Source organism: Prionailurus viverrinus, chromosome C2, assembly GCF_022837055.1.
Source record: "Prionailurus viverrinus isolate Anna chromosome C2, UM_Priviv_1.0, whole genome shotgun sequence".
Taxonomy (NCBI): domain Eukaryota; kingdom Metazoa; phylum Chordata; class Mammalia; order Carnivora; family Felidae; genus Prionailurus; species Prionailurus viverrinus.
The window spans coordinates 101,792,027-102,080,384 of NC_062569.1; the positions used below are offsets into that span (position 1 = coordinate 101,792,027).

Genomic DNA, 288,358 nt, shown 5'->3' on the forward strand with positions numbered 1-288,358 from the left:
ATTTGAAAAACTCCAGTCTCTTCAGAGGCTTCTACCACAAGAGCTTTATCAGTAATTAAACACCAGAGACCTTGTTAATAAGTAATTCTTTTCAATGGTCAAATTAGTAGTGTTAATTAGTAGAGGCCAAATAGTGCAGTGAACTTCACCCAGCCTTTCCATCGGCAGGTGTGAAGCTCCAGCAGCCCACTGACCCTGGATTCCTAGATTACTAACCTGTTCTGTCGCTAGCAGTTAAAACAGAATTGGGTCGCCTGACAGTAAATACACTGGAGTATTGCTGGATTTGCTTCTAGTAGAACCTTTGCATCAGATATTGTTGGGTTGCCCAAAAGAACAGAGTTGGGACATTTTCAAGCTTACAGCTTAACAGGCTGACTGGTACAGGATACCTGCTCGCTTATAAACATGAATGAGGCAGAAATTGGTCTAAAAGCTGATTCCAGTGTAAAATATCATCTGGTGAGTTTGGGGGGCGGGTGGGGAAGAGCTACAGGCCTCACCCACTTCTACCTACCGAAGGCTACTAAAACAACCTAACAATTGCAAGTGGCCAAACCGGCCAAGTCCAGTGGCCAACAATTTTCTTTAATGGAGGAGACACAAATATCCTTATAGGTACAGTAAAATTAACCCAGGCACAGTCTATAGTTGAATAGGCTTGTAAATAGCAGCTTCTAGTTTATCAGAAGAACTCGAAGTCCCTGGTCCTCCTCCAAGATCTACAAACAGTACAAGGATGAAGAACCTTGTCAGTTAAGCACAGAGCTGAGTCACTGCCAGCCTACTTGGCATTTCTACTTCATACCCTTCCTCCTCTTCTTCTTCTTCTTCTTCTTCTTCTTCTTCTTCTTCTTCTTCGTCTTCTCCTTCTTCTTTCTTCTTCGTCTTCTTCTTCTTCTTCTTTTTTTTTTTTTTTTTTTTTTTTTACCAAAGCTAGCTAGTTTTCCCTCTATCCACTGTAAGAGTGCCACTACTTCCTGGGAATTCAATAAAGGTGGGACGCACTAAATAGAGCAATCAGTGTATCAAAGAACAAAGTTAAGGAAGAGGCGTTAAAGTTGGTGCCCACTAAAACCGAACCAGCTGGGATGGAGTGGCCTTAACTGCTTGGTTGTTTGTTTTTGCAGCTATGGTTAATCTAATGGAGATGAGCCTTTCTGAGCATCTTGAGAAGTTCAGAAACTAAGTAAAAATGAGCATAGTCACTTCCTTTCATCTTAATAAACATTTCTTATATATATTTTCCCCAGTGTATTTCCTTACACGTCTATTAAACAATCAAGAAAATGTATTCCCTAGCATCACTCCCCCAAAGCAGATTTTAAAGAAGTAACAGCCGGCTAGTGGTTAGCATGACCTGTGGGTGTGCCTCATAGGAGTGTGAGCCTTTCCATCCCCTGGAAGGGGGACAAAACAAGAGTTTGGTCCTCATCCATGAGGGGATTCATGTAAGATTCTTGTCCAGGAGCCCTGACCATGCAACAAACTCAATAATGTCACTGTTATGTGTAGTGATCTGTAAACCAAGAGCAGCCACCGGTTATACAGCAACATGCACCTGCAATTTTAGACAAGGCCTAAAAGGTTAAGGCCCAGATATCAAGCTTTCCATAAGACAAAATAGTTATTATAGTAAAAGAAAGTACAAGTCCCACTTGCACTTGGCTATACTCAAATTGGGTCAAACTGAAATTTGCCTGTTACCACCTGGTTCTCCCCAGTGCTGGTGAGGGCACTAGAAGTTTAGGTTCAACATAGAAGAATAATAGAAGGCGTTTTCAGTTTGAAGGGAGCTTACGGTTTCCTATCTCACATTCCTGAGAGGCTGACAGGGAAGGTGGAACCTTTATGGATAGAGCAACTGATGCCCTAGAGAGATTAAGTGGCTTGTCTAAGTTTCCATGGCTAGAAAGGGTGAAGTTGGGAGAATCTGTTCTTTTGGTTCCTGGTGTAATAGTCTGTCCTCTACACCCCAGGGAATAAGAGCCTTGAAGGGGGGCTCTATTTTATATAAAGAATAGTACGAGGAGACCAGCCCAGTGCAGGGCAAGACTGTACAATGAAAAATAAAAGTCAATTTTCGATGACTATGAAAGAGAATTTAGGAACTCATCCTCAGAAGACAAAGAAACTGTACTATCCTTATGAGTAAATCAGGCCATAAAAAATTAATGAGGTAACCAGTTCATTTAGTTTCTAGGACATGTCGTTAGTATCCACCGCCACAGGGCGGTCTATCACAGGTTAAGAGTTTTGTTACAAGTCCAAAGAGCATAGACTTCTTCAAACTTAGAAAACAGAAGAAGGCCAGGAGAACCCTCATAGAAGAGAATTAATCTAAACTCACATCCCATTACGTCAGGCCGATCCTAGATGGTACAGATGCTTTACTCTGGAGTGGTGTGCAAAGAACCTGGGGACCCACTCCTGTGGCCACAGTGCACACTCCCGGAGCTGGGCTGCCTACAAAACAGGCGGCAAAGGCTGCGTGTCTGAGATGCAGCACACGCCCCCCGTTGAAATGTTAAGCTGCGGCCCTAAGTGGATAAGCGCTCTGGGGATTTATTTCTGTTTCATTGTGTTTTAGTAAACCAGTTATGGGAAGAGTATCTCCTATCAGCTGTGGATTTTAACACTCACTGACCTTTAAGAGTCTAACTTCCAAATTTAAATGGGGATCAACAAGTAGTCTAAGCTCCAAATTGAGAGATCGACAGACTAATTTTGGATGGCGTTTTTTTGGTTGAGGGACTGGCTGATCCAACCCTTTTAAAGCTCCTTTCTGTTGCACTCAGTATTCAGAGAGGACAGACAGGAGACACCAGGACAAGCAATTATACAGCTTATATATGGAAAGGCCCATGGAAAAGGCCAACAGCTATAGAATCTACCGGTTTGTTAAAAACTATTACAGCTGACAGAGAAGCAAAGAGGATACTGAACAAGCTGGCTGTAAGAGGGGTGTCTATGCCCTGAAATTTCTTTTCTGGAACTGCACCAAGAATGTTAAAAATTATATAGGGGGTTCTTCTTGGTAGGGACGGCTCTGAAGACAGGCCAAATGGCTCCGAAAACCCAGCTCTTCCGTATCTGGTGCAAACAGACACCTTACTTTACTGCCTTCAAGGTTCAATATAAACTTCTGTGATGCTAATTCAACAAGCTGCTTCTCAGCAGGACCTTAGAAACCATCCCTAACGTGGAAGACATTTTTAAAGCTTTTTAAAGGAAGTACGTCCCACTGAATCTCCTCCTCTGTAACATCTAGTATTTATAAAAACACTTCACTCTCCAGGAGAACTCTGACCAGAGTCATCTTTCTGTTGGAAAACAGTTGCAAGGATTCATGAACCTTCAGCCACACTAATTCGCTGATGGGATTCCATGGAAATGAAGTCAAATATGTTTTGTGTCAGCTTGCTACAAAGGGCAGTAAACTCTAACTGAGGTAGGACAGTGATAGAGCAATGCGGTCCTTGGAATTTACCCTTTAATTCCATACAACTATGGCCTTTTAAATTGCCACAGCATTGGGTCAGAATTTAAGCGTCTTCACTGCCAGAATTGTCGCTCACCAAGACAACAGGGGCAGAATGTGTGACGACGGTAGAATGACCTGGATAAGCTGTCCGAAAAAGCACAGCGACTAAAAAAAGGAAACCAACATACAAACAAGAACGAAAGCCAGCACAACGTGAATCACAAGGTGTCTTTGGTATCTCATTAGAAATCTGTGTTAATATTCTCCCGTCCTCCTGAAACTTCGGTTGGAAATGTGTACTATTTTATTAGTCCTTATGTCATTCTTTCCTAATATGTGACAAGTCGGTAGTGTTTTTAATATCTGTGACATACCTCTCATCTTCCAGAACACACAGTAAAACAATGCTTTCCTTAAGATGTGAAAAGAGTGATTGACATTTGCGCATGTACCTGGGCCCCCCTCCTCTGCTCCCTCCATTATAATTACTACCTTCAATCTCAGTGAGGATACATTGGCAAAGGGAAGTGAGAAAACTCAAGACAGACATTTGCAGGCACCAAAGTGTTGCACCGGTAAGTCTGTCACTATATTATTTGCTTTTTAGCATCTCTTCACCCTTGTTGACTGGGTAAACTTGGGGCTGGGGGAGGATAAAGGATAACATGGGGGTTTAGCACACAGGCCATATTGCCCTTTTTTTTTTTTTTTTTTTTTTTTTTTTTTTTTAATTTTCAAATTTTCTACCTGGCTCTTAAGAGCAGGAGTTATTTCACGGTGATTTTGCAGCAGGCTTTTCTGAGGTAGATAAAACATGGATGAGAAGTAGTCTGAAGAAGCAGAGGGTAGCTGAAGCCTGTGTGGAGAGGATTAGCTGGAAAGGAATTTCAGAAGTGAAAGCTGAGCTTGTCATATACAACACTACAGCAAAGAGGGACAGGGCTCAAGGCTGTCCACCATTTAGACGAGGCTTTTAGAATTTAATAGGTGGGAAATAGGCTAATCTGGCTAGGAAAGAACAGAACTGTGGGAACAACAACAGGGCAAGAGAAGAGTCTTAGCACACAGCTGATGGAGACTGGTCAGAGAACGGCGCGAAATATGTAACCCTCAGGACCTTAGTGATCAAGAAGGAACATATATTCCAATTATCACAAGACTTTAAAAGCAACCAACAGGCTTGAAGGTTTAAACTGCTTTCTGTTGTTGTTTTTTGGGATAAAGAGCCAATTCTGCCTCTTTCCTCAGGCCTCCTGTTTGTACACAGGTATTGTAATTACATTAAGCACATCAGGGAAAGCCAAATCCCAGTGAAATAATTAGTGAAATGGATTTTGAACTCCTTTTTTTTTTTTTTTTTCTCCTGCTCGCTTGAGTTACAGATAAATAGGCTGGCCTTCCTGAAACCCTGCAAGGTTAACACTCCCAGCTGGGGCCTTCCTTTCTGGAGAATCACTGTTGCCATCACAGGCAGATATTCTATGTTTCAATGAACGTGCCACTGTAGGCCAAATGTTAGTAGTTAAACACTATCATCACAGAAACACACAAAGCTAGAGTCAAGTTCACAAACACAGCTGGTGGCTAAGAAACTCTTAATGAAGGAAACCAAGTTGCTATTGGCTTGAAGCCATTCATCGCGACTTCTGATACACATAAACTGGGATTGTTTTACACAAGGGAGAATAAGATAAGAACCGCTGTCCTCAGTTTCTCTCTCCAGTCGAAGATCGAACATTTCGTTAGGACGTCCACTGGGAAAAAAAAGAGTGAAATCACACATAATGTTCTCGGGGGTTGATGTACACTCTCTCAGGGTCGTTGCTTTGACGATGCTTGCCCGGGCTCCGGTCTTTCTGGCATATCTGATTGTAAAGGGGGCACATCTGCTGGATCCCAGCTTCCCCCACAGGATTCTCATCTTCATAGTCCACTCTCCTGCGACTTAGCCCATTCTAAAAAGTCAAATATTGCTTATGTTAGCAGAGCAGATGTTTGCATCTTTCTAGCACTTTGGTCAAAACAGGCAAGAACTCGATTCATTAGAGTCTGTGTCTCTGATTCATTATCCCACAGGCTACTGAATGGCATGGTAAAGTTCAACTTCTTACCATTTTCCAGTCATTTGTTGCTTACAATACCTGGATAAGAGTCACAACATCTGCTGAATAGAAAATTCTGACTAACGGGGATGATAGTCAGTTTCAGGTTTCGAGATTTGGAACTGGTATCAGTTAAACTAGGGAAGAACAAGGTTGTAAACTCCTGGGAGTCCCTCAGCAAGGCTCAAGCTTGGAAAGCATGCATGAAATATGCAGAGAATTAAATCAAACAGGCAAAACAAAACCAAATGAAGCCTCAAGATTCAGAGTTGGGGAATTAGGGAAAAGACACAGTGAAATGAACTGGTATTTGACCACACGTCGAACATAACTGAGAGTCAGAAACGCTGTCACGGCTGACACCATAAAATGAACCCCCGTGATGCTCTGTGATGTCTCTGGTACTGACCCCTCCGCCCAGTTATTGGTTTCTTAAACCCTGACTACTTCTAAATGGCCAAGCAAGCTCAAGGACTTGACAAGATCATACTATAGATGCTCAGATGGCAGAGAGGTGAATACAATAAACTTTCGTGGAAATCAAATGGTATTTCAGTTGGCATGGGAAACACCAGTTCCACCTGGGCAGACCCCCATGGCAGGACCCCGTTACTTACAGAGTGCTGGAGGCCGCCCACCTCTCTTTCTCGGAACTGAGTCTGCAGAGGCAAGTGTTCGGTCTGGAGGAAGAAGACAGAACAAAACACACGCTTTAAAGCTCCAAGCACATGGTGAAACACATCAACCCAGACCATGAAGGAGCCTATTTTTAAAAGAGCCAATCATGTCTCGTCACATGTGTGCCAGGTAAGCAAATGTTCCTTCGGAGGGGATGAGCAACGACATTTCCTGAGAGCTGTCTCTCTCCTGACTCTAGACTTCTTCTGGAAGGAAGAAAACATACAGAAGATCTGCTGCAAAAGGTCTCATGCAAAGTTACTCATATCTTACCCGAGGGAGGCCTCAGCACAGAAGAATCTGATACTTGGAATCGGCTTTAAAAGTGGTCTGGGGTGGTAAGGAAAGGTTATTTTTTGTCCTTCTCTATAGAGGTATATATATGGCCACCCTTCTGGTCCTGCCAGCTACTCTCTGCCCCCAACCCTGCCCAGATCATAAAGGGGATTCCTCATTTTCAAAACTCGCCCTAGGAAGAATCTCTCTCTGCTTCCCCTTGGCCTATAAATGCATCCTTACCCTTGGCCTCCAGGTCATATATTACCTCTTCCAGGAAGCCTTGCCCAAAGCGTATATTATTGCCATTATTTGTTTATATTTGCTTGTCTCCTTCACTACATTGAGGGTGCTAGTTGGAGTATTTTACAAACATTATCTCATTTATAATCTCTCTAAAACTTCTATAAAACTGATGCTTTTATTTTACAGAAGACTGAAACGCAGGCTCAGAGTGGTTCAGTAAGGTGTCTCCGGTCACACAGCTGGAAGTGGAGGATTGTGATTCACACGTGGCTCTATCTGAATCCTAATCCTATATTCCTATATCCCCTACTTCTAACCCAGTGTCTGGAAAATAGATGTTTCATAAATATAACAGAAGAATGCCTGAAAGTCCCAGCATGTGGGCGTATCTATCAAAATGCTCTCCCTTCACTGCCTTTCCTTATGCTGTCCTTTCGGCATGGAAGGTCCGTCCCTTTGCCTCTGACAGCTGAAATACTACCCATCCATCTTGGCCTGACTGAAGTCACCTTTTTTTTCCCTATAGGGTCCATCAAAGTTCATTTCTTTGCTCCAATGTTCCTATTGTTCGTGTGTTTCACAGCACACATCACTGCTCTATCTGATATCTGTACCTTTCAACCCCAGTAAAGAATGAGCCTTCCTGGCCATCCTCTTCCACCTCCACGCCCTGGCCTGTGGTTCGGCAACAGTAGGAAGTTAACAGTTAACTGATGAATTTACTAAACTCTAAACTATCAATTCTTGATATCCCATGTTAAGGTTATCCGAATTATAAATCATGTCCACCATGTATGTTCCTCCTGTCATATTCTGCTTGATTCTAGGGTGCTTCCCACATGCGTGACCATGTGATAATTGACCACACATCCTGGTAAATGTCCAGTTTCATGGATGTGTGACTAGTCACACAGGGCCTTGCGTTCAGGACCCATTTGGGGGCTTAATGCTCTGTGGTTGCCATCTTAAGATTTCTTAATATTTTATTGTGAATCCATGTTTTATAAGTAGTCTAATGAAACAATGGAGCATGACTCGGTGACCTGTGGCCTCAACTCAAGGTTGTCCTCTCCTGATGCTTGTGTTTGATTTGGTTCTCGGCTGCCACTTCCTTACCGTAATGTTCCAGATCCTCCTTGCTTTCCTCTCCCTGTCCCTGTCCAGTGACTCTGCCATTCTCTGATCTGGCAGGGGCCTGAGTGCTGGTCCAGGGAAGGCTGGGGTCAGGAGTGCATGCCCTCTGCCCGCATCACGGTACTTCTGGCAGGTGGCTGGAGGATCCGTCTCAGTAAGGGCAAGCCTCTGACCCCCTTGGTTATCACCATCTTGACATTGTATAGTTTTCAACAAGACGTTCTGCATTTTCACTTTGCACTGTGCCTCATAAATTATGTACCTGGTCCTGGTCCAAGAAAAATAGATTTTGGGGGAAAAAAAAACTCCTAAAATTAAAACTAGCATCTTGTTTGTTTGTCGTTTTAGATGATCCCAGTTGCTATTCCCCTTGTATCAATACTGGTAATTGAGGGCGCCTGGGTGGCTCAGTTGGTTAGACACGTCAGCTCAGATCATGATCTCGCACTTCGTGGGTTCGAGCCCCATGTTGGGCTCTGTGTTGACACCTCAGAGACTGGATGGAGCCTGCTTCAGATTCTGTGTCTCCCTCCTTCTCTGCCCCTCCCATACTCGTGCTCTGTCTCTCTCTCAAATATAAAATAAACATCAAAAAACGGTACTGGTCATTGAGAAATTATTCTACATCAGTGCTGTATCTAATTGGAAAGAGACAGGGCAGTTAGAAGTGTCCCTATAGAAGGGGCGAGTGCCTTTCTTCCTGCTGGTGCAGGGTGTAGAAATCAAGGGTGCAGTTGATACTGAAGGAGTCCACAATCTAGAAATACAGAGATCAGAGCCTCAAGAGTTCAAGAAAGGTTTGGTTGGAGTATGAGCTGTTCCATGTTTATGCTATAAAATTCCAACTGGCGAATTTAGTATGACCAGAAAATAAATAATCGTTCACATTTTCCTGAACACTCAGGGTATACTTGTATCTGATCGTTGTGGGTGAAACACAGTAACAAACTTTAAGTCCTTGGAAGCCAGTGTTCATGGAGGGCACAATGAACGATGCAGCATCAATAGTAAAACTATAACCAGTGTTAATTAATAGTATTAGGGAATTACAGAGGCAAGAAAATCTGTTTTGTTTCAATATAAAGAGATTTCAAAGAGCCATGGCTTGCTTTAGGAGATATAATAGCACTGTTAACATTTTTTTTTTAATAGTAGGAGACATAAAATTAGCCAGAAGTGGTACATTTGAAAATAAAAACAGGAGAGTTTCTAGACCTGAACAGGAAGAAATGGTGCCTGGACACTATACATAATCTTCACTTTTACAGAAGGGATGACAAGCATATGTGTAAGTTCCTTTTTTTCTATCCAGTGCTGTAAACATTCACTACCAAACCACTATCCCTCCTGTGAGCCCATGAATTGTGTAATATAATATTTAACCAAATTCTATGAACAGAAGGCCCACACATCGTAGGGATCAGGGATCAGGGTTGTAGAGAGCATGCTACCCTTGCCTCTGCATGGTACAGCTGTCCAATTTCTGGCAAGAGACATAAAGGGTTTAATTTAATCTAATGGTGGGTGGGTACATGTGTTCTATTTCTGCTACTCCCCGAACTACCTGAAATGTTGAATATCTGACTTTAAAAAAAAAAAAGGTTAATCACTAGTATATTGAAAACTGTCTTGCATAATACCTTACTTATGTTTGGTGCTTAATATACAGGTATAAATTAACTCATAATATTTTAACTAATGGAATCATAGCATATATCATTCTATTACTCTTCCAGTTTTTCCTAGAAAGCCTTGGGCTACTCTGAATCTCTAACACGTATTTTGATTTCCCTACAGGCATGTACTACCTTGTAACAACTTCTATTGAGCTACAATCCATAGGCACTTTCCTCACTTACTAGTCATGTAGACTTTCTGGCTCTAATGCTTCTTCCTTATAATGAAAAATGATACATTTTTACTTCTGCTTCCAGTCATGATGGAGAACTAATACCAGACTAGCCCTTCTGCCATAAGTCACTAGAAAACTGGGCAAAATGTATGAAACAACAGTTTTCAGACTTGGCAGTTTTCAGTTTATAGACCTGTTTGCAACTGTTTGAAAACAACAGTTTTCAGTTTGCAGACCAGATAACTGTGCTGCACAGGACTGGGAACTCAGATAATAGAAACACACACACACACACACACACACACACACACACACACACGGTGATCCTCTAACAGTCCTGGAGACTATCTGATTTTTCTGCTCATTTGGAAAGAGAAAAACCCAAGAAAAGCACTGCTGAGCTGAGGGCACAGACTTCAGCACTCAGGCAAGCTGAGGTACTGTAATCTGTGGGACAGGGTATTGAAGAGAAGGAGAATCCTCATTGGACATGTGAGACATTCAGTAGAGAACCCAAGGTCATGCTTTAAAAGTAAGGCTAGGGGCGCCTGGGTGGCGCAGTCGGTTAAGCGTCCGACTTCAGCCAGGTCACGATCTCGCGGTCCGTGAGTTCGAGCCCCGCGTCGGGCTCTGGGCTGATGGCTCAGAGCCTGGAGCCTGTTTCCGATTCTGTGTCTCCCTCTCTCTCTGCCCCTCCCCCGTTCATGCTCTGTCTCTCTCTGTCCCAAAAATAAATAAACGTTGAAAAAAATTAAAAAAAAATAAAAAAATAAAAAAATAAAAGGCTAAAATAGCTCTAGGACACAGAGTGTTCCAGAATCACCCTAACAAAACTTAAAAACAAGCTTCCAGAAGATCAAGTTGATCTTAAAGTCAATTAACTGACTGCCAGAAAATAACCCAATTCTTATTAAGGAATGATAGCAAAATTCAAATAATTGATAATATAACATTCACAATGTCCAGCATCCAATTAAAACATACTGAACATGAAAAAAAAGGAGACAAAATAAGTCAATAGAAACAAAACCCAGTATGACACATATGGATTTAATAGACCGTAACTTTTAAACACTTATTATAAATATGTGTAAGGAGGGATGCCTGGGTGACTCAATCGGTTAAGCATCTGACTTGAACTCAGGTCATGATCTCATGGTTCATGAGTTTAGGCCCTGCATTGGGCATGGGTCCCTGGGTCAAGCTCCACCCTGACAGTGCAGAGCCTGCTTGGGATTCTCTCTCCCACTCTGTCTGCCCCTCCCCTCTTCATGCTTTCTCTCTCTCTCTCTCTCTCTCTCTCTCTCTCTCAAAATAAATAAACATAAAAAAATAAATATGTATAAGGATATTTAAAAATATGAATATAATATGAGAATCAAAAACTATGAAAAGAACTGAAAAGAACTTCTAGAACTGAAAAAATACAGTATCTAAATTGAAAAAAGTCACTGCATGGCCTTAATAGACATTGCAAAAGAAAAGATTAATGCATTTGAAGATAGAAATTATCCATACAAGGAGATGGGGGAAACAGCTGAAAAAGAATATAGCTTTTGTGGATCTGTGGAATAATATCAAGAAATCTATCATTTGTGTAACTGGAATCACAGAAGGAAGGAAAGACAGGAAAACGGTATTTGAAGAGCTACTAAAATGTTCTAAATTAGATGAAAAATACATCTATAGTTCTAAGAAGCTCAATGAATTCCAATAAAGGTAAACATAAAGAAAACTACTCTAATACATTTCAAACTCAAATTGCTGAAAACAATGACAAAGAAAATCTAAGATATTGTTGGAGGAAAAAGTAAGAAATAAAAGATAAGAATTATCACTGGCTATTCACCAGAAAAAGGTGAAGGTCAGAAGACATGAAGCTAAAATACTAAAGCACTGAGTAAAAAACCAACCAAACAAACAAAGTCAAACTACAATTCCATATCCCACAAAAATATTTTAAAACAAAGATTAAATAAAGAAATTTTCGGAAAGCAAAAGCTAAGAAAAGTTGTTATCAGAAGACCTGTACCATAAATAATGTTATGGGAAAGTACTTTGAGTTGAATAAAACCGATTCCAAAAAAAAACTTCATCAATTCTTAAATTTTTAAAAAAGATACACTATAGTGTACAACAAAATTAGTAAGAATATATTGTCAGGTTCATAACAAATGGAGAAATAAAATATGCAAGAATACGAAGGAAGGGAAGGCGGAAATTGAAGTACAGATTGTGTTCAAGTTCTTACAGGATACATGAGGTAGTATTTATATTAAGGTAGATAGTGACAGATTAAAAATGCATATGCTCGGGTGTCTGGGTGGCTCAGTCAGTTAAGCACCCAACTGTGGGTTAGGTCATGATCTCATGATTCACAGGTTCGAGCCCTGTGTTGGGCTCTGTGCTGACAGCTCAGAGCCTGGAGCCTGCTTCAGATACTGTGTCTCCCTCTCTATCTCTGCCCCTACCCCACTCATGCCCGCTCTCTCGCTCTCTCTCGCCCTCTCTCTCAAAAATAAAAACATTAAAAATTTTTTAAATAAAAAATTAAAAAAAAAAGGCATATGCCAAAACCCAAAGAGATCACTAAAAAAAGTAAACAAAGAGGTACAGCTAATAATTCAATAGAAGAGATAAAAAATGCTAAAAACTCTCAGTTAATTTAAAAGAAGATAGGAAAAGAAAGGAAAAGGAACAAAGAACTGATGGGACAAATAAAAAGCAAATAATAAGGTGGTAAACTTAAGCCCAACCATGGCAATAAATATATTTAATAAGAGTAGACTAAGCTATCCAAGTCAGGGATTTTCAGACTAGGTAAAGCAGCAACTCAACTAGATGTTAGCTTTGTGAAATGAACTTTAATTTTGTTTTTATTTATTTTCGAGAGACAGAGACAGAGCACAAGTTGGGGAGGGGCAGAGAGCAAATGAGGCACAGAATCCGAAGCAGCTTCCAGGCTCTGAGTGTCAGCACAGAACCTGATGCGGGGCTCAAACTCACAAACCGTGAGATCATCACCTGAGCCGAAGTTGGACCCTTAACTGACTGAGCCACCCAGGTCCCCCTGAAATGCATTTTAAATATAAAGACATAGTCAGGTTAAAGTAAGAGAATAGAAAAACACATACCATGAAAACATGATTCATTAAAGAAAAGTTTAAATTTCAGTGGCTATAATAATATCAAAGTGACTGCAATACAAAAATACCAAAGACAAAGAAGAATCTTTCATAATGATAACAGGATCAACTTATCAGGACAACATAGTATAATAATCTTAAATGTGTGTATACCCAATAAAAACACATGAATAACAGAACTGAAAGGGGAAACAGACACATCCACAAATATAGTTGGAAATACCACTCCACTCTCAATAACTGATAAAAATGTAAACTGAAAATCATTACATATAAAGAATACTTGAATGACAGGACCAGTCAGTGTGACTTAATTGACATTTTAAAATACTACACTCAACTACAGTAGAATATACATTTGTTTTAGTGCACGCGGAACATTCAGTAAGATAGACCATAGCTATGCAATAAAAGTCTCAAATATTTACAGGTTTTGAAATCCTACACACACACACACACACACACACACACACACACACACACATAATATATATATGTTATGTATATATATATGTAATATATATATATATATTAAATAACAGAACTTAGTGAGCAATCAGTAACAAAGACATAGTTGGAAAACTCAAAAATATTCAGAAACTAAACAACATGCTTCTAAATAACTCAATGGCCAAAGAAGAAATAATAAGGGAAGCTAGAAAGTATTTGAAATTGAAAGTATTTCAATTGAATGAAAATAAAATTATAACATACCAAACTTCTGGGATTTTGAAAAAAGAATTGGTTAAAGAAAAGTTTATAGCTTTAAATCCTTGTATTAGAAAAGAAGAGAGGTCTTAAATTAATGATCTAAACTTCTTCAAGCAGCTGGGAAAAAAAAGAGCAAATTAAATCCAATGGAAGTTGAAAGAAAGAAATAACAAATAGTGAAAAATCAATAAAAAATGGGCAAACATTGAACAAAATTAACGAAACTCAAAAAGCTGGTTCTTTAAAAAGATTAAAAAAAATTGGAAAACCCCTAGTAAGAAAAAAAGAGAAAACACAAACCAATATCAAGATGAAAAAGATAACAGTACAAATGATCTCATATAAGTTAAAAGAATAAAAAAGATGTGTTACGAATAATTTGATGACAATTTCAAAAACCTAGATGAAATAGATAAATGTTTTGAAAGACACAATTAAAATCCTTATCATAGAGAAACTCCAGGCCCAGATGGAATCACTGGTAAATTCTAGCAAACAATTAAAGGCATCTTAAATTCCTTCTACAAATGAGGGGGAAAAACCAAACCCCCCCCCAAAAAACCCAAAAAACAACAACAAAAAAAACCCTGCTTTGTAACTCCTTTTATAAGATCAGCATAATCCTGGTGCTGAAACCAAAAATATTATTTAAAAAAATAAACTGAAGATTTTTATTCATAAAATCCCAAAACCTGAAATGAAAACAGCCCTCGAAAGTTGAACGAATAAACAAATCAAGGTATATTTATAAAATGGGATACTACATAGCCATGAAAGGAAATTTATACATGCAACAACATGGATCTCAAGAATATTATGCTGAGCAAAAGAAATTGGGCACAGAAGGAGCACACTGTTATTCTCTTTATGTGAAGTTCTTTTTTATTTTTATTTTTTAAAGCATAACTAACGTACTGTGATAGAAATCACAGTAATGGCTGGGGCGCCTGGGTGGCTCAGTCTGTTAAGCGTCCAACTTCGGCTGAGGTCAGATCTCACGGTTCGTGGGTTCGAGCCCCGTGTCAGGCTCTGTGCTGACAGCTTGGAGCCTGGAGCCTGTTTCGGATTCTGTGTCTCCCTCTCTCTCTGCCCCTCCCCTGTTCGCGCTCTCTGTCTCAAGAATAAATAAACATTAAAAAAAAAAAAAAAGAAATCACAGTAATGGCTGCCTGAGGCAGGAGGCGTTAGGAGGATGGAGGTGGAGGGTGTGTATGACAAATTATTTGGGTCACAGAAATGTTCTTGATTGCGGTAGTGTTTACATGAATGTATACATTTGGCAAAGCATTTCAAACTGTATACTTAAAATGGAGCACAGTATTATACAAGTTATATCTTAGTGAAGTTGAATATTAAAAAAACAAACACTGTACCTTCCATTTTATCATAATTACTCTATTTTGGAGAAATGTGTAGGGAGGTAAAGTAGAATGAGAAGTCATTGACACAATCTGGAATCTGGCATGATACTAGTACCTAGTAAGTGCTCAATAAATACTTCATCACAGATGGCCGTCAATACCGGAGTTTCACGGCTATAATATCCAATTGCTTACTTTGTTCTAGTGACTGAGTCCAATTCCATAGAGATGATTTCACTATACTAAAGGAGAAACACATGAAGAAATGGCTACCATACATAATTCACCAAATATGGATTCCTTAAGGCATAAAGTATATTACATTCCTATCTATTTAATACCTTTCTGAAAGAAAATTGTAAAATATTACTAGAAGTGTGAACCAAAAGTCGATTTTCCCTTTCCCTTCATTTTTAATAACTCCGAGAGTGCTGACGTGCTACATGAGCAACAACTCTAAAGACTGTGTTGTAATCAAGCGAAATTTACAACATTAATTAGGCACTTGTTTAATGAGATACATAATTGTTACTGTTCTCTGTGATAATTACCCATAAGGGTAAGCTATTCACATGAATGTCTCTTATTACAGTAGACCCTTGGCATTCACAGATTTAACATTGCTGGTTTTAACCATTCATGAGTGAATCTTAAAAGGTTATGATAGGTTGTAAGGTTGTAATTTGTAATTTTGTTGAGACACAAATTTGAATCAAGACCTGGGAGGTTTCTGTGATGGGATAATCATTTAGCTAGTTAATGAGCTTAGCAACCGCTCAATATCCACTTTTCAATGTGTCTTTGTTATTCTCAACTCATATATATGAGTTTTATAAAAGATAGAGGTATTTAAGAATGTAGGATTTTTCAAAAGCCTGTGAAGTATCCTGTGTGAATGCCAATGAGGAGTGCTGTGTTATTAATCCAACGTTTCCTTTTAAATTTAGAAATGTTTCCTCATTTTTTAGTTAATTCTTATTTCTGCTGTATCTACAATCAGTCATGACCAATACAGATTGCCACTACACATTATACAGGTTAAATGTATAAAGTCTGTCTGGATCTTAGTCCCCAAGACATGAGATTTATTTACTTACGACTCCTCTTTCCCAATGTCTGGGAAGTAAGGTTCATCTCTATGTTCTGTCTGAACATACCATCCTCTAAATCCTTTCCTGTTAACCCTGAGAGACAGCGAGGTTTTCACATGGTGCTATCACACAGTAGATGATCAATAAACACTTGTTGATGTATGATCCATGTACAGGACCTGCTGTGACTCCCACTCTTAGTGGTCCCCACAGAGGTCTTGGGTGCTGGCACATGTTGGGACACCTGTGCCAGTTGGGATTGGAAACCCTGGAAACCCTAACTACAAGGAACAGGGCAGAGTTATATCTGAATTGGTTCGCGAGAAAGGAGTGAACTCCATGGAATTAGGTTCTAGATCCTTTATACTCAGCAATCTATAAAGAAAGATAGGAGAAGGTCTAGAAAGAAGTTGGCTCAATATTGCCAACATGACGAAAAACAGATACCACTCCATTCAGCTTAGACAAAAGAACGATTATAACTTGTAAGGACTGACAAAAGATTTTTCCCCTACTCCCTGCTGCTTACAGGAGGTATTGTACGCGACGCTTTAGAGGTGCTCATATTCTTAGACTACCGCCTTGAAGTAATTCTATCATTGTTCCCATAATAGAGATGGGAGCTGAGGCTTAGAGGGAAGAAGCCATGTTTCCACGTTTGTAGAGCTAAGATTCAAATTCATCTTAATAGAATTCCAAAGTCTGTGTCTGAAACCATCATACAAAATTGCCCATTTTCCTATCTTGGGTTTATCACGTTTCTTCCTAACTCGACTGGAGAAAGGGAGACGGAAAAGCAGGAAGACACTGAGCATCTGAAAGGGGAGAGGACATAAACTAGAGGAAAGAGTGGCGGTGCTCAGTACTTGCTAGCTCTGACACCTGCTCTGGGTTATCTTCATCTCAATTGTCGAATAAAAGCTACAGCCTAAGTTATCTCACCTCCTGCTTGGGCTCCGGCCTCAAAGGAAAACAAAGACAAGGCTTTTCTTGAGACTCTCAGAGTTTTTTTATCTGCTCCAGCCCAGGGCTGAACACAGAACAGTCATTCACTATAGGATAATACTCTTCAAAATTAATTCAGAGGGCATTTTCCCTCCAGTTTTATTGTTTGCCTATACTCTTCAGTAATATACTTAGCACCTTAAAATGCAATGTCCACTTCGTTAATATCTCAGATTAAAGACTTCAGTGAGGCAGGTACAAGGAAGAAGTGACTACAGAATGCCCTTACCTCAAATGTCCTTACTCTCCAAATGTATGCTTCAGTCATGAGGTTTATTTATAAGAGGGAAGAATATTAGATAATTTATCTCACAAGGTAACACTGGATTTTGCTCAAGTCACCAGAGAATTATCACAGCCTGGTGCTGTTGAAAACGTTGTATTGTCCAGAAGGAAGACAGCGTTCCTTCTTATCATTGGCAAATAAATTTCATTACCTCTACTGAGTATACATTCTAGATTCTAATTTTTCAAGGTGAAATTTCATATGACACATTTTAATGAAAGTTCTTATCTTGGCTTTGGTCTCACTTAATCCTTACATTAAAATATACAAGAAAGTGATACTTCACCTAAATTATAATATGTTTGCCCAGCCAAGTATCTAATTAAAGCAGACAGATGATAAAGGTGAGGGGAAATTATTTGTGGGCAAACTAGGCACCCACGTATAATGCTAACATGTCCCCAATCATAAATCCTATCCATTTCCAGGACACAAATCAAATGACTATGCATTCATGTGCACTACTTTCCATAAGTAAATATTTTAACATCAGAATCCTATGCTGTCCTGATCACAATGAGCATCTTTGCTCTTCAGACCCTTGTCCTTGTGCTGTACCATATTACCCACTCATACCCCTTCATTTCCAAATTTTCCCACAAGGTAATCCTTCTTCAATTTAGGGCTATTAGTGTAATTTCATCCACATACCCAAATACTCCCAAAGAAGATATTAATTGTTTCTTCTGCATCAAAGTATGCACCCCAAGCCGTTCTGTGCAAAAATATTGTCCATCATCCTGTTATATGCTACCTTGTGAAAAGATGTACTCTCAGGGAAAACATGACAAAGATCATCCCATGTCTGGGTTAGTTGCTGTGATGGTCAAAATTTTACATGCTAAAATAAAAAACAAACTCTAATTCCTCTCTAGAAACTATTAATATGGCCCTCCCCAAATCTCATATTTAATCCAATATCTAAGTAGAACTGAAAAAAGATAACCAGTAAGATTTTCTTTGTAGTTAATAATTATGCTATTCTTAGCAAAAAAGGATTAAAAAAAACTAACAAGAGTCTCCTAAAATCTTCAATACTGAACTTATTTTAGATTGTGAAACAAAAGGCAACATACTAAATATAGAACATCACTATTCTCTTATCCCTTCCTATTGAAAGGTGAGCTAATATAGGAATCATTTCCCTTACCAATAATCTACTTTTGCCATTGAGAGTGTAATTAAAAACTAGAAAATAAAATATGGAAAGGTCTTATCTGTTTGTTTAATGGTTACTATCCCACAAACCATCTAAGGGATCTCTTAAACATATTTAGTTGAAAATTGCATGTATTTTTCTTTGGGGTATTAAATTTCATGGAATGGTATTTTGTACCATTTTCCTGAAAGGAAAATAGAAAATATAGATAGTGTGCCCTATTTCTTCTTCTGAAGGGAGATAACCTAATAACAGTAAAGAAGATGAGACAGAAAGAGAAATCATCTGCTACGGAAAACTAATATTAACCTTCAGGGACAGCAATTTTGTAAATATAAAACCCAGAGTAGGCAGTTTTGTTTGAATTAGAGAAGTAACTGTAATCCCGGCTTGGCATTTCCCTGCACACAGGCACTAAAGTCTTGAGCGAGCTGCACAAAGGCACCTTGGGCTAGAATTCAGCTCATGAATTAAGCACGACCAGAACACATCAGTGACTGGGATGAAGGTTCACAGAGCCAGTGCTGTGAGAAGGAAAGTGAAGCAGGTGATACAGAAGGAGGGGAATCCTTCCAGTGGAGATACGTTGCTTAGCTAATAAAATGCATCAAGGGTCTTTTTTAGGTCTTCAATTTACCCTACACTTGCAGTACTGAACGTTTACACAGTGATATGCTCTTATTAGATACTACTCTTCTTTGAGGCAAGAAACGCTGCTTGTAACAGTGAACAATGGTTAAAGTAACATTTTGTCTTTGTGCACATGTAATTTAAATGGCCAGAGTTTGGATGTTTTCTATTAGCCCACTAGCAACCACAAGTAACAGGTCATCTACTTGGTTACTTGTCTATGGCATTGTGGAATTCATAGATGCCACTGCAAGGTGATGTTCCTTCACTTGAGAGTGAAAGGACTCAGTCACTCCTGTAAGACGTGAACATTTCCATTATTTAAGACTAAGAAATAACTGTGTACTTTTGGAGAAACAATGGAGGGAGTGAAACAAATTTTTAAAATATCGACTCAAAAAATATTGACATTAACTAAATCTCAACAGTACTTAAGGTGGTATAAGTTATCTACTCCTGTCCAAGCTTGATTGGCCCCAGACTGTGGATGGCCCTGGCTGGACCCTCTTCCTCAAGAGCCATCGGAAGGTGTCCCAAGCAGCAACAGCTCTTTCCCCAGTCCTGTGCAGTCAGTCAGCTCAGACACAGTGTTTACAAGGAGTGCCATTGTGTTTGCCATCTGCCCCACAGTGTGATGGGAATTTTGGTTCCACTGTCGATGACAACTGAGCTCTACAAAGGTGAACTCCAGCCTTCTCCTAGATGGACTGGAGACAGTCTGTCCTCTGAAATAACCTCGTCATTAGCAATACTCTACTAATAGGGGTCCAAAGCATTTATGGGCCACTGCCCTCCAGGAATTTACAATCTTGCTTCATGCCGCTTGTCTTCCAGGTAAACAACAAACCAAGGCAATTTCAATGCAAGCACCTTAAAAATGCAAAAACCTTTCTTATGCTATTACTTTTTCTTTTCTACCACAGGACCCTGTGCATGTAGGTATAAGACCACCTCCTGATCTGATCTGATTTTAATCTCAAATAGCTACTGGTCCACAATTTCTTATCTGAAACTTTTAGGAACAGATATATGTAGGAATTCTGAATTTTTCAGATATTTAGAAAATTGACAGTTATTTATCCCATATTTATAAAACATCTCCACCAGGGCCTGGTACAGAACGCCATAAGCAAGCATATACATATTTTGTAGAGTGGAAATTATGAGTATTCACATTAAGCGAAGAAAGAAATGACTATATTTAATTTCATGAGAGTCAGCAGGCCAGGTCAAATTTGGGTGCAAAATGAAGAAAAACTTAGGATGTTTAGAGATTTTTGGAAATGTAAGATAACGGTCTATACACCTGCAACACACATCACAGGAAAGACATGAGTTAAGAGGCCAGAAGTCAAGATAAGCTCTGCAGAGGTGGAGGTTAAACAGCATTAGGGAGGACCCAGACTTTACTGGTGGAGTGGGAGGACTCATGTGAAGTCACTGGGTCAGGTATGGTGGGTCCAATCACAGAGCACCAGACTGAGAGTCCCACGTGCCTAGAGCCAGCCAGATCCTGGGTTACGGAGCAACGTGGTGAAAGCAAGGCCTGAGAAACAGTGATGCGGCTCACGATAATGATCATGATGATGATGGGGAGTGTGGCTACGTCATTTAGGTTCCTCTTCCGGAGCACAGGAGAGCTTCAAGAGCGCTAGGTTCTTCTAGAGCACAAGAGAATCCAGGATTTGGATACCCAGAGGAGGGAGCAGAGAAGGGCAAAAGAGAAGGCAGAGAACACCAACAGGCCTACAGAACTAAGTCAAGTCTGCAGATGCTATAAGCACGTACAGAAACAGAAAATAAGAGGAAAAGAATAAATGTAGGCCATATACTTCATTACAGGTTTATGGGACAGAGGGTATATTTGTCTGTGAAAAGGATAACTGTGGATAACAGCAGAGATGACTGCCACAGATTGAGTCAAATTGTGAGAATGATCACATTTCATCCAGGAAAACAGAACATACATTTTTCAAAAGCACAGTGAAAGGAGAAAAATACCCGTTCAATTGTAGGACGGAGTATATCATAGGGGCCGGCTATGGGGACTAATGATAGTTTTTGAAGAGAAGACAAAGGCTGTCAAATCCCCAGGGAGTGAGCAGCTCATGTTACCGACACTGAACCAATTATGAGGCTGGGGCGGAGGAGAAAGGACGAGGCTGCTGTGAACCCAAAGGGGTGGGTAAGGCTTTATAGGCTAGAGTGAAAGATTAAGGTGAGTCAGAGTTGAATCAAAGGATTCTGATTAAAAGGATCATGCATCATGCATGATTGCAGGGGAAAGATCTAGAAGAGGTGAAAGCCAATCAAGGCCTGAAAGTGACAAGATGCAACAAACGGGAGGGGCTAAATGTTCTCACGTGGAGGAAAACAGTGCTGTTCACATGAAGGTGAGGAGCAAATGTGGGTTCAGAAACAGGTCTCCCCCGTGCAGAGATGAAGCGTGTGGTGTTAAGGAAGGGTGGCATGCACTTGGAAGAGGGGTCGCGTTCTTCCAACAGGCCCAGAATGGGTAACACACCAAAGACTGTAAGCACATCTGTGTGTTAAAGGAAAAGGTGTCATGTGTGTTTTTGACTGTAGCCTTTTTTTTTTCTTTGAGTTGCATTTTTCTATGCAAGTTGCTTGGAGGAGAGGAGGGAAAGAATATCCTCATTGGAAATAGCTTCAAAGCTGCACAAATATTTTATCACTTTTCCTCCAAATCAGCTCACAGTGCTTTGCTAGAATTTCATTTTAGTTCCAAAGGATTTGGGGAAACTCAGAGATGTAGGTAGAAATAGACAAAGGTTCTTAGAAAGACTTGTGTGAGATTTCACAGTAAGTCTAGGTGCTCTACTGTGTTCACAGAACAAATGAGCCTCCAGCCAGTGTGCATGGTCTGTGACAGATCACAGAAACAGCCAACAGGAAAAATAGCCCTCCGATAAGTTTGTGCATGGAGAATTCTTTAACAGAAGTCATGGCCCCATTAAGGATGAAAGTTTTACTTCTGTGTTCAATAATTGAACCTAAAGACCAACTTTATTTTTCTCCTGCTAAAATCAAGTTTGAATACCATATCATATATTTAGTATGCTCTGGGGAAATATAAAATTTTTAAAAATACTTACATGAAGAAGCTAGATAGTTGAAAGTTCTTTTCTGTGAAATAGAACCCAGGCTAACTTTAGACCCTTTAAATGTATCAAAGTGGATAGAAAGGATCTTGTTTTTATTTCTATCCTTCCTCTTTTTATTTTTCATTTTTAAAATTTTATTTAAATCCAAGTTAGTTAACATATAGTGTAATAATGGGTTCAGGAGTAGAATTAGTGATTCATCGCTTACATGTAACACCCGGTGCTCATCCCAACAGGTGCCCTAATGCCCAGCACCCATTTAGCCCATCCCCTTCAGCAACCCTCAGCTTGTTCTCTGTATTTAAGAGTTAAGAGTCTCTTATGGTTTGTCTCCCTGTTTTTAACTTATTTTCCCTTTCCTTCTCCTATGTTCATCTGTTTTGTTTCTTAAATTCCACATGAGTGAAATAATTTATCTTTCTCTGACTTATTTCGCTTAACATAATACATTCTAGTTCCATCCACATGTCTGTGGTAGTTCAAGTTCATTATAAATATATATTTTAGCTTAGCATCATTTTGGTTTCTGCACCAAGCAAAAGGGCCCATAAGGACATGTGATGTGTGTGCATTCTGAGTGTATGCGTGTCTGGGTGTGGGTGTGGAACATTAGAGAGGCAGGAAAGGAGGGGAAGGGAGGGGAAGGGAGGGGAGAGGAGGGAAGGGGAGAGAAAGGGAGAGGAGGGGAAGGAAGGCGCAAAGAAGCACTGCCACACGCATAGGCAAAAAGAAAAGCACCAAGGCCAGAGGACTTAAAATCTCCATATAGAACTCATGGAGAAAAGTCATAAAGTATGACACGGATCCAAAAGAAAAAGGGGTACAACAGTACAAAGCCTTCAAGTTATTTATTTTAGAATATCACTGCGGTTGAATCTGCATCCATTTCGAAACAAGAAAAGGCTCAGAATATTTAGACGAGTAATACCAGCGAGATGCCTGTGTTTCCCTATTTTGTGAACCATTAACAAAAAATACCTACCTTAAGTACCTGGCTACAATCTGCGCCACAGACTTTTAACAGAGCAAGCTGGATGACCAAGTGAGGGGTTCTAAGAAAATACATGCATTTCAGCGTCGCTAAACTTTTCTTTTTAACTTAACAGGACATGAGATAGATAGATAAATAAATAAATAAATAATTCATATTTATATTTAATGATATATTATAAATCTATATTTCAATATATAATATAAATATACATTTATATTATATAAAATATCAATATACATATAACAATATATATATTGATATATATATATATATATTTCAACTTTTTAATTTAAGATGGTATTTTCCTTACGAAGTTCCACTCATCTATGCAGTGGGGTCATATGATATCTCCTTTTAAATAGCTTTCGAATGGCAATATGCACTGGAGTACAGAGCTCTGTCCTATACAGATGCAGTCACCTGATGCATTGGGAAAGGATGACATATTCAATTGCAGGAGCTGAGCATCTTCTGGGTACAGTCCCAGAGGCTGTGGGATAACCTAGCTACTAAAGTCTGATCGTCCTTAATAACTGATGAATCAGAAGCAGCAGACTTGCTTGGCCCTTCCATCTGAGGATTTCTAAAATGTTAGTGCAAGAGCCTCAGGAATTATCCAGAAACAAATGCCCTCCTTTCACATACGAGGGAACAGAGTTCCAAGGAGGTAAAGGTATTTCTGCAAGAATTCACTCCTGGCAGAGACGGGACACAAATCTAGATCCATACTTCTTGACATCCAGGTCAGTGATCTTTCCAGTATCTGTTTGCAATCCAATGTGAACTCTCAAGCTAGACTGCCTGGGTTCTATTCTGGCTCTCATAGCTACACTGGTGAAGTTACTTAATGCTCTGAGCTTCAGTCTGCTCATGTGAAAGAGGAGAATAATCCTTGCATATGTCTCACAAGGTTGTTATGAGTGTACTACATGAGTTCATACATATAAAGACTTAGGGGCGCCTGGATGGCTTAGCCGGTTAAGTGTCCAACTTTGGCTCAGGTCATGATCTCATGGTTCGTGGGTTCGAGGCCTGCATCAGGCTCTGTGCTGACAGCTCTGAGCCTGGAGCCTGCTTTGGATTCTGTGTCTCCCTCTCTCTCTGCCCCTCCCCTGCTTGTACTCAGGGTCTCTCTCTCTCAAAAAAATAAAATAAAATAAAATAAAAATAAAAATTAAAAATTAAAAATTAAAAAAAAAATAAAGCACTTAGGGTAATGCTTTGCATTTAACAAATGCTAAATAAATGTAAGCTCTAGGGGCGCCTGGGTGGCTCAGTCGGTTAAGTGTCTTGACTCTTGGTTTTGACTCAGGTCATGATCTCACAGTTCTGTGGGTTCAAGCCCATTGCGTTGGCAGTGTGGAACCTGCTTGGGATCCTCTCTCTCCCTCCCTCTCTCTCTCCCCTCCTCCCTCCCACTTGCACTGTCTCTCTCTGAAAATAAATAAATAAACTTAAAGAAAATAAATGTAAACTCTATGTCGTGTTAACATATGTTCTCTCAAAATAGCCTAGGAGAGCTCAGGAGTCCATTTAATAAATTTCAGCAACAGTGGGACAGAAAACCTGAGAATAACCACACACAAACGGAAGAACAGCTTTATTTTGCCTGCATCATCCCATCCCCTAGGCCAGCTCTGCTCATTCAGTGCTAGAAAGGAGGGAAACAACCAGCTCCCCCAGGGTTTTGGAGCACCATAGGAAAGATCTGCCTGAATTTCACCCCATCCAGAGACAGACAAAACTGAGAGGCAGAGCCGGCTAGGAACAAGGAAGAGGAAGGAGCAGGGGTTCAAACCGGCCACGCAGTGGGAGCAACCACAGTTTTAGTGACCTGCTCTGTAGAGAACCCCAGCAGCTTTTGTCACTGAAAAAACTAATAGCATGTTTGTATTAAGTTGTATACGTTCTTGATATATTTTGGATACTAACCCTTAATCAGATTTGTCATTTCCAAATATTTTTGCCCACTCAATAGGTTGCCTTTTAGTTTTGTTGGTTGTTTCCTTTGCTGTGCAGAAGAAGGTTTTTATTTTTATGTAGTCCCAATAGTTTATTTTTGCTTTAGTTTCCCTTGCCTCAGGAGAAGTATCTAGAAAGATATTGCTATGGCTGATGTCAGAGAAATTACTGCCTGTGATCCCTCCTAGGATTATTATGGTTCCAGGTCTCACAGTTAGGTCCTTAATCCATGTTGAGTTTATTTTTGTGTTTGGTGTAAGAAAGTGGTCCAGTTTCATTCTCAACACCCAAAAACCATGTAATACAATTAAAAACGGGCAGAAGACCCAAGCAGACATTTCTTCAAAGAAAACATACAAACACATGAAAAGATGCTCCATATCACTTCACTAGGGAAATGCAAATCAAAACCATACTGAGATTATCACCTTACATCTGTCAGATTGGCGAAAATAAAAAACACAAGAAACAACAAGTGTTGGTGAGGATGTAGAGGAAAAAACCCTCATGCACTGTTGGTGGGAACCCAAATTGGTGCAGTCACTGTTAAAAAGTATGAACTTTTTAACAAAAAGTTAAAAACAGAACTATTCTAGGCGCCTGGGTGACTCAGTCGGTTAAACATTTGACTCTTGGGGCGCCTGGGTGGCTCAGTTGGTTAAGCATCCGACTTTGGCTCAGGTCATGATCTCACAGTTCATGGTTCAAGCCCTGCGTCGGGCTCTGTGCTGACAGGATGGAGCCTGCTTGGGATTCTTTCTCTTCCTCTCTCTCTTCCCCTCCCCTACTCTTGCACATGCTCTCTCACAAAATAAATAAATAAACTGTATAAAAAAAAAATAGAACTACCCTATGATCTAGTCATCGCACTACAAGTACATAAACACTAGTTCAAAGGGATATGTGCACCCTGATGTTTACTGTAGCATCATGGACAATAGCCAAGAAAAGGAAGCAGCCCAAGTAGCTATCAATAGATGAATGTATAAAGAGGATGTGGTGTGTGTGTGTGTGTGTGTGTGTGTGTGTGTGTGTGTATACACAATAGAATATTATTCAGTCACAAAAAAAAAGAAAATCTTGCCATTTGCAACAATATGGATGGAACTAGAGAGTATAATGCTAAGCAAGATAAGTTAGAGAAAAACGAATATCATATGATCTTGCTCATGTGGAATTTAAGACCCAAAACAAACAAAGGAAAAAAAAAAAGACTAACCAAAAAAAACCAAAACAAAAACCAGACTCTTAACCATAGACAAGAAACAGATGGTTACCAGATGGGAGGTAGGTAGGGGAGTGGATGGGTGAAAGAGGTGAGGGGGCTTAAGAGTACACATATCATAATGAACACTGGGTAATGTATGGATTTGTTGAATCACTATATTGTACACGTGCAACTAACATAACATGGCATGTTAACCATACTGAAATTAAAATAAAAATCTAAAAATAAAAACAATGGCCCAGACAGCCACCTGCAGAACCCCTGCAGATGTTACCAGGTACCAAAGTATTTGTATTTGCAGACCACCAGCCCCCTGAGTCCTTCTCCATTCCCTCCCACGCCTGTCCCGCTGCAGCCCAGACTCCTCACCAACAGCCAGCCCAGGCCTCTGTGGCTGCATAAGTGTAAGACATCAGTTTCAATCTCTGTGATCGACTCCCATCAATGCACATTTGCTTGGGGCTAGCCCCTCCAGCTGTGCACTTGCACTTTGTCAGCCTATACCCATCACTGGCCTCCACTGTTGTATGTTTGACTGTGGCAAGATCCCGCAGTCATGGAAGTACATACTGAGAGCCAAAGCCCCCACAGATGCTTGTAGGCCCAGATTCAGCTCTATCACTAGTCACTTGCCTGTATCACAGAGCTCACCTGCAGCTAGCTCCTAGCCTCTGCTAAGCACGTGAAACCCCCAACCTGACTCCAATCACTGACCTCCTCTGCCATGCACATACCTGTGGGGATCCCTGCAACCACAGCCATGTAAGATGACAGCCAGGGTCCCTGTGGACACAGGGGCTGAGCCCAGCCTTGTCTCCTGTCCCTGGCCTGTACTACTGGCTCACCTGCAGCTAGCCTCTTTAGCTGTGTACCTGCTCACCCCAGCTTAATCCCCATCACGATGCCTCCACTGTCATGTACCTGTGGTGAGAGCCAGTGGCCACAGTAGTACCCACTGATGGCCAGGGCCCCCACAACTGCCACAGCACTCACAGTTGGCTTCCAACAGTAAGTGTCTGTCTCTAATTGGCTCCTAACCCTACATAGGCACCGCCAGCTGGCCACACAGGCTAGCGAGTGCACACTATTGTCTCTGGCCACCACTGCTGCCTGCCCTAGTCCCTGGATATTGGACCTGGAGGTGCCACTGAGTACCTAAACAATCCCTGCAGCCACTGCAGTCCCCCCATAGCACTTGCCAAGGATCACACAGTTGTCAATGCTGTAGACCTGAGTGGCCTGAGCCAAAGAGACATCATGCCCTGCCACATGCCCCCACACTTTGCACCCTGCACCAAAATATTCAGGGTACCCATGTTTACACCCATAGATGAAAACATTCTCTGACCAAAGTCATTCCATAAAGTATGGAAGAGGTGACTGCTTCTTCAAAGGTGCAGACACCCGGGGTGCCTGGGTGGCGCAGTTGGTTAAGCGTCCGACTTCAGCCAGGTCACGATCTCACGGTCCGTGAGTTTGAGCCCCGCGTCAGGCTCTGGGCTGATGGCTCAGAGCCTGGAGCCTGTTTCTGATTCTGTGTCTCCCTCTCTCTCTGCCCCTCCCCCACTCATGCTCTGTCTTTCTCTGTCCCAAAAATAAATAAACGTTGAAAAAAAAAAATTCAAAGGTGCAGACACCCATGCAAGGCTACAAGGATCACAAAGAATCAGGAAAACATGACTCCACCAAGAAATACATTAAACCTTCAGTAACCCCCCCAAAAATGGAACTCCCTGACAAAGAATTCAAAATAATTTTTTCTAAAGATGCTCAGACAGCTAGAGAGAATACAGATAAACAATTTAACGATGTCAGAAAAACAACACAAGAACAAAGTGAAAAGTTTAATAAAGATATAGAAAACATAAAAAAGAACTAAAGTTTTGGAGCTGAAGACTACAATGACTTAAATGAAGAATTTAACAGAGACCTTTAGAAGACAGGGCCAAGCAGAAGAAAGAACCAATGATCTTGGAGGCAGATCACTTGAAATTATCTACTCAGAGGAGCAAGAAAAGAAATGGAGAAATCTTATAAAACTTATGGGACACCATTAAGAAAAATAATCTGTGCATCATTGGAGTCCCAGAAGGGAAAGAAAGGGAGGAAGAGGAAGAAAGCTTACTTAACGAAATAATGGCTGAGAACATCTAAAATCTAGGTAGAGATTTGGACATCCAAGTTCATGAAGGTGATAGGTCACCCCATGATTTCAATCAAAAACCATTTTCACCAAGGGGTGCCTGGGTGGCTCAGTCAGTTAAGTGGCCACCTCTTGATTTTGGCTCAGGTCGTGAATCACCATTGTGGGATCAAGCCCCACGTTGGTCTCTGCACTGAGCATGGAGCCTGCTTGAGGTTCTTTCTCTCTCTCTTTCTCTCTCTCTCTCTCTCTCTCTCTCTCTCTCTCTCTTTCTCTCTGTCCTGCTCACACATACACTCTATCAAAATAAATAAACAAAAAAATCCACAATTTTCTCCAAGACACATTATAATAAAACTACCTGGATCCAAAAAGAATTTTAAAAGCAGCAAAAGAAAAGAATTCTCTCATACAAGGGAGTCCCTTAACACGATAAGCAGATTTAAGTTATCCATCAGAAATGAAGGTGAGACAAAGACTTTCACAAACAAAACTTTGTGTCAATAGAAATACTGCCTGGGGTGCCTGGGTGGCTCAGTCGGTTGAGCGTCCGGCTTCGGCTCAGGTCATGATCTCACAGTTTGTGGGTTCAAGCCCCGCATCGGGCTCTGTGCTGACAGCTTAGAGCCTGGAGCCTGCTTCGAATTCTGTGTCTCCCTCTCTCTCTGCTCTGCCCCCGCTCATGCTCTCTCTCTCTCCTTCAAAAATAAATTAAAAAAAAAAAAAAACATTAAAAAAAATTAAAAAAAAGAAATACTGCCTTACAAAAAAGACTGAAAGGAGTTCCTCAAGCCAAAATGAAGGATGCTAACTAGTAAAATGAAGACATGAAAATATACAACACTGGTAATGGTAAGTATATAGTCAGATTCAGAATACTCTGCTACTGAATATAGTGCTGTGTTAACTACTTAACTCCAGTACTAACGTTAAAGGACAAAAATATTAAAAACAGTTGAGCTAGGGACACCTGGGTGGCTCAGTCAGTTAAGTGTCCGACTTCAGCTCAGGTCATGATCTCACGGTTTGTGGGTTCGAGCCCCGCATCAGGCTCTGTGCTGAATGCTTGCTCAGAGCCTGGAGCCTGCTTCAGACTCTGTGTCTCCTCTCTCTGCCCCTACTCCACTCATGCTCTGTCTCATTCTGTCTCTCAAAAATAAATAAGTGTAAATTTAAAAATTAATTAAAAAATAAAAACAGTTGAGCTATAATAATTTCTTTATGGATATATAACCTAAAAAGATGAATATTATGACATCAAAAACATAAAATCTTGTAACATCAGGAACAAGAGTAGGAACCCACTATCACCACTCCTACTACTGTTATAATAAAGTAATTCAGTAAAGTTTCAGAATACAAAACCAAGAAATAACAGTAATTTGCATTTCTATACAATAATAATAACTGAGAAAAAAATAAAACAGTTCCATATATATTCAAAATAATAAATCAATAAATACAATCAAAAATAATAAAATACTTAGGAATAAAATTAACTCAGGAAGTGGAAGATTTACACACTGAAAACTGTAGGATACTGATAAAAGAAACTGAAGAAAACACAAATTAATGGAAAACTATCCCATGTTCACACCTCCCAAATTGATCTACAGTCAATGCAATCCCTATCAAAATTTCAGTGGCACTTTTCACAAAAATAGAAAAGAACAATTCTAAAATGTTTATCAAACTAAAAAGACCCAACGCAATCCTGAGAAACAACAAAGCTGGAGGCAACACACTTCTTGGTTTCACACTATGTTATAAAACTACAGTAAACAAAACAGTATGGTGTTAATATAAAAACAGACACATACATCAACGGAATAGAAGCGAGAGCGCAGGCATAAATCCATGAACATATGGCCAGTTAATTTTGACAAAGAAGTCAAGAATATGAAATGGGACAAGGACAGTCTCTGCAATAAATGGTTTTGGGAAAACTGGATAATCACCTGCAAAAGAATGAAACTGGACAGCTCTCTTACACCACACAGAAAAATCAACTCAAAATGGATTAAGGACTTGAATGGAAGACTTACAATCACAAAATTCCTAGAAGAAAACATAGGGTAGGCTCCTTGACATCGGTCTTGGCATTGATTTTTTAGATTTGACACCAAAAGCAAAGGAAACAAAAGCAAAACTCAACAACTAGAGTTTTACAGAAACTCTAGAAAGCTTCTACACCATAAAGTGTAGAAACCAGAAAGCTTCTATACTGTAAAGGAAACCATCAACAGAATGAAGAGGCAACTCACAGAATGGAGGAAAATAGTGGCAAACAACATATCAGCTAAAAGGTAAATATCCAAAATCTACAAAGAATTCACATAATTCAATAGGAGAAAACAGGTAATACCTCTTAGGATGGCTGCTATGAAAAAGACAAGAGATAGCAGGTGCTGATGAGGATATAGAGAAAAAAGAACTCTTTTTGTCCACTGTTGGGAGGGAATGTAAACTGGCATGGAAAACAGTATGGAGGGTCCTCAAGAAATTGAAAATAAAATGATTAGCATGTGATCCAGCAATCCCATTTCTGGGAAAACTGGATAATCACGTGCAAAAGAATGAAACTAGAGGTTAGAGTGGGAGAGAGCCAAAGCATAAGAGACTGTTAAAAACTGAGAACAAACTGAGGGTTGATGGGGGGTGGGGGGGGGTGGGTGATGGGTATTGAGGAGGGCACCTTTTGGGATGAGCACTGGGTGTTGTATGGAAACCAATCTGACAATAAATTTCATATATTAAAAAAAAAAAGAATGAAACTGGACTGCTCTCTTACACCACACACAAAAATCAACTCAAAATGGATTAAGGACTTGAATGTAAGTCATAACAAAGAGAAACGAAGGAAACAAAGTCATCTCAAAGAGATGTGTGCACTCCCAAGTTCACTGCAGCATTATTCACAATACCAAGATACAGAAGCAGTATAAGTGTCTGTCAACTGATTAGTGGACAAAAGCAAGTGTAATACATTTATATACAGTGGAACATTATTCAGCCTTAAAAAAGGAAATCTTGCCATTTGCAACACAGATGATGCTAAAGGGCATCATGCTAAGTAAAATAAGCCAGACAGACAAATACTGCATGGTGTCACTTTTATGTGGAATTTAAAAATACATAATTAAAAAAAAAGTCAAATTCCTAAAAACACCCAGTAGAATGGTAGTGGTTGCCAGAGGCTGGGAAAAATAGAGAGAGGCTGGTAAAAAAGTACAAACTCAGAAGATCAATAAAATCTAAGGATCTAATGTATAACATGGTGACTATAGTTGGTAATATTGTATTGAAGAGTTCAAGTTTGCTAAAAGACTAGAACCTAATGTTCACACCAAAAAAGAGAAAAGGTAAAGGTGAGTTGATGGATATGTTAATCAACTCAATGGTGGTAACCCTTTCACAACGTATATCAAATCATCATGTTGTATACTTGAAACATACAATAATTTTGTCAATTATAGCTCATAAAGCTTTAAGTACAAATAAATTAAAGCCATGAAAGTAAAAAAAAAAAAGACCACTTAGGAAATCGTACCTGAAGATTAAATATATATTATATACTTATATATGACATAAAATTACATATACAGACATAAATGTAATTTCACTATCAGAAGAGCTTTTAAAATTATTTTATTTAACACATTTGTCTAGACCTCAGACCATGTAATTTCCCAAATATTGTTCTTGGAAATACAGTATCTAGGGGCGCCTGGGTGGCTCAGTCGGTTGGGTGTCTGACTTCGGCTCAGGTCACGATCTCACGGTGTGTGAGTTCGAGCCCCGCGTCGGGCTCTGGGCTGATGGCTCAGAGCCTGGAGCATGCTTCTGATTCTGTGTCTCCCTCTCTCTCTGCCCCTCCCCCGTTCATGCTCTGTCTCTCTCTGTCTCAAAAATAAATAAATGTTAAAAAAAATTAAAAAAAATACAGTATCTAAATCATTACTGAATCATTACTTCATAATTCTAGTCTCTCATTATGAAGCTAATAAGCTTATGAGGTAGTGATGATTGATCAAAGTAGCTAATTTACTTATTTGTGCAAGTGTTTTTATTTCATGAGCATGTACCAAGCATCCAAATTAGCCCTTTGGGAAAACCAGAATGTCAAAGGGCTTCTTCTGCTCTCTGCCAACAGCTAGTCAGTCAATTCTTCATAATAAAAAGGCAGTATGGGACAGTTCCAAACATTTTATCCATTGGATGTTATTCTGGTTCTTTTAGGAAAACAATTCTGAAGAAATCCCTCCCATTCTCTAAGAAGTAGAGATCTTTCAAATTATGTGGACAACTCCTTTCAGTGGAAAAACAAAATTGGCAGATAGCACAATGTCTACATTGTGGCATTTTTGCCAATGAATAATGATTTAAAAGAATTATATGCTTCCTGATTAAAGTTTTAGTCGTCAAAATTTTTGCCAATAATAGATGAAACAGGTAGGACATGTCCTGTCATTTAAATATGCCTTTGCCATAACTCCAGTGCAGGAGCTACATGGTATTATAGGTTGAACTGTGTCTCCCAAAAAAGAGATGTTCAAGTCCCGGTCCCTAGTACCTCTGGATGTGACCTTATTTGGGAATAGGGCCTTTGCTGATGTCATCAAGATGAGGACAAATTGCATCAGGATGGACCCCGAATCTAATCGCAGAGAGGAAGAACATCATGTGAAGAAGACAACAAAGACTGTCGGCAACAACAGCAGCCAGAAGTGAGGTATGGGGTGGATTGTCTTCAGAGCCTCCAGACACCTTACAGATACCTTGATTTGGTATTAGCCAGTTTGTGGTAATTTGTTAGGGCAGCCCTAGGACACTAACATATATACGGTCAGATACTTACACTTCAGTCACAGTATTTGTCAATGTCGGGAATATGGGGTAAAACTCCCCTGGCAGACTGTGCAAAACTCAGGGAAGTACCTGACAGACAACTGCTCAGAAAAATATAGCCAAGGGATTCCACATGGGAGATGGTTTCAAGGCACAGCCTTTCAATGTTTAGTTAACATAGCCTTAGTTGTTTAAGTATTTAAATTTTATATAAATAATGTCATGGTAACCAGACTTTCAAAATTACAAATGACAAAAAAAAAAAAATCCAATTAAAAATGGTCAGAAGACATGAACAGACATTTCTCCAAAAAAGACATACAGAGAGCCAACAGATACGTGAAAAAATACTCAACATCAGTTATCATCAGGGAAATGCAAATCAAAACTGTAATGAGACCTCACCTTACACGTGTCAGAATGGCTAAAATCAAAAAGGTAAGGAATAACAAGTGCTGGTGAGGATATAGAGAAAAAGGAACCCTCATGCACTGTTCAGGGAATATAAACTGGTGCAGCCACTGTGGAAAACAGTATGCAGATTCCTCAAAAAATTAAAAATAGAACTACCCTGTGATCCAGGAATCACACTACTAGGTATTTACCTCAAAAACAAACAAAGGAAAAACAAACCACTAATTGAAAGGTCCATCACACCCAGGGTGTGGAGCTCAACACGGGGCTTGAAGTCATAATCCTGAGATACACACACCCCTATTTTTACTGCAGCATTATCTACAACAGCCAAGATATGGAAGCAGCCCAAGTATACATGGACTGATGAATGGGTATATATATACCACATCTTCTTATATATACACACACACACACAGCCCCACACACATATGCATACAATGGAATATTATTCAGCCATAAAAAGAATGAAATCCTACCATTTGCAACAACATGGATAGAGTTAGAGAGTATAATATAATGCTAAGTGAAATAAGTTAGAGAAAGACATATACCGTATGACCTCACTCATGTGGAATTTAAGAAACAAAACAAACGAGCAAAGGAAAAAAGAGAGAGAGAAAGACAAACCGAGAAACAGCTCGTAACTATAGAGAATAAACTGATGGTTACCAGAAGGGAGGTAGGTTGGAGAATGGGGGAAAAGGGAATGGGGATTAAGGAGTACACTTGCCATGATGGAAAAAATAAATAAATAAAATGACTTTAAAAATTATAAATGAATACAAACTTCAGAATTTTAAAAATAGGTAAAAGGGACAACAGATTTTCAGATGCCTTTTTGGAACTACAATACCTTGGTTATCTTCTAATACTATTCTAGTTAAGTTTGACTAATCTTTGATATCAAGTACAATCACTTCTGAAATATAACTACTTTTCATATTTTATACTTTTGTAATTAACCTTCCTTTTTGTTTTACAGATAGTAATTCTTTATTCTTACTGGACTTTTTTTTAAAGATAACTTTGACAGCATTCCTAGCTCTTAATTGTTCCAATCTCTCCCATTGGGCAATCTTTTCCTCATTTTGAATTGTCCATTTACTTTATAGATCCTTTCTACCCATTATGTGAAAGAGAGGCAATCCGCTTTTTCAAAATATTATCCAAGTAACTGATCATGACATAGCACACAGGATTTGAAAAAGTCATTGTGACACGACAATATTCATTAATGAAATGACCACCTATAAAATGAAGTTGCACTCAAACATCTTTCCCTACTTAATTCCTTTTCATCAGAATTAAAATCTTCGCCTTTAGTCTTTCATTGGTCATGAAATGTTGTGACCATGCAAAAGTGTACGGCAAATACAATGCAAATATAATGTAAATAGACTATGGAGTGGTATTACAAGTCTTGCAAAGATTTACTTTCCTATATTGTTATCTACTTGACTTTTAAGTTACTACTCACCTGTTTCAAAAGGCTATGGATACAAGAAAACACATAGAGCACATTTTTATTTTCCAAAAATAGCTGCAACATTATTTCCAATCACACATGCTTTTCCAAAACAAAGCCACACCCCAGTAAGAAGTGGAGTCTGTGTCACCATCTTGTCTTGTATCCCTGAATCCTGAGCTGCCGTGTAAGACGTGCTGCCCTGTATTTGCCATGCTGGAGAGCCCACACAGGGAAAATAAAGGAGAGGAGGAATCTCAGGAGACAGGACTGCAAACTGTTCCAGCCCCCATGAACCAGACAAGTGAATGAGCTTTCAGAGGTCTACAGTTCTAGCCACCTAGCTTCTAGCCACTGAAGCTTTGTGAGAAAACCTGGGCAAGAATCACCTAACAGCACCTCATCAATCCCAGAACATGATAGCAATAAATGACTGCTGCTCATTTAAGCCATTAAGTTTGGGTGAGTTATTATGCAGCAATACAGAACCGATAGATTTTGGTACTTAGAAGTAGGGTGTTGCTATAACAAAATCTGGCATGGCAGTAGCTTTAGAAGCAAGACACAGGCAACTGCTGGGCTCTGTAGAGAGCTAATAAGGAAGCTTAATGGCCTTCAAGGCTTTTGGCACACATTTAAAGGAAGCTTAGGAAAATGCTACTGAAGCTGAAGGAAAGGGAATCCTATTATATAGTGGGATAGAGTTTAGCAGCACTGTTGCCTGTGATCATGTGGAAAAAATTATACACATAATGAAATGGTATATTTGCCTAAGGAGATTTCTAGGCAGAATGCTCTAAGTGTCTAAGAAGTTTTCTTTTAGCTGCATATGACAGAGAGAGAGGTTATTTTTTTAAAAGGAATTGTTTAATATTCTATATCAATGTACCCTAGGATAAACTACAAAGCGTGCCCCCTCCCCCAAATTTCAAGATTTTGCCAGTTTATAGAGACAAAAACCTATGGAACCTACCTGGAAATAGACCCGAAGGGTTTGGGTCAGGTGGAAGGAACATAAGGAACCAAATAAAATTTGCCTGTACAGGTGTACTGAGTCAAAATTCTCGATTCAATATATTAATTTTAGTGGCCACTAGTAGCTCTAAGAGCTCAGTTAGATGACTGAAATCCAAGTCCAAAGGTGGACTTACACTAAATGAAGGTGAAATTCTAAAGTTCCTTGAGATACCAAAGAGGAAATAGTATCCAGAGGCTAAAGGAGACCAGTGTTAAAGTAGATTTATCACATAAGGCCTATTTAACCACCCCTCAACTGTACCCTCCAGGAGGGTCCTGAGAATGAATGAATACACACACACACACACACACACACACACACACACACACACACACACCACTTCATGGGCTTCACACCCAGTGTGGAGCCCAACACAGGGCTTGAACTCATGACCCTGAGATCGAGACCTTGCTGAAATCAAGAGTCAGACACTTAACTGACTGAGCCACCCAGGCGCCCCATGAGAACATTTTCTTGACCAATTTCTGCATGAAATGTATTCAAGAGGGGAGCTCTGGCATCCTTGAAGAGTTCCGTGGTGGCTATTCTCTGCAAGCCAAGAGTGACAGTGGATTTGGCTGCCAGTGAACTGGGCTCTCTGGGTTAAATGGAAGAAATGACATCCAAGTGACAGCACTTCACCACTAGAAAAAAGGTCGATGTGGTTCCAGACCAACAACCCTTGGACACCAATTTGGTTGGAAACTCTAATTACTTCATAAATATAACACATCCTATGTCACCAGATTGTGTTTGAAAAGCTTTAGAATCCATACATATTTTACATTTCTCCCTAATCCACTTTTTACTCCACACCCTTCCAAGGTTACTAGAGATACATGTTCATTCTTTCTCTACCTCTCTTCTCAACAACTGCTCCTCCCTGTAGCCCAATCTAATTTTTTTCTATTAGTTCCAATTTCTTAATTAGAAATAACTTTTATAATATGTGCCCACTATCTGAAAATCTACACAGTGTAAAGTATATAAGGTAAAAATCACACACACACAAAAGTTGATGTGACACATAAGGAAAACAGTAGGAGATTGTCTTCAATTATGGAAACATGGATGTTACAATCACTGATTTTGATAATCCAACTAAGTCTTGACATCTCCTTTTACTTATTTTGAGCCATATCACTCTGACTACCTACTTCTCACATCAGTTCAGGCTATTAAGGAATCCCAATTTCTGAATTTTGACTGTATTCTCAGAGGAGAGGGACGAGGGAGGGAAGACAAACTATATCCTAAAAGGAACAGCTGAAAATACTGGGAAATATTCAAATCGGTTTTAGAAAAGAGAGAGAGCAAATCAGAGAACTTTAAATATTGGAAAAGCTATAAAACAATTCCTGGAAGGGCTGTTGTAAACATTTGAGGTACATATGAAAAGCATCTGGATTAAAAGAAATATGTTCTTAATAGATGTAGCTTTAAATGCTGACGAGTTTTAAGAATTATAGAAATCAGAATCAGGACCAATTAAGTTGAAAGGAGGCTAGATTTCTAATTTTCTAGCAATTTTAGCTATCAAAAGTGAACTATATAGTACCTTGTGAAGTAGTGAATTGTTAATCAAGTGTTTTAAGTTGAGGCTGGATGACTACCTTCTTAGATATTGTTAAAGGAAATTTTGTCTTGAGTGGGAGTTCCAGCTACGAGACCTCAAATGGTGTTTTCAACTCCAGGGCAATGACTCATAATTGCCTTATGATACCCTGACAACTCTCCTCCTTGGCAACTTAGGTAACACTTAATGTCACATTCCTCGTTTTTGGTTTTTTTTTTTTTTAATTAAGTACCATGTAGATCATAGGCAGTTATGGGGGAAAAAAAAACTACCTTAAGAATAGGATTACTCAATTATGGAGAACTTTAAAATAAAAATATACACGTGAATCACTTCTTGTGGAGCTAAGAATCATATCACATATTCATTATAAATCCTTTGCATATAAGAATTTTAATGGGGATGGGGTGACAGAATATGGTCCAAGAACAATTTTGGGGATTTGGACTTTTAATTACATTTAGTACTTTGAGACATAAGAACAGAAAATAGTGAAAATTAACTAGCAGAGCAAAAATGGAAAATAATTTAAGTATAAATTGCTTTTATATAATTAAATATAAAATACTTATAAAAGTAGGAATTATTAATTATAATGGCAACACTTAGTACAGTCTTTTTAATTCTGGCCAATCTAATGGGAGTATAATGACATTTTACTGTGTTTTAATCTGTATTTCTCTCAGTACTAATGATGCTGAGCATCTTTTCCTATGTTAATTGTCCATTAGCATATCTTTTTGATGAAAAGTCTATACAAATCTTCTGCCCATTTTTTTTTTTTAAATTGGGTTGTTGTCTTCCTGTTATTGAATTGCAAGACTTCTTTATTCTGGATACAATTCCTTTGTCTCATATATGTGTCATAAATATTTTCCCCCAGTCTGTGGTTTTCCTTTGTCTTCTTAATGGTATCTTTAGAAGACCAAACATTTTTAACTTTAATGAGTTTTAACTGATCACTTTTTATTCTTTTATGTTCCATGTTTTTGTGTTCTAGTACAATTCATATGTTTGGTACGTGTGTGTGCACATGCACATATGGTTGATTATACAGTTTTATATGCAGTTCATATCTCAGCAGTATATAACCACAGTAAAATTTTCAACTTTATAGCTACCTTTCCTTGAATAGAGCCTGCAGTTTCTAACATTCTACTTAAAAGTAAAGCCACTATTTTATATCACTTTTCTAAAGGGATATTTGTGGTTTCCATGGAAACACATACCTCAGTAATAAGGCATTTAAAATGTTTCAAACAAATACATTTACATGGCATTTCTTTTAATAAACAGGATTGATAACCTAAATAATTAGTGCCCGCCAAACATTTGAAACTGAGATTATTACCTTTTGTAAGTGCCAATGAATTTAGAATAGGAATCATTATAAAGCTAAGTATTTCCTTTTAAAGACCTTTAACAATTCTCATTCTTCCAAAGTTACTTATGTGCATGAAATATTCTGCAGTTAGCAAGTTTTAGATCTCATCTAATTTTCATTGTAGTTACAGCTGCTGTAGAGATATCATTCAAAGTATATTTCAAGCTTTAGTATCTATGCGAACAGTTATAATTATAAACCAACCATAAAACAATGTATAATTTGCATTTACAGAAGAAACACGTTTTTCTTCTTTAAAAAACAAAAGGTAAAAGAAACATTTTAAAGTAATTTTTGCTTGTGTCAAACTGCTTTTCACAAAGACTCAATAATATCTGGAAATACCAATAGACCTTGTAATTATACTCGAAAACATGTATAGAAGAGAGTTGGTTACCTCTAACGTGTGCTTTTAATAACTCATTAGCTAACTAATCAATTGTATAGTTAAATATTGTACTCAGAATCACATTAAGATACCTATGTCGAACATTGGTCCCAAGGAACAGCAATGTTAGTTTTTAATCTACCACCTGTATTATTTTTTTAGGGGTAAAAAGAGTAAAGAGAAAAGACCAGAAGAGGTGTTAAAATTAAACTTCATTCACAGTGCAGAAATGTATCTTATAACATAACAATGAAAGACAATAGCTGAGTCCTTTAGACAAGGCCAGTTAGGAAATATGTATGGCATCTTGAGGTATCAGCCCATTATCAGATAGACCTAATTATTGGAAAGATCTTTACACTGAGTATTCAAATCTATGTTCCTATCACCTTCTGGTCCTAGCTCTGTTTTCTTTTTTTTTTTTTTAATTTTTTTTTTCAACGTTTTTATTTATTTTTGGGACAGAGAGAGAGGGAGACACAGAATCGGAAACAGGCTCCAGGCTACGAGCCATCCACCCAGAGCCTGACACGGGGCTCGAACTCACAGACCGCGAGATCGTGACCTGGCTGAAGTCGGATGCTTAACCGACTGCGCCACCCAGGCGCCCCATAGCTCTGTTTTCTAAAACTACAAAGAGAAATTACACTCCCCAAATCAATTGAACAATAGGAGATAATCATGGAGGTTAGCTCTGTGGAAAAAAGAAACAAAACCAGAAAAGCAATATGCAATCATAGAAATGCTAAATGAACTTGGGGCCAAGGGTAGGCTGCCCAAAAATGTGCCATTTTGGATGCGGATTATTTTGAACTGAAAACAATCAAGGCCCAGAAGATGCAGGAAGAAAACTTTACGGTCCTAGTCACTCCCAGGTGCCTGAAAAGAACTGAGATAGAGAACCTACTCCGGGAAGAGAGCTGTCACCATATATTCCTACATTAGAATAGGAACTAGGTGTGGTAGACAGGGAGGAACCTAGCAAGGCCTGTTTGATCCAAGTCCTCTATGTCCCATGGTTTCTGAGTGGCCCAACAAACATGTGTTTACCAAACATTTTACCAAACTCTTTTTCATCTTCCTATGAATTGCTTTCCTTCCCTCTTAAGTTCCAAACCCCTCCCTGCTTCTCCTTAGTTGAGAATGACCCATACACCTCATGTTGGCTGACTGTCTTTGTAATTTCATGTCGGTATGGATTCCCTGTACATACAAAATTAAATTTGATTTTCTCCTGTGAATCTGTCTCAAGTCAATTTAATTCTTAGTTCAACTAGAAGAATCTTGAAGGTAAGAAAAATTTTCTCTCCTGAACAAACTCAAGCTGGGTCTCAAAACAACAAGTAGACCTAAAAGAATTCATCATAAGGTACGATCCTGTGCTACACATGTATGTGCTAGTAATCAGCACACAAAGATAAGGAAAGTGAGTTGTCTGTAAATATGGAAATGACTTTCATAGGACTAATTATTTAAAAAAATATATTTGTAAGGCATCAATGATTCAAACTAAAGTGCCACTCCAGAAAAGTTCCCCATCACTCTCCCAACAACGAGTCTTATTAATTCCTCAATAATAAAATGCTACTTAGCCTGAAATAGAAGATTAAACTCTTCATGTGCCCAATGAAACACATGCCACTTTGGGGCTTATTTCTTCTTAGAATTAGATTCTCCAATAGCAGCAAACAATATATTAAAAAAAAAAAACAACCCAAAGCATATGAAGTCAACAATAGGCTAATTGCTTGCCTTGCACATATTTCTAATTATGCAAAATCAGTAAAGCAAACAAAGGAAGATTATTGTACATGAAACTGAGGGAACAGATATCTTGGTTGAAAATACGTGCCAAAGAATCAACAAAAAAGAATCAGAATCATGCCACAACCAAACTAAACCAAACCAGTGGTGAAAACGTGTCTCTGGGGAAAGAAAGTGGTAATTCTGTTTATTATAATGCCTGGAAACAGGAAATTTGCACTATGGTAGCTTGTAACTATGGAAAGTTATCTGACAAGTTGCCAAGACAGACTGGGTGAAAGATTCCCATACTCATATATAAGAAAATAGAGTAATTTAGTGGCTGTAGGTCAAATGACTAAAGTTAACTCAATCAAGGATAAACTGTGGTCTTGACTACCCAAACAAACTCTTCTGAGTGTTTTTCCACCAGGTTTTTTAAAATTTCTTAATTTTTGGCATTTTAAAGACGTCTAAAACAATAAGCATGTTGAACTGAATTTAGTGTTTCTGATTTCTAGCTTGTTACATTTTTAAAAAAATTATGGCCTGTGTTTTATCCAGAAGTTCTTTTTTTTAACCAATCAACTCTTTAGAAACATTTAGTTTGTCGAAACATGCATTCTTCAAATGTAAGAGGTTTCAAACATAAATTTATATTTTAATGAAAATTTTCTTTCTAATTGTATCTAAGATATCTGGCTAGATTCAAAAGCAATCAAAATTATGTTAAATATTCAGTAAACCTGTCATGAAATGAACTGGTTTTAAATGAAGTGATCAATTACTCATTTTTAGTTTTTCCTAAAAATATCTTATGCTGTTTTCTAGTGTAGGGGTGGAGAGGAGGCTGTCCTGAGATGGGCCATTTTGGCATGTGGGTTACTATGAGCTGAAGGCAATCACGACCCCGTGAGCTCACGAGAAACTTTTGCCCCTCCCTTAACTACATAAAAGAATCTAAATTGTACAGTTTTTCCAGAATAGGAGTTACTACCAGAGATAAATGTTATATGGTTAACCCATCTATACGGCAGGGCAAATATTTGTTTACCAAACATTAACTCTTTCTCATCTTCCTGTAAATTGCATTTCTTCCCTTTCAAGTCACAGATCCCTATCCCCTTCTCTCCTTAGTTCAGATGACATATATACCTCATTTTGCCTATCTTTGGAATTTCCATGTCTGTGTAGACTCCTCACATGTATGCTATTAAATTTTATTTTCTCCTGTTAATCTGTCTCAAGTCAATTTGATTCTTAGTCCAGCTACAAGGACCTTTGAGGGGACAGGAATTCTTGCTCCCTGCATGACACTACTCTACCATTTTATGAAACAGAATAAAAAAATATTAAATAAATAATTCATAGCAAATCACAAAATTAGAACCTGGGTTACCCTCCATTTCTTAGAGTTCTCCAAATAAGATTACTGTCTCCAATTATACTTTGGAAAGTAGCTATCACAATACAAGTACTTTTACTGTAGTTCACATTGGTATATTTTATTCTAAATTAAATATTCTTATTAGCTTAGGAAGAATTTTTAGAGGAGGTTAAGATGTAAGAGCCATTTTGATTATGGGAAGAAAGCACTTTGAATTGTAATGATCAGGAATGGAGAAGGAGGCTATTAAAGAACTGGAGAAAAGGCCGGGAATAACAGAGCTGTCACATGTACTAGGGAAATCTCTCAGACCAACGGCAGCCTCAAAATTGGAACAGGTGCACTTACATACTGACATTAGGGCACATATGTGTGAAATCAAGATCATCCTGGAAATTCTGGTATATACTGCTATGCCAATACATAGTTTTGATAATAATCAATAGCCTGAGAGAGTCTCCCCATAGTTTTTTCATGTCAAATGGGTAGTAACAGATATTAGTAAATTAGCCTCTATTATTAATCTCCATTATTATTCTCTGCTGGGAAGTCAAGAATGTGGCAGGCATCGAGGCCTCACTGGCATTGCACACATCACAATATGAAGGTAGCTGCCTAAAGCAACTTTCCATTTAAGTCAGCTTAATTTAACCAAGGACTCCCATAATTGAATCTACTTTAAAGGAAGAGTCTAAAAAACAGGAAAGAAAAAATCACTCAGTAGTGCTTACCATAATTCACTGAATGAATGAATGAACATTGTAAGCTTAGGCATAGGGGTAACATTTAACTTAAATAATATAGCATTTACATTATTCTCTCCAAAGTCCATATGGAGCTTTTGCCAATTTTTTATGCGCAACGTATCAAAAGTACTTCAAAAAAAATTGGGCAGGACTAAAATCAAGACTAAGTAGCCAAATTCAAAGTAAAATTAGATTGATAATGTCCATATAAAATTTAATTCACAAGTAATGAAAAAGTCTAGTCTCTGAAAATAACTTAGTTGCTTTGCTCTGAACATTTATTTATTTTTTATTTTTTAATTTTTTTATTTAAAAAAAATTTTTTTTTCAACATTTATTTATTTTTGCGACAGAGAGAGACAGAGCATGAACGGGGGAGGGGCAGAGAGAGAGGGAGACACAGAATCGGAAACAAGCTCCAGGCTCTGGAGCCTGACGCGGGGCTCGAACTCACAGACCGTGAGATCGTGACCTGGCTGAAGTCGGACGCTTAACCGACTGCGCCACCCAGGCGCCCCTGAACATTTAAATAACACACTTCCGGGGTGCCTAGAAGGCTCAGCTGGTTGAACAACCACCTCTTGATTTGGGGTCAGGTCATGATCCCAGGGTCATGGGATGAGTCCTACATAGTGCTCCATGCTGAGCACGGAGCCTGCTTGGGATTCTCTCTCCCTCTGCCCCTCTCCCCTGCTCCCTATTAGAAGTGCTTTTTCTTGCTCTCTTTAAAGAAAAAAAAATGAGTGAATAAAAAACTAAACTAAGCTAAACTGAAATAACTTAGGTCTCTATCCTGACTTCTATATTTAAAAACGAATCACTTCCAATAAAGGAAATCATGAGCTTTTAAATAAAGGTAACTATTAGGTCCTCTAAAATTTGGGAGGAAATTTCACAGTACTCAGATTAATGCATTTAACTTCAACAGTTCTTTTACTTCTACTTAACTCATGAGTCAATCAAGAGTCACCCCTAATTAAGACTTATAGTTCTCTGATGGCAGTGTGAATTTAACACAGGTCTCAAATAAACCACTCAAGATTTCATGTTCTGATTATATCTCAAGTACGAATAGTCTAAATTTAATTCTTTATAAACCAAGAAAAAAAAATTAAGTAAATTAATGGTTAGGATAATACCTTTTTGCCTGAGTTCCCAAGTAGCATTGAGCCATTAAGAGTTTTTTCTCCCGAAGTTTAGTATTACATCTGAGTTAATGCTTCAGACTTCAACATGGTTTATTAGGTGTTTTAAAAATATTTTGGTGGTAACATTAAAAAGTTAAAGCTCATTTCTAATTACTATGAATTAATAGTGATACTTTTTTGGAAATGCTAAGATACTACAGATTGGTACCTTGTTACATATTTTGCTCAAAAATAATGATGAACTGGCTAAAAATTTTAAAGATGTTTAAGATAAATTTTCTAGGTGTTCTACAGGCGAAAGGATGAGGTGACACTGTATATAAATTATGGTATCTTCCCTGTTTCCCCCCAGATTTCTGCAATTGTCCTCAGCTAGCCTGGGAAACTGATTTCATAAATAATTTCACTACCACAACTCAACAATTACTGAATAGCCCCTGTACAGAGTTTATTAGATCTCAAGAAAGGTTACAAAGACAACAGTAATCATGGTTTTCAATTCTCAAGAGCTTATAATTAGGAAAGTAAAAAAATGGGAGAACCACAAATACACATATTTAAGCAAAGATAGTGATTATACAATTTTTATAAGGAATCAGTTCTTAAAACTCAGCGCTAAGGATTCAAAAGGAAGAAAGAAGATGAGATGTTTATAACATAGAAAGAACCAAGCGGAATTATACTATAAAGTTTTATGAAAAGGTGTGAATTAGATGTTCTCCCCTCTGGATTGCTCAGAATATCTTAAAAGGCCAACATTTTAATTCTTTTATTTTAACCATCTACTTTTTTTTTTTTTTTTGGTATTGAATATTGGTGACTAGAATGAAGCCAGTTCTTTTTGATCATTTAAACTGCATAAAGTAATTCAGTCTGTATTAGAAATAGCTCTGAGGGTACTACTATATACCTCAGTTTTTTGTTTTTGTTTTCCTTTCTTAAATACAGTCCTAACTCAGGCAGTTCAGCTACAAATCAGAAACAGACAGCAATGAGAATCGAGGTCAGAAGTTTTCAAGTCCTTTCTGAAAATCACATAATTAATACACTGATAGCTAGTGATGCCATTAAAAATGCCGAAATGTAATTAAACTCAGAATCTTTATCAGTTCGAAATCCTCAATCCAGGTTTTCCAGATCAGTGCTGGTTTACATGTATATAGTAATTCTAAAATAAACAGATTATTTCTACAATTTACAGCAAGTCAAAGTAACTGCATCACAACCTTCTTAATTATAATATTGTTAGATCCCACTTGATTCTACTAAAAATAAGTTAACAGCAAGCATGACTCTAAAATATTTTTCTTTCATGGACCACTTATGCCCCATTTAAAAATTTTTATCAAGCATCTGTGATAATTACTGTTTAATACAGAGATGAAGAGAATATATAAAAAGATAATGGCTACTTAGGTGCTATGGGCCATGAAATACTATTAGAGGAGCCAAGTCTTCCTAGTTTCCACATTCCTGAGATGAGAATTGCTCATACTATGTATTTATCCTGAAGATACTAGCTACTGAAGGAACTCTAGTGACCAAGAAAAACTACTATCTTTAAATTAATTCAATAAATTTTCTAATTGATGATGAAGTTTATACAGGAAAAATAAAGTAATGTATCATAAAAATATTTTATCTTAATAACAACTAAAAAAAAAGGAAGTATTACCTCCTCTACCCCATTGCAGAGAGAAAGCATGGTATCACATTGTCATTGTATAAATATTGACTTGATCAAAATTAAGAACTTTTATCTTCAAAAATCAGTTAAGAGAATACCAAGTGAGAGAATGGTGGAAAATATTTCCAAATCACATATCTGACAAAAGACTTGTAAAACTGTCTTATGCCACTCAGGCTGCTACAACAACTTACCATGTTTACTAAGTGGTTTAAAGAACATTTCTTTCACACAGTTCTAGGCTGTGTGAGATTTTAGTTCTTGGTGAAGGCTCTCTTCCTAGTTTGCAGATGACTATCTTTTATCCTCACATACCAGAGAGCAGAGAAAAGAAATAGGCTCTCCTCTTATCTCCTCCTATGAGGCACTAATCCCATCATGAGGGTTCTCATTACCTAAAACCTCCCCAAGGCCGCACCTCCAAATACCATCACACTGGGGGTTAGGGTTTTAACATATGAATTTTAGGGGGACAAAAACATGCAGTCCGTAATACAAAATATAGAAAGAACTCTCAAAATTCAACAATAAGAAAATGATCCAATAAAAAAATGAGCAAATATTTGAAGAGAGATTTCACCACAGAAGCTAAATGGATGACAAGTCAGCAATTAAAAAAAAAAAAAAAGTTCCACATATGAGTAACTAGGGAGAAAATACAAATTAAAATCATAATGAAATACACCACACACCTATTAGAACATCTAACATTTTTAAAGTCTGATCATAACATATGGTGGTGAGGGTATGGAGGAACTCATACACTGCTTGTGGGAACACAAATGGTAAAGCTACTCAGGATGACAATTTGGCACTTTCTTAAATTATACTTTTTAAGCTACAATTACCACATGACCCATCTGTTCCACACCTAGATGTTTACTCAAGAGAAATGAGAACGTGTATTTACACAAAGACTTATACGTAAGTATTCATAGCAGCATTCCTTATAATAGTCAAAAAATGGAAACAATGCAAATGCCCATCAATAGGTAAATGTAAATAAAATGCAGTATGCCTACAAGGTTTAAAAGGAATGTTTAAAAGGAATAAACTGTTTAAAAGGAATAAACTACTGATCAACACAAGAAGGAACCAGAGATCAGAATCATTGTGGGGAGTGAAGGAAGTGACACCAAACAAACAAACATACCATATGATTCTATTACATAAAATTCAAGAACATGTAAATTAATACATAGAGACAGAAAGTAGATGAGTGGTTGGGTCCTTGGGGGGGTGGAAAGGCAACAGAGGAATGAAGAGAGGGAAAGATTATAAAGGGGCATCAGGAAACTTTTGAAAATGATGGATAAATCCATTTTCTTGATTGTGGTGATGTTTTCCCAGTCTGTGTATATGTATGCATATTTGTGTACTGTGTTTATGTATTATATGTAAAATGTATCAAACTCACACTCTAAATATATGCAGTCTGTTTTATACCAATTATAAAGCTAATAAATTTTAATAAAGTTCTTTTGAAAAAAGGGAAAAAAGAAGGGTGCCTGGGTGGCTCAGTCAGTTAAGCCTCTGACTTCGGCTCAGGTCATGATCTCGCGATTCGTAAGTTCGAGCCCTGCATGGGGCTCTGTGCTGACAGCTCAGAGCCTGGAACTTGCTTAGGATTCTGCGTCTCCCTTTCTCTGCCTCTCCCCTGCTCACAGTCTGTCTCTACCTCAAAAATAAACAAACAGGGGCGCCTGGGTGGCGCAGTCGGTTAAGCGTCCGACTTCAGCCAGGTCACGATCTCGCGGTCTGTGAGTTCGACCCCCGCGTCGGGCTCTGGGCTGATGGCTCAGAGCCTGGAGCCTGTTTCCGATTCTGTGTCTCCCTCTCTCTCTGCCCCTCCCCCGTTCATGCTCTGTCTCTTTCTGTCCCAAAAATAAATAAAACGTTAAAAAAAAAAAAAAAAAAAAAAACAAACATTAAAAAAATGTTTTTTTAATAAATAAATAAGGGAAAAAATATGTCATCATAGGCTTTGTCTATTTGTCACTAAAATATAAGCTCCATAAAGGCAATAATTGTTTCATCTGTCTTATTAACTAGTATTCCCAGTACTGGCACATAAGAAGTACTCAATACTGGTTTGATAAATGAGTGACAGAGAAAAAATAAAATAGAACTATGAATCAAAACATATAGACACCATACTTTTTAATTTCACTTTAAGCCTACTAAATTTATAATAAAAGTATAATAATTTCCAAAAGAAAAATATGCTGAATTTTCATGAATCAGGTACTATTAGTTTTATTCTTCTTCTGAAATAATTTTACTGCTTGATCTCTTTAATATTTTTACACTTGATCTTAGCCAAAAGGCTGAGAAGCAATATCTCTTTAATATTTTTATTAAGAATTACAGTTTCCTTCTTTGGGGGCGCCTGGGTGGCTCAGTCAATTAAGTGGCCGACTTCAGCTCAGGTCATGATCTCGTGGCTCATGAGTTCGAGCCCTGCATTAGGCTCTGTGCTCACAGCTCAGAGCCTGGAGCCTGCTTCAGATTCTGTGTCTCCCTCTCTCTCTCTGCCCCTCCCCTACTCCTGCTCTGTCTCTCCCTCTCTCTCACAATTAAATAAACATTAAAAAAATTAAAAAAAAAAAGAATTAGTTTCTTTTTTAATAACAGCAAACACATAGTACCTACTATGTGTCAGGCATGTTCTAAGGTTCTATGGTCTAAGGATGCAGCATATGGTAATTTATTAATCCCCATAAAATCTTAAAAGTAGGTTTATCTTTTTCTCATTTATAAGAGTGATTAGTAAGAGTTTTTAGTAAAAATATCAATCCTTTATACTTCAAATGTTGCACCTATATTTCCTTTGAATATATTATTTCAATATGATTAGTTTATGTCATTATTTCATCTGAGCTTTGTTGATCACAAAACTTTGTCCCTTCACAGACGAGAACACGGCCCTACAATTCTTTGACTACTTGTCTCAATAATTGCCACTATCTATTAACTGGAGGCAATATGCAAGATGTAAACATTTTGCTACTCAAGGGCAAAACAATGCTAGGAAATACTCAGTATTCATTTACTTGAAGCAGTCCACTCCATCATATAGTTTTCTCTAATTTGGATGAAAAATGTTAATTCTTCTGTCATCTTTCTCCCTTCTCCCTGACTCCAAAGCCTATAGCTATTGGTAGCATCTGAATATATGTTAAAATATTGAGATCCCGGGAGAAAATCAGACCATCGATGATAATTAACAAAAGCAGCTTATTAAAAAATATTATTGCAAAATGGCAGTTATGTACCAGAAAGATGAGTTTTGAAAGGAAGTAACGAAAATGTCTAAAACTATACAGTAGTAGTAGGTGGACAGGTTCAAAAAAGCCTTAAATGAAATGTGGCATGATTGGTAGCAATTAAGATACCTGGAGGACATATCCAACTCTAGAACTTGCTAACAAGTAGGACCACCATGTTTCTAAAACCACAGTTTGATAACATTTGCTCTAGTCGGAACAACTTTTCATTTTTATCCCATTTTATAATATAAATCAATGGAAATATAAGATTCATCTTCCTAAACTTTCTGTACCACAAATTTAGATATCAAGAAGCAATGTATATATACTACTCATCCTGGAATTAAAAGAAAAAAGTTTCATATCTACTTATAAAATGTTTAAATGGTCATAATTTTGTTCAATAAGCACACAAAAGAATGAGAGTTTGCAGGAAAAAAATGGCTTTTTTGACACTTGAAAAGATGATAAAACTCACTAATAATGAGAGTGCAAAATTATAATTTTACACACACACACATTTTTTTACCTATCAGATCACCAATACTCAAGTGGAATATATATGCTGTTGGTAAGGATATGGAGAAACAGGCACTTTCAAGCATTACTGATTGGAGTACAAAATAGTATAATATTTATAGAGGATAATTTGACAGTATCTATCAAAAGTATAAACACATTTACTATTTGATACAGCAAGACCAATTCTAAAAAATCTATACTGAAGATTATACTTGGGTAGATACAAATATCATATATATAAAGCTATTCATTGCAGCATTATTGGTTTATTAAAATATTTTGACACTACAAACTGTGTAATATATGCAAATTAGAATCTTCTGTAGACATAAAAAAGAATGAGAATGCTCTGCATCCCAATAAAAAAGATCTTCAGTATATCTTAGGAGGAATGGCAAAATATTTAACAGTACATACAGCTACCTTTTATACAAGAAAAAAAAAATGTGTGCATGTATGTTTCCCTGTCTATGCTTAAACAAACCTTATTAAGTCAAACAAGAAATGTATAAAAGTGATTTTCTGTAGGAGGTGTAGGGTAAACAGGAATGGGAATGGGAGGGAGACTTTAGAAAATATCCTTTTACATTTTTTTGTATGCATTATGTACTCAAAAAATAAATAGGAACACTCTTTCCTACCAACACTCTGCCATGAGCATTTATAAAAATTTACTAAAGAATGTGATATATCATAGTGAATTATTGGGGGGAAAATCTTAGTTTCCCAAGACAGTAAATTCTGCTGAAGTATTACCATAACTGGTTTGACTGATTAACAATATTCCAGGTTAGTAATTCAGGTTTCAACAGATCTCTATTTTCTTGTGCTAAAAGGTCACTGACAGAGGGGAGAAAAAGCACTGCAGAAAAATTAGAAACTACAGAAAAATATAACATAAGACTTAATATTCATGGAGAAGTCTACTACATAATCATTGCTAATATTTTAGAGTATTGCTATAGAGTCTCTTGTTCCTCTGTTATTTTTCATACATGCTATATTGATATCTGGTACACTGATATTAGATATACTGACATTAAATATACTGGAACATAATTATGTCTCTGGGATAGGGTTATTCTAGAATTTGTAACACAAACATGATCACAGACTGAGAAGAATATAAAGAGGTGTTTGATTCTTCCATTTATTCATTCAAAAAGATTTTGTTCAGTAACTACAACGTGCCAAGCAAGGTGTTACGCACTGGGACTATAGTACTAAGCAAGGGAGACATGATCCCTGCCTTTACATCGCTTAAGGTCTACAGTAGAGGTTCTCAAATTTGGGGCCTCAGGATCCCTCTATACTTTAAAATTTTGAGAACCCAAAGTACTTTCATTTACATGGGTAAGAGCTAACTATATTTATCATCTTAAACATTAAAACTATGAAATTAAAAAAAAACATTTTAATGTTTACTTATGTTTGAGAGAGAAAGAGAGAGAGAGACAAAGAATGCATGGGAGGGGCAGAAAGAGAGGGAGACACAGAGTCCAAAGCAGGCTCCAGGCTCCGAGCTGTCAGCACAGAGCCTGACACGGAGCTCGAACTCACGAACTGTGAGATCATGACCTGAGCTGAAGTCGGCTGCTTAACCCACTGAGCCACCCAGGTGCCCCAAACTATGAAATTTAAAAAAAAAAAAATTTTTTATTAACATTTATTTATTTTTGAGACAGAGAGAGACACAGCATGAACAGGGGAGGGTCAGAGAGAGAGGGAGAGACAGAATCTGAAACAGGCTCCAGGCTCTGAGCTGTCAGCACAGAGCCCGACGCGGGGCTCGAACTCACGGACCGCGAGATCATGACCTGAGCCGAATTTGGACGCTCAACCGACTGAGCCACCCAGGGGTCCCCCAAACTATGAAATTTTTAAAAATATTTAATTCATTTAAACAGAATAATAGTGTGATACAAATAGCATCTTTTACGTGAGCAAATAACCATGTTTTCCAGAACAAAGATAAGCAAGAAGAGTGGCATTTTATTATACTTTTTTACATTTTGCAAATCTTTTTCTTATCTGAGTCAAAAGAAGAAAGCTTGATTTTCTTTTTTTTTTTTTTTTTAATTTTTTTTTTCAACGTTTATTTATTTTTGGGACAGAGAGAGACAGAGCATGAACGGGGGAGGGGCAGAGAGAGAGGGGAGACACAGAATCGGAAACAGGCTCCAACAGGCTCCAGGCTCTGAGCCATCAGCCCAGAGCCTGACGCGGGGCTCGAACTCACGGACCCCGAGATCGTGACCTGGCTGAAGTCGGACGCTTAACCGACTGCGCCACCCAGGCGCCCCAGAAAGCTTGATTTTCATATCTGCTATAGCATTTAATCTGTTCCAATAGGTTGGTTGAAATGCATGAAGAAAAAATGGCCTCACACAGATACACTGCTAGAAAGGGGAGACACACTTCAATACTTCTTTAAGATAATTGAGAAAATTCTCCTTTGATACTATACCAAAACTCAACAACTGGAAGTTTCTTAAGGTTAGTTGCTAGTTGCTATCTGAAACTTTTCATACTCTCCTATATGAAAATCCATACGTTTATCTTATACTTTGGATATATTATGCATGCATGATTATAACAGCATACATTGGTCATTTGGAAACTATTTGTTCACTAAGTTACACAGATATTCCAAACATTGGTACTTTTCACTATTCAGTATAAAAACAACATTCATTAATTTCCCCACTAATATCAATCCCATGGTTACAGATATAAGTTTTATAAAAATTATAATTTTTACTTGGAACCTCAAATTTTTCATTGGCAACAAATACTGTGAGTTGTTTGCCTTGAGCGACAGGTTCAGTTCATTGATTTGTGAGAAAATATCTGCAAAATTACTCAAGCCTAAATGACCATGGTTTGTTAGCCATTCTTTTAAGTCAAAATGGTGTTCCACAATAAAGGCAGCTAAGTTCAGCCTAAAATTCAGTTACACAAGTACTTATGCATATATACCATTTAATAACACAGAATATTAAGACACATACACACATATTTATATGTGTATATAAGACGAATTTCTTAAATCATGAAAATTGATCTGTGTATTCCAACACCTGAAATACTGTTCATAAAACATTTTCAAGGTTGCTAAAATTAAAAATTTACCAAAGTAATCTGACAGATGGTTAGTTCTGCAAATGTGGCTATCAAGGGGTAAAAGAAAATCTCATGATATTTCAAGAGATTAAAAGCTTTCAATAATATGTCAGCATTGTGAAAATAACTTCAAGAGCCACATTCTCTATAATATTCTTGCTTGAATGAAATCCTGTTATGATCCTCAGTAAAGTCAAGTAATAGTATCTATTTCACACAATCTACTAGACCTAACTTTCCAAGAATAAATGTTATTTTAGGCTGAACCACAGAGCATTCTAAAAGATTTACATTTACATCCAGATTTTTTCCATGTCAGAAATCAAACTGTATTAGTTACGTATTTCTTCCTGAAAATGATCCCTTGATCATTTTTGTTGGTTTGGGAAATATTTTTTCACATCAGAGTATACAACTCTCCCAAAACAAGGCTAAAATACAGCATTATTCATAGAACACTAAGTGTTGTCCAAAATTCTTTAATACAAAGAAATTTTATATCAGTGTTCAGTGTTTTGATGCTGGATTTGAAGCTGAATGAGATAAAGGAGCCCCCTACAACTATAAACAACACTGGCCACTCTGAAAAATACTGGTCTATAATAGAGTGGGAAAGCAATTTCTAGACCACTATGTATTCTATGATCACATTTGTGTTTAAAAAAAAAAGGCAAAACAAACCTAGCTATAGATGTAAATATGGATGATACACCCATGAAAATAAATTCATGGAAAAAAGTCTGGGAGAATATTTAAATTCGTAACAATGGTGATAGCTGGAGAAGGAAATTATATACTTGGTGATGGAGTAATAAAAAAGAACTTTCACAGCTGACTATAAATTTCTGTAGTATTTGTTTTTGTTGTTCTAAGAACATACTTATGGATTACCTATATAATGTTCATAAAACATAATGAAAAGGTAAAATATACTTTGAAGCCATTAATTAATATTTCTTTCCCAAATGAAGACTCAACTTCTGCAGGATTATTACCTAATACATGACAAGCTGGGGATATTTCTCAATTACTCCTTGCTTCAGGTAAGATATTCTTTTTTATTTCCCTCGTACTTATGCATGCCTCCATGCATCTTCTCTGCAGTAATGGTTCCCACCCAAGGACACTGCCTCTTCACAATACCAGGCCTCATTCTCCTAACATACATTGGAAGGAAACCTTCCCCAGGATGAGTGTTGGTACTATTACCACAAAAGCAACACAAGGTGTACAAATGTGGGTACTGAGGAGGTGTCTCTTTCTGTGGTTTCCCAAGAGTAGAACACTGATGGGTAGAATAAATGAGACTGTCTTCCTTAAAGCCATGGAGGCATTCGGGAGCCTGGCCTAGGTGACTAGGTCACTAGGCCTGTTTGGGAAGGCTAAGGGCTAATGAATTCAAGCAGGAATTACCTTATCACTTTAAAGCAGACAAGACACCCAGAGAAGTGGAACATTCCCAAGGCATTTAGTATTGCAACATGCTATCACTGTATGAAACTGATCAGATAGTAATTACACACTTACAGATTTCTTGGTAACCAGGACACGGCTCTGTGTATTTTACATTTTGATATCACAGCATTAATTAAAACACAAACAGCCACATAATTAACATATAGACATTATAATGCATGAATCATAACAAGTTATCTGATGGATAATGATTTTAGCCTAAATTATTTTTTTTTAAAGATTTTTGTTTTGTTTTGTTCTTGAGAGAGAGCGCATGCGCATGAGTGGGGTAAGGGCAGAGAGAGAGGGAGAGAGAATCTTTTAAGCAGGCTCCACACTTAGCTCAGAGCTCGATGCAGGGCTCAGTCTCATGACTGTGAGATCATGACCTACACCCAAATCAAGAGTCAGATGCTTAATGACTGAGCCACTCAGGTGCCCCAGCCTAAATTATTCTTAAAAGCTTTATAGAATTGGGGAGTTATTTCATCTCCAATTCAAGTTCTAACTCTCTTAAGCAAAATTACAGCAACTAGTTCACCCTCAGCAATAGTTTGTACAATCAGTTTTATAGCTAGAAGATGGAAACAGTCACATTTTTTACCTGCTCAATTTCACAGATGAGGAAAAAGTCACAATGTTACCACATAGTCTCCGACTCCCAAAGTCCAATGTTTGTTATTCATTGCAGGTGCTTTCCCTTCAATCTTCTTTCTAAACTTCCCGTTACTTTTCCACTATAACTTCATTTCCACCTAGGTTTATGCTTTTGAGTATGCAATTTACTACAAATCAAATTATTCTAATCACGAAGTGGGTAATTTCATCACCTGCTTCATAACTTCTACCTCAAAAAGCCAGGAAGCATTCCCTAATTCCAAGGACACTAAAAACTATAGTTTCTAGCACTGTCAACTCAAATCATCCAAGAAAAATCTTCCTTTTGTGTTTATTTGGAAACAACTACAGATATAAAAGTCATATTTTTTAAACTAAAACCCGGGACCCATGATGACCTAAACCCAATATTTTTTTCCAATTTATAAGCTTTTGTAAATATTTAATTTGAAGATATTAAATAATAACAACTTATATAATCAACTGGTTTTATAGACAAGAATTAAATTATGCGTAGTTAGCGTTGTCCTAGAAAATTACTAACCATGTTTTTAAAAAATTCCCAAAACTTAATCTGGAAATCTTCTGGTTAATTACTAGGTTTGTGAAGGGAAGAAGACAGCTGCCTTTCTGTAGCAGTTAGCAAGAGCTCTAGCTAAATATTTTGTTGACATTTCACAGTACTTGTCAAGTTCATTTCTTTGCCAAAAGAGATGTGAGCTTACACTCTACATGGAAACAAGAGGTCTGGGAAGATAGCATGTCTTCACCCAAAGACCCCAAACTTGTGTGTGACAACAAACCTGGTGCCCACTGGCAATGAGTGCACATGCCAGGGAATGCTCCTCCCTGCCCCCATGCTCAGGCAGTAGACTGAACATGTGGTCAACTAAGACACAGAAGATAAGAACATCTTAGTACCTGTGCTGAACTGAGCACAGAAGGCTGAGAACATCTTAACAGATACATTTCCTTGGAATTTTTCCACCAAATTAAATTAATTGGTGGGCAAATAATTTGCTTTATTCCAGCTGAAGACAGAAACATATTTTAGGGGAAAAATATTATAGAATGTTTCCACAGGGAATAAAAACCCAATATAGGGTCAGGGCCCCAATCGGTTACTTGGATGCTAGATGGAAAAAAACAAAACCAGAACAACTAACACTAAGAATAAAAATATTCAAATACCCGATGATTTCAACTTTCCCAAGGACAGCCTATTAATCTACGTAGAGAATATGAGATAGACGCATTTAATTGATACTTTCACATGAATTATTGTAAACTGATCCCAAAAGAAAATTTAAAATGATCATAAATGTAATGTGGGGACCAATATTCATATCCAGAACTTTAAACTGGAATATAAACCTTTTGTTGCTAAATAAAGGAACGCTAAAATTTAGATTTTGAGTATACTGAAACAAAAATGAAATACATACTCCAAGGATTAAAAGCTCTTCATCATATCCTAGCAAAGACATTCGAATTTTCTTTTATTTTATATAAAGATGCATACTTTACAATGAATATGCATGTCAATAAACTATTAACAATAAATCTTTGGGCATAAGCTTTTAGTAAAAATCTGTACTCCTAATAAATTTTTTTTTTTTTTTTCCAACGTTTATCTATTTTTGGGACAGAGAGAGACAGAGCATGAACGGGGGAGGGGCAGAGAGAGGGAGACACAGAATCGGAAACAGGCTCCAGGCTCTGAGCCATCAGCCCAGAGCCTGACGCGGGGCTCGAACTCACGGACCGCGAGATCGGGACCTGGCTGAAGTCGGAGGCTCAACCGACTGCGCCACCCAGGCGCCCCTGTACTCCTAATAAAGTGTTGATTTGTCTTATCTACACTGGGTATACCATCGTTTCTTACCAATTTGTAGGCAAAATTTGATGCTTTAAATGTTGCAGAGAAATGATTATGTATTACTATGCTACATTTAACGTATAATGACTAAATAATATCAAATAATATACATTGCTTAGTGTTTTTTATTTCATTTTATTTTAAGTGTAATCAGGAACACATACCTGATATAGAAGGTCTTTTTGAGGCAAAGGGGGAGATCGTTCTTCATACATAGGAGGTGGTTTATGTGTGGGTGGAAGGTCGATCCTGCATTAAAAATGTTAAAACATGTGATTGCAACATTTAGCAAAAACAAAACAAACAAACAAACAAAAACAAGGGAGGGGAGGAGGCTATCAAGGTTCTCTTAATTTTTGAGGATATTTTCCTCACACTAATATTTATATTAGTGTATATGCTTAATTCAGTTGTTATATTTTATCATACAGGGAGGAAAAAAACAGGTTTTAAAGGTTCCAATGTTTAAAACTCATCCAATTGATTCATTTGAAGAAGCAAACTCAAATGGAAGCATTTTTTGAAAATTATTACTAAGCAAGTGACCTAATCCATGACCAATTTACTTAAGTATTGCATGTTTTTCCACCTCACTATATTATTATATTACTACACCTACCATCGTATTAAACAGTCAAACATGTGCAATGGAAGGCAAAATGTCGTAAGATTTAAAAAATTGTATCTTAAAATGATAATGAAAACACTTTTACATTTTTGAAATACTTTCAAAACTAATTTTTTAAGTGTGTGTCTGTTGGTTGGTTTATTTTAGAGAGAAAGAGAGAGAGTAAGGGAGGGGCAGAGAGAATCCCAGGCAGGCTCCACACGGTCAGTGCAGAGCCCAACGTGGGGCTCGAACCCACAAACTGTGAGATCACAATCACAGCCGAAATCAAAAGTTGGTCACTTAACTGACTGAGCCACCAAGGTTCCCCATCAAAACTAATTTTCAAAAGCCATGGTCACTCTTAGAATATTCATCATGTAAATTAGGATTCTGAATCTAAAGACCATTATAAATCTTGTCACCTGAAATAAACCAAGGTGCCATTACATCCTTAGGGAATGTATTTTTGCCAAAATAACCGATTTTTAAAAACCTGTATTTTCATGTATTTAAGCATTGTTGTCACAATACAAATAGAATATATTTTGTAGCTCTCTGCATTTTAGGAAATAATTTTTTTATCTATTCTCATACTTTTGAAGTTCACAGATAACTAATTTACAGTAATTATGATTATTAAATCAAACAAAAATGTTACCTATAGTAAAAAATCAAGAGAATGAAATCTATAGAGGCCAAAGTAATTACAAATTCTCTGTGGTCTAATAGCTTCTCAATGTGGACATGAAATAACATTTTAAATGAACAGAATTCAAACAACAAATAAAGATTATGTTTTGAAATTACACAAAAGCCTGAGATAACTTGGGAGCTAAAATAAAGTTAACCAAATGCTAGTTACTCTTGAAATATTAAAGAACTATAAAAGTTATTGGAACTATAAATTATTATGACTATGAACATTAAAGAACCAGTGATATAGGTGTTCACTAAAAAGGTACTTTACAGTCCTTTAAAAGTAATTATTTCTTTTCATGTCATGAAAATCACAGCAAAGTCATAGCTCCAAGGAACCATCAATCATTTGGGTGAGAAAACTGAGGCTCATGGAGGTGATGTGACTTGTCCTTGATCATACCACTACTTTAATCATGACAGAGCTGAGACTAACACTCAGATGTCTTTAATCCAAGAAGATCTATGCTATAACTGTGCCAGATTAGAAAGGCGCGCGCACACACACACACACACACACACACACAGCATTTATGAAGACAGAAGAAATATATTGAGAGACAGACTTATTTCCTAATATAAAAATATTAATAACCACATAATACTACCATTTATATAAAACTTCATGATTCATAAACAACATTATTATATTCTACTCATCACAACTGTAGGTAAGTAGGAAAAATATGAAAATATTATTCACATTCCATAGATGAAGCAACAAAGCTGTTGATGGAATTAAATGAATTGGGACATTTGTCTTTTGATTCTACAGCAAAGTGTAATATCTGCTTTATAATTCTATCTCAATGATTGGCCCAAAACATTGCTTACTCTTTAAGTGAACAAACTGCACACTTTGTAATTCACCAAAACCAAAATTGTTTAAGAAAAAAAAGCTTTAAAACTCAATGTATTTGATAGCTTTTGGCGGCTGAAGGTTAAGATCTATCCATACATAAGACTGGCATATACCATCTGGAGATGCAATTAAACGTCTAAGATTTTTTTGAATCTCTCTTTCAAGCACAGTTCTTCAAAGACCTGCATTTTTATTCAGAAGACAGGACAACATAATTTATCATTGTTATCATTTGGAATTATGTCTAATATATTTGTCTCCAACAGCCCCTTGACACTATACACCAAAATAGTACATTCTGATTAAACCATGGTCAGCTCACAAAGATCTAACAGTGTCTTTACTCTCATCCCTCAGACATTTTACATACGAGTAGCCATAAAGATAGATACAAAGACTGACTCATACTGAATGTTGAACACAAGCAAAAAAGTTACCTACACTTTGTCAAGATAGGATGGTCTCTTTTTTCGAGGAGTCAGCAGCACAGTCACAAAGATAGCAATGATGAAAAGGGCAAGGACGGCTCCAATTACGGCGCCAGCTACGGCTATGGAGGAGGTCTGCTTAAATGGAACATCTGTAAAGTAACAAAAATCAGGCTTTTCAAACAATTTTAAAAAGAGTTCTTGAATTTGCACACCCTAATTTCTATAATGTGCAAAGACTGATTGAAGTTTGTTAGAGGACCTCAAATTTGATTCAGTACTTTTTGTAGGATTATGCTAACACCCTCCTTCCTTATGTCACCTTAGCACTCCAGCTTTCCTTTTTTTCAAGTTATGAAAATAATATCCCCAGTCAGATAGCAACGAGTGAATCTATTTTCTATGGTCAAAGAATGTCTGGAGAAGAAACGATAGACAAAAGGATGAAAGCTATTTTAAGTTCTTACTCTAAGAGATAAAACATTTTTTCATTATTCTTTGAATTAACCAACAATATATACATTTACCATTTTTTATTCGAGTAAAATACAAAAGAAGTTCTACTAAAGAAACTAAAACCTTCAAGAAGGGGCAAACCAAAGACACACAAAAAAATCCCAGATCTAATAAATATGGCAAAAAATGACACTGTATAAGTTTTTTAATAGAGGTATTATAAAAACAGCACTTGTTGCAGATAATTTCCCTTAATTCATGAACATTTAATACAAAGTACACTTAAGACAGTGTCTCTAACACAAAATTAAATGGAAAATCTTCCCTATCCCCTGGATATAAACACACTACATAATTTCTAAATACCAGTTTCTCTTTCCCAGTCTGCACCATAAATTTTATAAAAAAGGATTTTAAAAACATATTTAGCAATTATCATGTCATACAATACTGAAAAATTAAGTCACCCTATTTTATGAACATCCAAATAAGGGAATGTATTAAAACTATTGCAACTATATATTTTCAAGTGTAAGTACTATGGATATGACAAAACAATCGTTATGTGCATTATTTTGACAATTTCAGCAACATTAATTTTGAGCAATTACAAAGTACCTTCAATATACACAATTTTGTCTTATCTTTCTAACCAGTAAGAAAGATGTTTAAGATAAACTTCTATATTGCAGTTCTAAAGTTAAATATTCTGCCCAAGGTCATTCCATCAACTAGTAGTAGAGAACAGAAAGTGAAATAAAGCTAGCTGGGTTAGGCTAGAAGCCCTCATTATGCCCTTGTTGGGAGAAAACGTTTTTATACAACTGCACATCTAATGTAGACTCTCCTTTCGGCTCCCCTATGAAGAACTCTTAGCTTTCACTTAAATAGGCGTTCACATAGAGTTCTAAATAATTGCAATTACCATTGGGACCAGACATGGCAAGTTTAGAAGACATTAAGGCAGTTATCAGTTTTGAAATATGTTTCACGGACTTACCATCATAGTATTTCCATATAAATACATATTTAGAAGTATTTTCCAACTCTGTATCTATTAAAATGTGAGTTGCATGTTGTTTTAGATTGCTAAAAAAATATATTTCCTTTCTTCCCAATTATAAAAATTTCTTTAGCAAACTAACAATTCTTTATTAATGAGTCATTTTATTAGTCTCATTCTAGACTAAAAACTTTACATCAATGAGTAGCAAGTAACTCATTTCAATAACTTTCAAACTTTCAATTAGGATTTAAAAATAGTAAAATATACAATTATTTTAAGCAATATAACCAGTTTAGTCATTCAGGATCTTACTCTCATTTGCTAATACACCCAGTTTATCTTCCTATTGTTGCTCATTTCTCTAATCCCTACTACCTCCATTTGAATACGTGCTACATGAGAAAAAGTTTGAAATCCAAGCCAGTCAAATAATACTCTGCTCTTGTCAATGTTTAAAGATTTGGAATGACCTAGGAGTAATTTCTACTCTACACGATCACTTTTCCAACCATATACATTCTAGCTTTGTATTCAGTCTTTAAAAGTCCAACTGAAATCTATTAAGATTACATACCCAAGGTTATGTGACCGAGGTCATATATATTTTCAGTGGCATAAATAAAAAATCCTTAAGTGTCAAATACGCTACCTATTCCACTAGTTTTCTAAAGGTTTTTCTTCAAAGGAAATCTTTCTTTTGCTGAGGGATCAAAAGCATCCCTATCAGTTTTGCCCAAGTGTACTGAATTCAAATTTGAGTGTTCTTATCTTGATGGTAAGACAAAGTTAATACCATATTTATAAAAATACTTTTAAATACTTCTGAAGTTATTTTTGAAAAACTCAGGTTACTCTTTGAATGTAAGATTTTCAATGTACAGATCATCATACATTCATCAAACCTCACACCTCCAAGAAAACCTCTCATATTAAATGAGACACTACCAAATTTAATATCTTTATTAAGATTAACTTAATAAAGATATTAAATTTGGTAGTGTTTTGTAATAAGATATAATAATCACAGACTTTTCACATCCTAAGGTAATTTCCAACTCTGTACTATTTTTAATATCCTTAAGTAATTCTCAAGTCCAAATAGACACTATTTTCTGAACATTTAAATTATGGTCTATTTATCCACTTCTGTCCCATTAGTCTTATAAATCCTAGCTCTGGGACTCTGAGTTGACTTTGTATAGACTATGATGACTCTTCCTTCTATCTTAAATTGGGCATATTTATTTCACCCAGTTCCATTCATTCTTTATTCATATTTTTCCTTTCTTTTTTGTACACCTCTTCTTAGTACCAAACCAGGCTAGTAAGTACTGAAAAGAGCAAATCAAAGAAAAACTACATATGATTCCGTTTACCAACTGGATATTCTACAGAAGCAAATTGATTATGTTAAATACACAAATGGGATAGGTTTCATGTTTCCTTTTCTGATTCTTCTACTAACTGAGAAAAAACAAAGAAGAATATATTTACGATATTAACCGGTGATGAACACTAGTATGAAAAGCAAAGAGCAAGCTGAAATTTCTTGTATTCAAGTCAAAGAATTTTTTTTTTTAATTTTTTTTTTTTTCCAACGTTTATTTATTTTTGGGACAGAGAGAGACAGAGCATGAACGGGGGAGGGGCAGAGAGAGAGGGAGACACAGAATCGGAAACAGGCTCCAGGCTCTGAGCCATCAGACCAGAGCCTGACGCGGGGCTCGAACTCACGGACCGCGAGATCGTGACCTGGCTGAAGTCGGATGCTCAACCGACTGCGCCACCCAGGCGCCCCTCAAGTCAAAGAATTTTAATGAAAATTGAGAATTTAGCTACAACACTGCCTCCTCCACATCTCTGCCCACATAATCTACTCTATATTACAATCAAACTACAAGGAGGAAATAAGCAAATGTATAAAAATTTGGCATTTTTAAACATTCAGCTAATTTACTGAATGAATGACATGACATTACCATCACCTAAGGAGACAGACTACTAAATCTTAACTATCTGCTTACAATCAGCAGAAAACAAAAGTGCTTTCCCCAATACAACAAAAGCTTACTGCCCATAATAGATATCATGCATATGTCTTCTAGGGAAAATGTTCAAAAATCTAACACATCATACCAAAAGAAACTTAATACAGACATAAAAATTTTCATTATTTTTGAAAAAAATATACATATAACTACTAAACTGAATTTAAGTTTGTCTTTATTACTCTGATACATACGAATAAAAAATATGTTGAAGCTACTCAAATATGCTTACCTAATTCACATCTGACAAGATTTGAAAAAAATAAATACTATTCTACACAGCAAAACATAGCAACTTGCTAAAAACCACTTGAAACGGGTGAGTATAGAAATCTACAGGCCCTTTTCACACACTCAAACACCAAGACCTAACAATTAATGGAAATATTTTCCTTTATTAACTATTTTCCTTTATTACCTTCACCAAAACTTCAGTGGTTCTACTACCTGATTCACACATTAATGTGATACCCTACAAATTTATCTTCTCAACTTTTATTTGCCCTTATAATACATATCACTGTATCACCAATTTTTCCCCATAAATATATCTCACTTTTATTTTTCAATAGCCACTTTAAATTTTTTTTAATTTTTTACATTTATTTATTTTTGAGAGACAGAGAGACAGAGCACAAGTAGGGGAAGGGCGGAGAGAGGAGACACAGAATCTGAAGTAGGCTCCAGGTTCTGAGCTGTCAGCACAGAGCCTGAGTGGGGCTCGAACTCACAAACTTTGAGATCATGACCTGAGCTGAAGTCGGAAGCTTAACCCTCTGAGACACCCAGGTGCCCCTCAATTGCACTTTTAATGTTTACTTTTCCAATACACCTTCTACTTCGTTATATCCATCGAAATATTTATCTCACTACTTTTTAATAAATGTCCTTTCTTTGGGTCGGGATGGTGTTGTCACCTCTCATTCAACAAATTACCAATAGTAACCTAACGTGTCAGGCACATGCTAAGTGCCAAGAATGTAAGGATGAATTTTACATAGTCCCTATCTTCACAGTAGAGAGCAAAATCCCTAACGTGGGATCACAGAATCCATAAAAATATTTTTTCCAATGTAGAAAGAGATTATTATCACTTATCCCCTTTTTTAGGATAAGTGATAATTACAAAATAAATGTGGTGCTAGTATATAATACATGGACTGGCACTGGTAGCTTCACTTAGTCCAAACGTCAGGTGTTCACTTGCTACACAAGGCATCTACAAAATCCCATGGATAGTATGGGATGGGATAGTTCCAGAATGAAATCAAACAATTACACATCCACTTTGTTGTCCCCTCTCAGCAGAGCCAGCATCTTGTGACACAGTACGGATGTATGAGAGCTCAGCTGAGTGAAATAGTAACTACCCTAGATTTAACGAGCAGTCAAGAATTTAAAGGAGGCCAACATGGACGCCCCCGGTGACAGAGGAACATGAGAGGATCTGTGCTAATCCATGTTATATACTAGGAAGCATTTATTCTTAATAGATGTCATTCCTGCAAAGAATTGGCAGAATGAAGAGAACACCAACTATGAAGGCACAAATAATGACAAAACCCCTTAAAACAGCAATGCAATTATCTTACTCTTAATACACAAATTTTATCAGTTACATTATGAAGCAAAACCATGGCCATATAATCAGTGATGAGTCAACCAAAAAACTGAAACGCATTAGGAGGCCAAATAAAATAAAGATTTACATTCACTCTTATTAACCATAAACCTCACACTAAACCCATACTGTGCTGAAATAATAGCTAATATGAGGGGTGAAGTTATTGTGATTAGCAAGACATCGAAAAAGCAAACATTCTGAACAGGAGACTAGCTCTAAAAACAGTAGTTGGGATGAAAACTGTTAAGGCTCCCAACAATGTACTTCTTCCATTTAAATCTACTTGTTTTTGAGAAGTTGTATTTTAGCTACCAAATATCAAAATAAAAACCAAGTATCAAAATATCTGAACATGGAATCAAACCTTTGAATCACTGAATCAAAAATACAAAATCATAATTAAAAAAACAAATGAAGCACATCCCCATCACATGGTTTGAGCTGGATCTTGAATGCAGTGAAGTGTAGAAAGGAAATTTCAGGTAAAAGCAGTATGGTCATAATTATTCAGACATCAAAGCACACGGTATGGTAAAAGAAGAGAGCTAATAAACCTAGACATCAAGTAGGTTCCCTGTTAGATCTAGGCTTTGAGCATCTAATGACTGCTAATATCAAAAGAAAAGCAGGCATTACATGCCTTCTGATAGAAGATACCACCACTTAGGAAGTAATTTTGCCCCCCCCCCCCCAATTACACCTTAATCTTATCAAGGTTCTAGATCTGACAATTTACAGAAATTACAGAGGTACAACTGGCACAATCCAAACTGGGAAGCTGCAGGACACAAATGAAGCCATTTCTTGAACAAATAAATTGCAAGGGAAAAATCAAGGGAGTGGGGAATGCCTCATGGAGAACACATAGATTAAAAATATTAAAAATATCACAATGTATGGGTCACATTTAGAAACTAATTAAAACTACAAAAAAAGTGATTAGAATTTGAACACTCATTGGATTCTTAATATTAAAGCATTTTTAATTTTTGGTACAAGAAATCTGTGGTTACTTTTCCTAAATGTTTCTACTCTTAGAGCTGTATGCTGATACATTTACAGATGAACTAAGGGCAGGAGGGATTATGTGAATAGGAATTTAAATGGAACAAGACTGACCATGAATTGATAATAAACAGAAGCAGGTACACTGAGGTTCATTTCATTATTCTGTCCTATTTTCATATAATTTCTCATAAGAAAATGTCTTTTAAAAAGAGAGGCCAGTCTTCTAGATCTAGTTACCTCTGGCTTTTAGACCAAACTGTCCCTTCAAGACTAGGTGTTTCCTGAGATATTTCTCATAACTGAGACTGTGAAATTAGATATCATGTCTATGTAGAAATATCATACATGTAAGGAAATAGGCCTTGAATTATTTTCTCAAGTTTTAAAGATATTTTAAAGTTATCTTACTAAACTCACTTTCACTCTGCTTCACCAGTAGCAAAAAAGGTAAGTAATCTAGGATAAATCAAAATTGAATCAAGTTTTATCCTCATAAATTGAAATGAAAATGATAAAACAACTATTATCAAGGTTCAAGAAATGACCCCTAAGGATATATACAGCAAAGGCAAACCTATCCCTACTCAACTCAAAGTAGATAGGTACAAAAATCAAAACAAAAATAAAAAAAATAAAACTGCAGCTAACTGGGATAGAGAAAACAAATACTAAACAGAAAGCATTTTTAAAAACATAGAATAGTTGATACCCTGCGTACACTATTACAGAGATTCTTTCATGCATAAATTTTCATTAGAATAACAAGAGGGAAACCAAACTTAATCCACACTGTATGCTATTTAAAAATAAAAACAAAACAACTGCTGCTTGCCTTAAATAATTTAAAGTTTAGGAAAACAAGTATTATTTTAAACATAAGAGATACGAAACAGGGAGGTGATTACAATCAGAAACAATGGCATTTACAATGAAAGCAGTAATAAGTGAAAAGCCCTAAATGCCAACTTACAAAACATCTCACGAAATGTTCATTCCAAATAGAAAGCCAGTATGTAAAATTTAATTTATGTTAAAGTTGCAGCAAAAATATTCAAAATTTGTTTTAACTGCTAAGCCTGGAGAAACAGATAATTCATGATTGTGGAGAATGTTATTCACAATGTGTATAGGAAATAGGAATTAAGTAGTCAATTAAAAATAAATCCTATAATGGCTAACCTACCAACTTAGATGCTCCCTCAAATTTTAACTGTGTCCTTTAACCTTATATAATCTTGTTTGGGAAGAGGAATAAAAATAGGTTTTGAATTCCCACAAAAACTTCATTAAATATAAGAAACTGAGTTATACACAACACACACACACACACACACACACACACACACACACACGCACACACACTCTTCAGCAGATAATATAACAAGGAGAAAGGTAATACAGAAATATAGGCTTGTTATAGAAATATGCCTCTATAAAGAATTTTTTAAAAACTTTTATTTAAAGATTTGTTGCATGGCTATTAGGGGCTACCACCTGATAAATAACTTGGTAAAAAAACAAAAACAAAAACAAAAAAAAAACCACTGATACAAATCAAATTAAAATTAAATCCAAACTCCATATACCAAAAATTTGAGAAAGGAGCATATTCTTATGGATGATACATTTCCAATTAACAAGCAAACAGAAAAGAACAATTAAATCTGTAAATCATTCCTCTATTTGAATTAAAAATTCAATATGCGTACCATTTCTTCCTTTCTTATATTTTACATAATACTCCCACACATTCACAACTTCTTATTCATATACCTTTAGTATTTACCAAAAGCAATTATCAAACTCAAATCAGATGTTTTCACATATGAAAGTGTTACATTTATCTCAATTTTTGCACTCATACATGGTACTTCCTACAAGCCCTTCTGCTAAACATTTAGCTAGGGTTATCTCTAGAAAACGTTCCTATATATGGCTATCAGAAGTAATACCTACTACTGAAAAACCTTAATGGTTTCTTTAATGTCAGACTTATCAAATAGAAACCTTTTAGGCACATGGTAAAATACTAAATATTTCAACTATAATGTACTTCTCAAATGTAACTTTTAAAGTCAACCCCTAGCCTATTAAAGTTTTAATATATTTTAATAAAAATGGCAGGACAAAATAAAAGTTGCATTCATCATCCCTGCATTACTGAAATATTTTAACCAGTGTGAAGGAAAACCCTAAAGTGAATACAAAAATGAAAAGCCAGTTCAAAGAATAAAAAAAAGAAACATAAACATCGTCAAAATGAAGTAAAACATTCTATCTTTTCCAAAAAAAATAAAAGGATTTTCCTATGTACCTATCAATTAGCTGTGTACGTCACTGATATCCAAAAATTAATTTAACAAAAGTTTATTTGATATGACTATTCATGTTCACAAATAAGTCTCTATGTACAGTAAATAAACATAAAGTTCTAATAAACAGCAGTGCAATGCTTCAGAAAGTCTTAACTAGTACCAGCTTCTTAAAATTTTGAAATCTTAGTTTGTCAAATGATTTATATTAAGGATACAGAAGGTATCAAACATTCACTTGCCGTTTTCCATGTCATCCTCTCCCATCATAAAACAAAACAGAAAAAAATAACAACCCTAAACACACAATGGCCACAATATAAAAGGAAGGTCATAATCACTAAGCGGATATTTATATTTTTGTAATACAGTTCTTAAAATATAATATTTCCTTCAGATTATACTCAAGAACCACTGAGATTTATACAGTGATTATTCTGCTCAGTTTCATATAGCATTTCAAACCATTGTTCTAAAAATGAAATTGTGAACAAAAAGCCACAAATTCCTATCTTCTATGGCAAGAAATTTTAGATCCATCTTTCTTGTGGCCATATGAGTGCTGGTATTTAAATTAAAAAATAAAGTCCACTTTAATCACAGGGTATTATCAATAAAATTTTGCTTCCAATGACTTGGACCAAAGAGTCTTAATATTTGTATATCAGTGGTTAATTATATTAAAACCACATATTTTTTAACAAGATACCAGTGAGCTTACCTGTGTCCTTTGCTGATATTACAGTCTTATACTACGTGTGTAAGTGGGAAGAGAAATAAAAGAGGTTTCTAATTTCCACAAAATACTGATAGTCAAAAGAGAGGAAATTATGTTACAATTGTTTAGAATAAGGCCTTGACTACTCGCAAAATTCTATGAACATGTTAGAATTTTGTCTTATAAAACATTCCTTTAGATTCGACGAGGATCATCAGGAGTGGAGTGGTTGGGGGATTAAAAAAAAAAAGTACCTACTTTGCCTTTTTATTAACAAAATAATTTATTTATGATTCTCCTACTAACCACTTCGATTCCTGGCAAAATACCTAAGGCAATTCTACACAGTCCTTTTTTTCAAATGAATCATCAACAGAAAACAACATCTTCTTTGGGCTTCAAAATAGTTGTCATCATTACAATTTTATAGGACTCCACTGTAGAAGCAATTTAATTACCTCACAAAGAAGATCCACATTTGAAGATTTAGGTAACATTTCGTTTTCAAAAGATACATGATTTTTGGAAAGAATAGACTTAATGAATTATGCAAAAAACAAAAACAAAACAAAAAACCTTATGATGTTTCCAGTTTTAATTGGAAAAACAAAAATCTTGAAACAAATACATACATTTAGGAGGAAGAGGGGGATGATTTGCCAATATACATCAGCAAGTGCTAGTGACTGGTTCTATAATTCATATTTTTCTCATTAAACCTCAAATTTACAAGTTTATTCTAATTTTTCTGTATATTTACCCGTTTGAACAACATTCACTATTAGATAACTAAAACAAGACGGGCTAGAAAATTCTCTGTATGGATTTTTGGCTGACATATCTCATTTCTAAAAACTGTACTCCAATACTAATTTGCCCACATTTTTCCATATACTGAAATGCCCTTTCTGAACTATATTTAACTGCGTACCATCTTTTCATTATTATTCTTATATTTAGGACATAAAGCATTCAAACAGAACTACGTATGCCACTTAATGTACCCAAATCCATGTTCATATGACATTATAAGAACTGTCCTCCAGAGATGAAAAAAAATGTAATAATTATGTTTAAAAGGCATGTTTTTATTATAACTCTTGTATGTATTTTGGACAAAAATACTGACCAGCTAATTAGGCTCTTCCACACAGCATGTTCACTGAGTTTACTACCACAGTTTTAGTGCAACAAAATATCTTTGAAAAGCCACTCTACAGTAATTATGGCAAGGCTCATTAAAATGCAGAGGTAAAGATTCCATTTATATAGAAACTTAGAAAACAATGTTTGAAAAGGAAAGATGTTTTATCAGGCTGAATATTTTGTTTTGTATACTAAAAATATATATAAACATTTCTTGAATTAGTTTTATAGTCAATTTTCATGTAGTATCATTTAGTGGTGATAAATTTTGAGAGGTATATGTTTAACAAACATTATACTTGAGATTATAGTCTTAGGTAAACATTTAATACACAATGCCAAGGTAGTTTCCTTTTTTTTTTTTTTCCTTTTTAATTTTTGTACCAAAAAAGTCATACATTTAATGTTGACATTTCTTCTTACCTGTGTGCCTCAGACCAATAAAGTACTCTGCATTAAAATTTAAATCTTGAGACAGTAGTACAGCATTGAAAAAAAATTGTAAAGCAGCTCAGATACATTGAACCCAGATTTTACATTTTCATTTGTCAAATTAGAATATAAAAAGTAAGCTTGAAAATCAAGTTGAAAAAGCTTATTCTTCCTCAAGAAAAAGTATGAACAATCTGAAAATGATCAACTAGTATGAATGAAACATTGTACATAGGTAAGTCACGTTTAGTGGTTGCTAAACATACCACTCCCTCCTGGAAATTACGGAACCATCTACATGTGAAACTAAGTCATCTTCATTATCGTCATAATGTTCATCGCTGACGAACTTCATTCCCATTTTTAGATCTTCATAATAATCCATTGGTCTTTCAAACCTACTGAGATTTTCTACATTGTTCCACTGCGTTTTTTCAGGCTCTTCTAAATAGTCTTTCCGTATTAGATTGTTCACTGGATTTTTGTTTTCTTTTTTCACACTGTCTGGGTAAGAATCAAGCTCATCTTGTTGAAGAACATCTATTTGTGATTCTTTTTGCATATCTGATGGTGGAATGTAGTTCTTGGCAAAGTAGTCTCCACGAAACGTCCGTCTTCTCCTATAGCAGAATATTCCAGCCAAAACACTCACAAGTACTATGAAGAGAGCCCCACCCACTACACTAGCAATGATTGTGCCAATTGTGTCATCCTTAATTGTTGCCAAAGTTGACAATGGGAAGGGCAATTTTTTTGGTTCTGTTGCTAGATCCTCGATGTCAGCAGTTGAGGGATGCCACTGAATTGTAGGCTGAAGGGTGGTAGTGGTAGGAGGATCTAATGGAAACAGTAAAGATAGACAAGACACAGAAAGGCAAAGAATGTCAATGCAGGCTGATTTGGCAGCAAGTTGAAAAGACAGCACAGTTAATGAATATATATTCATAGTAATAATAGTTTTTCATTCTTAAGATCAGAATGTGGTGGTACTTACATATTTTTAAAAAATAAGGAAACTGGCATTTAGTCAGTTACCAAGGAGGTAAAAGGAATATAAAATGGTCTATGATGTAAATCCTGAATTATTCTATTCCAAGCTTTAGCATGATCTTGTACTCCAAGGAATACTTTTTTTTTAAAAATAAAGAATATTACTTAAATGTCCTATATACAGCTGGCTTAAGAATTATGATACCAAAAAATTAAGTAATCCAAATGTACATTTTCTTAGCCAGAAGAACAAAGAAATAAAATGAAAGAATAAAAAAATTAAAGTATGTTTCTTAATATCCATATTTACCTAATTTTATTTTTGTAAGATCTGAACTTATCTTTAAAAGAATGAAAAACTATAGATTCTTGTTAAGTGGCCGTAGTATAAGCTGTTGGCTTAGTAATTCTCTCAAAAATATTTTCCTTAAGTAAAGAGAACTTTTAATTTTTAGGAAGGACATATGTAGTACATATCATTCTTTAGTAATTTGAAAATAAAAAGCATACATTTAAACTGTGTTAGCCAAATGGGCTATATCATCAAATGAAACTAACAAAAACAAAGTAAAAACATGTTATAAAATGTTATAAAAATGTCATCGCCATGTCTATATCCCATGGGTAAGATATCTGAACATTTAGGAAACTGAAGAATTTCAACCGTATCTGTAAAATTTATTGTCACATCACTTTAGTATGAAGTATCAAAGAGCAGCTAATATTTTAGAGAGAACATGCTAATAATACTTAAATATTAGATGCAAATGATCCTGTGTATTGCCATTAGATTATAGAGTAAATAGCCATTAATATTAAAAAGCAACTAAACACAAATAGTAAAAATTAAAGATTGGTTAATTCTCAATTAAGTGGTATTTGTAGGTCATGTTATATAAACTCTAGAGTTTGAAGAAAGGATGAGTTAAAAAATCTTGAATTTCTTCTTTGATAAAAAACAAATGACCCGAATGGTAATCTCCTACAATTAATTTTTAAATGAGTGGTACTGATAGAGCTTTTAAAAAAAATGATTGTTAGAAAAATACTAAATCTACATGGGGTAAGTTATTCTAAAATTACAAGCTAAAGAAAAATACTTACTGAAACAGGTTTCATCACGGAATGCCATATGTATAGAATGTGGTAAAAATTTAGCAAGTATAATATAAAATTTAACAAGTACAATATAACTAATTTCCTATGAATTTAAACCAATATAACAGGCAATCCTGTCAAGTACTTTGAAGTGAGTATTAGTCATCATATTATATGTAAGTGAATCAAGAGGAGTTTTAATTTGTAAGAACATATTATTCACTAGCTGAACAAACTCAATCCTAAAAAAAATTGTGGAATTGTAGAATCATTTGTAGTATAAAAGTAGTAAAAAGTAAAGCTTCCTATCATATAACGCAACCTCACAGAACCAGGATATTAAAAAATTAAATTAATTAAAAATTAATCATTTGTAAGGCAACTCATGAGAAAAAGAAAAAAGTACAATAAACTGGCATCACCAGGTTTAAACAGAAGTACAAATCACTAAAATAATTATTTGTAATTCACACATTTTTGTGCACACAGAGTTTAAGTTTTTGATAGGTCTTAATGAAATGCCACTTTTCTCAGAACAGTGCATATACCTGAGCTCTCACCAAGCACAAATATATATAACTCATTATTTTTCCTAAGTATCCTTAAAAAAAAAAATCACTGACATTTATTTCTACTTGCAACATTCTTTGTGTAAACACAGATGGATGACTACTACTTAACTCAGATTTAACAAAATACAGCTTTCAGAAAATCTAACTACCAAAAAAAAAAAAAAGTAACAACAACAGCAACCTATTTAAAAATTTTATTTAATTTTGTCAGTGGTTCTAAAAATTTTTTAACCTGCCATCCCCTCCTCAAACACTGCTAAAAATAGCATGCCTCACTATTATGATTCCATGAAAGAGGGACTGTTGCTAATACTTATTTTGTATTTTAAGCAATGGACATATGACAATGTACCCAAAACATTTATTCATGCTTTCTAATTCTTGCCCTGCTCCAAGATAATTACAATGAGAGTTAGAATTTACGTAAAGAAACAAAAGGACTACTGTGTAATCATTAACAGCTACTTATTTATCGTAATTTAAAATCCCTTCCAACAGCATTCCTTATTTTTTCAAACATTGTTTTTTGATATTATTTGTAGAATGTGTGATAAATGAGCATATAACAAAAGTAATCAACTAGTAGAGACTCAGTTCTCTACAGTCACATGAAGAAATTCGTTTTTCAAATTAATGAGTTCTGCCAAATAGGAAAACAAATAGTGCAGTGAGGCCTCTGTAGCTACAAAGCATATTTTAGCCTAATAATTACTGTGCTAAAATAATTAGTTGATTTCTTATTTCTTTTACACTTATATGAATTGTTTAAACAAAATCTAGGAATTTTAAAGTTTAAAGATTGCTAGTTAGGTGTGGATTCTTATGCCAGATATTATGCCTAGGTCCTAAAATCAACAGGATTCAAAAGTCAAGATTTGTATACCAATATACTTTGAGTTTATGGCATGGGGGAATGTATGTGATACATAAAAATTTGCTTCTCTAACTATAGACGCTGGCGAGGATGTGGGGAAACGGGAACCCTCTTGCACTGTTGGTGGGAATGCAAACTGGTGCAGCTGCTCTGGAAAACAGTATGGAGGTTCCTCAAAAAATTAAAAATAGAACTACCCTATGACCCAGCAATAGTACTACTAGCAATTTATCCAAGGGATACAGGAGTGCTGGTGCACGGGTGCACATGTACCCCAATGTTTATAGCAGCACTTTCAAGAATAGCCAAATTATGGAAAGAGCCTAAATGTCTATCAACTGACAAATGGATAAAGAAGATATGGTTTATATATGCAATGGAATACTACTTGGCAATGAGAAATAATGAAATCTGGCCATTCGCAACAACGTGGATGGAACTGGACGGTATTATGCTAAGTGAAATAAGTCACTCAGAGAAAGACAGATACCATACGTTTTCACTCGTATGTGGACCTTGAGAAACTTAACAGAAGGCCATGGGGGAGAGGAAAGAGAAAAAAAAGTTACAAACAGAGAGGGAGGCAAACCATTAAGAGACTCTAAAATACAGAGAACAAACTAAGGTTTGATGGGGGGCAGGTGAGAGGGGAAAGTGGGTGATGGGCACTGAGGAGGGCACTTGTTGGGATGAACACTGGGTGTTGTATGGAAACCAATCTGACAATAAAGTATGTTAAAAAAAAAATTGCTCCTCTAGTCTCAAAGAGAAGTAAGAAGTATCAGGGAAAAACACACACCAAAAACAACTAGAAAAACACAATTTCCAGCAGTCATTTAGTACTGTATAAAGATTCACTGTACCTCCATGAGGAATAACTGAAGTTGAATATTGCAATCTTGGATCAATCACATCTTCCAAAATCTTACACTTAGCAATGTGGATGAACTGTATTAGAAAATTACAACTTCCCTCAAACAGAGTTGCTAACTCTACTCTGGTCTGACTAGATCTTTCAGTCTCCAGTCATAAGATATGTTCCTTTTATAAATATTTTAAAAAATCATTTCTGAAATTGTAAAATACCAATTTTAATACTGAGGTAAATATTTTGTTTTCCCTAGAGGGAAAAGGATTTATTTATGTAACTTACAATAAAAAAGATCAACAACTTGATTGTTTGCTCTTAGTGAATTATGGCTTTTTATTCTGATAAAAGCCTACTAGGCTTTATTAGTCATTTTGGAAAGGCAGTAGTATATGTAGGATACTTAATATCCTCCAAGAAGTTCTCAGCAAAATTAACTAAACTCAACATAGTATACTGTATTAAATATTAAAGACTCTGGATAGAAAGGCAAAGTCTAATTCTTGATGATGGCTTAAAGAAAAGCATCTTATAATGCTATCTTTCTGAAGTACTTAGCAATAATTAACTGATTTTTCATATTTACCCAATATTCTATTCCCCCTCTTATGAGACTTAGAAGAGGATGATCAAAAAATGTGCACCGTTTATCACCAGTGTTATGTTCTTTACCTTGTCAAAGAAAATAAAGATACATAAAAAGCACATTCTGGAGTTTTAATTTTTTCCTGATGGTTTTCTTCTCAAACAAATATTTTCATTCATGCAAGAAAAGTTGACTAAACACCTATCACATACCAAAAATTATTGCAGATGGTGGGGATATAGTAGTGATTAAAACAGATGAAAGGACTTATGTTCTAATAGAAGTAAAAACAGCATATAAATAAAATATGAACATTTATGTGGCAATAAATACTGTAGAGAAAAATAAGGCAGAGAAAGAGACAGAAAGTAGTAAAGGGGTGAGAAAAAAGTTTCAATTTTCAGTTTTAAATATAGTTATGAAGGTGATACTTGAGCAAAGACCTAACGGAAGTGAGGGAAAGAGGTGTAAGGATATCTAAAAAGCTTTCCAGCAAGAGCAACAGCATGTCAAAGACTCTTGAGGTAGCAATGTGCCTGTTATGGTCAGAGAATAGCAAGGAAGGCTAGCAACAAGGCCAAGGGAGCAAGAGATATAATAAAATATGAAGTCAGAGAGATAATCTAGGACCAGAGCATGTACAGACCCTTGTAATATAGTCATTGAAAGATTTGGTTTAGTTGAGGGTAAAATGAGAAGTCCATGAAAGGTTTGCAGGAGAGAAATGACATGATCTGACATGCGCTTTATAAGGATCATTCTGGCTGCTCTTCTGAGGATAAATTAAAAGTAGAAAGAATAAATGGCTGTTTTAATTGTGAAGTAAGGGTTGGGGCACCTGGGTGGCTCAGTCGGTTAAGTATCTGACTCTTGATTTCAGGTCAGGTCATGATCTCAGGGTTCATGGGAGCAAGCCCTTCATTGGGCTCTATACTGACTGCACAAAGCCTGCTTGGAATTCTCTCTCCCTCTCTCTTCCTCCCCTGCTCCACACACACACATTCTTTCTCTCTCTGTCTCTCTCAAAATAATAAACAAACAAACAAAAATAGTGAAGTAAGGGTTGCTGATGGCTTGGGTCAGAATACTCACAACAAAAGTGGAGACATAGTAAGGTTCTGCATATGACATAATGGAAGATCTGTTGATGGACTGGGTGAGATATGAGAGAACAACTGAAATCAAGAATAAGCATCAAGGTGCTGGTGAGGATGTGGAGAAACAGGAATCCTCTTGCACTATTGGGACTGCAAACTGGTACAGCTGCTCTGGAAAACAGTGTGGAGGTTCCTCAAAATATTAAAAATAAGAGCTACTCTATGGCCCAGCAACAGCACTACTAGGAATTTACCCAAGGAATTTACCGTATGCTGATGCATAGGGGCACATGCTCCCCAATGTTTATAGCAGCATTATCAACAATAGTCAAATTATGGAAAGAGCCTAAATGTCCATCAACTGATGAATGCATAAAGAAGATGTGGTTTATAGATTCAATGGAATACTACTTCGCAATGAAAAAGAATGAAATCATGCCATTTGTGGCAACGCACATGGAACTGGAAGGTATTATGCTGAGTAAAATAAGTCAGTCAGAGAAGGACAGATATTATATGTTTTTACTCATATGTGGATCTTGAGAAACTGAACAGAAGACCATGGGGAAAGGGAAGGGGGAAAAAACAGTTACAAACAGAGAGGGAGGGAGGCAAACCACAAGAGACTCTTAAATACAGAGAACAAAGTAAGGGTGGATGTGGGGCTGGGGGAGAGGGGAAAGTGGGTGATGGGCACTGAGGATGGCACTTGTTGGGATGAGCACTGGCTGTTGTATGTAAGCTAATTTGACAACAAATTATAGTCATAAAAAAAAAAAAAGAATAAGCATCAAGGATTAAACCCTGAGTAAATGTAAGGATGGAGTTACCAATGACAGAAGAAAGGAGGGAGACTGTTAGAGGAAGAGGGCAAGGGGCAGAAGATCAGGACCTCAGTTTTGAATGTTAAGCCATAAATGCCTATTATATTTCTACAAAGAGTTAGTGATCTGTAATACGCAGTTGGACACGTAAGTCAAAAGTACTAGGAAATGGACCCACAATGCCAAAAGGTATAAATTTAGGATATCATCAACAGAATCAGTATATATGAGAATGCCCAAATTGTGCCTCAATATTTAAATGATTACATAATAATACACTGAGCCTGAGATTTACAAATAATACCCCATACCAAACTATACAACAGAAACACAAACAAAAAGTAAGCCTTCCTCAGGTAACTACGTTTTAAATATACATTCCCTGTGGCATTAAGATCCTTTAAAAAAAACCAAAACAAAAACCTTTAAGGAAAGAAAGGGAGACTAATAAACTAATATTTAATCTCAATCTGATTTCCACCAAAGCACTGCTGCTGGCAGAAAGGGCTAGCAAGGGATGTACACAGCTCTAAGCTTCCTGTGAGATTCATGCAAAAATATATTTGCATCATGCCTATCATGTGCCAGGCGCTAAGTGCTGAGTATTCAATGGTAAATGAAGTAAATGCAAAATGCTTAAATGTGAGGATGAATAATAAGTACACAAGTTAAGCATAAAACTAAAAATTGTGGGAAATGCTAACAGAAAATAATATGAGGGATTGTTCCTAGATTGAGGTATCAAAGATGGAGAATATAACATTGAAGTAAGTTTAAAATTTCTCTAAAAATCTAACTTACTTAGTTTTAGATCAGAACAGAGATAAAAACCTTAGCTATATCCACTACATAATTATCATACAAACCTGCTTTTCTCAGGGTTCTCTTCCTTTTTCCTTTAATTTTCCATTTTTTAGACATGAAGATTGCTATATTCTTATAGCCAATAAGGAGATGCTCGAAATATTTTATATAATTTTTACAACTGAGCATTCCATTAATAATTTGTTATAGCCACACCCATGAATAAATGTATTTTTAGCTCTAACAGTATTTTGTGAGTATCCAAATTTATATATTCAGTCAAATGAACAGAAATGTTCCTTGTAAAATAAATGGGATGTGAAAAATCTAAGTTCTTAGTTGCTTAAGGCCTGGTAATAAGAAACATCTTAAATTTTATTTTATTAGCACATTTTCAATAGCATTCCTACTTAACCTCTCAGTATTCCAATATGATAGAGTTCCATATTGAGTGACAAAATATGTTCTTTAATAAGCCAGGTCATCAAAGTCAATATCCCATTTTATTTGAGACACTTGTGTTGAGAGTGACAACCAAAAACAAATAAACAAACACACCCAGTGTAAAGATGCTCTCGGTGTAAAGATGAGAGAACCTAGAAAGGTACACACTATCTATAAGAGGAATACTTAATACTATGTAACTGAAAAATTAACTATATGCAAAGGTCTTAAAATGTATATAAGCTTATTGCATAGACACTTTGACATTTCTTTAAGTAATGGCACTTTACATATGTGTTTCAGGCAGGGCTACTTTATTATATCTCTTTTAGATTATTTGGAAAACCTCACACTGAGGAATCTGTACCTTAGCAAATATAAATTGCCAATGAGAACATAGTGTTATTATTACTGCTGTTACAGGAATAATTTCATTAACTCATTTCACCAGTAGATAGTAACTTACCTGAAATGTAGATGACCTTTTGATCACTCCTTTGACCAAGGGAATTGGTCACTTTACAGACATAAACACCAGAATAATTGAAAGTCAATGGATGGACAAAATGAAGAGTATTGTCTGAAGCCAATAACCCATCAGGCCACTGTCCATCTAACCTAGATTTTAAAAAGCATGAAATTATTTTATGTATCGTCAGACTTTATTCACAGACAGCTATTTAAATAAGATTCCACACTTTTGAGATATTAGTAAAAGAACTGGCATTCTTTAGGTAAAATTCACCATGAAATGAAAGTATATAAGATGTGAATTGTCAATAAAAATGAACAGACAAAAATCCATGAAGAATACCCACTCTTTCAGGAAAAAAAAAGTAAATAAATAACCATTCTTTCAAAATACTAAATGACAGAAGTGGAAGTAGGCCAACATATTAGAATGGGAAAGAAGGAGAGAAAAAATTATGTGATTTTAAGACTCAAATTCAGAAAATTGGAAAATTAGAAAAATGTATTATTTGAAGACATACAGTATCAAAGGAATTACAAATAATTCTCAGTGAATACATCAATTCATGATATATCTATAAATTCCTTAATGGAAAGCCAACTCATTTAAGTACATAGTAATGTTTTAGCACCTTCTGTAACATATTTAAACAGCATTATTTCATACTGAGCAAATTTATACTATGCCCCATCCAAAGAGGATTAGTTTCTAAAGCATCAAAAAGGGTCTTCTTATAAAATAATCTCAATTTTAAGGTGGGCATCTGGGACAGTAAAAACCAAGACACCATTTTGGCATCAATAAAAACTTTTTAAAAATAGATGTCTATACTAATTTGGCTCTAAGACGTCCTGTTATACATTAGCATAAACCACAATAAGAATAAAATCCCACTGCAACTCTAAAGCCATTCACTGCAGTGGAACTAAGTATACTGTTATACATCATATCGCCAAATTTAGGGTACCAAAAAATACACCAATTTATTTTGAAATTATTTCTAAAGTCCATGAGTAATTTTTTTAAGAGGACAAAAAGTCAAGTAAACCCAGGCACTCAAATATTATGGTTTGAACTAAGATTTTCAAAAAGTCCATTCATTCATTCACTTGGCTATCCACTACTTAGTTACCAGTAGCTTACTACTAATCATACTCTACTCTGTTAGTGCTGCTGAGATTCACAAGTAAATAAGATCAGGTTCTTGCTTTCAATGATCTAAGTATATAGTAGAAGACCAACAACTAATTACAAAGGGAATAAGAATAAAAAAAAAAAAACAATAAAAAGGTAGAAAGAAACAAAACCAACACTGGACCATAAGAGGAATGATTTTGTTCTTCAAATCCCAGGGTAGTAGATAAAAGAACAATCAAAATCTTTTACAGTGCTGGAACTTCAATTTAGCACTGAAGAAAAAAGATAATATTCTCACATGGCTTAAAAAACAGAAACACCCAGCCTTCTTCTAAGAAGACTTTGAAAAGAACACTAGTAGAAGCACACGCTTTCAAAAGGTGAATATTTTCTAGGAGGGTGAGAATGAATATGGAGTGTATAAATCTTATCAATTATGTCTCTGCACTTTGAGGCCCAAATTCTAATCCCTTTAATTCTGAGAAATAGAAAAATGGCTTATAATCCTTTAAAGTTGCTTATTCAAATAAGCCATAGTCATAAAAATCTAAATATCACATTAAACTCACAGCAAATGACATGCTAAGCACTTTCTATGCTATTTCACTTATGCTACTTCGTTTATATTCATTGTCTCTACTCTCACAACTCTATGACATACTTTTATCAGTGAGGAAACAAAATTAGATTAGGCATCATACTCAAAAAGACATCTAGGAATGGAACTCAGAATTGTATAACTTTTAAAAATAACCTATCACACATCTTAACCAAAGACTGTTTCTCACTTTTAGGAAAATGTAAATGAAAAAAACCTTCTCTACTTTAAAAACTGTATCTTTGCTTAAAGACAACAGATGTATCAAATATACTGTTTCCTTGCTCCCACAAAATCCCACCTAAAACAAGGGTAAAGGAATTGAAAGCTATTAAAAAACCCACAAAGAAAAACAAAACAGGAGACACAATTCATCAGACAAGATGTTTCAACAAACTTTCAGAAGACGGAAAAGAGATGGCAAAAACAATACATGCTTTAAGCCATTCAATCAAGATTGATTTTTATCTCCAGGGGACAACTGGCATGTCTGGAGACTACAGGGTTGGGGGGTGGGGGGGGAATGGTTTGAGGCCAGGGATGCTGCTAAACATACTGCAATTCACAGGACTGCTTCCCACAACAAAGATTTGTCCAGCCCAAAATGTCAATACTGCCAAGGCTGAAAAACTCCACTCTGGGCTGAAGAAGTGCTTCCAGAAGGCATATGAATGGAAAGGCAGCCAATGTGCTCCAAAGAACCCAAGATTTGGAGTTTGACTCACTGTACTACAGAAAGCCAGAGTGAAGCAGAGGGCTAAGAATTAATGAGATTAGTTGAAAGTTGAAAAAAAATAATGGACTCCTCTCAACTCTGTACAGATACTTGACGCTTTTGATTTAGAAATAAGAATGAATTAAAAAAAAAAAAGAAGAATGAATTAATATACTCAATAAAAAAAAAAAACTGGCCATGAAAAAAAAAGACTTTCACTCTTCCTAAGTGACATCTGAAGCTTCTCCAGGCAAAGAATCCTCTCTACCTGATCACTCTAAATGGAATCTACTAATGAGTAATTCCCACTCTAAAGACAGAGTTTCCACTCAGCATTTTATTTTAATACATCACTGTGAAACGACTGGACAACTGAGAAAATTAAGGAATATCTACAAAATGAAAGACCAAACAAAAAACAAAAGTACTTGAAGCAGAAAAAAACTCTCTGAGGAAATAACGTTAGTACTGTATTCTTGGGAAAAAACAAAAAGACATTATATCCATAAAATTAGAAAAAAATGCTATGAAAAGAACAGAGAAATAAGAAAGTGCTCTTAGAAATTAAATACACCCCCAAAATGTTTTAAATCAATAAGTCAATTAGGGAAAAAAAAATCAAGGAAATCTAGGAGAAACAAAAAATTGTTTGAAAAATAAGAAAGGATATTCAGTATACAAAAAAATAGGTCTGGTAAACCAAAAAAAAAAAAAAAAAAGGAGGGAAATGACCAAAAAGATGAGAAAATTATACACAGTTGACAGATACAAGTCTCAAGACTAAAGGGGGGCCCTAAATACTGAGAAAAATGAGTTAAAATCTTAGTATAACAGTTTGAAATTTCACAGATAAAGAGAATTAAGGATATTCTTTGAGGCTAAGAATTCTTAGCCTCAGGGAAAACAAAGATCTTAGACAAAAGAAAACAGAATTCCAGTATACTACTTAGTTCTCAGTAAATAGTATTTATTTGTCATAGGGAGGCAAACAATGACTACAGAGTTTCACTAAAAGTAGCTGAATTTCACTGGGACTCATAAAGGTAGGAATATGTGTATGGGTATGTTTGTGTGTGAAGGGGTAGATATAAAATTAAATTTTCATCTGCCACAATAGTCAATAAATAGTATTAAGAAGTAGCAATTTAAGACCTATGATGGTAACTACCAAAAGAAACTGCTAAAAAGGAGCCTCTGAGAAATAGAACTGCAGGGATAGAAAGGTAGGGGAGAGGTGGGACAGGAGAACACTCAGAAATGCTTAATTTAATTTTCAACTGTTACGATGATCATGTATCAGATTAAAAAAAAATTAATTATGCATTTAAGAATACTTTTCACTTTATATAATTTCTCTTTAGAAGTATCTGACATTATTACCTGCTCCACACAGATTTGAAGGGTGGTGGATTTGCATCAGCATTACACTTGAGATTAACACCTTTTCTTCCTACAAACCAATTCCCATCATAGCCTGTTACTGAAACCTCAGGAGCATCTATAAAATAAATGCATAACAGGACAAATTATCTTTTGTTAGGGATAAATGCAATATATAATGACAAAGCATTAAGATAATAGACTGGAAAACAGTAGTTAATATATTAGTTGACTGAAACTGCACGAATGTACAATGAGTACCCAAACCCTAGGCAGCTGTAAGCATGTACAGTTCTAGTTATTATGGGCACTGAATGTAACAATATTCACAAACCTATAATCACCAAGAACAAAATATAAGAGTTCTATTATGAGAAACACAGATATATAAACAAAGGAAATACATTACACCGCTTACTTGGATGAGACGTGGCATTTAAATACCAAGTCGCCATATAAAACTGTCTTAAAAAATGTTTAATCTGAAAGAAAATATCCCCTAAGAGATACAAAATCAATTACAGAGATTAGACTCTCTGTATTATAATTAATATTCTACGGGTAAGTAGAGATGGAATGTGACATAAACTTTCTAAGGCTAAAATTAAAACTAAAGTAAGTTATCTATGGCCTCAACTGTTCTAAAACATGAAATTTTATCCATTGCACCCAAACATCCTTTGGTATATGTGCAACATAATTAGTTAAATGAGCAATTATCCATACCTACTAGCAATACAAATTTATGCCTTCCAACTACACAATCCAATACTAACCATTCATTCAACCATCATATTGTCTAACTCCTAATAAGTGGCAGGCACTATTGTAGGCATTTGGTATACATATAGACTCTGTATTCATAAAACGTATTTTCTAATAGCTTTTAATAAGGAAGGGAATAATTTAAAAGTATGTGATAAAAACCTATTACGAGAGCCAAGAAAGAAAAGAACAGGATGATACAGAGAAGATAAGAAGGGCCTAATTTAGATTGGGGATGGGGCTGAGGAAGGTCATGAAAGGCTTCCTAAGGGAATGTCACTTTATGCATGGTACAGGGGCCCTGCTGTGAGTTATACAGTAAACTAGATAAATAGTACATGACCAGGTGGGAAGTTACAGAGGGACCAGGTCAGTTTAATTCTGGCAGGGAAGCTCGATCTACTGTCAAGCAAGGTTTACAAAACAGTGGTAACAAATTAAACTTTTACTAAGGAACAATTAACTACCTCAGTAATTTTAAGAAAGAAATGCCTGCCTCATAAATGCAAAAATTAACAATCATTTTTATAACTTAAAATTGGTACCATAAAATGTTACTGAAAGAACAGTACAGATATCTGTGTGTTTACCTTCTTTTACTAAGAGGAAGGAACAAGTACTAAGTAAGGTATTCCCAAAGAATACCTCCAAATTTTGATATGAATTTTGGATATAAGATTTTATCTCTTTAAACTTTGTTCACATGTTTTATAGGTGCCAATTAAAGAAAAAAAAGTCATGAGTATTCTAACATTTAAAGAACAAGTCAATAAATCTAAGCCATAATTATATGTCTTACATTAAAAGAAATATTTTTATATATTTAGGACTGCATTCAAGCAAACACCAACCAAAAAAGAATAACATACATAATACAAATTGAAGAAAATGTCAGTCATTACTAAATACAAGGAAGGACAAAATATATATGAGGAAAATATTAATAGTACTTACAATTGGGATCTGAATTTTACAAGAAAAAGGAAAAAGTTAAGTCTGTGAAAGTAAGGTAGGAAAAGGAAAAAGAGAAATTTTAATTGGATTCTCCAAAGAAGTGAAAAGAAGGTATCTGCACTCCAGAATAAAATGGTAATAACATTCACATAAGATTAAGTTCCCAAGTTCAACCCTATAAATGTTGAAAAAGATTCTCAGAATTAGCTTTAGAAATCATTACACCAAGTGCAATGAATATGTGCAATTTAAAAATCCATGCATGTCATATCAAAAACAAAACACTAAGAATGAAAACTGTAACACCACCTATTCATTTTCATTATCCTTGTTATAAGCTAGCTGCATTACCACTTTTTCTTCTCAAAATTTTTAAGTGTTACATAAAGAACATATCAACAACTGAGAAAATGTACAGGAAAAAGTACACACACATACATATATACATATACAAACTTCACACACAAGGGAGCATCCCTTAACCAAAAAAAAAAAAAATACAAGACGGGCCATCTACAATGGTTATGATCCCAATGATATCTTTAACATACTGTCTTACTCTATAACATGATCAAGAAAATCAGATGAGAAACAATAATAAAAAACATGGGTTTTCACTCTAATTAAAATGCATCTAGGCAGTGAAAGATTTTTGCTGAAAACATCATGGGTAGTATCAATAAAACTGAGTAACAGCTATATTAATTGGATTAGAGAAGTTTGTCTCAAAGTATTGCACATTTTGAGGTATAAATATTTCCATAATTTGCTTAAGTCCAGTCTAAAAAGGATAAGATTAAATAATTTTAAGTTGGCACTCTCCATCTTTACAAACTAATAAAAAATGTTCTGGTTAAATGAAATTTCCATGAAAATATTTTTAAAAATTAAGAAAGAAAAGGTCAACAAGGAAAAGCTGTAAGAATATCTGAATACTAAATATTCAAATTAAAAAGTCTGACATAGAATTATGTCAAAGGAAGAAAATTAAAATAAAATGCATGATATGTTTCAAAAGCAGATGTTATCGTTTACTTACACTGTATATCTAATATGAAAGAATATCGGATGTCCTTTTCCAAGGCTGGATGTTTTACAACACAAGTAATTCGCCTTCCTCTAGCAAATCTGGTTGGAAACAGCTTATACTGACTGACAATTGTTGCCGTTTCATTTGGAAAAGAAGTTGTAGTGGATTCCATTTCACCAAGATCACCTTCCCAGTCAATGTGTGCAACTGGTTTTCCAGTGGCTGCGATACAAATGGCTGCTACCGTTTCATTTCCTCCATCAATTAAAGAATCTGGCCCTTTTATCAGGCTTACAGTGGGTTCAACTGTTTAAATTAAAAAAAAAAAAGTAGTTACCTCTCAATTAAGAATATATTTATCCTTCCAAGCCATATCTAACCATATTTCATAAACTTAGAAGCAAAGGCCTATAAAATCTACACACACACTTTTAAGTAATACCAACATCAACTGGATTCTTGGAACAAGAGAGGATCATAAACCAAGGCAAACAAGAAGCTAAGCAAGACTTTATAATCTTGAAGACGGTTCTCCCTAGCAGAGATACGTTTTTCTTTATAGGGACCTCGATGAGTTCTCCCCAGTTAGTATATGAAAATGTCCTGTAAGTTGGATCATAATTTCCATTATGAGATTGTAAGTACTATCACTCTGCAAGGGGGAAGAATGTAGTTTTTAGACATACAGCTTCATTTTGCAGCAAAAATGTTTACAGAAAATATAAATTAAGTTACCAGTATGGAACCTACATTGTTAAAGTATAATGTCAATAATAGTTATGCTTAGAATGTAGATGACATTACCTTTTTCTAGTATAAGAAAGCTCCTCAGCAGATGAAAAGTAACCTTAATGCTTAGGCCCTTTCAATCTACCTTCCATTATACTAACTATCTCTTCACATTTTCCAGCAAATTTTATGTGCTTCTTTCTGTATAAATTCCTCAGTCTCACTTCAGGAATTATTTGGCGCAAGCCTATAGCTTATTCCGTACATTAAATTTTTATCCCAATAACTTTTATTCATTTCCAAAATTTCCAACTAGTTCTTTCAGTGCCATCTGTTCTTGATTTGTATCTATCTTTTTTTGTTTCATAATTACCTCAAGGCGTATTGATATTTTCCTTATGTATTTCCCTATGTATTTTACAAGATGTACTGCTGTAAAATAGCAATGGGAAAAGTACATACAACACATGTAATGAACACTTTATAGTAAACATCTATGTAACCACCATACATCTTAATAAAAAAAAAATAGCACCTCCCAAGTTCCTCAACATGCCTCTTCCTGACCTTGACACCTACCGGCCCAAGTATGAATCCATTATTGGAAATATATTTTTGCTTACTTTTCATGATAGGTCTACAAGCAACACATGCAAACCTAAAAACAGTTGCATTTTACCTATTTCTGAACTTTACACAAATAGTACTGGACTATATGCATTTTTGTAACAGTTTTTCTTTGACTCAACTTTGTGTTCCTGAGATTAATTTATTTGAGAACAATTAGCCTTAGTTTTTTTTTAACTTTTAATTTTTAGATCATTTAAATTTACATGCAATAGTATAAATTATTAATTTGAACTGCTGTATGGTTTATTTACCATTGGACATTGGCACAGTTTCCTGTTTGGAGTAAACAATTTTATAAGAAACATTCTCATTCATGTACCTTGGCATATTTGTGCAGATGCCTCTCTAGTCTGTCCCTTATAGTGGAATTAGTACTATTTTTATTTTCAATTTTACCAGATAATGCCAAAAAAGCTTTTTAAGGTACCAAATTACTCCCATTATTAGAGCTCCTCTTGGTCCAAAGACTCACCACAAGTTGATACTGTCTGACTTCCCAATGCTTGTGAATCTTGTATGTATATAATCATATTATCATCGAGACTGTATTTTTAATTTCTCACATTATGAATGAGGTTAAGGATCTTTTCATGTTATAGGCTATTTGGAATTTCTTCTGCAAAATGCCTATTAAAACCAATTGCTTTTACTTACTGATTTGGGAAAAGAGCCCTTTTTTGATGATATATGCTAAAAAAAATACCCTCTACTGGTTTAGGATCTTTTTGCTCTACGATGTGTTTTGGTAAGCAGAAATTTTTAATTCAAATGTACCAAAATTTATCAGTTTTCAGTTACCTTTTATGGTTAACTGCTTTTATATGCTAAAAATTACTTCTCTACTTCAAGGCAAATTATTATGTATTTTTTTAAATAATTTCTTCTCTGCAGAAATTTTATAGACTGACTTATCTCTTCAAATGTTAAGTGATGCTGTTTCATAGTCTGTGTCTGATAACTCCAACATCTTGTATCTTTGCAGGTCTGTTTCTATTGTCTGATTTGTGCTGGCTGCTGCTTGTAGGGTTTTCTTTACTTGTATGCCTGCCTACTCAAGGAAACTATATGCCTGTGTCTGAATAATTAAGAGAGAAATAATCCGGGGTCTAAAATAAGGTAGTTTTCTTCCAGACCAGAAAAGATTGGACTTTTCTTCTACCAATCTCCTGAAATCTCTAAGCAGTCTAGGATCTCCTGAACTTATTATAAGATCAGACCATTCAGGGGCGCCTGGGTGGCTCTGTCAGTTGAGTGTGGGTTCAAGCCCTGTGTCAAGGCTCCGTGTTGACAGCTTGGATTCTGTGTGTGTGTGTCTCTCTCTCTGCCCTTTCCCCGCTTGCGTGTTCTCTCTCTCAAAAATAAAAACATTAAAAAAATTTTTTTTTAAAAAATCAGACCACTCAGGTAATCATAAACCTAGAAATCTGTAAGAAGGCTGGTTTACTTCTAGTTTACTACTATTCTGAAAAATGTAAGCTTTGGATACCAAGTGAATAAAAGAAGGGTTACTAGACATCCCATCTTGAGCAAAACTACACTTAGAAGTTTGTCTCTGTTTTCTCAAGGCTCTCAAAATCTCAAAATCTCAGGTGTTTCTTCTGAATTCTCAAAAGCCCTCAGGTGGAATGCAGCTTTCAGTACTAGGCTTATTTCTGTTTTTACCTTCTCCTAGATTTTGGTCTAGTTAGATTTCTCACTATATTCTTACCTCTTTGAAGCTTTCGGTGGTATTTTATACTGCATCCCTCCTATGGGAGAGTTGGTCTGAATAACTTATGCCATCATTAATAGAAGCTTTTATCTTTGAGGAGCTTTAAAAAATTATTTTAAAGTCAATTTTAAACTGCTATTTTTGTCTCCTATGAAGGGAATAAATCTCCTAGTTGTAGATTGTACTGGCTTTCTGAAGTTACTTTTCTCATATACCTCAATATTTTAGTTAACTTCTCTGTACCCTTCCCTGTCTAGCACTTTTGCTGTTGCTTCCTCTTAAGATTCTACCAATGCCCTTCTGTACTCTGAATGGGGAGAATATGAAGTTTTCCCAGCCCTGTGTGAACACCAGAATTGTTGGTTAGATCTACTGCTTTCTGCTGGTTCTTTCCTCCACCTCAAAAGTTTCCTCTCACACATACACAGATCAGTACTAAACCAAAAAGACTTGAGAGTGCCCTTCTGTAGATCTCTAAAGCACGCACTCTCTCTCTCTGATGCTCTCTGCTTTCCAGTATTCTCCTCCACAAATTCTAATCACCTGTCCTCCCTGAATTCCAACGTCTCTTTTACTCTCCCTGAAACCATCATTCTCTGCTTCAAATCCTTGTCAGTGAGCTGTAGCCTGGAAACTGCCTAAAGAGGAAGCTAGAACATTGTAGGGACTCGCTTTGTTTTCCTTCTTTCAGGGATCATAATCCTACACTGCCTATTGTCCAACGACTAAAAACTTTCTTATTTGCCTGGTTTCTTGTTCTTAGAGAGAGGGTAAATCCAGTCCCTGTCATTCCATCATGCACAGCAATGGAATTTTTTTTACTGCAAAAGCAGTATTTCTAAAAATTGGAAAAACGGGAAAATTATCCACAACTACAATATCCTAATGCAGTCATTTTCACCTTCTTCCACTTCTCTTTATTTCTTTTTCTAGTTTCTATCTGGATATATATTTTTTGCTTTCCCCCCCCTCAAGCAGCAACACTTTTCTTAACCATAATTCTAACAACTATGTAATATCCCATCAAGACAAGTAATCAACTAGGTACATAGTAATCAACTATGGGACACTTGTTAAATTTTCCCAAAGGTTTTTTGTTATATCACATTCCCTTAATTTGGGTTCTATTACTACCACTGCACTGAGACTCCAAGGTCACCACATAAACTACAGGCTCAATATTTTTGTATGCCTATTTTCTTTGACTAACTTCACAGAATTTGATATTTTGGTGCAGTTCTTCACATTCATTTCCCAAAGAACTAAGTACTAATGCCTTAAAGTATCTGCTGTAAGTAATGAATTACTTTCTGGGCTATGCATTTAGAATGATACTAGCTGTGCACCATCCTTAGGAAAACTGAAAAAAAATGGTTATTCAAATCATGTCTGTAGGGCTTAATTCTCCCTGTGGTAAAAGCTGCTAGAGTAATCTTAAAAATTTTATCTTGTCATCATGTAAGTAGTATTACTTTGCCCGAGTTTTTCTCAAAGCTCTCTTTGTTTCTTCTAACCTCTGCCTTAATAAATACTGGGTCCTGGGGGCCTTCAGTTACTTTTTGTATTGCCTTAATTAAAAACTTTTATCTGATATACACTATTATCCAGATGATCTCTAATTCAATTTTGATACAGGGCTTGACTCCACAGTTTCTAACTACCAACTAGTATTTTTTGCCTATATATCCTCAAACTCAATAAAACAAATGCTGAACTCATTATCTTAGCCTCCCAACCTCAACACCTGGTTTTCATTCAGACACGCCCACTGGAGTTAATAGTAACATAACTTATTCAATCACGAGGGTTCAAAACCTGTTATGCTCAAAGCTCCCTTGTTTCTTGTATCCAATCAGTTAGAAAGTCCTGACAGTTATTCCTATATAATAGCTTCCTTCTTTCCTCAAGTGGCAGAAATTAGAAAATTAATTTCAAGTCTTCATGTCCTCATGGCTGAAGGATTATGATTTTGGGACTTCTTCATTTCAATCCATCAAAAACACCAGACCGATCTTCATAAATCACAATTTTCACCACATTACTCCCTAAATCAAGTCTACTATGAATTCAGTATCCCTATAAGCACAGTGAAAGCTGTGCTTCTCAAACTTTACTCTGCATATGAATCATTTAGCTATTCTGCTAAAATGTAGACTTACCATTCATTAAGTCTGGGAGGGGCCTGAAATTCTGTATTTCTAACAAACTCCCAAGTGATACCAATGCTGCTGGTTCAGGAACCATACTTTACACAACAAGAGTCTGAGAGTAGAAAAAGGGAGGCAAGCACAGTACCTTACACTAACTTGGCATTTCCAGTAATACAAAGCTCAAATTCCCCATCCTAACCTTCAAGTTACTTTAATGCAGTCCCACTCAACTCTCTAGTCTTTAATTCTTGTGCTTTATATAAATCCTATAAGCAATCAACAAATTATTCAGTGGTTCCACTAATGAGGGTTCTCAACAGTAAGTGATCTCTCCTTTCTTCTCCTCTCCCAGAGGACACCCGGCAATGTCTAGAGACATTCTCAGTTGTCATAACTGAAGGACTGCTACTAGCCATCTGGTGCGGAGGTCATGGATGCTGCCAAAGTCTACAATGGACAGGACAGCTCACTACAACAAAGAATTTCAGCCCAAAATGTCACCAATGTTGACACTAAAAAACTGCCCAAATGTGTATTGTTTTCTGCCTCCCTACACTGGCTCACTTGTTCTCCCTACACTTATTTCCCTTCTTCTTACCCAAAACCTACCCAAAGTTCAAAGCTGACTCAACTATTTTTTTTTCTACACCACCTCTGTAGACTAAAAAGCTCACCAATCCATCCCTATCCTCTACTTAAATAACATTTAAAAGGGCATGACTGCTATATACTAGGAACCCTTGTAGGCTTTAGATAAAGTTAAATTTTAAAGTACATAGTTGCAGTCCACCATGTGTTTCTAACGGAGAAAACACATAGTAAACAGTGTGGTAACTGCTGCAATAGACAAGCTCAAGATACAATGGCAAAAGAGCCAAAAGAGAAAAACATCAAATTGCAAGGGGTTATATATTTCAACAATGGCTTCTAAAAGGATGTGGTCTGACGAATAGCAGTTAAATAGAAGAACGTAGGAGGAGAGAGACAGGAAGAAAAAGGCAATCCAACCAGAAAGAAAAACACATGTAAAACATAAACAGGTATTACTAGAACTGCAAATAGTTTATCATGATTATTAAATTTGGGTTGTAGGAAAAGTGAAGAAAGGGATGGAACAGAAGAAGCTAGAGATATAGGCATGGGTAAAATCGTGACTAGTCTTGTCTTATAAACAGTCTTGAGTTTTAAACCACTGAATATTGTATTAATTCAGGGGGAATTACTAAAATTTAAAGCAAAAAAAAGTTTATTCGCATGAGCTCCCTCTTCCACACATAAACTATTACTTTCTAGATACTGAACTTTTGTTGGGACCTTTTTTACCCTGATGGCCTCCACTTGATTTTTCAGATATTTATGCCTTGCCTTCTAATCAAACATTCCTCAAAAGTATCAATTTCATTAATGTGAGTTACATATCCCCACAGCTGTGGGCAGTATTACAAACATATTAAGTCTTCAAGAAGTTAGTTTCATTTCTATTTTTAAATAGTATCTCTAAACATGAAAAAATATCTACCAAAGTTGGAAAAAACTGCTTTCCTGCATTTCAGAGACCCTGAAATTATGCCTTTAAATACCAGGGGCTAGTTACTTTTTTTGTCTCTCTGAAAGCTGGAACTAAGACCAACTAAGGAGTACAAACAGTTTTTATGAGCATTTAACATCTGGAAGGAAAGTGAAGGAGGACTGAGGAGGGGAGCTATCAGCAGGTGGGCAAACAGGTAGAGGCAGAGCAAAGACCTCCTGTTAAAGGAGTACTATTCTGGGTGGAAATGGCTCAGGTTGCTATTACTCTTTAATCCTTATTCTGTTATTCCAAAAGTATAAACCAGTATTTCCAAACTACTGTCCTTTCACTGTAAGTGGTTAATAAGCTCATTTTAAATTCCACCATAGATTCTAACAGTTATCAGAAAAAGGCAGAAGATTGTTCATTACAATCAACAGCCCAAGATTCCAACAGCTATGAAATCCACAGGAGCAGAAATAAAATTTGATTTCAGAAACAAACATGAGGTGTATCAATGAGCTCTAAGACAATGGACATTTAAATAAATGGAAAAGCTTATTTAAAGATGGTAATTTAAAGTTTGAAAATTTGAGAACACTGAAAATGTCAAAAACACTCAACACTTAGTATTATACATAAAAAATAATCTTTCATGAAGAAAGGAAAATAGCTAAGAACCACACAGAATCACATAAATGGGTACGGTAGATACAGACAAAATTTTGTTTAAATTGAGAGGCTAGAATTACAGAATTTTAAGACAGAACTTGAAAAATCATATTTGAATTATTTAGAAACTATATATATATATTTTCAATCATTTTAAATTCTTGAAATATTTTTATTATAATCCTTGCCACTACCACCAAAATATGTAATTCAAGCATACCTACCTAATACAGTTACGGTTGTAGAGGACTGAGCATTTCCAAGCGGGAATGTAACAGCTTTGCATATGTACTTTCCAGAATCAGAGAATCCTATGTTATGTAGAGTAATTGTAGCATCATTAAGTGAATAGTTTTTAAACAAGACTCTTCCCTGATATTCTCCTTGAACAGAGAATCCATACTGAGGATGATGAACTGCAACAGTCTGTGAACTTTTGCCATGGATCTTCTCCCATGAAATTTGTGTTATAGTTTCATTTACTTCAATTAAACACTTCAATGAAACATTCTTTCCCCATACTGCTGTGACATGTGGCTCCACAATAATTGGCCCAGCTAAGGCACCTATGGGGGAAAAAAATAGTTCTTAAAATGGAAATAAGTTATACTAACATCTGGTCATTCTCCTCCCACCTCCTTCCTGTTTCCCTCTGTCTCTCCCACTTCCCCTTCTACAGGTGCTCACATGCCCATGAGCACATGCACGCGCGCACACATGTTTATGAATAAATAACAGGAAGGACTCAAAAGAGGTAGATGTTTTCAGGGCTGAATGTTAAATCCAAAGAGCGACTCTCAAATAAATCAAATACCCGCCAGTATGGCTGTAGTGGAAGGAAAAAGTGCTAGATTGGGACAAGAATAAGTTTGGAAGATCAGTTCCCAGGCAAGCCTTCAGATGAGATCCCAGCCCTATTTGTTAGTTAGCAATAGATAACTACTACATGTAGGATCTGTTGAACCAAATATAATACCAAAGTGTCTTCCTCTAGAGGGTCCCTCTATCAAAAATATCTATAAAAAACTTAAGATATTAACTAACTACCAGAAAACATTCATTAAAACAACATTTATATAAATATGAAATCAATTTTTTCCATTTCATGAAGAAAAAAAATTCCACAAGCAAAAGTTAAAAAAAAAGACATCAAACTTTTCCCCTATAATGCTGATTTCCTTCCTAAAAGCAATGAACCAAATCTAAATTATTTTAAGAGAAATAAGACTAATATTTATGAAAACGAAACTCAAGCAAGATGCTGCTCGTTGACAAGTATATTTGAACATATATACAAGCCCTTGGAGAGCTTATAACTCACATGTCTCCTGACAAAATAAATATTCAAATTCAGAAGTAAACCAATGTAAACACTCAAACATGGAAACTGGATAAACAATATATTATACAAATAGTATCTTTAAAATGTAGAGCTATGTCCAATTAATATTTTTAAATGAATCTAAAAATGTAGAGGGTATCACCTAAAACATAACCACAAAAAATGTGTTTTAAATATGTTCAAACAGTTCTAAACAACAACAAAAATTTTACACAATATTATTTCCATGAGCCCTTTTTGGGAGGAAAAAAAAAACCATAAATAAATAAGTAAAATATAAGTAAAGAGACAGGCAAACTGTATCATCCAAACCTAAATGAATAAAAACAAATAATAAAGAAACAAGAGAGCAAACTGTGTCATCCAAGAGATGACTGAAGGTATTAAAAAAAAGGGCTGACATTTCTCAGTGACTATACGTAATAGCTATGGAAGAAAAAGGTCTTATTTAACCACTGCCCCCAAAAAGTATCAAGTCTCCCAAATTTATTGTGCTCTATCATGCTTTCAAGTATAGATAATTTCTAAGCTTTTAAAATTAAGCCAAGACATATAAAGTATTATAATGTATTTCAGCAAGCTATCATAAGCCTGGTACTAAACCAGAAAATATATAAATAAAAGAGCAATTTATGAATATTAAAATTTTCACATAATATTATGAAATAATACCCATCTTTCTATTAAAAAAAAAAAAAAGACACAATGACCAAGTAGGATATTCCAAGAATGTAAGGATATTTTAAAACTATTTACAACACTGAAAGCTCACATTGACTTTCTCATTTGATGCTCAAAAGTCATTCAATAAAATTTAACGTTCATTATCTGATTAAAAAAAAAAAATCTAACAACCAAGAAAAGGATTCTTAATAATAAAATGGATTTTTCTTAAATCAGTGGCCATCATTACACTAAAATAGAAGAAGGCCTGCTACTAAAAAAAGATGCAGACAAAATGGCACAGTATCATTACCACTATTCATTACCACTATCATTACCACAGTATCAATCCCAGTGCAATGAGGTTAAAAAAAAAAAAAAAAAGTAGGTGGCCAAATAAAGGGCTAGTAGAATCATATGGGTGCATATAAACATGCAAAATGTATAAAAATTATACAAAATGGTATAAGAGGTGATAACCATTACAAATTTATTGTAGAAAATGACAATATTTGCAAACATTAACATTCCAAACACCCATGAATAAAGGTATAAAGAACCTATAAATCTGAGCAAATGATATGGATAAATGTAAGATATGTCATGTTCCTAAGGAAAACAATACTACTTGGACATCCTATCTCCCCATACTAACAAACAAATTCAATGCAATTACAGTGAAAACTAATAAAAATTCTTGAAACTGGACTAGGAACAGCTAAGAAGTATTTCAAAAACAATGGCCCAGTAGAAGGGAGGAGAAATACTAAAGTAAAATAATAAACATACTAAACACACACTAGATAAAAATACTAAAGTAAAAATAAAAAATACTATTAGTATCTGAAAATAATTTAAAGTACACAAATGCATATACATATATATATACTGAATATATATATATATATACTGAATATATATATATACACATATATACATATATACAAGTTAAAATACAGAAACTGCATGTATATACATACATACATACACACACACACATACATATATATATATACATATATATATATAAAATGGTATTGGTATATAACAAAGTATTTTCTATGAGTAGATAAATAATGAGTCAAGATGCTAATAAGAGCTAATTACTAGGAAACAGAACCCTGCTTCACACTAAACACACAAACACATGCACGTGCCACCACACACACACACACACACACACACACACACACACACACAGGGACTGAATATCTAAATGTAAGAAACAGCTACATATACCTTCATATATACTGACAATAACTTTGTATATTCTGGCACATAATGTTAGTTACTCTTAGGAAGTGGGATACTGAGGATTAAGGAAAGAACTATCAGTTTTTACTTTTTGTTCCTCTTTGATGTCAAAATCATGTATAATAAGCAATGCTCATAATAAAAGCAAATTAAAAATAAAAATAAATAGAATTATATCCTCCTGAGGTGAAAGTAAAGAAGAGATAGGGTAGGGAAATGTTACAGACTGAGTATTTGCACTTTTCAAAATTTTTATATTGCAGTCCTAATCTCTAAAGTGATAATATCTGTAGATGGTGCCCTTGTGTGGTAATCAAGTTTATAGGAGGTCATGAAGGTATAGCTCCCATGGTGACATTAATGTCCTTATAAGAAAAAGAAGAGAGCTCTCTCTCTTTCCACCATGTGAGCACAAATCAAGAAGGTGGCTGTCTACATACAAGTCAGGAAAGAGTCCTCACCAAGAACGGAATCTGCACCTTGATCTTGTACTTCTCAGCCTCCAAAACTGTGAAAAATAAGTATCTGCTGTTTAAGCCACCCAGTCCATAGTGTTTTCTTACAGCAATCTGATCTAAGACATTAAGTATCAGAACAACCTGGGAAGGACAGCGCTAATCATATCTCCTTACAACCTGTAAGAACTATGGCCTAATTGAGCCATCATTACTAAAGGGAGTATTTGGAGACAGGAAAAAGAAACAATGAATCCACCGAATCAAAAACATATTTTCAATATTTAAGTATATTCTACAATATTTAAATAGGGAAAGCCACTCTCAGAATAAAAGAATGAAAAACCATCTAGAAAAAAAGGATGATAGATTTCATCAGAAAAACTAACCCCCTAGGGAACAAAGAGCTTGGTACATAAAAACAAACAAACAAACAAACAAAAAAACCCACTACAAATGGCTATTTTAGTAAGTGCTTAATTTTTTTAAGTTTGTTTGTTTGTTTGTTTGTTTAGAGAACACCAGCAGGGAAGGGCAGAGACAGCAAGGCAGGCAGAGGATCCAAAGCAGATTCCGTGCTAACAGCAAAGAGCCTGTTGTGGGGCTTGAACTCACGAACCGTGAGATCATGACCTGAGCTGAAGTAGTCAGATGCTTAACCAACTGAGCCACCCAGGAGCCCACGGTAAGTGTTTAATTTTACTCTAAGTATTAATATAACTACCAGGTTTTTATTTTTCACCTTTTGTTTTAATATCTAGGAGAAAATGACCAATTCTTACTTTCTAATTTTTCTGCAAAATTTTTCTCAGTAGTTTTTGCTTGCTATAAAAAAGTAAACTTTGGCACAGTTTTGTGTTGCTTCAACTCTTAAACCTCTGAGCAAGGCTTTATATTACCCTGTAAGTATTGGTAATTTGGCTCTCCCCTAGATTCCACAAGCTTCTAATGATATATCCCCTTTTTTGTGTTTGAGTTAGCCAGAATTACTTTCTATTGCCTGCAAACAAGTATCTAATATATTTCCAATCCTAGACTAAACCCAAAAGTTAAAAACCACTTCTAAGTAAGATTTTCCTCCACAGAATCTTAAAACTGTAGAGAAACAGATTCTCCACTATGGTTCTTATACCAAAGTCACTGAATGCCTCACTTCTCAAGGTCTCCCAAACATTAAACCTACCTCCTCCCCCACTTTCCCACATGAAATGGAGTTTGACAAGAAAGCAGAGGTGTGTCTTAGAGATATACAAATGTTGATTTCTAAAGACCTAAATTATTTAAAGTTTTTTAATAAAGTTCTTTATTAAGAGTGATGTACATCTAGAATATAAAGAGGCTAAGGAACAGCAAAGAATTGAACCTTTCATATCTGGCAAGACCCTGCCTGACACTGTCGTACGGTGTTCCTGATTACTGCACACTCTAGAGGCCAAAGAAAAACAAAATACCATTTGTAGCATTGACTAATTAATTAAATTGGATTTATTGATCTTTCAGAGAGAAAAAGAGAGAAATAGGTGTTTTCCTCCTACCTGTAGCTCCCATGAAAATACTAGAACCATGAAAATAAAACTGGATTTTTCATGTATATTTGAATAGTCAGTCAAGATTTAGAGTGTGATGAGGCTACAAATCATTTGGAAATATTTTTTAAAAAGTCTGTGACAGAAAAAGAAAATATGATTCATGTCCTATAACTTCTATGGGTTATTTAAAAGCAAAAAGTGACTTGATGTTCATATTAGAGATCATATTAAAGTATCTGAAACAGAAGTATGAAGTGACCACAGTTCACTTTCCTACCTCTCCCACTCCCAACAATGAACCAAAAAGTAATAGAAGTTATCACAAATCTATCTTTAATACTACCTTTAAAAAATGTTTTTAATTAAGTTTTTATTTTGAGAGAGAGAAAGAGAGAGAACAAGTGGGGGAGGAACACAGAGAGAGAGAGAGAGAGAAAGAGAGAAACCCTCTGTCAGTGCAGTCTGATGCAGGGCTCAAACTCATGAACCAGAGATCATGACCTAAGCAGAAATCCAGTCAGATGCCTAACTGAGCCACCCAGATGCCCCAATACTACCTTTTTTAATACTGTGATACTATTTTTTGTTACCACATCTCATTTCTCAACCTATGGAAATGGCAGGTATCTTGTCCATTTTAGGTCCCAGGATCTTCTAAATGTTATTTATCATCTAGAAAATAGGTATATGCAAATATTCTCTAAATCAATTGTTTATTATACTCTATGTTCAACTACAAACGATACTTCCAAAAAGGTATGGATCCTTTCAGACTCCTGAGAATTTAGAATAATTTTTTTAAAGCAACAACTGAAGTAAGTACACATTTTTAAGAAACTAACAGAGGTATTCTCAACAATTTCAGCATACTTAAAGTTTAGATGAATCAGATTTATCACTACTACATTCAATAATTAATCTGAATTGTTTTAAAGTAATAAATGTTTAAGCCACATCAGCCTTGAAAATGTAACAAAAAATTCTTTTCTATAAAATACCCAAACAACACTCAAAACAGTAATAAGCATAGAAAAATGGAGTTAATTAAATAATAGAATGTAAAATCTATGAATAACTGCAAATTCTAATACTATTAGAATATGAAAGAATCTCTAGCTTCGGGTCATGTTTTAACTAGAAAGAGTAACTCTGGGATCACAGGAGGTCCTATATCCTAAGGACAAACCGGATGAGAAAACCCAGGACATTTATTTATCAGTATGAATTAGGTATGTACTTTTGTGCCAGGCACTGTTCTAAGTACTGGAAATAGTAGTGAAGAGATCTCCCTGTCTTTATGAAGTTTAAATTCTAATTGGAGAAAAAGAATTAAAATAAGATATCAGATAGTAAGAACCAAAGAGGAAAATAAAGGAAAGTAACAGCGATTACTTTAGGGTATCATCATTGCCTTTTCTTGATGCAGGAGAGAAGATAGGGTTTGAATCAGGATAATCAAAGTGGTAGTGTTAAGCAGAGTTAAGCACAATTCTGGATATACTGTATTGTGAAAGAAAAACAAACAGGATTCCTGGTGGAACAAAACACTGGGCCTAAGAGAAATAGAAAGGCCAAAATTAGTCTATAGTTATGGCCTGAGCAAGTGAAATGATAGAGCTGACATTTACCAAAATGAGATTAGCAAGTGTAGCATTTTTAAGGGTCCGAGGTAGAGAGGAGTTCAGAACTGCAGTTTTGGACTTGCCTATTTCACCCATGGTGCATTCAAACACTTAAAGGTTTGGAAGTTGAGTAGAATTCAAAAAAGAAGATGACAGAGTGTAGTCGGGGAAGAAGAAAAAGCACCTCGAAGAATCTTGCACCTAAGTAAACCAAGTACCTAGAAAAGGGAGAGTGATCAATTATTCCAAATACTACCAATCAGCCAAACAAGAAGGACTAGTAAGTAACCAATGAATTTAGCAACTGTCTTAGTGAGTGGGGAGGATAAAAGCCTGACTGGTATAGATTTACAAGAGCATAGAGACTTCTGCTTATAACCAAGGAAAAGTAAGAAGATTTACCCTCTTGATTGAAACAACCATTTCAAGACAATGATCAACAGGCAACAAAGAATATTGATCCTGAGAGACAGTAAACATACAAGGTAAGCCCAATAACTGGTCTCGTTTTACCACCTGGAGTGAATCTCAAGGCCTCAACGCCTTGAGAGAATCTAACAACCAAACTATCTCCCTGAGTTCTATCCAACACTGTACAATCAAGGAAGAAAAAGAAACAAAAGGCATCTAGATTAGAAAAGAATAAATGTATTTGCAGAAAACAATCATCTGTGTGGAAAATTTGATAGATTCTCTACAAGAAAGCTACTATAACAAGGGCATTAAGCAGGGACAGTAGTCCTTACATAGCATTTAAGATCAATATAGAAAAACCAATTTTATTTCCATGTATTAGCATTGAAAAAATTGGGCATGGGGTGGGGAGGGATTTAAAACACTGCTGTTTAAAATAACATCAAGAAAAAACAAGAAATGGGGATAAATCTGACAGAAGTTATGAAAAACCCACAGTTAAAACTACAGAATTTGCTAAGAGAAATTAAAGACCTAAATAAATGGAAAGATAAACGTTTCTCACAGAAGACTTAATATTCTTATAACATTAATTCTTTCTAAATTGAGCTACAGATTAAACACAATCCCAATCAAAATACAATCAGATTTTTATAAAACTTGACAAGTTCTTTTTCTTAAAATTCACATGGACATGCAAATGTAATTTTTGTACTTTAGATTGGCAAATATTTCCTTAGGTATGTTACCAATAGCACAATTAGTGAGTTTCATCAAAAATTTTCTACTCTTCAAAATATACTCTTAAGACAAGCCACTTAATGGGGAAAAAAACTTTGCAAAACATATTTGATAAAGGATTTATATCTGACAAAGAACCTGAATTCAAAACACTTATAAAGACCTCTGAAAACTTCATAAAAAGAAAACAAGCCAATTTAAAAAATGAGGAAAAGATCTGAAGAGACACATCACCAAACAGCATATGAATAAGTACTCAACATCATTAGGGACACGCAAGTTAAGACCACAATAAGATACCACTACCCATCCATTAGAGTGACAAAAATTAAAAAGACTGAGAATGTGGAAGAAGTGGAACCCTCCCTCATTGCTGGTTGAACTGCAAAATGGTACAACCACACTGGAAGACACCAGCAGTTTCTTAAAGTTCAACAGACAAGCACCATATCATCCACCCATTTCACTTCTATGTCTATACTCACTAGATTAAAAAACCGTGTCTGTACATAGACTTGTACACAAATATTCACAGCAACTTTATTCATAAGAGCCAAAAAATGGAACCAACCCAAATGTCCACCAACAAGAGAATGAATAAACAAACTGTGGTATAGTCATACGCATATATGTATATATTCATAGATATGTATGTACTAACACATATGTATATACTAATACATATGTATTAGTATACACATACTATTCAGCAATAAAAAGAAATACCCACAACTAGGAAGAGAAGGGATCGTCCTCAACTTGATAAAGAACAATTATTTTTAAAAACCCTACAGCTAGGGGCGCCTGAGTGGCTCAGTGGGTTAAGCATTTGACGTCGGTTCAGGTCATAATCTCACAGTCCAGGAGTTCAAGCCCCGCGTCGGGCTCTGTGCTGACAGCTCAGAGCCTGGAGCCTGCTTCGGATTCTGTGTCTCCCTTTCTCTAACCCTCCCCTGTTCATGCTCTATCTCTCTCTGTCTCAAAAATAAATAAACATTAAAAAAAGTTAAAGAAAATAAAAAATAAAAAAATAAAAACCCTACAGCTAACATCATACTTAGGGTGAGAAACTAAAAGCTTTCCCAATAAGATCAGGAACAAGGCAAGGATGCCTCTCTGTTGTACCTTTACAACATTATACTAGAAATTCCAGCTAATGTAAGAAGAAAAGGAAATAAAACGTATCCTGATTGGGAAAGAAGAAATAAAACTTTGTTCACAGATATGATTTTGTACTGTAGAAAATCAGAACTGACCAAAAACTCTTCAAGCTAGTAAGTGGTTACAGCAAAGGTGCAGGATACAATCACTTTCCTATATGCCAGCAATGAAAAGTAAAATTTCACATTAAAAACACAGTATCATTTACATTAGCACCCCAAAAATGAAACATTTGGGTATAAATGTTAACAAAATATGTACAAGATCCATGTGAGGAAAATTGCAAAACTAATCAAGGGTATCAAAGAAGAACTACTAAACGTAAACATATTCCATGTTAATGGGTAGGAAGACTCGATATTGCCAAGATGTCAGTTTTTCCCAACATTACCTATAGATTCAACATAATCCCAGGCAAAATCCCAGCAAGTTACTTTGTAGATATTAACAAACTGATCCTAACACTATATGAAGAAACAAAAGACCCAGAATGGCCAACAAAATATTGAAAAAGAAGAACAAAGTCACAGGACGAACACCACATGACTTCAACACTTAGTATAAAACTACACTAACCAAGACAGTGTGGCACTGGTGAAAGAATAGACAAATAGATCAACAGAACAGAGACCCCAGAAATAAATTCATATGACTCTAATCAATAGATTCTGACAAATGAACAAAGGCAATATACCAGAGCAAAGAGAATTATTTTCAACTAATGGTATTGGAACAACTGGACATCCACATGCAAAAATAAGAATCTAGATCAACTTTATACACTTCACAAAAATTAACTAAAAATGGATCACAAACCTAAATGTAAAATGCAAAACTATAAAATTTCTAGAAGATAACACAGGAAAAAACCTAGATTATGTTGGGGATGGTGATGACTTTTTAGACACAACACCAAAGACATGATCCAAGAAAGATAATGGGGACAAGCTAGACATGATCAAAATTAAAATTTCTGTTCTGCAAAAGACACTACCAAGAGAATGAGAAGACAAGCCACAGACTGGAAGAAAGTGTTGGTAAAAGACATCTATACTAAGGGGCCAATATCCAAAACATCCAAAGAACGTTTAAAACTCAATAATAAGAAAAAAAACAACCCAACTGAAAAATGGGAAAAAGACCTTAACAGACATCTTACCAAAGAAGATATACAGATGGCAAAAAAGCATATGAAAAGATGCTCAATATCATGTCATTAAAGAATTGCAAATTAAAACAATTAGACACCATTACACACCTATTAGAATGGCTAAAATCCAAACACTGGGAATACCAAATGCTCACAAGGATATGGAGCAACAGGAACTACCATTCCTTACTGGTGGAAATGAAAACTGATACAGCCACTATGGAAGACAGTTTGACAGTTTCTTACAAAACTAGATACACTCTTACATTACAAACCAGCAATTGTGTTCCATTGTATTTACCCAAACAAACAGAAAACTTACATCTACACAGAAATCTACACGTGGGTGTTTATGGCAGTTTTACTGAGAATTGCCAAAAACTTGTCAAGACAACCACTGTGTCCTTCAGTAGGTGAATGAATAAACTGTGGTACAAACAATGGAGTATATCATTCAGTGCTAAAGAGAAATGAGGTACAAGCCATAAAAAGACATGGAGGAACCTTAAATGTATTATTGTCAGGTTAAAAAAGCCAATCTGTAAAAGCTACATACTGAATAATTACAATTATATGATATTTTGGAAAAGGCTAAATTATGGAGGCAGTAAAAAGATCAGTGGTTGCCAAGGGTTGGGAGAGGAGGGGGAAATGAACAGGTATAATATTGAGAATTTTAAGGGCAGTGAAACTAACTCTGCATAATACTATGATGGTGGATCCATGTCATACATTTGCCAAAACCCACGGAACGTACAATACTAAGAGTGAACCCTAATGAAAACTATGGCCTTTGGGTGATGATGATGAAGTGTCAATGTAGGTTCATCAACTGTAACAAATGTATCACTCTGGTAGAAGATGCTGGTAGGGACTACTGGGGGGAAGGGTGATGAGAGTACATATGGGAACTCTCTGTACAATCCATTCAATTTTGCTATGAACTAAAACTGCTCTAAAAAAGTGAAGTCCCGAGGTGCCTGGGTGGCTCAGTCGGTCAAGCGCCCAACTCTTGATTTCAGTTCAGGTCAGGTCATGATCTCATGGTGCGTGGATTCGAGCCCTGCAACAGGCTCTGTACTGACAGCGTGGAGGCTGCTTGGGATTCTGTGTCTCCCTCTCTCTCTGTTCTTCCCCCACACTCACTCATTCTCTCTCTTAAAAGTAAATAATACATTAAAAATAAATAAAGTCTATTAAAAATTTTATTTTTTAACGCTTATTCATTTTTGAGACAGAATGAGAGCGGGGGAGAGGCAGAGAGAGACAGGAAGAGAGACACAGAATCTGAAGCAGGATCCAGGCTCTGAGTTGTCAGCATAGAGCCTGACATAGGACTCAAATTCACAAACCGTGAGATTATGACCTGGGCCAAAGTCAGACATTTAACCGACTTAGCACCCAGATGCCCCTATTAAAAAATTTTAAAAGGAATATTTATATAACCAAATACAATAAAAGGAAATAAACTGATAACATGCAACAACATGGATAAATTTCAAAACAATTATGCTGAAAGAAGATAGAAAAAAATACATAAAGTATAATTCCATTTATATAAAACTCTATAGAAAACGCAAACTACAGTGACAGAAAGCAGACAGGTGCTTGCTTAGGGGAAGGCGGACAGGAAGAGATGAGATGGATGATTTATAGATGACACAATATAACATTTCACTATCTTCACTGTAGTGATGATTCAACAGGCATACATCTTTGTTAAAACTTATCAAATTGTACACCTCAAGTAGGTGCAGCGTATTATAGGTCACTTATACCCAATGACGCTGTTTTATATAAAAATGAGAATAGAAGACAAACTGGAGAACATTTAGTATATAAAGAACTCTTGAGATCATTTTTTACTATAAAGAGAGACAATAGCTCAAGAGAGATTATATATCAGGGAGAGTCTTTTTTAAATGAGAGCTATTATAGCATATATTTATGCTGACTGAAATGACTGAAAAACAAAACTTATGAGATAAAAGAGACCGCTGTTAAAGTGATATCTTTGAGGAAAAGGGACTGTGGGACAGGACTGAGGGATATCAGTAGGCATCCATCGTGCATCAGTTGTAGCTGCCAGAGTCTACCCTTACAGATTGGTAGGTATGGTGGTTAAAGTTCTTTTCTGACTTCTTACGTTTGCTCTTTAAAAAGAAAGGATTGCATGTGAGGATAAGAGATGATGTCTAGAGACTTAAAAAGATAGAAGTGTGAAACAGCTGTGGGGAAAGAGCAGATGGAATGAAGCAAAAGTACTCAAAGTGTGACCCTTGAGAGTCTCCAAGACTTTTCCAGGGAGTTAATACAATCAAAACTATGTTCACACTCATTCTATAATGTTATCTTTTTCATTCTGTTCTGCCATGAGTATACAATGGATATTCTAGAGGCTACATATGATATTCAGCAGGTTAAATGCAGAAGCAGGTATGAAAATCCAGTTGTTATTAAGATAGATGTTAAAGACATTTGCAAAATAAAGAACTATACCACTCTTACCACTAATTTTTTACAGAAAATACTTACTTTTGGGGGTGGCTAGGGGGCTCAGTCAGTTAAAAGTCCAACTCTTGACTTCAGCTCAGGTGATGGTGTCACGGTTCGGGTGATCAAGCCCTATGTCAGGCTCTGTGCTGACAGCGTGGAGCCTTTTGGGATTCTCTCTCTCACTCTTTCTCTCTCAAAATAAATAAATAAATTTTAGAAATACCAGTTTTTCATAAAAATATTTGTTGACATGTAGTGACTATTTTTTAAAGTTTTAAAATGTTTATTTATTTTTGAGAGAGAGAAAGACACAGAGCATGAACAGGGAAGGGGCAGAGAGAGAGGGAGACACAGAATCCGAAGCAGGCTCCAGGCTCTGAGCTGTCAGCACAGAGCCCGACACAAAGCTTGTGTCACAAACCACAAGATCATGGCCTGAGCCAGTCGGAGGCTTGAATGACTGAGCCACCCAGGCATTCCTGTCATGACTATTTTTGAAGGAATTAAAGCATTTAAAAATTACTCAGTTTTAATATTTAACCAAGTAAGTATTGACAGATAAGATCCACACTAACAAAAGCTTGCTATAGTCATCAATAATTTTTTAAGAGTATAAAAAAGAACCACTCATTAGGAAAATGTGGTAGTTCCAAGAACTACCTGCAGTTACTACCTTTGAATTATGATGACGTTAATCAGCATTCACTTGCCTGAGTAGAGGCATGGAATGGGCAAACTGTAAGATTTAACCCAGGTTGAGAGTTTTACCAGGCTAGCACAAATAAAAGATGAGCAAGGGTTTGATGGCAAAGAAGTGATTTCAATGATAGACTACAGACTGTCAGCTGGTCAAGAAGCGAAGAAAAAGAATAGGATGAAAGGATTATAGAAACCAATGTAGCTAAAGAATTACTGGAACTGAAGTACTAAATAAAGTGAGGTGGATAATGTTAGGCAGTGGGGAAGTCAATTTCTCTGACCTCAGTTTTCACATTTATGAAATGTCTCATCCCTTTACAGTTGTATAGTCCTAAAAATTGTCTGTTTTTACATACCATTTTATTGGACTTTTAATTTTATTGTTTCATTTGATCCCCACACTCCACCCCTCCCCCCTAAAAAGCATACTATGAGGTAAGATAGGTAATTTTTGTTTCCATATGACAAATCAAGAATCAAAAGGGTTATTAAAAAACTTAACCTGGGTCATACAAATAGTGAGAGACAGTGCCATCTGCCATAGCGGAATCAGGGAAAGCTCTGCAATAGGTAGAATTTAAGCTCTGCCTTGAAGACTTCAAGATTTTCATAGGCTGGGAAGACCAATGCAAGCTAATCAAAGATCCAGCATGAGGCCAAGATACAGAACGTAAGACTGGAGGGAAGGTTGAATTCAAAAAGAGTAAAGGGCAGTAATCAGAAATGACACAGTAGAGAAACAGAACTAATAATGCTTTGGCACAATGTTTAACAATTCCTAGAATCACACCGTCCCAGCCACTACCCACAAGTGGCTATTTAAATTTAAATTAATTGAAATTAAATAAAAGTTTAAATTCTGGTTTTCATTTACACTAGCCATATTTCAAATGCTCAATTGCCATACATGGCTAGTAACTATGCTACTCAAGAGTACAGCTGAATAACATTTGTTTCACGGCAGAAAAGTCCTAGATAGTGCAGTTCCAGAATGGAAGTTTAATATAAGTTAACTTCTAACTAGTTAGATTACTGTAATAATGATTTACACATAACCAAACATAGGGAATAACAGGTGCAAGAGATAGCAAACTTCTACTCTACTATTTCTATATATTAACACTAAATATAAATTTTATCCCACTGTATCGTATCATCTTATCTTCACATATAGTAACTTCAGCCTTTAAAAAATGTTGTTTCCACCATCTATTCTCAACCACTACCTTTAAATTTCAAATAAAGAAAATATCTTGATTTAACCAATCAACATAAATACAGCTTCTCTTTAGTTTATGCTTAAAAGCACAAATTCCTTTGTATTTTCAGAACAGAAGCACAAAATCTTAGATCAGGAAGAAAACGTATAGGAATCTGATCTAATCTCATTTTTATAGAGACATTTGAGGTGACCTGCCCTTAAATAGCTAGTGGCAAAAGACAAACAAGAAGAAAGCTTCTGGCTTCAAAAAGTAATCTTGGCAACTCCACCATGCTGAGGCACATTATAAATAAATTTTAGTATCTATAAGGATATTAGTGAAGACATTCAAAAGCTCAGTGATTTTCAACTTAAAAGGTGGAGGGGCCGGGCCGGGCGCTGGAGTTTTAAGTCAGCACTACTGCGACCAGAGGTGGAGTAGTGGGAGAACGGATTTTCATAACAATTACTAAAAATTTGCTCTTTCAATCCCACTACAACCTGTGAAATTGTGGCAACTTTTAAAAACTAATGAAATTATGAGTTTTAATCCTAGTAACATTTATTATCCCAAATACTATAGTAATTATCTTAGGTTTTACTGTTATTCGAGCAGTAAAATCTATAATCAATAACTAGCAATTTTCAAATGAAAGAATTGTTTAACCATACTAATGAATTTATTTCCGATCCTTTAATTTACTTTAAGCTTATTGTAAGTGATACACAAAAAACAGAAGCCCTATGAACATGTACTCTCAGATTTTTTCACAATGTAAAAAAAACAGGTGCTTCAAAGATAGTGATTATCAATTCTCATAAATGACAGCCTTCTATAATGACCCATGTAAAAATTTATACACATTCATATGACATGCATTAATAATCCAAAAATCTCAAATTTACTGTTGTAAATAAAAGAGGCATCTCTAAACAAGTACATGGAATTTATGGTTTAGTAGTACACTACTTCTGAGACCTAAGAATGAGACTTAAATTGTGAATGATAACAGGGTGGAATGAAAAAGCAAGAACTTTGGAGTCAGACTAACCTAGATTCAAGAACACACAGGCATCTAAATTTTACCAGTGTGACCCTGGGTACTCAACCTGTTTTAACACCTATAAAATGGGACTATCATCACCTAATTAACAAGGTTTCAGAATTTTTTTTAAAAAAATTCAAACATGGGAGTGTGCACTAACCCCCAAAGGAAGAACGGCTAGAATTGTTTGAGGTCCAGTTAGAGCTAACACCTAATTCTATAATAGCACCAATCTGCATGGTTATATGATTTTTTTTCTCTCCAAGCATCACTAGTAGCTGAAAGGTAAGAATAAAAAATCTCTACAGCTGTACTTGAATTAGAGTTAAGATTTTACAAGGTGAAAGTTAGGTAAGGGCAAGAAAGGTAAGTGAAAAACACTGCAGCAAAGGATTAGATATTACAAGACAAGTCTAGGTTGAAAAAATAAGTGAGCTAGTATGGACCAAAATACAGCAGGTATGGCACATAGTAAGAGCTCAAATATTTACTGAGTTTCATTCACTGAATACTAAGTTCTGGTACTATCATGTAGAAAAATGTATAGCCTGAGATTTCCAAGAACTGAGAATCTAGAAGAGAAAATAATGCTTCTAAGGCAATGGATGGTATGGGTAGAGTGACCATATAATTTGTTAGCCAAGCCAAAACACACATTTTTTTGAGTGAAAAGGAAGTGAAGGAGCATTATTATTTTTTTTTTCAACGTTCATTTATTTTTTTGGGACAGAGAGAGACAGAGCATGAACGGGGGAGGGGCAGAGAGAGAGGGAGACACAGAATCGGAAGCAGGCTCCAGGCTCTGAGCCATCAGCCCAGAGCCCGACGCGGGGCTCGAACTCACGGACCGCGAGATCGTGACCTGGCTGAAGTTGGACGCTTAACCGACTGCGCCACCCAGGCGCCCCAAGGAGCATTATTGATAATTATGTCAGAATAACAGTTGCCTAGACATTCTGAGGCAAAATGGGATATATCCGCTTTTAAGAGTGCCAAAGTATGTTGACTTGGGAGAAGGAATGAGTAATGTTTGTACAGTGAGAAAACCCCCTCTAAAAAGTAAAATTTTCAGGGCACCTGGGTGGCTCAGTTAGTTGAGCGTCAAACTCTTGATTTTAGCTCAGGTCATGAGCCCAGCGTCATGGGATCAAGTACCAAGACGGGCTACATCACTGAGTGTGGACCTGCTTAAGTTATTCTCATTCTCTCTCCCCCCACCCCCCCATCTACCCCTCTCCCCAACTCTGCTCATGCTCTCTAAAATTAAAAAAAAAAAAAGACTGCTAAGTCTGAACTAGTGGTTCTAATTTTATTTCTGTAAATTTGTATAGGAGTAATGGAATAAGCTGGATTTTAGGCAAGGTAAGTTTTTCCAATCAGAGAAAAAAGCACTACAGAAAAGAGAACAACAGTAAAGCGATTCACAGAAACATAAAATGAGAGTTTAGAGAAATTAGAAAAACCCAAGTATTGGTAATATAGTAACAGAGATGAAGCCAGAAAGGCAAATTCTTAATTCAGTTTCTTTGTACATCCATTTTGTTCACTAACGCTTATTTAACACCTACCTCCATTGATCAGGCTTTATGCTGAGGAAGGACAAGGAGAAATATTCCTTACCCGTCAGGAGCTAAAAGCCAAATCAGGAAAAATATAAACAAGCAGGAGAAAAAAGAAGTAATATTGTAGAGTGAATATTTAGGAAGCCAAAAAATTGTGGGGGAAAAAAACCACAGATACAGAAAGAGCAATTAGGAGTGTAAAGTTATGATTATGATCTTATTTGGAAAAAGGTACTTTGCAGATATAATTAAAAATCTCAGGATGAGAACATCCTGGATTATCCAAGTGGGCCCTAAATTCAGTAACAAGAGTCCTTATAAGTAACAAACAACAAGGGAAAGACAGACTGTGGCAACGGCCATGTAAAAACGGAGGCAGAGTGAGTTATGCAGCCAAGGAATGTCTGTGGCCACCAGAAGCTAGGAGCAGCAAGGAAAAGAATCTGCCCTAGAGAGCTTTCTGGAGGGAATGTTGCACTGTGGACATCTGGATTTTGGACTCAGGTACTCCAGAACTGCAAGAGAATACATTTGTTGTTTTAAGCCACCAAGTTTTTTTAATAATTTGTTACAGTAGTCCTAGGAAACTAACAGGAGGTTACTGCAACTAAAGTAAGCATGAGACAATAAACGCCCAGAACCCCAGATCGAGAGTAGTGACCATACACATGGCAACAGAGATGTTTAGACTTACTCGGGGGGGTGGGGGTGGGGGAGTACAACAAGAATATTTCAAAGGACAGTGCTTAGAATTTCTATCAGAGCAGTTCACTTTTATACATATAAAACTGTTGAAAGGGAAAGAAAATGGAAAAAGGGTGCTGAGTATTCTCAGACTAGATGTCTACAGTCATTTTCAGCACTGTTTGCAATTTGGCCTTTCTTCTGCATTCTGGACAAAAGACGGACAACACTAGACCACCCCCCCCCCCCAATTTATACTATAATCCTATCACCCTACTCTCTTCTATCCTAATTTCCATCAAAATAATCTCAGCAGCAAATACTCACTATCTTTTGAATCCAGTTAAGCTCTTTAATTTAGCATTCAATATAGCAAACAATCTCAAAAAAAAAACCAAAAACAGGTTTTAGTTACTTTTTTCCACTGTCTCCAAGATGCAGATCTTTTCCATCTCTGAAATTGGCCTGTATATATGCAAACTTGGTTATTATTCCTATTAGCCTGATTGATGATAGGCAACTCTATGACCTATGACCTTTAAGCAATAAGAATTATATGTTCCACTAATTTCTTCTAGTAAGATCAGGATAGCACCAGAATAAAAACTTCTAGAATGGATATTAGAGGCTGGTAAGAAAAATCTCAGAGACAATGGTTTTGTGCAATAAAGAGTTAACACAGTGAGCCTAAACTGCTATCCATAAAAAGGACTTCATGCAAGGATGACCTTTGGCTAGTGATGAGGAATCACTATTTGGGAAAGTTCCCACCATTAATTGATAATAGCGGCTCACTGTGCCTAAACTGTTTTGTACAAACAGTTGATGAACACCTACTTTCCTTCTAAGAATCTGAAATTTGGGTATATGCTAGGCAAGGAGTGCCAACATGATCAGTCTTCAATAAAAATTCTGTTCATGGAATCCTTAATGAGATTCCATGGTTGGAAACACTTCACCCATGTCATCACAAGTCATTCCTGTTTGACTCCAGTGGGAGAGAGCTCTGGAAGCTTGTGCCCAGTTTTCCCCAGACTCTACCTCATGATCTTTGCTTATTGTGGGAGCTTTTACCGTAATAAATCATAGCCTTGAGTACAAATATAGGCTGAGTCCTAAGAGTCTTCTTAGAGAATTACTGAATCTAAGGGTGGTCTTGGAAACTATAATACATCTTTTTTTTTTAATTTAAGTATAACTGACATATGATATTAGTTTCAGTTGTACAACATAGTCATTTGACAATTATATACTACAAAATGTTCATCACAGTAAGTGTTGTTACCAGCTGTAATCGTATAAAGTTATCATAACTATATTAACTATATTCCCTCTGTTATAAAGACATCTTTTAAGAAAGAAAGCATCAAAGAGCTCTTCCAAGCATTGAGGCAAAAAGCAATAAAAGAAGAAGGACCCTGAATATGAGGAAGTAGTAGGAATATCTTAACCATTTTTCCACTTATATTTTGCTTTTCATGGATGCACACAAGTTATGATGATTTTTAAAAATCCATGAATATAATATTGGTAATTATGAAATAAAAGTCCAACAAATATAAAATAAGTCAACGCACATAAAGTAAAAATTCTAGGTGATAAGAAAGTACTGTCACAGTTTTTTTCTATTCCTTAATGGCATATAAAATCATAGTGTATCTCCTAATCAATGACCTCTTATATTTGATGAAATATGGTAACTGTCAAAATTTGATATCCTAGGGGCATCTGGGTGGCTCAGTTGGTTGAGCATCCAACTTTAGCTCAGGTCATGATCTCAAGGTTCATGAGTTCAAGCCCTGCATAGGGCTCACTGCTATCAGACTAGAGCCTGCTTCAGATCCTCTCGTCCCTCATTCTCTGCCCCAGGCCTGCTTGCTAACGCTCTCTCAAAAATGAATAACCATTAAAAAAAATTTGGTATCCTAAAGCAGTAAATCAGCATCTGCAGAGTATCGCACCTAAGTCAAAAGCTAGTGCAAGCTGTAACATTCAAAAATCAGACTAGTAAAAATTTAAAAAGAATGACATGTGATGTTTCTACATCCCATATACTTTCTAAATATTTAAATTAAAATGTTTTACTTATATGAATCTATAGTTCTCAAAGTTTCTAGAAAAGCATTAATATAGACATGTTTCATTTCATTTGGCTTAAGAGATACACAAAACACATAATACTTAGCTTCTAATCTTATGTACCTTTAAAGTACCTTTACACTATGGAGATGCATGTGTGATCAACTTCTTGACAGTCAACTCCAAATGTACCACCATTTTCCTCTCTGAAAAATGGAATTCCTTTAAGTACTTCTCCTTTCATATAAATATGGCATTGAGCTTTCTCAGAAGATGGCACTATAAGAATTCTGCAGGAGGAAGAGACTCTCTTGCCATGTCCAATGCAGACTAGGAGTCAGCAGCATGGGTATGAGAATACTGGGTAGAGCCAGTCCCAGCCATGTGTCCAGAACTCAGTCCCCCTACAACCCTGAAGCGTCAGCCAGGCAATAACCCTCCCTCTGTTCTCATAACACAGAAACCAGAGACTCCATGCTGCCCAAATGTTCTCAAAAGTCTACTTCCCCACTAGCACCAGAACTCCCACTACACACTCATACCACCACCTGCACTCCCAGAAAATAGCTTATTCCTTGTAATAACTCCAAACCAGCTCCAGCCTTCTCTACTATCAGGTGGCCTGAACCATATACCTTCTCAAAGTCTGAACCTCTTCCAACTCTGTCCTTCTTTGGGTATACTCCCTCATAGAACCAGCGGTTCACACTCCTGGGGGTGGCTGGCCCACAGAGATCTGTGGTAAGGGGTAAGACAGAGTCAGTATCTACCTTTCACATTCACAGCCAAAGACTGGCTTCTCAGAAGGGCCTACACATCTTTCTGTACAATCGTGTGCACAGATTAGAAGCTAGTAAGTGTTCATTCTAATGTGCTGCAGTCCTGAGTACAGATCAGGACAGAATTTTTCACCACAGGGGAACTGCCCCACAAGTTTTTGGTGGAATGGTTTGGGCACAAGAAAAGAGCTGCTTTTCCTAAAACTAATAGAGACCATGTAGGAAATGGCAGAATTCAAAATTCTAAGGAAACATTTTGACCTTGGATTTGAACAATAAGCCTGCCTTTGTTTCTAAGAGTGGGGAGCAAAGAATAAAATACAAAATCTGGGTCACCAGGACTTTAAGCTTCCAGAAATGCTGCCAAACACCTGCCCAAACTCCCCACAGCACATAGCTCCTTTCCTAATTCCTGGTTCTCACCTAATTCCGGGTGTGATGCTCACCTTCCTGGGACTGTGTTATTCTTTTGCCCTTCTGGTTCCTACTTTTGATGCTATTACTTCTCTTTTCTTCTTCCAAGACATAAAATTCAGGTCACTCCCAGACAAACCTAGCCCCCATCACCCACAACTGACCCATCAACCAAACTACACAACATCTACAGATCTGGAGTGGCCTGTGCTGCTAGTAAGAATATTTAACAGTATAGCCACGTTGCAAAACAAACCGGCAATTCCTCAAAAGGTTACAGTTACACTGGTTCCACTCCAAGCTAAATACTAAAGTGAAATAAAAATATATGTCCACACAAAAAGTCATACATGAATGTAGAAAGCAACATTACTCATAATAGCCAAAGAGTGGTAATAATGCAAATGTTCATCAACTGATGAAGAAATAAAATGTGATATAGCCACACAATAGATACGATTTGGCAATAAAAAAGAATGAAGTTCCAATATATACAAAATATGGATGAACTTTCTAATCATTATGCTAAATGAAATATATCAGACATAGGACACACATTGTATAACATTTATATGAAATGTACAGAATAGGTAAATCAATAAAAACATAAATTATATCAATAATGATTGCCTAGTACTGGGAGAGGTGAGGGAAAATGGGAGAATGATTGCTTTTAGGGGAGCAGAGAGTGATGAAAATGTTCTAAAATTGACTGTGGTTATGGCTGCACAACTCTGAATATACTATAAACCGTGAATTATTGCACTTTCAGGGGCACCTAGATGGCTCAGTTGGTTAAGTGGCCAACTTTGGTTCAGGTCATGATCCTGCAGTTCATGAGTTCGAGCCCAACATTGGGTTCGGTGCTGACAGCTTGGAGCCTTGGAGTCTGCTTTGGATTCTGTGTTTCTCTCTCTCTCTGTCCCTCCCCCTGCTCATGCTCTGCCTCTCTCTCTCAAAAATAATATTTTTTTGGGGCGCCTGGGTGGCGCAGTCGGTTAAGCGTCCGACTTCAGCCAGGTCACGATCTCGCGGTCCGGGAGTTCGAGCCCCGCGTCAGGCTCTGGGCTGATGGCTCAGAGCCTGGAGCCTGTTTCCGATTCTGTGTCTCCCTCTCTCTCTGCCCCTCCCCCGTTCATGCTCTGTCTCTCTCTGTCCCAAAAATAAATAAATGTTGAAAAAAAAAAAAAATTAAAAAAAAAAAAATAATATTTTTTTTTCTTTAAAAAAAAAATTTTTTTAAACGTTTATTTTTGAGACAGAGACAGAGCATGAACGGGGGAGGGGCAGAGAGAGAGGGAGACACAGAATCGGAAGCAGGCTCCAGGCTCTGAGCCATCAGCCCAGAGCCCAAGGCGGGGCTCGAACTCACGGACCGCGAGATCGTGACCCGGGCTGAAGTCGGACGCTTAACCGACTGAGCCACCCAGGCGCCCTCTCAAAAATAATATTTAAAAAAAAATTTTTAATTATGCGCTTTAAGTCAGTAAAGCATATGATATGTGAATTACATCAGTAAAGCTGTTATATATTTATATAAAGAAATTTCAGGCAAAATAAATTAGCAGATTCACACTAAAGAAAATACAAGGATGTTTTTCAGGCAGAAGTTAAGAGAATTCCAGATGGAAACTACAAGATGTAGAGAGAAAGAACTATAGAAAAAGTAAGCATATTGGAAAAACTAAATAAACGATTGCTGTATGGGATACACATACACAGACACTAGCACTAACAGCAAAATAAGGATAGAGTTAAAGGGTTTGATGGTCCCTGTATTGTCTAAAAAGGAGTAATATTCATAGTAATTTATACTGCACTTTAATAAAGTCAAGGATGTATTTTGTAATATCTAAAGTAGCCACTGAAATTTAGCAAGGGGGGGAAAGGAATGAAAAATAACTAGTACAAAGGAAAGCAATGAATATATGAATAAAACAAAAAACATATGCACAAGTAGAAACCCAAGATGTAACATAGATTTATGCCCAAATATATAAGGGACTAATTAATCAGAGATAACTAGATATGTCAAATAAAAGACAAAGCTTAGCAGACTGGATTTAAAAATTACATGCCGCTTACAAGGGGCACACTTAAATTTAAGAGTACAAAAAGGATGAAAGTAAAAGTTGGGGAAAAGATACAATGCAAACACTAACCAAAATAAATGTAATGTAGCCATACTAAAAATCAGAAAAAGTAGACTTTAAAGAAAGTAGTATTGCTAGAGATAGAGGACTATTTAATAATGATAAAAGAGTCAAGTGCCAGAGATAGAAAAATTCCAATTTAATTGTACCTCATAACTCAGCCTCAAACCATATAGCAAAAAACTTCAGAGAATTAAAAAAAAAAAAAGACAAATCCACATCATGGAATATGATTTTAATACACTTCACAGTAATTAACTGAAAAAGCAGGGGAAAAAATAAGAAAGGATAAAGACTTATTACTTGTACAATGCAACCAACTTGACCTACTTGATATATACAAAGTAAGAAAACAATTACCCAACAAAAGCAATATACATTCTGTGTAAGTATACATGGAATTATCAACATTGATCTAATGCTATTTCCAAAGACTGAAACCAGACACAAGTTCTTTAACACAGTGTAATTATGCTAAAAATCAAAAACTAAGGTAACTAAAATATCTTCATGTATCTAGTTAAGTAATAATTTTCAAAATAATCCAAGACTCAAAAAAAATCACATGGAAATTTTTTCATGTTTTAAACATTTATTTGCATACAATGCAGATAAAGTCATAATTAAAGGGAAAAATAGGCTCAAATGCATATATAAGGAAAAGAGAAAGGCTGCAAATCAATAATCTAACTATTCATCTCAAGAAATAGAAAAGAGATAGGAAATAAACTCTCCAAAAAAAGTCAAAGGAAATACGGACCAGGAAAATAATGAAATAGAAAACAAACATAAAATAGGATCAACAATGAATCAAAGGTGGGTTCTTTGGTAAGTCCTTATAATAAAACTGATAAACTCCCGGCAAGACTGATCCAGAAACCAAGACAACACAAATTACAAATAAAAGAAATGAAAAGGGGGGGAGGCGGCATTGCTACAGATCCTTCAGGTATTAAAAAAAGAATAAATAAAGGTAGTAAGAGGACATTAAGAAAAACTTCATGTCATTAGAATTGAAAGCAAGAAACTGACAAATCCCTAGAAAAACAGAATGAGTCAAAAGTGACACAGAAGATAGAAAATCTAAGCACCATAATTATTAAAAAATGGAATCTACAAATAAAAATCCTTCCCACCAAAAAATATTCCAGGCCCAGATGGCTTTACCTATGAATTCTACCCAACACTTAAAGAGAAAAATAATACCAATCTTAAACTCATACACAGGACAATAAAGGTGTAATACTTCTCAGTTTTTTTGAGCACACCATAACTTTGATACCAAAGTTTGGCAAGATCGTAAGAAAGGAATATTCCAGGACAACTGATAAATATAGATGAAGAAAAAAAATAAAGAAAATAATAGTCAATTGAATCCAGTGATATAATAAAATATATAATTCATCAAAACTAAACCGTGATTATTCCAGAAACACAAAGATGGTTAACATTTTTTAAATGTAATTCACCATATTAAAAAAAGGAAAAAAAAATCCTCTAATCATCTCAAAATTAAGATATAGTATTTGATAAAAGTAAACACCATTTATGACAAAAATTCTTAGCAAACTAGGAATAGAAACTTTCCTAATCTGATAAAGATTCTATTAAAAAAAAAAAAACTACAAGAATCATACTTAATTTTGAAATGTTGAACACTGTTTTACCTCTGAGATTAGGAATCAGACAATGATGCCTGCAATCACCACTTTAATTTAACATCATAGTGGAGCTATGATGCTCCAGAGCATATAAGCAAAGGAAAAGAAAAAAAAAAGTATAAGGAATGAAAAAAAAACAGGCTTTCACTTTTTACAGATGGCATGACTCTGTAGATGGAAGATTCAAAAGATTTGACTAAGTATTAGAAATAAATGAAGTTAGCACAGTCTCTGGATGTAAGATCACGATACCTAAACTAAAGCATTAGATTTTATATGCCTGCAATTAGTAATATTTTAAAATATCATTTATAGTAATATCAAAAAACAAGTAACTTGAATCTTTAATTGAGTAGATTAAATGTAATAAAAAATTTATAGTGATGCAAGACCTAGACACAGGAAAAAAAAACAAAGTTTTATGGGAAATGTAGAGAAAACCTAGGTAAATAGGGAGATAAACTAGATTCACAGGTTGAAAGATTCAGTATAAAGACGTCTATTTAGCCCTACATTAATTCATACAGATTTAATGTACTCACAATAAAAAATCCCTATAGGTTTTTTGTGGCAATTGATAAGCTGCTACTAAAATTTATACAGAAAAGAAATGGACCAAGACTAGCCACATTAAACTTGAACAAATAGGTGGACTTACTCTACCCAACATTCAAGATGATCTCACGGCTTGTGGGTTCAAGCCTTGCATCAGGCTCTGTGCTGACAGCTCAGAGCCTGGAGCCTGCTTCGGATTCTGTGTCCCTCCCTCCCTCTCTCTGCACCTCCCCCCGCTCGTACTCTATCTCGCTCTTTCTCTCAAAAATAAATAAATGTTAAAATTCAAGTAAATAAACAATAAAGCTATAATGAGATATTATGACATTTTTTAAAAATTTTTTTTAACGTTTATTTATTTTTGAGACAGAGAGAGACAGAGCATGAACGGGGGAGGGTCAGAGAGAGGGAGACACAGAATCTGAAACAGGCTCCAGGCTCTGAGCTGTCAGCACAGAGCCGGACGCGGGGCTCGAACTCACGGACCGCGAGATCAAGACCTGAGCCCAAGTCGGCCACTTAACCCACTGAGCTACCCAGGCGTCCCAAGATATTATGACATTTGTGCCAAGATAGCAAAGTGGACAAATGGAATGAAGAAGAGAGCCCCAAAATAAACCCAGGCATGGACAGCTGCTTGATTTATTATAAAGGCAGCACTGCACAATAGGTTCTTTCCAAAAATGGTGACGGTCAACTGGATAGTAAATGAAGAAAAAATATGGATCCTACCTAATAATCACAAAAAACAAATTCTAGATGAATCACAGTAAAGGCAAAATGATAAAACTCCTAGGGAAAATGTTTTCATGATAATGCACTAGAGAAAGATATTGTAAATAAGGCAAAGAATTAATTATAAAGACAAAGATTGGTTTTGACTACCTGGATAATTATAAAAGAACTTCTGTTCATCTATAGACACCATCAATAGAGTGAAAAGACCAAAGTAGGAGAAGATATTTGTAATACATATTAGGGTTCATACGTAGCATACATTAACAAATCCAACAGATCCGTAAAAAGACAAAAGACAATACAACTGAATAAAATGGTATAAAAACCAACGGGCATTTCACAAGAGGATATTCAAAACGGTGCAAATCCTTAGATCCCAACCATCAAGGAAATACAAACTACAATCACAATGTTATACCACTGCACACTGCTCAGAATGGTTAAGAAAAAGTACTGACATTACAAAGGGCTGGTGAAGACGTGGAGCAAATGAGTCTTACAAGCTACTGATTGGAAGTATAAATTGTTACTGTTTAGTAAACTTATTCAACAAAAACATGCATAAAATGAACCAGCAATTCTACCACCAAAAGAGAAATAAAATGATGTTCATGGTAGTACCATTCATAAAAGCCTCAAACTGAAAACATCCCAAATTTCTGTCCAACATTAAAACTGATAAATTATGGATGGTGACAGGACAGAATACTGCACAGTAGTGTTAAAAAAAATGTTACACGCAACAACATGAATTTCACAACATCAGCAAAAAAATATTATATAAAGTTAAAAAAACAAAACAAATTTATGGAGTTAAAAGTCAGAATTGTGGTTATTGCTCAGGGAGACAGATGTGTGACTGGAAAGAGTGTGAGGGAGCTTCTAGAGTGCCAGTAAATTTATTTCTTGACCAGGGTGATGGTTTCACAGAGTTGCTAATTTTGTAACAGTTCACCCAACTGCACACTTACCATTAATACTTTTCTGTAAAAGTATGTCAATAAAAGGTTTTAATATTTCATCAATCAGTATCTCCAGCCTTGTTCAAACAAGCTCATACCTCACATCGTCTAATGCTGTGTTCACCTTTCACTCAAATCAAAGACAAATTACCATATGATTTCACTTATATGTGAAATCTAAAAAACAGAACAAACGAACTAACAGAAATAGAATCATGAATACAGAAAACAAAGTGGTGGTTGCCAAACATTAGGGGGTTGGAGGGAAGAGCAAAACTGGTGAAGGGGTTAAGAGGTATAAACTTCCAGTTATAAAATAAGTCATGAGGATGATAAGTATAGCACAGGGAACAAAAAAGCCAGTAATATTATAATAACATTGCATGGTAACAGATGGTAACTATACTTACGGTGGTAAGCACAGCCTAATGTATAGAACTGTCGAATCACTATGCTGTACACCTGAAACTAACAGAACACTGTCAACTATCTGTCAATTTTTTTATAAAGCTTTCCTTCAACTTTCTGTAATGGACACCCATGGAAAGTATAGTCCCTTGTGCTATGGTAATAACAATATCCAATCTCTAAGAGCAGCAATGCCAGTCTAAGAGGCAAAGCTGTATATAACCTCCAGTGTCTCAAGAAGCAAAAAGCAATGACCTTGACAGACTGTCCCTTGACATTATCTTGGCTGTGGTTCTGGGTATGGTTCTAGATGTCTAGCCTCCCTTGGATCCTGATTTCCGTACATGAACCACCTGGTATCTAACTGCCTCCCAAAGAACCCTTCCTAATGCCATCACATTGGGAGTTAGGGCTTCAATATCTCAATTTGGGGATGACAAACATTCAGCCCATAACAACTGATACATTATTCTTCCCCCATCAAATTACTCTTTCTCTTTCCCAAGAGTGGGCCATACCTTACTACTTCTTCACCGTCCCCTCATTTGTTAACTTTTTGGAATTTGACCTCTCCTAACCACTTTTACTAAATTACTGGGTCATCCATGCACTCCTCTTAACTACTAAATATATTGGTCTATTTATCAAGTAAGTTTTTTTTCCAGATGATTTCCCCTCTCCCTCCTTCTTATTCAATTAAAATACCTCAACCTTGACAATTTTTCCCAGTCCCCTGCCCACTTCTCTTTCCTTTCTTCCTTCTCTTCTCCCTCCTTCTCTCCTCCCCCTCTGCCTTCTCTCTAAAAATTCATCTATTCCCAATATCTCAATCCTGGTAATTCCCAACTCCACATATTATTTCCACCATCGCATAATAAATTTCCAACTACAGCTCTAAAATATTTCCCTAAGGCACTTGTACCCCAATGTTTATAGCAGCACTCTCAACAATAGCCAAATTGTGGGAAAAGCCTAAATGTCCATCAACTGATGAATGGATAAAGAAATTGTGGTTTATATACACAATGGAGTACTACGTGGCAATGAGAAAGAATGAAATATGGCCGTTTGTAGCAATGTGGATGGAACTGGAGAGTGTTATGCTAAGTGAAATAAACCATACAGAGAAAGACAGATACCATATGTTTTCACTCTTATGTGGATCCTGAGAAACTTAACAGAAACCCATGGGGGAGGGGAAGGGAAAAAAAATGAGGTTAGAGTGGGAGAGAGCCAAAGCATAAGAGACTCTTAAAAGCTGAGAACTGAGGGTTGATGGGGGGGTGGGAGGGAGGGAAGGGTAGGTGATGGGCATTGAAGAGGGCATCTTTGGGGATGAGCACTGGGTGTTGTATGGAAACCAATCTGACAATAAATTTCATACATTAAAAAAATTAAAAAATAAAAAAAATAAAATATGTCCCAAAGATACCGCAATTTAATTGCCTCCAAAATGTTACTGGACTAAAACTAATCAATACCTTTACCATACTTTTCTAGCCATTCAAAAGAGAAGCATTAAGTTCAGATCCAACTCTTCCTTTCTCACCCACTATGATATCCAAACACTAGGTAATCTACTCAGATCCATCACTCCGTTCAAGCCTTCTACCAAAATGCTATTTGTCTTCACAACCTTCTCTTCCATGAACGATTATAATGGCTATTCCTTTTTGTCTCTCATATCTCCAATATATCTTATACACTGCGATCAGAGCAATACAACATCCTCAAATCAGACAGATTCAGTAGTTACTTGCCTTCAAAAGCTCCTCACTGCCTACCATACACATTCTCCTCAGCATCAGTAAAGTATTTAAAAATCCAGGACTTCCCTACAAAAAGCTCATGCTTGAACCACACAGGAACATTCCTTCCACAGAATTCTCAGTCCAGTGATCTTTTCAGCCTGGAATGCCCTCTTTCTCTTTGAATTTCCCTCACAAATGGAAATCTAAATTCTTCCCTCAAGGTTCAGCTACAAAATTAGGCCTTCTATTAAGTCTTCTTCCATTGCCAGTAAAACTGCTCCTTCTTCTATAATCCCACAATACTTTTATATTTCTAATATAAGACAATTCACTTTCCCTTGCATTATTGTTAGTTGTATTTATAAAGCACTACATTGTGCAGTTTAAGGAGTTCATTTAATTTTCACAGCAACTCTGTAAATGAAGTACTTAGCCAATTTTTTAGGGATGAAACAGGCAGAGAGGCTAAGTAACTGGACTTAACATACACACACACACACACACACACACACACACACACACACACACTACTAATTCCAAATCTCCTAACAATTAAAATTTACATTTATTAAGTGCAAAGACTCCAAGGCCCCTTGCATAGCCCCTTCTGTGTAACAGATCCTTTGTGTTTTAATATAACCCTGTTTTACTTGTCTGAATTTAATCCATTCTTGAAGACACAACTCAAAAGTTTCGTCTCCTCTACTTAGCTTTCCTTGACTCTCCAGGTCTTACTGATCTTTCTTTTAGGCTGTACCATACTACTTGCAACGTTTTTACAAACACCTTTTTTGTATATATTTTAACATACAGTTAGTCTTACCAATAGGTCTATAAACTTGGGACCAACCACCATGTCTTATTTCACTGTGATATCTTCTAACCACCTAGCTCTCAGTTGGTGTTGTTTTACCTATTTTCTGATTGACGCTCAGTCCCCAATTTATCCCCTGCTCCAATTCTAAGTCCTTTAGTTTTTGCATTATAGGTATGTATCAACTATTGTGAGTAACTAAAAAATATATTTTAACAGTAAATATTACTCAACCGACTCACAGGTCACGTAAGTATTTTAATCATCTGATGGAAGAAAAATCGAGAGCGATTATTTTAGATGACTGTAGGGGGCAGCAAAGCAATAGTAGTATCCTCAAAGATCTGCATTTTTCTTAGGCAATTTCAGAGTTGTTTTTGTATTTTAGCAGATGTTGTTAGGATTCAAACTTTTACAAGGCAAGAGACTTTTTTTGCATGCTCTATACAAATTTCACCAACTACTTATATATTTAAACATTTTCACAATCAATATAACAAAACTGTGTCAATGTCCAGATCCTTTTATACACATACGGAAAAATAAGTTTGATAAGCAATGCATGGCTTCAAAATAGCCACCAAAAATTGCTAACTCTTACGAATCTAAAACTTGAAATGGTTTTCACAATCTTAAATGTGGAAAAGAATGTCAATAGTTAACCAGTCTTATTTCTTCCTAAGAATAGGTGTCTTCATTAGTGTTATTAATTCTGGCCTTGATATGCCTTCTTTTATTATTCAAAATCAGTCCGGTAACCATAGAAGCTATACCAGCTTTAAAAGAAAAAAATAAATAAATCTTTGGCATTGTACTAGTGTACAACAAACAGAAGTAACAATTTGAAAGAGAATAGGAATTCCTTACCATTATACTTCAATATTAAAGTTCATTCTGGTTTTCAGATGAACTAGCCAAAGCTGTATAAAATAATCATAGATTTATAATCATATACTTACAATGCTTATAGGAATGGAGAAGCTACTATAAAAGTTGACAGTCAATGCAAGCGGATTATTTGAACATGTTACTCAAGGTTTTTGTTCGTGGTAATTTTTTATCTCTTAACTTTAACAAGCAGAAATCTGAGGTTCAGAACAGCTGCTAGAGCCATTAACATATGCAGACTCATGGTTTAGTGAAAAATGCTATGATGTTCTAGCCCTATGTCCGTAATGAGAAGGATAAAACTGTAGTTAAGTACCTTCTCCCACTTGAATCTCTTCAATAAAAAATAAATAAAATAGAGAAGCTTTTAAAAATTTTGCATTTAAAATAAAGTAACCAGGGTATCCCTAAGCACATTTAAAAACTAGACAGTTTAATGGTGTGACTTAGCCAATATCTAAATTGAACTTCTAGCCATGAATGATTATCTCTAATCTGAATCAAATTAGAAGGGAATTTGGAGTTCATAATGACAGGACACTTATGAAATGAATCTTAATCTAGCCCACAATAGCTAAGACTAAATTAGAAATCATATTAATAAGTTTCAAAACAGCCTAAGATAATCTAGTAATAATGACAATCATGTCTATCATGGATAACACATAGAAATAGTTACTATATGAATATGATTGTGAACCACAGTTCACCAATACTACTATTTCATTAACATTTTTGGTTTTCCTCTAAAGTGAAGACATTAGAAGGGTCAAGCACAGGGTCATGTGGGTGGCTCAGTCGGTTGAGCGTCAGACTTCAACTCAGGTCATGATCTCATGGCTCATGAGTTCAAGTCCCAAGTCAGGCTCTGTGCTGACAGCTCAAAGCCTGGAGCCTGATTCAGATTCTGTGACTCCCTCTCTCTCTCTGCCCCTCCCCTGCTTGCACTCTGTCTCTCTCAAAAATAAACAAACATTAAAAAAAAAAAAAAAGGCATCAAGCACATTGTTAATTCTATACAATGTTCTCAACACTGAGTTGGAGTCTTAGTTTATGCACCTATATTTATAATTGCCTCTTGGTTTTTTCAGGTCCTTCCCAATAACAACACTGACATATTTCCATTACAAAACAGATTAGGTATCTTAACCTTACACTTTATTTTGAAAATTCAAATTCAGGGTGAGATGTGATATACACAAAGTGAGGCATGTCACACATAAGCTGTTTAAACTACGTATGCCCTGAGATAAATAATGCACAGCTGATTTTACAATACCAAAGGAAAAAAACTGTATTCCTCCTAGAAGATCAATTCTGCAAACATCTCAGATTCAAAATGGGTAAGACAATGGGGAATAAAGACACAAACCTAAAGATAGCAAAAACGAATTTTTAGAAAAAAAGAAAAGCCAATGAAGAACTATCTCATCAAGCAACATCTTTAAAACCTACTAACCTCTTCTAGCTTATTAGACAATATGTATGTATTCACTCCCCCCCATCTAGGTAAGTAGGAATAGGACTGTCAAAGTAGGAATAATATCAAATATACAAATCCCTCTAGGGATATACTTCTGAGTGTGTTCTGTACAACATAGCTTCTGCAATGTAACAGGTATTACACAAAAAAGATTTTTTTTAATTAGTTTGTAAAACAGTATATTTTTTGGAATAATTTTTTAAGCTATTAGTATATTAATGTATATAGTGACTTTACATAAGCGGGTTATATAGCTGGGTTTTTTTCCATTCCCAAGTCTATTTAACCACAGTATTTTATCCCAGAAACATATCTTCTGAGACTTGAATTCAACAGAAACACTTTGGCAAACGTTGCTCTAAACCTAAAAACATGAAGGAAAAAAAAAAGTGAATAGAATGTGTGTGCTTTTTCCTCTAATGACCACATGTCACATTATTAAACACAAAAGAGGGTAGGCGTCCAGGGACTAAGGAATGAAAGATATCTAGGATCAGATAAGAAATAAAATCAAGTTCACAAAAGTTTCATAGTTACTTATTATAGCTATTATTCTATTTTATTTCATTATTTTACTTCAATATGGAAGATGAAATCCTAACCAAGTATTCTCTTCATGCCAATTATGTTACAGCAAATTTGGTCAATTCCTTAAACAGTTATTAATGGGCAAAAAAGCAAATGTTAATAAAATCTATATAGTTTGAAAAATAATCTTTATTACAATACTTGTTATGATACATACAATGAAGCATGAGGCAAGATCTCTACTGCAAAGAGCACACATTACAAAACAACTTGTAATTAAATACTACATAACAAATGTAAGAGTAACTAGAAAGAAGAGAAGCTCACTTTAGTCAAGAAGTGGTGAGGGAAGGCTTCACAGAGAAAACCGATCTTAAACCAGCTATTTCAGAATTTCACTAGGTAGGCAGGAAGAGTAATATTATTTTAGGCCTTATGAGTAAGGACCAGAGACGGGCATTACCTACTTCAGAGACACATATAGTTTAGGCCTGCACTGTCCAATATGGTAGCCTCCAGCCACACGTGACTACTGAACACATCAAATACAGCTAGTTTAAATAACAATCTGTAAGTTAAAATACACACCAAATTTCAAAGACTTAACTAGGAAGGCAAATGTAAAATATCTCAATTTTTTAGTATCAAATGCACAGTGAAATGATATTTTGGTTATACTGTGTTAAATAAAATACATGATTAAGGTTAATTTCACCTGTTCCTTTTACTATTTCTAATGTGGCATAAGGATAACTTAAAATTCTGTGTATGGCTCATATTGTATTTCTACTGGACAGTGCTAGTTTAAATTTGACTTTGCTGTTAAACTCCTGAAATAAAGAAATTTGAGTGCCTACTATATGCCACGCACTTCTGATACATTAGTGAACAAAAGAGTGGAATATTTCTTTCAGAAGAAGAACCACATCTGGTCAAATCATAAATTTAAATGTTGTAATAAAGAGCACTCATCAAGGGAAGAATCATCTGAAGATGTCTCTCAAACTACAAATGTCCCAATCCCCAGGCTCTACTCCCCACCCCTCTTGCAAAAATTGTCAATCCAGTAAATCCACAGTGGAGCCTGTTTGAATGTTACTTGAAAAAGATTCCCTAGTAACTAAGATTTGAACCCAACTGCACACCCTACTTCTGCTGACCCTGGCTAGCTGAGAACAGTGATTTATAGCACCGTCTTTCCTTTTAACTTTATTTCTTCTGAATAACCCTAAGCTGAGAGCTTAAAAAGCCTCCACTCAGTGCAAAGCTAACCTATTTAAAATAAGAACAAGTTTGATTTCTCTAAGCCATTAAAGTTCAAGGAAATCAAAGTTTTTTAAAAAATAGTTTCCTATCTATAGATCCACAGGTATAATTTACTATCTTACACCTACAAAATAATCATCTGAAGTGCTGAAAGACATACTGCCAATTCTTAGCCACTTAATCCAGTTATGAGATGGCATATTTTTACACATGCCTCAAATTCCAGTTTATGAATATCTACACAATGCAACAGGTAGTTCTTTCCTACTCATCTTAATTAGCAGAATGAATGTTGGGCAGTAAATAGGACTACAAGAAAAACAATCACCCTGTATGCTATATGAAAGAGAATATGTAAAATTGAGATTAAGTATGCAATACAAGATCGTTTCTAAAACAGTGTAGTACTATTATAAAATAGTACTAAAAATAGTATAGCATGAGTATAAAATAGACTACAGTACCTGCAATATGGCTGTTTCCAAAGTCATAAGGGGAAGCTCTCACTAAAGTTTTAAAATGAATTATCTATAGTATAATAATTGAGTCATTTAGGAAAAAAATTAAGGCTCACCCTTGATAAAGAGTCAGGATAAATTTTATTTAAATAAATTAATAAATGTCAGAACCTAGTATAAAAATAGAAATCTTGGGGTGCCTGGGTGGCTCAGTCCATTAGGCATCCGACTCTCGATTTCAGCTCAGGTCATTATCTCATGGTTCCTGGGCCTCCTTGGGATTCTCTCTCTGTCCCTCCCCCATAAGTGCTCGCTCTTTCACTCTCTCAAAATAAATAAACTTAAAAAAAAAATAGAAATCTTAAGTTTTATGAAATTCAGGAAAGGATACATAGTCAAGACTTTAAAAAATGTTAGATAAAAATAAAAAAGGTAATCAAAAGTATGACATTTATGTACTTACATTTTTGGACCTGAATGCTTGGAACATAAAATCATCTTTAATAATCATTCTATTACTAACTTAAGGATTGATTTTATCCTAAATTTATATATTAATAGCCATTATTAATTAAATGCCACATCTTTCACAAACTAGTTAGTCCTTACTATGAACTGTTATAAGGACTTTAATGGATTATAGAATATGCTATAACAATATGTTATTTACTCTAATTTTAAAGGGGCAAATCACAAAATGTCAAAATACTCTATTTTTTAACAAAGGTATCCTAGCCAGCTTCTCTTCAGTAATTTTCAAATAATAGGCAAGAAGTCATAAGTTTAACTTCTTACCTATACAAATGCAAAATGCCCATTAGAGTTCCTGAATCACTAAATTAAATATATTTAAGCATAATGAAATAAACAAGACAGTAAATACACACATGCACACACAAATATAAAATTGCCCAGCTTTTTCCAGTTCCTATTTCTGATGCTATGGCTAAATACAAGAAAGGAAGATCTGGGGTTTTTTGCTTACTTTTAAATTTGGTTCACTTTCCAATTATATCTGCTAAGAATGCGGAAAGATTTATATGGGCAGTACGTATTATAGGCTCCAACCTGATAGATACTATCAGTAACTTGATAAGGTAGAAGAAGCTTACTTGTGACACTTCTCTCCAACTCTACATTTTCAATACATTCCAAGTGACCTTAGGGAACTGCCAAATCTTAAAATGCATTCCACATCATCAAGGGAAGATTCAACTTGGTTCCATACAATTACAAAAGTTAATTTCACTGTATCCTCATATTCTAAGAATTGGTCTTCTGAATATTTATCTGAAACAAATTTAACAAATATTTAAAGAGCACTGACTGCGCTACACATTCAAAAAAAAAAAAAAAGCTGTAAAGTGCAAATAGATTAAGTTAATTACCTTGAAAACTCAATTCAAGACATTAGGGTAGAACTGAAGAATGGCAAATACCAGGCAAGTTAGTTTATAATGTGCAATGCTACTAACACTTGAATGTTTACCATATTCCATGCACTGTTTTATTATTTTATTCTTTGACTTAGTTCTCTCAACAACTCTACACACAAGGTGATGATATCTTTTTTTTTTTAAGATGAGGTTAAATAGCTTGCCAACAATTCACAAAGCTATTAAGTGGCAGCCTGTTTTTCAGAATCAAACTGCCCATTTAGTATTTAAACAATAAAGATCAGAAAGAGACAGGAACAAACTTCTACCACCTACCACAATGTCTAATCTCACTCAGATCTGCCTCACTGATTTTAAAAAGTAATTTTACTTCTCACAATTCACATTTATCTTTACCTAACGCGTTTGGAATCCCTCTTCTGGGCAACCCCACAGTACCTCATGCAGATCTCTATCATAAACACTTGACTGTCCTATAATCAACAATTGTCTTCATGTCTATCACAATGCTGTAAGCTCCTTGAAGCCAGAACTCTGCCTTATTCATGCTTTATGTCCCCAAGTGCCTACCAAGTGCCAGGAATACAGAAAGTACTGAAAGTGCTGTTCAAGATTCAATTTAATAATAGATCTTCTTTATCGTCATTTATCATTAAATAAAACCTTGATGAAAACGTAAAGTCATGGAATCCTAGATTCAAATAGGAATGGACAAAGACCAAACAGGCTTTATTATCTCCTTCATTGATACCATACCCCTGCTAACAGTCTCTACCTTTCAAGAAGAATGTTGGAAGGAAAGTGAGATAAATCTGATCACATATGAACTGAATATTGCTATCATAAAGAAATATAGCTGAAACTAATTTAACACTGTGTGTTAACTACACTTCAATTTAAAAAAAAGAAATATGGAATTCTAGAAAAATGGGATTTAAATAAATGGGACTTATCAAGTCACTTGATGTTGTAAATCTAGTCCCCTTGACCTTTATACCTAAGAATTTCTCAGGCTTAAAAAACAAAACAAACAAACAAACAAAAAACAGAGTTTGTAAACCTGTAAAATTGTCACTTTAAAAGTTCAGTTCTTCAAATAAGACAGATAGTATACACCCTCAAAACAGCAAATATATGTAATTTTTTACACCTTTCAGAATATCAAATCTACCAGTTGCAAGGGTTTTGTTTTAGCACATGAACAGGATATAAAAATTATCTTGTACTAATAGATGACATTGCAGATGTTGAGCATAGTTAAGGTCATGCTACATGTGAGCAGCATATCCAAAAAAGCAGCAAAAAGAAAAAAAAACTGTACGTGTCAAACAAGTAAAATATTCTGATTAACAAATCATCAGATAATCACCTCTTTAAAGCCTAAAAATCTTTTCAATTTTAAAACTGACTACTCAAACATTAGTATACGCAAAACCTTGTAAGGAGTGCTACAAATGTCAAATCAACAAACAGGTTACATGAAGACAATTCTACTTCCATACTTACTAAGCACCCATAAGTCAGGACAACTGTGCCCTACTCAAAGACTGAATTCTAAAATAGAGAGAGGTTGATGGAAAAAAAAAAAAAAACTTGTCATAAGGGTTCACAAATTAGGGTGTTATTAACACTACAAGCCAGAAAAGGAAGCTCTTTAAAAGAACAGTGCACAGAAACACAAACCTAGTGCCTGTCTCTACAACTACCAGCAAAATTGACTCTAAAAACTTGAATTTACACCTGCTCTAAATCACAGTCCATTTGCCTATACTGCTTGAATTTTTAGGACCTTAAATAAAAATATCAAGCCCCTCCAATAGCACATCACCAAAAAGGATTTAAAGAAAAACACACGTTTCTTCTGCATGAAAACCGTGTGTTCCTTCAAAAGTAATCAGCCCTTGTACAAGCCCTTGAACAAGCACTATGAATTATTCAAATTCAGTATCTTTGATTATACGCACATGTCACCTAGTTTCAGTCTTCTATAAGGCTTTGCTTAGCAAGATAAGCCTTTATTAGAGGTACAAATAATATTCACTTAGTCCTTAACACAATCTAAATCAGGATAGTAAACTGTTAACACCCCCTCCAACTTTTCTCCCACTCAACTGTAATCCACCATCTTCCCTAATGGCAAAGAACAGTATACAAATTCAACGTAGAATCTTGCATCAATTTACAGAGGTAGCAGCATTAAGAATTGTGTTGTGGAACCAAACAGCTGGGGAGTGGAGATACAGAAACAATGCAGATTAGATAACAAGCCACTTATCAGGCTATACCCTGTAAATCAGAAACTTTCATTACCGTGCTTGAAACGCGGTGGTGAATTGGTAGAGGAGATTCTCAGCCTATAAGGGGCACTCAATCTCTTGAAAACTCTGCCTCCCCTCATAAACCAACTACCCTGACACACCTCCCGGAACAGGACTCTCTTTCTTCTAAATCACACCATCCCAGAAATCCGCACACATCTCTCCTTTTAATAAACACTAATGAAACTTCTGGTTTCATTTACAATCCCACTAAACACAGATCCAACAGCAGCCTTATGTACCAATAAAAATGTCTTAGCTACACTAATCTTTGCGCAAGCGTTAAGTTTTGCTTCACCTTCCTCACCAAGTTGAGTGTTCGAATGAATAACTTCCTGCGGTATTTCGGTATTACCAAAAGCCAAAGCTAATCCCCCCAAACTGGTGTGGCCTCACGTTCCCAAATCACCGCCTTCCATTAATGATCACTTAGTCCATCTCTCTTGCATGAGGCGCCAGATTTTTTTTTTTTTTTTTTTTACAGGATCCTTATAACAAGTGGATTTCTAGTCTCGGATACCTAGGAACAGAATTTACAGAGACTAGCCCCCAAATGTGATAGGAAAACTGTAACATAAAAGGAGGGGACGAGGCGTGGGGTCTGTTTTAATCTGAACAGCCAGAGCACAATCGATGCAATCAGGTATTTAACACACAAATCGAAGTCCTGAGGACAAACAGCGTTCGCTATAATAAACATGGACAGTGTGAGAGACGTCCCATAAACTGGAACGCAGCGACGGGCTCAATGCAAAGCGATCCAGAGGCTGCCGGGGCAGAACCGGGCCGGAGGACGGAAGAGAACTGTAAGGAATGCTGCAGGGTGGGCTAACATGGTGCCTTCTCCAGAGCGGGAGGCCAGGAGGGGTTGGGAGCCTACGGCTTCATCCCGTCGGGCTCTGGTCCCTGGAGGTATCTGGACTCACAGCTCAAGTTTCACCAGGGAAAAAAGGAGGCGGCAAACGTGCAGCCCGGCACCTTCGCCCCAGCCCAGAAGTCCGCGCTCTCGACTTCCTCGGCGAATGAGCGAGGAGGTAACGGTTCCCGGAGCAAACACGAAGGAGCTCCCCGCGCACCCAGCACTCGGCATCGGGCAGCGGCGAGCGGGGGAGGGGAGCGGCCGGTCGGCCGCCCGGCGCAGCACTAGCCGGCCCCGGCCCTTCCCGGGCCTCGCCCCGGGCGCGGCGAAAAGTTTCCAGCCAAAGTCCGCGGCACCCTCTAGCGCAGTCAACCGCCGAGCACAACCGCCTTACCGCCCTGGAGGGCGGCCCGCGCCGGCCGGCGGTGGAGCCGGGACCCTCGGTCGCGCCTCCCTCAGCCCGCGCCGGCCGCCGAGGTTCACCTACCACAGAGCCGGGAGAAGAGCAGCAACGGGAAGAGCAGCAGCAGTAGCGGCGGCGGCGTCGGGGGTGGCAGCAAGAGCCCGGCCCCGGGGGGAGAAGCGGAGGAAAGTTGTGCTTTGCCGCCTCCGGGACACAGCGGGGCCGGCCCCGGGGTCCGCGCCATCCCCCACCCTCCCCCCGGCCCTCTCGCTCGCCCGCCCCCCCTGCTCCCCCGGCCCCGGCGCCTTAGGCTCTGGGCGGCGGCAGCAGCGGCCGCGGCGGCAACGGCGGCGGCGGAAGGTCCGGCGCGCGCGTCCCCAACTCCCAGTTCTTGAGCCGTCGCCACCGGCTGACACTCAGCCGAGCGCTCGCGGCTGCCTCGACTCTGCCTTCGCCGACGCCACTGCCGAGGCTGAGGCGGGAGCCGCCCGCCGCTGCCGCCGCCGCCACTCCCCTCCCCCCGGCACCCGCCCGCCTCGAACTCCTGGGAACTCGGAACGCACCACCCCGCCCCGCACGGGAGGGGGAGAGGAAGACGACCCTCAGAGCCGCGCTGGGACTCTCCCGCCCTCCCTGCACAACTCCAGCTCCCGTCTGATCGCAGACTGCAAGCCGCGTCTCCTCCCACCCCGCCCTCCTACACACGCTCCTCCCCCTTAAAAAAAAAAAAAAATCTCTTCTCTCCACTTTGATAACGGGTTTCTCCCAAAGCAGGGCTTTCAAGAGGACAGGAAAATCTGGAATAGGTTAGTAGGCCCCGCCCCTCGTTCCTGCCTCGTCCCCGCCTCGTCCCCCCTTCCAAATGTTTCCAATGGTCTCGCCCACTCCGCCCCTCGCGGGTCCACCGCTGCCCCGGCGCTGACGGAGGCGGAGGGCGGTGGGACAATCGTGCTGGCTGCTCGCCTCGCCCCGGCCGCGCTCTCCCTCTGGCGGGGTGCCGGGACAGGAGGAGGGGGAGTGGTGAGGAGGGAATGGTAGGATGGGCTGCCCTTCCGTTGCCCACGCTAAAGGTCCCTGTCTAGGAAGCTGAACACAGCCTGGAGAACTAGTCATCTCCCTCCTCGCCAGGGACGCAGGGGGCTGAAAGGAGAGACTTTCTCCTTCCTGCTTCCCGGGACAGCGGCGCTCTCCGAATCCCTTCTTTCTTCCCAGCCCCACTTCCCCCAGCCTTCCGAGGCTTGTTTGCACAGGCGACTTTCTTGCTCCTTTCTCTTGGGAGGGGCGGTTTGGTGGAGGGGTCAACGGAGCCGAGCGAGGAGAGGGGCCCCCAGAAGGTTTGCTTTCTCGCTCTTGCTTCTCCGGCCGCCGGGCTGTCCGCTGTCCTCGCCGGGCGACTGGCAACAGGAGGCCATGGATTCCCCCATCGGAGCGCCTAGAGTGCGGTGGTGTTTTTCTTTGGTTTTGTTTCATTTGCATGTTCGCACGTGTAATTTTATTTTCATTGCTTGTTTTCCTTTGAGCTGACCGCGGTAAAGGGACCTGGGGAAGTGTTAAGCATTTGGCCCTAAGAGGTCTGGGATCCACCACGACCCTCCCTCACCCCAGATGGCTGCGCGCTCTGCCCTCTTCATCCACCCGCCACGCACAGCCCTGGTGGCCTGACCTTGAAGCCACAGCCCCTGGCGGTTCTGCAGGGGCGGTGGACAGTTTGGACTGTCCCGAGGGGTGCTGGAGGCAGAAGACACACGTCCTCAGTCCTGATACCATTAACTAATTGTATGTAGGTTCTGCCATCTCCATCAGATAGTCGTAAATGTGGCTCCAATAAGACGAAAAGTCGAACAAGGATTTAGCCGCCTATCGCAGCTAAAACTAATGCTTGCCTGCCGCCAAGAGCACGCCCCTTCCATCACTAGGGCTCCCCCACCCTCCACCCACTGATTTGCAATGTTTTACTCACCTCCAAAGCTACACACCATTCTACCCCTGCCTACCTCTCTTTTTTTCTTAACTTCCGCCTCCCATCCTGTCTCCCAGCGCTCTGGTTTAGTGCCTTCTCTTCTTCCACCCCCTTTCTCTTCTCTTTCTCTCTCTCTCTGCCTGTCTCTGTCGTCCCTTGTAAGCCTGTCTCCTCCAGCCACTCCTTTCCATCGCCTATCCTCAGGATACGCTTGTGAATAAACCTTGTCCTGCGTCTCTACTGGAGAACCCCTGATGATGATCGTAATTGACGAAATGTAGCTATTGTGACATTCCTCAGCTGTGCTGACACCACCGTTTCCCTTGAGAAAATTTCTTTTCCTATTTTCTCATTCTCTAAACCTAATTTCACTGCTAAATTTAGATAAAGCCCACTGTGCAGCGACTAGCTAATTATCTGTTTAGATAACACTTAGACACGTTGTTGAGAGTCAGTTAAATGTTACACAACCAAAATTTTAATATCGCTAGCCAATTTCATTCCACTGGCCTTACCATGATCGGTCCAGTTTCCAGGAGAAGTAATTTAGCCAACATTTGAAAAGATGCCAAAGGCTTAATATGGGGTGCCATTGTGCAATTGCTACAGAGACCATGAGGGATTAGCAGGTTTAGTGCTTCTCAAAAGGATGACACGGAGCTTTAAAAAATATATTTCCCCCATATTTTGAGAAATTGGATTAGTGACATGTTATGATTATACTCTCCTCTGACCTAAAGTGAAGAGAGAGCATGGAAGAGCAGTATTTATAGATGTTATATAAGCATTAAAAGAGCACCATGCTGGTGTTTTATGTGCATACATGCATTATGTTCTAATATTAATCGCTTGTGTTGATATAACATCTTCAGCCAGGATGTCAAAGCACAGGCTTCCCATGGAAGGCAACAATGACTGTTATCCCTTCCCAAAGAGGAACCTAGGCACAGAGGTTAATTGAAAATGTAAGCTGTATGGGGTGATTTTTCTGCCAGAACCAAGTTCTTGCCTTCCAGTTGGCACACTGACCCCTCAAGATTCCTTTTAAAGTTAAAAACAAATTTACTGAGGTACCTCAAATTTCTACTTTCTAAGTGTCCAGTCTTAAATTACATTGTCCTCAAATGAAGACATACTCACCCCAAACCTTCCTGTTGGAAATTATTACTAGCTGCAAAAAGAGATTTTATATTGTACGGTACAGTTCATTTTCTCTCAAGGGCCAGAATTGCTGTTGACTTTAAAAACAAAACCTTTGTCATGAGAATATTACTGGGTTTTATATCCTTTTAGTTGCCTAACTTTACAGATAAGTTCACCTTTATTGTTTGAGTGACAAACTGGTTCAGAAATAATTATAGCTAACTTATTAATATTTCTGGCACCATTAAATCCAAAGTATGCATGTATTTTCCAAGAAGAAAATTATCTGAACAAAAGGCAACATGATCCTACTGCCAACAATGATTTCATTGTTTTGGGTTAAGCGTATTGATGGTGTCCATCCCACTTTCTGCCTCAAAGACTGTTGGCCAATTATCGAGGTTCATTAATTCTTAACTAAAAAACAAAGGTTGACATCTTAACAAAGAAGTAATTATGTACAGTGCTGGGCATTTTACATTTACTCAGATAATCCAAATTAAAGGTTTGAGACTATTATTGGAATTTCATAGCTGACTCTGAAACAAAGAAAGTATTTTATAGGGAAGGTGGGCCATTATGTACTCAGCTTATTCCCCTCACCATCAGCAAATTTTTTATAACCTGCTGCGTGAAGAAGTATAGCTTCTCCCTCAGCGGAAGAGATGAGCAATGCTTTGTGGAATGTTTGAACTTGGTACTATATTTGATAATAAGTTGATGTCACCCAACTAGAATCACAGTCTTCTAAAGCAGAACTATGCAAATAGTTAAACTGTAAACCCACAAAAAAGTCCACCTACTTACAAAATCTTCACCAATCTTGCATTTATCAAATGCAACTGTTTTCCACTGAAAGGATCCCCCCACACCTATATATTCATACTGCTTTCTCCCTCATATTTCCTTTGGATCTTTGCTCAAATTTCACTTTATCATTGACATCTTCTAGCACCACCCTATATGAAAGGGGTGTCCCTACCCCCAGTTCGTATCCCCCTTAACTTGCTTTATTTCCTTCATTGCACTCACAATCTGACATGTTATATTGAAACACAAACATCTGAAACAATATCTGCCATCTAAGTCCCAGACTTATGTCATCCCAGACGACTAAATGATCAATGTAGTGACATAACATATTCTAATGTATGTTTAATTATAGACAAACTCAACAGAAGAATATTAATTTATTAATTTTTAAGGTCTTGGAGTATATGATCATGTTGAAGTTTTTAAGCTGGAAGATGATTAATGACCATTACTTAAGACTCTATTTAATTACTCCTAATGCTATGTATTAAGCTATCATCTCTCTACTCCCTATTGACCCTTCCACACTCTAGGTTTGTAATACTGGGGCTGGGGCTCTCCAAACTATATGTCTCCCTTGCCAGCTGGCTTCCTGGTGGGTTCTATCAATAGAAGTCCCTGGAGGGAGGGTGGAAGGCAGAGGGGAAAAGAGACGTTCCTTTCTGTTTGCTTCCTGCTCCTACCAGCATCCCATCAGGAGTAACAGCCCTTTTTACTGTCATCACCGGTTGGTTCCAGCCTCATACTTGTATACTCTAAGAACCAGCACTGGCCAGTGCCCACCGCTCAGAAGTTTGAGCCCTCACTCAACAGAAACCCTCCTCTGAGCTTTAATAACCCAACCTTTTCCTTTTGTTTACCCTGCTCTAAAGGTAACAATGACTCCTTAAAATTTACATCACTGGATTACCTCAATGTCCCTCTTTAGGGTGTGGAGACCCTCTCCAACCCCTGGGTAACAATACCCTATTATTAAATTCCCTCAGTACCATAGTATGGTTCCTGTGTTCCTGATTGGATTTTGATTGGTGCTTTACTTTTTCAGTGACTATTTCCCAAAACTTTCCCTTGTAACAGTTAGTTTTCTCTAAGTCAAACTGTTTAAAATAACAGAACCAATGTGCCAATCTGCCAATGTAAATAAAAACAACAGGCAAAATGTGTTCTATTTCGTTGGCAGTAATCCAGGTTAAACAGAGGTGGGTTTGAAATAAGTAAATTTGGTGGTAATTGTGTTAATGTTTTAGTTGTATATGCATATGATTTGTTTTTGTTGTTGCTGATGTTCTTTATCTAGATCATGGTAAAAACAAATAGAAATTGCTCATTTTAGGTGATTTAGGTGATTTATTTCTTTTACAGAACTTGCTTGCCCTTGAGAATCATTACGGAACTAAAGATAAGAGACTCAGGGAAAAGAAAAAATGAACTTCTTTCCTAAAACTACAATGAAAACAAAATGTACATTTCACATAGCTCTCTAAAGCCTAACTCTATAATATACAAGTCTTTTGTAGGGGCACTAGAGTTCCATAGAATACATTTGAGGAGCTGGTATTGAGGCAGAAAGAAGAGTTACGCCATAGCATTATGGGAGGTTAGGTAAAACGGTAGGCTAACTTAGCAAAGATGATTGAGCTACAATGTGCTGGATTCGATGTTAAGTGTCGGGGATGAAAACAATCCAAGTCCTGGCCCCAAATAACAGTAACAGTATTCTTACAAGCAAGGGAAGGATGCACACTGGAGGAAAGAGCAGGGGGGGTTCCACATCTGCCTACAAGAGACAGGGAAGGCCTAAGATCAACGATAACATTTGAACAGTCTGAAAGAATGACCAGGAATTTTCCATATGGGTGGGGTAAACGCAGCAGAGGGAATAGGAGAATGACAAATAGAAGTATACAGAGGCATGACAGAGTATGACATGTTTTGGAAACCACAAGTATTACGTCGCTGCTAGAGGGTGACCTGAAGAGCGGAATTAGCAAGCAAGGTAAAAATGAAGTTAGGTAGGCAGGGAGCTTTCAAATCTTACAAAGACATTTAGATTTTATCTTGTAGATCATGGGAACAACTGAAGATCTTAGAGTAAGACAATGACAACATTAGGTTTCTACAAAAGTCAAGCATGTGAAAGTGAGGGTGGATGGATTGTCAGGGGGCCTGGGAAAAATAAGCAAAAATTCAGTGAGGAAGTTGTGATGGGCAGAACAAATGAAGGTCTAAACTTGAGCAGCGGTAAGTGAATGGAAAGGAGAAAATGAATTCAGGAGAACCGTAGTATGTTAAGACAAAATAGTTTATTCCCACAGCAGTTTGAATATATGTGGCTAGCTAAGAGGTAGATGATCATGGAGGAGGCCGCTGAGGAGGCCAAAGGCACATCAGCAAAATGATGAAAAAGAATGAAAGGAGGGGTGCCTGGGTGGCTCAGTCGGTTAAGCGTCCGTCTTCAGCTCAGGTCTTGGTCTCACAGTTTGTGAGTCAGAGCCCCGCTTTGGGCTCTGTGCTGACAGCTCAGAGCCTGGAGCCTGTTTCTGATTCTGTGTCTCCCGCTCTCTCTGCCCCTCCCTCACTCGCACTCTCTCTCTCTGTCTCTCTCTCAAAAATAAACTTTTTTTCATTAAAAAAAAAGAAAAAGAATGAAAGGGGAAGCACTCAAAAGAAGGTAATAAACATATGGGTAGAGGCAAAGGGATATTAAGGAAAAAGAATGGGGAGAAGAAAATGAGGGCAGGAGAATCAAATGACAAAGGCTGATATGATATAATTGATGGTCTTATAACTTAATTGGGCAAATTTTATAATTTACTTCCACTGTATATTATTCCTTTAATTCCTGCAGGCATAACTCAGATTCATGTAATGGCCTGTACAGTTTCTTTTACATCATCATTAATAAATATTTGTTAAATGAAAGGGAGAGAAAAGAAAATAGTTTTGTGGCTGGTTTCGTATTTAGACTGAAGTGAACGAAAGAAATCTGGTGTCTGTGTACCTTCAGTACAATGAAGAGCCACTTTTCCCCTCATGGGTGTTTCAACAAATCCTGCCCTAATTAATTGCCTGAAGCTTTATCTCTAACTTGTACCCTTTGGTATCTAACCCACAACAGATAATCATCAGCCACTCCATGTCTCCTGACTCGGAGAGATGCACTTAAGGAGGCTGTGTGATGTAATATTAAGAGCTCCACTGCCTGGGTTTCAGTTCAAATCCTCTGCTTTGTGACCTTGGGCAAGTTACTAATTCTGTTTAAAGGAAAGGTTTATTCCTTCTTCACAGTATTATTTAAGGGTAAAATTCGCTCATACGATGCCTATAGAACAGGTCTGATACACAGAGCCAAGAGGTGTTAGTTTTTGTTATTGTTATTATTTGTAGTAGGAGTAGTGTTAGTATTTTTAAATCTAGATTCAGGAATTGCAGATTGATCATCAGCAACCTGGGAATGGAATTCTGATAAGGCTCAAGTTTCCAAAGTGTAATTGAAATCTCGAAGCCAGTTCTGATAGACTCTGCCTACCATTAACCAGATCGTGCTAATTCAGCATCTCTTCCTTTCACAGACTTCTGCAGTGGACCTTCTGTGCTAGGCAGAAAAAAGGTTTCCCAAGGACGTCCACATGCCAATCCCCAAAACCTGTGGTTGTGTTAGGTTGCATGGCAAAGGCAAATTAAGTTTGCAAATGGTTATTGTTGCTAATTAGCTGACTTTGAAACTAGGGAGAGTATCCTGGAATATTCAGGTGGGCCCAATGAAATCAGTCACCAGGATCCTTGAAAGTCAGAGAAAGGCTGAAAAGTCAGAGGGAGATGGGACTATGGAAAATGGTCAAGGGATGCAATATTATTGTCTTTGAAGACAGAAGAAAGGGACAATAAACCAAGGAATATATCAAAGTTTGGAAGATGCGGAAGGCCAAGACCTGGATTCTCTCCTGGAGCTTGACTCCAGAAAGGAATGCAGCTCTGACCATGTCTTGATTTTAGCCAAGTGAGACCAGTGTTGGACTCCTGACCTACAAAACCAAAAGGTAACAAGCCATTGAGGAGTCTGAGTTGTAAGCCATTGAGGAGTCTGTGGCAATTTGTTACAGCATCAGTAGTAAACTAATTATGATGTAATGAGAAATATATACTTAATCTTTGCCTCTCGGGTTCCTGGCACAGAGCTCCTAGAACCCTTGGAATTTCCTGAATGATAGGAGTGTCTTTTGTTATTTAATAAACTCCTTTCAACTGGATCTGCATTTAGGTTAGTGAGGTGACTCTTGGAGGATGGAAGCTAGTTGCTAGAGAAACCAACTGCATCATTAGAGGGTTGGAACTTTCAGCCTCACTACCCCTTCCAACCTCTAGAGTGGGGACAAGGGCTAGAGCTTGACTTAATCATCAACGGTCAATGATTTGATCAATCATGCCTACTTAATGAAGCCTCCATTAAACATTCTAACCAAAGTGATTTGGAGAGCTTCCAGGCTGGTGAGTGAACACATGGAGTTGGGAAGGGGCTGCACTCAGGTAAGGCATGGCGGCTCTATTCCCCTTCCAAATATGTTGCCCTGTGCATCTTTTTTCCTTTGGCTATTCCCAAGTCGTGTTATAACAAACCAGTAAATGTTAGTGTTTCCCTGAGTTCTGAGAACCATTCCAGCAAATTATTAAACCTCAGAGAGGAGAGTCATAGAAACCCTCAATTTTTGGCCAGTGGTCAGAAGTACAGGTGACAATTAGGGACATATGCTTGGCGTCTGAAGTGCGTTGGGTCTGTGCTAACTCCAGGTTGTTGGTGTCATAATTGAATTGTAGGACACCTAGTTGATATAAAGAGTCGGATAATTGTTTAGGGGTGGGAATACCCCTCACCACATTTTGTGTGAGTAACGAGGAAACTTGAGTTTTCTTTTACTAGTACACTTCTCAACCCTACCACTTTAATTTCTTTGACCAACACTCAAGGACCTTCACATAAAATGCAGCATTATTTCTAACCACCCTGTCTAGCTTATCTTGAACTTCACTGTAAGCCAACTCCATTCCTAACCAGTCTATTTGTTTTTTTCCTGAGACTCCTTAAGACACCTGTTCCATCATGAACAAACATCCCCATGTCCTTGTCTTTAACATTCCTGCCTTCTCAAACTAAATGAAAAAAAAAAAAAAAGGATTTTTCTCTTAAAATTTATTATCTTTTGTATTATCTTCTATAGAAAGCTTCTGCTTTTTTCCATTTCAGCCCATGCCACCTAACACAGAACTTTGTGTATCTACTTCCAGATCATTGTTCTGTAGCCCTCGTTCAATAACCCATCTTCATACATTTTCTTATTCTACTTCTGCTTGAAGTCCTTGACAATATCATTACTTTGCAACTTCCTGTGGACATTTGGTGTCGGTGGGAAGTTCTCCTTGAAGACCTTTTCTAACTAGCCTGTTTTCCTACCAGTTTACCCATCACTGTTGAATTTACTCTTCATCATCCCGATTTTGTCTTCTAACACTTGTCTCCAAATCCATTATTCCCATTCTGGCTTTTCTGCCTTCCTATCCAGACTGGATTCCATTTCAATAATGTGCTCATTAGTCCTTAACTGCTTTGCTGATCCTCACTAACAACATTCAGCATTCCTGCCAGACATCAGAGCTGACTGGTAAAATCTCAAAGGGACACCAGTTCGAATTCCTGAAATTTCATGGTATCAAATTTCCCCTCAGGTTCTCAAAGTTACTCAACAATCCTTAAAATCATCCTTGTTGAAACCTTTATGGTGACTGCTTCCAATTTTTTTCTTTCTCTTCAAGCTTCCATTCCTATCCTTAGCCCTTGAACTTTTTGGATAAAATTGTTTCTTATTTCTCTGAAAAATCTTAAAGCTCTCTCTCCAAGATAAATTACATCAGTCACCTTCTCATTTAACTTATCTTGTCACCCTTTCCTCTCTCATAGCATTAATTTTAAAAGTTTTCTGACAAAGGGCACCTTGGTGGGTCAATTGGTTAAGCATCTGACTTTTGGTTTTGGCTCAGCTCATGATCTCACAGTTTGTGAGATCGAGCCCTGCATCGGGCTCTGCCCTGACAGTGCAGAGCCTACTTGTTGATTCTCTCTCTCTCTCTCTCTCTCTCTCTCTCCATCTCTCTTTCTCTCTCTCTCCATCTCTCTTTCTCTCTCTCTCAAGATAAATAAATAAACCTAAAAAAATTTGTTGACAATAACCTCATCTCCACAACACCACCCCAAATCAGAACCTATGGATTGTTCTCTTCTAAGCAGCGATGGAAGATAGATTTAACATAGATTTACTCACTTATTAGAAACAGATCAAATACTTTGAGTATTAGAATTCCTTTTCTTTAAGTTTATTTTTTTATTTGTTTAAGAGAGAGTGTGTGCAAGCAGGGGCGGGGCAGAGAGAGAGGGAGAAAGAGAATCCCAAGCAGGCTTTACACTGTCAGCACAGAGCCTGATGCAGGGCTTGATCTCACAAACTGTGGGATCATGATCTGAGCCAAGATCAAGAGTCAGACTCTTAACTAAGAGAGCTACCCCAGGCACCCCGAGTATTAGAATTCTTAAAATCCAACTTTGAATCAGGAAGTCAACTTTAAAGATAACACATTGCTAATAGCTCTGTTGCCCTCTGATACTACAGTCTTTCTCTTATGGGAATAAAAAGTCAGACAAAGGAGTTGCCCAAATACATAGAAATAAATAGGGGAGCTATAAGCCAGTCTGTCAAGAGAATGAGTTCCATCCCTTTCATAATAAAAAAAAATGTAATGCTTAGCTGTTGCCATTCACTGAAAACATTACTTTGGTATAAATGTATGTGAATATTTGGGTAAATAACCAGGTTGTGTTGTTTTCATATGTGATTCTATAACTAGGTGGCTAGGGCCTGAGGATCAGAGACAGTCTTTGGTTTCTAATTTTCTTTGTCCTTTTTACACTGCCCTTTATACATTTCATAAGAATTCTATCTATTTAATTCCTTGAATTTGTCTTCTCCTACCTATTTCCTTAACTATCTCCATGGTTACTTAAATTACTGTGAAATAATGTTATTGAATGTTATTTAATGTTATTGAAAAAGATCTAGGCATTCATACTTCCGATATGGCTCACCTGGAGAAACTAATATGTCATTTCTGCCAATCTCTGTGTTTATAACAGCATGAGAGAAATTCCTGAGGAACTAACCCTTTTCCCTAATGATAAAATAACCTTTCAGAACTATTAAATATTTTGACCCTGTAGGGATTATTGACAATAAATGAACTATGCTTTTGAATGTTATAATAGAAGATACATTTCATTTATTCAGTAAGTGTTCCAGATCATCCATGCTCCATGGAGTGGAAATATAGCAATAAAGAACACATAGAGATCTTTCTCTTTGATGGCTTTTCAGTTTAGCAGGGGAGGTAGATGTTAAATAATTATGCAATTTTTAGTCATAATTTTATTAATGGCATTTGTAAAGGCACAGGATACCAGAGAATATATATTAAGCATTCTGAATTTATACATGGGGTCAAAAATAGGTTTATTGAGGTATCCAAAATAAATAACTGGTACAACTTAACACCCAAATAACAAATAATCCAATTAAAAAATAGGTGGGAGACATGAACAGACATTTCTCCAAAGAAGACATATGGATGGCCAACAGACATGTGAAAAGATGTTTAACATCACTCATCATCAGCGAAATGCAAATCGAAACTACGATGAGATATCACCTTATACCTGCCCGAATGGCTAAAGTCAAAAGCACAAGAAATGACAAGTGTTGGCAAAGATGTAGAGACAAAGTAACCCTCTTACACTGTTGGTAGGAGCACAAACAGGCGCAGCCACTCTGGAAAACAGTATGGAAGTTCCTCAAAAAGTTAAAAATAGAACTATACTGGGGCGCCTGGGTAGCTCAGTCAGTTAAGCGTCTGACTTCGGCTCAGGTCATGATCTCACAGTTCGTGAGTTTGAGCCCTGCTTCGGGGTCTGTGCTTACAGCTTAGAGCCTGGAGCCTGCTTCAAATTCTGTCTCCCTCTCTCTCTGCCCTTCCCTCGCTCATGCTCTGTCTGTCTCTCCTTCAAAAATAAATAAAAGCATTAAAAAAAAAAATAGAACTATACTATGATCCAGTAATAGGGCTACTGAGTATTTACTCCCAAAAGACAAAAACATTAATTCAAAGGGGTACAGGCACCCCTGTATTTATAGGAGCATTATTTACAATAGTCAAACTATGGAACCAGCTCAAGTGTCTATCTATCTATCTATCTATCTATCTATCTATCTATCTATATTATTCAGCCAAAAAAAGGAATTAAATCCTGCCATTTGCAATGACATGGATGGAACTAGAGAGTATAATGCTAAGTGAAATAAGTCAGTCAGAGAAAGACAAATACCATTCAATTTCACTCATTTAAGAAACAAAACAAAATGATCAAAGGAAAAAAGAGAGAGAGAAACAGAACAAGCTGATGGTTACCAGAGGGGTGATGGGGGGTGGGTGGGTTAAATAGGTGATGAGGATTAAGGAGTGCACTTGTCATGTTGAACCCTGGGTAATACATGGAATTGTGGAATCGTTATATTGTATACCTGAAGCTAATATAACACTGTATGTTAACTACACTGAAATTAAAATAAATAACTTTATTGACTAACAGTTATTTAAGACCTAGAAAACAAATTGGTATTAACGCTCTGAAAACTGTATGAGTGTCTGTGTGTGTGTGTGTGTGTGTGTGTGTGTGTGTGTATGTTTCTTGCAAGGGTTTTGAAGTTAGAGTGGGAACACGTGTCACTTACTTGTGTGTAGCTTTTGGCTCCATCCCTGACCTTCCTTCCATGTTCTCTGAATCACAGGACTGGAAGCTAGCAAACTGCACTTTGTAGACTCCTTTGTCAGCATATTTCCTGTTAATTTCTGCCACCATGCAGAACTGGCAGGACATTTCAAACAGGAGAAATGAAGAAGCCATTTTTTTTTCCTGCTTTTGGTGGAAGCTCTGGTACAGCAACAAAAGTGGTAGAAGACTCTGGGCTCCAGGAGTCAGTAAAGATTTTTAATAGCGTTTATAGAACAAGTGCCTATTTAGTTTCAACAGCAATAGGAAGAGGTACTATGTCACCAGCATATGAATAAGAAGTGAAGGCTAGTGGGCTCTAGCCCAGGGTGGGAAGCAGTATCCTGATTTTCAGGGCAATCTCTCACTCATTGAAATAGTCCTTTGTGTTTTTCTGGCTGCATATACTATGACAATACAAAATAGGAGAATGTCATAAGAGACTAGAGAGGTAGAAAGCGTCCAGTTAAAGGAGATTCTTATAAGTCATACTAAGTATTTTGGACTTCTTCCTGATAGTAATGGGAAGCCATTGAAAGAGTCTCAATAGAGAAGTGACGATCAACTTTCCAGTTTTAACGATAGCAATCTGACTACCAAAGAGAGAATGTATTGGTAAGAATAAGAGCAAATTCAAGTTAGGTAGATACAGGAAATCAAGCAAGAATTAATGGTAGTTAGAGCCAAAGTGATGAAAATAGAGAAGTTGACAGACTTGAAAAGGAATTGGTAAGACTTGGGGATTGGTTGGATTTTGAGGATACGAGGAACAAAGTCCAGGATGATTTTAAAGTTTCTGAGATGAACACCGAGTAGGTGCCTTTGCCATTCACTGAGAAAAGACAAAAAATGAAAGAGTAGGTAACATTTTAAGGGCAAATGTTATAATCTTGAATTTGAGGTGCATATGAGACCTCCAAGCAGATATAATAATTACGCTGTTAGATATCCAGATACAGAACTCACAGCATGGGTCTATGTTAACCAATGTAGGAATGAATACAAGAGGACATGAGAAGGACAAGTATAGAAAACTTTTTCAAGTCACATGTCTATGAAAGAAAAGTAAGGGAGCAGTAGCTGGAGTGCAGTGTGGTATCCACAGAGAGTTTTTCTAGGTTAGAAGGATCTAAGAGACAGGGAGAAGCTGATGATATTAGGGAATTAGAAGATAATCTACCATGTAAGATAACCCAAGTAACAAGACAAGAATAAGTATGATCACATTATTATCTAACAGTATTCTGGGAGTAGTAAATGACGAAAATGAAAAAGAGAAATTTGAGGTTTATTTTTTTTTTAATTTTTTTTTTCAACGTTTATTTTTATTTTTGGGACAGAGAGAGACAGAGCATGAACGGGGGAGGGGCAGAGAGAGAGGGAGACACAGAATCGGAAACAGGCTCCAGGCTCTGAGCCATCAGCCCAGAGCCCGACGCGGGGCTCGAACTCACGGACCGCAAGATCGTGACCTGGCTGAAGTCGGACGCTTAACCGACTGCGCCACCCAGGCGCCCCGAAATTTGAGGTTTAAACATTAGAAAGGGAGAAGTTGAATAATCACTGTTTGTAGGTAATATAATTGTACACCTGAAAATCCCAAGACAATGAACTAAAAACCTATTACTGTTAGAGAATTCAATAAGGTGACTGATTAGAAAATTAACATATAGAAGTTAGTACCCTTTATATATTGAAATGAGTTAAGAGATCTAATAAAAAATAAGATCCACTTACAATAGCAATAAAAATGATAAAATATCTAGAAGTGATTTTAACAAGAAATCTGTGAAATTTGAATGAAGAAAACTTTAAAACAGAAATCATAAAAGTTGTGGAGGGAACCATAAGAATTTTTTCCCCATAAACCTGGAGTAGGAAAGGGCTCTCTAAGTATACCACAAAAGCCAAAGCCATAAAAGTAAAACTAATAAATCTGACTATAAAAAAATGTTCTGCATGGCCAAAAAAAAATTATAACTCACATTACAAAAGCTGTCTTTATATATAAAAAAACTTCCATCAATCAATTTTTTAAAACCCAGCAACATGGGAAAATAGAGAAAGGATATGAGCAGTTCCTTGGAAAGGAATTACAAATAGCTTCTAATTATTGGAAAATATTGTCAATCTTTCCCATAATAAACAAAATGCTCATTAAATTTGTTGTATGAGAGCAGTAAAAAACTTTGTGATGCCCTTTTCTTGGGGAAATATTATCACTCTCATGTTTTTTTTGGTGAGACTACAGTTTGGCTTGATACCTATGGAAGATAATTTGGCAATATCTGTCAAAATTTCCATTGTGCTTACCTTTGAACCCTGCAGTCCCAGGAATAGGAATTTAACCTAGAGGATATCTTCTTCTCTTTTTTCTTTTTCTAAGGTTTATTTATTTATTTGAGAGAGAGAAAGGGAGGGTAGAGAGGGAGGGAGATAGAGAGAATCCCAAGCGGGCTTCCCACGATTGGCACAGAGCCCTATGCAGGGCTCAAACTCACAAACCGTGAGACCATGACCTGAGCTGAAAGCAAGAGTCAGATGCTTAACCGAGGCCACCCAGGCACCCTGTAACCAAGAGGGTATTTTCAATGTACAAAATTATTTGTTGCAACACTGCTTATAGTAATAAAAGTTTGGAGACAAGTTATAAATGTCTGTCAATGAGGTTGGATTCAATACTTTATGGAATATTCATAATCAATTCTATGTACTTAAAAAAGAATGAACCAATATATGTATGTTTTTAAGTAGGCTTCATGCCCAGCACAGAGCCCAATGTGGAGCCCAACATGGAGCCTGAACCCATGACCCTGAGATCAAGACTGGTGTGGAGATCAAGAGTTGGACGCTCAACTGACTGAGGCACCCAGGCACCCCTGAACCACTACTTTTTTAACTGAACCAAATAAGACTTTGTCTATCTGATGTGCAGCAAGTCAAGAAAAACTGACACTGAGACTTTGCAGTGAAGAAAAATAGGTGATTGATTGTTATGGAACCACCCAGGAGAACAAAGAGTTAATGCTCAAAAGTTCCAAACTCCCTTATGGCTTGCAAGTGAGGGGAAAATTTGTGTGTGTGTGGGGGGGGGGGGGCGGGGGGGGCGGAGGGCAGAGTGGATACTGGTGATTAAAGGCCCATGAGGTCACTTAGCAGATGTTCCGTGGGAACTTCCTCAGGTTCCCCAGGGGGTCTTTCCCTTCTTAAGAGACTTGGAATCTGGGAGCACCTGGGTGGCTCAGTTGGTAAGGGCCAGCTATTGGTTTCAGCTGGTCATGATCTTAGGGTTCCGTGAGTTTGAGCCCCATGTCAGACCTGCTTGGGATTCTTTCTCTCTGCCCCTCCCCTGCTCTCACTCTCTCTCAAAATAAATAAACTTTTTTTAAAAAAGAGAGAGACTTGGAATCTGAAAAAAATATCTTTATTCTTTAAGATTCTGCTCACTGGAATTGTTTTCTTAAGATCTTAACTTTTATGATTGAAAATAATGTATTTTCTGAGGAACTTAATCTCCAGATGTAGCTAAAACCCTTCTCTCATTTAACACTCCTAAAATTACGTGTGAGAAGACACAATAGTTTTTGTTATGATAACATAGTATCCTATTGAAAATGAAGAGAATTCATTAGGTATATCTGGAGATTCTATCTCTAGGTGAATGCAGGTTAACCCCTTGTCTCACAGGTTCCTTTGAGTGATAAGCTAACATTCCTATCCCTTGAGTCTAGGCCTACGTGCTCCTTGGTCAGTCCAGCAATGCCTGGGGCGACATGACTTGTAGTGTTCCTTCTTCTACCTGAACTGAACAGAGATGCACACTGGCTTCCCCTTATGAATTAATATTGTCTCCAAGGTACATTTTTCTAATGAAAAAACCCAGATATGTAACAGTATATAAATAATATTCCTTCTTTTTAAGACTTAAAAAAATATGTTTGTATGAAGACCAAGGGCAGACCACCCCAAGATGGGCCGCTTTGGCATGAACATTATTTTGAGTTCAAAGCAATCAGAACCCAGAAGATTCAAGAAAAGTTCTTTCCTGTCCCTTGAACTGTCTGCCAGTAGCCGGAAGGGAGCCATTAACAAAAGATTCCACTTTACTGAAGAAACTTACCTGCATAACAGGGTAATCTTTGTTTTCCAAACATCTCTCACTTTCCTGCTAATGGTTTTCCCTTTTGTATCCCTAGACCCCACTGTTCTCCTTAGCTCCGTAAGCATCATGTTTCCTGGCTCCCTTTGTAATTTCATGTCTATGTAGATTCCGTGTACTAGGAAATTAAATTTGGTTTTCTCTTGTTAATCAGTTTTACATCAGTTTGATTCTTTGTCCAGGTGGAGGGATCTTGGAGGGCAGAGGAAACTCTTCCTCCCTGACATTTGCATACATTTACTTGTGTGTGCATAGAATATCTCTGGCAGAACATTTGTCCCAAGGAGAAGATAGGTATCTACCACTAGGAATGAAAAAGAGACTCTTCATCATATTCCCTGTTATAATTTTTGAACCACTTATATATATTGCCTCATCAAAACAATTAAAATCTGAGAACAAAAAGCCTATGGATTTCCTAGAAATACAGAAAGAAACATAATCCACAGAATGTGTGGAGAGATTGGCCTTAAATAATGAGAGGAAACATTTCCTCCATTTTTAAGGATCAGAAAGAGAGAGAAGAAGTAGTATTGATTTGGTGGTAGGAGACTGAAGGGTTGAAGAAATTATCTGTTTAAGGCTTCAAGAAACAAAATTAAAAAAAATTTTTTAAAGATGAATGCAAAGTCCTGAGAATATTAGGAGTACAGAAGGGCATGGGACCAGAGAAGATAGAACTTGGAAGTGATTGTTGTGGAGAATAGGAGAAGGAACGAACAGACCATGGGAAGGTGGTCAACTCCGAGGCCATATTGAAGGCCAAGTTGTCATTGCTTATCAGAGATCCAAACTGGTTCATAGTTGCTCAGTTGTCCAATTTGACTCTAACTGTTAGCTGGTTGGAATGAGAGTTTAATGAAAGTGAAATGTTTAACTTTTCACTTTTGCATTCTTACTAATAGGAAGACTGGGGAAGAGATGGTCTCTGAATTGGAGGACAGACACCTTAAGAATTGGTGATTAAACTGACTGCACACGCCATCCACTTAGGGAAAAATACCTAAGTCTTGCTCTTTGCCATCATGTGTCACACAGAAACAAGAACAAATTTGCATGGATTTGCTTACACAGAAGCGACACATAGTCTATTCGATTTTCTTAAGTTCTCAGAAATTTGTTGAGATCCTGACTAGTTTAAGTTCCATCTATAAAACTATAAACAAGTTGTCAGCTTACTTACTTATTCTTCATCCTAATCCAGTATCATACGAATCTGTTTTGAGAGGTTTTCAAAAGGAACTTTGAAAAGTATACTACACTGAATTTTTAAAATATTCCACCATTTAAACCAAACCTAGAGGTAGAACTATATCCTGAATCGTGCTGATTTATAATTATTAAAATGTGAAGAGCAGAGAGCTGGTTGCTGATGTATTAACCTAACCATTAAAAAAATTGAAGCACAAAAAAGTAATAACACGTTATTTTTTTAGGCTTTTCACTACAAATATTACACTCTGAAAGATTCGGCTCACTAGAATTGCTTTTTTAAGATCCTAGTTTTTATGATTGAAAATAAGTGTATTTTCTCAGGAACTTAATCTCCAGATGTAGCTAAAACCCTTCTCTCATTTAAAACTCTTAAAATTATATGTGAGAAGACACAATAGTTTTTGTTATGATAACATAGTATCCTATTGAAAATGAAGGTAATACTCATTCCTTGTAAGTCTGTTGTTGCAAATCTACTTGGGAAGTGCTTTAAAAATCCCTTACTTTCATTCTTTTGCCTATGGAGATAGTTCCTTTTCATTGACCAAGCATTACCTCCCATAGTGATCTTTAAATAGCAACAATAAAAAGATGTTTTCTTTGAAGTTGTCATTTGCAAAAGGTATTTTCCTTGTGCTAGGCTCAGAGTAAAGACTGGATTGACAGGCCTTTTGTGATTAAGTCTTAGTCCTCTTAAAATAGATACTCTTCAGTGTGAGGCCAATAGTTCTGTATTTGTATGGGAAAATACAAATTGTGCATTTTGGCTTTTTGTATAAATCCAGTGGAATATTCCCATTTCAATGACTAGGACTCACACTTTTGAAGAATTATGAAAACACAAAACACTTTGCATTAAAGTGATATAGCCATTTTAGGGGCGCCTGGGTGGCGCAGTCGGTTAAGCGTTCTACTTCAGCCAGGTCACGATCTCGCGGTCCGTGAGTTCGAGCCCCGCGTCAGGCTCTGGGCTGATGGCTCAGAGCCTGGAGACTGTTTCCGATTCTGTGTCTCCCTCTCTCTCTGCCCCTTCCCCGTTCATGCTCTGTCTCTCTCTGTCCCAAAAATAAATAAACGTTGAAAAAAAAAAATTAAAAAAAAAAAATAAAATAAAGTGATATAGCCATTTTAATAGTAAACAAATAACAGCAAAATATGTTTAAAATATGTACTGTTTCATATCCCCGTGGCACTAAAAAGGTAAGGCTATTTATAAAATTGAAAGCAGAAGCTTGAAATGTGTACAGTATCTTTTAAAAAAATAATTTCTGAATACAGTAGGGTGAAGGTACTTTTTGAATCAGAGAATTCTTAGATCTAACAGGGTTCACCCTTATTTTATACACAAAGAAACTTAAGTTCAAAGTCTTTAAGTAACTAGTGCAAAACTACACAGTGTTATCAACTGATTTCCTTCAGCTGTACATTACAAATAATCTCAGGAATAGTAGTTTAAACAAAGAGAGATTTACTTTCTTATATAATGGAAAGGCTAGAAGTCACCAAATGCTAGTGTTCGTTCAGCTGATAAACATCATTTAAGGCCTAGGCAATTTCATTCCTTCTGCCATGGTGTCTATAGATTTCTGGCTTTTTGTCTTCATGACCTTCAGTGTTCCTGGTAACAAAAGGCTACATCAGCTCCAGGCACTGTGGTCAAGTTAAAGGCAAAAAGATGGGAGAACTGGAAGTCAATAACATCTCTTCAACACTAAAGTGAAACTCCCCCGAAGCTTCTAAGAGACCTCCCTCAAGTTTCTTTGGCTAGGACTCATTCACATGGCTACTCCTAGCATGGGCCTTTCTAGCCTTTTGCACAAATCATTTTAGGAATGATTGCAGGATTGGCCAACCAACAATATCAGTCATGCACAGCTATTGTGATTTTAGAAAACGATTTTCCTTATAATTAGAAATTAGCCATGTTGGACCTAAATACTCTGAGATGGAAAATAATTCAAGAATGCTTAATTGCCCAGAGTAGAATTATTTCAGAATAATGGAGACATAATTAGTAAATGTGTACCCTTCTCTGCACTGCAGAAGAACCTTCTCCACTAAATATTGTTCTAGAAGGAGATGGTCTGGCATGCTTACAAATTCTCACCTAATTCAAGAACGTCCACACCCCTTACTTGTTCCTTTATGAAAGGCATGCATAGCAGAAATGCGCTACGAGACTGTGCGTCTCACCTAAGCCATGTTTTCTCCTGCAGGTGTCAGTCACAAGGTGTCTCACAACCATATAAAAAGTTAAGATTTAGGGGCGCCCGGGTGGCTCAGTCGGTTGAGCGTCCGACTTCGCTCAGGTCACGATCTCAAGGTCCGTGAATTCGAGCCCCGCGTCGGGCTCTGGGCTGATGGCTCAGAGCCTGGAGCCTGTTTCCGATTCTGTGTCTCCCTCTCTCTCTGCCCCTCCCCCGTTCATGCTCGGTCTCTCTCTGTCCCAAAAATAAATAAACGTTGAAAAAAAAATAAAAAAAAAGTGTTTGAATGTGTTCATAATCTTAAGCAGACTCCTTTTCTTATTCATACTGAAATTTTAAATTTTAACACCTATAAGGAAAATGTATCTGGTCCACCACTTTTGTCTTAACTCTATCACTTTATTTAGTAAGTCCCACCGACATCAAATAATGAAGCATTTTTTTTTTCTGGGGTCTTCTCTCATAGTACTGCAAGTTTGCCACATGAAACTGTTTTACTGGTGGAAAAATGAATAGACCTCTACTTACAATAACTGTTCACACCTTTCTATTACATTTAATCTGCAGGCATGTAGATATACTCAGAGATTTTTATACCAGAAGAATTAGAAGAACAATAAGATGTTTTCAGACGTTCATTCATATATGTGACCCTCTCAGAGAAGCCTTTTCTGGCCCTCCAGTCTAAATCAGGGACCCCTGGTTATTTATTTCACATAGCAAATACTTTTTTGATTTAATGTTTAACTCAGAAGAGGATAATCTTCACTAAGACCTTGTCTATTTTTTAATGTTTATTTATTCATTTTGAGAGAGAGAGAGAGCAGGGAAAGGGAAGAGAGAGAAGGAGAGAGAGAATCTCCACATCTCTGCGCTGACAACACAGAGCCTGATGTAGGGCTTGATCTCACGAACTGAGAGATCATGACCTGAGCCAAAATCAAGAGTCGGATGCCCAACAGACTGAGTCATCCAGGTGCCCCAGGACCCTGTCTATTTTGTTGACTGCTACATACATACCCAGGACTTAGCTAACACATAGATGCATTCAAAGAATATTTGTTAAATGAACAAATGAATACAAGTAAAGAACACATAATGTTTTTCAATGAATATATTCCATATTTATCCACATATTTACTCCTTCCATAAATTCAAAGTAAAAAATAGGTGGGGAGAGAAAAGGAAAAGAGAGGGGGAAAGAGTGATTTAAAAGGCATTCTTGCATTGAGATTTTCTTTTATTTTCGTTTCTGATCCCAAACCCAAAAACCTGGGCCAGAGGAAGTAACGTCAGGCAGTTGTCGAAAGCCCAGTTTGATTGTCCGGTATTTGTGGCAAGGTCAGAGGCACCTTTTTGCCTATCTATGCAAACAGTCCAAATTTAAAGGAAAAAGACTAAGGCAAAAACAGTAAGAGGCATCTGGGAAGCAGGTGGAAGAGTGAGTGCTGCTGACTAATTCTCCCCTTCCCTGCCCTTCATGGAGAACAGACAGGCTTGCTCTCACCCTTTCGAGTCAGCTCCCTTCATCTGCCCTGGCGAGAACAGGGGCACATTCTGCTTTATACAAAGTGCTCCCCAAAGAAAGGTGATGCTGCTAACTATGAAATTGATTGATGCCATTGAAGCTCCCAAACAGCCTGTCCTAGTGGCTGTGGTTGTTCTCTTGAAATATAAAAAATAAGTGTATGTAAAACAATATTTTCTGGATTTTGTTTCTCTTAAAAAATGTGCATGTGTGTGGGGGTATATTGAACATTGTGGAGCGAGAAGAATTGGCAACATTTTTGCAAATGTGATTACTAATTGTATAAACCATAACTCTGAGCTTCTCGCCTAGGTTTGTAAAATGAATAATCTCAGATGTGTTCATTGTTGGTAGGATCCTATTTAAAGACTGGCTTCTAGATATTCAAGGATTGTACCTCTAATTTTATTCTTTCCCCAGGATACTAGATTTCTTATTACACTATACAAAGATTATAATACTTGATGTTTGAAGCGTACCTTTGTTCTTAAGAATTCCTGCTGTGTGCAGTCTTTGACTCAGGGCATATATAGTGAGGTTCCTGTACCCAAAGGCCTTCTTACAAGTCAAGACAGCCCGCAGTGACCTACTGTGTCACTAACCTTCACAATTCAAGAGGCACACAGAGAAGTTAGAACCAGAAGCCAGGAATTGCCTGTTGGCCACAGGACAGCAATTCAGCTCTTGGCAGTTTTTCTCAAAATTGGAGAGTATGTTGAAAAGAGGAAAGCAATTCCTTGCTTGCAAGGAAATTCTTCCTTGCTTGATGGAGAATTTAAGCCGTTGAATTGAAGAAGGACAAAAGGAAGAGTAATTTACCAGCTTTAAAGCTTCTCTCAGACCTTTCTCCCAAGGAGAAAGGAAGATGAGATCTTATTCCAGTCGAGAGATGAAAGACAGCCATAAAGAAGGTAATTATGTATAACTAAATTCACACGAAGTAAGAATGATGGCTTAACAGCCATTTATAGCTTGAATGCTCTGGAAACAAGTAGAAATTTAAGACTGAGTGGTTATGCCAGTGTGTGTATTTTGTGAACTAAAACCCTACTTCTAGAGGAGTAGTTGGCTGGAATGTGGAAAGCAGAAGGTTAGTCTACCTGCAAAAGCTGAGACCTCGTGAGAGCCCCCTTGTGCCCACTTTTGAGACCAGCTACAGTCTGACTTCCATAAATATGCTGGATTTAATATATTTTATTTTCTTACTTTCTTGATAGTTAAGGGAAAGGGAGAAAAGAGTCAAAGCTGAATATTACTGTCTCCTCGCCACACCCACATACCCACAGACAGTTTAGTAACTGATAGAATTGTAGAACTGTAAGGGACTGGAGAGATCATCCCGTTTTAACATACTTGTTTTGTGTTGATATGTGCCAGAGATACACAGAACTGAATCCACTGACCCATGGTAACACCACGTGAAAGGAAGGATACTGTACAGGAAAGGAGAAATACATTCAAGTCCAGGGGACTTATCACTGAAGAGCTTGGGCAAATCAACCAATTTCTTGGAACCCTACTTTCCTCCTCTTAAAATGAAGAGTTCGAACTACAATAATGGCTTTCAGGTGGGTAGTTGGGTGCAGGCCTCCCAGTTGAGACCCCTGGGAATAAAATAATTAAGTCAATCCCTTGAAGCTCTAACACTACAATATGCTAAATCTGTGGCATCACAAAGCCAGTGTGTATGAACATTCTCATTCATTTCCTTGTCGTTATGCAGTAACTTCTTTCAAAAATATAATAATAATAAACAGGAGGAGGGAGAGAACATAAACTTTTAGAACCTCCTTGGAGAGCAAACACGAATGACAAGTCACTCTTTACCTGTTTTAAAGTCACGAAAATGTGATTACATGATTATGTCAACAACCGTGGATTGATTTAATTGCTCTGAAGATAATGACCCAAGTGAACAGAGATCAGGATTTATTTCCAAGGCGGGTTGACACATTTGGGTTGGTGATGCCATGGTTCATTTTGGCAGTCTTGTATGTATATTTTCCAACCATTTGCCATAGAATCAACGAGTGTGTATTACAATCTACATTATAGTGCAAAACCTCTGTTTTATTTTTTACTGATTTTTAAATTGATCTTTAAAATATTCTCACTTTTTTTTTCAGAAGCAAAAAGTAATATTCACTCTAAATCTGGGTTGGCATTTAGTCATTTGTATCTTGTCTTGAGGATGTGTTTGCCAGTGGAGATCTACTCAGGGAACAAATTGGCAATTTTGATTTTGTAGCCTCACAAGAGGTTATATTTCCACCAATATAATTTTTAAAATTAATAGACTTTATTGTTTTGAGTTGTTTACAGAAAAGTTGAATGGACAGTACAGAGAATTCCCATGTGAATTTTCATGTGCCTGCCCTCCATCCCCCCCCCCCCACCTGCCATTTTCCTGTGCTGTTAACATATTGAATTAGTGTGGTACATTTGTTACAATGGATGAGTGAATATTGATACACTGTTTTTTACTTTATATTGTACAATCTAAGTGTTTTGACAAGAGTACAATGACAATTCTCTTTTTTGTTATACCAGACTCAGCACACTAAATAAACTGATGTTATCTTATGGTAGCAATAAACAGATAAATAAGTAAAAAGTGCCTATTTGTAAAGATTTTCAACTGCTTACTAGAATCACCAATTACATGTTTCACTTTGCCCACCATGTCTAAAACTCACATTTACTATCTTCTCAAAAAAAAATGTACTATCTTCTCCCCAAGAAAAATTCTCTCTGCCCACCTCTACGTCAGTGATGCAACTTTGCCATCAGCCAGAATAGCAGCTGCTTTATATGCTAGGGACACCGTGGTACAATTAGTGCCTATGTGGTTATAAGCGTTATAAAGTTCTTAACTAGTTTTGGCTATCTGAGTCAGCAGCAACCTCAAAATAATAAAATTCCATGGCAATTATATTAAGACTTGAAAACTGTAGATGGTTTTGATGTTAACCAGATGTGAAATTTCAAATACAATCTTTTACCACTCTGGGCTCCGGTTTCCTATAAAAGAGAGGTGTGTGATTAAATGATCTCTCAGGTCCTTTTCAGCTCTAATGTAATTCCTCATTCTTTCTGATTCCCTGTCCTGATGGCTTTTTCTTTACTTTCTCTCCATTCTGCAGCCGTCATCCATGTGGGTCAATTTATCTCATGCCTATGTTAGCATAACCAAATCCGGATTCTGTGGAATCAGGCTCTTCCCTACTCCAGATCATTACTCATAACACTGGCAGGTTAATCTCCCTGAAATACTACTTTTATCGTTGCATACTTGTGCTCAAAATACTGCATAGTTTCCTATTACTGCCCTATGAGGCATCAAGTATTAATCCATTTGCCTCTCCTGGGGCAGAAGTTACCAACTTAATGTCCACACAGGCCAGGTAGGCAAGGAAAGGTGAAACCAATAGAGTGAGTCCTGTAGCAAAATCAGAGAATCTACGTCTTACTGAAAAGGAAGTTGTTCAAATGTGGCTTCCTCAGACAGCTAGCTGCCAACTGGGTGAGTAGACTCGGCGATGCCCATCGCATCTTTCAATATTTCAAGAGAAACGACATTTTAGATTTCTTTAAAAAAAATCCCAATTTTTATTTTTATTTTTTTATTTTTTAAATGTTTTTTTATTTATTTTTGAGACAGAGAGAGACAGCATGAGCAGGGGAGGGGCAGAGAGAGAGGGAGACACAGAATCTGAAGCAGGCTCCAAGCTGCCAGCACAGAGCCAGATGTGGGGCTCGAACCCACAGACTGTGAGATCATGACCTGAGCTGAAGTCAGACGCTCAACCGACTGAGCCACCCAGGCACCCCAAAAAATCCTAATTTTTAAATGTTGACCACTAAATCAGTATTTTGTGATTTCATTTTATTTGTTAATTATGTCAAAAATATATTCCAAAGTCAAAACACTATTACAAGTTACATTCACAGAAATATTGTTTCCACTTCTGTGCATTCCACCCTGTTTCATCTCTTCCCTTGTAAGTAGCTGCTGTAAGTAGTTGGCTTATCCTTCGTCATTTCTTTTCAAAAATATAAACGTTTCACATATATACTGTTTGCTTCATTTTTTTACACAAATGATGGCATGCTATAAATGTCAATCTGCCCCTTGTTTTTTTTTTTTAATTTTTTTAAACGTTTATTTATTTTTGAGACAATGCGAGAGACAGAGTGCAAGCAGAGGAGGGGCAGACAGAGGGAGACACAGAATCCGAAGCGGGCTCCAGGCTCTGAGCTGTCAGCACAGAGCCCGAGGCAGGGATCGAACTCACGGACCGTGAGATCGTGACCTGAGCCGAAGTCGGGTGCTTGACCGACTGAGCCACTCAGGTGCCCCTGTTTTTTTTCCTTTGTTTGTTTGTTTTGTTTTTGTTTTTATTTTTTGCTTACTACGTTCTGGCTCCATAGCAGCAAACAAATATCTTCCTCATTTCTTTAGGCAATTATATAGGATTCCACTGTGGGGATGTACCATAGTTTATTCCAGAGGTCGACAAAATCTAGCCCCAGAGCCAAATCTAGCCTGTGGTTTGTTTTTGTATAGACTTAAAACTAAGAATGAGTTTTAAGTTTTTAAATGGCTGAAAACAAAATCAAAAGAATAATAATATTTTGTAACATGGAAGTTATATAAAACTCAAACTTCAGTGTGCACAAATAAAGTTTTGTTGAACATAGCCACAGACATTTATGTTTTATGGCTGCTTTTATGCTCTGAAGGTAGAGCTGAGTATTGCAATAGAGACTACATCACCGCAAGGCCTAAAATATTTACTATTTGGCCATCTATAGAAAGTTTGGCACTCTTGGTTGGTTTTGCCAGTCTACTATTCATAGATGTTTTGGTTGTTTCCAATTTCCAGCTATTCTAAACGATGCCTTAAAGGGCAGCCTTGGACATAAATCATTTTGTACTTTTGCCAATATATCTTTATAACAGATGCCTAGAGTTGGAATGGCTGTGTCAAAGGGGTAAGTGCATATGTGATTGCACTATATTTTGTCGAATTCCTCCCTGTGGGGATTCTATGATTTTTGCTCTCCTGCAAGCAACGAGAGCACCTGTTTAGCCACAGCCTCACCAACAGAGCATATCATCAAATGTTAGTTTAAGCCATTTTAACACACTGGAACATTCCAGCAAAATAGATCTAAACATAAGATGAGCATCCACCCATTTCGGATCTGCAATGTATTATTAGGGTGCACTGTACATGAGGGTGTCTGGGCCTGGGGGTGCAAATGGAGACTGAAAGCCACCCTGTCCACCTGTTTCTGCCCTAGTGTGGGCCTGCCTGCCTCCTTGGGGAAGAGACTCACCTAAATGGTCACTAATTGGTCAAGCCTAAATGGTCCAGCCAGAGAGAGAGTCACCATTTTCTAGTCTATTCATTGGAGGTGATTTGTAACTTATTGCTATGGGGACTGGGTGGCAGGACATTGGTGGTGGAGGGTAGGAAACTGGGGACGGGAGGCGCCTCTACAAGTTGTGAACCTGGTTGTAGGCTGTTCAGATGCAGAACTCATTTCACCTACCTATTTGTTTTCTTGCTCTCCTCCAGTAGGGCACACTTCAAATCCATACCGTCCTTTGAGGCCCAACTAACTCAGATCCTATCTTCTCAGCAAAGTCTCAATCATTCCCATTAATCCCTCAGTCAGTCAGTCAGTGAGTCATTCTGTGCCTTCCAGTTTGTCAACAAACTTGTTCATTTTCTTGATAGTTTTATCTTATCGCCTTTGCTCTTTCCATCTTCCCTAACTCAGCTTTCTCTCCATTTTCTCCATCTCTCTCTAACATAGCAGGGTGTTAGGTATATAGCTGATGTTTAACATCCCTAGTGGACAAGAGTGAAAAGACACACTGTGGAAAAATGCACCAAAGCTTCCAAAATCACACCCAGAAAACACTTGAAGGCTCTTACTGGATTAGCTTCTGGGGTGGACATCTGCATCTGAATGGAATCTGCTGGCCTCCTCTCAGATCAGCACGAGGGGATATCCTATCAGCGATAAGTTGTGGTTAAGACAAGAAGCTGAGGTCAGAGCCATCAAAGCAGCAGCAGGTATGAGCACATGGGTGAGGGATAAGGAGCTGAGAACTCAGGATGGTTTGACCGGTGGAATAGTAGGTGCTGCAGGGTGACTCTTTGCAGACAGAGAGCCAGAATGTAAGGGGACTGGGTTGGTTGGTCTCACTGCGTCGTGGCCGTGTCCTGAGAAGTCAGGACTGATGATCTGGGGATCAGCAAACCTTTAAGATCTAGATGGGAAATATTATAGGCTCCACGGGCCACGGGGCCTCTGTTGCAGCCACTGCCCAACTACTCAACTGCTGTTCGGTGCAAAAGCAGCCACAGACAATAGGTAAATGAATGAATGGGGCCGTGGGACGATAAAGCTATGGACGCGGAAATTTAAATTTTATATAACTTCAGACGTCACAAAATGTTATTTTATTTTTACAGCCACTTAAGAGTACACTATATACAACACATCTGCATTATAAGCTTTGCCCTTGCTGAGGGACTAGATCTTAACTGTTCCCAGCACTGGAGGAAATGATAGTGGCACCCCGTACGGGGGGTAGCTAATGCTATGGTGGCAATCATATTGCAGTATAGATGTATCAAACCAACCCTAAACTTACCCAGCGTTGTGTGTCAAATATATCTGAATAAAAGAAAAACAAAAGCGTAAAAATCATTCCGGGTTCACAAGCTGTACAAAAACAGTCCGGTAGGCTCTCGTTTCTGGACCTCTGGTCTAAAGATTCGGTGCTGATCTAGGGAGAGGCTGAGCAGTCATTTCTGTCCATGAGACTAAACATTAGTATGTTTGAATTGGGCTGTTTTTGGAATAATTTTCTTGTACAAAGATTGATACGCTTGGTCATTTGAAAGAGAAAATTATTATTCCTGTTCTTCCTCATAAGATAGTAATGATAGTTGTAACCATTTGCTGAGCACCTACTATGTGTCTGAAATGTTGCATACCTTAGCTCATCCCCACAATAACCCTATAAGGCTCAACAGATTCTGTAATTTACTTGATATATAGCTTGTTAGTAACTAATCCAGGATTCAAACAGCAAAACAGTGCCATCTGCACATGTACAAATGAAAATAGCTTGAAATTGTATAAAGGCCTATTATTTTAACAGGGCCACCAGATAAAACTCAGGACAGAATAACAATAAACCACACTCTCGGTTACTGCTGCGACTCTAAAATGTTATTTGTAAGGTGAAGTTGGTAGAACATGTCAATAAAAAAGTCTTATGTTAGACCTTTATCAATATGATGTGATGGTCAACAGTGAGTTGTAGCTTCTCTTATATAAAACTCTAGCATTGGAGTGGCTCTAAAATATGTATTTGAAAACATGAAATATCTATACATCAGTTATCTATCCATAAAAGAGGAGACAACGACACACACACCAACCTAACACTTTTTATCAATGAATGATAAAGGAAAATATTCCATAAATGCTTACCCCTCTTTACACTTCTATGATTTACATAGGGCTTACACAAACATTATTTTTACCACGACATATATAACTCACTGCAACCCTTGATGGTTGGAAGGATAGATATTGTTATTCCTATTTTATAAATGAGACCCCAAGGCTCAGTGAAATGACATGAGTGATTGAAGATGAAGGAGGTGGTCTACAGAGACAGATCTTAGACCAGGGCCAGCCTCACACGAGTGCTACCCGTGCAGGTGCATAGGACCCTGCACTTTCTATATTTTAAATTTTTAATAATTTATTAATTAAGGAACCCACATTTTTATTTTGTACTGGGTCCCTCAAATTATGTGGCCAGTTCTGCCTTAAACTCAAATCTTTTGACCATGTCATCTATACTCTTCTTTCATTCTGTAAGAATTCTTGAGGTGTTTACATATCGCGACACCAAAGTAGACCACGACACGTCCAATCCATTAGCTTTGGAGTTTATTCATGATCATTTAGTGTCTTTAGAAGACAACAGAGAGATCCTTTCAAAATCCTGGTGAAAAATGATTTTCTACCTAGAGTTCTAAGCCTATGCAAATTATCTATCAAGTATGGGATAGAAGTAGAAGAAAAACATTTTCAACCAGCAAAGATTCGATTTTGCCTCCCTCAATACAGGGAGTAAACTAAGAAATAGAAGGTCATGGAATCCAGGAAATGGTGGCTACAACCCAGGACGATAGTCAAGGGTAGTCTCAAGACAGTGATGCTGGAGAGCAGTAGCCCTAAATGAAGCAGAAAGTTGATATGGAAACTTTCTATAGTGGGGTAGGAAAGAGAGGAAGGACTCATTTGATAAGCACTTAATAGGATGGGACTCCAGAAAAAAAAAAAAAAGATGGTTATAAGAAGAACTTGCAAGAGCAAAGTAAAATAATCAGGAATTCCCTGCACAAAACTGAAAAGCTGTGTAAGAAAGGAAATGAAAACATAGTGCAACTGTTTGATAGTAAACTTGACTCTGCAGTGAAACTCTATGTATACTCAAATACTCCAAATGCTGTTATGTTATTTAATTACAACCAATATGATCACAGCAGGAGGAATGGGGGAGGGGTGGTGGTGGTTGTGTTGTAATAGCTAAATCCTCATTTATCATAAAAGGGCATAAATAGTAGCTAACATTGGTAAATCAAGTAGCAATATAAGCATACTATTTATAAATGCAAAAGCTAGTAGTTAGAGATGTTGTCTCTAGGGAACAGGACCTAGAGGTATGGAGAAAGATATTATTGATATTCATTATAACACTCTCAGTCCTATGTGATTTCTGTAAGCATATGTGTGCATTACTTTTATGTAAATATGATATTTAAAACAGAAACTCATTTCAAAGTTGGAGTTCCACATCAGACATTAAAACAATAGGAATGAGGGGACTGGCTGGGCTGTAATCTTTTCAGGTCACTCTGATAGATACAGTATGAGCCTCTGTTTCTTAAACTACCCTATGTGGGTCTAGTCCATGTGTTCTAATTCTGACTTTTCTGATGGAGGTGTTTTAAAACTCAATTCGCTAATGCCTATAAAGGGATTTCACGTGCTTAGATGAAAGGCTTAGTCAATGTTGAAGCTATTTTTTTTAAATGAGAAATTTTAGGGTACATTTAGCTATGACTTTTATTTGACATCAAATGACAAGGAAATATAGGAAACTGAACATTAGAACTACCACTGTAACATTCTATTATAGTGTGCTTGACTTTAAAAACTCTAGGTATTTTTACAAATCAAAGGAAAATAAAATTTTTATACTTCTTAGAGGTCACCAAAATGAAGAAGGAATAAAATATAGATAATAGTTAAAGGTAAATCAGTTTTTAAATGGAACTAAATGCACTCTGAAGACATATACAAGATTAAAAGTTTAATGATTTTAACATATCTCATGTCATTACCTGGTATCAGATGGCATTTTCAAAAGACATCAATTTAAATAACATTTATTGAGCACCTGCTATGCGCCAGACCATTTTGCTAACTTCTTTCAAGTACATAATGTCTTTCAATCCATCCTGTCTCCATTGTGCAGGTAAGGAAATAAGTTTCAGAAATGGTAAGTGATTTGTTGAAAATTATACAGATAACGTGGTAAATTTATAGTTTAACTCATGGAATCTAATTCTAACTTCTGCCCAGTCCAACATACCATGAGATTTTCAGTTTAAAGCACACGAAACAAAAATAAAGACCATGAGAGTAATCATAAGAATAGGGTACAGTGGCAGCTGTCTCCAATTGCCCCTGAATTTAAAAAGCTTTGAGTTGGCACAGTTGAACCTGAAACATTCAGAGTAAAATTGGGTTTGGTTTGATCAAAGCAGAGGTTAAAGCTGAAAAATAATTTGGGGAGATTTAGACTCACGCTTTTGTCAGGTAATAGGAATAGTAATTTGAACTTCTAGACCAAATCTTAAGGTGTGGCCCCTGGACCTATAGCATCAATATTACCTGAAAACTTATTAGAAATATTGGGGCGCCTGGGTGGCTCAGTCCGTTAAGCATCCGACTTCAGCTCAGGTCATGATCTCATGGTTCACGACTTCGAGCCCCACGTCAGGCTCTGTGCTGACATCTCAGAGCCTGGAGCCTGCTTCGTATTCTGTGTCTCCCTCTCTCTTTGCCCCTCTCCTGCTTGCACTCTGTCTCTCTTTCAAAAATAAATAAACATTAGAAAAAAAAACCCCAGAAATACAGTTTACTGGGTTCCAATCTAGGCCAAGAGCGGTGCTTCTTAATTTTTAGATACACCTGGACAGGTAGATACAACATAGATCCTGATCCCTCCCCTGGCATTCTGATTCAGTTGGTCTGTGGTGGGAACCAAGAATTTACATTTCTTTCTTTCTTTTTTTTTAATGTTTATTTAATTTTGAGAGACAGAGCACAAGCAGGGAAGGGGCAGAAGGAGAGGGAGACCCAGAATACGAAGCAGGCTCCAGGTTGTGAGCTGTCAGCACAGAGCCAGATGTGGGGCTCAAACTCACAAGCCATGAGATCATGACTTGAGCTGAAGTTGGACGCTCAACCGACTGAGCCACCCAGGCCCCCCAAGAATTTACATTTCTAATAGAATCCTAGGTGATGTTGATACTGCCACATTCGGCCCATTTGTGCTTGAATTACAGTTCACTGAATCCCACCATAGGTTGCCAACTAATATTTGTTCAAAGAATGAACGAATGAATGAATGAGTGAATGAATGCACTTTTCCCTTAAGACAAGCATTTGGGACAGTAAAGTGGATGGATATATAGAGATATAGATATAAAGATAGTTAAAACTGAGAATCAGGGGAGATAGGTCAAGCAGATAGCTCTAAGTCAAGAGGCTTGGTTTCAGGGTTATACCTAGAGAAGATAAGTTCCTCATAAAGTACTTATGTTGGGGGATGATTGGGAATTTCCCTTAGCAGCCCTAGTTTGGTTTCATCCATCCTGCATCTACTATATCTGAGGCATGGCAAGGGAGGGGACTCTTTTCTTTTCTTTTCTTTTTCCTTTTTTTTGGGGGGGGGGCTCTTTTCTATCGACTGCAACTAGTTTTATCCAAGACTCCAAGAATCACTGGAGGAAACAGGGAGCACGTGGAAATTAATTTCTAATTTTTTAGCATATTCTTTTTTTCCTCAAAGGCATTCTCAAAATGGGAGGTTTGACTGAAACCTTGACAGCTCTTCTCCAAACCCTCTTGCTTTCATGTTAGCATAGAGCAGCAGTGCCGGAGGACATATGATAATAATAATAATAATAATAATAATAATTGTAATAATAAAATCAAGTTTCATGGTACAAAAAACAAAATTCTAAAGTTAAGATTTAAAACTTAGAAATAGTTAAGCATAAAACTTATTTTGTTCTTAAAATAAGTCTCATACCCCAACACCTTTGCACTATTCCCAATTTCTTTCCCAAATTTGGAAAGGAATGCTGAAGTCACATTTTCAGATGCAGTTGAAAATATCTGTTTCCCAGAAAAAATGATCAGACAGACATGTGTAGGTTCTTTGTAATTTGAAGGTCATATTTAATAAAAACAAATACCTCCATGGCAGAATTCAGAAATCGACAGAAAATTATTGTATCTTGTGGTAATAGGTATAGAGAACAATGTTTCCTTTTCTTTCAGAAAGAGGCTTGGAGATTCATAGAATTATAGAGTGGGGTGGAACCCCTGGGGAGCTCAAACCCTTTGCATTCAAATCAGAGAAGGAAGGAATAAACAACAGGGAAATGACTAAGTTTGGTTATGCATCCTAAATAGTAAAAAGCAAAGGGAAATACAAACCCCAAAGCCTCTGAATTGAGAGAATCCTGTGGAAGAAAGGACTCTTCTCTACAGGAGATACTTACTTTTCAATTAGTCAAGGATATTAGAAATGTCTCACATGTTGGCTTATGAATGTGTCTTATTTTGGGTTACTCCAAACACAAGAAATCAAATTGAAGTGATTTATTTGAAAGACGATCTCAGGACCGCCAGTGGAAAGATGATCATTTCAGTGGGGAAGTAAGGGAGACAGTTCTGGGAAGGTAGCCTGTAAGGGCACCTTATCAAGCAAATTACTGCACGCTAACAGGAGTTGAATCCTGCTGGAGAACTCTGGAGCCAACATAAAACACATGCTTCATCATTCTCCCCCTGATGGCAACAATCAGTGGTTAGTTAAGGGTAGGATGAGGTAGGTGGGGTAGAGACTCATTCTTTAGCACTACTGGTCTGCCATGCCTATGGGCAGAGAGGGTTCCACTCAGAGTCAACTGCTAGATTTGCATGGCCCAGAGCAAAATGCAAATGTAAAGTCCATTGCTCAAAAAGCCTGAAAAGGTGCCTCTTTTTCTCTCTCTCATTCTCCCTCTCTGTCATGATTTGTACGTGCATGTTGCATGTACATACGCACGGGTGTGCGTGCGCATGTGCATGTGTGTGTTTGCTATTTATTTAATGTCACACTCCCTCTGGCACAGGTGCTCACAGAGCAACTGCAGATGTTCACAGTTGCCTGGTTGGTGCCCCATCCCACCCCTGGGTACATGGGACATGTGGTATGCATGTGCCTGACCCTGACTCTCACCCCCAACTTGTGCCCAGGCCCCTGCCATGGGCAGAATGTCAGAATCACTGGGTCAGGGTAGGGGAGAGGCAGATAGGTAGCAAGAAGAGAGTGCTGAGTAGGAGCGAGGCTCCGAGCCTCCTGTACATGTTCTATATATCATACCGGAATTCACTTACGCAACACGAGAGTTCAAGACATATTAAGAATTTCAATATAGGAACTGTGGAGAATTGAACCCGATGAATGGAACTGCCTTCTGAGTAGAGGAACTTGTCTGGCTGCACTGGTCACACATTTGAAGAAGCCAGCCCTGATTCTGCCAGCCAGGTGAGCCCTCTGGCAAAGAAATGAAGATGCTGGTAGACTGGAGAACTACAATGGTAGAACCCAAGGTGTTATTCTGGATGGGATGCCAACAGAGTGTGCTACAGATCCAAAGATTTAAACTATAGACACCCTTTCCTGTGATTAATTTTACCTTTCCAATGAGATCATAGAAAATTCTTCAATTGTCCGTGGACAGAATTACCGTTAACACTTCCAGATAATCTTTCCTTTTGGCTCAGTCCCATATATTAGGGATTGACATTGTCACATCTTGCATTAGAAGCCATGCTAACATGTACGGTTTTCCTAGATAGGTTCAATCATGTATTGAATATATTTCTTGGGCTCCTATTACGTGCCAGACCCTGTGGTAGGTGCTAAGAATATAGTGATGAACACCACCAACAGGCTTCTTGTAATGGAGATCATGTTTCAAGTTTCTTCCACTCGAGGCAACTTCTGCTTGTATCTCACTGAAGGTCTTCCCACATCTTGGAAGCAGGGCTAGTATTCACAAAGGGGAAGTGATATCCTTATTTTATGTCCATTGTAGCCCTAGAGAGTTATTCATGAAAATGCAATTGCTACATTTTCCTACTGTTTAAATCCACTTAGAATCCTTGCTAAGCTATAAATTCAGAGTGAAGTCCCTTGGGTTAATTATAGATTTTGTAAAAATAGTTCTTTCTATTTTACTTTACATAATGACAAGCTCACCAGCATATCATCCAGGAAAACCCATAAGCAGTTGTTTTTAATATACTGTGGTTTCTAATTGTTTGGTATAAAGAGCAAAGCTTCATATTAAATCATCTGTAGTCCCTCACCAAATTCGTAGGGTTCACTTTTACTTATCCAAGTGAATTAAGTCAGAAACTTAGTTTTCCATTTGGGACTCCATTATGATAATCTTAAAACTGGTCTTGAACATTTAGATTGTAATTTCACTCCGGTGCTCCTTTAAAGTATGAAAATAGCACTATATTGATGGCTTCTCTCTCTTTCTCTCTTTTTACTCTATCTTTGGTGTGAAAAGATTTTAAGAAATAACTCCTCCACACCAACAAGGCTTTCAGAACTGTGAAAGAAAAATCACATCTTGAAACAAAAATAATTCTCACTTTGTTCCTAGAAGAAAATGGTCATTGTTTCTTATCTCTGGGGTAGTTCTTGGTATGACGGGTGAAATGGCAAGAATAATTGAGAAAAATAGCTGTGTGTATCACAAAAGCCAAAATGCATCTTTTCTACTACATAAATAATCATCAGCTCTTACTGACAGTTGTTATTGTATATTCAGAGAAGAGGTGTTTATATTCCTAGATATGATATGAAAAGCCTCTTATCTCTGCTTCACCATATTTGTAGTGATTTAAAATACCATTTGTAGCGTTCACTATGTATACTCTACATATAAAGATGTAATATATCTTAGAACACACCTATTTCAAATGAGGCTGTTAGTAGACTACACATCTGATTGTGGCAGATCACAAATAGCCTGCCTGAGAAGTATCAAAAGCAAAATCACATAGAAATCTGATTTATATCTACAGCTGTATGTATATTTCATTGATAAAACTGTGTGAAAAGAAAGGTTTTAGACACCGTAAATGCCATTTTGTGCCACTTTAGAACTTTTATTTTCAGCAGCATAATACAGAAAACTAATTGCAAAACATTGCACTGGTGAAAAATGGCAGTGAGGAAAGCAATTGGCCATTTCTCATTTATGAAATCTCTAGAACCAAAGGAACATGGCGGAATCCTAGACTGGCCAGTCTATTTGAACAACATAAATACTAAATTAACCTTGACCTATGTGTTGGTGTCTCTTTTTTCACACGTGGTATTGCAGAGCCTCCAGCCCTGCGAGATTTCCCACAGTTACTTCTGTAGTTCCCCCCGGGTGTTTTATCATCATGCCCAAGTCTTATCAGCTGTTATCACATGGCACCTTCCATTTTCTTTATCTCCAGGTTCCCTATCTCCAATGGGGACTTGCATCTGAAGATGCCTGATGCTGAGGGCTCTGTTGTCTACAGGCCACATGAAGGTGGCCCACGAATGTCAGGCTCCCATGGATGTCCTGCTTACCTCGTACAGGCTGCTGTCCGGGGGGGTGGGGACTTCATTCTTTCCAGATATTGTTCTCTTTGGCTAGTTATATCCTTCTCCTACTGAGTTCTTCTTTTCGATTGATATGATGGAATTCCCCAAAAAGTCAACATTTCCGCTGATAATAAAGTATCTTCTCTCCCGCCTGCCGTTAAGTATATTCTCTGATGGGCTTTCATTTTCCTAGAGTCCAAAACTCTGAATCATCCTAATTCCTCCTTTCCATTCACACCCCATATCTAATCCATAAGTAAACCCTCAGGAATCTGCCTTGAAATGAATCCCAAATCTGACCAGGTTTCACCCCATCCATCTCTACCACCTTAATCAAGTCTCTATTACGTCTTGCCTGGGCTATTAGAATAGTTTCGAAGTGTGTCCTTATTCCAACTTTGCCACTCACACAGCAGCTGAAGTAATTGTTGAAAAACTCACATCACACGTCTTCTCTGAACCCCTTTAATGTATTCTGTCTCACTCAGAATGGGCCCAAAGGAGTTCCTTTGTTTTACATAGCCCTTGGTGTTCTGGTTCCTGGCTACTAATATTTTATCATCTTCATCTCCCCCTCGCTTACTCACCCCTCAGCCCCAACCCCCAAGTTCATGAAACTTCTTCCCTCCCTTCATTTTCTGCTTTCTGCAACTGTTAACTCCTCCCTCCTTAACCTGGCCATCTTATAAAAATGGAATACCTTTCCCTGTCCACTTATATTCCACTCTTGCTAGTCCCTTAACTGGGTTTTTCATACCAGCACTTCCTGTCATCTGATGCATTAAATATTTCTTTGATACATTTGGCTATGATCTGTCTCTCCAAATAGAAGGTCAGTTCTGTGAAAGTAGAAACGTGCTTTGTTTTGTTCATTACCGTATCCCCAGAATCTGGCCAATAGTAGGTGCTCAATAAATGTGTTGCTTAAATAAATGGATAGGTCACCCTCCTATAGTGATGGGTGACTACTGGGACAAAATTCTGATATTTCTGGATCTTTGATAAAATATTATAATAATAGCATTGCACCCTACTATTACTCTAAGCTGTTATAATGAACAATAATACTACCACCAGTGATTGAAAAGTATGTATTTGGTACTGAATGAACAGCTTCAAATATTTGGCTGTCTTTTAGGGAAAATCTGGCTACAAGTCTGGGTAGCTGTAATAAGAATATCTTGAGATATGTGATATCTAATTTATATTCACCATTAAATTCATGTAGAGGAGAATATTTAGCTATTAATTTTTAATTCAATCATATCTAAGGTTTTGTCAAAAGTTGTATTTTATATAGCTTTCCTTTCAAAGTTAAATAACTAAGAATTATGTTAAAGGGGGGGCAGAAATCTTAAAAAATAAAATTTCTTACTCTATTTGTAAGCCTAGAAAAGAAGAACATTTTATAAACAAAAAGGACTTCTTGTTGTTTTACACGGCTTACACAGTTTTATAGCAAGTGTGGATGTGTTTCCCTGCCTTTGTCTTCAGTGCCTTTATCCTTTCTAATCAAAGTAATAATTTATCTTCTGTATAAATGACAGTGCATTTAAAATCTTCTTCAGAATAATGTCATTTAAATGAGTCTATTTTAAAATGGGCCCTTTGTCTGCAGGAAAGCTTGATTAGGTCTAAAAAATCTATACAAACACAGATTTTTTTTGGAAATTCTTATAAAAGTGTTGTTAACATCCTTACTAACTCAAAATGGTTTTCTAACCTAAAATTAGCTTCATTAATCCCTGGACAATATTACTAGCCTCTAAGGACTCTTGTAGATCAGCGAGGGGACCTGAGAAGCATGGGGAGGGATGTAGGAAAAAAGAAACAGAGCAAGTAGGCCATAAAATACATAGTGATCAATTCCCTATGTTAACCAGCATTTATAACATCCTTTGAAGTCCTCAGAAGTTCCATTTCTGGGAAAAGTCTGAAGGTAAGAAAAATGAGATATAAATGAAAGATGATCTTCTGGAACATAGAATACCAGTCTAAAAATCTTTAGGCCGGGGAAAAACTTAACTCTGAAAATTTTAATTCTGGTTTTCGAATTAGGCAACCTCATTAAACAAGCATTTTCTGTCATTACTAGAGTATCATTTCTGCAGTGCTGATTACAAGGAATTCTATAATTAGAATCTTCAGTAGCAAAAGAAAAATTATTGTAATACTATTGTAATACTTTTCACCTGAAAAATGGAAACTGCCTTCTTCTATCAAAGAATAAGGTAATGCTTAAAGGCTGCTAAACTGTAATTATTTTGGTTAATTTTTATATCCCAGGCTGAATGATTAATCCATCAAGGTTTAAAAGTACTTTTGCAAGTGTTTTGATGGGGGATTTATTTCTATCAATGGCCTAGATTTTTTTCCTGTTTTCAACAAAGGTCATCAGACTACAATGGTTTAAAGCTGTGATTCTCAAACTGTAGTGTGCTTGTGAATCGTTTGGAAGGCTTGTTAAAATTGCTGGGCCCACCCTCAGAGTTTCTGATTCAGTAGGTCTGGAGTGGGGCTTAAAAATTTATAGTCCAGTAAGTTTCTAGGTGGTGATTATGCTACTGGTCTGTGGACTGTGTTCTGAGAGTAGTGAGCCACTAATTTAAGTTCAAGCAAGTGTTTATCCCACAAAGTATTTCGCTTGAATGTATGCTCTGGTCTTTAATTGAAGAGATGTTATTTATCATCCAGGGAAATATGTTTGAATAGATTTCTCAGACATGATTTTTGTAAAATGTACCAAGCTCTCTGCTGTGTCTTACTTAATCTCGTTTGGATCTAACCAACAGTGTATGTTTTCAAGATTGCAGGCCTATGCAGTTTGAAGTCATAGAGGAACATCTATATGTTTAAACAGCTGTTGGCCCATGGACTGTAAATTGGTGCAGCCATTGTGGAAAAGTTCCTCAAAAAATTAAAAATAGAAATATTATGCCAGCTAGTAATTCCACTACTGGGTATTTATCCAAAGAAAATGAAAATACTAATTCGAAAAGATACATGCAACCCTATTTTTATTTTGGCATAATTTACAATAGCCAAGATATGGATAAGTGTCCATGTATAGATAAATGGATAAAGAAGATGTGGTGTGTGTGTGTGTGTGTGTGTGCATGTCCGTATATCTTTACATAGAATAAAAAAGAATGAAATCCTGCCATTCGCAACAACACAGAGGTTACTATGCTAGATGAAATAAGTCAGAGAAAGGAAAGTACCACAGCATTTCATTATATGTGGAATATGAAAAACAAACAGATAGCAATAGACTCATAAGCACAGACAAGTGGTGGTTGCCTGAAGGGAGAGGAGTGGGAGGATGGGTGAAATAGCTGAAGGGGATTAAGAGGTACAGACTTGAGTTAGAAAATACATAAATCATGGGGATGAAATTATAGCATAGGGAATATGGTCAATAACATTGTAATAATGTTGTGGCAGATGGTAACTACACTAACCATGGTGAGCGTTGCCTAATGTATAGAATTGTTGAATCACTATGCTGCATACCTGCAATTAATAGAATATTGTATGTCAACTACACTTCAATCAAAAGAAATGGATCAAGTAAAAAAAAAAGGTACTGGGTAATGTCTTCTATCTCCTAATACCTATCAAATTAACTAGCTCGAGAAGTATAGGTAATATCAAATGATAATCTTCTAGTTTGAACTATTCTCATTGATTGTTTAATACTTTATTTACACTGAACTAATTTCTGGAACTCTTTATTCATGCATTGAACCTAGCTTACTTTGGAAGAGTCCTTGATCTAGTCTGAACTTTTACTTATCTCCCTTGCCTAAAAAAAAAAAAAAAAGAAAAGACAAGAAAAGAAAAGAAAAAAGAGAAAAGAAAAGAAAAGAAAAAAAAATTGTACGATCAGATGTACAATGCCAAGCTATTAAGATATGATTCACTATGGGTAGATTCTCATTTAAATAAATTTCTCACATTTTAACTATCTTTTGTTCAATTAAGTATCTAGTTTGAATGAAGGTACTGTTGAAATAAAGATGAGAAATCAAAGAGTAGAAAATCCACTTCCAGGGGCATGGCATTAAAAAGGAAATTATCTTCTCAAAAGAGGTTTTCCTTAATTTGACCTAACTTCAATTGTCTCTCTACACATAACATTAGAATTCTTTAGTTCTACATTAGAAAATGGCTTCTGTTGCTCATTTTGCACTCAGTTTCTTCACGAATATACCTAATGTGAAGACTTCTGCTCTCAGCCTGTTCTCTCCACCTCAGACATTTAGCAAAACGCCAGAAACAGCCAGTCTTGTGTAGAGGAGACTGGCAGCCTCTCCATGGACATACTACCATTAAGGTTACCTGAAATTGATGAGCTGCCATCTTCCTCTATCCTCCCGGGGTGACTTTTGTTATTTTCACTTTTCCTGATGGCACAGATATTTTATGTTCACTGGGGTTCTCCCAGGCTTTAGAGTTTGCAAAGATGCTTCTGATTTATAAAGCAACCCAGATTTTTCAAAAAAATTTTTAACGTTTATTTATTATTGAGAGACAGAGAAGGAGCATGGGAGGGGCAGAGAGAGGGGGGACACAGAATCTGAAGCAGGCTCCAGGCTCTGAGCTGTCAGCACAGAGCCAGATGTGGGGCTCAAACTCACAAACCGTGAGATCATGACCTGTGCTGACGTGGGACACTTAACTGACTGAGCCACCCAGGTACCCCAGCAACCCAGATTTTTTAAAGCATATCTTTTCTGAATAACCTGGATAGAAATTTCCATGGATAAAATAGCCTGATGAAAATTTAAATGTGATATTACTAAAAACAAAATATATGAATATTAAAATACTTATTACATTGAACTTTGGAACATATGGAGTGGACAGCATATTTTCAAAAGTCAAGCCTTAGCAGGCCCTTACCATGATTTAAGACCCTTTAGAAAAGAGGCTATTCTTCCCTTCCTGGCCCACATTCCATCTTAGAGAAACTGCCCATTTCCCACTCAGACCTCTCCCTCAGTCCCTCTGAACTGGAAAAAAATAATGTATGTAAACCTAACACTCTGATACAGATGATTGACTTCAGGGGGACAATCCGGGATTTGAAAATGTGACTCAGAATATTGGTTGTAGAAGCTAGTCTTAGAATATAAGGTCATCTCTTGTGAACAGAAAAACAGAGGAAAACTGTTGATACATAGAAAAAGAGAAGAGTTAAGCAAATATACACAGAGGAGTAAGGAAAAGAGAGCAATTGGGCTGGGCAGTTCCTGCCAGCTTTCCAGTTCCTGGCTATCCCAGATGCACTTCCTATCCTCTGAAATGCCCTTGCCTCAGCCAGTTCAAGTGAACGTCCCTTTCTTGCAACTAAACAAACAATGCTCAACTAAGACAATGCTTATGGCTAAGAGTTCTTTATTTCCAACCGGAGGAATAATAGAATAACAGGGATAACAGACTCAATATGAGAGCCACCACGCTGTCCAACCCAAATATTTCCTATTACTTTTTTCTTTATTAATAATTTGAATTAAAAAAGTAAAAAGTAACACATGCTTATTATAAAAAATCAAATAATACAGAATTAAAGAAAGTTGAAAATACATACACCAGGTTTCACTTTCTCCAGATTCCATTCCTCAAGCAAATTCCTGTTAATTTGTTGCACAGCTTTCTAGATTTATATATATTTATTTATAGATATTAAAAATACATATTTTTAAAAATTTGTATATTTAAAAATAATATCTATCTATCATCTATCTCTTAGTCCTGTTTCAACTTAAATATGATGTCTCTTCTTTATTCTTTTCCAGACACAGGAAACATGTTCTCAGGACCCTCTTATATGAATGCCTCCTGGGTCTGAGGTTGGCCATCAATTAATTGCTTCTGAGTTTTCCTTTCTCCAAGTTAGGCAATCCCAAATCCATGATTTTTTCCTTGGTAGATCTATTTCAAAATATTTTTTTTTCTCTTTCTCACTATAAAAGAATAATCAGGCTCTGAATTAAGGGCTCTAATAAAATGTTTACAAATATTTAATATTATAATTTTAATACTGGCTACCTCTGGATCAGTCTCATCATCTGTATATTGGGGTCACTGACTTATCTAGTCAGTTCTGAGGCTTAATTTTGTTTGACATTCAGTTGATTACTCACAGCTCATAGACACTATTGTCATGTATAGTGGCCGTCATCTCAGTTAATTCATCGTCTTCTTTCAAATTGATACTGAACAGAAACACAGGTTTCTTATTTAACAAAATGTGACCATTTTAAGGCCAGAGATGGAGAATGGATTTTCTTTAGAGATACACTCCCCGTTTCTCCACATTTCCTGCACACTGGTGATCATCTAAATTACCCACTGTACATCAACATCTGAATACTTAAAAAGTTAGAGAAAGGTCTTTTTTTAAAAAAATTTTAATGTCTGTTTATTTTTGAGAGAGAGAGACAGAGTAAAAGAGGGGGAGGGGCAAAGAGAGAGAGAGAGAGATACAGAATCTGAATCTGAAGCAGGCTTAGAGCCTGACATGGAGCTCTACACCACCAACTGTGAGATCATGACTTGAGCTGAAGTCAGACTCCCAACCAACTGAGCCACCCAAGAGACCCATAGAGAAAGGTCTTTTTAAGTAAAGTAGCTAATTAAAATTTGTTTTACAGTTTTGGTATTTCTGAGATATCCAACCAGAAAAAAATAACAGCTGGTGTTTTCCTTTTCAATTATTTTTTTAAACCTCTGTTGTTAAAATAATTTTTGAAACATATGATACATACATAAAGTATATAAGACCTACCTGTGAAGTTAAAATAATAGTAAAAAAAAAAAATCTCTGTAGTCACCACCCAGTGTTGGAGACAGGACATTGCCAGCAGGTTGGAGGCACCTTGCCTAAAGTATTCCTTATGCTCTCTCCCAGAAGTAACTTCTACACTAAATTTTTATTCCTCTTGCTTTCCTTTGTAGTTTTTAAGCATTATTGTATTGCTTAGTTAAGCATTACAATATCTCCTTAAGCATTATTGTATTGCTTAGTTTCCCCAAATCTTAAATTTTACACAAAGTGAACTACATTTCATGAATTTGTCTGGGATTATGTCAAGATAAATTCATTCATGTTGGTGAGTGTAGGCTGAGTTCAATCATTTCATTGATGAGTAATAAATATTTCATTGTATGAATATTGCACAGTTTATTTATCCATTGTATTAGTGATGAGCTTTGGGGTTACTTCCAGTTTCTGCTACTATGGACAATACCTATGGGCATCCTTAGGTAGTTGCCTGGCAGAGGGATTTCTGGATTCCATGAAAATGTTTTTAAACACAAAGCAAAGGTCCTTACACATAGTAGGCCCTGAGAAATACTTGAGTCAATTAATTTCAATAATCTGCTAGTTGGTGCAAAGTCTTTTTAATATTTCCTAGCAAATATGTACCAAAGAACAAATATGAAGAACATATTTGCAGATGGAATGTAAAGTGAAGACTTGGTAATTGTTTAATTTGATTTACCCATTCCAAAAGGAATATACCCTCGCTGAAAAAAACCTGGCACAACTCGAAAGGGATAATGTTTCCATCATGTGTGTTCCTTGCTGGGCCACCAAGCAAGAATGCATTTGCCCAGCTAAGCCCTCTTAAAACTTTCTAGGACAAGGACAGATGGAAACAAATACAGTAAGTCAAATATTTGCCCAGCTGACTTTTTCTGTCAAATTGGTGTCTATTTGGGTGGCAGTCAACTTTCCCTTCAAGTCTCCTTCTGGTCCTTTTATTACCATTCAAAACATTCCTATTCCAATTCCCATCAAAAAGCATTTCTAACCACTTAGTTATTCATTGTATTGCAAATGAAATCATGGTTGCAAAGTGGACTAGTGCAAAAGGGCTGTATCCTTTGTTAGTGAAGAAAGCTTAATAACTTTGCTTAACCTATATCTCATGTTAAGACTTTACTTGTAATATCTATTCTTTCCATACAATTTGATGGATTTATATGCCAACAAAGGCCTAGATATCAGGAACTCAAAGGTAACTTATGATAATGTCCTTGTCATCACATTAGGCCTAGATATCAGGAACTCAAAGGTAACTTATGATAATGTCCTTGTCATTGCCAGGAAAGCCTGAGTTTGTCCATCTTCCCACTCTGGCAGGAAATATTAAGAGGTAGGTACTTCCTGCCTTGGGATTAGGCCCTCCCGTGTTCTCAGAAAGGGTATTGATCATAACGCAGCATTCAGGATTCCAGATTTTCTTGCCCTGACATCAGTGACCAATCTTTCTCTCTCTTTTCTTACCTGAATTCCTGGCTTCCAAATGCTTAGCTTATTTCTTTTGTTTCTTAATAGTCATTATTAATGACAGCCATTATTAATGATTAATCATCATTAAAGATTGTTGTAGATGTAATTGGGGTGGCCCGATTTCCAGCTGAGATGTGGGTAACTGCCCCAGGTAGTGAACCACATCTCCAAATAGTGTATTTGACTTTACTCACTTAGATAAGCAGTTTAGCAAGAAATCAATCTCTTTTTCTCTGACGCTCATCTCCTCCCAAGTGCCTTTTCATATTCCAAGGGCCAGTTCTGCTTGTTCTTGTCATGTTGCCAGCTTTATTGTCTTTATATTTCTTGCAATTAAGCAATGCCTGAAACACTTCTTATGGCTGAAATGTCTTTAAATCTCATCTATAGATTTCTAGCTCAAGGGTGATAGGACTATTATTAGATGAGTGTCTGAGGTCAGCTGTCTTTGGGCCATCTTTTCTCTTTGGAATAGTTACCTGCTAAGGCATTAGAGCTGCTATGAGGTCTTACACAAATGTCTCCCACAATAATATTTTATTTGGTAACATTTTGAGTTGGAAGAATGAGAAGTAACGTATGCTTATCTTGTAAGAATGGGGATTGGACTCATTACCTTGATAGAATTGCCAGATAAATACAGGATTTCCAATTAAACATGAATTTCAGATAAATGATACATTTTTTTAGTCTGAGTAGGTCCCATGCAATATTTGGGACACATTTATACTAAAATATTATTCATCGTTTACCTGAAATTCAAATTTAACTGGTCATCTTGCATTTTAGCCTGGCAACTCTACCCCTTGAGCCGGCAGACCTCACAACGGCCAGCAGATGTTGGTTGCTCATTAAAAAAGTCACTACCTCCTCCAATACAGGGCCGCTACCTTATAGCTGGTGTTGCAGCCAAAGCTGGAGGGAACCAGAAGTCCCGTGATCATTTAGAATGGCTAATGTCCAAGAGAATGACGATTAGAATTGACTTTAAGATCCAGTAGCTTTTGCATCAGCCAGTGCAGATCATTGTCTGGTGATTGACTCTTCAGGATTTCAAAGAATGGTCTTTCTCCCCACCACCTTCCTCAGTGCTCTACTAGGACAATGGTGTTCCATAGTAAAATTACCCTGAGGTCCTCATATTCTAGCTTTTTAGATTCATGCACAGAACCTCCCTTCTATCTGCCATGCCACTTGGTTCTAGCTTTTTCTGCTCTCATGGTGACTTTATTTCTGTGGCTTTTTTTTTTTTTTTGACTTTTCTTGTCACTGGGCTTCTGTTGGGGTTATCCTAATCTATTCTAACAAATTTCAATAATCTTGACTCTTGGGGTAAAGTGTTTTGTGCTCCTATATTGTTATATCTTAGGAAGCCACTAATTTTATGCAAATATGGTTTCCTCAAGCAATTTCAAAGATTACCTATAATAGCAGTAGCTTCTCTTGAAAGAGAAAGAAGAAAGGAAAGAAGGAAAGGAAGGAAGGAAAGGCAAGAGAAAGGAGATGGAGGGATAAAGAAAGAGAAGGAGGGAGGAAGAGAGAGGAAGAAAAAGAGCAGAAAAAAATTAGAAAGTTCCACTTCTTTTCTGGGCATTAAAAAAAAGGAATAAAGAAAGGAAAAAAAAAGTTTATTTGACATAGATCCTAAAATGGATTATATGTTAAAATTAAGGGAAAATGAAGCAGGCATGATTCCAAAATCTAGTGATCACCCCTGTACACATCTTTGGCCCTCCAAAGATTTTCCTGTGTGTGTGTGTGTGTGTGTGTGTGTGTGTGTGTGTGTTTCTATGGGAATATATATATAATCATACATACAAATGGGTTCATACTCAACCACCTATTTTTAAATATCCTTTTTTTCACTTAATAGAATTTTATAAATATTTTCCATATGTTAGGGGTGGAGGAGAAACAGTAAAGTATCCCCCAAACCAAGAGAGCTCTTTGAGACCAAGAAACAAAGCAGGCCACTCCATACGGTTTACACAGAGTTTTATTCAGAGTATGTTACTACAGGGGGGAATCAGACAGAGGATGCTCCATGGCAGCCACATAGTTATTCTCTGCAAAATCCAGACCTTCATCCACAGATTTTACAGAGTGAGGGAACATGCAGAAGGGGATCGTAGTGAGACCAAAGCATTCCCATGCCCCTAAAAGGGCTTGCAGGGACCTAATTGACAGCTAATTTTTTTTTTTAATTTTTTTTGCAACGTTTTTTATTTATTTTTGGGACAGAGAGAGACAGAGCATGAACAGGGGAGGGGCAGAAAGAGAGGGAGACACAGAATCGGAAACAGGCTCCAGGCTCCGGGCCATCAGCCTCTGAGCCTGAGGCGGGGCTCGAACTCACGGACCGCAAAATCGTGACCTGGCTGAAGTCGGACGCTTAACCGACTGCGCCACCCAGGCGCCCCGACAGCTAATTTTTAATTAGATCTTGTGGCACCACCTGTCCGTCAAGAAGGAAAAGCTCATGCTGTCTCTAACAGGTTCATAGGAGAAACAAGCCTCCTCCCATCCTGGCTTTGGTGGGCATTTCTGAAGTATATATTAACCTCGAGGGAACCAGAACATGTAGCTCCATGAGAGGTAACTGAGCAAACTTGAACAAGCTGGAGGGCCAAAGATGAAGTCCGTATTTTCAGCACTCCTACACCACGTCATTGAAAATACTTGTAAAATATCATTTTAGAAACTGTAGAATATGCCACCGATTGTAATGCTTAATTATACTCAGTCAACTATTTTGTACATGTTATTCCGTACTAACATCTTATGGCTAGATCTTTGCCTACATCTTAAGTTATTTCCTTAGAACAAATTATCAGCAGAATTTCTGAAGCTGGGTAAAGGGTATTTCACCCATACCCTTAATTTGTTTTTAATTTGAATAATTCTGGATTTACAGAAGAGTTGCAAAGGTAGTACAAAATGTTCTTATATCCTCTTCGGCCAGCTTCCTCTGATGCTACCCTCGTACATAACTCTGGTACATTTACTATGACCAAGTTAACATTGGTAAATATTAAATCGAGGTACAGCATTAATGTCTTTTTTTCTATTCCAGATTCCAACCCATACAATTATGTTGCATTTTAATCTTTTCCAAATTGTTTTTCATGACCATGACACTTTTGAAAAATACCAGATAGCTATCTTATAGACAGTTTGCATTTGTCTGATCCTTTCTCATTATTAGACTGGTAATGTGACCATGTGGCTTTAAGATTTTTTTTTTTTTGGTAACATTTTTGACATATACTTTAGAAGCCCTTTTGCCCAATATAAGTGATATTATAACTGAAAGAAGTTGTTTAAAACAGGAAAAATTTTAAATGATACATACATATCTCACCCACCTCTTTTCTTTTCTTTCTTTCTTTCTTTCTTTTTTTTTTTTTTTTTTGCTTTATGTACCTTCACTTGTCAATATCTTAAGGTTGGGCCAAAGGTTTGAATGTTTGCTTGTATTGTTTTCTGTTTTTAGGACATTCTAATTACTGGATTTCTGAATCATTTTTCTTTCATAAATCGTAACTATAATGAATAAGTCACTTATGATTATAGTTACACTTTGCTTACAATGGAGAGAGAACTTAAGCACCTGAAAAGCAGCTCTTCAAGATTTTTACAATTTTCTTTTGTATTTGACTCACCACATCTAATTTGACAGCAATTTTCTTTTTCATTTTCAAAAATTTATATTCATCGAGTCTTTGTAATGCACTTGGTTTCCACTGAAAAAACAAATCGCTTTCCATTTACAGATTATATAATGTTAATTAAATAACAATTATAATAATGAATAGAACTGATGTAAGTGTAGGAAAAACATAACTAATTCTTGGTGATAAGTCCCTTTGATTTTAAACCAAATACTAAACATTGAAAAAGCAGCACTGCTTAGGTGAATTTGAGAGCCCTCTGGGCTCAAGCATTCAGTGTGCAGAAGGAACTAGTCAATGTGCTTTGTAGAGAGAATGGTGAGTGCTGGTGCATCCAGAAAACTGATGAAGAAGACAGCAGTAAAGGGAGCTGCCAAATTGTTCTCCAGTAAAGTTGTCATCTATGTGAATTTCCCATTCTATTCCCATTCCCATTCTACCTTTGACAGCGTTAGATTGTAGTATAAAACTTGTATATCAAACTAGATTATATAGAAGTCATCTTTGTTGATAATAGAAAATTCCATGTGAGTGATTACTAATAAGATTGAATTTTCTTTATCATTTTGCTTATTGATCATCTGTATTTCTTTGTTTTATTATTTAAAAAACTTTTTTTTAATGTTTATTTATTTTTGAGAGAGAGAGAGAGAGACAGAGCATGAGCAGGAGAGGGGCAGAGAGAAAGGGAGTCACAGATCCGAAGCAGGCTCCAGGCTCTGAGCTGTTAGAACAGAGCCCGATGGGGGCTCAAACCCATGAACCGTGCATGAGATCATGACCTGAGCTGAAGTCGGACGCTTAATCGTCTGAGTCACCCAGGCGTCCCGATCATCTGTATTTCTTTGTTTATGATAGTAATGTATTTTTACAAAATTAGCAGCTCAATTCAATGATAAGCCTTTATTTCAAGGTCTCTAGACCAGGAACTGCTTCAGTTATCAGGTAACAATCATTCTAGTAACTACTGTGTTACTAATGGGGAACTGAACTACTGCCTGTCTCTCCCAAGTTGATCTCTGTCTGGTGACTCCCAGGAGGAACAATATAAGGGTGTTCTTCTTTTTAAAAGCTAGATACGATAAGAGAGGGATCATTCACCAAGAGAAAGGCAATTCAGCATGGGGATTAGAAATATGCCTAGATAAGCCTTGCTCCTTATACTTACATGATCTGCCACGTCTGTCCCTTGCCTCTCTAACGTCCACTCCTACTGCTTTCTCCTTTGCTGGCCTTCGTACTATTCTTGGAACACATTGAGCTTGTTCCTACCCAGGGCCGTTCTGCCCGCTGTTCCCTCTGCCAGAAACAGACCTTCCCCAGCTATCTGCATGGTTCACTCCCTTACCTCCTTCAAGTCTTTGCTCAAATGTTACCTTTACACTGGAGCAGCAATCGTTGACTACCATATTTAAAATTGTAACTTACTACCCCCACCACTTCTAACTCCGTTTACTTTTTCTTTTGTTCTGTAACATCTACAAATTTCCTTATTCTATCTCATGTACTAATTTATCATATACGTTGTTTACTTCTGACTCCCATTGCTAGAATGAAAACTCCACTCTATAGGTGAGGATTTTTGTCTGTTTTGTGTTCTGACATCCCAGGACAGTGCCTGGCATTTAATAAAAATTTGCTAAATGAGTGAATGAATCAGTTTTACAAAAAAAAGGCCTTCAGGTATGCAAAAGAGAGACACAGGAAAGAGAAGTCCCTACTAGGGTACTCTATCTGGGAAAATAGAAGTGTAATTTTAATCAGGGCCTTTTGAAGATATTTCTGCTCTCTTTGTTGACCATCCCACAAGAGTGACTTTGGATCTTCAAGCCACATAGGTCCATCTTTTGCAGCCCTTTTAGATGGTCTGGTTCACCCACATAAGCCTATGTGGGTGTTATGCCAAAAGCCACCCCATCACTAAAACCTCTGTAGATTAGAGATTTCCACACTCTAGTGCCAAACCATAATAGTTTTCAATGGACTTTCTCTCAGATGATTCTTGAAAGCTCAATACTAGATGATTCAGCTCAGAATATTATAACAAAATATGATAGACTCTGTAGTTTAAACAACAGGCACTTATTTCTCCCAGTTGTGGGTTGGAAAATGTAAGATCAAGGTGCTGGTGAGGTAGGTTTCATTCTAAATCCTTTTCTCTTGGGTTGCAGGTGGTTGCCATCTAGCTGTGCACTCATAGGACCTCTTCGTTGTGTGCTTGAAGTGGAGGGAGAAAGCCCTCTGGCATTTCTTCTTATAACAGTGCTAATCCCATCATCAGAGCCCTACCTATAAGACCCCCATCTAACCCCAATTACCTCCCAAAGGACCCATTTGTAAATACTATCACATTGAGGTTAGAGCTTCAACACATGAATTTCAGGGGGACAAAAACATTCAGTCCATAACACTGAGAGATCAGGACCCTGAGATCTACAGCCCTGAGTATGGAAAGCGTCAGGGAACATTTTCTATACCCATCTCTCCTAGCTCACCAGCCAGATTATCTGGCCTAAAATAATAATCTCTCCCCCCACCCAACCCTTGGAGGAGAAAGCCAGAAGAACTGCTGTAGGTAAAGGCACTGTTGGTCCTCATTTTCTTTCTACTCACTGAGACTATTACTTTTTTTTTTTTAATTTAAGAAGGTTTTAAGGATTTTTTTTTTTTTTTTTTTTTTTTTTTTTTGGTTTAGGCAATAATGAGAAACTGGAGTTTCCACTTTTGTTTAGGACATAGAAAACCATACAAAACGTCACCCCCTCCCCATACTAACAACAAGAATAACCCGGACAGTCTTAAAAAGTATATCTTTTCTTTTCTTTTTTTTTTAATTTTTTTTTTAATGCTTATTTATCTTTGAGACAGAGAGAGACAGAGCATGAACGGGGGAGGGTCAGAGAGAGGGAGACACAGAATCCGAAACAGGCTCCAGGCTCTGAGCTGTCAGCACAGAGCCCGACGCGGGGCTCGAACTCACGGGCTGTGAGATCATGACCTGAGCCGAAGTTGGCCGCTTAACCACCTGAGCCACCCAGGCACCCCTAAAAAGTATATCTTTTCTTAAATTTAAACTTCAGACAACTGAAGTTGCAAGGCAGCTGGCTGCCCTGAACTGAATCCCAAAGAGCAACAAACCCTTCCAAGGAGAGATAGGACACACATACTCCTTCACCTTTAGCAGAGCCTAGGATGAAGACATGACTTTGTGTAAGCAGGTGAGAAGAAATTAGTTAAAATATCAACAAATTCCCATGGGCCAAGGGTGGGCTATGATGGCAGTTTAGAACAACTGAAAGCCCCATTCACAGGGGAAGTTCTCGCTGATTTGCACACTCTTTTCCATGACCTTACCCTGGATGCTCACAAGAAAGACTGATCAGGGCAGAAGACCAGAGAGAGCTGTCCTTGGATCCTCAGAAATAAGGAGATGTCTGGTTGTCATGGGGATAGAGGCAGGAACAGGGAAAGGTCCTACCTCAAGTTCCAGGTGCACAGACTCTGCCTGACCCTGGAGCTGGACCAGGAGAATCAAGAACCACCTCCAGTCTCCAGCGGGAGCCTAGCATCAAATAATAAGCAGCAATAGTCTACTGCTGACAGAGAGGTAAGAAAGAGCTTAGAGAGAAATGCTCTTGGAGGCACAGGCACGCAGGGACTGATGAAACCTGAGGGATGGAACAGGAACACTGAGAAAAGCCAACACGCCTCCCTGGCCCTGAAGGCCTCACATCAAAGCATAAACCCACCACTGAAAGAATATGAAGACATGTGCCTTGAGATGATAAAAATGAAGCTCAAATAGGACTTTGACATGGGTTGTAAAAGGGTTGAGAAAGCATGTACTTGACAGTCTACCTTTTCAATCTTTCTTGCCTTACACCTGGCTCAACACTTTGATCTTAGAAGAATGAGTGTTTGAGATTTTCCATGGCTCCATTGTTGGCAGCCACAGAGCAGTGAGAGCCTTCCCAAAGAGTGGCTCAAGTGGTGCAGGTGACTAGGAGGTGCAGGACTGTCCTTGGTCCTCAGTGCTATCATAAACTGTGACATTCTAGAATCCCAAATCAAACTTTGTGAGTGGTTATTTGTTCTGCCCACATGAGGGGAAGGATCTAATATTGGGAGTCCTGTGCCTGCTCCTGCTCGTTGCTGTGGCTGTTGTGGTTTGATTTTGGATCCACCTGTTGGTCCTTGCACCACTATTCATGCCAGCGCAGCCAGACTAAGTGGCTATAGCCAGGGTGAATTAGAGGAAAATTCATTTACCATTGTTCCCAGTGGAATAATTTTTTTCAACTATCACACGCTGGAAAACATGTACAGGCAATTTGGCTTTATGAAACTTCTGCTAGGAAAATCAATGCAACATCGATGATGTTAAATGGTAAGGTTAGTTTTTAAAAACAATTATTTCCCTAGATTCTCCTGCACATTCTCTAGGAATTCTTCTATGAGTTCTGTAAACATTAACAGGAGGCTATAGAATAGTTGAAGATACAATTCATTTTCCAAGGTCAAATTTACTTCTTGGAAGGCCCTCTATATTCTGCATGTGAACATAATTGCACAATTAAGAAACACAGCCTCAAATATGTTGATTACAATATAATTTCCATCACTTCACACATGAATTGCTCAAGATTTAAACTTCAAATTTAAATACAACACATATTCAGAAGAGACAAAAAAGTAACATTTACTCATAGTGTTCCTCAAAATTTCAAATATGTTGATGACTGAATCAAACTTGGAATTCACGATTACCTCGAATGTGTACAGATATAATTTTTCTTAAAAAAGCAACAAATACCTAAAAACAACTGTTTTCTACCTAAATAATGAGTTAAAATAATTTAACAATTTGGTTTGTTTAGAAACTATAACATATGCCTGTAATATGAAAAGTAGAAAAAAAAAAGCCTTAATCTCATCTCAATTCCCTTCATATTCTGGAGGAGCTGAAAAAAAAGATAATATAAACCAGTTATAACATTTCTTTTGTTTGTAGGTGATGATGATCCTAAAAATAAAGGCAATTGCTACCTATGTTAGAGCTGTAGTGTAGGAATCTGAGGATATGTCAGTATTCCAGTAAACAGTAAGAGGGATAAAAGAGAGAAAAGCCCACGGCATGGGTTCCTTCTATCTGTCTTCCTATCTTCAGATATAAGCTTTTGCAAAACAAAAGTGGGTGGGGTTATGTCTTTTTCATGTCTTCCTGAGGGCACGGAAGGTCTTTTTAATGTCATTTTGGTTTTTTTCTTTTTAAGATGGTCCTGGATCTTCTTTTTACTGTATTAATTTGTGGAAGAATGTAGCAGGCACTTGGATCAATTTGCTGGGGGCCCATGTAGTAGTTTAGAGCTAGCCCTTGTGACAAAGACTGTTTGCTTCAAGAATTAGTTTGTTACACACTTTCTGAATTGGGAGAATTCAATTTTATTCCAGTGTATTTCGAACATCTAGCAAATTCTGCTTACAGTTTTTCTTAGGTCTCTTTTTTTTGCATTTTTATTGAGTTTTCTTTTTTTTTCTGAGCATGAGTTATACATGTTCATTATAGAAAATCTAAATATCACAGAAATATGTCTCCTATAAGCTTTCCCAAAGACATTAGTTTAGACCAGTAGACTTTTCATTCTGTAACCTAACATGGTCTAATGATAGTCTGTGTTATGGAGAAAAAAAATACTTTAGAAAATTAGAACGTAGTTAGGTTCTTCAGAAATTGCTACAAGATATGTGGACCTAAAGTTTAATAAATCTCCTATATTCCTTCTTAGACCTCATTCTGAGTGTATTCTCTTCTTATAAATTATGATACCACCATTTACAATACAGTGTAAAAAATACCTCCAAGCTCAACTCAAAGATCTAATGACATTGTCAGTAGTTCCCCCAAAGAAATTAACTTTGTTTGAATTTAGATTTAGATTTTGGATTTTGAAAGATATTTTAGTTTGCCTTCCAAATAATGAACAAATATAGGGACCAAAAAGAAGGCCTCAGAATTAAAAATGTTTGGCTAAATATCATTAGTTTACTACTTACTAAGGTTGGTTAAATAATGTTTAAATAAATTGCATTTAGTAGTTCTATTATACTGCTAATGTTCAGTAACACATTACCTATCTGGCATTTAGTTAACCAGCAACCTTAACCCTTCAGAACATAGCTTGAAACCAAAAATAAAACCAAAATAGATCACAAGAACAAAAGTTCTCATTCCTCATGTAGAAGGTCTCCCAGGTCCTCCTTCAAAGTCAATTTGCTCTTATGTAGGACATAATTTTATTAAGTTTTATATATGATTTTAATAAGCTTGGCTATCAGGTTTATGACCATCTTCAAAGTTAGAAGAATCACATTAGTAGAAGGGAGAGTTGCTTCTCCATTCAAAGACATCAGCAACCGTGAGAAGTAGGAACTATGAACTTGAAGACAAAGGGAAAAGAATTAAAAAAAATCTATAAATAAAAGACCTAATTTTTCAAAAATTTCAGTTTAGGTTTGGAATAACAGCTCCTTAAATGGTCTATTGTATGCCCTATGAATCACAAAAATCTCCCTTACACACCCAACGTCTTTAAAGAACATTTCATCAACCTAGTTAACAATACTTTGCTCTTCTTTGAGGATAGAAGGTCTCTTCAGACCTTTCAGTGGTAGGTAGTATGGTCCTACTCTGGTCTTCTATGGGTTAGAAGTGGATTGTCCACATTTTTGACCGTCTCACCTCCTTATAACCAGCACCACCACTCCTTCACATTCCTTCTCACTTAGAGCCTAGGCTATCTAGCTATTAGCATGATATGGTATAAAGGACACTAACTCTGTAGTCAAACAGACACAGTTTTGAATCCAGCCCTGCCATTGACAAATTCTATAACCTGGGATGAATTACTTAGGTTCTATGATTTCAGTTTAATCATCTGTGAATGATTTTGATCATCTGTGAATGAGGATGAGGGAATACTATCATAGGGGTATTGTGAAAACTGAATATGAAAATGCCTAACTATGCATACTATATAATAAGTGTTCATTATTGCTATTACCAACTAGCTACCCTCACTCTTCTCTAGTAGTCCTCAACTGCTGAATTTCTGATGATTCCACAATCATAGAAAGCTTTGGTACCTGGCTCGTTGGTTCTTTGTCAGTGCTTGACATCGTCCATTCAATATTCCTACCTCATTATTACTTTGCTACTTTTCAGCAGCCCCTTGTCAGGGGCTGACTTGTGCCTTGGTAGTGGATCTATATCATCTCATTGTTTCCTAGATCTGCTGTATATCTGAGATGTTAAATTCTAAGGTGTGCTTTGTTTTGTTATTGTCTTCTTTTCCTCTACTTCTTTTTCTTCTTGCATCTATATTTGCTTTTACAAATAGAGTCCAAAAACTTTAGCCCAATAACTGCTTAATTGTCTTCTGTTATATAAAGTCCACTTTCTTACTTTCTTCTCCTATCCAGTCTACACCTGGTGACTCAAAGCTTCAAGCATTCATACAGTACTCTCTTCTCTCTTGCCCCTTGTCCTTCCAATGTACCCCTCTCAAATTTCCTTATCTATGTGCAACCTAGCTTTTCTGTTCATACAAGTCCTTTATCAGATATATTTGTCGAAAATATTTTCTCAATCTATGTTCTGCTTAATCATTTTCTTAAATAGTGTCTTTGGATGAACAGAAGGTTTTAATTATGAAGTCCAATCACCAAAATTTCTTGTATGGCTGGTGCTTTCTGTGTCCTGAGAAATTGTTGCTTACTTCATAGTCATGAAGAATTTCTCATATATTTTCATTGGAAGTTTAGCTTTTACATTTAGGTCAGAAATCCATCTCCAATTAATCATTGTGTATTGTGTGACATAGGCGAAAAGGTCCATTTATTTTTTTCATATAGTTACGCAGATCTGTTGGAAGACTTTTCTGCCCCCACTGAATTGTTTTGTACCTTTATGGAGAGGAGTTGCTCAAACGTGTGTATATCTTTATTGATGACATATTCTATTACATTAATTTATTTGCCTTTCTTTATGCCAATACTATTGTTAAAAAACACATCTCTGTAGATCTCTTGTAAATTCTCATGTCTTGTGAGCAGAGGTACTAATGATCTTTGCTCTGGATTACTTTTTCAAAGATATTTATATAGAAAATAGTCTTAAAAAACAGAAATAATGTCTCCCTCCAGAATAAAGGAAGGCTTGTTTATTGCCTATTATTATAAATATAATAAAGATCATGTTTCCCTTGTAGGCAGAGGTCAGGCAGGCTCACTGTCTAATATTAAAATATTTGGGTTCCCTAAAGTCAGGATTCCTCTCCTGTACTGGACTCTACTGTGTGTTCAGTTATCATCTGACACTTTCTGTGTCATTCTGTGGGAACTGGTGCTCAGTGAACTGACACTAATGCTGATAATCTGGCTATAACTATTGCCATGAGTAATAAGGTCCTTTATCTCTGATCCTGGAGTGTTAGGTCTTCTGCCAGCATCCTCAAAAACTGGCAGGCTACAGGTCCAGCATATGCTCTGTCTTGGTGAACTTTCTGTGTGGATTTGTAAAGAATGTATATTTTCCCATTGTTGGATGCAGTGTTTTATAAAATCAATTAATTTAAGTTGGTAACTACTGTGTAAATCTTGCACATGCTTATTTTCTTTCCAACTATTTGTTCTATCAAAGACTTAAGGAGAAATTTTAAGGATCTCATTCTCTACTCTGTCTATTTCTATTTCATTCAGTTTTTGCTTTGTGTATTTTGAACCTATGTTAATAGGTGCATATGCATTAATGACTGTTGTGTTTTTTTTAACAAACTGATTTGTTTTTAAACTATGACATGTCCATCTATACCTGTGGTAATATTTCTTTTTTTAATGTTTATTTTTGAGAGATAAAGATAGAGATAAAGATAAAGAGAGAGAGAGAGAGAGAGAGAGAGAGAGAGAGAGAGAGTATAAGCAAGGGAGGGGAAGAGAACAAGATGATAAAGGATATGAAGCAGGCCCTGCATTGACAGCAGACATCCTGATGTGGGGCTTGAACTCACGAACCATGAGATCATGACCTGAGCCAAAGTCAGGTGCCTTAACTGACTGAGCCACCCAGGTGCCCCAATATTTCTTGTCCTCATGTCTATTTTCTCTGCTAATTACATAGCCACTTAAACTTAAAATCTCCAATGGCTCCAAATAACCTTCATAATAAATGTCAAACTCTTAATCTTGGCATTCAAAATTCTTATTATCTGGTTTATGTCTACCTTTCCATCATTAAATGTCTTACAGTTCTGCCACCTTAACCCAGTGTAGTGACAAAACTTCTTTGAGTTCTTAAAATTCTCCATGCTCTTCCCTTTTCTCTAGCTGGCTAACTTCTCTTTATCTTTAGAAATCACCTGTTTTGGGGAAACTTCTCCCATCCCCTCTCCCAAAGCACACATGCTGGCTTTGAATTAGGTGCTCCATTTCTGAGCTCTTACAATACCTTGTGGCTATCTATGACTATAGCATAGTTATTATAAAGTTGCTTTATAAATTTTAATTCTCTTGTCTATCTCTCATATCATAGTGTAAGTTCATCAAGAAAAGGAGTTTTCCTCTCATCGAGGTACTCAATAAATGCTTATTGAAAGAACGAATAGAGCATGATCCATTACTCACAGAGAGGACCATAGATCATTAAAAATATTTTATTTTTTAATTAAAAATTGTATTTACTTAGAAGCATTCGGAATGTCAACAAAACAGCTACAACTTTTTTTTTTGGCATTACAGAGTAGTATTCAGTTAACAGAACAATAATTATTTCACATAAGCTGCATCAGAGACAACTGAAGATGAAAAAACTACCATCCCCATATATAACTAATTTGTGCTGTGCACTAACAAGAACCTGCTTTAAATTTCCATGCCAATTTACAACCTGCATACTGTACCAGGCAAGGTTAGTGACTTTTGACAATACTACCAGGACAGGGCTATCTAAAGACACATTCCACAGTGCGTTAGCTATACAAAAAAAAAAAAAAAAAGACACGGTACAACTTAAAAACAAATCTTACATAGCCTTACATTTTAATTTTTTTTTCTTTAAAAGGAGCTGTGCACAGGGTGGGTTAAATGCTTTATACACAAGGAAAAAAAACTGCTCTAGAACCAACTTATTCACCATCATCGTCTTCATCTTCCTGGTCCTCCTCCTTGTCCTTCTTTTTTTTTTTTGCTTTTTTTGGCTTGACGACTCCCTTTGTAGCCACATCAGGCTTTTCTTTAGCTCAGTATGCAGCAATATCCTTAGCCTTCTTTTCATAAGGCTGCTCATCATCTGCGGCAGAGTTATTCCACATCTCTCCCAGTTTCTTTGCAACATCACCAATGGATAGGCCAGAGTGTTCTCCTTTGATTTGGGGGCAATACTCAGAACAAAACAAGAAAAAGTCTGAAGGAAACCTCTCGGGGGCAATGGGATCATTAAACTTCTTTTTTGTTTCCCCTTTAGGGGGGATATAAGTTTTCATTTCTCTTTCATAATGGGCCTTGTCTGCCTTTGCCATGTCTTCAAATTTTCCTTTCTCTTTAGCAGGCATGGTCTTGCACCTCTCTGAGCACTTCTCAACGTTTTATTTTATTTTTGGGACAGAGAGAGACAGAGCATGAACGGGGGAGGGGCAGAGAGAGAGGGAGACACAGAATCAGCAACAGGCTCCAGGCTCTGAGCCATCAGCCCAGAGCCTGAGGCGGGGCTTGAACTCACGGACCTTGAGATCGTGACCTGGCTGAAGTCGGACGCTTAACCGACTGCGCCACCCAGGCGCCCCTCTGAGCACTTCTCAAAAAACTCTCAGAAGCCGACCGGAGCATCTGGGTGCTTCTTCTTGTGCTCCTCTAGGCAAGTTTGCACAAAGAATGCATATGATGACATTTTTCCTGTTGGCTTCGTAGGATCTCCTTTGCCCATGTTAAATTATTTTCCTTAGGGAGGCACAGAGTCACCTAGTGCTGGTCTGGCTCTCACTTGCCCCATTGCTGTCTCTGTGGAGTTAAATGTACTGCAGTGGGTGTAAGAGTGCGAGCCAAATGCAACCTCCAAAAAGATTTTAAATTATATTTCATGTGCTCTATTTAAGAAGGCATGAAAGTACATAATATGGCTTAAAAATGCTATCATAGAGGTATATCATGTCCAAAATGCTTAACATTTTTTACATGATGTGCATCCTCAGAAAGGCAGAAAACTTGTTACTTGAAGTAAAACAAGTTTGAAGGTTTGTTATGATTTATTATTAGCTCCGTATTTTTAATAACAATGCAAACAGCCATTTGTTCCCCCCAGCCAAACAGCAGGTTTATTAGTGACGCTGGATTCTGTACACATCGTGCAGCATGCACGCAAGCATTCCCTCGGGAATCTCTCCGGCGGGAGGGACGGCACTGGAGCGGTATAAATGAAGCTTTGGTGTGCAGGTTTTCAGGAGAGAGCACAGGTTAACACTGCAAGATGAACGCTTCACACAACACCAGCTCACAATGTGGATTGGGTTTTTGGCCAAGGGGGTAAATTTGAAGTGACTAGACACTGGGGCCACCGCAGACCCGACTTGGGACCGGGCGCCTAGGGCTGGGGCTCTGCCGGCCCCTGTCGTTTTGCCTTCATCTGCAGGTACTGCCCTTTGCCTTGCTCAAAACGCTTCTTCTCGTCCCTGGTCTCGGGCACGAGCTGGGGTACCAGCAGTGACTTGTTCTCCTGGCTCAGGCACATGTAGGTGAAGAAGGCACTGGCAGCCCGGTAGTGCTTCTGCGAGTTGTCCACCACGGGGTTGGCGTCCACCAACACCTCGATTTTCACGGACCTGTTGCTCATGAATGTCATGTGCCCAGAGATGGTAATGATGCACCCTTTTCTGAGCTTGTGGTGTAAGTTAATGGCGTCCACAGACGCAGTGACTATGTTGGTCTTGCAGTGATGTGTGGCCACAATCCTGGCCATCTCGTCCACGAGCTTCATGGTGACATCTCCATGCATAAAGCCGTGCAGGGTGCAGTCGGAAGGCCCCACCGGGTGGATCAAGCTGGACTGGCTGTAGCTGACCGTGTCCGGCTCTGGGTTCAGGACAGGCTGGACGACATCTCCCTTCCTCTACTTGGTTTGTGTGCGCTCCAGCTTCTAGGTCTTGTAACGCTTCCGGCCCTCCTACTCCTGCTCCAGTCGGGGATACATGACTGGAGGCACCTCCAGGACCTTGTCCACGTTCTTCAGTGACAGGGGCACGTACCACAGGGTGGCCTTGTTGGTCAGCTTTTTAGTACCTGTGAGGATGTTTTCAGACATCACGTTGACCTGGACTTTCATGGAATGCATGGAGGTGGAGGTGATACCTGCGCAGAAGTGCACCACCTCGCGGATGCACAAGGGCGACAGGAAGTCGGTGCCCTCCATCCGGGCCAGGGTGGCCACGCAGCTGTTTCAGTCCCGGGTGCTGACGATGGCCCCTGCCTCCTCCCTCACCTTCAGGATGGTTCCACTGTGGACACTGCCAGCCACACTGACACCATCCGGCCGCGTGATGGGGCAGACCTAGATGGAGGACTAGATGGTCTCCGCGGCAGGACCCAACGTGCTGGCCCCGTTGGCGAACAGCTGAAGGAGAACCCAGGTGTCTGGCAGGCCTGGCGCAGAATGAACGACCCTGGGCGGCACCCTGGAGGGGGAGGGCCAAAGACGCCATTTTTTAATATACAGAATAAAAGAAAACAAGGTAACCTATCAGACACAATTCCAAAATACTGGCTAGGTTTCTCCTGAAGAAGTCTGTCAAAATGTCTCTTCACCTAAATGTACCCCTTAAAGACAGGCAGGTTCCTGGCTTTTTGACCAGGGACTAGCAAGTCCTGACCCACTGACTGCTACTTCGGTTGTAGAAGTTAATAATAGTCTCCATTTGTTACTTGCCATGATCTGGTGCCTTTACTCCTGTCAACAAATGAAGAAGTGAAGGAATTTGCCTCCGGTAGAACTGCTTAGAGGTAGCAGACCAGTATTTAACCTCAGGCCCGTGTGACTAAAGTCTGAAAGTAAACGACCTGGATACCAGACTCTTTCTGTTTTCATGTTGTAGACTGTGGTTAACCTCGACACTAGCCTACTTTTGGTGATAACCATGGATCATAAACACAGAACTTAATGTCAGTATTGTTGCTAGCTGTTTTAGAACAAAGCCTTCTGAATGGCGAATAAAACCTCCATATATATATCTGTTTTCTTATCTGTAACATTTTATTCCTTATATATTCCTGTATAATCATTCCTTATGGGAAGAGTAAAAATTCTCTGTAATAAAAGGAATGTCTGGCATTTGTAAAATATCATAAGACATTTAGAACAAAAACAAATGTCTTATAAATTCGTTGGAGTTGCTTGAAGAAATGTGTAATATTAAGGCAAATTATTAGTGGTTGAAATGTATTTTTCACAAATCCCACCAGTTGTTTTAAGTGCAATCTCACGGTAACAGTTTGTTCAGCCAAGATTAACATAAGCCAATATACACATTTGTAGAAAAATTCGACCCAATTACTTTGAGAAACACTGACATATTTTAGATTAAAATGCCAAAAACTGGAAATTTCTTAATAATTAGTTTCAAAAATGACATTTTTTGGAGAAAAACTGTCCTTAAAAACACCTCCATGCACTTATGTTACATCTATTATGCCACATATTGAGTTACATAAGTGGGCAAAATAAGAAAAGCAACTAATCTCAATAGTTATAGCTCATGTTTTTTTCTAGTTGACATACGAGGCGAGTTGCCTTAAAGGTCATTAGTCATGTGCTCTTGCAGATAAATCTCACAACTGATGCTGTTTAACTTGGCAGGACTATAAAATATTAGAAAGCTGTTATTGAAATTCTGGAAGTTTTTGTAAAGTCCTAAAACTTCAAAAATTGAAACTATTACAAAGATTGTTCATGCTTTTATTTCGTAAAATCAAACTATAGCATCTCCTGGCTTTTTTTTTTTTTTTTTTACCTCCTCAAATACAGCTACAAGCATATCTTTCCTGGTTTAGGGAAACACATGTATCCATACGTACCAATTCAATAGGTTTATGTGATTTTTATTGGGACTTTGGGATAATGGGGAGAAAGCCATCAGAAATACACCTATTATGTTATTTTGTATACAGAAGATTAAGGAAAATATAAGACACTGTAGAGCGGAATGAGCAGGTGTTAACAGAACATTTCAGATAAGAATACTAGGCAGGGACTAGCTAAAATTATTATAATTTCAGATGCTGTCTGCATGAAAAATGTAAACCAGTTATTACAGTAAATCAATTAGAGCATTTCAGGAGTTATGTATGCTGGTGAGTAGGAGAAGGAACTTTAGGAGTAGATCAACAGAGCAAATAGACTTTCACCATCAGTGTAAAACATGTACTGGAATTTGGACTTCTTATTCCATCACAACTTGGTATAATCTTTAAGACATGTAGCTCTTAAGTTCCCTTAGCCTGTGACACAATCTCTCTTCTTCTTAAATACTCAGGAGAAGGGTATTCTGTTGATCAAGATCAAGGTCACGTATCACTTAATCCTTCATCTAAATGACCACATTACTTCTTGTCTATACCATTAATTTTTACTGCCTTGTGGCTATTGCTGAACTATTACCTCAAAATGCAATTGAATTCTTACAATTTTTAGGGCAGACACCAAATCCTTTACTGCTTGATATACTCCCCTATGACTAGCATTGTAGATGCACTTTAAAATTCACTGAAACCTGTCAGGTAAACATGGCTGATTGAACAAATGTGTTCATCTCTCCACTTTCTCCCAAATTTCCAGCAAAATTACAGGAAGGAATAAAAAAGGTACTGATTTATACAATACAAGATAATGAGAATGGGAGAGAAGACAGCAGTGGACTAGAAAGATAAAAATTGGGGAAATATAGCAAGTGCATGGAAGAAACATTTAATAGTGTAGGGGAGGATGAATCTTAAAAGCAAGCAAAGGGAGGTAACAAAGTGCAAACCTATTCATTTGTCAAACAGTGGAAAGGCTCAGGCATTAGAGGTAACAATTAATCAGAGGAGGGGTATTATGGTCTGAATGTCTGTGTCCCCACTTCCCAAATTCATCTGTTGAAATCCTAACCCCCAAGGTCATAGTATTAGGAGGCAGGGCCTCTGGGAGGTGATCAAATCATGAGGGTGAAACTGTAATGAATGGGATTAGTGCCCTTATGAAAAAGGCCCTAGAAAACTCCTTTGTCTCTTCCACCATGTGAGGATACAATGAGAAGTCTGCAACCTGCATCCTGCAATCTGGAAGAGGACTGTTACCAGAATCCAACCATGCTGGTACTCGGCCTCCAGAACCCATGCTGGTGCCCAGCCTCCGGAACTGTGAGCAATTATTTCTGCTGTTAATAAGCCACTCAGTCTGTGGTATTTTGTTATACAGCCTGAGTGATGAGGAGTAATGGAGACTAAAAACTAATGAATTGGGTTAAGATACAAATTAGGATTAGACAGTCATCTAGGTACCCCCCTTACCCCATGCAGCATATGCCCACCCTGATGCCACCTCCAGAGGAAATGAAAGGTACTATACATAAGGTATTCTACATAAGGTACTCTATACATCCCAACAAATGTCTTCCTTATTATCCCTGACCCATTTAGCTCATCCCCCCACCCACAACTCCTCCAGCAACTCTCAGTTGGTGCTCTGCATTTAACTCTCCTATGTTTTGTCCCCCTCCTTGTTTTTATATTATTTTTGCTTCCCTTCCCTGTGTTCATCTTTTTGTGTCTGAAAGTCCTCATATGAGTGAAGTCATGTGATATCTGTCTTTCTCTAACTAATTTTGCTTAGCATAATACCCTCTAGTTCCATCCACATAGTTGCAAAGGGCAAGATTTCAATCTTTTTGATTGCCAAGCAATACTCCATTGTGTGTGTGTGTGTATATATATATATATATATATATATATATACACCACTTCTTTATCCATTCATCCATTGATGGACATTTGGGCTCTTTCCATACTTTGGCTCTTGTTGATAGCACTACTGTAAATATTGGGGCCCATGTGCCCCTTTGAAACAGCGCACCTGTATCCCTTGGATAAATACCTAGTAGTGCAATTGCTGGGTCATAGGGTAGTTCTATTTTTAATTTTTTGAGGAACTTCCATACTGTTTTCCAGAGTGGCTGCACCAGTTTGCATTCCCACCAGCAGTGCAAAAGAGATCCTCTTTCTCCGCATCCTCGCCAACATCTGTTGTTGCTTGAGTTGTTAACGTTAGCCATTCTGACTGGTGTGAGATAGTATCTCATTGTGGTTTTAATTTGTGTTTGCCTGATGATGACTGATGTTGAGCATTTTTTCATGTGTCTTTTAGCCATCTGGATGTCTTCTTTGGAGAAGTGTCTGTTCATGTCTTTTGCCCATTTCTTCAGTGGATTATTTGTTTTTTGGGTGTTGAGTTTGATAAGTTCTTCATAGATTTTGGATACTAACCCTTTATCTGATATGTCATTTGTAAATATCTTCTCCCATTCCTTTGGTTTGCTGATTGTTTCCTTTGGTGTGCAGAAGCTTTTATTTTGATGAGGTCCCAATAGTTCATTTTTGCTTTTGTTTCCCTTGCCTCTGGAGACATATGGAGTAAGAAGTTGCTGTGGCTGAGGTCAAATAGGTTTTTGTCTGCTTTCTCCTCTGGGATTTTGATGGCTTCCTGTCTTACATTTAGGTTTTTCGTCCATTTGAGTTTATTTTTGTATGGTGTAAGAAAGTGGCTCAGGTTCATTTTTCTGCATGTTGCTGTCCAGTTTTCCCAGCACCACTTGCTGAAGAGACTGCCTTTATTCCATTGGATATTCTTTCCTGCTTTGTCAAAGATTAGTTGGCCACATGTATTTGTGGGTCCATTTCTGGGTTCTCTATTCTGTTCCATTGATCTGAGTGTCTGGTTTTGTGCCAATACCACACTGTTGTGATGATTACAGCTTTGTAATATATCTTAAGTCTGGGATTGTGATGCCTCCATCTTTTGTTTTCTTTTTCAAGATTGCTTTGGCTATTTGGGGTCTTTTCTGGTTCCATACAAATTTTAGGATTGATTGTTCTAGGTCTGTGAAGAATGCTAGTGTTATTTTGATAGAGATTGCATTGAATGTGTAGATTGCTTTGCATAGTATCAACATTTTAATAATATTTGTTCTTCCAATCCATGAGCATGGAATATTTTTCCTTTTGTGTGTGTGTGTGTCTTCTTCAATTTCTTTCATAAGCTTTCTATAGTTTTCAGTGTCCAGATTTTTCACCTCTTTTGTTAGGTTTATTCCTAGGTTGTATGGTTTTTGGTACACAGTAGTTTTAATGTTTAAATAATAAATGATCCCAAACGAAAGTATACGAAAGTAAAAGAAAATGGGAAGAAAAATTCATACCAAAATAATACAAGACCATGTCCATGAATGAAGGCTATGAATTTCCAGATTGAAAGTGACTTTCAAGAGACCTGGATAGTTAGCTAAAAGAAAAATAAGATAATAGCAAGTAATATACACTCAGACCAAAGTATTGCCTCATGAAATTCAGATCACCAAGATCATGAGAAAATTCTAAAAGTCTCCACAAAAGAAAACAAACAGGTAACTTACAAATTATTGGGACTAAGAATAACATCGGATTTTCAACAGCCATCTGAAGGAGGAATATCTTGAAAACTGTGATGAAAATGATTTTCAACCCTCACGGTTTATCCATAAACAAATTATAAAGAAGTTGAGAGAACAATACGGTGTCACTTTCAAGCAAGTGAGGTCTAAAAACGTTTCTTTCCCCTTCTCTAAGTTTTAGGTAGTTACTCTAAAATGAGGAGTTAATTCTAGCAAAAGAGGAAGCCATGGAATCTGGAAAAAGCAGATCTAACACTAGAGAGAGTTGAAGGCGGTTCCCCAGATGATGGCCAATGCAAGTGCCAGGATCAGAGGTGTACAGCGAGCTTGGAGAGCAACAAGTTAGGACGGGTTAGAGTGACTTCAGGAAAAGCAGAGACCTGATAGGTATCTTGAAAAAAAGAGGCGCAAGCATGTGGACAAGTGAAATAACAACTGTTGGAAGCTGTGGGAAAAATTAGCAATGGGTAATAAAGAAAACTTAAAAGTGTTTAAAAAAAAGAAATTATTAACTCTAGGGGAAAATGAAATTTGATTTTGTTTCTAAGGTGTATACACACTGTAGGCAAATGAAATTTGGTTAAAAAAGGTAATAGGACGTGGTCTGCCAAAAACATTAATGGAGATACTAAATACTGACTTAATAAAAAGTTTTTGATATTTTTTTATTTTTTGGGATGGGGAAAGAAAAAGCAGGGTAAGACTGCCAGTGTCTCCACATATGAGGAAGTGAAGAACTAATGTCTAAAGTGATAAATCAATACATAACATATTAGAAAAAGAGCGCCAATGTTGTAAGTGACTGTTTTTGGTAGTAGGATAGGTTGCAAACAGGGAGTCGTTTCCATTTCAAGACTTTAAACTCTTTGTACATTAGTGCAATAAATATGAAAATTAACAGTTGCTTTTTGGATATTGGGAGTTACCTTATTTCCACTGAGAAGGGTCAGTTGATTTTACCTTGGTGCCTAAAGAGTCCAAAATGTATGTACCTACCCCTCCTGGTACACCAAAGGAGGGGCGAGAGAAAACGAGAACAACCTTTCTCCCTTCATCCTGAAATGTTGCCTAGAGTGGAAACTGGAGGCTTCCGTAGTGCCTGCTACTGTGATCGGAATGATCCGGCCAGAGGCCCCATCTTCCGCCAGATACTCTCGGTAAAGGCAGCGCTGATATTACCAGAAGTAAGGCTTAGGACTCTTGTGGGGAGGAATCCTTACATCCTGGTCCTCTAATTTCTCAGAGGAAGCGTTTCTTCTTAATACTTCTGTTATTCTGTACCCGCTCTCCTCATTGGCTCCTCCCCCAGAAAGAAGGAAGGAATTCATTTTATTGGTGGATTTGAGGGAGGGGAGGAACCGGACATGCCCTGTTCTGCTCCATTTTCATCTTGAGAGTGCTGGCTCCCGAGGGTGTGCGGAGGGAGGCTTGCTCCTCCAGGCTTTGCCAGGTAGCGTGTCTTTCACCGGGAGGCTCTTGAATATTGACGTCTGGCTGGTTATCCAGTGCTGCTGGTAACTGTGTGGGGTTAGTCTGCCCAAGCCTGCAGTTCACAGTTAGGAAGTCCGTTGTTGCCCTGTACCTTCACTCAAGCTTTCAGTAGTAGTAAAGGTAATGCTTTGGTTCCATTAGCCAACTATCTTGTCCTTAGTTGTTATTTATGGGGCTGAATCTAACTCACCATTAACTCTGTCACGTATCTATCTGGCTATTGTTCCTTTGGTTTCTTAGTTCTGTAGGATTTTCTGTGGTCAACCTAGTGGCAGTGTATAAATACAATTTACATAAATTATAAATTTATTAACCTTATATCAAATTATTCTTTGCATTATTGGTGTAAAGTCAATTACATAATGAGAAAATGAAGATATTAAGTTAAATTTCCTTTATTTGCAAGTTACCCACATTGAAAATATAAAAGTTATCAACTGAAATACAGAATAACATTTTGTTTCTCTCCTGGGAAAACATGGAAGTTAGGAATATGAGGACGCATTAAAGTGAAATGTTGATGAAAATGATATATACTTTCCTATTGTATCCCAAGAGAGTGAGTTCAACTCACATTAGGAAATCGACTTTTATAACATATGTGCTTTGTAACATAAAATCATTGAGTATTTTCTATGTGCCAGGCAATATTTTAATGCTAGGGATACAATAGTCAACAAAACAGGCAAAACCCCTACCCTTTTGGAAACTTCCTCCTTTTCTCTCCCTTCCTTCCTTTCCTTCTTCTTTCTATCTTTCCTTCTTGCCTGCCTTTCTCTGTTTTTTTCTTTCTCTCTTTTCCTTCCTTCCTTCCTTCCTTCCTTCCTTCCTTCCTTCCTTTCCTTTCTTTATTTGCTTTTGAGGTATAGTTGCCAAATGAAATTACTTTCTCATGGGCAACACAGATAATGAACCATAAATAGGTCAAACATATAGTATGTTAGAAAGCAATACGTGTTATGGAGAAAAAATAAATAAGATGTTTGAATATGGAGTGTTGAGGCTGCACATTAGAATTGCAGTTTTAAAATAGTGCATCATTTAGTAAGGACCTGAAGGCAGTTGAGGCAACAAATTATATTCTTGTCATCTTCCAACATGCTATTTATATTACTAAGGGAGAAGAGGTCAAAGATCTGAGCTGCTGGATACTCCAACAGTAAGTATTGGAGATAAAGTGAAGGAAGGTGAAGAAGAAACAGCAAAGCAGTTTGCAGGAAATGATTTGAGAGGCCTGTTACTTATCTGAGCAAGAGCAAATAGAGGGAGGCTCAGGAAGACTTAAGGTGTTAACTGAACTTGGCATTAGAGAATAAGCAGCACATTGATGGGCAGAGTATTTTAGATGGGTAAAAATGAACATAAAGGCGGTGACAGGCATATGAAAGTAAATCATATTTGGAGTTTGATGAGTATTTTATTTGAGTGTTCGTGGAAAGAGGGTTGGCTGGGGTATGGGCTGGGAGCAAGGTTTGTTGGGGGGAGTTGAAAGATGAAAATTGGAAGTTGAAAAGATGGCTGTCTTTAAAGAGCTGGGTATGATTACAGATCATAAGTGATTACAGATTATGAACAGATTAATATGAAATATTACAGATTAATATGAAATCATATTGCATATGATTACAGATTATAAGTGAACTTTATAATGGAGACAACGATTACCAAATGCCAAAGTCAAGTAATGATGTTTTAGTAATATTACTCTGGCGACCTTCTCATTTTCAATGGGGTAAGGTTGGAGGTAAGAAATTGACTTTGTGCATGACTATATCCAAATTTGTTGTAGTTTGGGATAGGCACTTGACCTCCTAATTCCTTGACCTCTGCTAATTCCTCACCTCAGTTTATCTAAATTCCATTCACTTTTTAAGGCCTAGTTTGAATTCCATGTGTTCTGTGTGGTTTTTAAAAGGTTGTTCATTCCAATTTCTACTGACCTCTCCTCTCTATGCTTTATATTATTGAAAAGAAACCTTTTTCTTTTTTAATTTTCACTATGGTTGCACTTTTTCTCATTGTTGTTATTGAAGAATTTTAAAGCCAGGGACATGTATTTTCATTTCTTTATGTTGCTTTCCAACATGTTGTAGTATGCTTGACAGTCTATTTTATTAATGATTTATCCTCATGATGTTCATGAAGTCAGGTCACATGCTCACTAGAACTTTTTCATGGGCTCTATACCACATAGATAATAATGTCAAACCTGTTGAGTGCCCTCAACCTGCATTTATAGTTTTCTCTCTTATCATTCTGTACCATTTCCGTGGTTTAAATAGTTAGGCTTTGGAAAGATAGACATTCAACCAGATGGGTCATGCCCCCATCTCCTAAGCTGTAAGCCTCTTCCTTCGAATGTTATCATTTTGGTTCTGATATCTGAGATACTCGGATTTTTTTTTAAACACTTTAATTGACATATAATTTTCAGATCATAAAATTCATCCTTTTAATGTGTGCAGTTCAAGGAATTTTAGTATATTCACAGAATTGTGTCACCATACAATATTTGCTTGCAGAATACTTGTATTGCACTAAAAGAAACCCTGTGTCTTTAGTTACTACCCACTCCTTCCCCCTCTAATTCCTGGCAGTTAACTAGTCTACTTTTGTCTCTATGGATTAGCTATTCTGGACACTTCATATAAATGAAAGAATACAGTATGTGCTATTTTCTGTGTGGCTTCTTTCACATGGCATAGTCTTTTTAAGATTTATTCCTGTTGCAGTACTTATCAGTCACTTTAATGGCTGAATAGTATTCCATTGTATGGATATACGACATTTTGTTTGTCTATTTATTAACTGATAAACATTTGGATTGCTTCAACTTTGTGATGATTTTGAATAATGCTGTTTGTGAACATTTGTGTATAAGTTATTTCATGGACATATGTTATCATTTTTCTTTGTTATGTAACTTGGAGTGGAATTGCTGGGTTCTAGGGCAACCGTATCTTTAACCTTTTGAGGAACAGTTCTCCAAAATGACTGTACCCTTTTATAATTCTACCAGCAATGTATGAGGGTTACAATTTCTCCACATTCTTGGTAACACTTGTTATGATCTGTTTTTTTAATTTTATTGTTTTAGGCATCTTAGTGGGTATGAGGTGGTATTGTTGCAGTTTTGATTTGACTTTCCCTGGTGGCTAATGATACTGGGTATTTTCTCATGTATTTATTGGTTACTTACATATACATATATGTGTATATTTAAAGACATGTCTATTCAGATCCTTTGCCTATTTTTCAATTGAGTTGTTTGTATTTTCATTACTGAGTTGTAAGATTTCTTTTTGTATTTTAATACAAATCCCTTATTAGATATATGATCTACAAATATTTTCTCTAATTCTTTGGGTTGTGTTATCATTTTTTTGATGCTGTAATTTGAAATATAAGAGTTTTTAATTTTGATGAAGTCTAATTTATTTAGTTTTTCTTTGTTGTTCATGTTTTTGTTGTCAGTATTTAAGAAATGCTTCCTTACCCAAGATCACAAAGTTTTATTTCCATTTTCTTCTAAGAGTCTTACAGTTTTAGCTCATATATTTAGGTCTATGCTCAATTTCAAGTTAATTTTTGTATATGGTGCGAGATAGAGATCCAAATTAATTTCCTTTATGTGGATATCCAGCTGTCCTAGCACCATTTGTTGAAAAGATTGTTCTTTTCCTATTACATTGTCTTAGCACCATTTTCCAAAATCAGTTGATCACATAAAAATATGGTTTTGTTTTGTTTGGCTTATATGTCTGTCTTGAAGCTAGTATGACAGTCTTGATCCCTATAGCTTGGTAGTACGTTCTGAAATCTGGGACTTTCTTTTTTTTTTTTTTTATTTAAAATTTTTTTTTTTTCAACATTTATTTATTTTTGGGACAGAGAGAGACAGAGCATGAACGGGGGAGGGGCAGAGAGAGAGGGAGACACAGAATCGGAAACAGGCTCCAGGCTCTGAGCCATCAGCCCAGAGCCTGACGCGGGGCTCGAACTCCCGGACCGCGAGATCGTGACCTGGCTGAAGTCGGACGCTTAACCGACTGCGCCACCCAGGCGCCCCTGAAATCTGGGACTTTCAAGTTGGTTTTTCTCCAAGATTGTTTTGGCTATTCCAGGTCCCTTGACTTTCTATATAAAGTTTAAGATCAACTCATCAATTTTTACAAAAAAGCCAGTTGTGGGGCATATAGGTGGCTCAGTGGGTTAAGCATCAACTTTGACTCAGGTCATGATTTCATGGTTTGTGAGTTCAAGCCCAGTCTGGCTCAGAGCCTGGAGCCTGCTTTGGATTCTGTGTCTCCCTCTCTGCCCATCCCCCACTCATGCCACCATTCAAAAATAAATGAATTTAAACACATTTTTATTTTATTTTATTTTTTTTACAAAAAAGCCACTTGGGATTTGACTAAGGATTATATTGAATCTGTAGATCGATTAGGGACATATTCCTATCTTACTAGTTGTCTCCTAATCCACAAAAATGAGATGTCTTCCACTTCTTTCAATAGTGTGTTATAGTTCTCAGAGTATATGTATTTAATTTCTTTTGTTAAATCTATTCTTATTTTGTGTGTGTGATGCTATTGTCAATGGAATTGTTTACTCAATTTTGTTTTTGAATTGTTCATTGCTAGTGTATAGAATTCCAAATGATTAAAAAAATTTTTTTAATATTTATTTTTGAGAGAGTGAGTGAGAGAGAGACAGAGACAGACTGTGAGTGGAGGAGGGACAGAGAGAAAGGTAGACATGGAATTCAAAGCAGGCTTCAGGCTCTGAGCTGTCAGCACAGAGCCCAATATGGGGCTTGAACTCACAAACCGTGAGATCATGACCTGAGCTGAAGTCGGACTTTTAACTGTCTCTGCCACCCAGGCACCCCCCAAATGACTTTTTAATATTGATCTTGTATTCTCCAATTTTGCTCAACTTGTTTATTAATCCTATTTTTGTGTGTGTGTGTATTCTTCATGATTATATACAAGGTCATATGATTTGCAGAACAGAGATGGCTTTGCTGCTTCTGTTCACATCTGAAAGTTGGTTTTTTTGTTTGTTTGTTTTACTTGTCTGTTCATCCTGGATAAAACTTCCAATGTTAGATAGAAGTTGTAAGAGCAGATATCCTTTGTATTGTTTCTTATTTTAGGGTGGAAAGCATTCAGTTTTTCACTATTAAGTATGATGTTAGCTATGGGTTTTCCATAGATGTCCCTCAAAAGGTTCACAAAATTTCATTTATTCCTAGTTTGTTAAGCATTTTTTCTCAGGAGAGTAGTTGGGTTTTAGCAATTGTTTTTCCTCTCTCTATTGTGGTGATCACATGGTTTTGTTCTTCATTTTATTAATTAGTCTCATGTATTACACTGATTTTTTGATGTTAAACCAACTTTGCATTCCTGGAATAAATCTTACTTGGCCATATTGTGTAGTTTTTTTTTTTTTTTACATATTGCTAGTTTTTACATTTGCTAGTATTTTGTTGAAGATTTTTGCATCTGTATTCATCAATAATATTGGTCTGTAGTTTTCTTTTATTGTGACATTGTAATCTAGTTTTCACATTATAAGGCAAGTTCTCTTGATGGGATATGCTGCCTGTGTTCTCCTCAAGGATTTTGATGTTTTTTCGTGTCACATTTAAGTCTTCATCCATTTTGAATTTATTTCTGTGTATGGTGTAAGAAAGTCGTCCAGGTTCATTCTGCATGTCACTGTCCAGTTTTCCCAATACCATTAGTTGAATAGAATGTCTTTTTTCCATTAGATATTATTTCTCATTTTGTTGAAGATTAGTTAGTTGAATGTACAGTTGTTGGTCCATAATCTGAGTTCTTTATTCTGTTCCATTGATATATGTGTCTGTTTTTGTGCCAGTACTATACTTTCTTGATTACAGCTTTGTAATACAGCATAAGGACTGGAATTATGATGCCTCCCACTTTACTTTTATTTTTTAACATTACTTTGGATATTCAGGATCTTCTCTGGTTCCATACAGATTTTAGAATTGTTCATTCTAGCTCTGTGAAAAATGCTGGTGTTGTTTTGATAGGTATTACACTGAATGTATAGATTGCCTTGAGTAATATCAACATTTTAACAATATTTGTTCTTCCAATCCATGAGGAAGGAATGTTTTTCCATTTCTTTGTGTCTTACTCAATTTCTTTCATAAGCTTTTTGTAATTTTCAGCATATAGGTATTTTCCATCTTTGGTTGGTGCAATTATAAATGGGATTAATTTCTTGATTTCTCTTTCTGCTGCTTCATTATTGGTGTGTAACAATGCAATCAATTTCTGTACATTGGTTTATATCCTGTGACTTTGCTGAAACCCTCTGGGTTTTCTACATAGAATATCATGTCATCTGCAAAGAGTGAAAGTTTGACGTTTTCCTTGCCAGTTTGTAGGTCTTTTATTTCTTTTCATTGTCTGATTGCTAAGGCTAATATTTCCAGCACTATGTTGAACAGCAGTGGTTAAGAGTGGACATCACTGTCATGTTCCTGACCTTAGGGGAAAAGCTCTCAGCTTTTCCCCATTGAGGATGATATTAGTTGTGGGTCTTTCATGTATGACCTTTATGGTGTTGAGGTATGTTCCTTCTATCCCTGCTTGATACGGTTTTTATCAAGAAAGGATGCTGTATTTTGTCAAATGCTTTTTCTGCATCTATTGAGAGGATGAAATGGTTCTTATCCTTTCTTTTATTAATGTGGCGTGGTGTATTTTGTTGATTGATTTGTGAATATTGAACAAACCCTACAGCCTAGGAATAAATCGCACTTGATTGTGGTGAATAATTCTTTAAAATTTTTTTAATGCTTATTTCTTTTTGACAGAGAGAGAGACAGAGCATGAGTGGGGGAGGAGCAGAGAGAGAGAGGGAGACACAGAATCCGAAGCAGGCTCCAGGCTCCGGGCTGTCAGCACAGAGCCCAATGTGGGGCTCGAACTCACAGACTGAGAGATCATGACCTGAGCCGAAGTCGGACACTCAACCGACTGAGCCACCCAGGCGCCCCTATGGTGAATAATTCTTTTAATGTATTGTTGGATTTTATTTGCTAGTATCTTCTTGAGAATTTTTGCACCCATGTTCATCAGAGATACTGGTCTGTAATTCTCATTTTTAGTGGAGTCTTTGTCTGGTTTTGGAATCAAAGTAATGCTGGCCTTGTAGAATGAGTTTTGAAGTTTTCATACTCATTTTTTATTCTTTGGAATAGTTTCAGAAGAACAGTTATTATCTCTTCTTTAAATGTTTGGTAGAATTCCCCTGGGAAGCCATTTAGCCCTGGACTCTTGTTGGGAGATTTTTGATTACTGATTCAATTTCTTTGCTGGTTATGGGTCTGTTTAAATTTTCTATTTTTTCCTATTTCACTTTTGGTAATTTATATATTTCTAGGAATTTGTCCATTTCTTCCAGTTTGCCTAATTTGTTGGCATATAATTTCTCATAATATTTTCTCATAATTTTATTTCTGCAGTGTTGTTTGTGATCTCTCCTCTTTGATTCAGGATTTTATTTATTCACGTCCTTTCTTGTTTCTTTTTGATCAATCTGGCTAGGGGTTTATCAATTTTGTTAATTCTTTCAAAGAACCAGCTCCTCATTTCATTGATTCTGTTCTACTATTTTTTTTCTTCTTATTTCTATATCATTTATTTCTTCTGTAATCATTATTATTTCCTTTCTTCTCCTGGTTTTAGGCTTTGTTTGCTGTTCTTTTTCCAGCTCCTTTAGGTGTAAGGTTAGATTGTGTATTTGAGTTTTTTCTTGCCTCTTGAGGAGGTTCTGTATTGCAATATATTTCCCTCTTATGACTGCCTTTGCTACATCCCAACGGTTTTGGACTGTAGTGTTTTCATTTTCAGTTGCTTCCGTGTATTTTTTATTTCTTCTTTAATTTCCTGATCAACCCATTCCTTCTTCAGTAGGATGTTCTTTAATCTCCATGTATTAGTGGTTTTCCTAAAATTTTTCTTGTGGTTGATTTCAAGTTTCATAGTGTTGTGGTCTGAAAACACGCATGGTATGATATCAGTTGTTTTTTACTGGTTGAGCCCTGATTTGTGACCCAGTATGTGATCCATTCTGGAGAATGTCCCATGTGCACTCCAAAGAATATGTATTCTGATGCTTTAGGATGAAATGCTCTGAATATGTCTATTAAGTCCATATTGTTCATTTTGTCATTTAAAACCATTGTTTCCTGGGGCACCTGGGTGGCGCAGTCGGTTAAGCGTCCGACTTCAGCCAGGTCACGATCTCGCGGTCCGTGAGTTCGAGCCCCGCGTCAGGCTCTGGGCTGATGGCTCGGAGTCTGGAGCCTGTTTCCGATTCTGTGTCTCCCTCTCTCTCTGCCCCTCCCCCGTTCATGCTCTGTCTCTCTCTGTCCCAAAAATAAATAAAAAACGTTGAAAAAAAAATTAAAAATAAAATAAAATAAAATAAAACCATTGTTTCCTTGTTGATCTTCTACTAAAATGATCTGTTCATTGTTGTAAGTGAAGTGTTAAAGTCTCCTACTATTATTGTATTATTATTAATGAGTTTCTTTAAGTTTGTTACTCATTAGTTTATATATTTGGCTTCTTTCATGTTGGGGGCATAAATATTTACAATTGTTAGATGTTCTTGTTGGATAGACCCCTTTATTATCATATAGTGCCCTTCTTCATCTCTTATTATAGTTTTTGCCTTAAAATCTAGTTTGTATGATATAAGTATGGCTATTCCAGCTTTCTTTTGATGTCCATTGGCATGATAAATCATTTCCCACCCCCTCACTTTCAATCTGGAGGTGTCTTTGGGTCTAAAATAGGTCTCATGTAAGCAGCATATTGATGGCTCTTTTTTTTTTTTTAATCCATTCTGATACCCAGTGTCTTTTCATTGGAGCATTTAGTCCATTTAAATTTATAGTTATTATTGATAGATATGAATTTAGTGCCATTGTACTATCTGTAAAGTCACTGTTCCTGTAGATTGCCTCTATTCCTTTCTAGTCTTTGTTGCTTTTGGTCTGTCTCTTTCCCACTCAAAGTGTACCCTTTAATAATTCTTGGAGAACTGGTTTGGTATTCATAAACTCCTTTAGTTTTTCCTTGTCTTGTAGACTCTATATCTCACTCTATTCTGAATTAAAGCCTTGCTGGATAAAAGTATTCTTGGTTGAGTTATTCCTCCCCCCTCCCCCCCCCCCCCCCCATTAGCACGATGAATATATCATAACACTCCTTTCTGGCCTGCCAAGTTTCTGTGGACGGGTCTGCTACTAACCTTATGTGTCTACCCTTGTAGGTTAAGAACTTCTTGTCCCTAACTGCTTTCAAAATTCTCTCCTTATCTTTGTATTTTGCAATTTTCACTCTGTTTTGTTGTTGGCCTGTTTTTGTTGATTTTTAGGGGAGTTTTCTGTGCCTCTTGGACTTGAATGCCTGTTTACTTCCCCAGATTAGGGAAGTTCTCAGCTATAATTTGTTCAAATAAACCTTCTGTCCTCTTTTCTCACTCTTCTGGGACTCCTGTGATATGGTTATTATTGCACTTTATGGAATCACTGAGTTTCCTAAGTCTGTATTTGTGATCTAATAGCTTCTTTTTCCCTCTTCTTTTAAGCTTCAATATTTTCCATAATTTTATCTTGTTATCAGATAGGTTCCCCTTCTCTCATCCTCATTGTGATTAATCCCACTCAGTTTCACATCTCTGTTATAGCTTTTTTTATTTTGGCCTGACTACTTTTTAGGTCTTTTATCTCTGCAGCAAGGGTTTCTCTGGTATCATCTATGCTTTTTTCAAGCCCAGCTAGTATTCTTATGACTGTTGTTCTAAATTCTTGTTCAAGTTATATTGCTTATATCTTTTGAACAAATCCCTGGCTATGATTTGTTCTTGATCTTTCTTTAGGAGAGAATTCCTCTGTCTTGTCATTTTGTCTGTCTTTGTCATTTTATTCGATTCCTCTGTCTTTGTCATTTTGTTCAATTTCTACTGCTCTTCATTTGTTTCTGTAAATCCAAGTTTCTGATTGGTATCATATGCCTCCTGTCTGAAGAACTTTCTTAACATTTGGTATGTTCAGGTTTGCTGGCCATGAATTTTCTCTGAGATTGTTCATCTGAAGAAAGTTTTATTTCTTCTTTATTTGACAGGAATTTCACTGGGTATAAAATTGTGGCTTAACAATTTTTCTTTCAGTGTCTTCAGGATGCCACTCAAGTTTTTTTTTTTTTTTGTATTGTTTCTGATGAGAAGTTTGCTATAGTTCTTATCTTTGTTCTTCTGTATATATTTTTTGTTACTGCCTGTGTCTGTGTTTAACTTTCTCTTTCTGTCTTTGGTTTTCAACAGTTTTGATATATGTGTAGATATTTTCTTTTGTGTTTTTGTATTTATCCTCCTTGATAATCTCTGAACTTCTTGGATCTATAGTTTGATATCTGTTATTAATTTGGGAAGATTCTCAACCATTGTTTCTTTACATTTTTTTTCCTTCCCTCTTCTCTCTCCTTCTTCTGGAATTTTAATTACATATATGTTGGATTATTTGCTATTGTTCCATGGCTCTTGGATGCACTGTTCATTTTCTTTAACTCATTTTTCTTTTTGTGTTTTATTTTGTTAATTTCTTTTGACTTATCTTAAATTTCATGTATTTTGTGTTCTGCTAAGTCTTATCTAATGTTGAACCCACTGCAGCCATTCTTCATCTGTGTTATTTTAACTTCTAGCATTTTCATTTGATTTTTTTTTTTGTTATGGGTTCAGTTTCCCCACTGAAATTACTATCTGAATTTGCATGTTTGTCTGCCTTTTCCACTAGAGCTTTTTATATATATTTTTTTTATTTAAAAAAAAATTTTTTTTTCAACGTTTATTTATTTTTGGGACAGAGAGAGACAGAGCATGAATGGGGGAGGGGCAGAGAGAGAGGGAGACACAGAATCGGAAACAGGCTCCAGGCTCTGAGCCATCAGCCCAGAGCCTAATGCGGGGCTCGAACTCCCGGACCGTGAGATCGTGATCTGGCTGAAGGACGCTTAACCGACTGTGCCACCCAGGCGCCCCTAGAGCTTTTTATATATTAATCATAGTTAATTTTAATTCCTAGTGTGTTATTTCCAACGTCTGTATCATATCTGAGATTGAGATATATTTATTGCCTTGTTTTTGACAATGCATTGTTTCTTCTTTGCTTTTTTTGGATGCTTCTTAACTTTTTCTTGGTACATGGACATCTTGTGTGGGATATCAAAGACTGAGATAACTAATTTTTGTGCTTGAAGATGATGCAACAACTTTTTTTTTTCTTTTCTGATAGGACTTTAGTATAGAGGGAGGTTGGGTCAATTAAAGTCAGGAGTTGAGCTCCATCTGCATTTTGTTTTGCTATGGTTCCCTTGCGGTAATACCAACTTAAAATCCTTTAGCATTACCTTATGCTCAGGGTGGAGACTGGTTTGCCAAAAGGTTTTTCTGATGTCTGCTCCCCCACTCTGTTTTAAATCTTACTTTGAGAGGGTCTCCCCCCATGATCTTGCTCCTTTCCCCCAAATGGACTGCTATTCGTTGCTACTCATCTTTAGTTGCATCATGGTAAGTGTGTGTATGTGTGTGGTGGTGGTGGTGATGTTTCTGTTGTTCTTATTAAGATTTAGTTTAACAGGCATTGTGTCCTGGTCACTGGAGTCTCATAAGTCATCTCATGATGTGTCTTATCCAGCCAGAGAAGACCTTTATTGGTCTGGGATGAGCACTTATTTCTGCCCCTACCATAGGGGTAGGGAGTTTTTTCCTATTCCAATCTCTTAGCTAGAATGGGTTTTCAGGAGTGCTCTAAAGGAAGGGGAACAAGGATTCCCACATCTCCCTTCTTCAGTAGTTTTAAGCCCTTTGATTCTAGGAGAGATAGGAGAGAAGGATCCAAGTGGAGTTTTGTGCTTTTCCAGCAGACTGTTCCCTTCCCGCATCTCAAGGGAGGCTTTCTTAGTATAGTACTCTAACCAGTGTTTCTGTAAGCATTTGGCAAGGTCTGTAGAGACAGGACTGGCAAGTGGGTGCAAGTTCCCCTTATGTTTGCAGCCCCCAGGCATTCTATATTCCTTGGCTAGCCCATACTCAGCATGTAGTAATCCTTTAAATATTTTATCCTAATTTTTATTACATGTGTCCAGCAGCATCTACCCCAGGTCAGTAAGTTCTTGCTTTCTATAGTTTCCTTAGATTTGAGGTTAGTTTGTTGCTCTGCAACCTCAACTAAATGATAGGTTCAAGTATTAGAGATTTTTCTAGCATTTTATTTTTGTGTACTCAATGTGAGATTACATGGAGTTTAAATATTGAACCACCACACCTTGAGTATAGAATTGAAGAAGATATTCAAGTCATAAGGACCCAAGCTGGATAGCCAATCTGTCCAGTTGTTCTTTTCATAGCACTTGGCTTTTAAGGTGCTTCCAAACTGAAAAGTCTTGTGCCTTTTCCCGCAGAGGAGACACATCTGTTTAAGGTTTTACATGGAAGAAGTTGGAAGAATGATTCCGGATCTTTATAGAATAGCAACAATGTAGTAAAAAGAGTTGGATTGGTAATAATTCTTGTTTTCAAGTGCCCTTGATGGGTGATTTTAAAAAAGGAAGAAGAAAAAATAGAAGAAAAATGATAAAAAGACAGCTGAGCTCAGAATAGTGTGGAGCAGTGCTGGAAAACCTTCTGGGCATCCTAGCTGTCTCTTACCAGAGCGTCCATTTACCTATAATCTTAACAGATATTTGATCAATTCAACATTGTTAACATGTAGTAAGACTGCTAACTTTTTGGCATGTGCATTTATGCCATCTGGTTACACAAGCACGGAGCCCTGTTGATCAGATGATGGTACAGGTATTATTGTAAATTTAGCCATCTCATTATAGGTGAATGAAATTCAAATCGTCAGAGTATCGGGTACAATAAAAGCTTTATCTACTTTCCTGTCCTTCCTGCCAAATACACACGACAAACACATTTTACTTTAGGAAAAGACTTAAAAGTACCCTGAAGTGAAAAGTATTCAGAGGTCTCCAGTTTCTGCAGAAGAACACACAACAGCAAGCCAATTGCAAATCAGCCTAATCTCAATGTAATAAGATACTCTTTAAATCTCTTGAACTATGTCTCTTTTGTATCTAACACTGCAGAATTGTCAGAGAAGAGAAAAGAGAATCCCATAGTACCTTTGAAATTTAAGTTTTAAAAATCTAATTCATTTTGTATTCAGTCATTTTAAAATGTAGGTCCCTAAATCCTGATCTGTAAAGTTTTCTTGATGGGATTATATTGCCACAGAACACTGCCAATGACACTGCTTAAATAGTAGTCTTCTTTGTTCTACCTGCCCTCTTACCCTTTTTTGTCATGCCAAGGCCCTCCCTCTGTGCCTTAAAAATTCTATACAAACCCATCATTTTTATACAGCTTTCATAGACATATGGCTCCAGGGCCTGGTCTCAGCAACAGTACAGCCCTCAAGTCTGATTCTTTGCATAGCTGAAACTAGCTGTGTGTTTCAGTGTGTGTTTTTATATACTTACATATTTCTATATTTCTATTCATCCTGTCTGACAATGAGTGTTCTGCTTTTCAAATACAGAAAACATATCTACTCCCCTCACATCTCTCTACAATATCTTGTATACTGCTCTTCTTTGTAGTTCCTTCAAATTAGATATAAAATCAAGCTCTGAAAGTACTGACATCTTGAAAAATCTTACTAACCCACTAAAATTATAAACTGGCTGGGGCATAATATACAAAGGAAGGATGCTAATTGTTTTGAGCTCAGGATTAGGGAAAAGCAGCAATTTAGTCTATATATTTCTCCTCAATTCTTCGTTTATTATCTGTCATCCGTCTATCTATCTATCCATCCAGCTTCTGTGTGTATGTGTGGTAATGGAGTAAACTCACCAGTAATTATCTTGACATCCAGATGGAACCCCCATGCAGTGAATAACTCATTGACTACCCCCAAGATAAGACCTTGGCATCCTTTTTTAAGTATCAATTTTATAAAGAGCCCATATCAGGGTACCAATTAAAGAGTGATCTCCTATTGGTCTTATTATTGAGACCTGATGGGTGAAAAATTCCGCCTGGGTTTAGCAATATCTGCTAAAGCTAATATTTAAAGGTATTACAGTATTGAATCTTGGGAATAAAAGTATTAGTTGACAATCGTTAGTACTGATTTACTAAATAGTTGCCTTAGACATACATACAGTATCCTTTAACTGGGATAGAAAAGGCTGTTTAAAATAAGAGCCAACTGCAGAAGCTTTTGCATATGAGGGGAGCAGCCAGATTCCTATTAGAGAGATGGCTTTTGGTTTGGAAATGGGAGAGATGACAGATACGACAGACTCACTCTTCATGTATTCATGGTCTAAACCAGAGATATGGAAACACTTGAGAAACTTTAAAAATTCTGATGTCTGGAACTAGGACCCAGGCATCAGTTTTTAAACTCCCCAGGTGATTCTAGTGTTGAGGAAATTTGGAAACCTAGTCTAGAATCTTGCTACTCAAAGTGTGGTACTGGGTGCTTATTAGAAATGCAGAATCTTGGGCCCCACCTCAAGTCAACTGAATCAGAATCTGTATCTTGACGAGATCCCCCAGTGGTTTCTGTGCACATTAAACCACAAGAAGCACCGGGCTAGAAAAGTTTTCAACTCTAGCTGTGCATTAGAATTACCTGGGGAGCTGTTAAAATATAATGATATTCTGGCCTCACTCAGAGGGATTATATATAGCCCATTTGGTGTAGGGTGGGGACTGGATATTGGTATGCTCTATGCTTCTCAGGCGATTCCAGGGTGCAGTCGCAATTATGAAATATAAGGCAAAGCTGAATAACTTTCACTGAATAACTTTATATAAAAGAGAATCTGGAGGTTACCTAGGTAGCCTGGAAGATAGAGATTAGGGACACTGAAAAAAGGCAAAGTTTGAGGATGCCTATGGTAGGTAATACTCCAATGTGCTAGGAAGCTAGGCTTTGAGAGGAAAGGTTTCCCAGTGAGAAATTTTCATGGTGGCGGGGGAGGAGAGATTAGAGGTTGGCTAAAGTACTTTAAAAACACAAATGTGTAATATTCAATTTTCGGTTGTTGGCTTTTTTGATGAAGCAGGGTAAGAGGTGACTAGGAGAGAATTTGACTCTAGTAATTCACACAATTCTCGTGATGTCATAAAATCCTCATAGGATTATGAAGGATGGAGGCTTGAGCTACTTAAAATATAAACTACAGGAAGAGTAACCCAAGAAAGTTGGAGGATTCAGTTTGAGGCATCTTCTGATCAGTCATGTGGGAAACAAATACATCATAGAAGGACATTTTGTCCTTTGACCAGCTGCTGCTTCTCCTACTTCAGGAATGAGTAGTATCTCTCTAGCTTGAGTCTAGGTCGGTCAGTATCTCATTCTTGCTTTTTGGTCATCTAGCCTTCTCTTTACTCATTCATGCCTCCTTCTTGAGATCCATAATGTCCTTTTACTCCTTTCTCATGGCTAGTTATTAATGCATTAAGACTTTTCATCTAACTCTTTGTCTCTGGTTCTTTGTCATTATGTCCAGACACTCTAAGCAAGGACGAAACTTTTCTGACTGCAGGATAGATCCCTTTTAAATAAGGATACAGAAACAGAACAAAGTCAGATAATAAGCCCAGAACTCTCTTTCCTTCTGAAATTAGAGGAGTCATTTACACCTACTAATTTCAGAGGGAAGTGTGAAAAACTCCCCTTGAAACATCCGGGTCATCTGTGTTAAGCTTGGGTACACATCCACACTCAGTGTGGCTGTATCTTGTACCTAAGACATTTAAACCATAGGGAGTATTTATTAGGCATGTAGCAAGAGCTTAAGTTATTGAGCAAGTCGCTTCTCAAGGGAGGAAACGCTTTACCTCATTTCATCTAACCTCTCTAGCCTCCCTCCTGAAAGAAGGAAAGATGGTCAAGAAGTAGTTGCGGAAGATTTGTATTTAAAGTGGTAACATATTTTATAAAAGTGCTATTTTTGTGTACATCCTATCTTGGACTGCAAAACAAGCAAGGCTTCTGTGGAGCTTTTGCTCCAGCATAGAAGTAGGTATGAAAAGTTGAAAAATGATCAAGGCTGAGTGTGGGCAGTCTAAACAAGGGCAAGTTATGAAGGGAAAGTCAGAAATGAGAGAAGGTAAGGTGATAATACCAAGGAACCCCATTGCCTTATCTATCCGGTAGAATATAATTGTCACTATTTAATATTTATCAGAAAGGATCTTTGAACAAGAATACAGCCTGTGCATGAATCTTCTACATTTTGCTGGTTAGCAGAGTAGAACCACATTTTCCTTTTGTGTGTCAAGATGCCATTGAATGACTAAAATTAATTTTCCCCCATTAATTTTACTTCATGTTAGGTTACAGACAAAAAGTGAGCAAAGGATGTCTAGGAAAACAGCCCAGGAATGAAGGAAGAAACTGAGTAAGTAATTGGAGCAGTACAGTGTGAGGTCACCTAGTGTAGAAGCTCCCCTCCGAACCACTGGACTTAACCACATGGGGACGAGATACTAAAAACTGGCAATTACAATAGACCAGTAGGTGGGAGGAATTCAGTGAATCGGTCTGAAGTCCAAAGTCCTCAATGGCCTTGGGACATTCAGAACACCAGCATGATGCTCCTGATAAGGACTCTGTGTTACCAAGAAAAGGGTAAATGCTATCCTTGTTTATCGGAGCAGGGAGGAGTAGTATACATCTCAGCCAGACTTTCAACAAAATAATTGCATTTTTTGTAATGGGATTTAAAGGGTTAAGCTTTCAATATCCTAGATATTCCTTTACTTGGAAGACCTTCCTGGGACACCAATTGGGTAACTAAAGTGTCATGATACTAACATCTAGTTTTCTCTTAGTTACCAAATAGCATTCTTCTTCCTTATCTAATCTGCTGCTTACATCTGTACTACTTTTAACCTTGTAGTAATGTCACCGTTGAAAGTTAACTTAAAATTACCTTTATTTGGTTGCTTATTAAAGTATGTTGGTATATTCCCTTTCCCTAGTCATGCACTGAGCCCACTTTCCTCTCCCAACACACTTCTCAAACCTTGATCAAACATAATTTGATCAGAATGTTCCCCTACCTTCTCTCTAGCCTCTCTGCTCTGTTTCTTATCTTTTTTATTGAAACTAACACCTAGACAGTTTGTTTCTCGGTCATTGTCATTGCTCACCTCCAATTTTAGCTCTTCAGATGGTATCACACTTCTCTCTCAACACATGCAACTAATTCAGCCACTCGACATGTTTATTCCTCACATTTATACAAAACACATTTAAACATTCACTTTTCATTTGCATCTGCATTTCATACTCTTTAGGAAACACACACACACACACACTCACACACGAGAAGCATCTGCCAGAGCGCCAGTTCTTGTTTCAATTTCATTGTGCTTCTTTTTTTCTTTCCTTTTTATTTTCTCTTCTTTCTTTCTTTCTTTCTTTCTTTCTTTCTTTCTTTCTTTTTCTTTTTTTAACTCATTTGGTAATGAGGGGAACTATGACATGATTAGGTAATACTTGGCTTTTACCATGTCAAACAAGGTGCCAGTATTGCCTTAAATTTATGCCTACGTAAATATATTTGAGAATGATAGTTCTCTATGTGTGTGTATTCCACATGGATGAATGCACATGGTCATGTATATAATACGTATTTATAGCAAGGTTAGAAGATTGGCAGCTTAACCGTCAATTTCTATCAGACAGGAAACAAGCCAGTCTCTTCTTTAGCACAAAACCACCAAAGAGACAGTGCTGTCTGGCGGTTGCTTTCAGGTGAATGATCAATTGTTCCTTTGCTTCCAGTTTTACTTGCAAAATTTCTACCACGGACCAGAAATACTCTAAAGCCACAATTTACCCTTTCAGTCCTTTCACACTTTAGCCCAGGCAGTAGGTTTTATCTTAAGCACTCAAGAGTTTTTCTTTCAGTTAATCATATCCATATAATAATTTCTTGGTCTCTAACTTCGGCATTTGCTCAAGTGTATTTAAGTAACAGCAGATGATGCTTGCAGGCAGTGTAAGGGTAAGAAGACAGGCTGGTTTGGTAGCTAAGCAACAAGCCTAGAAGTGATAATTTATAATCTGCATTGCTTTGTGACCCTCAGCCACTTTTTTGCCTAGTTTCATTTCTGGTAAGATGGGGCTAGTGGGCTGATGGTAGGTATTGACATGACTTATATTAGATAAATAGACAAAAAAAATATTATGTACTTCTTAAATCACAGAATCCCATTTTACCTCTAACCTGCAGTGAAACTTTCTTAGGCTGTGAGATTTTGTATTTAAGCCTCCCTTTGTGCCTGAAGAATATCTAAAAGCTGCTCGGTGTGTCATTGTTTTTCCCCTTCAGATGCAGGGTTATCCGTTGATTCTATATGTTACTAACCTCATCATATGTGACCTCAGGAAATTGATTAACCTGTCCACTTCTTCAGGCTACTGTAGCCCCTACACAATAAAATAAACAAATCAATCTTTTAAACTGTACTTTCTCGTATTCATTTGTCTTTCAAAGCTCCTCAATTTCTCTTTTCCCAGCTCTACAATTATTCAGAGCCGGTGTAACCTGTTAGCTGGGAGCTTGAACTCCACTCCCTTTCCTGAGATATGAAAAACTTCCCTTGCTTGGTAAACAGAACCTATTAGTAAGATTCTGTGTTACAAGTATCTATTATACTAAAAAGCAAAAACAAAAACAAAAACCAACCAACCCAAAAACCAAAAAACAATCCCCCTCCCCGACCAAGTATCTATTCTACTATATATCTTGGCTTAGAAGACAATTTACCTTTTAGAAATGCAGGCACCTGATGAACAAAAATTTTAGTGAGGGATTTTTAACATTTCACACTAATGGCATTAATAGAGCTAGGACACACCGCCTTGGTCAGAAGGGAATACAGGCCTCCCTAGTGCGTGCTGCACTTTCCTCCTCAGGAAATACTTGTCTTGTAGCTCACGGTGCCTGGCAAACATGGTAATGTGTCTGTAAATTTCAGCTGACAGAAACACATCAGGTAATCAGCCACCTCAGAAAGTAAACAAAGCTGAGCCACTGAGAGCGATTGCTGAGCAGCCAGAGGGGTTCTTGGAGGTGGTGTTAGGAAAAGCACAGTGAGACTAGAAGGAACACCGAAGATAATTCTCCTGATCCTGGGTGGGAAACTGCCCTCCGGTCACTCCCAGAATGCTGAGACATTAAATACTTGCCTGCCTCCTTTGGCTGGTAATTAGCTGGTCGACCATGCACCTTGATGCTTTGTACTTTGTCATCAAAACTCTTTTCATCTCCCTGTCTCTCATTTTTCTACTTTGAAGAGTTAAACAGACACCAGAAAACTGTGGAGAATAATATAGCACCAATGAACCCTCCTGGAATTTAAAAACGGAGCCATTTTCACACAATGCTCTGGACTTAAAGCATCGATAACACTGGTTCCCTTTTCTTCACCTGGTCCCGTTCTTCTCCCTGCTTCTCTCACAGAGGGAACCATTTAATGAACTTGAGGTGCCCTTTCCAGTCAGTTGTTAACTACTTATAAATTTATCCATTAATCAGCATATAGTTTTGTTGGTATGCATAAAAACTTAACATAAATGATCGTTTCATTACACCACCTAACCAATTATTTCCTCATTCTCTACCTTTATACTTTTGTTGCCCTGTCTTTCCTTTCATTATTTTTCCTTGCTATTTTTTCTCTCCTTTACACTCAGATCTGGCTCATTTTATTCCCTTCACTTTTTTCTTTCCTCATTTGTGTTCTCTTTCCTTACTTTTGAGTTGCGTATGCGCACGTGCGTGCGGGGCAGCCATCTAACTCGTGCACTGGCAATAACCTCACACAGCAAACTGCAGCCATCGTCTTGCTGGTGGACCTTCCCAGAGATGGCTTGCCGAGATGTGATCCTCACTACCACAGAAAGAACAGTTAAGTCCACACCAACAAAGGAGGGGTACATAGAAGAGCGTGAAGTCTCTGACCTCTACACTAACCCAAATGTCTAATAATCAATCCTCTTAGGGAAAATGACCCCTATTGTGGGTGATATATAAGCCTTGTGAACGAACAGTGCATTGAAATGAACGTGGCTGCCTCAGTCTTATTTTGCCTCTTTCCTGTCCATGGAAGCAGCTGTAGTTTCTGGCTACAACTTGTGTGGTGTTAGGAGAGATTTGGCATTTAAAAGGATCTTGGGAGCCACTTTTACCCTGATAGTTTTGTAATTAGGTCTTAGAATTTCCCTAGAGAATAGTAAAATTATTCTCTTCACTATATATACCTCCTGTTGCAATTTTCTGGTCCACTTACTGAACTCCCCACTCAGATCAAAGGGCCACATGCTTGACTCACCAGATTCTTGACCAGCTGCCGCCCTCTCCTAGGTTACCTGATGCTTTTGCCATGTGGCTTCTTGACCGCAGGCTCCTGCCCTCAGTTAAATACTGACACTCACTCGTATTTCCTTGTGCACTTTTGATTTACCGCTTCCTTTTGTGAGAGATCCAGAGGGCATCCTCATACTCAGACAAATGCTAAACCTCTTCCAAAGAACTTGAGTAATTATGGGTATCCTGCTCTTCATTTTCATAAAATTTTCATGGTACAAAAGGGGTGCTGAAGAGAGAAGGCAGAGAGGTGATGTATCATTTGCCCCAGTGATTTGATCTTCTTTGCACACTTTTTGCCCCATGTAATTAGCCCTTGCTTTATTCAGTTTAGTTTTGTCTGCCCAAATGGATTTAACTTCTTTGAGGGTAAAGCTCATGACTATGTCATTCAATCTATTTGTATGAAGCAAATGCTATCTATGGAGCTCTGTGCCACAGGCATAGTGAAGTTCTTTTGGTTTCTTGAATATAATCTCAATATACCATAGTCCCTTGAACACAACTGTTACCGTTGCCTGAAACATCCCCAGTAAACCCTTTCCCCACTCCCAGCTCCCATCCCAGTCTATCCCAGGTCTTCATCCAGATAACTCACCCCACATGGTATGTCTCAGCGTAGACATTACTGTCTCCAGGAAATCTTTGATATTCCAAGTCTGAGAGCAGTCTCCTCCTCCCTCAGCAGGTTCTGTCCTTAACCGCTGACGCTGACGTACCTATACATCTCCCTGACTAGACTGCAAGCCACGGCTGTGGTGTTCAGGGTGCTCCTGGAATGCCTGGAGTAGAGTCTGGTATGCGATATAACTCTTCATATGCGCCAGTGTTATAGGTTGAGGGGGCTTTTATTTTACTCTGTGCAACAACCTTGTAAAAACATCTGACTTTTTTTAAACCTCTCTATTTTTCTTTTAATAGACTGTTTTCTTCAATTACAGAGGAAAGAAACTTGTTTTGCTCTTAACCTGTTTGTGAGTGGATGCACTTGAACCAAGTGAGGAGCTACTTATGCATTTGTAGCTACTTGAGTTCACCTGGCTAAAACCTTGAGTTTAATGAATATAAAACTTACCTTGCTAAAATCCTCATCTTAAAGAGTATGAAGCACCTTAAGCAGAATCCATATTTCAGTTTGCTTCTGATGACACATTCACCAACATCTCATATGAATAGTATATAGCCTTTTTATCTTAGGATTTCACATGGCTTTACCAACACTAATTAACCAGTGGAAACAAGGTCCCGTGTGTAGAGGTAAAGAGGTGGCATCAATAACCCCTTTTATCATTGTGAACTAAGAATCTCCTAGATTCTTATCCACTAATGAGAAGGTATACATTAAAAGTTGTATCAGTCCAAGATGTTGCTTAATCCAGGAGACTTTCCTGCCCTTCGGCAGTTAGTCGTTCTTATACAGGCTGTCCGTTTCAACTTTTGAAACGTTGACCCCTGAGTGTAGCCAAGCTGAGCAACTTCAAGAAGGAGTTAAATGATTTTCCCCATCCTTTCTTGTATGATTCTTTCTGTGTGAAAGGAAAAAAAAATCTGGTGAGTCATGTCAAGCAAGTAGAGAAAAATGGCCCTGGAAAATGGCAGTATACTGACTCATCACATTTACACTTACATTATAGCTTATTTTAATATAAATTCAAGCTGCTAAAAATTACTCCCACAGACAGCTGTATAAAGTCACTTCCCCCCCCCCCCCCCCACATTTTCTTGTAACCAAAGTCTCAGAGTAATTCTTTTAAATGTCTGTAGAGGAGAAAATGAAGCTTTTGTGTCAGTCAATTTCCAAATGAGGAAACCACCTCAGTGTGGTGACCATTTCCTGAAGAGGTACTCCGGAGAGCTGAGGTTCCTCTTGCTCAGGAGATCTTGCTCCTTTCCAGCCCCAAGGCCTGGACCGCTGCTGGACAAGTCTCCTTACTGTGGCACAGAAGTAGGCTGTGGATTCAGAGAATCTCTGCTCAGGTATTCTCTCTGCTGCCTTCCAGCTCTGTGACTTTGATGGTTTATCTGTCACTTATACTTGCTGCCCAGGTTTGCCATGAAGGTCACATTGGGTGATGTAAGGTGTCCGGTACTCTAACTAGCACACACATAGTAGTTACTCAATAAATGTTAGCTCCTTCCTCTCTCTCCTGTAGCCTTGCACACTCTCTTTCTCCCTTGGCAGATTCTCTTCTATCTTGTCACCTTCCAGGAGCAGTACTTATAACACTCACTGTGAGAGTGATTTCATCATTCAAATCCACACCGATTGGCATCTGGCTTTAAGTTACTCTTAATTTTTGTTGGGGTCACCAGTTTGTTATTACCTTTCTAGTTATATGGGTACGTAGATCCTGAATACCCAACAAAAATGTCTGTAGACATGTTTTATTTTTATACAGCTGCCTTAGTACCTAACATTGCAGGTAGCTGATCAAGAGGTTCCAAACTATGTAATTGATTATTATTAGCTACCACTCAGGCAGATATGTAAGATGTTGGTAAGGCTAATCTCTAAGAAGACAAACACAGTGGGGTTTTTTTGGGGGGTTTCAAGCTTCTAGTTAGTTAAACAGTCATCCTTTCATTCTGTGAACTGACCTACTTTTCAAGATAAACTATCAGCTGGTTGAGGCTTTTTTTCCCCCTACGTTCTTTTTCTTGCAAAAATCAAAACAAAATTAAAATTTCTCACTCTGGTGTGGCATTTGAATATCAGTGACTTTGGATAGCTAAACACTTATTATACAGTCCCTTATTCTATTCTTAAGGATTTAGATGATGGGTTTAGTTTTGGTGGCACCAGAAAACACGATTCAGGGAAGATAACCAGTAACATTCCTGCCGGATGTGATCAAATGTACTGAGGAAAGATAACATAGGGACCGTTCTTTGGGAGCTGCTAGCCAACATAAGTTGAAGATGAAATTCAGAATTGAAGGTAGTTAAACCTTTCTATTTATAAGTGCACGAAAAACATTCACAGCAAAAAAGTCGCAGATTATTAGATAAAAACACCCTAATGCTTACAAATAATTTCTTTCAGTAAATTAGTGTCACTCTAAAGAAATTATTATCCATCATTAAATATATAAATCCCTGCAGTGCCTCACCCTAGAGCACCTTACATGGAGTTGCCCATTTGAGAAGCAACTCAAATGTGAAATAATGCTCTCAATTCAAGAGCCTAATATTGTGACTTTTCCCTTTAGGGCTAGGGTAAACATACATTTGACTTTCTTCAGGATTTGTGCTGGTTTATGCCTGTTGTCCTGGCATAATTCCTTATTGCAAAACTTTCATTATCAAAAGTATCTTAGTTTGACCATAATTTTTTCTTCATCCTTTTTAGAGTCCAACTGGCAGCCCTATTTGTCTTCTGTGTTCATAGCATCTTATAGCTGCGGCCTACTCTCCAGACTGGTATTTAGTGCCTGGCATAATGTGGGCTCTCCACCCATGTTGGCTAAATTGTCTCTATTGTTTGTTCTTATCAAAAGATATGTTAAAGTTCGAGCCTCTGTCACCTTATTTGGACATACGACCTTTTGGGGAATTCGGTATTTGCAGATGTAGTGAAGTTAAATGAGGTCATACTGGATTAGGGTGGGTCCTACATCCAGTGACTGGTGTCTCCGTAATCTCTCTGAAGATTGGAAGACACAGAGAGCACACAAAGAACAAGGAAAGTGAAGATTGTGGCAGAGACTGCATTTATGCTGCCACAGACTAAGGAATGGGTAGCATTGCCAGCAAAGCACCAGAAGCTAGAAGAGGCAAGGGAGGACTCCTCTCCAGGGCCTTCAGAGGGAACATGGCCCTGCCAACAGCCTGATTTCAGACTTCTAGTCTCCAAGTTGTGAAAGAATACACTTCTGTCATTTTAAGCCACTCAGTTGGTGGTAATTTGTCACAGGAGCCCTAGGAAACTAGCACGTTGCCTCACTTTACCTGTTCCAGAAGAGGATTGGGCTCAAAAAGTGAAGTCTCTATAACCCAAGTATTAAATCAGACCAGCCCAAATGTACTTCGTTTGTACTTCAAATGAGGTAAAATACAGCCTCAGTTTTGGCTACCTTAGAAAGGCTCCCAGACTGAATTTTGCATTTGACATAGAGTCTATATTTTAAGTCAGATCATCCCAAACATATTCTTCAAAGTTGGTGAAAAATCTTATGTAGTATGGCAACCACAGGTAAGCTGACAAAGTGTCAAAAACTCCTTTAAAATTTTGATATAGGTAGATGAATACAGATACGGATTTATCTAACATACATTTCAAACGGGTTATCTATCCAGTTGTTAGTTAAAAAATTATGTCTGAATCTATACAGAGGTAGCTATAGATATGGATATTTATATATCCTATATGTATCTCTTTATGTCTATATCTCTATATGTGTATTTTTCAGTATCTGTCCATCTGTCAGTCTGATATATCTACCTGTCAATTGATGGGTGAAACCATAGATATTGATCGATACAGATATACAAAGCCCATGTACCTATGCAGGAAATGCCATGAATACAAACTAACTCTTGGAAGACTTCACAATTGGACCTTGCTCATTTACAGAGATAGTGTATCCTTTCTGAAGCTGTCATCCTTCTATTGCTGAGTCTATGGGAGTAAAATCTACTAAGCTGCTGTTAGGATTTAGGGAAACCTTTCAAGGCCTGATGGCACTAATGGCAGAGCAACCAGGAAGGGGTGGATGCTGCTGAAACCCTGCTGGGGAATAAGGAATGAGCCATCTGGACCTCCAGCTGAGGCCAATTGGATGCAGACAAGAGCTGCCAGCAGGAATGGTCTGGATCTGGATGAGGGCCATCCCTCCCGAAGGAAGTGGGTTGGCCCTGGAGCAGAGGGAGTGGGGATGTTCTTCTCAGGAGAAAGGATCGGAGGACGTGTCCTCTCAGAGGTCACAGCAGGGACAGACATGTTATAATTATTAACCTTGATGCAAGGCCAGCAAGATGATGAGTACTGTTGAGAACATGGAAGCATTCCTCATTTTTGTCCAGAGAATCATTTATTCTGGTAAAGAGGTCAACTCTTTGGTGTTCTTGTCCCTTAAAGCGTAACTTTGCAGAGGATTACTAGAACCAAAGACACCAACCGCTTTCTCCTATCAATCCCATCCCAGATGTTAGGTTTCTATTGAAAATTTCTTGTGGTGCTGCTGCTCACATCCCTTCACTCTCCATTACTTCTGCATTGCCTCTAGAAGGAAAGAAACATCCCCTGGTTCATCACAACTTTTCTAGTAGTATCTACAGTATTTTAAAATGATATGGTTCAATAGCATTGCTGCTTCACAATGATTAGTGATTATCTAGTCACTAGATTTGTATCAGCATGTCTTTAATTCTAGAGTAGACAAAGGGGAACACCGAACGAACTCTCATTATCCACTATAGTTTATTCATTGGGCTTAAAAATAAGCTCTTGGTGTAATTTTGTCTAATGATGTGATTTTGGGGGGTCTAGTTTAGATAAAGCCTGATTCAGGGTGATTGCCATACTTACTGACTTTTGCTTTTCTCTGCATTGGTATCATCAAAAGCACAGTAATGTTGTTGCCGTGAGCGCCATGACAGAGGATCTAAACAAGTTTTGTCTTTATCTACTCTAAGCCATTTTATTTATTTTTTTCCCATCAAATTATTTGGTTTTGGCATTTTGTCAGAAGTAGTTAAGAAATGGTTTAGGGGCGCCTGGGTGGCGTAGTCGGTTAAGCGTCCGACTTCAGCCAGGTCACGATCTCGCGGTCCGTGAGTTCGAGCCCCGCGTCAGGCTCTGGGCTGATGGCTCAGAGCCTGGAGCCTGTTTCCATTTCTGTGTCTCCCTCTCTCTCTGCCCCTCGCCCGTTCATGCTCTGTCTCTCTGTGTCCCAAAAATAAATAAACGTTGAAAATCAAAAATTAAAAAAAAAAAAAAGAAATGGTTTATTATTATCAGAAATGTGCACCAGACCTAGAAATGCGCATCAGACCTAGAAATGCGCATCAGACCTGAGAGTTTGATTGTTTTTAAAATGCTTGTGTCAAGGTTACCTCTGGGGTTTTTGATTCATTTATTCTAGGGTAGATACCTACTGTGTGTAATTTTGCAAAATCATCTCAAGCCAACCTGTTGGGTATCGTGAGTAAGTGTCATTATTTTAAAGAATGTTCTGTTGTGTATCATACACTCAGCAATCCAAGGGTTTCAGTACTACCCTAATTTTTGTCTCATTTCTGCCTTCCTCAAAATGCTAACATTGTACTTTGTCCATGGTAAGGTGCTCAGTTGTCTCTATACACATAGACCTGCAAACTCAAGCCCATCAGATTCTATATTCCTAGCAGTCAGACTTTTCCACAGCTTTGAACACCAAAGACTTTCATTAACTTGAGAGTCTTAACCTTGTCCCCAATTTGACCTATTGACAATAAGCAGGGTGGACTAACCTAATCTAGAATTAGCCATTTCCCCAATACTGAATAGTAAAGGGGCCAAGAGGAAGGTTGGCAATAGTGAACTGAAGCAAGGGTCCTCATCAATCAGATAATTAGTTATCACACATCCATCTTCTGGGTGATGGAGAGCAGACTGAGAAAGGCTGAGACAGAGGCAGCAAAATAAAAAGTGAGGTGGCTAACTCAGTCTGCTGTGACTGTAAACACAAAACCAAATAAAACAGCGACAAAGGATTAACAAAATAAGAGAGGGTTAAATAGTACTGTAATAGACTATATTTCATTTGAGACTGTTTCTACTGGAACATATCACAAGTCTAAATTGGAAATAAAAGCTATTAAGTTTCAGTCAACCCATGAAATTATTACTGCAAACATTCATTATTTTTCGAAGCTGCCTATTGACAGCCCCTTGCCTGAAGAAAGAATTATATACCCAAGTCACAGTGGAACACAATCACTGAATTTCAGATTATAAATTCATCACTGTGCTCATAAGCCCATGCCATTGTTTCAAGTAATATTTAGGTAAAATATGTGTGTATATATATATATTTTTTACACTTTTGGTGCGATATGTTGCTTGATGGAAATCACAGTGCTGAAAGTCAAAATGTGCCAGATTATTCACAGAGGCCAAAATTAGAATCTCTTTGTATATTAAAATATAGGACAGAAAATAAATAGAAAAGTCTGAAGATGCAATTTTGGACACATGTGCAAAATGATCTTCTTATTATATGAATAGATATATTTTTCATTTGTCATTTATTTATTCGAAGAAGCGTACTGGGCAACTACTCTGTCCCAGACATCGATTGAGGCAATGGGAAAACAAAGTTGAATAAGTCATCGTCTTGTTCCGAAGGACAAGCAGACGTGTCAATCAAAGACTGCCGGGTAGAGTGAGGAACTGTGGCTGTCGGGTTGTGCATGAGGGGCTCTGGGAGCACAGAGGAGAGATGGTTAGGGGGAACTGGGTAGTTAAAGGAGGCCTTGCCAGAGATGTGACATTTGACCTGAGTTTTAAAGGGGCATCGGCAGAGCAAAGGGCAAGAAGAGGAAGTGAAAGAAAGTTATTCTGGAAGAATGCTAAGTGAAAAATCAGGTTTCCAATACCTTTTTGGGTTTTGTACAAGGTCACACAGTCTTGATAGAGTTACTAATCTTAGAGTATGAAGGCCCACAATGCCTTCAGATTCTTGATCACCTGGGCTGCAAGATGGTGCAAAATCCATTGTGAAAGTTGTGTGTTATTTTTATTTCTGAGGAATGTATTTTTGAGAATGGCAACTTCAACAAATTATCTTTTTGTTACGATCTGTCTTCAGAGAGATTTATTGAGTTTTGTAGGATTAAAAAAATTCTACTTTCCTTATTCATTTTGAGTTCAGTGGAGTACCACAAGCTGCAGAATGGGTGACTCTCCAGTGTAACAAGGACATCATCAAGTGATCTGATACATCAGTTCTGATTAGAACAAAGTAAACTTCAGTTGGAACTGAGATATCCATTTACACAGGGCTCCTGTTTACCAGAGCAAGACAAATACTTTTTATAGGTCAGTGTACTTTCAGAATAGAATTTGATACATTTTCAGCATAAATAATGTTAAGAGCCTTTAGATTTCAGTCTTGCATTTACTGGGTCAATAGAAACCCAGTAAATTTCTGGATTTCTCTCCACTTAGCAGGGAAATATGCAAAGTGCTTTTGTTTGATGTTTTATAAAGATAATGAAGCATATAAACAAGAACATCTATATTCTGGAAGTAATGAAGTAGTACTAAGGAAAAATATATTCAGATTTAATTCTCTGAATACGAAACATGGTCTTCGAAAAGGAAAAATTGGACATTTGCCGAGTTAATTTGATTATCATGCATAGAAGGGTTTTATCACGTAGTGTGGCTATGGTTGACTACAATGATTACATTATACTAAATGTACATCTTGTAGACCACATATTTAGTGTAGTCATAGCCTGAGAATAAATTGAGTCATGAGATAAAGTATTTTGAGAAGCCTAGGGATTAGGCTGAACTTTGACGGTTCCATACAAAAGTCAATTTCTGGCAGCAGCCAAAGAGAGATTCATTTTCTGATATTTCTTTTGTACAAATTACGTACACAAAATGCCTTTCTTCCTCCTGCCCCATTTTCTGAAGCTTTGGCAATAGGTTAACATGTGCCAGTGATAGAATTTCAAGTGCGTTAAGGACCCTGTAAGTACATGGTGGATTTAGGATAATCTGTGGATTTGATTTCTCAAGGCTATATGGTACCATTCCCATCTTTCCCCGTCCCCCCTTTCTTACTCTATCTTCAAGTCATATAATAAGCCGGACTTTAAATATTCCATTCATCCCTCATCTGATTGTTAAAAGAATACAGTCACAATTGTCATCCAGTGAGAATTGAATACTTAACAAGTATGTATGTCCCCAGTGCAGTGGTGTTTTCTAAAAGCAAGATTGATCTGAGGGAGGGGAGACATAGATAAGCAACTGGAAGAGTGACCCGTGATTTCTGTTTTTCTAAGATTTGAACTTTTTGTATCCATTTGTCACTTTAAAATGTTTCCAACCTCATCTTCTATATATACTTCTATGATTTCTTGAAGTTCACCAAGTTTGCAATGCGCTTTCATGCCCTGTGTATTTACTCATGTCGCTCTTTCTGTCTCCAGCTACTAAAACCCTTCACTCTTGATGGCTCCATTCAGTGGTCACAGCCTAGGTCTGATGGAAGGGTGTGGCAGAGGTAAAGAGGCCTGGGCACAATTTCTGTCTCTTTACAGTGTAGCTATCTTGGGAGAGTTATTCAGTGCCTTTGAGCTTTAATTTCCTCGTCTGCAAACTGGGGATAATATAAGATTATTAAGTAAGGAAAAATATATTTTCCTCTTCCTCAACCTCCTCCTTCTATGAAGCTTTCTCTGCTGACCCTAAATAGTCTCTCATAGTTGTCTTTCTGTCTGTGTGTTACTATGCTTCTTTTGCCTTAGTAATTAAAGTATTTTCTTATTATTTGTACTCTTGTTATTAAAAGTTCTCTCTTATTATGATTGGATATTTAAATGAACATTTTCTCTTGTAAGCTGAAAGCCCTATGAGGGAAGGGACAATATCTTGTTTAGTGCATACTAAAACATTCAGTAAAAATGTGATGGCATTCAATAAAATAGGAATTACATGCTTCCTCCTCCCGCCACCCCCTCCTTGACTTTTCCTGAATCATCTTTTGACATTTTCTTTTATTCTTTCTTCTTTCTTTCTTTCTTTCTTTCTTTCTTTCTTTCTTTCTCCCTTCCACCCTTCCTCCCTTTTCTCCTCCTCCTCCTCCCCCTCCCCCTCCCCTCCTTCTTCTCCTTTTATCTTTTGGCGTTTTCTCAGATTTGAAGTTACAAAACATATATGGCATTAAAGTTGTAATAGATAGTAAAATAATCTCAGCTCAGTTTATCTACTTGGTAGTGTATTTTGTTTTTGTTTGTATTTACTGTCAGAGAATTGAATCATTCCTGAGTGAACACATTCTTATCTTGTAATCACATTTCAGGATGCCTTGGTTTCTTGGGTAGGTTTCTGTCCGTGACTTCCTACAGATAAATAAAAATTGGGTACATTGTCTGGGCAATGATGAGCTAAAAAACATGGTCGGTGTCTTCTCTGGGCTCTGCCTTATGGAGAGAGACCTATAAGACTGTACCGTACTAAAGCCTTCTTCTTCACAGAAGTACAGGGCAGGAGAAAATGTGTGTTGGTGAGTGTGTGTGTGTGAGGTAGGTGGGGGATGTGCGAGCACGCTGGGTGATGTTGGTGACAGAACATTTGGCATGCTTCTTCTACATCTGTTGGAAAGAGCCAGCCAAGCCACCTGTTGTATTTCAATTCCCCATTCCTCAGGGACCTGACTGCTTGCCGCAAAAGGTTTAAGATAGCAGAAATCCACAAAAATAGAGAAGTTATAGGTCACCCAGTTCTTTACACTGGGGATCCCCATCAGACCATTCTCTGCAGTAGGCTCTTTAATACAATACAGAACATTTCTCAAACAGTGTGCTCTTTGTCTATCTCAGTTTAAAACATTCTAAGGGACAAAGGTTTCACTCTCCTCTAAAGGAGATGAATCCAAAAATCCCATTGTTTACAAGGTCAGGAAATGTGTCCCTGATTGTCTGGCGACAGAGTCACTTTCAGAACTTCCTAGTATTCTCCACCTCATTCCTTTTGTACTTTGGGTCTTGAATGGAGAAGGCTCTGACTTATTTTGGCCCATAAAATACCCTGCAGGATGTCTCAACACATTGAAGAAAGGTTTAATCTATTTCTGTTAAAGCCGGGAGAAAACCTTTCACCTCTCTCTAGGAGCTACTAACCCTGGGATACCTTCTTTCTCTCTCTCTTATTTTCTGTTCCCTGTTCTATCTTTCTTATGGTGACCACAGTTTCTAAGTGTGATCTCCATTGGCTTATTTTTGAAATTTCTTTTTCTTTCTTTCTTTCTTTCTTTCTTTCTTTCCTCCTTATTTTCTTTCTGGCATCCTACAGTTTATAGTAAAAATGTAAAAGCAGCTTTCTTAATTTTCTAATTTTGAGTCTTAGTCCAACAGAGAAATTCAGAGGTCATCTGTTCCAACGCCCTCATTTTATAACACAGGTGACTAATACTCAGAGTGAGGAAGTGCTTTTCTGGGAAATATTACAGTCCCCCAAAGCCTAGCCCAAAAAAGTACCAATAATAAGTCTTCCCAGCATGTAGAGTAGGACACTGTCTTAGTCCCCCTCTGTCCACATCACCGGAATAAGCACTCCACAAATGTGCTAACCTCTGTGAGCGCTTACCATGAAGTCTCAAAGACATTGTGACAGCAAGCACAAGAATCCCACACCTGCCTGAGCTGGTCAGGCTGCCTGCTCTGGAATGTCCCTTTACTAGCTTTTGGAGATTCTGTGGCTCATTTTGGAGAGTGGGGTCCTGAACCCAACCAGCTGTAGTGGATCCTCAACTAATGTTAAAAGGCTGCACCAATTCTGGTCTTTGTTGGAACAAAGAATTTATATTTAACTGTCACAAGAACAAGCCCACTTAGCTGCTTCTGTAAGACAGGAAAGTAGCCTCTATACCCTGGTAGTTACCCGTCAGGCTCAGGAACCTCACAGCATTTGGATAGGCTGAATGCCCAGGCTATCACTGATTAGTTCCTGGCCTTGGGACCAATTACCTAATCTCTGTAAGAGTCAGGTCTCTTATCTATAAAATGAAAAAAAAAAATATTAGTACCTACTCCCTAGAGTTGACTTCAGGATCACATAAACTAGTAAGTGAAAAACACTGCATGTTCAAAACACTCAGTAAACATTAGCTTTACAGATCTTCCTCGATTTACATGGAATTATGGCCTGATAAATGCATCATAAATTGAAAATACCACAAGTTGAGGGGCGCCTGGGTGGCTCAGTTGGTTGCGTGTCTGACTTCGGCTCAGGTTATGATCCTGAGGTTTGTGGGTTTGAGCCCCACATCAGGCTCTGGGCTGACAGCTCAGAGTCTGGAGCCTGCTTTGGATTCTGTGTCTCCCTCTCTCTCTGCCTCTCCCCTGCTTACACTCTGTGTCTCTCAAAAATAAATAAACATTAAAAAAAAAGAGAGAGAAAATACCGTCAGTTGAAAATGCGTGTAATATACCTAACCTACCCAACATCATAGCTTAGCCTACCCTACCTTAAAAGTGCTCAGAACACTTACATTAGGCTACAGTTGGGTAAATCATCTCATGCAAAGCCTATCTGATGATATAGTGTGTGGAATATCTCTTGTAATTTACTGAGTGCTGTACTGAAAGTGAAAAACAGAATGTTTGTAGCGGTACAGAATGGTGGTTAAATATATCTGTTGTTCACCCTCGTGACTGCCAGGCTGACTGGGAGCTGCGGCTCTCTGCCACTGCCCAGAGTCACGAGAGAGTATCCCACCACACAAGGCTAGCCTGGAAAAATATCAAAATTGAAAATTCATGTTACAGTTTTACTGAATGTGTACCGTTTTTACTCCATTGTAAAGTCCAAAAATCGAAAGTGGAACTATTTATTCTAAGTTGGGGACCGTCTCTGTTTTTTTCTCTTCAAGGTTCCCTGAGTGAAAGTGGGGTCACTCTGAGAGATCTGCCATATTTCATTGGCTGTCCCTGGCCACTGCTGGACTCTAGCCCTCTAAACAGCATTACTGTCCTCGCTCAAGTATTTCTGAGTGGCCAACAGGGGTGTTTCTCAGGGACTCATGTGCAACACTGATTGTCTCCCACACGGTGCATTTGCACGGCACCGTTGCCTCTTTTTCTGGGGGCTGCTGTGACCACTGAAATGGGGGGCAGTCCTGTAGTGAATTGGGGTGGAGGGAATGCTCCTCTTCCATTTTTGGTATTGTCCTTTATTAGAAGTCCTTCCAAAGTAGTAGTAACTTGCACTCCATTGTCTTTTGGTTTCTGCTTATGGCTTCTGTCTCCTTAGGACCCAAATATGAGTGCCCGAATATAAGGCCAGAATAGCAAAACCAAACCGACTCATCAGCTGAGTCTTGGGGTCTGATTCCCTCTTCGGAAGAATTATCTTCCAAGATGTTCCACAGTTCCCTGGATTAATATACTTTAGCAGCCAGGTCCCTAGTTCAAAAGATCTCCCCAAGTGGGTTTGAATTTCAGTTGTGGGGCCCCTGCCAATGTTCATTTAACCCAAAATGGCAGAATTCATATCGATAATGCTCATCTGAGTGAAGTTAAGGAAGATGTTAACTCATTTAAGAGGAGGAAAGTAAGGCACAATGTATGTGACCAGTCACCATTCAAGTCACAGTTCAGACTTCCCCCAGGCATTAAGACCTGCCACACACGAAAGCTATGGGACTTAACTTTTTGATCTTAACAGCAAAATCCTATATCTGTCTTAGAATGGCTAACTTAAAAATCGAGTCTGCCCAAGGCCTGTCAGTATTTAATGCCTAGTATTGGTCCTCATTTTTTTTTTTTTTGCCTCAACTTTCAACATCTCTTAAAGCTGCCACTTTCTAATGGGCTAGGTGTGAGAGATGCCAGCGATAACAGGGAAGTGATTTGTCAGCTTAAGAGATGTCACTGGTCATCAAAGAGTCCTTGTTCTTTGTGCGAGCTGTAAAATCCATCTGAGTCACAAAGTCAGATAGATGACGCCTGGTACATCTACAGAAACTGAACATTTATGCCAATTACAGACTCTGTACATGAGGAAGAACAGAACTGATTTAGCCACTAGACAGGTAACTCACCTTAGGGCTCTGAAAAAAAAATGTGTAGTGTTAGGTAACAACCAAAATAGAAGCTAAAATTTACCTAATTATAATTTGCTGCCATCACTATTTATTCCTTAAGGGTCATGGAGACAAATCCTCATGAAGGGGTGGATTACCTAAAATAAGTTAATTGGAATTTTGTGAGGCAGACATATGAATATTTATGTGCAATATAAAATATATAGTATTATGAGTATAAATATTTAACAAGAAGTTCTGTAAAGGATTAATAACATACATGATGTAGTTCCTACTTGCAACTTTCTACAGTCTAGTTCAAATAAAGATGTACACATGGAAAAGACCACTGGTAATTCCATGAAATAATTTTGTGCCAAATAAGTAGAACAGACACTTGACACTTAGAGTGGACTATTCCTTTTATTTGGGATGGTGGGTGGGGGGCGGAGGCGGGTTCTGGTAGGAAATGGGATCTACCTGGACTTTGAAAGATGGGAAAAGTGAATACAGGTTGATTATTAAGAAGGAAGGAACTCTTTTGTTAGAGAAATAAAGTAAAAAAAAAAAAGGGGGGATAATCCAAGTTGTTTTGGGAGGACTGCGAGTAGACACTTGAAGCTGGAGCAAAGGGATGAGCTTGGGGGAACATCAGTGGAAGGAAAGCTGGAAATGCAGGTTGGGCTCTGTTGTGCATTCTCTTGAGTGGTAGGTTAAGGTTTTAACATATTCTTTTTTTTTTTAATACTTTCTATGTTTATGTTTATTTTTATTTTTGAGAGAGAGAGAGAGAGAGGGAGCACGAGCAGGGGAAGGGCAGGCAGAGAAGGAGACACAGAATCCGAAGCAGGCTCCAGGCTCTGAGCTGTCAGCACAGAGCCTGATGCAAGGCTCAAACCCATGGAATGCGAGATCATGAGCTGAGCTGAAGTGAGACACTCAACCGACTGAGCCACCTAGGCGCCCCAGGTTTTAACATATTCTTGACTCGCCAAAAAGAGCACCATTGAAACTGTACAAAGTAGTGTTCTGGGGACTCAGTCTTGGAATTATATGGGATAGGTCAGGGAGGTGAGACTAAATAAAAACAGGCACGTCAATGTAGAGGCTTAGAATATTGTATGGGGATGATTTGGGTCGAATTTGTGATGACCAGTGGTTGATCTGGAATGAAAAAACCTCCTCAAGGATATGGGAATAAAAAAATAAATAAATGAAAAGTGACAGACCTTGGTGACTTACTGACTTTACAGGTGAAGGAAGAGGGAGAATGAAAAGTGACCTGAAGGTTTTTATCTCAGCTGACTGGGAAAACTGTGGGACCAGAATCAGAAGTGGGGAAAGGGGGAAAGTAGTTTTTGCTTGATTGTTGTTAAGGCTTCCTGAATATCTGTACTATTTTTTTAAATGTTTATTTATTTTTGAGAGAGAGATAAAGAGAGCACATGAAAGTCAGAGGGGGGCACAGAGAGAGGGGGCAGAGGATCTGAAGTGCTGTGCTGTCAGCAGCGAGCCTGACACAGGGCTCAAACTCACAAACCATGAGGTCATGACCTGAGCCGAAGTCTGACACTTAACCGACTGAGCCACCCGGACACCCCGTTAAATGTCTATTTTAGAAATAAGCCTCTTCAAGTTGGCAAATTAAACTTTAGCTCCATTTGTACCTCAAGGCCTATACAGGCCATCTGTTGAGGACAAGTAAAGGTAGGTATGAGAGGGAGGATTGTGCAGCATAAAACAGGTAGATAAGTAATGCACTAAGTGCATTGACAACATCTTTGACTATCCCTAGAATTTATTAGAAATTATTCTTTGAAAATGCAACTTTTATGTGGACCTGCATTCATTTATTTTTTCATAAGTCAACACTATCTCTAGGGGATTTAGTTTAAAAGATTAAGTCGCTAACCCTTTAAATGAACAGGGCTTCAGCTAATTATTATTTTCTTTACTGAGAGATGTTCACACTAGCTTTTGAAATTTGAGCTTGGTAATGCTAGCAGAATTCTTCTGTGTTGCTAAACTGTTACTGAGTCAGATGAGACTGAGTTTGAATCCTTGCTCTCCACTTAATAAATGTGCGATCTTTTGTCAAAGCAGGTTCTTTTGTAGAATAAGACATGGTGAAGATTAAGGTAATATGTGTGAAGTGCTTGCTGCAGTAGCTAGCATATAGTACGCTTTGCATAAATGCTAGATGATGGGTGCATGCGTGCGTCCGTGTGTGTGTGTGTGTGTGTGTGTGTGTGTGTTGACACTCACCAGCAATTATGAACTCTAAAGCAAAATAATTCTTTATTCTGTTCAATGTGGCCTGGAACAGGCAGCTTGGCATTGTAAGAACATCTCTGTCCTTGCAGAGCCCGGGAACCCAGAGGCTATCTTAGATCCCAGGGTTAATTGGGATTATAATCAAATCCCATCAAGAGAAAGTCAGTTGTCTGGTTGACCGTCTGCAGCCTCTGGCCTCACTGGGCAGGTGCTGGCTGTTAAAAAATGTATTGTCTTCCCGCTGCATCATCAGGGTGCAGGTCCACATTGAGAGAGGAACTTTCCTAGCCAGGATCACCCCAGCCATGGTCACCCAGGGCCAACAGACAGCTGGACCTCAAATATCACTCAGCTCTTAGGTCTATATACACACATTCAAACATACGTGTGTTTCACACAGCTGTTTTTTTTTTTTTTTTCCCTCTCCTGTGGTAAACCCACTGTACCAGGGTGGCTGGTTCAGGCAAGTTTTCCGCAGAAGTAATCCATGTCTGAGACAACCCAGACCTAGTCTGGAGTCTGGCTCTCTATTCTAGAATCTGTTTCTCATGGTGAGATTTCTCTGAGCAGCTCCTAAGCTCCTAAACCACCAGCTAACCTCAGCCATGTCAGTTCAAGGTGTTTGAAGAATCTGCAACCTTAAAGGGAACAGGGGTGCAGTTTTCCATCCCTTTCTTTCCAGAAACACTTCAGAAATGTGCCCATTCGCATTTCAGCATCCCTAGAGCTCCCTATGGTAAGGGATTTGGGGAGAGCATCTTCAGTTGTGGGGGAAACATAAAAAGGAAACCTGTAATACCTTTGCCCCCTAACAATGGCTGCCTGTTTGTCTTACACCACTTAATTAAAAATGGTTCTTTCCACAGCTAATTGATGTCTCCACTTGTAGAAGCTGAAGGGATTGGCAGGTTTTGAAATGCATATTCTCTCATTAGAAGACTTGAAGTTCTGCCTCACCAGTCATCCCTCTCCACTATTATTTTTCTTCTTATTATTATCATTTCAGAATTGAGGAGCTAAAAAAGTCCCTTGAGAAGACAACCTGAGAGAAAGAGGCAAGTCTGATTCTTTTAAAAATCCTGTACTCAAGTCAATTACCATTCTAGCTTTGGTCTGAATATACAAGAAGGTACCCTAGCTTTCTAATGAGGTTTTCCCATATGATATATTGAATTTTAGGTCCATTTCAGATGACCACGATTGTAATTTTTTTCAATTAAAAATTTCTTAGCAATTTGTGCCTTTAAAAAAGCCTCAGGAAATTCTTATTGCTCATAGTTCACATGAAAACCAGATAACCACTTCTTCTACCTGTGGCTTTAATAAAAAAGGAGAAAAAGTCTCATTGTCACAGTGTGATCACTGTTAGTTTGACATCCCCATCAAAGAAAACAGCTCTCCAAGCAAGGCTGTCCTTAAACCCGGAGACAGACTGGATTTCCAGAACTGTGATCAAACTGTCAGGGCAATGCTGCTTCCGTGGGGACCAAGACAAGCCCACCTGTCTGAATTTTTCCCAGACATAACTAAGAACTCTGAAGATGAGCCCCAAGTAAAAGACATCAAACAATTGCATCACTGTTTCCCTTGAGGGATTTGGTCCTGAAGACTAAGAAAACCCTCTTAAATTAGCTCTAATTAAATGCTGTGAATCTGCTGTCCCACCATTCGGAAAATGGATTGCCTCGTTGCATTTTTTTCGTGTTACTCATAGAGTGGGAGAATTGAGGTTCTTTAAAAGAAGATGAAAAACATGGAGGGGACCCAAAAAACATTTTAAAAAATAAAAGAAAAATTGACAAGGCTATTCTGGATGCCCCGCGGATAAATGGTGGCCCTAGATAATCATTCAGTATGTGTTGACAGAATTTGTTGATGGGATCACTCAGGTGGTACGCTCGCCATATTGATTACAGAGTGATACGTATAGATTATTAAGATGACTACCAGTGCCTTTCACACCACATTGGCTCACTGTGTATACAGACAAGAGCAAATTATTTTATACAGACTGTTCCTTGGGGGGGGGGGGTGGCAGGGTAGTGAGAGGTGGTGTGGGGGGTTCACTGGACACTCTGCTTTAAGTTACCCTGACAACACAGGGTTATTTGAAGATTTACCGTAAAGTGTTTCTGCACAAAGGAAATGTTTTGTGGAAGGAATTCATGACACCGTACAAGCATGTTTCTTTAATTGGAAACTGGATACACTCTAGTAAACATTTTATTGGAGAATTTATTTCACACTTTATGAAGGATCCTGAGAGAAATGCTTTGTGATTAGCTGTGATTGTCCATATATGAAAAATGAGTAAAGGGGCAAGAATAAATATGCAATTAGTAGGGCAGGCTTCCAATCCTTCATTTATTTTCTGCCATTTCCAGCAGTGCCCTTTCTCTCAAAGATAGTAGTGTTAGGCTGGACATCTAACACCAAACCTGGTCAGTTTGGTACCCTGTAATCTTTTGTTGTTATTTTAATTTTTAATACTAGTCGGGGGTAAATCAAAAGCTAAAGATACCACTATAACCCTGCAAGCAGTTTCCTTTGAACAGAGGGAAACATGAGACCCAAGACCTGCGCTGTTTTTAAGCTCTTAGATAACACTCCTGACTCACTTACAGACTAGTGGCTTTTTGTTTCTTTTTTGTTTTTGTAATGGATGGATCCCTAGTTTATGTAAGCAGCATCAACATCACCCTGACACTTGGGAGAAATGCAGATTCTCAGGTCAATCCCAGACCCGCCAAATCAGAAATTCTGCAGTGGGAGTCCAGTAATCTCTGTTTAACAAGCCCCCCATGGTATTTCTGAAGCCCACTAAAGTTTGAGAACCACTGAACCACACTATTAACTCCTTCCTCTCCTTGCTTTGCATCCCCAAGCATGCGCTGCGGAGAGCACAGTCATGACTTAGCACAAAGTATAGTTCAGTGCCTTTAATTAAACCTGCTGGCTCTGTGGTTTCATAAACACAGTGCTCCCAACAATTGAGCTGAGCAGACACACATAAAGGAAATATGTGAGTTTCCCCTCAATCTTTCTTTTTTGGGGAGGAAGCATGGTATTTAAAGGTCTCGTTTTTCTAAAGTGTCTTAGTAGTTGTGGGGCTTGAAGCAAGTAATTTAATTCCTCTCACTTTTGTGGTCTTCACCTATACACATACACTCTTTCTGGAGTTGTGCCGAGTATGAAAGGAGCCCTGGCTAACACTAGCACATTACCTTTCTGGGAATTAGAAACAGGTGTTCCTCTTGGGGGGACCAATTAGTAGAAAGCATCATCGGTTAAGGATAACACTGTGTTGTCCTAGATTTGGCCAGGAGAGATTGGGCTGGATTTCAGCCCTGCCTTCTGCCTCCTCCTCTGGACACCTTTGTGTAATTGTATGCAGACGTGTTGATTGAGACAATGTATGTTGCTTTTCATGTGGTATGTTACATACATGACACATATTACACATAAACATACTTTTCTTAGATGTGTCTATCACAGTTCACGGAGAGGAGCGTGTGTGGTCATCATTTGGTTATCAGTAAAGATGCTTAAACTGCTCAGTAAAAGTTTAAAACGAATCATGAATCATCATATTTCTCAACGCTGTGATGCATGGACCAAATTAAGAGGTTAATTGAAAGCATTTCATTTTACCCTTAGTGCAATGTAGATATATCTTCTCTGGACCATTGAAAAACGAGATCTGGAAAGAAACCTGGTTTCACATTCGCTGCTCAGATGCCATCCATGACTTATCTACTGACTGATGGAATAATTGAAATAGGGGACGGACATTCCAAAATAATACATAGCACTTAGATATACATGAAACATAGAGAAGATATTTCTGATATTATACCACCCAGGTGCTGAGGATTGGTTTCAAATCCTTTTATTAAAAATATTTTTTAATGTTTATTTATTTTTGAGAGAGAGAGAGAGAGAGAGAGAGACAGAGTGTGTGCAGGGGAGGGGCAGAGAGAGAGAGGGAGACTCAGAATCCAAAGCAGGCTCCAGGCTCTGAGCTGTCAGCATAGATCCTGATGCGGGCTCCGACTCATGGACCTCGAGATCATGACCTGAGCTGAAGTCGGATGCTCAACAGACTGAGCCACCTAGGTGTCCGTCAAATCCTTTTTTAAGGGCGACGTCAACAAGGAGGAAAGCCTGGGCTCCTGCAAAAAGAGGCTGCAGAAGGAGACACAAGAAGGGGAAGAGTGAAGTGTTTGGCTTCTTCACAAGTTCACTTAAGGTTGACCCTTCCTGTTTTTCTATCTAAGAACTTGAGTGTCATCACCTTAGGAAAGACCTACAACCCACTGTCATCTTTGGCTATCTTAGATTTTGGTATTTACTTTTAGCACAGCTCATTATTACTTACTATCAGTTCCCTGGTGCAAGGAGCAAGGATCCTGCCTAACAGTCATCATTACATATGAAATTGGCACAGTGAAAATGATGGAACAAAGCACTGGCTTAAAAGCCATAAATTCTTTAAAGACTACACTAAATCCTTGTGCATCTATACAATGCTAGGTTACAGCTCTGCTACCGTAATTAAATGCTATATGAGGAAATGTAACAAGATATGTGGCCAAAGTAAAATGCTAACCTAAATAGGATCGTTAAAATGTAACCCAGGAAATAAAATTGGAAATCACTATTAGAACACTGCTCGTGTTACAAGATGTCAGAATCATGCATAATGCAGGAGTGGAACTGCTTACAGAGACTTTACACAAGAGAATTTAAACTTGCTTCTGTGGACATGAGGAACTGCTCTTTGAAGCATGGGCTCTGATGAGATTCTGCCTGGCTGTAACGACATTCCAAGGGAATGTTCTGTTTCCATCAGATGCATATTTATTTATAGGGTGCTGAATGAAGGCACATTCATACTACGTGGCAGATTGTACCTCCACCATATTTTTCATTAATCACCTTTTCTTTGGCATCTTCACCATTGCTTCATTATTGATCTGTTTTTTGAACCCTCTATGTGAATAAACCTACAATCGCAAAATTACCCATTGATCAATGTCAGCAAACACATTCCTGCAAACACAACCTTTAACTCTTTTTTTTCCGAACCCTCATTCCATTTCATCTCTTGGGCAAAGGCCTGAAAAAACAGATGATCCTTGTATTATTCCCTGAAGGTCAACAAATCCAGACTTTGCTTGGTTTACAAGGCTGAACATAAAGCCCATCTCAAAGAGAATACTTTTCCTCTGTTGCTCAGATTTTAAGTCAAAAGGCCTTTCTTGCACGCTCTAACATTCTCCCTGTACTCTGTGTTGAAGACTGTCGATCACATGTTGGTCTCTGTTGCCCCACACTGAGAAATCACCTTCTTTGAATACTTGTGCCAAATACAAACATATTTATCCACACACTAACCTCTCTAATTTGGTCATAATTAGAGAAAGGGCTATTTAATTAGTGAAAAGTCTTAAATTATAGATGGCTGATTGCTTTCGAGTATATAAAGTAATAGCAGGAAATGACTAACAAAGTGTTGCCAAGTACAGGACCTGCCAGGCCTGTTTTAATGAATAGCTAAAGATCACTGAAATTAGCACATTAATTGTATGCATGTAAATTGCTTCTGCTAAGTGTATTAAAATGTTGTTCTCTTTGTAATCATGTTGAAATTACTTATTTGGTTAGTACGCTCTTTTCACAATTGTTCATGAAAGACGAGAAAGCGAACTTCAACATAGTCCCTGCCTAAATCGGAACACCACCAATTACATGCCTCCACATTTTATCGTGCATACCAACGACTCATGACCTATTTTTTAAAAAATTTTTTAATGTTTTATTTCATTTTTTGAGAAACAGAGAAAGAGTGCGAGCAGAGGAGGGGCAGAGAGAGAAACACAGAATCCAAAGCAGGCTCCAGGCTCTGAGCTGTCAGCACCGACACAGGGCTGGGACCCAAAATGTGAGATCATGACCTGAGCCGAAGTCGGTTGCTCAACCGACTGAACCACCCAGGCACCCCGTGACCTATTTTTTAAAAACCCCAAATGCACATCTAATAAAGCCCATCTTCATTTCCTTGTCTTGTATCTCTCTTTCAGAATCTCATGGAGGGTAGGTAAGATACCACCAGGCTCCAGACTAACCTCCCTGAGTGTGAATCCCTGCACAGCTGTGTAACTTTGGGCGCATTGCTCAATAACTGAGCATTAGTTTCTCATCTGCTCTCCAAGATTGTTGTGAGAATTGAACGGATAAAATGATGTTTTGAAAACTTTTCTCAAACTTCCACAAGGACAGCAATCACCCCGGGGCACGTGTAAAACCGGCAGTTCCCAGGCTCCTTCTCTGAGGTCTCCGTGGCTTCTGATTCATGGGGAGCCGCCAGCCACCCCCGGAGATTCTAATCAGCTGAGAAACATAGCTGGGAAGCACCTGGTTCATCGTAGCTTCTCTTCGCTCACGTGCTGTGCACTGTGTATTTCATTAGTGAGCCAAGAAAAACAAAGGAAAAGTAGACTGAAGGTGCAGGAACCAAAAAAGTCATCAGAATATCCCTGACAGCTTTTTCTTCAGTGCCTCCTGGTGCAGAGGAGTTCATCTTAGAGGGAGAGCAGTTTTCTCCACAGTTGAACAGTTCCATTGGTCCAAAAGACAAATCTCTCATTGTGCAGAAATCTGTTTCTTTTGAAGTTCTGTCCATTGTTCTTGTCCAATATTTGGAGCAACATGGAACAAGTCTGCTCACCTGCCCATTAGGACAGCCTTTGTAACACTGAAAGAGCCGTCTTATCTCCTTCTGGTTTTCTTTTTCCAAGCTAAATATACCAAGTTCCTTCATCCATTATTGGTCATGGAACATGGCTTCTATAGTTTTCACAATCTTGGTCACCTTCCTCTGGAGCCAACTTGAGACTGTCAGTTTTCCTCATAAAATGTGTTGTGTGATAGCATTGGGTAGAGTGCTATACATTTCTGAACAGAATAGAGATAAACCGTATTTCTATAAAAGATGCTCAAAATAGATTATCTGAAAAGAAGGGTGCACTGAGTTAAAAGAAAATTTCTTAACTCCAGTTCTTTGATTTCCTGTGTGACCTTGGACGAGTCATTTAACATTTCCAGATTCTGAATGACCTGATCTGTGAAGCCAGTAAGGCAATATTCCTCTGCCTACTTGCTCACCTCATAGGGTCATTCAGAGGATAAAATACAAAAGAAAGAGGTTGGAATGATTTGGGGCTACTTTTATGATCAAATCAACAAAGCTATGTTCAAAATAATAGTTACTTAAAAATTAAGATATATTTTAAAATTAAGCAAGAGAAAATGGTATATCACTTGCAAGCTCCATATAAAATAAAATGTATTAGATTTTTAACATTTTTTTCTCTTTTATAGAAAGTATATCACACATTGGTTCATATCAAGTTCATGTCAGTTTAATAAAAATCCTTGATTTTTTTTTTTTTTGAGAATAGCCAAGCCAGGTTATCTCAAGCTTGAAAACTGGAATTCTGAACTTTACTTAAAAAAAAAAATGCCTTTCATGCTTCTAGGATGAGGGTCAATAGCCAGGAGACTGGACTCTAACGTGAAATCTTAAAAACCTACCTGTTAGGTCTGAAGAGAGAATTGGACACCACCTTCATGTCTCTCAAGTTTGCTGGAATTCTCTTTAGAGAGGAAGGTGTGGTTTGCAGAGTTTCCTCAATTCATTTAAGAGATTTTATTGTCAATACTTTTCTACTCCTTTTTTTCTTTTTTCTTTGGTGTGATCTCAAGGTCAAGTTTAGAGTAAATGAGAAGTAGGTCTCTCACACAGTAGATTGGGACTTCGATTAATGGGAGAAATAAACTCATTATAAGAATGAAGATTTAGCCTTGCTGATGTTTTCAAATAATAATTACACAAGGATTTTTTTTTGTCTAATGGTGAGAATAAAAAGAATACAAAATTACATACATATGGCATGATCAGAAGTATGCAAAATGTGTGTGAACACTTAGGTGAATAGAAAAATAAAGAACACTGGGAGGAAATAAACCAAAATATCAAAAGTGATTATTGCTTGTCAGTGAGATTGCAGGTGTTGTCTTTATACTTGTTTATATTTTCCAAATTTCCTATAATAAGCATGTATTGCTTTTATAATCAGAAACAAGTTAGCAAGAAAGTGCAAAAAAGAACTTTGCTGCTAGGTGAAAAGTTGATGTTTGTATTAGAAACAAAATTTCACGAATACATTTTTTTTTACTGATGCCAACTCCGGAAGGTGGGAAAAGGACCTTCTTTTATTCTTCTCCCCATTTAATCTGACATGTAGGATCCTCTTTTAATGATAGATTTCAATGAGGGAAAGGCACCTGGGGCAACAATCAAGGGAGATTGCGTTACACTGTGACAAAATCTTTAGAAACGCTTTTCTGTCTGGGTCATCAAACAGACTGCAACAGGTGTAAGTCCTTTTTCTTTTTTAAAGTAATTTTCAAGCAGACTTCTCACACGCTGAGATACACGTTGATTATATTAATAAAAAAAACCCTCTGACCTATTTCCAAATAGGATTCTCACTTCACATTAATTTTCTGGTCTTTTATCCAAATTTAGGAAGTCAGGTCAGTGGCACCTGACCATTAGAAATAAAGCTCCATGAAAGTAGGAACTATGCTTATTGTTTATTTTTAAAATTTATTTATTTATTTTGAGAGAGAAAGAGAGAGAGAGAATAAGTGGGGGAGGAGCAGAGAGATGGAGAGGCAGAATTCCAAGAAGGATCTGTGCAGGAGCACAGAGCCTTACTTGGGGCTCGATCTCACTAACCGTGAGATCATGCATGACCTGAGCTGAGATCAAGAGCTGCTTAACTGACTGAGCCACCCAGGCACCTCTGTTTGTTTATTTTTAAATCATCTCCATGTCCTCAGCATCTAGCCCATGGCCTGACACTTAGTAAATGCCAGCCAAACAAAGAAGCAAGCCCTTAAACCTGCTGACCCGGGTACAGACTAGAACTCTCTTCCTTCCTTCTTGGGGCATTAGTTCTTGGGTAAAGGTCAGAGAAACCTTAACCTGGGTAGAGAGGAGTAAGACTTTGCTGTTACCTGAGCAAACTGGGGAGGAGCAGGTAGAGGAGGGCTAGGGAATCTGCCTGGAATCACTTCCACATGGAACTGTGGAGCTCTGGAACTGTGGATGATTTGGACTTTGGACAATAAATAGCAAAGACCGCTGTTTCAGGGATTTGAGCTTGTTCATTGTTTTTGGAAAAAGGTGGGTGAATTATGGATAGTTGTAAATTCACTCAGGAATGTTTAAGAAAGGGTTGGGATAGGAACTGGACTGACAAAGTGACAAGGACAAGTCGGTGGGCCCCATGTCCACAAGAAATAGAGATAGAGACTTTGGCCTAAGTAGTGATTTACCAGACTGGTTGAGCAGAGCAAGAAGGGCCAGGTCTTGGGGAAAAGAAGCTCAGTGTGACTTCACATAGACTCCCCTTTTATTGAGCTTAAACTCTGTAACCATCTGACAGAGGTTAGGAATGGCCTGTGGCTTTGAGGTGTGGGAAAGGGCAGATGGGAGTCAAGTAGCTACCGCTGTTGGGCCATTTGGCCTGGGGAGGCTGAAAAAAAGAGGTGGATGGTGTGGGGTGGGCGCTAAGCGGCCTTGGCTGGCTAATCTGAGACAGTAAAGCAAACACACTTTGAAGGGAAGCGAGAAAGGCAGCTTGGTAACCACCGCATACCTGCAATTTGCTGACAGGCATATAACTCCTGTTCCAAAATTCCACTCCATGTAGCTTCTTATGTCTTAAATTACTGGCTGGAATGTGTGAGGATCCAAATGACTCACTGTGAAAGAGAGCTGAGTTTTCAAAGTTGGGGTTTCAAGAGAAAAACCACTTTGGTCCCCTGGGAGTGACAGAGGCACAAGAGTTTCTAATTGAGGTGCGGGATGATACACAATAATTTTAAGAGGCTTTAGGGTGTCAGCACCTTAATCTAAAGTAGTGACTCGAATGGTGGGATTTCAAGTACTGTGAGAAACTTGAGAGAAATAGGAATAGAGGCTTCTGAAATTCTCATGCCTGGGCAATCTGGACAGCTCCAGAGTAAGGCTAGATGTGGTTTCCAAGGGATTCTTCACCATGTCTTCAGTGATGAGGACACAGCATTGCTAAATTATCCCCATTCAGTGTTCCATTCTGTGCATCAGGAATCCTTTTGAACTAAAGTCACCAAATAGCCAATATGCTAGTCAAGTCAATTTTGTGCTGGTCAAGCTGATTCTTCTTTGAAATCCAAGTCCTCTGGCCTTGACCGTTGCCCTCCCGGGGCCTGTTGTAGATCTATTGACCTCCTTTTAGTGGTCCTACCTGTTATCTCTAGATTAACCATCTCCAAACACTGCTTCCATCATGGTTTTCTCCTGTGCAGTCAACTTTGATGGCCTCCCATGGAGCACTGGGTCTCGAGGTGTGGTTCTTGTGCCAGCAACATTAGCATTACTTGAAAAGTTGTGTGAAATGCAAATTTGGGGCCCAACTCCAGACCTACTGAGTTAGAAACTCTGGTGGTAGGGCCCACTGATCTCTGATGCATGCTGGAGTTTGAGAACCACTGCCACAGAGTTCCTCAACCTGGCATTCAAAGCACTGTCTCCTCTATGGTCTTATAACACCTGTCTCTTATATTTGGCATTTATTGATCCTGCCTTGTATTAGGATTTTTTCTTTGTGTAATCTGATCTCACCTTCAGAGATGTAAACTCTTTGAAGGCGTGGTCTGTGTTTTCTAGATTTGCTAACTTGTAAAATCATAAAGCTGGAAAAATACTATCTAATCTCTTCATTTTGCAAACCTTTCAATGGTACCATGTGCATGGTGGACATTCAATTAACAATTGCTGAATGAAGTAACATGCCCACGGGGAACATGGAGTTCGTGAATTAAGACTGCCGAGACTTCAGTGTCATCGCCTTAATTTAGATTGTCCCTTCTGGTACTCACTCTCTAAGGGTTTGTGAAAGCCTGGGGAAAGTCTTGGGTGCCTTTGCCAGTTTCCCCCCATGACCCCCCTGAATGGGCTTTGGAATTTGCTCACTGAATACAAGGCAACAGTGTTTTGAGATACAAATGGCAGCACAGTTGAATTAAGAAAATAAAAACAAAAACAAAATTGATGTTGTTTTTCTTATTGCTGCTTTGAGAGTCAGCATGAAATATGAATCTGCCATACACAAGAAATAATATCTTGCCTGAATATTTAAGACATAAATACAAATTAATTGCAGTGCACAGCTGTTAATTATCAGGCTTTGGAGCATTCCAGGAGCAGTTGCTCATGAATACCTATTCAGCTAAAGATCCCTCACTTATTAGGACCTGATGACATTGACCATGAAGTTGTTGATGGGTTGCATCTGCATAGTCTAGAGGTCCAGGCTGCCAGGGGTCATTGCACTTGTAAGGGATAGGCTGCCACAGCAGAAACAGGGCATGTTTGGCTTAGGAAAGTACTCTTTCTCAATCTCAGGAATGTTTACACCCCAAAGAGGAGACTCTTGACTTCCACAAATGGTTTTGTGGTGACTCTTCTAAATGAATTGGGCTATGGCTATGGCAGACATCTGTGTGTATGCCACCATACCAAATTAATATGGCTGACTACATTCCCCATGCTGTACATTGCATCCCCATGGCTTACTGATTTTATAACTGGAAGTTTGTGCTTCTTGATCCCCTTTATCTATTTTGTTCCACCACCCTAACCCCATCCCTCTAGCAAGCACCTATCTGTTCTCTGTATCGATAAATCTGGGTTTTGCTTTTTGTTTGTTTGTTTTGCTTTTTAGATTCCACGTTAAGTGAAGTCATGCTCTATTTGCCTTTTTATGACTTATTTTACTTAGCATAATACTTTTAAGGTCCTTCCATGTTGTCACAAGTGGTAAGATTTCATTCTTTTTTATGGCTGAGTGATATTCCACATGCCACATATCATATATAGTGCATCTTCTTCTTCAATTCTTCCATTGATGGATACTGAGGTTGTTTCCATTGCTTGGCTACCATAAATAATGCTGAGTAGACAGACAAAGGGGTGCACATATCTTTTTAAATTCATAATTTTCATTTTCTCCAGGTACATATCCAGTAGTGAAATTGCTGGGTCATATGGCGTTTCTATGTTTAAGGTTTTGAGGAACCTTCATACTTTTTCCAAAGCGGCTGCACTAATTTAAATTACAACAGTACACAAGGGTTCCCTTTTCTCCACATGCCAACACTTGTTATTCCTTGTCTTCTTGATACTAGCCATTCTGACAGGTGTGAGGAGATAGCTCACTGTGGTTCTGATTTGCATTTCCCTGATGATGAGTGGCTTATCTTTTTACTATAGGTCAAGTTCATTAAAACAAACTCACATGGACTTTCCTAATTATGTTTGTGGTGGTTGTGCCGGGATTTGGTTTAAATAAGAGTGCTGCTATTTGTTTGTGAAGTTTCAGGGTAATTATAGTGATTGCAGTTTTGGGACTGCTGGCCTGGTTTTGCCAGTCTTAAGATTGGTCCTTCCTGCTCTCCAGTTTCCGCTGCACCCGCACCCACCATCATGAGCACAGATTGTTCCCCGAGCCTTCTAGGCTCTCTGTGGCCAGAATTTGAGACCTGGGATGGGGGGCATTTAAGGAACTCTAACTCAACATATTTGTTCCTCAGCATCAAGTTAGTTCGGCGTCTAGTCTGCCTTTGCCTTCTGCCATATTTCCAGAATCATCTATGTCTCTTTTTCTTTTGGGTTCAGTGCACTTCTTGTACTGGTTCCTGTCTCAGGAATTTGCCAAGCTTTCCCAGGTCCTCCCAGAACTTGCCATCCCTCCTCCCTCTCGGCCACCAGGGCACAACCCTGGCACCATTGGCTGACTGAAGCTCCACCGTCACAGATTAGGCTGTCTGATGCTGCCTGCCTGAGTCTTGGGACCTGTTTTGCTTCTGAATTCCTTGGCACCATGCTGTGCTTTCATATTGAGTGAACTTCCGCTATTTCATGTTTGCCTCCTGATGCCAATTTCCTAGCTGCATTATCGGCTCTTATGTACTGCCATATTTTTTAGCTACTTTGTTCTGCCTGCCAGACTGGACATTCTCCCAGCACCTGCAGCTGGGCCATACTCCCTGGTGGCTGGTCTAGTGTCAGGTCCCAGCATCTTCCATCATGACCTGCCCAGACCCAGTTTAACAAATCAACAACTATGAAGTATGTCCTTCAAAATGTTTATGTTTCAAATACATTGTTTAATCATTTTTACTCCAGTTAGGTTGTGCTACATTTAAAGAATTATTCCCACACTTTTTTAGTACTCTATGTGAATTGTGAAAATGGTTGCCTTTCCCCATTTGCGGGTCTTTTAAGTAAAATGCAAATCAACTTTGCTTTTAACGGAAATTCTGAGCAAAATTCTTTTGTGAAGAATTAAAAAAATTTTTTATACAGTTTCATTTTTGAGAGACAGAGAGAGACAGAGTATGAGTGGGGGAGAGGCAGAGAGAGAGAGGAGACACAGGATCTGACGCAGGCTCCAGGCTCAGAGCTCTCAGCCCAGAGCCCGACATGGGGCCAAACCCGTGAACCACGAGATCATGATCCGAGCCGAAGTCGGACACTCAATCAACTGAGCCACACAGGCACTCTGCAAGAAATTTTATATTTAACGGGACTATAATCTGATAAAATTGTTCCCATTTCTGCCCTGATGTCCAAGACAGGAACTCTGGGCCTAATTATTGTGTTTATCATCCTCGGTGTTAAGCTACGTATGAGGAGCTGAAGAATGGGCAAAAGCAAAGAAAATATATGTGTGTGTGAATGTGCACGTGTGCATGTGTTGTATTAGGAGAGTGAATGGGAGTGAGGTGAGGACAGGGGAAAGCAGATATGTCTGTTTGACAAGTGTTATGGGCTTCCTGTTAATGTAATAGTTATTGATGGTGCGAACACTTGTTATGGTGTTCTCATGTGTTCTAGTGTGCTAGTAAGTACTTGGATTAGCTCACTGAAACCCTCTTAAGTAGGTACTAATTTTGTTTCCACTTAGCATGAGAGAAGATTGAGGTTTAGAGAGGTAAATTAACTTACCTGAGTCCACACAGGAAATAATTGCTAGATTAGAGAGTTGAACTCCAGCAGTGGAACTCCAAATTTGTATCATCCTGATTCTATTGTTTTCCTCTTTTTCACTATGGTGCTTCCAGATTATTCTTATAGGACCAGAGAATAGAGAATATAGGAGGAAAATAATTAACATTTATTAGTTATAATTTTCAAACGGTTTTTACATTAATCTTCAGAAACAGATAATTCTTGTCTCCATTTAAGAGGGCAAAAGAGAGACTCAGAAACAATGACTCTATATTACCAAATGTAGCTGTAGTTTACTATTGCATTATGGGAGTCTACCACATTATCCTGACCGTGGACGTTGGATTTTTTTCCAGGCTTTTTGTATTGTATATAGCGTCTCTGTAAATATACACATATTTCTCTCTCTCTCTCTTTTTTAAATGTTTGTTTATTTTTGAGAGACAGAGACAGAGTGTGAGAGGGGAAGGGGCAGAAAGAGAGGGAGACACAGAATCCAAAGCAGGCTCCAGGCTCTGAGCTGTCAGCACAGAGCCCGATGCAGGGCTTGAACTCATGAATGGTGAGATCGTGACCTGAGCCGAAGTCAGACGCCCAACCGACTGAGCCCCCCAGGTGCCCCTACATACACATATTTCTAATGCACATTTTGCATGACCTTTTCTCAGGTATACACCTAAGAGTATATATGTTAAAAATGAACATTGAAGACAACGAATAAAAAAGAAGGCCACGAATGGAGCAATGATGACAGTATGGACAATGATGAGTGTCATGAGCCAGTAATTTTTATTAAACGAATTCTGTGAACCTGGGCTAAAAAATTTGTCGGTAAACCTGAGGTCTCACCTTTCCCCCCAGAACAATTACCTGACTTGGTGACTTGTCTAGGACGACGGAGTGGTGGAACTGGGACTAAATCGAAGTTCTATAGTTATAGACAGTTCTTAGTCCCATCCGATTTCTTTTTTTTTTTTTTTAATTTTTTTTTTTTCAACGTTTATTTATTTTTGGGACAGAGAGAGACAGAGCATGAACGGGGGAGGGGCAGAGAGAGAGGGAGACACAGAATCGGAAACAGGCTCCAGGCTCTGAGCCATCAGCCCAGAGCCTGACGCGGGGCTCGAACTCACGGACCGCGAGATCGTGACCTGGCTGAAGTCGGACGCTTAACCGACTGCGCCACCCAGGCGCCCCAGTCCCATCCGATTTCTACGCATGAACATTATCCTCATCATTCCACCTGGGTGGGCTGACAACTACAGACTTCACAGGTTCAGAGGGGAGATAATACACCACTGATTTGCAACCCTGTTTTTGCAGAAGAGATTTGGTTTTGAGAAATTACTCGAGTGTTGATATTGCTTCACCCATGGGCCTGTGTGCTGTTAAGCTTGAAATGAAAAGAATGGCTTCGTGGTTTAGTTTTATGAGGGAACCACAGCCATAGAGTTATGATCCAGTGCATATAACATTGAAGGATAACAATTTAAACTCCAATAACTCTTGCCATATATCTTCACCAGAAGGTCTCAAAGAGTTTTATGAGAAATTATAGACTAAGAATTTGGAAGAGTTATGTGCAATTCATGGTTAAAAAAGGAAGTGCTAAAGTTTTCTGGAATGTTCCAAGGCTTTCATTAGAGAAGGCATGGGCCATGGGTCTCTTGAGCCCAGGACCATTGACTCTTTGGCTAGGAACCCTGGCAGGAATAGATGTGACCAAACGATTTAGTGATTCTGAATGGCTTCAACTTGCTTTGAGTGGCAATATTACTTTTCCTGTGGCCTTGCTGATTGAAGAAGGACATAGAGGAGCCAGCATGAGTTGATTCCCCAGAAACTTTAATAAACAGTGATACTGTTGCGGTCATATTAATACAGCTTCTGTAATATACTCTCTGATTAGTGTTTCTCCCACTTTAATTGGGATTCTAAGCACCATAATGATGTGAGCCAGCTGAAGTTTTTAAACAGTACAGATATAAATGGTTATCCTAAATTATATTTAGGAGAAACTCTACTTGAACTATTTAGCTTAATAAATAAAGACACCAAATTAATATAGGCTATTTTAAGACCAAGCATGTAATACTATAAAACTTTGGTGATCTGTATGCTTTCTGTTGGCTGGCCATGGGATTTTTAATTGAATTACTACAGAAAATTCAGCTCAAAATATTATCAGATTTAACCACCCACTGAGTGTGTTGTTATTGTTTTATTAGACTAAATCAAAGGTTACCACAGCTCTTTTCTGCACTGACTTTCAGCCCAGAGGGGTAAAGTCTTAAAACGAGATGATGAAATTTTAGAAAAGAGCAAGAACTTAATGTGGGGATAATAGTCACATATTTTCTTGAGAAAAATGAAACTGCTTCATGGCTACTTTATATAATAACATTCCTAGCTTTTTAATAGTTAGTGTCCATGACATTCATGTTCTGAAGTTTGTAACTGGTCTGAGGATGAGACTGAAGGAAATTGTCAGGGGACAGAGGTGCCCCTGGAGAAGAAACCCATTGGCAAACCCAGTGTCAACAGTATCCACATTGCAAGCACACTGCTTTCTGGCCATATCATTCCCAAAGCTCAAAGTGTAGGTGGGATGGCAGCATGGCTGGAGGAATCAGCTCAGCAGATAATCATTTCAGAACGTATACATCTTTATCGGCTTGCATGTGGTTAGGAATGCACCTCCCCCACTTTTTAATCTGTTCCAAGAATGTGTGTGTGTCTCATCTTTCAGTGGATCTCAAAGTGCAGTTCTCCAAACCAGCAGCACTACCCAGGACCTTGTCAGAAACGTATATATATGTGGTATGTGGTACACACACACACACACACACACACACACACACACTCTATGGAATAGTACTTGGCGATGAAAAAGAATGAAATCTTCTCATTTGCAACAACGTGGATGGAACTAGAGTGTATTATCTTAAGCAAAATAAGTCAGTTAGAGAAAGACAAATACCATATGATTTCACTCCTATGTGGAATTTAAGAAACACAACAGATGAACATAGGGGAAGGGAAGGAAAAATAAGATAAAAACAGAGAAGGAGGAAAACCATAAGAGACTCTTAAATACAGAGAACAAATGGAGGGTTGATGGAGGGGAGGTGGGTGGGCGGATGGGCTAAATGGGTGATGGGCATTAAGGAGGGCACTTGTTGGGATGAGCACTGGATATTATATGTAAGTAATGAATCACTGGGTTCTACTCCTGAAACCAATACTACACTGTATGTTAACTAACTTGAATTAAAATTAAGAAAAAAAGAAATGTATACTCTAATGTGCTCATCCAGACATACTAAAGCAAAAACATCGGGAGTGGACCCCAACAATCTGTGTTTTAAAGGCCCTTCATGCTTCATGTAATTCTCATGTCTGTTAATGTGAGAAAACACCTGATTTAAATTCTGTTGATCATTTTTTGTTTGTTTTGTTTTGTTTTGTTTTTAATCAAAGAGCAGGTTTCCCATTGTTGGATTCATAGTAGGCTCTCAATAAATGTTACCATGAAAATGAAAATACACTTAATTGGTCATGCACCATTCTGCAATGTTTACCATCATATTTTAGTCTCTTTGTTATTGTATACTCAGGAGTGAGCACTTGCCCTCACAGATTATTCATTTTCTTTCCCTTTGAGACTAGCTCTTCAGCTATTCATTTAATATGAAAGGTCATCTTCAAAGAAAATTGTTGTCTGAAGCTTCCGTTTTTAATTCTCCAGAGAGTCACTGAGACGCAAAGTTAGTTCGTGCCAATCATTTCTTTCCCATTTTTAAAGAGGGCCAGTCAGTTCACTGTCAATGATGATTAGTGAGATTTTTCTCTAGTCTCTTCTGCAGGACTATCCAGAAGTTCAGTGGCCAAGAGTTTGTTGTTTTAGGACTTCTAAGTTGGCTTCATCTCTGCTTAGGCAGCAAATTCATCCAAGGGCTTTAATACTCTCAGCTTTGCTTCAAGTAATATGTGAAAATGGGGGAAAAAATCAATCACAAAGAAAGCTGAAATGCAACAGGTTTATGAAGACAGAGGGACTCAGAGTGAAACATGTGAATTCACTTGTATTATATACCCAATAATTTCTGATGTGGGAAATCCAGGGGATCATGGGCCCCAGATGCAGTGAGATTGATGTGGTATAAATCTCTTACCTCTTGTCAGGCAATTGACTTCTGTGGGTTGAAAAACATCCCTGCCTATGAGCACATCTAGCCCTCGGGGCAGGTTCCCAGGTAGGGACACTAAAAGAAAGTGTCAAGGCCTGGAGCTGGGTGTATGTTCTATGGGAACGAGAATGCTGACTGTGGGTAAAAACTTAGGATGCAGGCATCACTTAGAGTTTGGGGAGGCTCCTCATGGAGCAGGGGTGGGGGAGGGGTAGTGATGGGCAAGGAGTGCTGAGAGTCTACCAGCAAGACAGAGAAGTATGGTATAGTCTGGAGGAAAGTGTGTTTGCAGGAAGCCAGGGATCTGAGTAGGACCTCCTCCTCTAGCTTTCCTTGTAATTCTCATGGGGATGTGGGTGGCGAATGCTTCTAGAATTATGCTGGGTGGTGCTAATCATGGCCTGAGGAGCTCTTTCTTTCCTGAGTGAAACTTGCTACTCTGGTCACAGGCTTTGAATTGGTAACTGGATTTATTAATTCTGAGCCCTGGCTATAGCTTCTTAATTTTTGTCTCCCAAACTCCAATTGCTTGTTCATTCAGAGATGGAAGGGGGTGAATTGGCCTCTAGAACCCCTGCTCTGGGGGGCAGACCAAACAACTGCATTGTGAAGTCCACAACCACTGACCACCTTCCAGGGGCCAGGCACCACAGAGACACTAGAAATCATGTGAGAAGCGAGAGTTTCTGCATTCAGGGAGCACGGAGTCTAGTGAAGGACATAGATATCTAGACAGCCTACAGTTTGATGGGATAATTTTTGTAAGTATAGAATGTTACCTAAATGGAATTAAATGTGTTTTCTTTCTGCTTGAGGAAGTCAGCTAAGTCTTCTAAGAAGAGGTAATACTTATAGCTAGGCCAGGTAGTGAAGAGGGGAAGGGGCATTGTAGGCAAAAGGAGGAGTGTTTGAGAAAGTCTGATGCCTCCAAGAAATGGCAAGTGGTCGGTGAGTGGTAGACGTGAAGCGAGACAGAAGACAGGGAGTCAGATACCAAGGGCCAGCATCTTGCTGGGGGACTAGGGAGCACAGCTTTAAGTAGGAGCATGACAGGTTAGGTTTGTTTTAGAAAGATCATTCTAGCTCCTTTGTGGAGGGTGGGTCAGAGGGAGTAGAGCCTTGTCAAAATACAGTTGAGGCATGATGAACACCCGACCCATGGCCGTTGCCAAGGCAGTGAAGAAGCCAGGTTGGCTTTTAGAAGCTTGAATTTGTCTCGGTGACTTCTCTTCTATAGTCCTAGCCCCACCTCTTCGGGGGCATCTAGGGCTGCTGCTTCTGCAGATGCTGCCTGCATAGTTGTTTCTGAGAGAAGGTGCAAATTAAACCTGTGCCCGAGTTCTCTCATTTCTTAACAGCAGCTTTCTTCTCTCAAAGATTTTACCAATCTCTCCTAACAGTATGGAACTGAAGCTAATTACAAAAAATTCCATGCTAGTGTATTGGTAAATAAATTCTGTACTTGGATACCATTTTTTTTTTGTGACAAGCAATATGATTTTGTACTTTGACATGTAATTTAAATGGCTTACATCAAATGCTTTAATTCATTTGTGAAACTTTTATTGACATTTACTATGTGAAGGCACTATTAGTTGCACTGAGGGGTAACTTAAAAAAGTATTAGACTTCCTCTTGCAGAATGTGCCAATTCTGGTTTATTTTTACAACCACAAACCAAGGAACTTTCTAATAGCATTTGGTTCTTTCATTCATTTATTTACTCATTCATCTATTAATCCGTCAGTCAACAAATATTTGTTAATCATCTACTTTGTGAAGGCGAAGTAATGACATGAGGAACACCTTAGGGGTGGAAGTAAAAAATAGAACAGAGAGTTCTGGATGGACCTCACAGTTCTCAGAAAGCCCAGAATATGAAATAACCTCAGGGCTTTGGTTACTTAATCTTTAATACTAGGGTCACTTTCATTATTAAAGAGCATCTTGGATTAGGAAGTGAGGTTTTAACTTCTTAGATAACCTATCCTATCTCTGCCCCCATTTTCCTCTGGTAATTACTTGAAACTTTTAGTCATTGGACTGTGCACTGTGGAACTGTATTCACAAGGCCACAATAATTTCAAGAAATGAATCATGGAAGTATTTTCCATTACCTATCTATAGGATTTTCTCCTCAGTCAAAAAGGGACCAAATTGTATGCTTTCATAGGCAGGTGTGTAGAAAATATTCAGTCTACTCCATACCCTTACCAGTTGATGGGTCTACTTGAAATTGGCCAGTTTCAGAATTCAGCTCCCAGTTGTTTGTGTAAATGACTAAGGGTCATCAGAAACCATCTTAGAAGTACAACATACCCAGACATATTTTGATCTCTTCCTCGTTTCAAGCCCCTCTTTTAATTGAAAAAGCTCTTTCTCGTTCTATAGTTTTCTACTCCTCTGTGGAAAGAGCACTTGCTAGGAATTAAGTGACTTGATTTCTAATCCTAGCTATACTGCTAACTCATTATATGACTTTAGCCAGGGCTTGGCATACTATATATAGCTTGCTGCTAAATCTGACCTACCACCTATTTTTGTAAATAAAGTTTTATTGGAGCACAGCCATGATTATTTGTCCACTTATTCTTTTGTGCTACCATGCAGCAATGAATATTCATGATAGGACCATTAGACCATAGAGCCTAAATAAAATGTTTACTGTGTGGCCCTTTATGGAAAAAGTCTGTCACCCTCAACTTTAGGCAGGGTCATTATTTTACTTGAGGTTCCCCATCTGTAAGTTTGGGGAATTGGATTAGGTTGTCCCCAAGGCCTATGTCATTTTTAGTGTTCTGTCGCTCTATCATTCTTCCTACAGAGCAGCCTCGTATCAATCTTTGTACGCTGGGATATAAACCTATTCATATTTACTTCACTTATTCAATTTATGAAGCACTAATCCTGGCAAGCCACTGTAGAAAACTAACAAGTCTGAGTCTCTGCCTTTGAGAAGCTTATAATCTGGTTAGAAGATATAGTTATTACAAGGATTAGAAGTTAAATTATGACAGAAGGTAGTAAAGGATAACATACCAGAATAAGTGATGATAATTAAATGAATTCAAAGGAGAGAGATGATTATGGGGTGAGATGACTAGGGAAAACCTATAGGGGAAAGTGGGCTGCTTTTAAGAATAGTTACCTCCGTGGTCCCATAAAATTTTGGATCAAGTGTCCTTCTAAAGTAGTAGTTTTCAGATTTTAGAGTGCAGGTTCCTGGGGAAAAAATGCAAATTCCTGCAAGGAAGCGTTAGAAGTTCTGATGTTAGGTCTGGGATACATCCCAGAAATCTGCTTTTTCAAAGAGCACCCCTGGTGATTCTGATATACACGGAGAATTTTCTTACTTTTAAAAATACTGCTTTGGAAATTTGGTTAAGTTGCTAAATACTGTTTCTGTAGAGGAATTCATGCTAGGCTTGGCAGAGTCTTATTAAACCGTAGATTTTGTGTGACTAGGAGGGGCTCCACTGTCCATGGAGCAATTATTTTAATGATTTTCTCTCTCCTTTTAGGAAATCTGTGATCTCCTAGGCCAAGAAGAAGAAACTGAGGACTATCTCTGAAAGCCATTGAATTCCTTAGTTAAATCCAGAGGGAAAGTCTGAGATCAATATGGCTGTTGTGTCTGTGATAGTTGAGGATAAATTATTGGAAAGAGACAGGTACTAACTACTTCCTTTTGCATTTGACTCTTGGTCCTTTTTTTGTGAGCTTTTTGTTCCTGAAAAGCTGGCTTGGGTCAACGTAGTAAGTAAAAAAAAAACCCTCAATGAAAGAAGCTGGGAATCTCCAATCTCCATCCCAAAACATGTCGCTGATGACTTGAACATATCACCAGATACTCAAGATACAGACGGCAGCTTCCACCTATGGGAGAATGACCCTCTGAAGAGAAACTTGGAATCATCATCAGAGCCATTGGAGGGGACATCTGAGAGTCATGTGGGTGAAATTTTACAAGACCCTGTCATGCCTCCAGTCCAGGGTAGAAAGTTAGATCCACTTCCGAAAATGCATAGACGTCTTAAGAAGGCTGTAAGGACAAAGAGAATGAGGAAGAGCAGGAGGAAGGAGAAGGTGGAGACCCACCATGCCCCCATCCTTCCAACACCTTTTGTGCCACCACAAAGTGCAGATGAGGTGGTAGACACAAAGCCGGCTGTATTCAGTGCTCAGGAAGATGATCCTGACCTTCCCAGTGAGGTAGGGATGAGGCGTGGGGTGGCGAAAGTCTGGGCTTGCCGTGTTTTCCTAGGAAAAATAATGACAGCCCTTCATCTGGAATGGAAGGAGGTGGGGGATGAAGAGCTAGGGGAACAAACTGGGATCCCTGGGCCCAGATAAAGCATGAAAGAACTGGCTCAGAGGGTGATGTCCTTTCTGCGTATGTGTGTTGGCGTTGAAGGCTTTAACTTCTCTCTTCTACTTGCAGGACAGGTTACAGAGTCAGCAGGATAAGGGCACATGTGCGATGCATCAGGAGTGTCAGATACAGCCCTGTGAGCTCTCAGTGTCCCAGGAGCCGGGGCCGTCTTCTCCGGCAGTGACATCCTTGGCATCACCACCACGCTGCTTTGGTCGCTTCCTAAGCTGCGTCTGCCAGACCTTCTTGAGGTCTAGGAAGCAGAAGGCCCCCAGAAGAGAGGACACCAAGCAGGCTGGGGCAGGAGGTGATGCTAAGGCTCTAAGACCTGCCCTGCTGAGGGGTCTGGGCAGAAACAGAGTGCAACCTCATGAAAGCCTGTAGCAAGTTGATGCCGATATGGCTTCTCCCTGTGTTTCATTTTGTAATTTTCCCCGTGTTGTTGTTCCTGTTGGTCGATTCTTGTTTATCAAAGATGAACGTTTTTGCTCTGCTTTTTTGCTGAGATCCTTAAGCCTGAGGAAGTGGTAAAAGCAAAGTAACTTTGAAGATTTTAACACTTTACCCAGTAGTGGGATTGCTTCCTACTTCCTCCCATTAGGCTGAAGTGGAATTCACTACAGAGCAGCGGTTCCCAAAATTCATGCGGGTGTCGCTCATGTCTTCGGTTAGCTTAATTCTCACTGCCTTCTCTGAGGATGGAAGCCATACCATCTCATCATTTTGATGTGTCTCCAGAATCAACCGCCAAGTGGAGACTCCTCATGTCCAGCTCCTCTCATTGTCTTTTACCTTTGGCTAAGAGATTCATGTTGCATTCCTCATCCTCAGGACTTTATTGAAATTCTGACACTCCCTACCTGATTTAGAAATGTCTCAGGGAGTGGTCGTTGCTCTTTTGCTCGCATAGGTAGCGCTACCACCTCCTGCATCTCTAACCATCCTCTGGTTTTCTTTTTGTCACTTGTTAGTAAGATATCTGGTCCTTACTTCTCAAGTGTTCTGTATTAAGAACCTCGTCACATAAGGTGATGGGCTCCTTTCCTTGTTATTCTTTAGCCAGATTCACAGAATCCCGAGTTCTGAGAACCCTAAAGAAAATAAGTACTTAGAAAAAAGTTCAAGATTATTTCATTCCCTGTTGTCCCAGCATACTAGGTTACTCCTCTTCCCAGGACATAAACTAAGAGTTTAAATTAATTTTACACCCTCCTTTGAGAGAGTAGGTTTAAGGTGAATTTGAGAGTTTTCCTGTAGCTTTAATGACCTGTTGTTATTTCCTACATGTCCCGGTTTTTCCGATTCATATAAGAATAATCAATAAAAGTACAAATAGAAATACATGTGTAAAGTATCTGCATTGGAAGAAAATTGTACAATTTCTTCCTCCTTTAGGACTGACCCCAATGGTTACTGCACTAGAATTGGAGAAGATAACCAATGTGTTTGTTTTGTTCTTTCTTGCCTGGAATCGGGCCTGGTGCTGTTGGAAGAATGAAGTTGGGAAGGGAATAGAATGAGGTGCAGGAGCAGTGGCGAAAGATCCCAAAAGCTGCCTTGCGAGTAATTGGTAAAAACCACCCTGGAGGGAGTCTTGCGATGTGATGAGGATCTCAAGTTAGAATGAGAAATTTTATGAAATGTCATACTCCATGTTTGGAATAAAATGGGACAGCTTTCTAAAGTCAGTCATGCTTTGATACCTTTAGTTGTCTAAAGAGTGGTTGATTGTTTAGAGAGTATGGCATTTTAATAGAGCTAGTTGAGCATTATAAATGGGCTCAAGGTATTACATGAAATTTCAAATTATCCAACTGTATTTATGCACATATTTTCTCAGTGTTATATAAGAAATGTGTTCCCAGGCAAGGCATAGTGTACGTAAAGTCCTGAGTCATGGAGCCTATTATTAAAAGCTCAAAAGAAGGTAGATATTAGTGTTGTCATTAAGGCTTTGTTATTGTTATTGTTTCTTATTATAAGATATTTTAGGATGAGCTGTTCTATCATAGAAAAACTATTAGTTTCAACCTGGTTAGCCATATGCCCACTCCCATTTACAATGGTGATTTTCACACAAAGCTTACTTATTCCAAATTTAAGATTCATATTACAGATAAGGGAAGATCTGTATAAGCACTTAGTCCTGAAACTCTTTTGCGCATGTGTCTTGACCGCCCACTCACAAACAGGGGAAAGGGTGTCCAATACTCCTAAGCTGCATTTGAAAAGAAAAAAGGATATGTTCTCAGGTTTCAGACTTTGTGTTGCTATCTTCAGAGTCTGAATTATTAAATATGGTTTCTGTCTTAATAAAGTTGTTTTTTCAAAATATATTTAGAAAAGTATTATGGCTGTGTCAAAGTAAAAACAAATTAAAAATAAAACCTACTACTATTGATGAGAGATAAAGCATGGGTCTCATTTAAAAAAAGTTGTTTCCCCCCCCGGCAGATAAACAGATACTGTAAATGTGTTGTAAACGTCAGTACTTGACAAGTATAAAGATGACCACATTTAATGTATTTAGCTCCCTGTCTTTCTCATGGGAACTCCCAGAACTAGGTAGGTGGCAGGTACCCTCAGTGCTGCAAGTTGAGTAAGCTGAGATTAGGCAAGCTGATTAAACTTTTCCAGTGATTTTTCTAAGAACACTCATTAAAGCTGATAGGGAATCATAATACAAATTCTTTAAACAGATTATTTAATCACTCATCTGTGGTTTTATCTTCTAAATGTGATTGTTTTTGCTCTGGTTCTTATCCCAACGTTCCATCCTGAAACACTTCTTGCTGACCATTTTGTTTTTGTCACCTTGTCCTCACACTACTGTCCAAATTCCAGCTAATGTCATCTTTACTCACCTGGAAAATGTTAACATGAAAAAAAAATCTGGTTAATGTAAAATTACAGAGAACCCTTAGAGAGGGTTTACTTATTAACCGAGCTTTAACGGAAAACGTTGAAATTATCTAGTCCTTATTATCAGAGGAACCTGAAACAAAGAAATTAAGTCGTTCTCTCAAGGTAGCATAGCTGGTTAGTGGCAAAGCTAAAACAAACAATAGCTAACATTAGATTCAATATTGTACATTGTATCTATCTTCTGTGATCTTCAAGTAGTCTGCATGGGGTTGATATTAATATTTTAATTTTACAAATTAGACCATTTAGGGGTGCCTGGTGGCTCTGTTGAGCGTCCAACTCTTGATTTCAGCTCAGGTCATGATCCTAGGGTTGTGAGATCAAGCCCCTCATCGGGCTCTGCACAAAGCATGGAACCTTCTTGGAATTCTCTCTCTCTCTCTCTCTCTCTCTCTCTCTCTCCCCCTGCCCCTTTCCCTTATATGCTCGCTCTCTCTCAAAAAAAAAACCAAAACCAAAAACAAAAACAAAAAACAAAACAACAAAACAAACAAACAAAAAACTCCCCCCAAAACAAAAAATCCCCCAAACCAAAAAACCCAAATGAAACCATTTAAGTTCAGAAATGTCCTGGTAAGTCCAGATGCAGAATTCAAACCCAGATTTGTTAGTCTCTGAAACCCACAGTCATTACATTCTACCTCTCAGTATTACTTACAATCTTATAAAAATCTCTTTGTTTCCAGTCTAACTCTGCAATGTCAAAAACATGCAATTTCTCATATTTGCCAAAATTTATATTTCAGCTTTAATGCGTTTATAATAAATATAGTTCAATTAAAAAAAAAGTCCAGTTAAAAAGATTGTTTCTTCCAGGTAAAATTTTTGTACTGGACAGTAAATAATAAAATAGTTAACCTACGTGTCATTGATAAAATAAAATTGCAGTGTAATATAAACACAGTTTTAGTCATTACAACCAATTAAACCAAGACAATTACTTAACTGAAAAGTGATTAAGAGAAAAAGGAATATCACATAAAGCAGGGCCCTCGACTTGACAGGGTCACAAGACAAAGTACAGCAAAGATGAATTAGGCCCCGTAGAAAGCTAATGGACATGAGTGTTTCTAAACTGTTTTCAGGTGAATGGTTTGGGACTCGGGTAGCAGAGAAGCTCTTCTGTGTAACCCAGTGACCCTTGAAATAAGTGACTATATTTCTGCTAATGAACTCCAGGCTTTAAATAAGAAATTTGAATTTTCTCACGTTTCAGAACATTCTTTTCATTCTTATTTGACAAGGCCTCTTCAAGACAAAATAAAAGAACAGCAAAACTAGTAGATTTGAGCCACTGGACTGCGTGGTCAAGGAATGTTCTTCATTTTTTTTCAAACTCAAGATGCAAGGACAGCCATTGTATGTGGGAAAATGGAGGTGTGCGGATTTCCTGGGCTAGAAAGAATTGCAGCACTGCTCCCATCATGGAACCTTCGTGAGGAACTATCTCAGACACACGGTTATGACCCTGATTCCTAATGCTAGAGGAAGTCTTTGAGTATCATCCTTGTTTCCCTCCCTTCTTCCCCACCTTGTGGATTTGAGTCAGTCCTGCAAAATTGGTGAAAGGCCAGAAAGGCGATTTTAATAAGAAGTTTAAACAGGCTACAGGAATGGGAAACCTCAAAACAGATTAAAATAACTTTTACGCAAGTTCCATAATTTTAGATGAATTCGAAATTCTGAAATTTTATTACAAATGATTTCTAATGTGAACTTGACTTCTTTCCCAGTTATAATTACCATTTGATTCTAGGATGCCTGTGAAAGTACACAGTGCTGGATCATTACAATGGTAGCCCTTCTGGTGAGCAGGATAGTAGATCCATTCACAGAAAGGGATGAAGCGGTAACTGGGAGTTTTTATAACTACCATGAGAGATATCCCCTAAATATCTGTCTCTTTACATGGAAAAAAGCGGAATTACAAAGAGTGGAAAACTAAAACAAAAGAATACATTTCAATCAGCATGTAGTACCCAGACTCCTACTTGGTCTGTGATGCTCAATAAAAATCTCTGACTAAAATTTATGTATATTGAAGATAATTGATGAAATAGAAACTAATCATCCCATGATCCTTTTTCAAGAGCTACCATTCATCCTAATTTAAAATTTGGTTTTATTTTAAGGTGAAAATTATGAAGCAAAGTTCTGTGTCTAATTCAATGTGTTATGTAATTATATAATAAGTACTTGGGAAGTATCTGTCTGGGCTTGGACTTAAAAGTTAAAACACTTAAATACTGAATCCAAGTTTTGTCATGTGCTGTTGTGCAACTTTGACCATTTATTGATTAATCTTTGATCTCCTCGTCTAAAAAAAGAGGATGCTAAGGTGGTTTTGAGAATTTCATGAGGTTATGCCTCTGAAAAAACTTAGTGGCTATTTTGTAGTAGAAAGCTTTTGACATTGTAATGCCTATTGAATTCTTAGAAAACAAAAGAAAACATTAACTTGACTAAGTGCTATGCCAGGGTAAGCACTCATGTCAATTTTTATTTTGAAGAGAATTGAATTTATTTCTGGGAGCATCATGTTGGGGCAAAAAGATTTAATATTTGTTGATTCCCAATTTGAGTGCCTCTAGAGAAAATGTTTACCCTGGAACCTGACAAGCCAAAGCCCCTTTATTGTTACAACCTGTGAAATCAATATTAGTTGGCCATTTTATTCTTGATTTGTAAGGCTGAACAGACACTCATTTGGTCCTAAACTGTCGTGGTTTAATGCAACATCTTTTTTTAACTTATTAGAATTTTCTAAGAAAACTTCATTATAAAGGCATTTTATTCAATGACTGTAATAGAGTAGTAGTGGCTTTTAACTTTTTCTGCTTAAATCCTTCTGAATGATAGGAGATATCCTAATGCGTCACTATGGGTGGTTCAGTTAGTTAAGTGTCCGACTTCACATCAGGTCATGATCGCATGGTTCATGAGGTCAAACCCGGCATTGGGCTCACTGCTGTTGCGCAGAGTCTGCTTTGGATTCTCTGTCCTCCTCTCTCTCTGCCCCTCCCTTGCTTGCACTCTCTCTCTCTCAAAAATAAACAAACAGGGGCGCCTGGGTGGCGCAGTCGGTTAAGCCTCCGACTTCAGCCAGGTCACGATCTCGCGGTCCGTGAGTTCGAGCCCCGCGTCGGGCTCTGGGCTGATGGCTCAGAGCCTGGAGCCTGTTTCCGATTCTGTGTCTCCCTCTCTCTCTGCCCCTCCCCCGTTCATGCTCTGTCTCTCTCTGTCCCAAAAATAAAAACTAAACGTTGAAAAAAAAAATTAAAAAAAAAAAATAAACAAACAAAAAAAGAATTTTGGAGAGATTGTCATTGGGTAACCCTCCCTCCCTGCATCTTAATGTCCTCCCCTTTCCATTTGCCCTACCTACATGTAAATATTACACCAAGATTTACTATGTAAAGGGTCAAAGAATTCTAGTTTTCTGTGATCTGGAATTTTATTTTGTTGTGTTCACTAAGCATGTGTGGAATATCTGTGCCTAAAAGAAAGTGAAACAAAGAAAGCACACATAAAACGTAGAAGAACCTCTCTGTGCTATCAAATAATTTACAGACTGTTCCGAGAAAATATGGCACTCACATAGTGACTACTGGACAATATCAAAAGTATTCGAAGGAGCTCCAAAGAGTAACAGTGTAAGTGGGCACAAATAGAATGTCTTGTAAAGGAAAGATTTTTGCAAAATGGAATGTAGGAGATGCCTTCCCTGAGTAGGTAAATTTTGAGCTGAAACTTGAAGGAAAAATATGGTCTAGGTTTGTCCAATCCCATGGTCAAACAGGTTAAAGTTGTTTTACTGGATGGAGTCCTGGAGACTGGACACAGCCAGAGCACAAGAGTAACCAGATACAATAGAAAGTTGACAGAAATGCTGCAGCCCTTATGGATGAGTCCTTGTGCCCAAGGGTACCAGTTCAAGAGAAGGGTCAGGAACAGAAGACAGAGATAGAAAGTTACGTGCCGAATACACGCAGAGATGGTGCAGAGACAATCATAAGGGAAAGAATAAAGAGTGGGGGTAGGACTTTTATCTGAACAGCAGAAAGGCCTGTGGGGTGTTGGCCATCTAGTGTTCTGGGGGGAGATCCCCTCCAAGGGAAAATGGTGGACAGCATTGAAGGACTGAAATCAGATGATTCCGATGAAGAATATCATGAAGAAAGGTACAGATGTGGCAATATTAGGTTATATGATGTGGGGAGTAGTGAGAAATAAGCTGGGGTCAGTTGAACTCGATATTTGTATTTTGTACTTGGCTTTGATTCATAGTTGAAAGGGAGCCATTGCAAATTCTTGATCTTCTCTAAGCAGATAACATTGCCCAAGTTAGTGAACTCCAAAAGGAAAAAGTATAGGAACAGAGATGTGCATGGGCATCAGCTCAGATTCAGTAATGATCTTTAAGAATATGCTGTTTGGTTCACTGCTTTCCACTATGTATCTGGGGGTAGATGATTGCCTTTTTTTTTTTTTTTTTTTTACCACTTGCTTACAAATAATATATTTTTGTAAGAATTGTGGATAGAATTAAAGGAACAGCTGCAAAGAAACCCTTATGTGAAAACACACACTATAAAAAATGTAGAAAGTCCTGATCTGACTTATGGTCTCACATTCTACCTTAGTCAAAAATTAAACACAAAAGTTGAACATAATAAATTTGCTAGAAACTTCTAAATGCTTATCTGTTCTTAGGGCAACAGAGCCGTACATCCTGGCACTTAAGAATATTTCTGCAGACAGTGTCTGGGTTCAATTCTTGGCTTTACTACTTCATAACTTCGTGCCTCAAACAAATTACTTTCTTTGTGTCCCGGTTTGCTCATCTGAGAAGTAGGAGGAGTTACAGCTACCACATAGGGCTTCGGTGAGAATCAAGGAAGGTGATGACACATTTAGGGAACCTAGGCTAGAACTTGACACATGGAGTGCAAGTACAACAGATGTGCATCTGTCATCATCAGGTAGGCTGGACACTTTTCTGAAATACTGATTTGTGTGGGAAGAGGTCGTAAGGTCTCAAACGGGAAGACTGTATGAGGCACCTGAGGAGTCTGACCCTATGTATAGGGGCTTCCGGCCTCTCTAAATATCCTGAGCAAGGCTGAGAGATAGTGGGATTACCATACCCAATGAGATTCTTTGTGGTAGGACAGCGATTATATCCATTGACAGAACCAACTTATTATGTGACTACAGGGCGAGTTTCTTAGCAGCTGATTGTGAAGGAGTCCAATTCATCTTTTATGTCCAGTGCTAGCACAGGGCCAAGTACAATAAGCACATAATAACTTCTCAGTAAATGTCAAGTAAATGAGTCAACAATTCAGTGAAGAACAGAATTCCTGTACAAGTAAAATGAAATGTACCATTCACGGAAACATTTTGTTTCATTCTCTTCTGGCTTTGGAAGTGCTTTGACACTGAAGACATCTTTCAGATCATGTCACATAGGAGGAGGACTGAATACGAAGTTTTCATCAGTTAAGTGGGATGAGGCATGGGATCAGCATTAGGCTGATTTTATAAAGGTAGATTCAGAACTGCTATATTCAGTGATTAAGAAGCAATATATTCCCTTGTTGAACAGCCTCAGTACTCTGCTTTGAAACGTGCATGTGTGCACACACATACACATACATACAGGCACAAATACACAAATATATCGCAGTTACTATAGTGCTTTATTCATTTTGGGTAAGTGCTGCCTAACGGTCTCCCTGAAAACTTAGTAGCCTAAAACAATGACAACCATTCATTTAGCTCATGGATCTGCAGTTTGGTTGGGGTTTGGCAGGGAAGGCTCATCTGTATTCCATGCAGCATAGCTGGGACAGCTCTATTTTTGACTGAAGGTTTCATTCAAGATGGCACATTCACATAATTGACAAGTTAGTACTGACTGTCATCTGGTTGCTCAGTCATGCTGTGTGCAAGGGGACGCAGGTCCTTTCCACATGGGGCCTTTTCATCGACTATAAACCATTCACAGCATGGTGGCTGTGTTCCAAGAGTGAGCTTCCTAGAAAACCTGGTAGAAGCTAGGTTTTATGATCTTATCTCAGAAAGCACATAGTGTCAATTCTGCTGTAGTCACAGGCCACCCAAACCCAAGGGGAAGAAATGTGGACCCTTTCCTGCCCCAGGGCAGGGAGTGTCAATATCACAGTGTAGTGTGTGCAGTGGGAGAGCTTGTGACTGTCTTGGAAAATCCAATCTGTATTTAGAGCAATGCTAATTCAAGTACCTCTGAAGTTCTCCAAAGTGACAAGCCTATTCTGGTATGCAGGAAATATTTTCTGGAAGAAGCATATTCAAAGGGAGGAGATATTTTTGTGGAAATTTGGAAAAGATGGTTCTAATTGCATGTAAGAGGTGTCATGATACTTGTCTTTGAAGAAAGTTACAAACAATATAAATAGGACAAAGAGGTGAATGGGGGCATTAGCTGATTGAAGTAATTTAGCATGAAGAGCTGTCAACAATTAAAAAAAAAAATAAAAGGAATCTTCACTTTGTCCTGTCGATGCCAGTAGAAGGGGATATTCTGAATAACCATGGACCTTTGGCAATGGCTCCTTTGATATAGTATAGAATGTGCATAGCTAAATCTAATTTTTCTCTGCCTGAGTAAAATTTTCCATTATGACTAGAGGCTCAGAAACATCTTACCCACCAAATTGAAAGTAGACAGGAAAATCGTAGGGAAATCTATATCTGAAGTATGTATCAACATTCTTTGTTAGTAAATATTTATTTAGCTCTCACAGGTGAAATATAAATAATGACTGCAGTTTCCTTCAAGGCAGACTCAAGTTCAGCTGAGAACAGTATTCAGCAAATCAAATGTCAGCAGCTTTGACCTGTCTGCCAGAAGAGACACATTTAAATGGTTTTAAAAATTACCTATTTTAGGACTTTGCATGAAAACCCAGGGAAATCATTTTGCTAAAATATATACCAGCTGGCCCAGGTAACTTCATAGTCTCTGCCCGCATCTGTTTTATTCACAAATGAACTGCAACTGATTTGTATGAGGAAGCAATATCACACCAGTGATCACTTCCCCCAAAGCCATAGCCTTTGTCTGTTTAGGATTTGGAGTGGGAAAGAGAGATCATAAACAATAAATTTTCTTCTTCAAAATATATTTGTTACTATCAGCTTGCTTCCGTCCATCCAAAGGAGACTGTAAAAGCCCAGTTAGGATTGAACATGGCAGTTCTTTTCCTTATGGAATGTTAATCGGGCCAACTGAATCTGCACTGGCAAAGGAGAGGATAACGGTGGTCCTCCATCATTCATTTTCCACAATTATATTATTTTAACTGATCCCCTATGCTTCAGTAATTTTCTTTTGTTTAATAATTTAGCCTTCTGTTAAAGAATCAGGAGTAGCTAAATGATGATGCATTTATTTCAACTATGTGTACCTTATGCCTGATTATCAGGATAGGGAATCTTTGGTAGTTCCATTAGAATGGAAAATACTAGACCTAAAGAACTGAGAACACAGAATGAAAGCAATATTTTTATCTCCTTACCTGGGCCCTTCCATGAATGGGGCCGTGGGTTCCTTTACCTAGGAGAATTGAGGCAGAGCCCTAGGAGTAGGATCATATGAATGTCAATGTCATTTAAGCCTTCTTGCCATTCACTGGTTAGTATCTGATAATTTATTGAGATTAGACAACTTCACGTGCAGGATTAAAAGCATTGCCTTGATCACAGCACCTCAGTTTCAATACCTTCTAATGCTGCCAGGGCATAGAAATCATGTGACCATTTCTACAGCTGGGGTTACTTTCCTTGACACTAGGCAGAATTTGAAAACAAACTTGTAGCTTTTATTTCATCTCCTTGGAGTGAGGACAATCCATGGGGTTGAGAACTGGACATTTTCTATGGGCTCCACAAGTTCTTTTTTTTTTTTTTTTAAATTTTTTTTTCAACGTTTATTTATTTTTGGGACACAGAGAGACAGAGCATGAATGGGGGAGGGGCAGAGAGAGAGGGAGACACAGAATCGGAAACAGACTCCAGGCTCTGAGCCATCAGCCCAGAGCCCGACGCGGGGCTCGAACTCCCAGACTGCGAGACCGAGACCTGGCTGAAGTCGGACTCTTAACCGACTGCGCCACCCAGGCGCCCCATCCACAAGTTCTTTAACCTATGACCCGGAACTGACTGAAGGCACCTAATACTGTGTTAGGAAGCATTGTTCTGAAAGGCATTATTCTGAAGCTTGATACTCTGTCTTCCTTCTTCCGGTTTAATTCTCTTTATATGCTAGGTTTCATTTCTGGTTTTGGATGACTACCATTGCTTTCAGAAAATTCATTGTAACATGTCTTGAGATCCTAATATGACATGCACCATAAAAACAGCTTAGTTTTGCATTGTATAAGCCCTTCTTTCTGAAGAAATGTTAAATGAACCTGTTACATTTTACTTTAAGGAGTTAAGCTTAGAAGAACCCTTCAAACAGCACGACTTCTTTAGACAGGTGGTAATTTATTGTTAGGCATTCTGAAATGGTTTGTCTTGCAGAAATAAACATACAATAAAATTACCCAGAAAGCATTCAGGTGAGTGTTTTGATTCAACAAATGACAGGAAAGTTTGGAATTTGAATATTTTGTGAATTGTAGTAGTAACTTTAGCAACTGAAGGGATATGAAGACAAATCAAATGGAAAGCAATTTTGATTTTAATATGGAAAATGTGCAGTTATGTAGAAGATACTAATGGTACTAGAAAAAGACTTCAACAAGGAACTAGAAATTATATTTAAATAAGCAAGATCAAGAACACATGGTGATTGACAAGTATTAACAGAGCTATTAAAGATGTTTTTGAAGCAAATGCTCATGACATATTTTAGCATTTTTCCAGTGATTTCAACATCATTTTATTTGTTGTTACTTGCTTGTTGAGGTTTAGCAGATGATACGTAAAACGCCAAAAGGCTACATGTAAAGAAAAACTTTTTAATTGTCTAGCTGCCAAGCTTTTAAAATGCCGTGTATATTCAAATATATGTATATATATATATATATAAATTCAAATATATATATATAAATTCAAATATATATATATATATATATATAAACACCCACACATCAGAAAATAAATTGACAAGAAAAGTTGTAAATTACACAGCAAATAAATAAATGAATAAATAGAATGGAGTAGTACATTTATCTATATCAGAGAGGGCCAGACTCTTTAAGTCATAATTACACCTTTATTTGCTATGTGCAAAAAACCACAAAAAACCCCCAAAGCACATTTTTATACTGGGGAGCCAATATTAGACTTTTCTCCAAAGATATATTTAAGTAGTATAATATTAAGAAAGACATCAGCACGAAGGTCATTATGAGCTAATTTTGGAGTAGAGATGTTATCAAGACTAGTTACCTGAAAAATTTTTAGTGTCTACCTATTCCTGTATCTTTCAGTCCTGAAAGCCAAATATATATCAGTGTTTCTTAAACTTTGTGGCCATCAGAATCATTGGAGAAGCCCCTTCAAAATATTTTTGCCTGGGATCCATCCTCAAAAATTCTTGAGGCTAGGCCTCAGGAGCCAGTATTTTTAACATCATTCTCTGCCCCACTCCCCAGATGTGATTCTTATGTACACAAAAATCTGAGAACTATTGTAGCATATAATATACATACAATAAGATAGGAGACCATGGCACTTGAATAGTAGAGCATTTATACCTTTAAAAATCTCAGAGTTCATCTAGAGTCTATGATCCATATGAAACAGTTTAAAAACGATTTTGCTTCTGGATTATTTGTTTCACATTTTATTTTTTTCATAATTATTCTAAGAAATATTCCAAACTGACTTATATTATACAGGTATTAGTTTTTGAAACAACCAAATTATTAGGATTGGGAATTCTATTAATCATTTCATTTTAAGCTGTTACATCTTTTTTGGACTTTGGGGGTAGGGGAAAGAATCATAGCTTTTTGTTAATGACATAAAAAGTTTATACATATACAGATATTTAAGTCAAGAGAAATAGTATTGAAGAATGAAAGACATTATATTTAAGGTGCTGTAACTTCTTTATTGCTACATGTTATTATTCCCTTCTAACTGGCTATTTGCTCCCAGTTCACTATATCCTATTCTTAATTGGTAAGACCTAAAGATACAAAGGATCTTTAATAGCAGGGCTGGTAATGGTGGGAGGGGGGTAGGCTAATCCTTAGAGGTGAAGGCTAATGGTATGTGGAAGAAAGTGCTGGGTATGGTTGTGAAGCCCTGAGTGGTGGAAGTATGGCGAAGGATGTCCACCTCAACTGATGTGGACAGGCCAGGTTTCGAGGTATGCATATGCTGGAGGAAACAAGGGAAAGAGAGGTTGACGGTAAGCCTAGGACTAAGCCACACATGAATAAAGTGTTGGTGAGGGCTACATAAGGTCTGCCTTGAGATATGGTCTGTTGTGTTCAAAATAGTTACTGACTTTAGAGTCAAGTTCTCATAGTTTGAATCACTGATCTGTCACTTATGGGCTTTATGACCATTGAAAAGTCATTTATTCTCTTTGCTCATAGCTTTTTTCTTATTTGTAAAATGTGGATAATAATACCTCAAAGGAGTTTCATGTGGATTAAGTGAAATGGCATGGTGTGCAGAAGATTTAAATAGAATCCAGAGTTTCATAATATAGTATTCAAAATGTCCAGGATACAACCCCAAACTACTCAGCATACAAAGAAGTAGGAAAATCTGAACAACTATTGAGGGTAAAGGAAAACAACAGACACCAACCACAAGATGATCAAAGTGTTGAAATTATCAGAATAATCTCTGAAGCAGCCATTATAATCATGCTCCACGAAGTAAGGCAAAACACTCTTGAAAGGAATAGATATTTAGAAGCAAAGACATAGAAACTAATAAAAAAATCAGAGAAAAATTTTAAAGCAGAAATATACAATAATGGAAATTAAAAAAAATCACCAGAGGGGCTTAATAGAATGTAGATGAGAAAGGAAGAAGTCAGTAGAGTTAGTGAACATGAAATTAAAGGAATAAAAATTATCCATTCTAAACAATGAGAGAGAGAAAGAGAGATAGAGACAGAGAGACACACACAGAGGAGCTTTGGGAGAATATTCATGTTATGGGAGGAGAAAAGAAAGTGTGTGAAAAAAACAAGCATACAAAACCTAAAAGCATAGACTTGAACAACACCATTAGCCAACTTTATTTAATTGACATTTACATAACACTCCAGGTTACAACAGTATAATACACATTCTTTTCTTTTCTTTTTTCTTTTTTTTTATTATATGAAATTTATTGTCGACTACACATTCTTTTCAAGCATGGATGGAACATTCACCAAGTCCATATTGTGAGTCGTAAAGCAAACCTCATTAAATTTCAAGGAGCTGGAATTATTGAAAGTATGTTCTCTGACCATAACAAAATTAAACTAGAAAGCAGTAACAATCAAATCTGTACAACTCTTAGATATTAGAAAATTAAACAAAACATTAGTAAACAATAGATTAAAGAGGAAATCTCAAGACAAATAGAAATGATTTTGAACTGGATAAAAATGGAAATATAACCACTGCAAATTTATGTGATACAGCTAAAGCAGTGCTGTAGAGAAAAGTGATAGCATTAAAAATTTATATGAGAAAAGAAAGTTCTCAAATCAATAATTTAATATTTAGGAATACCTATGGTCAATACTCATTTGTATGAAGTTGACTAATTAAAAAAGAGCAAAATATACTCAATATAAGCAGAAAAGCAGAGGTCGATGAAACTGAAAACATAAAAATTAGTGTAACTAAAATCTGGTTCTTTAGAAAAACAAACAATATCCTGAGAAACTTAACAGAAGACCATGGGGCAGGGGAAGAAAAAAAAGAAAAGTTAGAGAGGGAGGGAGCCAAACCATAAGAGACTCTTAAAAACTGAGAATAGGGGCATGTGGGTGGCTCAGTTGGTTGAGCTTCCGACTTTGGCTCAGGTCATGATCTCGCGGTCTGTGAGTTCAAGCCCCACATCGGGCTCTGTTCTGGCAGCTCAGAGCCTGGAGCCTGCTTTAGATTCTGTGCCTCCCTCTCTCTCTGCCCCTCCTCTGCTCATGCTCTGTCTCTCTCTCTGCCAAAAATAAATAAACATTAAAAAAAATTAAAAAAAAAAGAGAATAAACTGAAGGTTGATGGGGGGGTGGGAGGGAGGGGAAAGTGGGTGATGGGTATTGAGGAGGGCACCTGTTGGGATGAGCACTGGGTGTTGTATGGAAACCAATTTGACAATCAATTTTATATTTAAAAAAAAGAAAAACAAACAATAAAATTGATAAACCTCTAGTGCAATTGACCAAGAAAATAAGGCACAAATGGTCAAAGTAATGATCATAAATGATAAGGAATAATTTGTGGAATCACAATTGTGGGATCAAGAAGAAATATCACTAACAAACCAAATATCAAAGGATTATAAGGAGATATTATGGGGCACCCGGGTGGCTCAGTCTGTTGAGCATCCAACTCTTGGTTTCAGTTCAGGTTATGATGTCACAGTTTGTGAGTTTGAGCCCCACATCAGTCTCTTCACTGACAGTGAGGGGCCTGCTTGGGATTCTCTCTCTCTCTCTCTCTCTCTCTTTCTCTCTGCCCCTCCCCCCTCTAAATAAATAAATAAATAACTAAACAACTAAAACTTATAAAAAAGGAAATATTATGAACAACTTTATTCACATAATTTACAACTTAGATGAAATAAATTCTTTTTAAGACACGAATATGAAAACTAAGTGAAAAACAGAGATAACATGAGCCTTCCTTTGCCTATTGAAAAAAATCTAATTCATAGTTAAACACTTTCAAAAAATATTTTCAAGCCCAGATGGTTTCACTGGTGAACTTTCCTAAATATCTAAGGAGGAAAAAAATCAACTCTTCAAATTTCTCATTGAGTTGGGATCATAGTTATATATATATATATATATATATATATATATATATATATATGTATAGGGGTTATAGTAATGCTAACTCTATAGCCCTAACCTATATAACCTATATAACCTATGTATAACCTATATATAACTATAAATATAACCATATATATAACCATATATATATATATGGTTAGGTTTATAGGGTTAGCATTACTGTAACCCCAAATCCAGACAAAGACAACATGAGAAATGAAAACTACAGACCAATATCTCTCTTGAACATAGAAAAATCCTTAAAAAAATATTAGCAAGTCAAATCCAGCAATGTATAAAAAGAATAATAAATCACAGCCATGTGAGGTTTATCTTGGGAAAACTCTCAAATAATTAGAAATGACAGATCATTCCACCAGTTCTGGCTTCACAGGACTATATGTAACAACTAAAATCAGTTGTTATATATAACCACATTAACAGACTTAATGACAAAAAAGAACAAATGATTATATCAGTAGACTCAGAAAAAACATTTGACAAAATTCTACACCTAATTTTTGATAAAAGCTCTCAGCACACTTGGAATGAAAGAGAACATTAGCAATCTGATAAAGGGCATTTATGAGAAACCTACAGTTAACATTGTACTTAATCGTAGAATGCTAATTGTTTTCTCCCTCACATCAAAAACTAGACAAAGACGTTTAGTCTCACTAGAATTCTAGCAAATTCAATATGTATAAAAAATGAAACAAAAGGCATTTTCTTTTTTTTTTATCCCAAATTATTGGACAGGAAAAAATAAAACAGTTTTTGTCTATGTAGATGATCTCAAGGAATCTATTAAAAATTTTTCTAGAACTAATAATTGAGTTTGGCCAGTTTATAGGGTAAAAAAGCAATAAACAAAATTCAATTATGTTTTTATGTATTAATAATGAACAGTTGGAAATTGAGATTAAAAAATCAGCAACTGGCACAAAAACAGACACTCAGATCAATGGAACAGAATAGAGAACCCAGAAATGGACCCGCAAACGTATGGCCAACTAATCTTTGACAAAGCAGGAAAGAATATCCAATGGAATAAAGACACTCCCTTCAGCAAGTGGTGTTGGGAAAACTGGACAGCAACATGCAGAAAAATGGACCTGGACCACTTTCTTACACCATACACAAAAATAAACTCAAATGGATGAAAGACCTCAATGTAAGACAGGAAGCCATCAAAATCCTTGAGGAGAAAGCAGGCAAAAACCTCTTTGATACTGGCTGCAGCAACTTCTTACTCAATGTGTCTCCAGAGGCAAGGGAAACAAAAGCAAAAATGAACTATTGGGATCTCATCAAAATAAAAACTTCTGCACACCAAAGGAAACAATCAGCAAACCAGTGGAATGGGAGAAGATATTTGCAAATGACATATCAGATAAAGGGTTAGTATCCAAAATCTATGAAGAACTTATCAAACTCAACACCCAAAAAACAAATAATCCACTGAAGAAATGGGCAAAAGACATGAATAGACACTTCTCCAAAGAAAACGAAGAAAAGAATACATGAATAGACACTTCTCCAAAGAAAAAATTTTGGAACAACCATAAATGCTGATTTTTTTTGTCATTCAGTTTGTCTCCATTATTATTTATAAATTTAATGTAATCCAAGTCAATATCTCAACAGGATTTCTTTTGTAGATATCAACAAGATGATCATAAAAGCGAATGCAGGAACTCATGAGAACTAGAAGAGCCAAACTATTTTTTAAAAGAACAGAGTTGAAGAAACACACTATTGAATTTTAAGCCATGTTATAAAACTATAGTAGTCAGAGTAGTGTGGTAGAAATATAGATACATAGAACATTGGAACAGAAGGGGAAAACTAGAAATAGACCCATACATAAGGGGTTGAGTTTTGACAAAGGTGCAATGGATAAAGGACAGTCTTTTCAGTAGTCTAGAACACCAGGAAATTCACACGTGGAACAATGAGCCTTCTTCAACACTTTACTCCATAAACAGAACTCAAATGCATCAGAGATGTAAATGAAAATGTGAAAATACAAAACACTTAGAAGAAACCATAGTGGAAAATATTTTTTTTTTAATTTTTAAAAAAATTTTAATTCCAGTGTCATTAACAAACAGTGTTATATTAGTTTCAGGAATACAATACAGTGATTCAACACTTCCGTATGTTATAGGGACAATCTTCTTGACCTTCGGTTACAAAGGAGTTCTTAAATACAATACCAAATGTGCAATCCATAAGGACTAACTGATAAATTGGACTTTACCAACAGTAAAAATTTTTGTTCTATATAGGACATTATCAAAAAAATAGGAGTACAGGTAGAGAGAGAGAGAGAGAGAGAGAAAACAGAAAGACAATCCACAGACTGGGAAAAAAATATTTGCAAATTACATATCAGACAAAGGATTATATTAGCATATACAAGAACTCTCCAAGTTAGAACATTAAAAAATATACAACCCAGTTTTGAAAATGGGCAAAAGATTTCAACAGGCACTTTACCAAGAAAGATAAACAGATGGAAAACAAACACATGAAGATATATTTTGCATCATTAGTCATTAGGGAAATGAAAATTAAAACCATGAGATAGCATTTACACCTATTAGCTTGATGAAAATAAAAAATACTGATGAAACCCCATACTGATGAGGATGCTGGAGCAAAAGGAATTCTAATACATTGCTGATAGGAATGCAAAAATGGTCCGACACTGGGAAACAATTGGGCAGTTTTTCAGAATTATGCATACACTTACTATCTGACCCAGCCATCCCACCTTTAAGTATAGTTATTCAATAAAGAAAAGTTTATGTTCACATGAAAACCTGTGCATAAATGCTTATAGCAGCATTATTACTGATCACCTAGAACCAGAAGCATTACAAATATTCTTCAGTGGTTGAATGCATAAGCAAACTATGGTAATCTAAGTATGCAATACTTACATAGGTTTATAAATAGGTTTACCAATAATAAAAAAAAAATGGAATGAGCTGATATGCACTAAAAAAAAAAGGACTAGAGAACAGATCAATGTTTGCTGGGGTTCTGGAGTAAGGAGGATCAGAACACAAGAGACAGTCCGAGGGAACTTTTTTGGGGTGCTGGCATTGCTTTGCATCATCTCTGTAGTCATAGGTAAAGATTTTATACATGTTAAAATATCACAGAACTGCACATCAAAGTATTACTGTTTGAAAATGAAATAAAACAAAACAAAATAAAATAAGACAAAATAAAAATTCATCTGGGTCATTATCACTGTTTCATGCAGATTAGAGAAATAGCACAGTGTATTCTCAGCTCTACAATCTGTAGTTATTCACTAAATGAAGGGATTCAATAGTTTTGTTTTTAAGTAATATATTTTAATATTCAGCTAGGAACTTAATAGATGGCTCACACAACAATATGAAAACCAATAGCTTTAAATTTTGATGTTTTCAAGGATTTTAAACCCCCAGAGTTCCCTCTTCATATACAAAGTTGTCTTGTCTGCATTTAAATTAATGGTAATTTATATAAAATATTTAATCATTTATCTTCAGTAATGCTTTTTAAAAAATAGAGTAAGGCGAAATGCTGGTCTATGCTCAATGCCCATTTCTGCATCTTTCTCAATGTATTTTGACACATAAACTTTTATTTCGACTAGAGGAGGCTTGAATTGGGAGCTTTATTTAAATTGAGTGACTATATTAATGTTGCCTTGAAAAAAAGAGTACTAGACGTTCTGCCCAAAAAAGTAATGCTTTTGAAAAACTAGAAATCAGTACGGTGGCTTTTTTTTCTTTTTTTACAAACTTCTAATAAAAGGATTCAAGATCAATCAGAGGTCATAGTCTGTGAAGGGCCTAAAATTTTACTCCCCTTGCAAGCTAACAAGATAGCCTGCCACGATTTCATAGATACCCTTTGCCAGAAGCTCAGCAAAAGCATCAGTCACAGAGAATTGTAGCTCAAAGAGGTCATTATGATTTGGGGGCCCCCCAAACAGAAAATGGGCTCCAGTTTGATGTGCACTTCCAATTCAGCATATCGGTTGCTCCGCATTCAAAGGATACTTGTTTGCAGATGGGCAGATAAAACAGAGTGAGTGAGGTATATACGGTCTCCAGTGTTCAGAGTATAATAAAGTGTAGAGCTTTTTTTTGGTGTGGGGAGAGGAGAGGCAAAGAGACAGCAGTTTTCCTTGACTACCAGAGAGATTGAATGTTGAGAATCTATCCACACAGTCCTAAGAAAGTTTACTCAGTGACTAAGCCCTTGAATTTCATTGTGGTTTATCAGCTACTCTTACTAGTGGAGGTACGATAACAGGGCAGTCAGGGACATTCAGATAGGCTTTTGTTTTGCTAACCCACAGGACATCAACTATAGACAGAAAGCTTTGGCCACCATGGGATAGAGGTACTTGGACTAAATCCTGACCTACTCCCTGGTGGCAAATAACAGTGGAGTTTAGGTAGCTCTGGCAAATGTATATTGGAAACCTTGCCACATGAATGAGAATTGGTAATCAGGCACCAGCGGCTAGGAAATAAGGCACTGGCAACATCCAAGGCAGCATACCAGGTACCATCAGTGTATGCAACGGATTCAGGTCCAGTCACAATCTGCAATAGCCAGGGCTATGGGAGCAACTACTGAATTCACTGATGGTGAAGCCACTCTAAACCTCCAAACCCCTCTTGTCCCTTTCCAGTAGGCACCCAGGGCTATAGCATTTTTTACTACCCCTGCTGTCTTTAAGTCCTTACAGGACTGTAATTTCTTTCTCCTGGGAATGTATTCTGTTTCTGTTGGACCACCTGGGAGGGAATGTGGATTAGAGAGTGACTTACATGTCCCTCTAGCATTTCTCTACAAGCAGTAGCTCCTGAATGGGAGAACCCCTTCTACCACTTAAACGTGCTCACGATACATGCATGTCCAATATCAATACCAATTATACATTCATCAGTGTAACCCACAGTGACAGTACACTAATTGTCCCAAAGAGCCCCACCTACAAGGTCAGGTCAGTTTCCCTTCCTCCCTGTGGATCTTGCCCAAGCCCCATGAACTGAATCTAGGCATTACCTCCCTCTTGGGATGGAGTAGGGTGGTGACTTGTCTTCTTGTATTCAACAGAGCCTGAAAAGTCTGGGTCCTCTCTGCACAGTTTCTCAGCATACTTGGGCACATGCATATCGCATTTGGTGCCCCTTGGGGACAGCAAGACTTTGGATCCATCCCCAATTGACTTTTTCTTTAAAACAGCTAAGCTTAGCACCTGGGTGGCTCAGTCGGTTAAGCGCCGACCTCGGCTCAGGTCATGATCTCTGGATTCACGAGTTCGAGCCCTGCGTCGGGCTCTGTTCTGACAGCTCAGAGCCTGGAGCCTGCTTTGGGATTCTGTGTCTCCCTCTCTGTCCGCCCCTTCCCTCACACTCTGTAAAATAAGCAAACATTAAAAAAAAAAAATTAAAACAGCTAAGCTTAGGGGCACCAGGGTGGCTCAGTCGGTTAAGTGTCCAACTTTTGGCTCAGGTCATGATCTCGCAGTTCATGGGATCGAGCCCTGCATCAGGCTCTGTGCTGACAGTTCAGAGCCTGGAGCCTGCTTTGGATTCTGTGTCTCCCTCTCTCTCTGCTCCTCTCCTGCTCATGTTGTTTCTCTCTCTCGAAAATAAATAAACATTAAAAAAGAAAAAAAAAACAAACCAGCTGAACTTGCATTAGAGGAGAGAAGATCAGGGGTCTTGTAGGGAGAGACTATGTCAGTTCCAGTAAACTGGTCATATTTACTTTCCATTTTGAGTGGTGCAACAGGTGCACATAGCTCAACCAAATGTACCTCCTGTGTTTTTGATCCAATCAAAACCCAATCTCAAGTAGCAAGTAACCAACACCTTCTAAGTCAGCTTTGGAGACCCCTTAACAGCCACAGCCACACTGATTTCTATTTGGGGTCTCAGGATTTATGCCCTTTCTGTGACTTGGTCTTTACTCTTATGAGGCAATTTTCATAATGGAATACACATTATTCTGGAAAACCCCACTGCCACATCACCAAGGTAACAGCTCTTAAATACTCATGTGATTTCAACATAGGCCTCGGAGAGTTTTCCAATGTAGCAGAGAAGATAGCAAGCATTTATCCAGATCTAACATTGCCATGCTAGACTGCAGGAGGGGTTGGGTCATACCCAGCCCGGCTGTTGCCATCCTTTCTTAAGCATTGTGTTTCCCCATCTCATCTCCCAATTGAACCAGCCAAGGTTTCAACCATTGGTCTGCTTTCTCTCTATACTGGTTCCAAATTTCCCTCCTTCATGCTCAGTATAGGTGTGCTTCTCTGAAACTTGTCTGACAGGGGACACAATATTATGCTTACCCAGGATGTCTTACTACTAGCTGTTACAATGGGGATAGAGCTGAGGCTGACAGTGATACTGACCAGGAGGTCTCCCTTCTCCACCACGGGCAGCTGTCTTTGAACCTAGTTTCTTGTCTTCTATCTGCAACCATCGCTCCAATTTTTCTTTGTTAACAGGACATACAATGGAGAACCATTTAGTGCCTAGTTGACTGTACAATTTGGTTAGATGCTCCGTAGTGATCAGTTAGAAATTTTCCATTCCAACCCCCTTCCCCTCTGAGTTAATATGGAGACAATTGATTCTGTTCTGTTAAATCACCCAAACTTCTGTTTAAAGTGACCAGTGGAAGGATGGAAAGCATAAGTTTCGGTTTCCAGGAGGAAGAAATCACTTTTACTTAAAATAATGTAATCAAAAAGAAGAATGAGATGTTAAACTCATGTATTTCTGGGGAAAAAAAGGAGGTAGGAAGGAGAAGGCACTGAAGCTTGAGAGGAGCTTAATAGTCTGTAATTGGTGCTGAAATATTTGGATAAGTTCTGATTAAATTTGCCACAGACATAAGTATCAATGGAAGAAAACAAGATATGAGACATCGGGCGAGTTATAAAGAAAGAGTATTTTCTCATTTCTATGCATTTTCTCAGTATGCACATGCAAATTACTTGTGAAGTTAATGTCAGCATGCTAATGTGGAGTGAACCCATAGGTTGAGAGTCCAGACTTGGGAATGTGGCACACCTAGTTCTGACTGCACCACTTTCTCACATAATTTTAAACAAATTCATTTTGCACCTACATTTTTTAAAAACTTTTTAAATGTTTATTTATTTTTGAGAGAGAGAGACAGAATATGAGTGGGGGAGGGGCAGAGAGAGAGGAAGACACAGAATCCGAAGCAGGCTCCAGGCTCTGAGCCGTCAGCGCAGAGCCTGACGCGGGGCTCGAACTTACGAATCGTGAGATCATGACCTGAGCTGAAGTCAGACGCTCAACCGACTGAGCCACCCAGGCGCCCCTGCACCTACATTTTTTAAATCTTTAGTGATGTGACAATAATATATAATTTATATGGTTGTTGTGAAGATTACAAGATGAGATAATGTATGTTAAGTGATTAGTGCCGTGCTTAGCTATTATTATGAATAAAGACAATAAGAGTCTCACTTTGGTGTTGCCAAGAGTAGACCGATGCAAGACAAGACTGACTAGTGTCAACAATTGGCAGCTTCCTATATACAAAAATTCAGTAGCCAAGAAGGCTCCTGCAAGCAACTCTTGGTTGATAAGACCGATTCCCGGGATTCCATGACTAGAATTCTATCACACTGAATTAAGATACCTCAAATGCATTTGAAATATAAAACAACTGGTAGATAATAGATGTCCCCTTTCTTAGTCATTTTAGTCGTAGGAAACCTAAGTTGATTTGACTCTTTGCTGAGAGTAAAGGAGAAAAGAGGAGAGGTAGTAAACAGTAGCAAGTTTTGCCACAAAAAAGGCGTGCCCTAAGGACAGACAGTAGAGAACAGGAGGTGCAGTTTTTTAAAAGACAAATTTGACCATCTTCGTAATTTAGCCAAAGTTCAACCCTATTTCAAAAGCATTAAGTTATGCCATTTAGCTAAAGGATTCGAGAGCTAATAAAATTTCATCATTGTTCAATTAGTGCTTAAATCTTTCAATTTCATGTAAGTAAATAGAGATTTTGAATGGAATTCTGAACTTTCACATTTTTGAGGTAATGTCAGTTAATTACATCCTTGGTAACAATACATTGCTGTGATTTTCCTTTATGCATGCAAATCAGGCATGGAATTATTTATCTTCCGTGGCCTGTCTTGGATGACCAGTCACACACTGGAAAATTTCTAATTTTCCTTTCCTGCATTAGGTTATCTTTCTGCCTTTGTTTGAGTGTAGACTATTTACTCATGAATGAGATTCTTGGTGTTACAAACCCAGCAAGAAATCATGTATTTCTTCATGATAATAGTTATTTTTAAATTATAATCTTCCAAGACTCTTAGGAGCTATGTATGTAATTTCTCACTCATTGTGGAAAACATCTCACTGTACTCTTGAAAGGTATCCGTTCTTCATCAGCTTGAATGCTTCCCGAGTATGAGGAGAGTACTCTGGCAAGGCAACCTCTTCTGTTGTTGAGCAGCTCTGATGAGAAGCTCTTTCCTACGTTGAACCTGAATCTGCTTCTTGATTATAATTCTGCTTTTTGGAGCAGGAGAGAATAAGCTTTTCACTCGGCCATATGAAGGCTCTTTGAGTAAGTTTATGTTGCCCTCCATTGGCCTCCAATACATACATACACACATATAGCCTCAAACTATCAGGTTTTTTTTCATGCTGGCTCTTATTTCTAATATTTGTTTATTTTGGGGGAGGACGCAAGTGAGGGAGGGACAGAGAGAGGGGAACAGAGGATCCCAAGTGGGCTCTGTACAGACAGACTGACAGCAGTGAGCCCTATATGGGGCTTGAACTCACGAACCGTGAGATCATGACCTGAGCCCAAGTCGGACGCTCAACCTCAACCAACTGAGCCACCCAGGTGCCCCTCATGCTGACTATCTTCAGTGTGCTCGTATAATTTACAGGATTGCAGGCCTTTCACAGACTGATTTTTCTCCTCTGAAAGGTAATATATTTAGTTTGACCACATGCCCTGGACTTTCAGGCACAATACTTTTGTGCAGGTGTAAATAATAACAATGCTCTCTTCCACTCTTACAATGGTCTTGTTTCAATGATAAACTATAATGTCTCTGTTGTGCAAATAAAGATGGATCGTAAAACAGCGCTCACACAAGGCCTACCAGAGTAGCAATCTGGAAAATTCACTGATATAGGATGAGTAGCAGATGAGTGGGCTGTGCCCCTCCCACAACCGTGGTTCTTAGGGCAGTGCACAAAAGCAGAGTTCTTCATCAGACTCCATGAGAGGGACCCCAGTCCTTTGAATTGTGGACTTCTAAGCTGCATGATTAGCAAAATGACGGCTCCTCTAGTGTGTTCAGAGGCTGAGATACCAAAGCTATGTGACATGGCAGCACATTGGCTACAGTGGAAAGGGACATTAATTTTAATAGCCCTGGAGGTATCTAGCTGGAAAGGGTAACAGGACAGCTATCTGTACTTCAACGTGGGGGTGAGGACAGGCAAACTGTGACTAGCAGCATTGCTCCCTGGTCTCTTCCTTTGACCAGGAATCCTCAGTCGTACAGTGCTATTGTATGGTGGCTCTTGATCACACCAAAGAGACTGACACATCCATAATCATGCACTTAATATTCCATAGTCAAGGGCTGTGTCTGCTACCATAGGAAAAAATGGGCGAATCCTGCCTCTGTGACTTTTTCCCAGTGAACACTGCCCAGCAATCTTATGCCGGTGTTCCTTTGGCCGTTTTCCCTGTGTGCCAGTCACCTTAATCATATCTCATTCCACAGGTATGGGAGAGAAGAGCAGGTGAGATGGAGAAGACTGCTTCTTATTACTCCTTTTAGAGTACTTCTTTTATATCTGTCTCTTCTTAGTTATATGAGATCTGGTTTAGGCACTTTCCCTCACTTGCCGTCTTAGGTTAGGCAAATCACGTAAGCTTTCTAGTTCTCGTATTCTTTATCTATAAAATGGGAGATGTGATACAAATACTCCATGACTATATCTTCTTGAGATTGGAAGCATGTCTTCCTTGTATTTCCCTACTCCTGATCCACAGAACATAATATGTAGGTGTGCTCTATAAATAGCTGGTAAATGAATAAACAAATAAGTAGATATCTTCTACCTTTCTTCTTGTGGGTGTTTGTATGCTGTTCCAACCTATTGAAATCATGTTGATTCTGCCTTGCATCATAAAAACTAACTTTCCCGGAGCACCTGGTGGCTCAGGCAGTTAAGCGTCCAATTTGGCTCGGGTCATGATCTCACAGTTCGTGGGTTCAACCCCTGAGTTGGGCTCTGTGCTGACAGCTCAGAACCTGGAGCCTGCTTCAGATTCTGTGTCTCCTTCTCTCTGCCCTTTCCCTGATCACACACTCTCTCTCTCAAAAATAAATAAAGATTAAAATTTCTTTTTTAAAAACTAACTTTCCCTTCTTGATATCACCTGTAGATAGGATATGCCTTCTACATATTCATCTTAGTCACTGATAGAAAGATTGAATAAGGTAGGTCCCTGTATGCATTTTTCTTTGTACCATAGGACACACAGGAGGGAACAAATATGCAAACTGGCCCCTCTGTGTTCTCTAAAGCCCCCTTACATATTAAAAGCATCTGTGAAGAAATAAAGAGAAAATTCAATGGTTTGGACTGACTGAACTACAAAATTACCAAGAACCAGCTGTTACGATTGGCTGTTCATATGGAAACTTATTACAAATTTATTTGGTTCTTGCATTTAATTGTCTTGGCCAATGCTGGTTCTTAAGGATGGGGGATTGTGAGGAGCACTTTTAGTCTCTGGTCTTCTGGTATCTTGATCCCAAAGACATACAAAACCATTCTCAAATAAAGATGAAAACAAAAGAAAAGGAGGAACATTAACATTTTATTGAGCTAAATTTGTCTTCAATATGTAAAATGATATTAGACTCTAACTCTAGAAAGAGCTAGACTAGAAGCACTTATCAACACTGCAGAGGAAAAATACTTAGATAAGTTTATAATTTAACTTGTCTAGAGTACGAAGGATGAATTTAATAGGTCTGGGAAGTTGTAAAGACCTGTCAGTGTTTGAATCCTGGATAGTATGTCCCATTAAAAAATAACCACTATGTTTCATTACCTGAGCTTAAACAAATACTTTTATTACCAGTGAGTGTGCGACTCACACACACAGTCCAACAAGTAAAGAGAAGATTTTCTGGTGCGCTTAATCAATGCCGAGATCATCAAATTTCAGGACTGAGAGGGACTTTTACAGTCATTGGTTTACGCAGGGGTAGCATAAGAATTGTGACACTTCCAAGTCATAGCTATCTTTCTTCATGTAAAGTTATTTAAATTTTTGTGCTGTTAGTCTTACAGTTATAAAATAATAAGATTTTAGAATAGGAAAGGGGCTCAAACTATCTCTTAGTTAACTATTTTGTGCAACCAGAAAATTGTTCAGAAATTAAAGATAAACAGGTACTGCAAAGGAACAATGGCTCTATTTCTTCCTGTTAAAAAGTTGCAGAGGTGACTGGACTTGGTGTCAGAGTGGTTAGACCAACAGCCTGGCCCTTGTACTTACAGCTGTGTATTCTTCGGCAACAGACTAGCCTTTTGAATCTGACTTCCATCTATGAGGCCAAATATGGTGTGCAGGGAATCAAATGAGACCTAACAACAAAACAATAACGATGTCACAATGTCACTGATAATATTCATACTAAGTGTTTTAAGTGTGTTTGGAAATTTAATTTTTGCACAATCATACAAGATGGGTGTTGTTATTTTCATATGTATGAAAGAATTTTTAAAAAATCAAAGAGCTATTGTGATGTGAGCCATTATTATTATTAG

The 288,358-nt window shown here is 37.7% G+C and overlaps 2 protein-coding genes and 2 pseudogenes across 3 annotated transcripts; 1 reads left to right on the forward strand and 3 right to left on the reverse strand.

Annotated features, from left to right (window-relative positions):
* Nucleotides 1–4,182: 4,182 nt before the first annotated feature.
* On the reverse strand, nucleotides 4,183–133,430 carry NECTIN3 (nectin cell adhesion molecule 3). Of its 2 annotated transcripts, XM_047876145.1 has the most exons (9): nucleotides 133,260–133,430; nucleotides 93,467–93,808; nucleotides 85,850–86,146; nucleotides 83,092–83,209; nucleotides 79,256–79,407; nucleotides 59,896–60,034; nucleotides 57,451–57,535; nucleotides 6,204–6,266; nucleotides 4,183–5,439 (listed from the first exon to the last, which is right to left on the reverse strand). In XM_047876145.1, exons 1-9 carry the CDS (start codon nucleotides 133,417–133,419, stop codon nucleotides 5,260–5,262), a joined length of 1,536 nt encoding a protein of 511 aa, XP_047732101.1. In that variant the 5' UTR covers nucleotides 133,420–133,430; the 3' UTR covers nucleotides 4,183–5,259. The 2 variants fall into 2 exon arrangements, with proteins under 2 accessions (XP_047732101.1, XP_047732100.1); XM_047876144.1 differs by lacking the exons at nucleotides 4,183–5,439; nucleotides 6,204–6,266; nucleotides 57,451–57,535; nucleotides 59,896–60,034 and adding an exon at nucleotides 68,376–71,469.
* A 58,829-nt stretch (nucleotides 133,431–192,259) lies between these two features.
* LOC125175369 (high mobility group protein B1-like) lies at nucleotides 192,260–193,063 on the reverse strand (annotated as a pseudogene).
* A 654-nt stretch (nucleotides 193,064–193,717) lies between these two features.
* LOC125174493 (putative cytosolic acyl coenzyme A thioester hydrolase-like) lies at nucleotides 193,718–197,500 on the reverse strand (annotated as a pseudogene).
* A 3,666-nt stretch (nucleotides 197,501–201,166) lies between these two features.
* LOC125175174 (uncharacterized) lies at nucleotides 201,167–261,045 on the forward strand. Its single transcript, XM_047875521.1, has 3 exons — nucleotides 201,167–201,258; nucleotides 259,674–260,364; nucleotides 260,594–261,045. Exons 2-3 carry the CDS (start codon nucleotides 260,131–260,133, stop codon nucleotides 260,906–260,908), a joined length of 549 nt encoding a protein of 182 aa, XP_047731477.1. The 5' UTR covers nucleotides 201,167–201,258; nucleotides 259,674–260,130; the 3' UTR covers nucleotides 260,909–261,045.
* The last annotated feature ends 27,313 nt before the right edge of the window (nucleotides 261,046–288,358 follow it).

Excerpts from the sequence above, each read along its gene's own strand:
- NECTIN3 (XM_047876144.1), bottom strand. The coding sequence starts at position 133,419 with ATGGCGCGGACCCCGGGGCCGGCCCCGCTGTGTCCCGGAGGCGGCAAA. Across the intron at positions 93,809-133,259 it reads GCTCTTCTCCCGGCTCTGTG|GTGCCTTAGCTGGGCCAATT; the intron begins GTAGGTGAACCT and ends TTTCCCCCATAG. Across the intron at positions 86,147-93,466 it reads TACAACCGTAACTGTATTAG|TTGAACCCACTGTAAGCCTG; the intron begins GTAGGTATGCTT and ends TAATTTAAACAG.
- LOC125175174 (XM_047875521.1), top strand. The coding sequence starts at position 260,131 with ATGCCTCCAGTCCAGGGTAGAAAGTTAGATCCACTTCCGAAAATGCAT. Across the intron at positions 260,365-260,593 it reads ATCCTGACCTTCCCAGTGAG|GACAGGTTACAGAGTCAGCA; the intron begins GTAGGGATGAGG and ends TTCTACTTGCAG.